The sequence below is a fragment of the Candoia aspera genome, chromosome 1 (genome assembly GCF_035149785.1).
Source record: "Candoia aspera isolate rCanAsp1 chromosome 1, rCanAsp1.hap2, whole genome shotgun sequence".
In the NCBI taxonomy this organism is placed as follows: Eukaryota; Metazoa; Chordata; class Lepidosauria; order Squamata; family Boidae; genus Candoia; species Candoia aspera.
This window is the reverse complement of record NC_086153.1, coordinates 283,747,958-283,978,380: the sequence shown is the minus strand read 5'-3', so window position 1 is coordinate 283,978,380 and position 230,423 is coordinate 283,747,958. Positions and strand designations below refer to the sequence as shown.

Genomic DNA, 230,423 nt, shown 5'->3' with positions numbered 1-230,423 from the left:
GAAAGCCACACATCTACCTATCACCTATAAAGCCCTACATGGCATGGGGCTAGGATACCTGAGGGACCATCTCATCCCCATCACATTGTCCTGTCCCACCCGGTCATGCAAGGGAATTCCATCTAGCAGAGTCCGGGAGGCAAGACTTCTCTGCAGTGGTGCCTGCCCTTTGGAATATCTTGCACCCAGAGGTGAGGCGGGTTCCTTTGCTCCCAGACTTCTGGAAGAATTTAAAAACCTGGTTCTGCCACCTTGCTTGGGAGGGGAAGGGCAACAGCTCTTCCTGGGGGCGGTTGGTGCCGTAGCGCCCTCCCCATTGGATGAGAGCTTTTTGCCACAATGGATCTTATATTTATCTATAATGATAGTCTGTATTGTAATCTATGTTTTATAGTTTTAACTTGTTTATTGTGTTGTAAACTGCCCAGAGTCCCCCTTTGGGGGAGATGGGTGGTGACAGAAATTTGAAATATAAATAAACGCATTTCCATATCATACCACAACATGACCCATCGGGAAACTTACCAACATGTTCCTCAAAGATGACAAATAATTCCCCCCTTAGTAGATCCTGTGCAGAATCACCATGACCCACTAACCCTGCACATAGTGACACCGAATGAAGTTACCGCAATGCAAGTATCATTGGATGGTGCCAACTTTGTCACCATAGAGTTTGATTCCCATGGGCAGCCACAGGATTTGCTTGAGGCAAGCCCTTGACAGAGGCCCTGCTGTCCTTGGGGGAAAAAAAATGGTGTTAGGCATATGACCACATGTTTGGAGCTGTGCAAACTTAGTAGCTGCCTAGTTGGGGGATCATCCAGCAGAACATGCTGGGGGGCCAGGAGAAGGTCAACAATTGATTACTGGATCACATTGCGTAATCTCCTAAATTCCATACAGTGGATGGCTTCATAGATTCACAATTAGAAAGCAGTCACCACCTCCTAATACTAGTTACTCTGGGAATCAGTAAGAACAGAAACAGTCTATACCCCAATAACTGGAAAATAACACAGAGGTACAAATTAGATGGAATGAAAGTAACGCAAAAGCAGTTGCTAAATGGTTGGCAGCCCCAGAAACCTGAGAAATTTGTGCACACCTGCTAAACAACAGGTCTCAAAAACCATACTTAGACTTGTATGATCTGTTAATTTTTAATCTGAAATCTGCTCTTGTCAAAGAAACAAACCAGCAGTCCAGTAACGGGGGTTAAACAAAAAATAGTTTGATCAGGATTGTGCACAGCTGAAAAGGTCATATTGTACAGCATATAGAACATTTTCCTTCTGAGGATGAACTACTTTCCCTACAGAATTTAACAGCTTGATACAAGGCCCTCCGAAAAGAAAAGAAAAGACTGGCAATGAAGGAGACCTGGCAGAAACTAATTTGATCAGTCAGGAAGAGGGACTCTTCCCTCTTCTGGCAAACTACCAGAGGACTAGAAAAACCGCTATTCCCCCACCCCACCAGTCAAGTACCAATTCAAGCCTGGGAGGAGTATTTTAGAAGATTGTACATGGATCCCGCTGGTAACATAAATGAGAGTGAGATTGACCTGGACCAAGTGCAAAATTGGTCCCTTTTCTCTGTGTAAGAGGTAACATGATTGATTGAATCCCTTAAGTTGAACAAGGCTACAGGTGTTGATTGTGTTTTGCCAGTGTAGAAGCTTATAACTTGTAATCTGAGCTGTAACTGTTCACTCTTTAAGAAAGTAATGTATATATATATGTACATTACATTTTATATGTGTATATAAAACAAGTGTGAAAAATTCAGTAACCAAATGTAGTTCTATTATGGCCCCTATACCTCTTAAGACTATTTTATATATATATTAGTAACCCAGATATTTGCAGTACCAATATGGTAGCCCTAATTGTCCCTTCAGATATTCACAGAGGAGATCATGGAATTTATTCTCAGATCATGTTGCACTTTATTTAGTGGAACTTCCACTAATCTTTAAGGTTTTTGACCAGTAATGTTTATTGTTATTAAGAAAAACTAAGGATGGTGTAATGAAACTGCAAAGCTAGTTTTGTCAGCCAGCATTTTAAAACCACAAGAGATATATTTAGTCCCACCAAACTAAACTTCTCCATTCCCTGTCTACCTCAGCATCTATGCTAAAAGTCCCAATCTTGACTCATGATGAAAAACTCGCACCAGGTGTTTTAACTTACTTCACTTTTCTTATGTTACAATAAGCATGAATGTATCATTCTTCAAAATATTTAAACTGATGCTTACAGATATTTGCTGTATTTTGCACCCCTCTACTGCTATATGATAGATTTTTGCAGCTCAGATATGGTAACTTGCTTTTCACTAACAATTTTAATTGTAAGAGAAAACTTTGAAGCCTGAAATTACAATTCAACTTAAATGCAAAAATGTAAAATACTTTTTCAACTGTATCTGATCTCTCATACATCTATATTATGTCTAAAGCAAACTATATGAGAATTAGAACTAAAAATTTAAAATACACACATTTGTTAATTTTTCTAATTTTAAAATATGAAGTCTAGAAATACAGTAATGCAACATTATCAGATAACAGTAATATCCAAAAGTACATTAGCAAGATCTTACTGTTGTTTTATTAGTTAGTTTCATAAGGATTCCTTTGTTGGTAATCTTATATTAATTAAAAAAAACTTTAAAGTACCATGTGTTCTAACAAAAATTACAGATGAGTTTGGATGTAGAGATCACTATAACTCTGTCTGCCTAAATAATGTATCAATTCAAGAGACAGAGTACTTAGATATCTTTTTGCACAATTCACAAAAACAAGAAACAGTATGCCATTTTAACATTTTCAGGATGCTTTCAAAGCCTGCTGCCATGAGATCCTGGTCAGGAAGTCTTTGAGATAAAAATAGCTTGATAAAAGACAAGCCCTTAACAATTTTTTAAAAAAATAGACTAAATTTTGTTTTATACAGTCTTTCATGACAAATCATGTTTGTGCGTTTGAAGCAGCATCAGCAACATGTAATAGCATGTTCTTTAGACTCTTGTTTGCTTTTTAAATATGTAGTTCAAACATCTTACAATTATTTTATTTTTATTTTTTTTAGGAACTTATCAGTGTCCATGTAGGACTATGTAGGACATTCCAGTAGTTTTCCTGGCAACCATACAGAAGTGGTTTAACAATGCCTTCTTCCAGTTTTGTTTTTTACTTCCCAGTTTAGTTTATAGATGGCATTTCCTGTGGTGTTCTTAGTACTAACTCGGTCTGACCTCAATAACCTTTTCAGAATCATCCTACTCTGGTTATATAAACAGAACGCACAAATAAGGTAAAATTAAACTATAATATCCCAGTAAGGAAATTATTTCTTTACCTTGTGATAACTGAAATGTAATCAGTTCTTTTATATTTATAAGGTTTAAGTTGGATTCTGTTAGGGGGATTTGGATCTAAAATCTACACCAACAGAATTTACATTCAATTTCCCTTTCACAGCCATACCTTGCTTTCCCAAATGTGCACAGGTCGGTGCCAAATATACCTCTTAATACTACAGTATATATGTAAAATAGTATAATACATGTGATAGTTTCACGTTAGTCATTAATGGAAGGAGAGGATTTACAGAAAGTAATAAGGAAATGTATCATGGTGTCACCCCCTCTACTGCATAACACAACACAAAACCTGCTAAACAGATGATTATCACATTGGTAATTGCAAAATAACCAAAACACTGTTTTACATTTATTATGTAACCATTGATCACAACCATCCTTACAACCAATGCTTATATTTGCCTTTTTCTGGGCAGCTGAGTAACTTCTTGCTGGAAAGGAATGGACTACAGTTCCTTTTTATTTTACTTTACTTAGATCTTTGGGGATCCAGAGCCATTCTTAGAAGGATACTGGAGGATGGCACTTTTCTTTTAAGCATGCCAGTTTTCTCCCTTTCTAATTAAAAGGAAGTTTAAATGTAAGAACTCAGGAGGGTCAGGGAGTCTGGCAGGCAGAAAGGGAAGTGTCCTTGGGCATTTGCATTCCTACACTGGGGAAGCTAGGGCTAGCTAATAGCCACTAAACTCTTTTAGAAATGCACCCTATGACAAGGAAGACTAATATTGGCCATTTTATGCATATTTCTTGTCATTTGGATTGTGTGGCAATTCCATCTTTTCTTCCATAATGGATGTGCATACATGTCTGTGTGGAAATGTAAAATAATGGGAAAACAATGTAAAAACAAAGGAGAATTACAAATAAATGGCAAAATCACCTGGAGCCTGTAAAATTCAGTGAATAAGGCAGGGTAATTATACTTTTAAGGGACTCCTGGAGGCACCTTGATTTTTATTCTACCGATGGAGACAACTGTGGATATCTTCCTCCTCCTCCATCAAAAATATTTAGGCCACATTTTGTAAAGTTAAGAATCCAGTGGTATCATTGGTCAGAAATAATCAAGTATTTATCACTCTATATGTGTGTACCTGTGAACAATTATGCATGTTTCTTTTCCAGAAACTTGCTTCATTTCCTTAATCTCTTTAAAAATTTTGAGTATATGTCTGCATATTTCTGTGAAGTGAATATGTTTAGAAGTCTTCTTTTGCTTCCTTGATGAACAAAACAAACTAGAACAATGAAATCAGGAAACAAAAGTAATACACAAATATATTGTATGTACAACATATGCTATACATACTGTATATATAGCATATGTACATATGTACAACATATAACATGCATATGTACAACATATGTCAGGTCCATGGTTGCCATGAATTCCTGAGCTGTTCCTGTGGCCTGGGGCAGGTTGAAGTCCTCAGAAACTGTGTCTTGGAGATTCCATTGCCAGCCCATCAATGAACTCTAGTAGCTCAGGCAGGGATTTTGCCATGCAGCAGGGAGGCCAATACAGCAGCATCAAACCCAACCTAGAACCCAAGTTCAGCTACAGGATCCCACATCTGGCTATCTGTGGAGCAGAGCCTCTGAAAGCCATTATGATCTCATGACAGCTGCCACCACAATTCCCTGTCCTGAGCTCACAGCTGGTGCCAACCTGAAACACGGGTATATGTCCAAGAGGGAAACTCTCCCTTCTGGTCCCACCCAGATCTCACATATACATACACACCAGGTTTACTGCCTCATTCACAATCAAATCATGGATGAGGACAGTATTTGTCCTAACAGGAATCACGCTGAGACTGGCATAGGTCTCCAGTGTTTATTACTGCTACATAAGACAGAAAATCCTAACAAACTGAAGAAGCGTGGGAAAAACCCAGACGAATAAACCCCAAAAGTTAAGGTGGGTCTGATCTGTGTCTCTTTGAATGGCTGCTTAACTCCTCAGTACTACGCATGCGTTTTCCCGCCTGGATAGAGGCCCCCTCCTGCTCGCCATCAGTACTCATGACAGTCTTACTACATACCAAGCTGACATTCAATAACAGCAACTGGAGCCCACAGCCATCAAGGGCCCTCAACCTTAGGGTGAATAGTGAGGGCTGGAGGGTGATACAGATCTCCAACACCATCCTTGCCATCCCCACAAGCAGCCTGCCCTCAACTTCTTGCCATATCTCCCTCTGCCTGTCATGATCTTGATGGAAATGCCTGCCCTCACTTCCCCCACCAAATCCTCACTACCCCTCTCCAGTCACCCTCACCCCCATGATAACTACAGTAATTTCCCCAACTGCTCCTGCACACAGAAATTCAGTAGCTTTGGGTAGGTGGGTAGGGGGTAAACCCTTGTCATGGGTCACCTCATCTCTACCATTCCCAAGCATTCCCTCTCCCCTTCCACTCCCTGATTCTCACACAGGCGCAGTCTGTAGCAGATCACAAGTCACAAGGGGGCCCAGTCTAGCCCATATCCTTCCAATCTGCTGGCAGCAGGAGACCAAGACAAGATAAAAAGTTGGAAGTTGAAAGAAGCCCAGCAGGACAGATATAATAACACTATCCTGACTTGAGCATAGATGAGAAAAAGGGCAGCCGCAGGCCCTGGCCAATAATAAACAATCCCATTACCCAATCTATCCCTAGTGTAGCCTTGATATGGGGCAACACCTAGCCAACCTTGGTTTATCTCAAAAAGCTAAACAGGGTTGGACTTGGTTAGTATGTGTGGAACTTTTCCAGGAAATATCAAGACTCTAGGCTAGGCAGACAACTCCTAAAATGTCTCAGAAGAAGACAATAGTAAACTGCTTCCATATTGTGGCCCAGAAAACTAAAGGGATGTTCCATAAAGTCTACAGGCGGGAAGTTTTATTGAAGGAGGACTTTATCTTTCCCTCCTGGTATAACTCTGAACAAAAGAGCTTTTTTTCAAAACAGAAAAAGGAAAGAAACATGGGGGATCTCCTCTTTCAAAGAGAGGATAATTGCACAACCAACCATAAGCTGAAAGCACTGATCTTAGTGCTTGTGCATAATTTGCCAGTATTAGATACTGTGAGGGTCTCTGCACGTTAACTATTTGAGCTTTAAAGTTCCAAGTGTATATTTATCAAATATTTGAATGATGACAGATATGTCTGGATTCTCTCCCAAGAAGTCCACAAAATGTACTAATTCTGAGTCTTCCTCTCTGCTATAATCACTCATCCACTTCGTAAACACAGCTGAATAGATCATATCTTTCCTTGAGTAAGTACAATCAGATCATGTTTCAAGTTAACTGTGTAATCCTATACATTTTTTTCTTATTTTGGTTGAAAACATACACCAGGATGAGTGACTCTCACTTTATGTTTGTCAGGTTTCCCACATTCAACAGAGTTTCTGCCAACTTCTAGATTTCTGACAGAGCTAGAGTAGGACTAGAAAATCTGGAGTTTTTAAAAAATGAACACAGACAACATTTGCAAGCCTATTATTATACCAACATAAAAGGTAACGAAAATTTGGTTTGCTGTTCTGTTTCTTTGAAAAGGAGATTTCATGTCATTCCACCAAACTTCCTAAAGAGCAGTTAATCAGATTTCAAACCAAACAAGACAAAACTTTGAACGTCACTATCTTGAGGTATAAAAGAAATGAGACAAAATTTCTTTCTTGGTGACTAAAGAAATGGAAAAACTCTTGCTCTGTGCATGAACCAATCACATGTGCATGGCAGCTGAAGATGAAACAGAAAAAAAACCCCAACATACATGTTTGTGTGTGTATGTATTTTCTAGATTTATACCTTGCACTCTCCGACTGCGGTCAGAAAATATATTGTGTGCAGCGTAATTGTTCTTCATACATAAGTGTTTTTAAAATTTCTAAACAACCATCTGACTAAACTAAAGGAATATTTAAGAAAGCACAAAGGGGGTGGGGTTCACCTTCTACAAGAGAAATTCTTGTAGGAATAACGTACCACACACATTAAAATTCACATCTCACCATTTTTCTTTTGCAGTGACTCATGCACTTAATGTTTTAACAATTTTCTGGTTGCTAGGGTACATATAATCAGGGTGACATGTAAAGTTCCTGTTAAAAAGAATTTTAGGTTTTCAAATGAAAGGAACAAAGCTTCACATTTACTACCTTCATAAATACCTTCTCTTAGTGTTTAATTATGCAAAGTAGCTTGACATTTTAAAAATCTTCAAGAAAAGTAAGTCTTTTGATTGTGCAAACTCTGTCTAATAACTTATATACACTTTCTATTTTTTACAATGATCCTCCAGCATTTCTCATTTGTGTTATGGAAATTTCTTTCCTGATTTTCCTAAACTTGAGGTTTTTAAATTTTAATTTCAGCAGAGGGCATAAAAGGCTATTTCTTGCTTGCAAAATGTGGCTACCTTAATAGATGGGTGAGAGAAAAGCCAAATTAAGCAATTTTCCATTGAGAATCAAACAAGTATATATTTCTGCTATTGAACTCAGTGGAATGAAATGCCTCATACTGGCTAGACTGTGACTAACACTTTAAAGCAGCATGGTAAAATGAATCTAGTATGCAAATTGTAACCTGAAAGAGCTAAAAGAGTTAGAATTTTCACACTGGCAGAGCTATTTTCTACCTTCCAGTTCTCACAGGATGTTCTCTGTATCCCAGCACTATCAGACAATGGGCTTAGGGGTGTACAGGGCAAAGGCCTTCATATTAGTACCCATAGTTTCTGGATGCCTTATCTGGAAACATTCACACTGCTCTTTGATGACATTTCACTGATATATAAAATTACCTTATTTTGAAGAGCTTATGGCCTTACAGAAGAAAAACAACCATGTTAAGTATGAGGGAAAACCAGTTGCTGTCATGTTCCCATTCCGATGTTTATGGTTCCTCGTAATGTTTCACATGTCATATCTGCAGTTGCGTGCCTGCCTGGCCACGCTGGTAAATGTCCTTTGTGCTGACTTGTGATCTTCTGGAATGTATGTTTGGGTTATCTCTGCTGTTCAAGGTTACTTTCTCAGGCCGATTCTAACGGTTGCTAGCATCTGGGGGGGTGGTTGCTATGCTAGCCTGAGGGGAGGGTTCGCAACGGGAGCAAGGCTTTTTAAGTTTGTATTTGGCGTGCTTTTGCTCATTCTCAGCTTTCTTCGTACTTTGCATACTATTCATTCAATAAATTAGTTTTCTCTAGTAATTACTGATGAGACTCCTTTCATTGGAATAGGCAATCATTACATAAAGCTGAGAATCCTTTAATATCAGTCCGCTAGCATCCATCCAGTTTCCTGTGAGGAGTTTAATTAGCGATGACTGAAACTGCCCCAACCTCAACCACCGGCTCGGGGGAAAGTCAGCTCTCCAGAGGTGGGGAACAAGAGCCCATGGGACCGCGGAGAGAGGGGACTCCCACGCCAGGGTCGGATGACCTCTCCGAGGCAACGGATTCCAGTTGCGATACGGAGAAGGCAGTGAAGTCAGTGGTAGTCAAGAAGACGGAGGGACCCTTGTATGGGTCGCCACCAGCCCCAGCCAAGCCGGTGTATTCCTCGCTGTTTCTGACCGTGCAGATCACCAAAAGGACGAGAGCAGTGACACCAACGGAGATGGAGACGGAGAAATCCCAGCAGCTGGAGGCGAGGATGAAATCCATAGAGGATTTGTTGGCAAAGTTAACCTTTACCAGGGACACTCAGAAAAAGAAAAAGACGGGAGGTAAAGAAGGTAGTGACTCGCCTGACACCTCCACATCCCCAACCCCCCTCCCCCAGTAGACAAACAGGGAAAGCCACGGAAATATTGGGGGGGAGGGCCCCCGCCGAGCAAGCCTCCAAAGAAAGCCTCCTTACCTTCCCCAAGTAGGGAGCAGAAGGAGAGAGGACGGAGCCGGGAGGGGGGGAGACGTGTGAAACTTCGACTGGCAGAGGCTCAAGAAATAGCGCCAGAGGGGCAGGAGGAAGAGCCACCACAGCCACGAAAGGCTAAGCAAACAAAAAAGAGACACGATAGCCCAACCCGGGTCCGATATCGAGACTTTAATGTGAAGTTTAATGGGGATCCTACAAAGCTGTCATTTTTTTTGACTAATGCACACAGCTATATGGAAGAGTTTGGGAGCGTGTTTCGTTCTGAGCGGGCTAAGATTAATGCTGTCGCGACCCAACTAGAGGAGAGGGCAGCAGACTGGTTCGTGCGGCTGGTTGACATGGACGCTTTGGAGTTGGATTGCTTTGATGATTTCATGTGGGCAATGAAAATGCATTTTGGTGATCATTTAGCTGAGGAAAAAGCAAAGGTAGCCCTAAGGGAGTTGGTTCAAGGCTCCAGATCAGTCTCGGATTATGCGCTGGAGTTTCAAGCACTCTCCGGCAAAGTAGAGGATTGGTCTGCCACCACCCTTGTAGAGATGTTCAAAGATGGACTAAGACCAGATATACTACGATGGGCAGTTGTACGGGACGACCCAGCAACGCTGTATGAGTGGATACAATTGGCTGCGAAGGTTGAGCAAGCCCAAGCTAAGTATACTCAAACTAAAAGAGGTCCCAAACAACAAGCGATGGGGAGACCTACAAGGCCAGCAGCTACTGCTAGCAAACCAGTGAGACGATCGTGGCAAGAAGAAAAAGAAAGCCGTTTTGCCAAAGGATTGTGCCTGCGGTGTGGAAAGGAGGGGCACCTGGCAGCTGCATGTCCCCGCAGGAAGCCAGAGGAACGGAGAGACAGATCGGGGGGGAAATCACCAGTGGCACCGAGGAAGCTGAAAGCGACAGTAGCAGAGCTGGTGGAGGATGTGGACTTGTTTTATGGTGGGCAAGACGAAAAAGAAGCCTCCCAACCGGCGGAAAACTCCAGCCACCTGCTCTAAAAAGCGCCAAAGAGCAGGTGGAAGAAGAGGGGCGCGATCATGTCTCGGTGAGTGGAAATTTCCCAACGTTAACCGTGAGACTTAAGCTCGGTTCCCCTACAAAAACTGTGGAACTATGGGCTATGATTGATTCGGGATGCTCACGTTCCTTAATGCATCCTGATGTAGTAGCTGCTTTGGAGTTACCCACCTTCCCGTTGAAACGTCCCATGATTTTCACCCAATTGGATGGATCTATATTGGGGGGAAAACCAGTCACCCAGTCTACAGCATTAGTGGCTTTGCAACTAGGTAGCCACTGGGAAAAGTTGCCCTTTGTGGTTGCACCGGTGGGTGGTCCCTTGGTCATTCTGGGGATGCCTTGGTTTGTTCAACAGAACCCTAGTATAAACTGGGTACACCGAACTGTTACTTTTGCAGATGGGTTCTATAAAGCCCCTCCTGGGGATGATGAGGAGGAGGATACCAATGTGGGGAGGGCAGCAGTGTCAACGCTGCATACCCTCGCTGTACCGTTGGAAGGGCTACCGGACCAATACCAGGACTTTGCCGATGTGTTTGGGGAGAAGGAGGCAGATCGGCTGCCGCCTCATCGGAAAACTGACTGTGCCATTGAAATTCTTCCCAATGCCAAGTTGCCCAGACCAAAGGTATATGCAATGACCCCAAAGGAATTGGCTACTCTTCGTGAATTCATAGACAAAAACTTACAGCGGGGCTTCATAGAACCAGCCAATTCACCAGTGGGTGCTCCAGTACTCTTTAGATCAAAGAAAGACGGAACTTTAAGACTTTGCACGGATTTCTGTGGGTTAAACGCAGTCTCCCTATTAAACAAATCTCCCCTCCCGGTCATCAAGGAAATGTTAGCCCACTTGGCGGGGGGGAAAATCTTCTCTAAATTGGACTTAAGGGAGGCGTATTATCGCATTCGCATTCAGGAGGGGGATGAATGGAAAACAGCTTTTAATTGTGCATTTGGGGCTTTTCAGTATAAAGTGTTACCGTTTGGATTGGCTGGGGCACCTGGGGTTTTTATGCAATTGATAAATGAGGTCTTGCACGACCACTTGTTCAATGGGGTTTTGGTTTATTTAGATGATGTGTTAATATATTCAAAAACCATGAGGGAACATGTGCAATTGGTTAGGCAAGTGTTAACCAAATTGAGAAATGCTGAATTGTATGCCAAGCTATCCAAATGTGCATTTCATCAAACACAAATTGATTATTTGGGGTATAGGATTTCAGATAAAGGCATTGAAATGGATCCTGCCAAAATTGAGGCTATTTTAGTATGGGAACCCCCACGCACACGCAAACAACTACAATCTTTCCTCGGATTTGCGAATTTCTATTGTCCATTTTTAGAAAAATTTGCTGAGATTGCCTTACCCCTGACTGAATTACTCAAAACAAAGGGTGTGGGAGACACCCGCAAATCAAAGAATCCAGGGGCACTCCTAAAATGGACGCCTGCTTGTCAACAGGCGTTTGACCAACTCAAGCGACTGTTTACCTCTGAACCAATCTTGCAACACCCTGATCCTGACAGACCATTTGTGGTGCAAGTCGATGCCTCAGACTTTTCTATTGGTGCCCTCTTATTGCAAGGCGATGAGCAAGGACAATTAAAGCCTTGTGCTTATCTGTCACGTAAATTCTCTGAGACAGAGAGACACTGGCATGTTTGGGAAAAGGAGGCTTTTGCGGTGAAAGCCGCTTTGGAGAATTGGAGGCATCTATTGGAGGGGGCGGCACACCCTTTTGAAGTGTGGACTGATCATAAAAACTTGGAATCCCTTACTGCCTCTCGCAAGCTCAGCCCTAAGCAAGTGCGATGGGCTCAGTACTTCAGCCGCTTTGATTTTAAACTCAGATTCATTCCGGGAAAGAAAAACTTTTTAGCTGATGCACTGTCACGCCAACCCCAGGATTCGGGAACAGCCCCAGATGTGGTGGGAACCCTCTGGACAGATTCCCAACTGCAGTCTTTCAAGACTCCATGAATTCTTCATTAGGTAAGAAGAAGGGAAAGTGGGGGGGAAGACTGTGCTTGAATTTAGATGGCATTTAGGTCATTGTTGTAGATGGAATATTGGAGAAATATCTGTAAATGGAGCTGGGTTGGTTTAAAAGCTAAGTTGGGTAACCTGGAAGAGAGAAGATTAGGATAAATATGATAGTAGGTTTCAGTTATCTGCATAATTATCAGAGATGGACTTAGCTTCTTCTCTTTTCTTTCAGATGGCAGGATACAAAAACACAGAAATCGTAAGAAAACAAAATCTGCTATGGACAGCAGAATGGGCTGGCTGGGTTCACCCATTTTGCTAAACCACAATATAGTTTGTTGGTTGGACTTTGCAAAATGTGTGAATCAAGCCATTATGGTTTACAAGCCATTGTTTATGGCTTATCAATATGTATTAACAAATTCATTGTAGAGCTTTTGATGAAGTGTTCATCATTGTCAGTATTTAAACAGAGTCATTTCTATCAGAGATACTGAAGTTGTATGCCTCTGAAAAACCAGCATTAAGCAGGGGATTGACTAACTAGTCTCCAAATTCAACCAGTTCCATGATTTTGTTAGTCTTTTGTAACATGAATTTGTATGGGCAAGAATTCATCAGATGCAAGGCTAAAGAAATCTTGAGAAGATAATAATAACAGAGTTGTTTTACACAGGCAATTTTTGTTTAATTAATTGGTTAAATAGTAAATGGCTTATTGAGTTTTTAAAAATCTCTTATTCTGTAAGTGCTTATAGTATAGTTACCATTGCTATTGGCAATGTAATCCTCTCATAATACAATATTACAAAATGTAACTTGTATAAACCACATTAAAAAGATTAAAAATTAATGCTGTCTGAAAATTAACCATTCATGAATAGAACATATAGCCAATGTCAGGTTTTTCTGGGGAGACAAAGAATATGCATCAATACTAGATATCTTTCAGGTCTGTTAATGTGAGACTCTTTTAGCCAATAGGAAACAATTCACATGGAAACAAAATATTGCCCAATTAACTATAATGAGTCATAACAGAGCACATTATTTATAGTAAACTTGGGTAAATTTGTTTTGATAACACAATTATGTGCAAACTCTTTTCCAGGGACAGTTATGTTACATAGACCTTTTGTAGAATTTAATTCAGTGGGGGGAAAAGTCTAAGTAAACTTTAGACTGATGTGATTTAGATTTACTTCTGAATTGGAGCTAAATATTTCTCCCTTTTCATATAATTATTTTGGTTGCACATTTAAGGATATTTATCTGGGAGTAAGCCTCACTGAATTCAATGGAATTCCTTGTGAATAAACATAATAATTACAGTACTATAGACCTATACACTCTGAGACTGATATGGTACAAAAGGAGCTGTGCTGGATCAGACCATCTCCTGATCCAGAATCTCCTTGCCTTCAGTGGCAAACCAGATGGCTGGGAAGCAAGGCAGCCACCTCCCACTATTATTTTCCTCCAACTGGCATTCAAACGTAAGATTCCTCTGATACCATAGGTAGGCTGACCATACGTCCCATTTTGAACGGGACAGTCCCGTTTTTTTTAACATTTCCAGACCATCCTGTCGTTTTAATATAAATGTCCATTTTGTCCCGTTTTCTTAAAAACCTTACTTAAAAATTTGAAAGTTCCCGCGAACCTGTCAGAATGCAGTCTGACTTTGAGTGGAAGGAGGGCGAGCTCGGCAGAAACAGCGGGAAAAAAGCCGCAGAGCTCAATCTGGCGGGAAACCTAAAAAGAAAAAAACAGGATCAGCTGATAGGCAGTAATCAGAGGGCGAGCCAGTTGGCTCCTGCCTTGAAATGGTGGGAAGAAAAGAATGTAAAAGCACAGCCAGAGGAGGAATGGCTTGTTGGGGACAACCGTTCACTAGACTCTCCAGCCCAGCCTTGCCTCTCACAAATGAAGGAATCCGAAGATTCCCAGCCTGAGAAAACTGGAGAAATTCCTGCCTGCCAATCCAGCCTGTTGCCCAGCCCTGCCCTGTTTTGCCATCCCAATGTCCTGTTTTTAACCCTGTCCTGTTTTGCCATCCCAATGTCCTGTTTTTAACCCTGCCCTGTTTTGCCATCCCAATGTCCTGTTTTTAACCCTGTCCTGTTTTGCCATCCCAATGTCCCGTTTTTGTCTCAAGGAAATATGGTCAGCCTAACCATAGGGCTATTAATACAGGGAGTGTTTCATATCCTTACCCAGAGAGATAGATGTACTAAATTCATCCCATAATTGTTATCCAGCATGCTCAGCAATTCTCTTACTGTGAGACTGAAAGGACTGCTGCATCCTGAGTTACTATGAGCAGAACTCAACCTATAGAATGCTGCTGTTGGAGGAAGGCAGGAGGAGGGTATGTTTGAGGATTCCTCCTATTCCCCATTGTTTCCTGTCTTTCCTTGAAGCAGGAAGTGTGGGGTGTTACAGGGGGAAGGGGGAGCTTGCCCCAGCATAAGCTTCCACTGGATCGCATTCCATTTAAGGATGGAGCCCTTTCATTCCTTCGGATTGGGTTAATAATATATTCACTAGTCAAGCAGGAAAGAACTGTACTCCAGCTAGGAATTTCATGTGTTTAATGTGTATCCAGATTGCAGGATGCATTGCCAGCTGGAAAACAAGGGAGTAAAGAGCAGATGCATAAAGAAAAGCCCTGTAGAAGGAAGCTGTGCCTTTCAGATGCCAGATACCTGGGCTGTGTGACAAATGTTATATAGCATCTTCTGACAATGCACTTTGGTCTGCGTGCTATACAAAGACCAGCATATCCCTGTGTACAGTAGGTTTCTTCAGCAGTAAGCCTCATTAAACTGAATAGGATTTATTTATCTTGAAGATGTGCAGCTAGGTAGACATTCCACACTAAATCATGGAGATGGAAGGAGTAATTTAGGCATCAGGGCCAAACCTCTGCTCAGTGAAGGAATCCAAGTTAAAGTACCCCTGACAGAAAGGTGTAGATGGAAAAGCCATCTCTATCCATAACACTTTTTGTTCTAGGTATGGGATTCTGGTATCAAAAATGAATGAGTCTATTTTTATGAATCTCCTTTTATCTGCCTCTTACTGTCCTTGAGGATCTCCTATCACTCCAGAGAAGATTATTAATAAATATAGACAGGGCTTCCAATAGCCACCACACTTTCTGCCATTCGGATGATCCTCAAAGCAGTATTTATCTGAGACTTAGGGGATGATCTTACCCATAGGAGTGAAGACTCAATCCAAGCTACAAATCTCAGCATGGATATCAGGCAAATTGTTATTGATACGTATCCTCTGACATCCTGTAAGATCAAACAAATATTGAAGCTTTCAAAAAGCACCCTAAGCAGGGGCTGAAAGGTACATGATCAAATCTGTAGTACAGATACATGCCTGCACTATTTGTGGGAAACACATTTAAACAAGGAAAGCTGGCTTTGTGAATGATTTTTAAAATATAAGAGAAAAAAATCAGCTAAGGTTGCAAATCTAAATAATAAAGACATACAATGTATCTTCAGGCTGAAATACCGTGGTGGGCTTTCTGAGAAGTGATACTTCTGATACCTCTCACACCATTATGCCTGAATGGTTATGAAGTTATCCAAAGCGGATGAGAGAAATGCCACAATAATTGAAAAGTAGGCATCACTTTGATTGAAGGTAACTTTGAGCAGAGTTATTCCATTCTCATGCCAATTAGATATATTAATGATTAATTGCTCAGTGTCTGACGGAGTTGATGACAACCTTTCAGGTTTATTATAACATTGTGCAAAAAACCGAAAGCGACTCAGAGAAAATCCTGTGTGAAGGTAGTCTGAATTCAATTCAGTGATTTGTTACATGTGCCTGGACCATCATTATTTCCATATCATCCAATTTTCAAATGAAGTTTTTCTTTTCCCTGATTCTGTATCTTTCCATTTTGTTGGAAATACGTTCGTTGCAGGTGGTGGGTATCAGTTATGGGTTACCAGCTTCTGGCATGCCACTAGTTCCAGTTCTCATTCTAAAACAAAACATGCGTTTTTCTTTTTTAATTTTAAAAATGAGATTGAACCTATAAATAGAGCCTTTTTAAAACAGAATTGGCAGAAATATTATTTTTTCTTTGGAGTCTGTGATCAAAAATAAGAAACAGCCAAAGAGCTGGCAGTATTGTCCCCAACGAGTAGGCCTGAATCTTGCCCCATCTACCTGAAATGTGTTGGGACCACAGCTGTTGCACCAGCAGAGCCTCTTTTAAAGACCTGTAGTGTTTGCCTTGCAGTAGTTCATGGTTTCTGAACAGGAAGCACATTTTAGATGTGGTGGTTTCTTCAGTTTGCCGTACTAATACAGAGACCTGCTTTCACTATGTCAAGTAGCAACAAAACCACCATCCCTAAAGGGGACATGCAACTGCAACCACTACATGGCTCTTTGTGCATCTTCAAAGCCCTGTTTAGCTGAGCTCTTGCAAAAAACACAACTGAAAGAGAAAAAAAAATAAAACAAAACAAAACAGAGTCGTTGCTTAGTCAAAATTATGATCGGCAAAGAAGTAGGAGTCTTTGTGCACTGAGGACTCTGGGGTTTTCAAAATAGCGCAATGACTGATCGTAGGATTCTTGATAACTGTCATGGATGGCTTAGAAAGATTAATGCGGAGAATTGCATATATGCATATGTAACCATAGAAAAGGAGTTTTGTGAAGATTGAAGATCAGTTCTCATAATTTTCCTGAAGTCCTGTTCAGTACAGAGGGACATTTCTGAAAAATGATATACAGGATTCCACTGTACATTTTGCACATCCTTCTGCTTTAAATACTTGCTTTCTACAATGAGAGAGTTCACAGAGTTTATTCTGAAACCTGGCAGAATTAACCACCCTTAGAGGCTAATGTATGAATTGCATGTTCTGAATTTTACTTTTATGAGGGCTGAGGGGAACAGGGCAGGAACAAACAAAGCGAATGACATATTTTGAGAGCAATTAATTCAGTTACCTCTGGTGTAGAGACACAACAGAAATACTTGCTCTGGTATCAGTGCGTCCACAACAGTATAAAAAGGTAAAGGTAAAAATTCCCATGTAGTCGTGTCTAATGACACACTAGGGGGCGGTGTTCATCTCCGTTTCCATGGCTGAAGAGCCAGCGTTATCTAAGGACACTTCTGCATCATGTGGCCAGCATGACAATCACGGAAATGCTGTTACCTTCCCTCCAAAACCACTCTGCTGCGCAGCACTTGGGTCTCGAACCCCTGAACTTGCAACCTTCCAGTCGACAAGCCTGGCATCATAACCACTGAGCCACCACGCCCCCCCAGCCCATCATGACAGTATACCTACCAGTAATTCTTTGAACTCATAGTCTTCGAATAACAGAGTCAGAGAGGCCATTGAGAACAAATCTCTGTTCAGTGCAGGAATTCAAATTAAATCATAATGGATAGCTGACAAGCCTCCATATGAACATATAAAGCACAGCAAAGGACAGACTATCACGGCTTTGACTAAATGGTTCAACTAGTGAACTGCTGTTATTGTTAGAAAGTTTTGTTCTACCATTTGGTCAGAATCTGCTTTCCTATTATTTACAGCCATTGTTCTGTATCTTCTACTCTAAATAAACAATAAAAAGAGATAAGAGATAATAAAGATAATAAAAAAGAGATAAAATTGTATTCCACTGCTGCAGTGTTTTTCAAACTTGGCAACTTTAAGATGTGTGGACTTCAACTCCCAGAATTTCCTAGCCAGCATTAAATAAAGTCTTCCTTGTTTTGTATAAAAAGTTTGAAAGTTTTCATCAGGAAAATGCTTTGAAATTTTAATACTTGTCAGTGACAACTGAAGTAGAGCAATTTTGTAGCATAATATCTTAACTGCATAATTTGAACATGCCTTTGTTCTTATCACAATGCACAGCTCACTCAACTCTCCACGTCAGCTGAAAGGGAAGAATTCAAACTACCCAGCTCTTTGATGCAGAGGAACTTAAATTAAAATTACTATTTGAATAGAGATGAATTGGGATTTCAGAATAGGCTGAGATCACCAACAGACAATCTAATTCAGAACTGATACCACAACCATGGAATTAAAATAAGGCACAACGCAGGACCTTTAGCAATGATCTGATTATTTCAACGCGTATGATTTTGTGGAATTAAAATATCTTCTTCCAAGAAACTTAGAATCTACACATATAAGTGTATAAAAATAAAACACTGCAATTTATATTGTAAAATATGATGTAAAATAATAACTACCAACGTTCTGTATACTGTATTATTGGTGACAGAAGGAGCTTTCAGTCTCTCAGACAAGAGCTCCCCCTTCTGTTATGTACCCCATTTTACAATACTGTAAACAGAAGTGACCAAATAATAGCTGTTATATGCTGCTGGTGGTGCAACAATTTTAGATTACTAAAGAAATTCTGAAATCATTCTTCTTTCCTTCCTTCTCTACAGAGTTGGTTTCCCAAATTCTTTGCACTCGTTCTAGTTTTATTTATTTATTCTTTAAGGACAAGAGATGACGCCTGCAGAAATGATACTTGAACAAATTAATAATCTTAATAAATACTTCATTATTTCACACTGTTGACATACAGAAAATCTCAATGTTGAACCTTTTGGTCTTTGAATGTAAATCCCATTGAATTAGTGGAACTGCAAAATGATCAGCAAGATAATCATTTTGCTGCCCAAGGCTAAAATACTTCTTGAATTACCTTGTTCTGTCCTTATGACCAGGAGTAAATGAAGTCATTTGTTTTTCCTTCATGTCAGCCCACCATAATCCTATCCACCAAAAGATACTATATGACCGGCTTAGTATATTATGCACACCCAGAGCTTAAAGTTTTTGTTATGTTGCCAGTGAAACTCAGGCACCCAAGTTGGTGTGGAGCTGGAAAGAATCTAGTCCCTGAATTTGAGAAACATCCAACACCATTGCAAAGTGGCTCCCCCCCTCCGCCGCCCCATACAAACCCCAAGTACTTCAGGCAAAGTGAAAGGCCTTTATTAAGGGAGTGGTCAAGTCTTTGTATAGGGTACAGAAACAAATGATAGTACAATCGATAAACGTGATGAGTCAGAAAGCAACAAATCAAACAACAAAAGACGCATGTGCTTTGTTAGATGTGAGAAAAGACAGACACCCTTAAAATGTATTGCATCTCCTCCTTTCCCACCCAGGTTTGTTTCTCTAACACAACTTTAATCAAGGACTTCAGAATACAGCCCTATTATTATATTGGCAGCCCCTGAAAGGGCTAGTTTTGCACATGAAAGGAAGTGGCTTTGGCTCATAGGAAAAAGATGGTTTCCTAAATATCAAAAGAAGGCATGGACGCCATGCTAAAATGCTAGTAATAAAGCCTAAAATTTTACGCATATTACATGGTGCCAGATTGGTCTAAATCACTTCTAGCCTCATCGCACTTTCTTCACTCCATCCTCCCCATGCATGGAAACACTTGATTTACTCCTGCAATAATCTCATAAATGTCCTTCCTCCTCCTCTACAGCGTGAAGAAAACAATATTGGATAGTTTAGTTTATATCATGCTTCTTGGAGTGTGACTCCATGGTGGGCCATTTTTAAAATAAATTAAAATCTTCCAACACTCTTTTTTTCCAGCAGAATAAAGCCACGACAAATTTGGGGGCCACTTTATGGTTGCGAAGAGATACCGAACGCTCTAACATTTTGCAGATAGATAATCTCCCATCCAGGGTCCACGCTTCGCGATTGAAGATCAACTAACGTCAGCTAGTTTCTGAGACTTGTTCAAAGTTTTGAACGTGGTACTAAAACAAATTACTATTGCTAAAGGGAGTCACGATGGCAAGCATCTGTCCATAGAGGCACCAGTAAGTAGACTGGACTCGTCATTCTAAATTTATTGTCTCTATGTTTTATTTTTAAATGCGAAGACCCTTTAGGTGCCTACGGCTAGCGCCTGAATGTGTTATTTATTATGTATCTTATTCGATTCCTACATCGCCTAACCACAAGGACTCGGAAAGGTAAGCGAAGGCTCCGCACCTGATATATTGTCAGCACCGCCTTCCCAATCTTTCTCATGAGAGGTCGGGCTTTTGACGGGACGTGCCCCTTTACGGCGGTAGCCGTTGAAGGCGCCACGGGGTCCTGGGAGTTCGAAGAGAGACGCGGTCCAATCAGAGAGCAGGACTTGGCAGGCGCTCCGTTTGAGTGGGTAATTGACGGCCTGCGGCAGAGGCCAGGCGGCCCGCGGAGATGACGGCCGAGTCGTGAGGAGGGCAGCGGTGGGTTCGGAAGGGCGGCCATGGAGGGTCCCGGAAGAAGGCTGGCCCAGCTGGCCGTGCAGCAGCAGCTCCGAGCCGCCTACGGGATCAAGCTGAAGAACCGCATCGGGAAGGGGAAAGCGCCCAGGTCGACTGCCGCGGGAGGGGTGAGTCAGCCATCAGGCGCCCTCACAGGCTCGCGAAGGCGCCGGCGAAGCGCGGGGGGTTGCCGTGGCCGGAGGCGTCCGCGCCTGCTGGAAGCGCGCAGCTGCCTTCCTGCAACGGCTTTGGGTTTTCCTTTCGCTCGGAGGTGCTCCTGAGTTGCTCCCGAGGAGCCAGACAGAAGCTCGGCGTTGAGAAGATGCTCGCTCCGGGCTTGGGTTGTGTAATACGACTTCGGGTGGGAATACAGGAGTCATTTGCTCTCCTGTGTTTGCGTTGAACGCAGAACTGGAAAACAAGGCCTGCGATTGCTGCGGGGTACACGTTGGATCAAAAAATTAAATAACCTGATTAATAAATAAGCGCCACTTTGATTTTGAAAACAGGAATATGGAGACGTCTGTATCTCAGTATTATTAATAGCAGTTACCTTCAAACGTCATATCTGATACCCATTTATAGCCCCCGAGTGCATCTGAAGATCTGTTTACGGTGGGAAGATCTGTTTCTGATGTGGGAAGTAAAACTTCCTGCAGTTTTCTTTGCTCGAGGAATGTTTTCTCCTAGCAAAATGCTTGATGTTGTCAAAGAGTTTTATTACCTTAATAAAAGGTTACCTGTGAAGGGGATATAGTGTGTGTTTGTGAGTTGCAGTGGTTTAGGATTTAACACGCATAAAAACCAAGTAAAGTAATACCTTTATTCTTAGTCTTGCTAAGATATTTATATGTTATTGGAACTCAAAAGAAAACATCTTGATTTAATCAGAAATGTGCTTTTCTAGAAAATCTTCCTATCCAAACAAGTATGATTGAATTAGCCCTCTCACTTCTCTGCTCTGTACTTATGTTTTAAATTCTAAACAACAAATTGATCTTTTTGGTGGGCTCCTAAAATGGGGAGAACTTAAGATGGAAACTATATTAGATACATTAACTTACTGTGCTCTCAGTAGGAGAGAAAAAAGTTCATTGTTACATCTCCTTATGATAAAGATACAATACATCTTAGAAACATAAGGGAAAGATAAGTGAGTGTGTAGTTACTTATTCCTGCATGGGTAAGCAAGTATGCCGATGCTTAAGGAGAGCACAGTGCGATTAGATAAATGCTATCTACAGTTTATTCTTCAGGTCAACATTCCATTGGGTAACTTCAACTGATGAAGCAAGGTATTATCCCAAAACCTGTATCACATAAGATAGTATTCAAGAACCTACGACTGTACAACACATATGACACAGAAGACTTTCATAGGAAGCTTATAGGAAGGTTGTCTTTTTTCAGTTTTAAATATTTTATATATTAATAAGATGAGGTAGGTTGTTTGAAAGGGAAATGGTCATTAAACTGTTAGCTTTGGAATGACTGTCTTGCAACTAATCTAGAATAATAGATACAGATTGTTTTGCAACTAATCTAGAATAAGCAATTTACAGACTACAACTAAATTTTGCTTGTTTGCTAAATATATCTAAATTGAAAGGAGATAAATGGATTTAAGCCACAAACCTCCTTTTAGATTTTAGTTCCTTATTTTGTTAGTAAAATATTCTTTTCTCCATTGGTTTATTTAAAAGTTATGTTTGATTTTTCAGGGGAAAGTATTTGGAATAGCTCTTCATGAATTACCTCGAGTTGCGTCTGAATATGGAAATATACCTTGGTAAGTTACAATTTGAGTATAACTAGAGTCTTCACAAATATGGCAAAATTTTAAGTCTGCCAAGAAAACGTGAAAGCGGCGTCCCCCCCAAAGGGTCAGACAGGACTTGGTGCTTGCACAGGGGACCTTTCACTTTTTTCACAATACTTAGGTTTTGGCAAGAATATAACAGTCAATAGTCAGCTCTTCTATAGAACAAGCATTCTACACTGGAGTGGGGAAGAGAGACTCTTGTTCATGTTGGCTAAGGAAACGGAAATTGCAACACTGGCTTCTGGTCGAATCAGGAGACAATGACTTCTTGTCCTGATGCAGTGACAATTTGTTTCTTTCCAGCATTACAGTGAAATAGTGGAGAGGATGAGAAAGAACAGTAGATATTCAGGGTAAAAGTAACTATGTATTTTCGTTTCTGCAAAGCTGCTAGTGACAGAGTAAGGGAAGCTGTAGGTCAGGACTTTGTTCAGAATTGAGCATTGTATTTTTTATATATTTATCATCCTATTAACTGCAATATTTGCCAATCTGGACATAAGAAAATTAAGGCCGGGACTGCAAGTGCTCTTTTGTTTTTCCCTTCAGCTTTTTAGTTGAGGCTTGTCAATACTTGGAAGAACACATTCAAACAGAGGGACTCTTCAGAAAATCTGGATCAGTTGTTCGTTTAAAAACCTTAAAGGTACAGTACTTCCCTAGTCTGCTTTATTTTTAACACCTTTGATGTGTTGACATCGGTGCTTAATGTTGCTGTGGGCTCTTTCCACAAATTTATACCAAAATACATTGTCTATGTATACCGTAGATATCTTGAATCACTCAGTAGATTTGAGCTTCTTTCCAAGATCTCCATTGCCATTTCTCAAAGTATGTTGTTTACTCCATTGACAATGTTTATTTTCTTACCATTCCTAGAATAAACTGGACAAAGGTGAAAATTGCCTATCTAGTGCACTACCGTGTGATGTCGCAGGACTTCTGAAGCAGTTCTTCAGAGAATTGCCTGAGCCCATCCTCCCATATGACCTGCAAGAAGCTTTTATTAAGGCCCAGAAGTTAGACAGGGAGGAACGGAATTCTGCCACACTGCTCATCTCCTGTCTTATGAATGACAGAATAATTGAAATCCTCAGATATTTCTTCCGGTTTCTCAAAAAGGTGTCTCTAAGGTAAGCTGCAGATTTCATGAAGATTTTGCTTTTGATTTGCCCTCTGTTATCTGCCTGCAATGGAACTATAACAGTTGTGAGAACTATGGGGGGGGGGGGTTTAGAGTATTTTCTGCTTTTTAATTGGAAAGTTTTCTGATGCCCTAAGCTAATCAGAGTTTGATTTAGTTTGTATTTTGAGATTTATTTTTAGTAAGCAAAAGTTTTTCAAAATACATCATATTAATTGTTAAGATATCTCAATTTAACTATTTCTAAGCAAGTGAAAAAATGAAACAGTTCATTGGGAAAATATAATAAAGGGGCCTGGAGTGCCCAGGCCTGGGGTCCTGAGTGTGTGAAGGGCCCTGTTTCCTGGTTGTGCTGACACTAACAGATTGTAATATCTCTTGGCTGTTATTTGTATTTAATTTCTTTTTGTTCTGTTTTAATTGTTTAGCTGTTTTTATGATTGTTCGCCATCCAGAGTCACTGGTTTGAGATGGGTGGCGATATAAATTGAATGAATGAGTGAATGATTGAATGGATAAATAAAATACATTATATCAGAAAGAAATATTAATACAGTAAAACATTGCATTTTAGATATATAAAATATTTAGTTGAAAAATGTAGCAGTGATCATGGAGAATATATGTTCTTATATAACCTGTTAGGCTTTACACTTTTATTTCTCCAACAAGCCCAGAGAAGATTACCAACATTTAAAAAGTAATAAAGACAACATTCCTCTTACTTCACTTGTTCCCATATCAGAGAAGTTTATTGCAGGAAAATCTTTCTTAATTCCAGTTCAAGTTTCCTCTCAAATGTATGTCTCTAATCTCACATAGATTATATTCTATCCATAACAAAGAAAATGAGTCAAAACTCAAACAACATTTTAAAATATTTATTGAAGCAATCTGACACATTTCAGATACAAACCATATATTCTAATCAATGAGAGCTATAAGTTAAATTATAAGATATAACTTTAAAAATGTCAAGGTATTTTAAAATACCTGTGTTCAAAATCCTAAAAATATGTAGAAAACATTGGCATTGTCTTTGAACAAGAATCCAATTTAAAAGCTAAGCATTTCCCAGTTGAAACTCTTTTTCTTTTGGAGAATAAACTGTAGTTCGAAGGAAAGCATAAATGAGTAAGTAAATCGAGGCCTATGATGGACTTTCCTGGTCTTTACGTTTTTGGGGCGGGAGGGTAGGGGGGAGTATCTTCTTTGCACAAGATAGCAGCAAGCCTGGGAAACCAAACTTGTATTCAAATTCAAATTTAGCCACCGCCCATCTCCCCCAAAAGAGGGACTCTGGGCGGTTTACAATAAAATCAGGCTCCAAATATAAACATTAAAATCTCATAAAAACAATTATTATAAAATACAGTAAATAAATATAGAATCCAAGAAAGGTATAAAATCCAGGCTGGTGGGAGGGACTCTAGGCTGCGAGCCACCCCCAAGGATGGTTATATTGTATCATGTTTGCTGTAGAAATACTGGAGCCTAGTTGTAGTAACTTGTTTGTGAATAAGAGCTCTTCAGCTTCTGTGCTGATTTAGCATTTTGGGCAATGAATATTATATAGTATCAGTTATATCTAAACAAGTATGAAATCTAATGCTATGCAATTTTTTCATTGCATAGATCTGCTGAGAACAAGATGGATAGTTGTAATCTAGCAGTAATTTTTGCTCCAAATCTCTTGCAATCAAGTGAAATTGAAAAAATGTCTGTACACACAGAGAAGAAACTTCGTTTGCAGGCTGGAATTCTGCAGACATTGATTGATCATGCAGAAGACATAGGTGAGGTGATAATGATCAGTATTATGACATTAGAATGTTGTTGTTATTTTTTGAGCAATAATTAACTGTACCTTTTCCAGGACATATACCAAAGCTTATTCTGGAAAAAATACCATCCATGCTTGGCATTGACGATTCTGTCTCTACACCTGTGCTCCATGATGATCAAGAGAGCGAAATTGAAACTCCCTCTGGACACTCAAGAAGGAGACGGCAGAGCATAGGAGGTAATGAGTAAACTGCTTTCTGCAGTTGTTTGGTATTAATTTCTTTTAAGTCTCAAGTTTAGAAAAATGCAAATGTTAATCAAGGGCTAAATTAAAAAATGAAACTAAACATTAAAATGTTTATTGCTTGATGTATCTTCAATTTCAGGTATTGTTAGTGGAGCTCTGAATAAACTTAAATCTAACAGAACACCCTCCACTACACCTCAGAGAGACCAGTGTGGTAGGTATAGTGCATTTGCATGAAGCACTTCATGTCCTCAACTCTTGAACATTTCAACAAGATTACTGGAATAGTACATGGCAGATTAAAACATAGGCAAGTCAGTAATACTTGCTTTTATCCTTACATGTGCTATTCCATTGAGCTGCGTTTTACACTTAAGACATGTCTGCTTATTTTTGCTGCATACTAAAGCTTGAATGCCATTTTGTAGTTTACCGTGATAACACCTAAGAGGGTATTTCAGCTGTTATTACAGTTTGGGTACATGCTTCAAAAGCATTTTACTTCGTACTATATTGCTAATGAGAAATCTTTCCTTCGTGTTATAATGCATGGCTTTAAGTTCTAATATCTGTACAAAAAAATAAACATGGCAATTGTGGCAATTTTTTTAAATAATGGCAAACAGTATGGAAAGAAATAAAAAATAGAAATATTTTTTATTTGACTATTCCTGCAGTGCTGAATCCTATATATGCAATGTGGTGGTTAATGTGTTGGACTAGGCTGGGAAGACCCAGGTTCAAGCCCACCTTTAGCCATGGGAACTCACTGAATGACTTGACACAGTCAATCTTTCTCAGCACAACATCTCTCACAGGGTTGCTGTTGTGCGGATAAATGGAGATGCTCATGTAGGCCAACTTGAGCTCTTGGAGGAAGGGCAGAATATAAATATGTAATTAAACAAGCATCACAAAACATGGTAAAGCAGTATGCACAGATAGAGAATTTTGGATTGAAAGGGACCATTTGGATCACTAAATCTAACCCCTTGCTCAGTGTAGGAATCCAAATGAAAACATCCAAGACAAATGGCTATCTAGACTTGGCTTGAACACATCGAGTGAACGAAAGACCTTCCATTTGTCTGTTTAACTGGACATAGTTAAAAAGTATAATTAGTTGCAACCCAATTTTAGCTGATACTGAAAGGAATACTGTTGCCAATTTTTATATATTTAATATGAAAGTGTAGATGTTGTAGACTGTTTCAAGCTTTCCACAATTTTCTGTTTTTTTCAGTTTCTAGAGTGAGGAGTAAGTCACCCCCCACACACAATTTTTCAATCTCTTTTTCATTGCTGTTCACATCACTAATTGCAGGATGAAGCAAGTAACTTCTAGTTATGTTGTACTACATATACTAACTATTAATAATCTATATTTTGTATGTTTTCACATAGTATTGACTGCCAGATATATTTACCTTTCTTTACAGTCTTTCCATCAATGACTCCAGTGATGGTTACTCCAAATTTTAAGCGTAAATATCCTGCTGATTCCTGTCAAGGCTTCTCTAGCAAGAAAAGGCGATCTGTTGGGCATAGCATAGGTCTTGAAATGCTACCAAGTCTTTTTAGCATTAGCTCAACACCTGGATCAGGTAAAGTGAAAAGTATTCAATAATGTTCTCAGGATGTTCCATTTAACTACAATCGTTCAAATTCCTGCCTCTTTGCAAACTTCTTTTTTACATACAACAATGCAGAAATGTCTGTGCAAGCAGCACTACTGCGACATATTCTTTCTTTGTTCCTCGCATTGCCTAAATAGCATTTACATAGTGTTCAAAGCATTTCGCATGCCTTAGACTAATTTACAGATGAATGACAGTTGGGTGTTGTGTCACTGAGTAGACATTTCACTGAATTGTCCACATCTACTAATATGAAGGCTCTCTGGAAAAGGCAGATTTCATTACTAGAAAAGAACAAGGTTATAAATTTTCAAGTTCAAAGTCTTGAACCTTGAAGACTAATTTGGATTCTTAACATGCCATTCTTTGTGGCAAAATTCCTAAATCTGTTTCAAAAAGTCATCAAGAATTGAACTCACCATGAAGATAATCCATAGATGGCATTATATTCCATAATATATATTGCAACCTTTCAGGACTGTTGACAGGATGTAAACAGATCGATACATTACCACCTTGGTGGCACTACCCAAGGGAAGAGGGCTTAAAACAGAATAGTTGTAAGCATTCTCAGCCACTGCCCAACTGTCTTTCCGATACAAATGTACTGGAAGAATTTTTCAGGATTTTTTTCTCTGCAATCCCCAGCCAGATCCAGCCTGTTTTTAACAAGATCTTTCTTATGCCAACTTTTCCTGCAACAGCAAATTTGGTCCAGTTCTGTTTAATTTTCAGGAGTTTATCCTCCTAATGTAGGTAGAAATTCTTTCTTACATTCAGTTGAGTTGGAAATAATAAAAACTAAATATTTTTAATAAAATCTGTGGGATGGTTAACTTTAGAATATTGTAAAAAGAATATATTATTTCCATTGTCAGAGGTGGTACAACTCAATACTAATTGTTCGTGGTTATGATCTGAAAAATGCTATTACATTTGTGTCTTGCTGGTAGGCTTCTTGTAGCTAACTGTTTGGCTGTTGGAATAGCGTTTTGGGCTAGAGAAGCAGAATTCTCTTTATGTTCTTATGACAAGGGAGATGAATATAGGTTTTTGAAAGTAGACTTTGATTTCAAAAATAGCTATTTTTTAAAACATTTTAAAAATGCCATATAAATTTGTGGGTTATTTCTACAACTTGTCACCAAGAAGCGGAGACCCAAGAGATATTTTTTTAAACAGGAAAACTGTAGTATTCTTAACTAGAATAATTTTAAGATAAGCTGCTGTTTTTCTAAATCCTACAGCTCTGTTTGTAGATAGCCCTTCTGTGCCACTGGAAACATCTCAAACTTCATTATCTACCTCAGCCGCTTGTGAGAAATATCTGTCTAATGTAAGAAGTCGAAGAAGCAAAAGGATTGCCAACAAAAAAGTACAAAGGCAAGTTTCAAATTCAAATTTAATTACCGCCCATCTCCCCCCAAGGAGGGACTCTGGACGTTTGTCAAAGTTTGTCAAAACAGGCACTTTTGGCACAGAAGGAGTAATATATCGTATTTTTCTGTGATACTTAAAGATGTTAATATATTAGATTTTATTCTGAACACTACTAAATACAATAAGTGGGTCAAGTTCTATGGCCTTTGGTTCTTCGAAAGCTACTTGATCTCTTGGTTCCCATGTTATTTTACTATAGTACTTCATATATTCATTTTCCCTTTACATATACATGTCCTTTATTCTTTATTACTGTATTTATGAATAATGAGTAAGATCCACAATCAAATATATTTAGAATTCTTTGGCTGCATTCTCAGCTTTAGTATTTGCCTCAAGAAGGTACTGATGCTTGTGAATTAAATGTCTTGGAAGGTTACACTGAAATATCCAGGAGTCAATTGAAAGTTTACTCTTTATCATATGAAAAATAGTAGCCTCAATTCAGTAGATGACAGTAATCTATTATATACCCAGGAATGGATCTTCCAGAACCAATTTTCAGTAAATCGTTTTTTTTCCATTTTTGTTACTACTGTTTTTTATTTTATGACCAGTTTATCCTTAAGGAGTTACTCTCCTTGGAAATTAGCTGACTTTAGAATATCAGTAGTTTAGAACAATATTCAGTTAACTTATCTCTCTTTCCTTTCAGGGTTGAATCTGGAAAAACAGGTTGCTTTTCTCCTAAAATCAGCCGGAAAGAAGTGGTACGCAGGTCATTACGATTAAAGTTCATTCTTGGAAGAAGCAACAGAGAGGTACTATATATTACCATGTTTCACGCCTTAATGGAAATAGTGACTGTTCAACCTTGATGAATTTTCTAATTTATTAATTTTACTAGTTGCAATTCTATAAACCCCATGCAATACACACACACACATTATATTACATTACATTACAGCTGGTTATGACTGGAAGTTGAAGAGGAAAATAGAACAATTTGATTTGTCTTCTAGAAATCCACTTTCATAATGTCCACTGTCTTCTAGTCTTATTCTCTGTTATGGTGTGCCTTCCTCTTAGAACTCCTAAGTGCTCTCTATCTACCATTGTGAGGATGTAGAAGAATAGGAGAAGCATTTGATTACATTCCTACATGCTCAAAATTGTATCAATCCTTTATTTTATTTTAAGAATACTGCAGTGGAGCATGGGGATAATAACAGAACTGAAAACATTGGTCGCCGACTTGCTGGTCAACAAGATAAAGAAAATGGAGTGGAAGCTGTGAAGACTGCAGCATTGTTAAGCCCATGTGTTGGTAAGTCTATAATAAAAAAAGGTAAATATAGTAAAACTTAGATATAGCAGACCTTAACGCAACAGTCAAAATTTCCACTATATTTAGGTCATTTTACATCATTTGCATCATGTGTAAAATTACATTTACATAATTTGTATAAGGACATAGCTGTGGAAGATGGATAAATGAGAATTGCTGTGGAGGATGGATAAATGGGAATAGTGGATACTCCCTTCTCCTGATTGGTCCATTAAAATTGTAATGTTAAAATTCATTGTAATGTTTATTGATGAAAATGTCAGAGGTTGTTTGCTATCTGTGGGTCACAAGTAGCATCTTCATAGTGCAGTTCAGGTATTTAACCACTTAAGAGAAATAGTATAAAAGTTGATGAGCAGTGTCACAGAATGTTAAAACACAAATAACAAAGTTACACTTCTGAAACAATGTATTTGACTTATTAAGTTATATGAAAGAAAAAGAAAGCCTCTATAGTGCCAGTTTTTAAATTACTTTGAGATTTTCAGTAGCAATAGTATTGTGCTGCACTACATTGTAAAGTGAGAGTCTAAGGTAAAATATGCACTTTAAACGTATTGCATTTTATATACCAGACAGTTCTATTTCTGTTGCCACCAAGTACTTTCCAGATTCTTAGACCCTAGCAACATAATTGATACAGGGAGTTTTCAGAGTTGTAGCCAACACTATACTGTCAATTATTGAGTGGGTAGTGTCTCATAGCATTAACATATATTTCTACACTATGATGATCATACCTCTTTTTCTCTTTGCTACCAGTTTTCTGCAGTGTTTGGCTATCTTGTAGGATTCTCTAAGTTTAAGAAAGACAGTCACTGTTAGGACTGAGGTCTTTCTCAGTAGTCTCTCCATAAGGCTAAGATGGGCGGAGCCCAGCTCAGTCCAGATGCATCCATGTTCTCAAAAAATATGTAATCATATAGTTCTGCTGTGTTTCCAGATTGGTGTACTGTCTCTTTTCCAAATCAGACTAATGCAGTTAGGATTGGGGTGGATCATTTATATGTTCTTTTAAAGCTAGTTCACTAATGGCTGTCTTTATTCTTAGTAACCATATCAGGCCAGTGCCTAATAACAATGATGTTATATGGTACTATGGTATAAAAATAGAGTCCTGATATATGTTGTGTGGAATTATAGTACAGCTAGTCCTTGACATAAAACCATTCAGTCAGCAACTGTTCGAAGTTACGATGGTGCTGAACGAATGGTAGTTCCAACTGGTCAGAGTTATGGCCATCCTAGCACTCCCATGGTCTCGTGATCATGATAAGGGCACTTGGCAACCCATTTGCACTTAACGATCAGTTGCCAGGCACCCCACAATCACGTGATTATCATTTGCAACCTTTTCCTGCCAGCTTCTGCAGAAAGTCAATGGGGAAGCTGGCAGGGAAGGTTGTAAGTCACTGGGGTAAGTCTCCCCCTCCCACGCATCCTCTCCAGCCCCTCTGTGCTCGTGCTGACCACCCACACACCCTGCGCGCCCTCCCCAACCCACGTGGCACCTTTCACACAAACCCATGCATGCTTCCTGACCTGTGCGGTGCCTCTTGTGCACTGCTGTGCACTCTCCCTGACCAACATGGCATCTCGCACACTGCTGCACACTCCCGTGGACCCTCCCTGCCCCACCTGGCAGCAGCTATTTACCTGCTTGCTGGCCTGGGACTTACAACTTCCTGCCAGTTTCCCCACTGACTTTGATTGGCCGTGGGATTCAGTTAATGATGGCAATTGGAACTGCTTTATGACTGCATCTGTTAGCAGTGGAAATTCCGGTCCCAATTGTCATTGTAAATCAAGGACTACCTGTATTAATGTTTAATTTATGTATACAATTTTGATTTTGCTGATTTTTTTTTTAAAGTATCTATTTTTTAAGGTTTGAAAAACCTCAGCAAGTCAGAAGAAAACTTACAGATTCCAAGCCATCTTACTGAAGCAAATTATCAAATGTCTTGGATTGGTCCTGCAACTACAGACTCTCAGGAGACCAGAATTTCATCAATGGGATGTCCTGAAACAGAAATTGCTTCTTCTGAAACGGCTCCTGCCAATAGGAAGCCATTAGTTATTCCTACTGAGCCTATGTTCACAAGCAGTGATTATGGTAGGAGCAAACAAAAAACATCTTTTTGTGAGGATGAAAATAATTTAACTGAACACATGCTATTGAGAATTAAGAAAGCATTTTCTGAATCTGGAAGCAACTTTCATGATTTATATGAAACAGAGTCTTCAGCATCAAATTTACTAGAATTCAAAAACCTGGAACTAAAATTAAAGAAAGAGCTCTTTAAAGCAACAGCACAGAAAGTAGATGTTAAGGAGGAACCTCAGTGTGCAAACTTGGTCACTAAATCAAATACCATTGATCAAATCAATGCTATTAATGGACTTCTCTTCCAAAATAATAAGACTGATCATCCAATCCATGTTTTAAACCAAAGTGATGGATTAGAACAAGAAGACCAGTTGGCTACATCTCCTGTTATTCAATTAAATAGCATAAACAATGTGCAGAAGGAGATAGTGGAATCAAATAAACAATTTATCCCTGAAAAAAACGAATCTAAATACTATAATTCAAAGAAAGAGACCTCTTTCTCAGAAGATGGAGATAAAAATGACCATCTGTTTCTCCACATGGAAACCTATGAGAAATCTAAATCTTCACCGTCAGGAAAAGTGGCTGATCATATACATTGGTTCAACAAACTTTCATTAAATGAACCATGTTCTGCAACCAAAACTAAGCCAGAACTTAAGTTTCAACGTACCCCAGTCCGTCAGTCTGTAAGGAGAATAAATTCTCTCTTGGAAGCTCAAAAACCATCAGTTACTTGTAAAAAAGCTGGTGAGGGCTGTACTTCTCTTGCTAAATCAGTGAGCTACGAAACTGCATTGTCTTCCTATGCAGTAACTACGGACAATACATTGACAACTTCACTGCCTTCTAAGCTGACATGCAAAGAAAAGCATGTTCAGTTGGCTCTGTCTTCCAAACCCTGTCCTCAACTGATATATCCATCGGAGCAAACCATCAAAGAAACTTTGACTAATAATTATTCCAAATCTGTCCTTGAGGACTTAACTAACCAAGAAGCACCAAAAACTGTTGTAAAAATGAGCACAAGCTTAAATGTTTCAGTGGGTACACCTGATAAATGTGTTCTGAGGAAAATGGCAGGAAAGAAGTCTCGGTATAGAGGATCACCAAAAAACCCAATCCCCGCAGCAAAACTTCTTCCAACTGTCAAGCCTCTTGATTTATAAATTTAATAGTTTAATCCCAACCATATTTCTGTGCTCTTGCATCTAAGCTTGCATATGTAGAACTGCAACTAAAGTGTTGGATCCAGAATCTGCTCCCCATGGAAGAAAGCCTAATTCACAGAGAGCTCCCACTGGTGGAAGCTGTTGGTCTCACTTTCCCTCCCCCCAAGTCACTTATGCTTCCCAAAATCTGCACAGGACTGAGAAATTCTCCAGAACAGTAAAGCAAATGCTGCTGTGTTGTGCAGCGGGAAGAAGAAATTGGCAAAGAACATTCTGAGTGGAACTCTGCTCTGACAATATTCCTGCTGGCAGAAAAGCTCAATCCAACACCTATCTTTCTTTAAATTGTCTTGGGTATGTCTCTCTCTCGAATTTATTTAGGAATGACACTTGAGTAAGTTCGGTTGAGTGAATGAAATTTGAATAAGTTCTATTGAGTAGCATTTATTTTGGGGGTTCTAATTGGTATTTGTTTTTATATTTTACCAAATTTTACTGGTGAAAATTTGGAAGGGCAGCTAACTATTATTTCATTCAGAGATCAACAATTAAAGGATCAGTTTCTAGAAAACAAAAAGCTTAATACTACATTTGTAAGGAAGTGCAAACTATATTTGCAAAATACTTACATAGTTTACAGCCTTAACTTTTGCAACGTGCCACACTTCTTTGCAATATTCAGTTACCTATAAGGTTTGTATCTAAGATTTATTTCTGGAACTGATAATTCAGGTCCTCTATGGCAACAGCAGTTGTACTTTGTTCATACTTTGGACATGTGCACTTTTTTCTTCTCTTAAACAAATGGCCATCCATTAAAATGTTAGGTACATGTATCAAATTACCAATTTTTTAATAATTGGAATGGAGGTGTACTGAGAATCCTAGCACAGCAAATGGAAGAATGTTCCATTGCTGCTGGATGGATGTTACTTTCTATGTTCTATGCTGGGGGAGAGTGGGGAGTAAAGGGTAGTAAAAGAACTTGCTAGTCTTCATTTTCTCATTACTGTAATACAGGATATTGTATAATTCATGCAATGTGCTATTATGTCACTGAGATACATTGTATAAAGCCATACTGTTCAGATGTACAGCATTTTGATCTATCTACTTTATTGAAATGATTCATAATTGTTGTTTAGTATATAAATTATTTAAATTCGAAATTATTTTTTAGAGCTTTAGTAGTCGTTTGGTGAGAAGAATGCTAAAAACTCTTACCTCTGAAATAAAAAAGCTTAATTTTTTTCTATATAGTTTATGCCATATTGAGATTTTTTTATACATCTGTGTATATATATATATATATATATATATATACACACACTCTGTGTGTGTGTGTGTATATATTGCCTTCATGAAAAGCTGTTTACATCCAGTTTGAAAAGGTCTGCAGTACTGCTTTAGTAATTACAATAATGCATTTTTAAAAGTACTGTTTCCTTCGAAGTGCTAAATCAGCATGCCTAGAAAATAGGGTGCTAGTATTCAAAAAGCCATTACCCAAAGTTCCAACTAACTGAACATTTTGGAGCAAAGAATGAATCCAATATTTACAAAAAATGGGCAAAATATCTATTTTTGAATGACTTGGGAGTTTTTATAACAATAAACTAGAATATAGGAAATATGTGCAATTTGAGACCTGCTAATAAGACTTACCTACAAAAAATCTAACGGTTCAGTTTTTAGATTTATCTCCCTCCCCCTCCCAAACCAATCCCAAACATTTTCTTGTTTTGCCTTCTTTCACATGCATTGTCCAATATGCTTAGTTTGGTTTATGATAAGCTGATTTCTAATAATGTAAACTTCCAAGGAAACCATTGTTAAATGAGACTTCACCTTGATAACCACAAAGGTTGTAGCCAGCTGTGATACAGTGAAACCTTCTGCTAAGAAATAAATAAGAAAGCCTTGCCAGATATCTCAGCAAGATAGGGATCCCTTTCAATAGACTTGTGACAGCAGACAACAGAGAAGCAAGGCTCTTCTGATTTCACAACAGAGTAGAAGGAATCAATGCCTTGGTAGAATTTCTCTCAAGTTTCCCCCTAACACCAGTACTATAAAAAGTGGTGCATAAAGTGAAGTTAGCACAGCTGATTTTAATTACGGCCCTGGTCCAGGTTCTCTGCACTAATGGAGATGAGGAAGGAGTCCCCATAACTGTAAGTCCCCAAACACCTGCCTCAAAGCTCAGTTCTACAGCTGGATCCAGACTAGTTACAATTTTATACCTGGAAACAAAAGGAATATCTGCATCCTGGCTCTCCAGGCTTGGCAGTGGAAACTGTCTTGGCCTCTGGATGCTTTGCCACCACCAGTATCTATCAACTGAGTTGGTGTGTATTTGACACAGAAACGACACAGAAACTTGTGGCACCAGCAGCACATTCCTGGAACCATTGTTGTTCTAACACATGGGACTGGAGGGGGGGCTAGTACTTATATACTACAAAGTGACAGATGCCTTGGGCTCTGCCCTCCTAGATAAGTGAAGGGCATCTCTATCTGGCCATCCTCGCACGTGCTGCTTTCTTAGAGACACAAGCCTCCCCTCACACCTGGTGATTCACTGATTGCCTTTGTGGGACTTGACACTGGTTCTTATACCTCTTACTATTGCCCCCTTTAAATCCATTAGACAAATGCCCTTAATATCCTTGCCTGAAAGACAGCCTTCTTGATAGCTCTAAACTCAAAATTGGGGAACTAGGTTCTCTTTCTCTGAGTGGGGTTATGTGTATTACATCAATACGAGGTACCTGATGCCCAAGGTCAATTCCAAATTCCACAGGTTGTGCTCCCCAATTTTTGCCCAGAGTTAGAGAATTAACCTGGCACAAGCTAGATTTGTGCAGGGCTCTAAAAATATACCTCCTAGAAGTGCAGAGGGCTGAGAGCTGCTCTCCTTTGGCAAAAGGGAAAACCAAGTTACATAACCCACCATCAGTAGAGGGTCAGGAAATACATTGCTCTAGTATACTTACTTAGTAAAAATCTCCCCTCTGGCATCCCAGCACATTCAGCCAGTGGGCTGCTGCATCCAAATAGCAGAGTCCTTTTGAGAACCCAGTGCTTTTTAGAACACATTTTAACCAGTACTGTACTGATCCTCTCTTGGAATACTATTGTAATATAACCCTTTCCTATTGGCTCTATCTTCAATGACTGAGAATGATAGTTAGATTTACCATAAACTACCAGTGGGATCACCAAGACAGGGACAGCAGTGTTTTGTCACTGTCCATGTTCACCATGGTAGCCATAACTGGCTCAAAAATGATAGCAATCCTTCTGTAAATTCCAATTAAAATGCATCTCCTAAGAATGCCTGTCCTGATGAAATCAGTGGAATTGTCTTCACAGATAAGTGCATAAGATTTCAGTCTTAATTTTACAAATTATCACAGCTTTAACAGTATTTCTGCCATATCTTGGTGTTATATTATATAAATATAATATAAAATCCAAATTCAAGCTGCCTGTCCATAAGGTCTGAGAGAGGGCTTTCTGAGGATCCCACCACCCAGAGAATACCATCTTCAGGGACCAGCCCTGAACCCTTCTCAGTGATGGCCCCAGTCCTTACTCCTTGATATCTCCCCCCGCCCACCCAGCTTACTACATTTTCACAGAACCATAAAACATGCCTCTTCAGTTAGTCATTTGGAGATGAGTAAGATCATGCTGATAGCCAGTTTGCTGTACTGGTTTAAGGCACCAGCTGAGAAAGGCAAGAAGCCAGCTGAATGACCTTTGACCAATCATTCTGTCTCTGCCCTTGGAAGAAGGCAATGGCAAACCACTTCCAAAAATGTTGCCAAGAAAAACGCAAGGACCTCTCCAGGCGGTCATCAGGAGTCAGTGCTGAATCAAAGGCACAGAAGGAAAGAAAGAAAACCATGCTAGCACAAATGGTAATGCATTTGATTGCTTGGTTATAATTATATTAAATTTTGTGTTTATTTTCTGAAATTAATACTGCAAGCCACCAAGTGTCTGAAAATATAGTGGTACATAAATTATTGTAATAAAAACATATTTCAAAAATAATGCTATGATAAAAATTAGAACTACATAAAATATATATGGGCTGTCAAACAAAATGTTCCTGTAAGAATGAGATAGTGTTGAATCAGGGGTATTTTACTGGTCAAGAAATGTAGACAGAAATGTTAATGGAAGGCTTTCCTTTCTGGTTTAAATCCACGCTGCTACAGAGAACGATTCCCTTAATTTTTTTCCCCCTCAAATCTGGAAGACTAAGTGTTGATGACATGGTAGGAAGTGGCAAGCCATCTTTGCACCCACTCTGAACCTGTCTTAGAAAAAAGACACAGGTTTTCCCACCAGTGCAATAAGGTCTATTCCTTTCACATAGTTTCCAACAGCAGCATCATTATGATTTTCCACACTGGTTGCAGTGCTAACCTTGTCACTGAAAAATAGATTTCCCATTGAGCAACTTAAAAGACTACCAAATTGGTTATACCATACCTGGAGCATGCTTTTTATTGGATGTATGATATGTTACCTTGAAGACTAGAGTGCATATACACACCTAGTCTGAATGGAGGTTAGAGGGAAATGAAAATGCACTGTCAGTGGTAAAAAGTGATCATTAACAAAATAGAGAATGGTGTTTCATTCACCATTCTAATCCACAATTTCTTTATGCCATGAGTTGTTGAATAAACTGCAAATTTGTTGAATTCATGCAACATACTAAGCCAAAGGCAAGCCACACTTTGCCCTAGCGTGATGAACAAATCGGGCTGTAGGGATTTAAAAGCTGTAATCCTGTTCAGGCAATACAGTTGACTCTCTCGAAGCACTGTGCTTAGCTCTGGCAAACTCATTAGTTATATGGAACAAACATTGGCTGGAAGATATAAAATCATTACAGAGAATGGGATTTTGAACCATCATTTTTACTTTGAGCTGAAATATATTGGAGCGGAGTCAGATATGCAAATAATGCTTTTTCCATCAGGTCTGAAAGTCAAGTGGGTCTATATTATTTTACCCTACAGCCTCTGAGGCAGAAAGAAAACATCTCACTACAGCATACTGTTTGATAACTAGGAGTCTAACCTTAATAGCCTCAAAGAGCTCACATGTTTTAAACCCACACTTTTGAATCCTATGTAGAAGTTCAACCCATTGGTTACAATGGCCAGCCACCATGGCTATTGCTAACAATTCTGGAAATTGAAGGCCACACTTCTGAAAGGGACCCAGGTTGTGGAATGCTAGAGTACAGGACTGCAGCTACAATAAAACAACTATTAAATAATTCGAGTGGGATTGGAGGGATCCATGTTCAAATCCTCATTGGGTTAGCTCATTGAGTGATCTTGGACAAACCACTATACTCAGCCTAGTATCCTAGTCTCATGGGAAAGGGGGGCAAGAGTTCCTTAAGACAGAAGAATAGCCATATAAATAATAAGGCAGGTGATACTAGAAAGGAAATGAGATTTTTTGATCAGCTGTTCTCAATTTATGATGGCAACTGTAGTCCAACAAATTTCTGCAGTACCAGCAGGGGAAGGCTGGAATACACTGATGCTGACTTACTTGAATTTCATTTATATAAATGAGTTCGTATATGTATATGGAAGGATCAGCTACAAAGAGATTGGCAAAAAGCAGACAAAGCCGGCTTGAGCATCCTTGCTTTGAGGGCCATCCCCGCAGCCTGCGCGATGGGAGGCGGAAAGCCCAGCTGTCAGGGGTTGTGATCTACCTCCGGGAATCCTGGCAACCGTTCTCGCACACGCCACGGACGGAAGGAGAAGCACAGCTCGGACAGGGGTTGAGGAAACGCTGTGACCGCGGAGCACCCCCAACGCACGAGCTTGGGCGCTGCCTCCGCTCTGGCGCTGCGCCTGGGCAAGCAAGCGGCACTCGGGACTCAGGGGGAAAGAGCGCAGCCGTCGCACTCGCCGGATCGTAGCGGTGAGTGCTGCGCGCGTTGTTCTCGGGGGCCGCAGGGATGGCCGGGCGGCTCAGAGAGAAGGGCTCGGTGTGGGGAGGGCGCAGGCCAATGTTTTTATATTGTGGAAGCTCTGTGATGGAAAGAGGGCCCCATGGTTGGCTATTCTTTACTCTTATTTATTGTTAGCATTGTTCTCATTATCCTTAGGTAGCACTTCGCCTCTCTTTTAGGGCAAAACGGCCTTTTTAATTTCTGGCACATGAGAAATAATACAGGTCTGGGAGAAGTTAAATAGAAAGGCAAGGGGCGGAGTCACGCCGACCTTTATTCTTCTGTTTCCTACCTTTTCGGTGGTGAAATTAACGGTGTATTTGGGGAAACATAGCAAGAGAAGGTATCTGGAAACCAGTTAGGCTGGAAATAGTAAAATGACCACAAATCCTGTTTGTAACATGCTAAAACGAATATTAATGAATATTTTCCAACGTGCGCGCTCTCTGCTTTATAATAATAATAATGGTGCATATGCTGGGCTTAATAGGACATGACTTTTCCCAGCATGCACTGTGAAGAAGCGGAGTTGAAGATCTGATCGCGAATGCTCAGGAGCGCAAGGCTGACATAAACTTCGTTAATCTAGGCAGTTAGCATTTGGCTGCAAGCTTCACTGAAATGAGTAAAAAAAAAAAATGCAGAGGATTTTGAAGTGATGTCGTTTGTTAGATTTTCTCTGATTAATCATTGCTGCCATTTGGGGAATCTTGTTTGATGGAACCAAACAGAGCTTTTGGCCTCCAGGGAACAAGGCCAGGTGGGGGCAAAACGGCAAGAGATGGGAATATTTAATTGATGTAGCGAATGTGATAGGCTGCCAGGCTCTTGACGTACTTGAGAAGCTGTTTTCTAGCCTTCCCAAATCAAATGCGCAGCTAGGCAGAGTGGCGGAGCGCCATAACATTTAACTGGAAAGTGACTGACACTTAGAAACAGACTAGGACCAAAATTTGAAATCCTGTTAAATTGGGAGTCAGCAGCTCAGAGTCTTCAGATTGCCTCTGGTCCCAGCCTCCTCTGTGCATTTTGCCAAAGCTTCTATGAACCACACAGCTGACAGTTAAATAAAGAGAAAATGGACACAATTCAACGAATAGCATGCAGGCTACCTCATACAGCCTCTGAGAAGCTGAATTTAAGTTTTCAATTTTATTTCACCAAGCCATTACTTACCTTGCGATCCATGTAGAAATGGATCATAATCAACTTGACTTTTGAGATTTGTTGTACTGTTCGGCTTAAAATCCCTTTGTCACATTATATTCTTCTATAGTAGCCTTCCCTAACTGCCCTTCACAGGACCAGAAAATAATTCAGTTGTTGGGGAGAAGGAGGAATGTGGCATTTCATATCATCGTTCACTGAGTTCCTTGTTGCCTTGGCATAGATTGGTATCGCCATGACTTCAACCTTGCTCTGCAGCCTGTTACTTCTGCTGGCCTGCAGACTAGCTTTGACTTTCAGTCACAGTGCTAGGAGCCCAGACAGAGTTTCTGAAGCTGACATCCAAAGACTTCTGCATGGTGTGATGGAACAGTTGGGCATTGCAAGACCCAGAGTTGAATATCCAGCGCATCAAGCAATGAATCTCATAGGCCCACAAAATATTCAAGGTAAACATTCATTTCTTTGAATTATTAATGAAATTATTATTTTAAGATAATATTGATATTCAGAATTCCCAGCCAGCATAGGAACATCTTTATAGCTGAATTAAATTAAAAATACTTTTATAATGCCTCTTATTTTACATACTGGGGAATTATATAAAATGCCATCCTCAGTCTGTGACCTTCACATTCATTGGACTTCAATGTTCATTATTTTAAGAGAGCATAGCCAACAAACCTGCTGGCTGGGAATTATAAAATAGAAACAACACTGCCATATCTACAGCACTGAAAGGCAAGAAGTATATAAAATAAAAAGCTCATATCAACCAGCCTAAAACAACGTTATTTCAAATGCCATTGACTAGCCAAAATGTAATGTAATGCAAGGTAATATAATATGTTGGCACCAGTTGCTGGCAAGTTACTTCACAGAAGAGCACTGCAATATAGAGAAGATGCTCCCTCTTCTTATCCGGGACTATGAAACGCGCCTTACAGGACGTTCATGAGAACATTACGGTGATGTACAGTATATGGATCACTCTGATTTTCATTCTCCTATTTCATAGTTGAGTGAGTGCTTGAACTATCCATGGTCAAGGTCAAACTCCCTGATTACCGTACTAGACTAATTTTTTAGTGAACCTTGAATTTCTGAAATACACCTAAATGTGTTCATGAGATTCAGGCATGGTTGAATAGAAGCTTTTAACAAATACATTCCAACATCCTTCCTGGATATGTGCGGTGTTGTTCTTTGCTTCGACATTAGGTGGCTGCTCAGTACTGGATGTACATTTTAGAAACCTGCTTAAAACAGTATTTATACATTTTAGTCAGCAGGTGGTGCACTGCCTGTTAAGAATTTGGTGGAAACCAAATGATTTGTAATGGAATAATGTCCAACTTGTTTGCATTACAGAGCAAACTTCTATGTTAACAGCAGTTTATCTGTAACCAATGCAGTTTCTCTGGAAGATTTTCTTTCCTTTCTTTAAAAGAACAAAATAAGCAAAACAAAAAACAACAAAAAAATAGTGATGTCAGTGGCCCTATTTCATATTCATATTGCTATGTAACCTCACTCGGGGTCATTTAGAGATGTACAATTATTGGTATGAAATGAAACGGGGTGGGAAGGTTGTTAAAATTAAGTATAGATGTTGAAAATGAATTCCTATGCAAGCCACTTAGAAATAAGCAGTGTTAAACCTGTGAGATTTGCTCCCTGTAAGGCTGTATTGGATTGTAACGTTTAATAGAATGTGCTATACTATACAAGATAATGGAGACAAAATCACCATCAAGCATTTTTCCTGCAAAATCCTCGTTTATGTTGATTTCATGTTCTGCTCTGGGTATGGCAGCACTATCCTCAGAGGGCTGCTAAGGAGCCAGAAAATTCAGAGATAGCTTATATATTAAGGACATAATATTGTAAAGACCACTATATCTGATACAGTATTATAATCCTGACAGTACTGTATATCAGTTTGATGATGATTAGCTGACAGTTCTACAATCTCTCCTGGGAAGGAAACCAATGAGACTTGTTGATTCTTCATGTCAATATTACTCCTCTTTTATTTGGTATTGTTTCAGCATTTAAAAAAAGCATTTGAAGATTATGCTATTCTAGACTAAAATATTTAAATATGTATCCTGAAAGGAGTGGCCAAATTTTCTATTTCAGGAGTATAAAAAAATATAGAGGAAATTTCAGCAGCTCATCACATACGTGATGCATTTAAAATAAAAATTGAGTATTCAGATATATTGTTACAGAGAGCTTACAGTTGTACATTGCTGATGAAGCCTTTGAATGAATATAAAATAATCAGATCTGATACATTTTACCTGATAAGCGGTTAAAATTTTAGCTCTGAGAATACCAAAAAAAAACCCCTATCCCAATTTCCAACCCGAGCAACATGGATTTATTTTCCATTGACTTTCCTCCTGTTCTTTTATTCCTTAACTTTCCACCACTTCCACCATTCCGCCAGTCTGAAAAGCTTGCTAGCAAGGATATTCCTTTTTCTCAAATAAATGGCTTAAGTAATAACAACAGGTATTTGATATACAGTCTCTGAGTTCCTTTCATCATATAAGGTAGGGCTTCTCTACCTTTGCAGTCCTGTGATTCCCTCATTCCATGATTAAAAACAATTACAGTACTTCATTAGGTTTATGGTTGGGCAAGGAGGAAATATACCATTTATTTTTAATAATTCAATTTTAATCTCTGCATTAAAGACATTCTCAAACTTTCTGATACCACAGCTGTCCATGGTGGGCTTGCCCAGGCAAAGTGAACCATTTGGAAATGACTCCCTCTGAGCTTTGTTTTCTGCTTTGCCTGCATTGTCCTGAGGCTAAAAAATTGGCAATCCTGGGTGGTCATGACCCACATTTTCTGAATCCTTAACTTAAGATGTATAGCAAACCAGCAGACTGTCATGGATATCAGTGCATCATTAGCTTCACACATCTTTGGAGCATTATTTCCATTAATTGTATATATTTTAGAGAAACCTTGGGGAAAATAAATCTTCCAGGACTAAGACAGAAAAAGGGATGAAGTGCATGGTGATTCGTTACCAAGTTGACATAGATTGCAGGGGTAGGGGTGGGGTGTGTGAAAGAAATTGTGACAACTTTAATCATTTCCAGCAAGTTTCAGCAATTGCTCTTGTACAGTTTGGCAGCATGTACTGAGTTGATAAAACTGGAGAATCTGTGGGTGACTAAGACTCCTTGCAGAACCAACTCTTGGTGCATTAGATTGTTATTCTCTTATGCTATTCTTTTCTGGCCACGATTTCTTGATTTATCAAGAAGGCAATTGTTCACATGTTGTGATAAATAGTGTCACATTCTATCATGCATTATTTTGATTCTAGACTTTCAAGGTCCAGTAAGCCGACTGTCAAAAATGCAGTGCCACAAGGAATGGGGTGTTTGAATTACTGTCTGTAAGAAAGCAATCAGGGTGTGCTTCTGCCATTCTTCTCCTTCACAAGATAAACAGTTCATGATGTTTTGTAAGGAACATGATTTGCACAATCCATGAAAGCATTAAAGAGTGCAGAAATAAGACATTAACATCAGGTTTTTTTTTTACTGTCTTCTGGGAAAAACACACTGATGTGAAGACTGTGGGATCTTGAACTGAAGGAAGCAATAATGTATACTGGTAGAAAAATGACTTTGTGTGTTATCCAGGGAAATGCTGGCAAGCATTTAAAACTTTAACTATATACACACAATAAATAATGGACTTTATATTCCTTTGAAAAGCCTGTGTTTGTGCTTATTAGAGAGAAGTTGTGGGGGCTGAAAACTCTTATTTGTTGGTGCCATGACTAATATAACACAGGGAAGCATTTTTATAATCCTTTTTTCCATTTTGGAATCTACCTAGAGACAGGCCTGCATTGCAGACTCATACTTGCTTAATTATGTGCGTGTGTACAGTCATGTGAAAAGTAAGTACACTCATTAAAATTCGACTTTTTCAACATATTTCAACACACAGATATTTGATCTTCATTTCAACAATATTGATAAAGGGGATATAACATCACAAATATCACATACCATTTACTTTTTGTAGTCCATTGTGTAATTTAAATAAACATAAATGGAAATGTTTCATGTGGAAAATGTAAGCCCACCCCTACATTTATCACTACCTCAAATACCTAAAATTAGAATCAGATGCACCAGATCAGGTTCAAATAATTAGAACATCATTAGAGCAGATCTTTAGGAACCTGTCTTATTGAAACCCCAGATATCTAGTTTGATTTGCTCTTTGTGGTTGAAGTGGGTAGATCAAAAACAGCTCTCTGAGGCCTTCAGAAAGATGGTTGTGTGTGTACATACACAGACTCACAGATGGAAGGGGATGTAACCACACTCCAAAAAAAACAACAGGGCTGTTGTGGGGGGGACTTGAATAACTGAATAAAATCAATTGCCTGTAAAATAAGGTGCCCTGTTTGTAAAATTATCTGATTTTCTATTTGTACATTATGAACAATTGACACCCCTAGAAACACACAACTACACATACATAGACTTTGGGCATTTCAACAGAAAAGCAAAAAAGAGAAGAGAATACAGAATGGAGGTGGAGGGATAGCTGCACTGGGAAGAGACAAGAAAAGAGAAATGCAAAGAAACCTGGATGGAAGTGATGTAAGGAGAAGGGAAAGCTGGATTGGGAGAGAAAGGAAGACAGGAGAAGTCCTGGTTAGGCATTACAAAAAGGGTTCAATTCACCAAGCAAACAGCTCTTCTCAAGCAAAGGCTGATCTTCAGAGCTTTCATAAGAAGTTTGTAGATATCTGAACTTTTGCATGTTCCCTTAATTTCAGTAGTTTTCTTACCAAGAAATTAGAATGATCCCCACCATTTATAGGCAATATTTGGGAGAAAAGGTCAGTTAAGATACCTGGATGACTTAATAAAACAAGAGGATTATGTTGCAGGATCAAACAAGGCCTATTCATTTTAGCATTCTTCCAGTACTTATCCATAACAAACAAGGCTCACCCACAAAAACTGACAGGGTGACTTGTCAGCCACTTCCCTCAGTCCAACCTACTCCACAGGTTTGTTGTGGGAAAAAATGAAGGGAGATTTCTATGTAAACCATGTCTTATTCATGGAGAACAGGTAACATACAGTAAAATAAATCAGGCACGGCATGAAGATACTTATTCTCAGTATCTGGACTCTGAGGTACTATCTGTCCAAACTAGCAGCAGCATTTGCCTGTGCAAATGGAAATACAGAATACAGAATTTATAATTTTAAAGATACTGCTTCACAACTGCCATATATCATTTTTGCCGTACTTATATACACCTGCCATTTACTTGTTTGCATATGAAAAACAAAGCTACACAGAAATGTTTTATGCAAAGTTAGCAGTGGTCTTAAAACATCTGGAATCTTTTATTATGGTTGTTTTTATGCAATCTCTAAAGCAAATATATAATTTCTGCAAAGCAGAAATTGAGTAGTATTTTAAAATGATACACTTAACTTTGTCTCCTTTCATTATACTCGTATCTCACAACACATAATTATAATTTTGCAGAGTAAATAATGTCACTCATATATTTATTGTATGAAAGGAATATAAACTATATTCCAATTAAAAATCTTCATTCTTATATTTTCTTAATAGTTTAAGGACTAAGAAAATGAATATTTAAACTTGGGACATAAACCTATATTTACTGTCCTGTTTTTTAAGTGATTAATAAGGTAGAAAAATATTCCTGCCAAGACAGTGACAGCCTTATATTTGTAGTTAAATGTAGGTATAATGGAGTGCAAATGATTTTCATGAGAAGAAGTGAGAAGAAGTCTGCTCTGCTATACTGAGTCCCAATTTCTGCCAGATATTATGTATCTGGGTTTGCATTGTATACCTGGCTGCTTTATAGTGGCAAGTGTACACCTCAAAAATTCCATGAAAAAGTTGTTTCCACGCTGCCTGCTCTGTGTGTGGAGAATATTGTAAGGCTGTACACTAGGTCTCACACAGGATTGACCTATGTGGGTGCCTCAGCACTTTTCTTGGCATTTTATTTTATTTTTATTTTGTGACTTTGAGTCAGTGTTAACTCTTGGGGACTGCCTGGACTAATCCCTGCAGTTTTCTTGGCAAGATTTCTGGAAATAGTTTGCCATTGTCTGCTTCCTAGGGCTGAGAGAGAATGACCTGCCCAAGGTCACCCAGCTGGCTTCATGCCTAGAAGGCGGGACTAGAACTCACAGTTCTAGCCTGGTGTCTTAATCACTACACCACACTGGCTCTTGGCCTACTGGTACACAATGAGGCTGCAATTTTAATGACTCACTGAACCCTGTCTGTAAGCACCTGTTCACTTGTTAATCACAAGTTCATCCTTTGGACATTAAGTTGTGATTTTAAAATAGGTAGAAAAATGTAGCCTAACTAACCCAAATGACTGACTAATTCAGTAGCTGGAAATTTCTTTAGACCAATGATGACAACTTTAGATATACATACTGATATACATACATACATACATAATCATCACACCATTTCCTTTTAGGATAAGCAATGTTATGCAGAATGCAAAAAGGGAGTAAATAATAGTAAAAGCAGGAGCTGAGGAAACCATAGCTAGTTTATATCAAGACCATTCATTTCCAATCAAAGCAAATATTTGTAGCTCAGGGTTGAACTGTGGTGCTCTCTGAGCCTTGTTTTCTTGCAGACATTTCATTGCCAGACTAGGCAACATCTTCAGTACCTCGCACTGAAGATGTTGCCTAGTCTGGCAATGAAATGTCTGCAAGAAAACAACAAGGCTCAGAGAGCATTAAGGACTCCAACATTTATTTCTTCATACCTTTCTATCCTGGTAAACTATCCTTGTTTCTACGACTTCCATCCACCACTTTCATACCATGCCTTTGTTCTTTAGACTACTTTAGATTCCCTAATTTTAACAATTACGTTGTTGCTTTCTGCCTATGATGACCATGGTCTAATTTTAATTTCAAGTTCATAATTTAAGTGTAGTAACTAACTAGACGTAATACATTGTCTTAAGAGAAATGAGGATGGAATGATGTTAAGAAGAAGCAGATAGAAGTTTTGTGCCCTACTTAATTGATCTGATGTTAGGAAATGAACATAAGCTTTGACTTAGATGTTGAATCAAACCCATGAAAAAGATTGTAATTCTCTGTGTGTATGTAATTCTGTGTTTATTAGGTGGTGCCCATGAAGGTCTGCAGCATTTGGGTCCTTATGGAAATATTCCAAATATTGTAGCTGAGTTGACAGGTGATAATATACCAAAGGATTTCAGTGAAGATCAGGGATATCCAGATCCTCCAAATCCTTGCCCAATTGGAAAAACAGGTAAGTTGCATGGACTCCATACAGGATTTGGTCCTGTATTTTGCCATTTATATTGTGTAGTGTCTGAATTATTTTGGATATATGATGGGAACGATTAGATCTAAATTATACAATAAAATAATCCAGGTTTTCTCATCAGAAAAATTATGTGCACAGTTACACAGATTAAAGAATCCAAATTGGTATTCTACTTCTAAGATGCATTTGTTCAAATACTAGCTTTTTTATAGCAAAGGAAAAATGGAAGCTGAGAAAGAAACAATGAATTGGGATCAATGCGAATAGAGACAAACAAGGGCTAAGAAATGCAGACAAAATGGCTGCACTTATCACCAAAGAAAATATGAAAATTGGTTAGTTTGGGGAACCTATTTGATTTAAACAACAGACAGTAATAGTTGGTGAATTAGATTTCTTCTTGATATTTAAATGTAGTATACGTATTTGAAAACTTAATTATGTCATTATTTTAGCACGCAGAATATTTTACAGATAACAGGCTTTCAATCTAAAAAAAGACACAGAGAAACCCCAGAGTAAAGCATACTGATTATTTCAGCTATAGGTAGTTCAGTTTGGAAATAGGAAAATACCAAGCACAAGGTAAACATTCAGTGTTTAGAATGATGTTATCATTGAAGACTCCAAAGATGCCAAAATAGATCTTTCTCAGCAAGGTAGAATAAAATTAACCATGGTGGGATTTCTAAAGCCAATTTTTAAAAGATGTTTGAGTCACAAGAACTTACCAGAGGTAACTTGACTTTTAAATCAAATTTGCTTCTGGAAAATGGTATAAAAATTGTTGCAAAGGAAATTGTTTCTGATATATGCACACCATTTATGCTTCTTTTCCTGATGTTTCCCTCTGGGCAGTTTTCATATATTTTTTATAGTCTTAAATCAAGGATTAGCAAGTTTTTCCAGGTGGTGGGTATTATTTTACATTTTTATACCATGTTATGCAAATTCTCAGAGATTTTGTGAGATTTGACTACTTCACAAGATTTGGACAATTTAATATTCTTCAAAATGAAAGTGTAAATTGTGCATTATAATATAATGATCCATCCTGATTCTATACATATTTATCTAGAAGAAATATATGCATTATAGATTTAGTTTAATTCCTTTGGTTTCATTTAAGTAGTGCAAACACATTGACTAGATTATGCTCAGAAACAGAAAATAATGTTATTGATACTTTAGTGAACATTTCTAAGTGACTTTTGTACACATGGTATGGAAGAATATGCACAAGTCTTTTGTGGTATGCTGAACAACCACAACAACGAGTTGTGTAATTTCTTTTCTTAGAAATAGTATGTTAATTCTCTCTTTATTCCACAAATTTTACCATTCTTAATATAATTTTTACTTTGCCTTTTTTCAGATATACTATTTCTCTCATTTTATGTATATGAATAGACCCCATAAATATCAGGACTGAAATTATATACCCAGATGATTGAGTCTATTAAAAGATAGTTTTCTATTCCATTGTTACCTTGATTTAGCTCTAAAGCCACCCCTGCCACCCCTAAAAATGATGATGGTTCGATTAACAGGATGTATTTAGATACAAACACTAATAGGATTCCTGGAAAACTGCTGCTATCTGTAGAAAGCTGATCTTTTTCCTGGTTACATTCTGAGTGGAGAACCAGATCTTACATGTAAGATCTCTTACATGAGTAACTTCTACGGTTTTAAAAATAAACTCCATTCTGTACCCAAGTAGAATCTATAAAAACGTTAAACTATCTACTGGTGTACCGTGATGTTTTAAGGGCTAGGTTAAAGAAGGATGAGCTTTACTTGAAATAAATATTGGCTATATTCAAGCATTCTGAAACCTAAATCATTGCCCAATGCAGCCACCAGAGCACTGCTGTGAAAAGATAATTAGAAAGGTTGGCAAAACTGTTCTGCAACATGTTCTGGTCAATCTGGTGCCCTTCAGGTGTGTTAGACAAAAATTCCAAGGATGCCCAACCAGCACTGGAATTCTGACTGAAGATTTAGGTGGATGTAATCTCATATACCTGGAGAGCATTAGGTCCAGGAAGGCCACTGTAGCCTCTATAATGTTGCCTGATGAAAAAACCTCTAGTAGTAGATCCCCAAAATATGGATTTGATTATTTTTCATTAGAGAGCTCACACTGATTTCTTTAAAAGCTACCCTGCAGTTGAGAAAAGAACAAATGATCTGATTATGCTGGAATAAGGTTTTTAGGTATAGAACGGTTAGGATTCATTCTAGCTGTCAGAAAAATGTAATGAAATGAAGCCAGATGTTGGTTACTTCTGAATCCATTACCCATCCGTGGAGTTTTCCAGTATAGAGTGGGATTAAGGGTATTTAGCAGGATTCTTCTAATTGCTGGTACAGATAAGATTTAGTAAGTATACGGTCCTTTACTGATGTAGAGAGTAAGGAAGATAACCTTGATGGAAATATGCAAGAACCATTACCTAGGCAAAGAAGGCTAAAATATTACTTTAAGTCCTGGGAAGCAAGATAATATTTGCAAGCAACTCAGACAAACACCTTCCTGATTTACTAGGGTATAAGTAGGAGGGGAGGCAAAGTACAGTCAGACTTGCAACAGTCTGTTGTTATAGCCTAAATTAAGTCTACTTCTAGTATTTCTGTGGAATTGATTTTCTGGTCTGGTCTACCTATTGGGGCTGACAAGGTAAGGTAAGCAATGACATCACTAGAAGTGAATCTATCCCAGTTAGCTTGTGCTACAAGTATATACATACCTTTCAATCTTGAGCACATATTTAGTTAATGGACAAACTCTGATTTTCTGAATTAAAGGAATCAATCACCTCAATCATTCTTCTAAGACTTAAATACTTGCATTATCCCATATGATGATGATTGTTTTATCCAATGTGCGCATAAATATTCTGGGTAGGGGTGGGGAATCTCTAAATTCACAATTTAGGCTGCAATCAACCGCACAACAAAACATTAAAGATATTATGTAGCATAGAAATGTCTATAATTATAAGCACAAATATAAATATACATTACTGGGTTAATATACAAACATCTGTTTATTGTACTTTTTAACCCTCCTATGACCCTACGGAAAGAAATTAATTTTACTTTGTATCTGCTCCAAAGAATTGTGGAAATTATTTAACTTACCCCAAGAGTCCTGTTTTGAAGAAAAATGTATTTTCTCATCTCCCATACTTTTATAATAAAATTCATTGCATATGTTCCTGGTATATTTTTTTAAAATAAGTTTTGAACATGTCAAACTGCTCAGGTTTTCCAAAATGTTTTGTAGTTGTTGATGGATGTCTTGAAAACACACCAGACACAGCAGAGTTCAGCAAAGAATACCAACTTCATCAGCATCTTTTTGATCCAGAACATGACTACCCGAGCATAAGTAAATGGGTACGGAAAACTTGTTTATTTTTATAAATCTACAAATAATTGCTGAATCAATTAAATGTTCTATTATATAACTATGAACAAAATATTTCTGTGCCAATTATTTTAATAAACTTTCTCTGAAGGACCTTATTTATGAAAAAAATTACCCTATACCATAATATATAAATGTGTGTGTGCGTATTACAGAAGCAACGGTGTACCAAAAGCAAATTGTGACTGAAAAATAAAGACAGCATTAAGAATTGTTCATCTTTGTTACTGATAGATACAGTGGTTGGTAATGTTTCTTCTACTTAAAGTCCAAGAGAATGATGCAACAAATATAGCTGATTCCACTTTATGTTTACATCACCAGATTCTTACATGATTCTTAAATATTTTAGGCAGTCAAGCAAATCTCCTCCCTTTTTTGTATTATGCTTTATTAATGTTGCAATCTTTGGTACATATACCAGATGTTTAATGAAAATGATTCATTTATGCCAACTCAAATAATTTGCTCTTGTACTACTACTTTGAGAACTATAAAGCAATTGCTTGTGACTACAGATACATTGCTTGGAGTTAAAGCATTTCCTGCCAAAGTCCCCTGAATTTCACTTGGATAATTGCTAGACATACATACTTTACTTTGTCATTGAAATTACTTTGTCATTGAAATCAGTGGGCTAAACAACATGGCTTGGAAATGGTGAAGTCCCAGCCTCCTGGTGTCTCTTACCAGATTAACATGAACACTGTTTGCGATCCTCTGGCTGCAAGGCGCCGTTCTAGAGGACAGGTGGGATGATTCCGAGTAATTTCTGTCCATGAAAAAGCTCCAGGGCTTCAGGAGAAACCTGCCTGAGCCCAAAAAAACCACCACGTTGTCAGTTCTGCCTGCGGAGTGTCCCCACCGGAAGTCCATCCCTTGTCCCGTGGTTAAAAGTAAAAGGAAGGGTTATAAAGTTGCTTTATTTGATCAAGGTTAAAATAGATATGCTTTTATCTCTGGTAACCCTTAATGGACTTTTGCTGACCACGACTGAACGACATGGCTTTAAAGATTTGTTTATAGATAAGCAATGAGATATGGGAAGAAGAGATCATTTGTTGTATTTTAAGAGAAGGTGATAAGTAACTAAAATTGTTTATACTTGTGATAAAGGGGGAAGTCACTTCTTTATATTTTTCTTTTCTTTACTACGTTCTTATTTTTTCTTTTCTATTTGACTTTTTCTTTTTTTCCTGCACTTTTTGAATGTTTATTTTTCTTTTTTCTTTTAGTTTAGTTTGTATTTTACTGTTTTATTAAAAACTTTAATAAAATTATTTTAAAAAAAGAAATGTTACTCTTTTGAGGGATCCCATTTAGTGGAAGCAATTGAAAAAGCCTTTGAAGAAGATTTTAAGCTTTGAAGGACTGTGCATTTATTACATGTGAGTCTTTTGGCCACGTAAGACTTTAAAAATGGAAACCACACTTTAAATTGGGCCTTTAAATGCAGCTGACAAAACACAATATGATTGACTGTCCTATCCTAGTTCTTAATGCTACAGCCATGTTTTGAATAATCTGTAGTTTCTGAACTGTTTTAAAGAAGCAACCACATTGCAGTAATCTAAATGGGAGGTTATCACAGTATGCAAAGGTCAAAAGTAACATACCAGCTAATGTTAATACATGGTATTTTAAGCCATAGAGGTCATTTGAGCCTCTAATGACAACAGTAGGTGAATAAACTCTCCCAAGCTGTGTCTTGGTCTTTTGGTGAGAATAGGTGGAATACCATTTATAAACTACCAGCCATTACCTTCCTCTTACGTGGACAAAGGTTCATTTTGTTCATTCTTATCTATTTTGTTACTGCATCCAAACTGGTTGTCCATCAGCTACAGGCAGACTAAATCTTGGATGATCTTACAAAGCATGTAAATTCTAGGTGGGGTCACCCAAGTCCTTTTGAAAGCAAAGTATAGAATTTTGTTTTTCTAACCACACACAAAAAGGGAAAATCAAGATTGTTTAAGTATCAGTGTGTAAGGGTCCAGTTCCAGAATACTAAATTAAGAGTTAACAGAGTTACTTACAGTTATAGTACATATACTCTGCTTAACCCAAAAAATTATTTCAGAGCATCTAACTTTAACATAAAAACATTGATGCTGATATCATGGGATGTAGTCAACAATATTGTTTGTGGAGGCTTGCAAGTGAATCATAAATTTACACGTGTGAGATTTTAGAGAAGTTTGGCATTGAAATTGTTTTTTTAAAAAAATAGGTGAAAACTTTACAATATACTTTATTCTACACTGTCAGGATACAATAATAATTTAGAATTATTTCAAATAATTAATTGTCATATGTTATACCGACCTTTTAGCAATTATAATCCATCAAACAAATTACCAATTTACTTTGAAAGCAGCTTGAACTCAGACAGTATTATGTTTTATGTCTGTTATTACACTTCATAGATCTAAACTACAGCCTACAGACACAGTGTGTCTGGATATAAATTAAATGTGCAAAACACAAATGGTCATTATGCTTCAACATCAGTTCTGTAGATGCTCTCTGATGACACCACTTTATGTCCAAAGTAGCTGTATTAGCACAAACATGTTAATACAGTAAGAAGTATCCCAAAATCTGTGTGTTGAATGTGTACATTTGAAGTCACCCTGTACACATCTGTCCATTCTTTGCAAACCTTCTCCTTGTTTTGTGTATATTTCAGGGTTGAAGTAGTGTTGGGCTTGTCTCTTTCTAAAACCAAGTCCTGTGATGTAGAAAATGCTATTAGTTCCTCTTTGGTAATGATAGGATCAAAAGATGGTCAATATTTCACCAGAAGTCAGAGTTCTCTCCTTGCAGGAACTTCTAGGGCATGCTATATTTTCAGATTTACCTTTATTGCAGGGGTAAGATCTTATTTCATATTACATTACCTTATCTGAACTCTGCTTCTGCTTGCTCTTATATTTACATTATTTATGGTCTTAACATATACCCAGACAAAACAAAACAAAATAATTTCTTTAACCAAAACAATTGAGCAAAGGTTTTTTTCCCCTCTTAGTCTGCTTCTAACTTAATTGCAGTGTACCTTTAAAATTGTCAATAAACTTACCTTTGTGAAGGAGATTCAGGTAAAACAGTATGTTAAGGGAAACTATAAATTAAAACTTCTTCTAAGAGGAAATAAAGTACATGTCTCCTATTGTATTTTGCATGTTAAATTGATTTTTCCCCAAGTGAGTTTGCACAAATTATTGCAGCCAAGAATGTCTCTTTGGCCAGCTTCATCCCTATTTCCTTGTCTCTTTGGCACAGCAGAGATAAAATACTTGAGGTCAAACAAAAGCTATGTCTTGTGAACTTGAATTAATATGAGAAGCACCAAGTAGATAATGTTTGGCAGAAATCATTTTAGCTTGATAAAGCATTTGTTTCTCAGAAATCATTATTTCATTCAGGAAATACTGTTTTGTTACTCTCTTGCTACAGTTCATTATGTAGCATTTTGCTTTCTAAAAATATAGTTCTTCCTCCTAATCGTTTTTGCTTTAACTTTTTCTCTTTTGGGTCCCACATTATAATTCCAGTGGAAACCAAATCTGTGGAGCATCTGTCTGACATTCCAGCCCATATTTGAGCTTGCAACATTTATGAAATACAGCAATGTGTGGGACTAGTTGTAAAAGTTGGAGCTGAAAGTCATAGCTATCTTCTCCTGTTCTTGTGAAGCTCTTCTTTTTGCCCAAATCAAATTTGGCTTCATTATATGAAAAGAATTTTAGACCAATTTATTTTTTTAAATGGAAGATTAGTGTATTTTTATAAAGAAGAAAGTATTTATAACAGTAACATCAATTAAACTTAAAAAGTGGCAGGGGAAGCAATTAAAATAATAATAAGAAACATGTTTAAATCACAACTTAGAGGAAACATCCATATGCCTACAGCAGAACTTCTGTTTTCTTTCCTCCTTCCTCCCCTTCCAAATAGTACATAGGGCAACATGAAAAGGGAGAATCTGTTCCAGCTGTGATAGTCTTTCTGCTTATGGACTGACAGAGTTAGATACAATCCAAACGTAGACTTCATAAAATAGGCAGTTATGTCTCAGTCTGCTAAGTCTGGTCTTGCCATTTTAATGGCATCCACATACTAAGTCAATATTAATAGTCTATCCAATTCATTGTTACTGTCTATGATTGATAACTGGTCTCCAGGATCTTGGATATATGGCCAGACATCCCATCAGGCAGAGTGAGGCAGTGCCTCAGGTGGTAAAAGATGGGTCATGAGCAATAGTGGTGGCTTTCTGACTTTTTTTTTTAGGCTCTCTAGCTGGCCTCTTCCATTGAAGACAGAGTTGCATACAACTCACAGTCTGCTGTGGGCCACAGGTGTGATGCAGGGCATGTTTTGCATATTGTGTGATCTATCCTGGCTTAGGTATGATGCATGCCAATACTGATGTATGTCCATCAGTCTCTAGACGTGAATTGGGGAAAACTCTCCATCTTGCCCCTTGTCCCAAGCACAAATATCTGGGCCAGATTTATACCTCAGATCCCTTTTACTGAAAGGGATGCAAAGCATGCGTTCTACCACTCTTGTTATTTTTCCATTCTGATTCCTGCTTCACTGAGACAGTTAAAATTAAAACCATCACGTAACTTAGAATCATATATTCCTATTCCTATAATAACTGATGACACTGAGGATCCCAGAAGAATAGCAGAATATTTTATTAATGGCTGCAGTAATTCAACTGTTTTCTTGTGGTTTATCTTTCCAACAACATGGCATTCCCTACCAAAATGCTTTCCAAAATATTCATATGCTAATATTTAGATGGCACAAAGTCTTGCTTGAAAAGAGGTTACAAAATTTGATCCACACTTTGTATTCTTTTTTTTTTCAGAATAAGAATTTACTCTTTGAGAAAATGAAGGGTGAACCAAAAAGAAAGAAAAGGGTAATTTTCAGAACACAACTTGTTTTCATTTTACTGCCTTAGTGTAGGATCAGGCAAGAATGCAAAGTAAAATCAGATTGTTGAGATATTTATATGAATAGCGCATAAAACCTGGACTTAGTCCTTACTTCCGGAAAATGAAAATTAGTGCAACCTTTGTATTTTCCCAGGCTTACCACTAGACTATGTACATAGAATCTAAGTTTGCTACTTACTTGGATAGCTTTAAAAGGGGACTGGATAAATTCATGGAAGACAGGTCTATCAAAGCCTGTTGCTCTTGAGGACACAATATTACCCCTGGGTTAGCATGGTTCCATCTTCTTTTTGTGAGCACCCCTGAGGCATCTGGTTAGCCCTGTGAGAAACAAAATGCTGGACCAAGATGATCCTTGGCCTGGTTGAAAAATAAAATATTCCTCCCCCCACTGGCTAGGAATGTAAACATGCAGTTGTGCATGCAGTTTAGATTATCATATGAACATTGTCTTAGAGTGTAGAACAGTAAGACTACTGACTTTTACAACCCATGCTTTCACTTCCTTCTCTCACTTCTGCTTTAGTAAAGTAAGCAGATAGGATCTAGTCAATTCAACGAACAGAAGTCCTGCCCCATTTAGGGAGTTAAAAGTTGAGGGAGAAAACATTAAGCTACAATTTTAAACACATTTACTTAAAAGTAAGCCCCACTAAATACAGAGGAAGACTGTAGGATGTTTACCTGGATTATTTCCCATTCCAAAGCATTTTAAAATATTTCTTTCATCTTTCAGAATGTAAATCCATATCTTCAGGGTCAAAGATTGGACAACGTTGTGGCAAAGAAGTCTGTTCCACATTTTTCAGATGAAGAAAAAGACACTGCGGAAACTGAATGAAGATTCATGGATGGCTTGAGTACTAATTATATAAAAAGTGATTCAATATTCATAGTAGCTGCATGTTTATTACCTATATAAATGTTGCTGAAAAGCAGCTGTATTTATCATATTTCTTCTTCATCTTCACCAAGCTGGTACCTTCCAGATGTGTTGGGCAGTGACTCCCAGAATCATCAAGCATACCAGTGGGAGTTACAGTCCAATATATCTGGACACCTTCAGATTTGGGTTGCTGTCCTAGCTACATGACTATTCAATTCTGCTTCTTATTAAGTTATAACAACAGAATCTTCTTGTTTTGCTTTGTATCTGACTTTTAGCATTAATACATTTTAATCATTGTGAGTTAAATTGCATTAAGAAACAAGTCATTAAAGGCTTGGCAAAGTTTAAAGATTTACCAGTTCTTGTATGCTTTCACATGATATAAAGCTTGCTATTTGAGAACAATTGTTTCACCTCTTTGTTTGTAAATAATAATACAATACACAATAAATATCTAGATGCTTGTTGTTATTGACAGCAATATTCTCTATTTTCATGGAATTACATTATGTTTCAGAAAATTACCAATCAAATGGTTTGGGCAAATTATAGGCAAATTATACATATTTCTAAAGAGGTCCATGTGATTAAACATTTTAGCCAGAAGGTGAGATACTGTAGTTACACATTCAGCTACAAGGAAATGCTGTCTCAATTAAGTGCACAGACCTAGCTAATCCACTTTATTTTAATTAAACCACTTTAATTATTTTAATTAAACCACTTTAATTTTCTGTTTTTGAATGATGAACCTATGGGCCTACCATATCTGGATTGGAAAAGTCTGGATTACCACTAGATGTGTATAAAGTGTTACAGAAAATGCTACCTAATTGCTGCCACCTATTGTTTGTCTGGATTTCTGCAGCTCAAATATGGCAGATGTAGTAACCTGTCACAGTGGCAAACTATAATGTAAAAAAAGCTATCCTTTTAATATTACCTTTCCACCCTATTCAAATAGAATTTTTCCCTTCAATAAACAATGAGAAGGAATACCTTTGTTATGAGATAGATTTAAGGATGTCTGGGTGGTCAGCCAGAATGATATCCATGATCTGGTTACTGATTTTGTGGACTTGTTTCTTTCTCAAAAGTATACAGTGTACATTTTAGATCTTGTGTTTCAGAGGAATAAAGAGAAATCCTGTTCATCATTATGCCTTTTCATGAGGACCAAGTCTGCAACTATACACTGCATCTATTTCTCCCTTTTTGTAAACCCTTGTTTAATATGTGCATAGACAAATATCCAGTTAAAGGATGTACCTATCATGGGTTTTTGAAAAGAAAGATACCATAATATCTAGATCTGAAGAAAATGGTTGCCAGGTTTGCTTATTTAGCTTCCTTCATAAAGTATATATACTTTATATGTTATTAAGTATTTAAAGCACAGCAAAATATCCACCCATAATAACATTCCTGGTTTCCACAAAGTAGCTCTTGAATCACTCCTGCTCAGGTGACATCCTTCCCCTATTTCCTCTCAGACAGAGATGGAACATTCTTTTCATTCTATATTTCAAATGAAGAAGGCCAATTCATTTAAGTTCTGAGTAGTGGGAGAGAAGGCAGAAGGGACAATCATCTGCTATGCTAGGATTTCACAGATACCAAATAGATACAGACTTTAGTAGGCAGAGAAAAAATGTAAGCGCATCCTTTTCACATGAGTGAACCTTGATAAAATCTAGCACTTTGGGTGGCAATAGACTGGCTGACATAACAATGAATTATCCTGGTTCTCTCCATGTTCGCTGATTTTTGTGCCTGGCTGATGCTTTTGGTATCAAAAATAGCAGGATACAGCTGAGTAAATCATGGTCTGGGATGAGACAAGGCTACTATGGGAACAGTAAATAAAACTGGAGCTGCAAGACTGCTCCAGTAATGCTATAAATAACTACAATACAATTATAGCAGCATACAAAATTGACAGATAAAGAAATGAATATTAAACAAATGAAGAAAATGACTCCCAAGTAGTGGAGCTTGATGGAACTCCTGGTTAAGGAGTTGGTGGTACAAGCAATGCCCAGGCAGTATTACACCACAAGCCATACCTGGAAGCTATGAGTACTCTTGCCATCTCTGATGTCACAAGATGCAGTAAAAACACTAGATCATATTCTCTTCAGTTTGGTAGTCACTCCTTCCAAAATTAGTAGAAGTAAATGGGAGAGCCTTGGTGGTTAGAAGTTTCTGTTTTGAAGCAATTTCCTTTTGGAAGCTGACTTCTTAGTTACTTAGCCATAGAGCCATCCTTTTCCTTTCTTCTCCCTACGCTTGGTGTTCTACTTTTATTACTTTATGGTTTTTAGCTAACTACTTGTGGATTGACTGTATTTTTCCAAAATTGTCTCAAAGTTTCAGGAGAAATTCCATTTGCTTCAAATTACTATAAAGAAGTTGTGCTATCTCTATTTTGTCAACATTTTGGAATGCAGCCCCAAAATATGATTATACACATATATGGTGTTGAATGGTAGTAACAGGCAGGAGAATGTGTGGCAGGTATAGGGGGCAAACTAGGGATCCAATTTGCTGGTCACAACAGTCTCAGGTTGATGCTTTCAAACACCAGGTCTATCTGTAATAAATCTTACCTAGTCCATAGTCATGGTCTCCAATTCAGAGGATGTCACTGATTCCTGGAGTGCTATATATTCACCATTCTGGACCTAAGAGGAGCATACAACCTGGTGCAAATACAGGAGGCTGACAAGTGGAAGACTGCCTTTTGCTGACTTCTTCCTTAGAGATGTTTTAAGCATGAGAAGCTTTGTTGCAACATGTTTTATTCTACATCTTTTTTCAAAGGTTTATCCCAAAATCCCTTTTGAACTTTGATGTTGGAGAAGACTCCTGAGAACATCATGGAGAACCAAGCAAACACACAAATGCATCATTGAACCAATCAGCTCAAGAGTTCTTACTCAAGGTACAGCAACAAGGCTCAAATTATCCTACTTTGGACACCTTATGTAAAGATCGAGCTCTCTGGAGAAACCTATAATGTTGGGAAAGGTGGAAGGAATGAGAAGAAGAGAACATCCAGCAGCAAGGACTCAATATTAGTGGCAATGGGTACACTGTTGGAAAACCTGAAGGACCAAGTTGGGGACAGATTGTCATGGAAGAAATTTAGCTATGTGATTGCTAACAATCGACACCAACTAGATAGGACATAATTATCCCAAAATGCAAAGGGTTAGGAACATGCTATATTCAACATTCCTACACAGATTGCTAAACTATTCGTAGATGTCTGTTAACTTTCCTCTGAATTTCCAGAAAATAGATATATAATAAAAACAAAGATTACTATGCTGGTCAGAAGACAAATTCCAAAATTTATATTACCATAATAAGCTAACTCAGAGTTCACAAAAATGTGCAAGCTTTCAAGATCTTTAGTCTTCTCCACCAGGCAAGAAATTATTAATGCAAATCCTATGAAGAATGGTTAAAAGAACTGCGTATGTTTAATCTAAAGAAAAGTCTATGGAGAAACATGATAGCTATCTTTAAATACTTGAAGGGTTGTCACAGGAAAAAAAGGTGTGGATTTAGACAAGAACTAATGGGTAGAAGCTTTACATGTTGTTTATTCGTTTAGTCGCTTCCGACTCTTCGTGACTTCATGGACCAGCCCACGCCAGAGCTTCCTGTCGGTCATCAACACCCCCAGCTCCCCCAGGGACGATTCCGTCACCTCTAGAATATCATCCATCCACCTTGCCCTTGGTCGGCCCCTCTTCCTCTTGCCCTCCACTCTCCCTAGCATCAGCATCTACTCCAGGGTGTCCTGTCTTCTCATTATGTGGCCAAAGTATTTCAGTTTTGCCTTTAATATCATTCCCTCAAGTGAGCAGTCTGGCATTATTTCCTGGAGGATGGACTGGTTTGATCTTCCTGCAGTTCAAGGCACTCTCAGAATTTTCCTCCAACACCACAGTTCAAAAGCGTCTATCTTCCTTCTCTCAGCCTTCCTTATAGTCCAGCTCTCGCAGCCATATGTTACTACGGGGAACACCATTGCTTTAACTATGCGGACCTTTGTTGTCAGTGTGATGTCTCTGCTCTTAACTATTTTATCGAGATTTGTCATTGCTCTTCTCCTAAGGATTAAGCGTCTTCTGATTTCCTGACTGCAGGCAGCATCTGCAGTAATCTTCGCACCTAGAAATACAAAGTCTTTCACTGCTTCTACATTTTCTCCCTCTATTTGCCAGTTCTCAATCAAGCTGGTTGCCATAATCTTGGTTTTTTTTGAGGTTTAGCTGCAAGCCAGCTTTTGCACTTTCTTCTTTCACCTTCATCATAAGGCTCCTCAGTTCCTCTTCGCTTTCAGCCATCAAAGTGGTATCATCTGCATATCTGAGATTGTTAATGTTTCTTCCAGCAATTTTAACTCCAGTCTTGGATTCCTCAAGCCCAGCATGTCACATGATGTGTTCTGCGTACAAGTTGAATAGATAGGGTGAGAGTATACAGCCCTGCTGTACTCCTTTCCCAATCTTAAACCAGTCCATTGTTCCATGGTCTGTTTTTACAGTTGCTACTTGGTCGTTATACAGATCCTTCAGGAGGCATACAAGATGACTTGGTATCCCCATACCACTAAGAACTTGCCACAATTTGTTATGGTCCACACAGTCAAAGGCTTTAGAATAGTCAATAAAACAGAAATAGATGTTTTTCTGAAACTCCCTGGCTTTTTCCATTATCCAGCGGATATTGGCAATTTGGTCCCGAGTTCCTCTGCCTTTTCTAAACCCAGCTTGTGCATATGGCAATTCTCACTCCATGAATTGTTGAAGTCTACCTTGCAGGATCTTGAGCATTACCTTACTGGCATGTGAAATGAGTGCCACTGTTGATAGTTTGAACATGCCTTAGTGTTTCCCTTTTTTGGTATGGGGATATAAGTTGATTTTTTCCAATCTGATGGCCATTCTTGTGTTTTCCAAATTTGCTGGCATATAGCATGCATTACCTTGACAGCATCATCTTGCAAGATTTTGAACAGTTCAGCTGGGATGCCGTCATCTCCTGCTGCCTTGTTATTAGCAATGCTTCTTAAGGCCCATTCAACCTCACTCTTCAGGATGTCTGGCTCTAGCTCCCTGACCACACCGTCAAAGCTATCCCCAATATTGTTATCCTTCCGATATTGTTATCCTTCCTATACAGGTCTTCCGTATATTCTTGCCACATTTTCTTGATCTCTTCTTCTTCTGTTAGGTCCTTGCCATCTTTTGTTTTTGATCATACCAGTTTTTGCCTGGAATTTACCTCCAATGTTTCTAATTTTCTGGAAGAGGTCTCTTGTCCTTCCTATTCTATTGTCTTCTTCCAGTTCCGCGCATTGCTTGTTTAAAAATAATTCCTTATCTCTTCTGGCTAACCTCTGGAATTTTGCATTTAATTGGGCATATCTCCCCCTATCACTGTTGCCTTTTGCTTTCCTTCTTTCTTGGGCTACTTCTAGTTTCTCAGCAGACAGCCATTTTGCCTTCTTGGTTTTCTCTTTCTTTGGGATGTATTTTGTTGCCGCCTCCTGAACAATGTTGCACACTTCTGTCCAGAGTTCTTCCGGGACCCTATCTACTAAGTCCAGTCCCTTAAATCGATTCTTCACCTCCACTGCATATTCCTTAGGAATATTAGTGAGCTCATATCTATCTGATCTGTGGGTCTTCCCTAATCTCTTTAGTCTGATCCTAAATTGTGCAAGAAGAAGTTTGTGATCTGAACTACAGTCAGCTCCAGGTCTTGTTTTTACCGACTGTATAGATGTCCGCCACCTTTGGCTGCAAAGGATGTAGTCAATCTGATTTCGGTGTTGTCCATCTGATGAAGTCGATGTATAAAGCTGTCTCTTAGGTTGTTGGAAGAGAGTGTTTGTTATGCAGAGTGAGTTGTCTTGGCAAAATTCTATCAGCCTATGTCCTGCTTCATTTTGTTCTCCCAGGCCATGCTTACCTGTAACCCAGGTGTCATTTGATTGGCCACCTTACATTCCAGTCTCCTGTGATGAAAATAACATCTCTTTTAGGCGTGTTGTCCAGTAGGTGCTGCAGATCCTCATAGAACTCCTCTATTTCAGCTTCTTCAGCATCTGTGGTTGGGGCGTATATTTGGATCACTGTGATGTTAGATGGCTTGCCCTGTATTCGAATTGAGATCATTCTATCGTTTTTTGGATTGTATCCAAGCACTGCTTTAGCCACTTTACGATTAATTATTAAGGCTACTCCATTTCTTCTGTGGTCCTCTTGTCCACAGTAGTAGATCTGGTGGTCATCTGATGTGAAGTGGCCCATTCCAGTCCATTTCAGTTCACTGATGCCCAGAATGTCTATCTTTAATCTTGACATCTCACCAATAACCACATCCAATTTGCCCTGGCTCATAGATCTTACATTCCAGGTTCCAATGGTGTGTTGATCCTTAGAACATCGGATTCGCCGTTCACCACCAGCATCGTTGGCCGCTAGCCGTCCTTTCGGCTTTGAGCTAGCTGTGTCATCATGTCTGGGGCTAGTTGAACTCATCCTCTGTTCCTCCCCAGTAGCATTTTGACCATCTTCCGACCTGGGGGTCTCATCTTCCGATGGTATACCGACATATCTCTGGTTGTACTGATCCATTTTGTTTTCACGGCAAGAATACTGGGGTGGGTTGCCATTACCTTCTCCAGGGATTGCATTTAGTCTGACCTCTCTGTCATGACCTTCCCGTCTTGGGTGGCCCTTCACTGTTTAGCTCATGGCATCATTGAGGTGCTCAAGCTCCAGCACCACGACAAGGTAATGATCCTTTGCTGAAGGAAGCTTTACATAGAGAGATACAATTCTGAAATAAGGGGGCTCCATCGCTGTAGATTTTCAAACGAAGTTTGGAAAGCCATTTGTCTGGGATGGTCTGAGGATTCCTGCCTTGGGCAAGGGGCTGGATGAGAAGATCTCCAAGGTTCCCTCCAACCTTACAATTCTATGAAAACAATCTCATACACACATACACACACACAGGTATTACACAAAGATATCTCCAACCTATATATAACATATAGATTTTTTGGAAACAAAAGTAGAGAGAAATTAGCTTTTAAAATAAAGTTGTAGTTATTTGTAGTAAAATACTATATTAAAAAAAAATCAACCAAAGCCAAGTAAGTAAAACGATATGTTCATATTATCCTATTGATGTTGCAGTTACATCAGCTTGTTGAAGAAAAATTAAGCTAACCAACAATTCAGTTGTTTATGGAGAATTTTAAAAAATATTGGCTCTCTAAGTTAAATCCTGCAAATTTACTCTTGATGTGGATGTGGTTGAGGAAGAAAATTAAAGAACTAATTGAATTTTAAAATATTATAGCAGGGCTAGAGAATTTAAAAAACCTTACAATTGCCTTTAGCTAAAGTGAAGCAGAACAGGACAGGATTTTTTTTAAACAGAAAAACATGAAAAGAAAACAAAACTGGCTGTGGACTTGTGGTACCATTTCCGGGAAAGATGAAAATTCTTGGCAGTTTCTTAAAGACAAAGAGATATTTGGTAATGAATACTATTGAAAGGTAATGTTTCTGTTTATTATTGTAATTCATATTTCTCCATTAACTTTATAAGCACTTGCAAATCAAATTCTTATCATAAATGATTTTATCAGCAACAAATATCTGTGAAGTTAGGCTGGCTTTTTGCAAAAAGGTAATAAGGATACATCAAATATATATGTTACATTTACTTGTATTTGAATCAGCAAGGATCAGAATTGTCTCCTTTGTAATATTTTAAAACTAATGTATTGAGTACTGCTGTAACTCGCAGAATTTCTCAAAGCCCCAATACCAGAGCAGGAAGTAATGAAGAATATTGATTCATCCATTCCAGTGCAGCAAATGACAATTATATATGATCTTTATAAAACTGCTAAACTGCATGCCAGTGCCTTAGAGTTTATTTATTTATTTATTTATTTATTTAATTTATTTATCTAATTTATCCCTGCCCATCTCCTCCTATCGGAGGCCTCTGGGTGGTTTACAACAAATGATTAAAACCATCAGAATAATAAAATACAATAAAAATACTATACATAGAAATAAAAATAAAGAATAAAAATCCAAGCAATGAGTTAATACTATTCATTGTAGTAATACCCTAATTATGTTTTTCAGCAGTACCAAAGCCAATGAATAAAATGGTTGTGGCTTTCTTGTCATTCTTGGGGCTGGTTGGTTCCCTAGTCCTGCCTGGGACCGGCCTTATCGCCTTATGGGCTGAATTAGATCTGCCATTACTTGGATTTGACTGTATTTTATATATTTATTACTGGTATTATTTATGATTTTATTGAATTTTAAATTGTTTTTATTGTGAACTGCCCAGGGTCCCCCATGTGGGGGAGGTGGGCAGTGATAAAAAAATATGATAAATAATTAAAATAAATAAATAAATCCAGCCACACTGAAGAGTTCCATGTATCAAAAACCAGTTTACACATTTTAAAACCACCTTGAATTAACAGTAAGATTTTCTACAAGCCAGCCATGTCTACTCCACTCTTCTAATTCCTGTGCTATATTAAACATCATGATAAAGTAATTCATTGTCCATTATGGAATATATGTTTCATGAAATATTTATTATTCAAATTTCTATCACTACCCGTCTCCCCCCCAACAGGGGAACTCTGGGCGGTTTACAATAAAATCAACAATTTAAAACCATCGACACTTAATTTACAAAACAGACAACTGACATGATAAAATAAATAAATATGACTAAATATAAAATCCAAGTGGCAAAGAGGATATTCAGTAGGGAGGCCTCTATGGCACCAGCCATCCCCAGGAAGAGCTATTGCCCTTCCCATCCCAGGCGAGGCGGCAGAACCAGGTTTTCAAATCCTTCCGGAAGGCCAGGAGCAAAGGGGCCTGCCTCATCTCCAGGGGCAGAACGTTACAGAGGGTGGGCGCCACTGCAGAGAAGGCCCATCTTCTGGACCCCGCCAGGTGGAATTCCCTTACTGACAGGGTCTGTAGCATGCCCTCTCTGCATGACCTGGTGGGTCAGGTCAATGTTATGGAGATGAGATGGTCCCTCAGGTAACCTGGCCCCATGCCATGTAGGGCTTTAAAGGTCATAACCAACACCTTGAATTGGACCCGGAAGCAAACTGGCACCCAGTGCAGCTCACGCAGCAGTGGTGTCACACGTGCAGATCTTGGGGCACCCATAACTGCCCGCGCGGCCGCATTCTGGACCAGCTGAAGCTTCTGGATACTCTTCAAGGGTAGTCCCATGTAGAGTGCATTGCAGTAGTCTGTATGGGAGATGACAAGGGTATGAGTGACTGGGAGGGCATCTCGATCCAGGAAAGGGTGTAACTGGCACACAACACGAAGTTGCACAAAGGCCCTCCTGGCCATGACTGCCACCTGCTCCTCAAGCCGGAGTCATGAGTCCAGGAGGACCCCCAAGTTCCACACTGGGGAAGTGCAACCCCATCCAGAACTAGAGCTGAAGCCTGTTGTTCCCCATCCAGGACCCCACAGCCCCCAGGCAAGGAGAAAGAGCAGTCACCGCATCATTTACCTCACCTGGGATATATAATATCTCCATGATGTGGGAAGACCTGAGCTAAGTTGATCCCAAATCCTGCAGTATGACCTGGAACCATTTATTCAGTGTAGAAATCCAAATTAAAGCATCCTCAATACATGTCTATTCAGTTTCTTCACCAAGGTATCATCAAAGGGAGGCCCATTAGCTCCTCTGGTAATTGGTTCCTTGCCAAATAGTTATTTGAGCTGGAACATACCTTCCTAAGAACAAAAATCTGCCTTTCTGTAATTGAAGACTGTCCTATATTCTGGAATCATAGAAAACAGGCTACAATCTTCTTCTGTATCCCCACCTCTTCAAATTTTTGAAGATGCTGTTAACTTTTATCAAGGAAAAATATACCCAGTTCCCTCAATTTCTCCTCATAAAACTTTATTTTCACCCTTGCTGCTTTTTCTGATTTTTTTTCCAGTTTGTATTCTTCTTACCTTTCTAGAATTAAATAAAATACTTGAGGTGCACAGTGACCAAAGCAGAATAAAGTGGGATTATTACTTCCTGTGATCTGGAGATCTGTATTTTTGTTAATGCAAAGTATAATTGTGATTTCCAGTTTTACAGTCACTTGACACTGTAACTCATATTCAGTTCGGCATCAATTGAAATTCCAAGATCATTTTCACGTATACTATTACTAAGCCACATACCTCTCATCCCATGCTTCTGCATTTGATTTCCTTTTCTGTAAAAAAACCCTTCACAATTGTGTTTATTAAATGTCATACAATTATTTGAAATCCACTTACTAATCTATCAATATTGATTTTTTTCCATTTTCTGGAGTATTAGCTATTCCACCTAATTCTTTGTCATTTTTCAGATCTGATAAACTTTCCTTCCATCTCTTAATTAATAAAGCACATTGTCCACTTTGATTCTTCACTCCATATGGATGAGTAACCATGAAAATTCATTGGCTGACTTAGAGCCAATCATTCTCAATCCAACTGATCACACAAGATCTTGTGGGAAAAATGGAGGTGAGTGTGCTAAGTGTACTACTTTGGTTCCTTGGGGAAAGGCAGGATATAAATCTACCAAACTGGGTAGACTGGGTAAACTGTTTAAACACTGCTGGGAATCCACTTAATCATCATGCCATACAACCAATCCTTAATTATCTTGCTAATCTAAATGTCATGGGATAGTTTATCAAATGCCTGGCCAAAATCAAGATTACATTATGTCCACAATTTTTCAATGATCTGCTGTGGAAGTTACCTGATAAACAACTGAAATAAAATTGGAGATTTGGGAGGATATATTAAGTGATGTTAATTATCACTTAACAAACAGAAAGCATATTTGTGATATGAGTTCTCATATTCAGAATTGGATAGAATTATGATCTAGGTTTCTGTCACTTTGAAGCAGTAAACAGAATTAGATGGCTTTCCAAATTCAAGCACGCCTAAATCATATGTGCTTTTCTGTGCAACTTCCAACCACCATAACGATTTGAATTTTGCTTGGAAAAGTAGGGGAGGTTTGCATTTAAAGTCACCCTGCTATACAAGTAGGCAGTAGCCAAGGAAGAAGTATAGCCCAGTTCTGGGATGGAGAATTCTAAGATGGAATGCCTCTTCATAATTCCAACACTGCTAAGGAAGGTGAGGCACTGTCATAAACATAAATGAGGAATGTAGGAAGTATCGGTACAAAGCTACTTAATGATGCTGCTTCGCCACCTGTTATTCTCAATGGACATTTTTGTACACTAAGTTTTATTCTACTGTGTCAGCGTACTGTCTCTAGTGAGAAAGGCTTTAGATATAAGAAGTTCGTGATCAGATATGAGCGATTCAAGTATGAGCCTCTTTAATCATGTTTTTACATCTGCAATGCTAGTTAATACAATGCGTTCAGAAAGATGCACTTCAAATGTATGGCTAGATTGTGGATTGCTTATGGACCTGGAGAATTTTTGCCTGACCAAGTAAGTGGAATTTGGGGGAATGCCTTGTAGGAACACATCAGGCACACATTCCTCAGGGGCATCTTTATTAGAGTGATGGGGGAATCTTCATACATTGAAAATCTGCTTAGATGCATTCTTTCTCAGTTCATACTTGTTGATCCATGCTTGTTCTGGCTTCTACATAGGGGCTAAGGGATGTGACTGCGGATCCAGGGGACTAGATCAGCAATCTACTGATTGATTTTTAAATTGTTTTTGTAGTTGTTTTTCATGCATTTTATAATATGCATATATTTTCAGGTTTTACCTTTATTTCATTAATATTATGCTATAGATCTTTTAATGTATTGCGTGATGCTGTAAGCTGCCAAGAATCATTTCACTGTGGCAGGTCACAAGTGTAATAAATATATACACTAGAATCTTTCTCCCTGTAATTTAAATCCTTTATCCCATGTCCTACCCTCTGTGATGATAGAGATACGTTTTTGGCCTGCTTCTAGAGCTATCAAATTCCCCCCATTCCCCAGTCTTCTCTTTTTTCTTCAGTCATTCTTGATAGGTGATTCTAGTCCCTTGAACACCTTTGTGGCCTTTTTCTGAACCGATTCCTATTGTCTAAATTCTTCTGAAATTGTGGTGCCCAGACTTGACATAATATTCAAGCAGCATCTGACCCATAAAGAATAAACTGGAACTATTACTCCTTAATTTAGATTCTATAATGTCTACTGATGCAGTCTAAAATTTCATTTGTCCTTTTCTGCAGCCTCGTCATGCTGCTAAGTCATACTCAATTTGTAGTCAACTACTATTCCAAGATATCCCCCACCCCCTTTCTATTCTTGTGTAGTGGTTTCCTTTGTGTATAATTATGCAAAAGATTTTGCATCTGCCTCTGCTAAATCTTGTTTTGCTGTTTTCAACCCATTTCTTTAACCCTTTGAACTTAATTTTGGACTTGGTATTAAGTATACCATCCAATTTTTTTGTCATCTGCAGATTAGAAAAAAATTCCCTCTCTTCATCCAAGCTATACAGATCCAAGAAAGGTTTACAACTCAGCCTCTATAAATCAAATTGTTATATCCTTAGTTCATGATGATTTAGCACAAACTGCATTTACTATGTGTTGTAAGAAATGAAAGGTTCAGTATTTAGCTCAATCTAATAATAGACACAGAAGAGACAACAAAGAAAGGGGAAGATGTACAAGCTAAATAGCAGAAGAATCATTGCAGGTACACATAATCAGGTATAAAAGCTGTAGGACAGCCTGTCCCAACCCTCTGCTTTTCAGATGGGTTGGAATCAGTGAATATTCCCAATGTATCCCAATTTTGCTACTCTTCAAAATTAATCTAATTCCACAATGTATAGAGTCACATTGACCATTTGATTGCTACCATAGTTATTTAGCATTAGCAGTGTATTGGCTTAGTTACTACACAGATTGTGTGGCAATATTTGACAATGAGTAGGACTAGTATGAGGAAGACCAGCTGGAACTAGAAGAATATGCAATGTTGCATTAGGCTACTATAAAATTGGGATTGCTTGGACAAACGGGATTATAGCAAACATTGTTGCAAAGAAGAATAAGATTATAATTAATGGAATTTGCTTTGTTGTTTCCTGACTGTTCCACAGAAATGGAACATTCCCAGAATATAATGTTAGTTGAGGATACAACAAAATTGAAGTGACATGCAATTTTGTTGTCATGTTTAAACTACCATTGCCTGGCCATCTAAAATCTCTGGCAAAGAATGTATACCACAAGTACAGAGAACTCTACTTCAAGTGTCAGCTGAGTTCAGGCTTGCATTTTTCACTAGTAGTTGAAATCCATCCACCCAAATCAGGTATAAAAACATATATTTAGAATATGTGTCTGCCATCTCAACCTGTCCTTGTAATAATCTGCTACTCTTCCAAGGATACTCCACTGGTTTCATTGATGGCATTCATCCCCCTTTTCTGTTGTCTTCTTTTATTTTCCTCCATCTTACCGAACACATTTGTTCTTCTTGTCCATCATCCATTCATATCACATGCCTAGGAAGGTTCTGCTTTCTGATCATTGCCTCACAGGAGCAGACTGTCTTTATTTTGTCCATGAACAACTGATGGCTTCTTCTTGCAGTTCCTGATATTCTTAGATTGAAACCATCCTCCAATCCATATTTCAGAATGGCTATCTTCTGTCACTTTTTCTCAGGTGCCAGCTTCCACAGCTGAATATTATTACTGCTTTAATTTTTCTGATCTTTGTTGTCATAGACATAACCTTATCCTTCATGAACTTGTCTAAGGATCTTTCCCCACTTGCCCTTAATCAGGAGTGTTTGAAGGTGGGGTCAAACAAGTCAAGATGGCGGTTTCAATGGCACAATCGAAGCTTTGCCTGTTTTTGATGTGCATCATGCAGCATTCTTAAAAAAACAGGCAGAGCTGGATTGTATTGCTTAAGCTGCCATCTTGACGTTTTTGACCATGCCTTTTGGACTTCCCTGGCCCTAACCATAGAACAAACTTGCCCTGGTCACCTCTTTCTTCTGCAGTGTATCCCTGTGAGACTGCCTTCATCTCATTTCCAGGCCATGAGTGAGAAAGACAAGTCATCCTTAGCAGTATTAGTGATAAAATAGTATTTTCCATCTTAAGTTGGCAGCATCCAACAAGAGTGTAAAATCTACCCATTGTGTTGGAGGAAAAGTCAAGTAGCCAGTAGCTAATGAGATCAGAGCAGCACTTATTGACCATTTCATGCTCTTCCAGTCCCTGGTTGGCATCATTTGCCAACATCTGGATGCTGCTGCCCTAAACAGCTGGATACAGCAGTACCATGCCAGGGATTTATCAGAACTGCATCATGGTGCAGCCAGCAGTATAATAAATGCTTTAACTCTAAAGCCCTTTCTGATTTAGTACAAGGCTGAAATAATGAGGCCACTCCCCCACTGTCTCCCAAGCTGCATGGAAGAATCTGCAGGGTGGCATTTTTCGCCAGTATAAATAAAGGGGAGAGAAATGCTAAATAAGAGTTCTGCTTGTGACCCAGCTTTGTTTGGGACTTTGATTTCTTTTTTTAAAAAACTTTATTCAGATTAGGTTATGACTGAATGGAACATAGGAGGAGGAGAGGGATAGGAACAAGGCTAGGATTATGGAGAGAGTCCTGCAGACCCACCAACTTACAGCTCCCAGCATGATCGGGAGATATTTTTCCCATTGCTGGTGACAGGAGACTCAGCCCATCACTTGGTCGGTTGGTCTATCACACAAACGTCTATCCCATATTATTCAAATACTCATGACACAGCCTACCACACACACAATATGCAAAACCAGGATATCAGCACATCTGTGTGTCAGCACAGAGACAGTTGAGGAAGGAGAGAAATCAGCATTAGGGAGAGCGGTATACTTTTCTGCCAACTCAAGAATGGGGAGATAAGCATTTTAACTCAGCAATAGAGAAAGTGTCCAAGTCTGGCAATGCCTTCCTCCCTAGGATTAATTTCTTTACTTCTCTGGCACACTGCCCATCTTGAGCCCAGTAAAACAACCCTACCTATAGCTTTAACATCAAGTATGAATTCTCTAAGCATGCTGGTTGACATTACTTTTGTCTTCATACTATTTAACAGTAATCCAAAATTTTCACTTTTAATTTTTGTTTTCTTAATGAGCTCTTCTAAGTCCTTACCTCTAGAATGTCTTTACCAGAAGCTCCTGCACCCACAACTCTCAGGTCCATGCCCACTGAGGGTGTGGGCACTAGAACTGATACACAAATAGTGTTCCATACACAACACTAGTTCAGATTTTCTTCCCTCTTTCCATCTGCCTTTCAGAAGTATAATGGGACAACTGTTATTGCTATGCTTAAACAGTTGCAGTCAAATCCTTAGATCACCCAGCAAGCTATCAATAGATCCTGATCTACCATGTGCCTACCTCAAATCTAGGCTGCAAGATACTAAAGTTATAAATTGATTCACACTAGAACTGTAATGGCTGTTGGGGCATCTAGAGCTGTGGATTAATTTCTCAGTAGATGTGCTCTATGAAAGCCAACTTGGTTAGTGGTTAAGGCAGCCTTTCTCAACCTTTTGACCCTGGAGGAACCCTTGAAATATTTTTCAGGCCTGGGGGAACCCCTGCACATTCAGGCTCAAATATAGGCCAGAAATTACAAACTTATTATGTTTGTTCCATGTGTAGGCCTGTATATATCCATTAACGGTGTTCTTAAACTAAAACTAAGGAATGAAACTTACCTCTTTAATGTGAAGTTGCCCAAAATTGATTTTTTTTTTTAAATAAATCATGATCTCCCAGGGAACCCCTATTGGTGTGGAACCCTGGCTGAGAAACCCTGGGTTAAGGCATCAGGCTAGACACAAGGAGACTGTGAGTTCTAGTCCCACTTTAGGCACAAAGCCAGCTGGGGGACTTTGGGCCAGTCACTCTCTCTCAGCCCCAAGAAGGAGGCAATGGCAAACCAAATCTTGCCAAGAAAACTGCAGGGACAGTCACACAGACTCAAAGGCACTAAAAAAAATGCTCCAGGATGCAGCTTTAAAAACCCAACAAGGCTTCTGGGAGAGGAATTTTACAGGATGAGATGCTGGCAACGATCTTGTTCTGAAAATTATTCCAAGGTAAGCGTTCATAGGAGGAAATTTGAGGTTTGTATACAGTAGTGCTCCTTATATTTCTATATAGTCGTGAGGATCTGGATGAATTCTGTCCACAACATTACACAATAATAATTAAGCACTGGAAACAAGGCTGCAGCAGTACTAACAAATAAAAAGTGAACTCCCCCTGGCTTCATAGCCATCCACGGTTTTGTAAGAGGCTCGAACTTAACTACAGAGCCAGCTAACGAACAATCCCTCACACTTCGAGGCCACAACACAAAATCGGGGCTAGGAGGGAAGAGAAATGGGGCTTTCATGTGCGTTCCTCTCCCACCCCACGTGTGCAGGGTCTGCGTGTGTTGTGTCTGTGTGTGTGGGAAAAGGTTCTTAGGCCAGCTCTCGCCCTGCGCCGGAGTGTGCGCAAGAGTTTTAGGGAATAGCCAGGCGTGAGTTTTGGGGGGAGCGCGAGTCCTGGCAGTGGTGGCGGCTGGAAGCGGTTAGGGGGTGGATTGGAAGGCCTCAGCCAATGACACGGAGGGCCGCTCTCAGCTGGCAGGCATTTAAATGGCAGCTAGCGCGCTCCGTTCCCTAGTCCGAGGCAGGAGCCGAGCGCCTTACACAAGAAGAGCGGTGAAGCTGCCGTCGCCCCCGCAGGTGAGGGTAGCGGGCAGGGTCCGGCTTGGGCATGGCTCCACATCGCAGGGTAGGAGGGACAAGCCTCGGCTGGTCTTTAGAAGAGGGCAGCCGAGCTCAATGGCGTTACTTGCGACGTGATTCTGGGTTTTGTGCTAGGAAGGGGAGTGGAGCGACGCGGAGGCGCGTTCATGGCAGTGTAAACCTCTCTGTGAGACCCACGGACGGAGTTCAACGGGGTTTGTTTCCAGAGATGGCTATAGGATTTTAGCCTACGGCTGGGGCGGGAAAGACTTACTGTAATTGGGAATCAGGCCTTTGAGAGTAATAGATTTATCCCTGGTGTAAAACAGGTTATTTTCTTGAGTGGTAGGTGGAAGTGTTCAAATTGAGGCTCATGCACGTGAACTTCTCGGGAAAAGAATCTTGCCGGTTTTATCCCAGGGTAGCGCCACTGGGGTTATTGAAAGGGTTTTAGAAAATGCACTTACGTGATTGTGGACTCGAGAGCAAGGGCTGCTCCAACTAAAGTGAGCGCGCGCTGCGTTGCTGGCATTCTCTCCGTTCCTGGCCGACGCCGCTCCCGCTCCCTGTAGCTTGTGGATTGGTCGCCTTGATCTCCTAAGCTTGGGCGCCTTCGCGCGGCAGCAGCAGCCCCCGCCGCGCTTCGCTGGGCTGTTCCCAACACGGTGCTGGCTCCGGCAGGCTTCCGAGCCCGCGCGTCTCGCCCTGCGCCTTCCCGTTTACGAGGACGACGCAACGCCCTGTAAACTCTTCCCTGAGTAAATCCTGCGATTTGTTTTAAATCTGGCGTCTCAAATGAGGTTTGCTCTGCGTGCTGGCAGTTGAACTGATAAACCAGCAACTTAATTATGTAAATCACCTAACATTGTTTACACTAGAGTAGCACTTGCTGTGGAGTCCTGGCAGTGGTGATGGCAGTAAATGGTCTGGATGAAGGCGGTGGGTGGCTAGTGCAGCAAAATATCTCGAAATAGGCGTTTTACGGAGCTTTGCAAGCTAAAAGCTTGATTTCCAATAATTACGTTCGGCGGCTGGTCATGGATAGTTGCGTAGAAGTTTCCTGGTACGGGCCATTTACTGCAGTGACAATCCCTAGTTTGCTAGGTAGCGTTCCCACGATGCCGCGGTAAGTTTCGCACAGTAGTCCCCACGCGTCTGCTCTCGACGCTGGTTAGCCAGCGATAAGCTGTCGACCGTGCAGATGCGGTGGGAATTGGGTAGATTTCAGTTGCCCAATGCAGTAGCGCTTCCCTAGAGTGGTCGGAGGGACGAAGATTTAGGCAGGAACTATCGCTTTTGCGGACCCAGGGAGTAACTGTTTCCGCAGGCTGGCCTTCGATTTTGCAGGGAGGATCTAGGATAAGCCCTGCCAGTGGGTTCACGGAAAGCGATGGCCTCCCTCCCTGATTCACTTACCGTCGGCTGTAACGCCCGCGGGTTCCAAACAGTCCGGCCAATGGCAAGGGTAGGTGGAAGTCCTTGTCTGAAATACTTGGTGGGCATCAGGTTGCTTGGGTTTGAGAAAGAGAGCAGGAAGTCTCAGCCTGCGTTTATATTTACAGCAGTATCAGGAAGGCCAGTCAACCTTAATTTTAGCCCATCTCCTCCCCTCCCCCTTTGCTGGCCTTGTTTCGTTTCAAGGCTGGAGCCCTACCCATTATCCTGCTAAACAAAGAGAAATGAAGAAATAACTGCAAAAATTAACTCCATGCTGCTATCACCTGGTCATCTGGATTTCTGCACCCCAGTTTGGATAACCTTAGATCATTATGTCAGCAACTCTTTTTAAGTTGCTCTAACAAGGGTTGCTGGGTATAGTACTACTGTGGAAAGGCTCGGAGGACTCTGTTGCCTCATCCACTCCAATATAGCAGAGGCAACAGAATCCCAAGTGGATTAGAATGATTGGTGTGTTTGGAGTAAGATTTCTTTACAAAAGATAGAACAGATGTGTAGAGCCTTTTAGTTAGAATATAAGCACTAGTAGCCTATATGAAGACATTCTCCTAGGCCCAGGTTTGGATCCAGGGCTTCTCTGCAAAACTCTTGCAGATTCTAGAGTTAGGAGTTGGGTGAGTTTGTACTTATGGGACATATACATTTGCAGGGTTTGCAAAAAGCTGAATGATAGACTCAAAATCAAAATTCAAGAGGATGTTGATACATTGAGCAAAACTAAGCAACAGGAATTTCAGCAGAGACAAATGTGAAGCCCTGCCTTTGGCTGGGAAAAATTTAGTATGGAGGGGGAACCACATTAGGCAACAGTACAGGCCAAAAGGATCTGAGCATCTTGGTGGATCACAAGCTAAACATGAACCAATAGGGTGATGCAGCTGAATAAAAAAAAAGTACACGCCACAGTCACTATAGTTTAGTGCAAAGTTCAAGAGAAGTCGTCATTACTCCCTGTTCTGCACTATTCTGCTCCTAGAATATTTCATCTATTTCTGATCACCACAGTTTAAGAGAGACATTGAGAAACGTGTGTGTGTGTGTCCAAAGAAGAGTAACCAAGATGATAAGGGGCTTGGTAAGTAAAATTCATGAGGAATGTTTGGAGGTGTTTGATATGTTTAGCATGAAAAAGACAAGCCTGTGGGGAAATACAATAGGTATCTTCAAGTATTTGATGGCTGTCCTGTAGAAGATGAGGTAGATGACAGGACAAGAAACTGTGGGTTCAAAGTACAGGTTAGTAGATTTTGGTTGGACATCAGAAAAAATATCTGACAGTGTGGTTCAACAATCAGAGGTTTAGAGGTGGTGGACTGTCCTTCACTGGAAATGATCAAACAGAGGCTGGATGGCCATCTTTTGGGGATTCTGTAATAGTGGACTCTTGTGTTAGGACTAGATGATCTGAAAGATACCTTTGAGCCTTTACGTTCTGTTATATCTTGTTCCATCTTTGAAAGCCAGTGTAATAGGGTTGGACTTAGATCAAGGGGACCCAGAATCAGGTTGCTATCTGATCAGTGTTCACTCGTGATTTTGGATTAGTTATTCTTTCATCCTAACCCATCTCATATGATTGCTACTGGAATAAAACTAGGGGAGAACCCTAAGCTGCCTTGACCTCCCAGAGAAAAGGTGAGATTTAAATAATGTCCTTGATAAATGAATTAGTTGCCAAAGAGTACACCAATTGAATGAGTTTCCATAGGGTATTAAAGTGTCTATATATAGTTCTGTAGCATTTATTGTTGAGAGCCAGTTTGGTGTAGTGTTAAAGGCACCAGGCTAAAAACCAGAAGACAGAGTTCTAGTTCTACCTTAGGCACAAAGCCAGCTAGATGACCTTGGGCCACTCTCTCTCTCAGCCCTAGGAAGCAGGCAATGGCAAGCCATTTCTGAAAAACTACCAAGAAGACTGCAGGGACTTGCCCAGGCAGTTGCCAGGAGTCAGCACTGACTCAAAGGCACCCCCTCCTCAAAAGCCAACCCTTTATTAGGTATTGGTCCACAGCAGAAGGGGAATCTCTATGCATGTTTATAATTTAATTTGGAATCAAGAGCTTAAATTCTTTGCTCTCTTGGTAGAATGCTACTCTTTCAGTATATTTTTTTAAGCTTCAGAGAGAACTCTTCTGTCTTTCTACTAAGAAATGTAAACTCTTTCTTATGATAGTGTAGTCTCCCCTCTCCTTACCCACAGGGCAGATCTGTGATTGAGATTTATAATTCAGCTCATACTGAGTCTGTCTGTAAGAGGAGGTAGGCATTAACCACCACCCTTTGGGGATCTTCTCTGTGAGAAGTGATGGCTCTTTAATTAGAAAGGAAGAGTTGAAAGCAGGAGCAGGACTGCAAGCTTATGAGGTTAGTCCTGTGGAACTCAAAAACTTGCAATTGTGACCATGCCAATAGGGCATTATTACTGTGTTTGACTCTGCTTTGTATTGCAGCTTGCTGTTGCTAGTCTATCAATTGTTTTGGAGAACTTTAATGTGTTCTAATTTTTACTGTGCTGAACAATTTACTATTTTAGGCTTTTCAGTACAGTTGACTCTTCAGTTAACCGGCATCCATGGGGATTGGTAGATGTTGGATAAATGTAGTTTCTGGTTGCTTGAGAGTTACTATTAAACCCTAATTCCCACTAGATGGCAGCAGATAGATACAGATTTTTTTGCCAGTTGCTTGAGAGTGCCTGGTTTTTTTTTCTGGTTGCTTGAGAGTGCCTTTTTCTTTCAGTTAGATTTTTGTTCCAGTTGCTTGAGAGTGCCGGTTGCTTGAGTTCCAGTTAACTGAGAGTCTACTGTATTCAGTTATTCATAATTAATAATACCAAAAATTATAATCTCTATGACATTTGTAAATCCTTATTTACATATTTGAATCCTACTTTTATTTTATCTTCTCTTTTATTCTTCCCTGTTTATATATTTTCTCTAAACAGATATACAATAATTGTCATTGATATTGTGTCCTCTGACTTTGATGATGTCATAAACAAACTCAAGCAAAATAGAGAATGATCATATCCCTCTAATATATTCCTTGGCAAATTTATAACCAAACTGATGAAAATAACACAGTTGTATCGTATCTGTGCACAATCCAGGTCATCTGGTTAGGATAGAAGAAAGCTGAACTGGAAGGATTCTTTTTCTGGCCCAATAAAGAAACTCTTACCCAAAATACAGTCTCTTCCTCCCTTTCCTATTCTCAGTGTAAGTCTATCACTGTCTGCGAGACTGAGGGTACATTAGCTTCATTTAGGGATTGACTCAAGTACTAGTATCCAGTTCAGGGAGGCTTAACAACAACTGATGAGAACATTGGCTTAAATCTAGAAGAAGCTTCTTCTTTCAGGACAGTAGAATACCACTGTGGGGGTGGGTAGGGAGGTGGTCTATCCTGGGCGCAGGCACTAAAGGGGATGCTGCTGAAGACACAAAGAGGCTAGCAGCGGGTGTGGAGTCAGGTTGTTGTTGCCCATGTGCCAATCAGCTGTATGGCTGTCGGAAGTGGGGGGAAATTGTGCCTTCAAGTTAGTTTTGATCCCTGATATCTGCCCTTTCAGTTTTCTTGGCAGCATTTCTCCAAAGAAGCTTGCCAATTCCTTCTTCCTAAGGCTAAGATCACCCAGCTGGCTTTGTGGCTAAGGCAGGACTAGAACTCAGCCTCCTGGTCTTTAATCTGATGCCTTAACCACTACCCCAAACTGGCTCTCAGCAATTAATGTTGGTTGATTGATTATAGGCCATCAAGTTGTTGTCAACTTATAGTAATGACATAGATTTTCTCTATGACGATCTGTCCCTAACCTGGTCTCTCAGGTCTTCTACTGGTCACTCATCTCTGCTGTAGCTGAGTCTATCCACCTTGCTGCTGGTCATCATTTTCTCTTCCCTACCACCTTCCTAGCATTAGAATCTTCTCCAAGGAGCTAGGCCTTCACATAATGTGTTCAAAGTAGGGTGTGTGTGTTAAAACATGCTAGGTATGTGACTGATTCAGGAGTTTGTAAAAGTCAGGTGAGCTAGGGATCTAACAGGCATCAGAGTGCACATTCATGTATTTTATCCATTTTGGGGTGGATGGGGATGTGGGTGGGATGGAGCCGGCTTGGTAGCTTTGTTTATCTCTGCTACATGTTACATTGCTGTAAAGAATCTGAGCGGTATCTAAACTCTTACAACTTGCTGGAGAAATTAATAAAACAGAATTGGAATTCCAATAACTAATTCATCTGAATTCTAATGCTTATTCTGCATCTTAAGAACTGGCCAAATTCTGGGTCACAGAGGATGTGGTTTAAAGCCATTGGGGATCTTTGGGACTTGTCAGGTATGTTGGGGTTTAATCAAGTACTTGAATATTTCAATTCACGTCAAGTCATTTTAGGACTATATATGTGTCTTGGATTCTCCTTCCTAGATCTTTCTCTTTCTACAGAGAATCTTTGATTTTTTTAAATTTATGGTCATTTCTCACTCTGTTCTTTTGGAATCTATCAGTTTGTGCTTCTATGCATTTATTTACGGCATGATCATGTTAACCAATCTGCTTCTTACTAAAGAAAGCTCCCCTGACTTGGAGTTTGACATCATGTAAACCAGTTCAGGAATATAAAAAGCTACTAATGAGCTCTTTTTTCCAATATTGGGGATCTACTACTATGCACCATAAGCATGAGATTCATATGGTGAGGATCTAGTATTGCTTGCCAAATATAATTAATGAATATTTGCCAAAGACCATATGTGGACTATTTTGGCCCATGTTAACTTGAGAAAGCAAAAGTTTTGAAATTTCTAAAACAAAATTAAGTAATTACATCCTAAAAGAAACATGTAAAATAATAGGAAAGTTATGGCCTAGCCGGACTGGAGGCCAAGAAATACAAAAAGCAATGGTACTAGGGTAAACATTAATTTTGCCCTTTTCTTTAGATTCATCAATATTTTGGGATAAACGATTGCATTTAACTATGGAGTTAAACTGCGTTTTACTGTAGCAATATTTTCCCCCCCAAATTGATGACTAGAACTTAATTGTTTAAAGTCAGTTTTGTCACAGGCATCTCGTCTTCAAGCCAATAGACTTGGCAAGCACATTTTTGTTTTCCTTTTGCATTTTCCTAGGGTGAAGATGTTCCAATATTTAAGGAAATCTATTAATCATAGTGGCATAAAGTGGCATTCTTTCATTAGCCATCCAATGTTACATGCGTCATTGGTTATTGTGACTTAGGATCCAAACTGAGTATACTGTAATACAGAATGCTTTCTTCTTTGAAATAAGTATTTTTTTTCCTTTTCCAGATTCCCAACAGATCTAAGCAGTATGTATGAGGAAAGGTTTAATTGTTATGCTCCTCTTGGAATCCTAATCTGGCAAGCACCAGTAGATGGAGGGGCCACAGCCTATACTGGAACTGCAGCGACAGGAAATATTTGAAGCCCTCATGCCATCATCCTAACCCCATTTGCCCATTTCTTTTCTTCACAACTCCAAACGGTCAATTTGGAAAAGAAAAAATACCGTGATCAAGTAGAAGTTATATTAATGCTCCATGCAGTCTGGCTCTAGATTTCTCCAGGGCCCTGTTATATAATAAATTGCTGGTATTAATTTTGTTTTTCTTTAATTAGATTTTCCTGGAAGTTGAGTTTCTAAGTTTTCTTGAAACCCATTCAGTTCAGCCACACATCTCTTTTTGTGAACCTATCATTGAGGCTGGCAATTAAGTGTGTTGAGTGATAATTGTGCAACCCCAAACTTGGTGTCTCCCAATTTGTGGAGTCTAAATCTAGACATGTAGTGAAAAAAGCTGGGACAGAGATTCCCTTTGCAGAGCTTTTAAAGTAACGAGAGCTTTTAAAGAAGGACTTAATGTGAAAGCATTGGGCTTCAAGTATTCCATGAAAATATTGTAAATGAACTTTTTCTCTTTTTGCTTTTCTTGGTGTTACCCAATTTTGTTTACATTTTTAAAAAAACTACTGCAAATATAGGACCTGGCTTAATAGAGCAGTGTTTCTCAACCTTAACAACTTTAAGCTGTATGGACTTCAACTCCCAGAATTCTCCAGTCAGCATGCTGAACATCTTAAAGTTGCCAAGGTTGAGAAACACTGGAGTAGAGTAACCTTGTTAGGAACACTTAATGTAGTATTTATTTGTTGCAATTTTTATTCATGTAAGCGTTCAAAATTTGCACCTCTGATTTGACTCAAACAATAAAGTCCAGCATATTCACTTGAGGCTATTATTATTGTTAGTAATAGTGGTATAAGTAGATTAAGTTTCAGTCCAGCTTCTGAATTTTCCTAGCACAGAAAATCGCCCTATGTAGCTTTGCATATACTTTTTGGTTGATGCAAAACAACCTGATAATATTCCTTGTATTCCTAGAATGGCTTGCACAGTTTCTGCTGTTGGTGTCCTCCTTTTGTTTGGTCTTCTGCTGCCCTCAGGAGAGGGCAGCAAGAGGAACCGTGGCTCACAAGGAACCATCCCTTCTCCTGACAAAGACCAGCCCAATGACTCCGAGCAGACCCAGCAGCCGCCACCACCAGGCTCCAGACCCCGCGGTAAGGAGAAAGCCAAACCTCCATCTACTGAAGAGGTGCTGGAATCGAGCCAAGAGGCGTTGCATGTCACGGAACGGAAGTACCTGAAAAGGGATTGGTGCAAAACACAGCCACTCAAGCAAACTATCCATGAGGAAGGCTGCAGAAGCCAAACCATCCTGAACAGATTCTGTTACGGCCAGTGCAATTCATTCTACATCCCGAGGCATGTCCACAGAGAGGAAGGTTCCTTCCAATCATGTTCATTCTGCAAACCAAAGAAATTCACCACCATGTTGGTTACGCTGACCTGCCCAGACCTGCAACCTCCAACCAAGAAAAAGAGGATCACACGAGTTAAAGAATGCCGCTGTATATCCATAGACTTGGACTAGGAGGCGTCATGGAGGATATTCTGCCCACCAGTGCATTTCCTCCTCCAGTCCAGGGGTCTAAACCTCTTTAGGTGTGTCCAAATGTGGCATGAATCAAAGAGAATCACAGCAAACAGTATGTGTTATTCATCTGTAAGTGGGAACTTCAGTTTTGAAAATAAGTTATTTGGAGTGTGTCCTAGGCTCAGTAATTCACTAATTCACCCGTGTGCTGAGATTCTGTTCTTGCAGTTCTCCTCTTTTGCCAGAATCCATGCCATTGACTCTCATGGTCATCAGTAACAGTATCTATTACAGATTGGAGGCATTGATCCCTTTCAGATTTAGTTATGTTCTGAGAAAAATGTGGAAAGGAATGCATTAATTGCAGAGCGTACTTAATAAATAACGCAGTTATGATGGAGAAGGAAGCTTGAATGAGATCACGTTTAATTGGACAGTAAACAGCCACTTCCTAGAGTTGAGGGAGAGGTAAGAAGGGAAGACACAGAGAAGGCAGGAAATGAAAAGAAGACACAGGGAAGGCAGGAAATGAACAGGGAAAAGAAAAGTGATGTATGCATCAGCCCTTTGGATACCACTGATAGCATTTCTCAAGCCCACAGTATCTTTCATATACCATATATACTCATTTGTATACCCTTGAATTTTTAATCAAAATGCCATGAAAAATGTCCCACCCTTGAAATTTTTGTACGTTTTAATTTTCACAAGGCTTACCCACAGGTGATGTATTTTTCATGGTATTTTGGTTAAAAATTCTAGGGTCTGCTTATTCGCAGATGGGCTTATGTGGGATATACAGGTACTTTAAAAATGCTGAGGGAAAACCTGCTGTATATACTTTCAGATAAGCCCATCCGTGGATAAGCCAAACCCATTTTGGGGGGTGAATTGGTACCTAAAATTCTCAGCTTATCCATGAGTATATCTGGTAACCTGTTTTTTGAACCCATAGCTCTTACTTGCACAGTTACTCTTTTTTCAGGCAACTTTTCTTACATGTATGTTGAGAAATATGTGCATATATGCATCCTTTCCGTAGCCACACACTGGCCCATGTTGTTCAACTTCCACAAAAAGCAAAACATTGCAATAATCATTTGTGACCCCATATTCAACAAATTTACAGTTTCAGGGTGAGGAGGGCAGACCCTAAATATCCAACCTTGCTAATGCTTCTCAATTTTCCTCAACCTGTCATGAGTGGAATTTGCAGGAAGTTAACATAATGAATATTCTTGAAGGTGAAAAGTGCTTCTTCCATGCTTTGATCGTGAGAGATACTTTATCTTACTAGAGGACCTTATCTGCAGACAGTCAGATTCCTGCCATTATATTTAGCTCTTAGTTACTTGAGACAGAAGGGATGATAGAATATGCCAGCCATACTTTTGTGCATTTTTTTTTAATTTGTGAGGGTATTTGTGTAGACCAGTGTTTTTCAATCTTGGCAACTTTAAAAAGTGTGGATTTCTTAAAGTCCACACATCTTAAGTTGCCAAGTTTGAAAAACACTGGTGCAGACCCTTAAATCATGGGTGAATACATGCAGGATGTGGCTCTCAGTGAACTTCTGTGTGGCATTTGGGTAGCCGGCTTCCTTCCATGCATAGCTGGCAGCTGGGAACCATGACATCCATGAAGCTGCACTAGGGAAGAGAATCTGCCTTCAAGATGAACTCTTCCCTGCAGTATATCCCCAAGGCTGACTGGTGATCTGCTGAAGTGGTGGTAATGCTATATCTAATTGCTGCAGTGCTAGAAATATAGTAGCTACAGTAGTATAATGGAATACCTGATGCTGTCAGCTGCTGTGGAATATTACTGCTTCCTACTGACAAGGAAGTAGCAAACTTAAGCAGTGTTGCTGTGTGTGTGTGTATTTATCCCTAGTCTGGCATCTGATAATGGTCCTCAGAGCTGAAATATACATTGAGGAACAAGTGATGTTAGAACAGAACCAGATAATTTTTTTCCCAATTAATTTGGAATGTATGTGGGAACCAAATGGCTTTGGGGTCCAAAACACTCTTTATCCCTAGTTGCTTCTTTATATGTGGGAAAGAGTGCCAAGAATGTGCTCCAAGACTTCTGAAAGAAACTCTGATCTTTGTTAAAATCAGTGACACTTGTGTGGCTGCATAGAAGGCATCTGGTGACATTTCTGCCTCATTAAATTGTTGAAGCTGTGGTCTACTGCCTACCAATGCATTTAAGATTAAACCTTTCAAGCAGTAGCTGGTCATTATGGTATAGTCCATTTTTTGCTTCTCTGCCAGCATTTCAATGAATGGTACTTAGTATGTATTATAGCATAGGTAAAGGTAAAGGTTTCCCTTGATGTAAAGTCCAGTCGTGTCCGACTCTAGGGGGCGGTGCTCATCTCCGTTTCTAAGCCTTGGAGCCGGCGTTGTCCATAGGACACTTCCGGGTCATGTGGCCAGCATGACGACACGGAACGCCGTTACCTTCCCGCCGAAGCGCTACCTATTGATCTACTCACATTTGCATGTTTTCGAACTGCTAGGTGAGCAGGAGCTGGGATTAACAACGGGAGCTCACCTCACCTTCCGATCGGCAGCTCAGCGGTTTAACCCGCAGCGCCACCGCGTCCCTCATTATAGCATAACCACATATTATATGTATTCTGGAAACCTAGACTGGATGAGGAAGCTACCAAATGCTAACTCGTTAAGCACAGATATATTAAAATGACTGGTGTTTAGATGCCACAGTGATTAGGCAGTTCATTTTTTTATGCAGTAATAATTTACAGAACAGCTGGGGGTACAGACCATCTACATTAGACACTTCATCTAGCCATTAGCCGAGGCCTCTATCTAGATATGTGTCCACATTATCTGCGATGCTAAAGCATCCTTTTCTGTGTATCTTATCTCTGGATTGGGGAACAAGTATTCCCTTGAATGCTTCCTGACTTCATATGTATGAGAGAGTCTGATATGCCAGTCCATACTAGGATACCCATTGCATCATATCCTCAGGCTTCATTTTTTGTAGGTGATTGTTAAAATATATCTGAGCTACAAGAGATATTTTCCACTGTGTGGAATGTGAAAAGTTAAGTAGAAAGTTATTTCATGGCATTGCCATGTCTGTAGGATATGAGTGTTGCCTAATTCTGAGCATGTATTTAGGTGAACAACTTCCCTTTCCTTTCTGAACTGTTGGAAGCTTGTGCTAATTTTTGCTTTTCTTCCTGCATTTGTTACATAGGACACAAAGCAATTCAACTTTCTGAATAGGGCCATTTTGAAGTAAGACTTGCCAAGAATATGAGGTACTAATACAAAGGTCCTGGCTCTCTGTACAAACATTAGCACATTTTCAAACAAATATAGATTCTATAAAGAACTTCTTTTAATAATGTTTTTTCTTAAGTAAAACAACAGTACAAAAATTGATTTGTTGTACATAGAATTTGAAATAAAACCTTAGATATTTAAATGATTCTTTTTAAAAGTAAAGAACCAAAGCTGATACTCCTTCCTGTAGAATTTCACAATGCAAATGTTGGTTTTAAAAATAAACTTGTGTTTGTGTTATAAACTAATGAGTACCTGGATATAACTTATCTTTACCAAGAAATGCATTATTGTTTCAGACTACTACTGTTTCTTGTGTGCCCTGTATTGTAGGTGAATGTGTATTCTGAAAACAAATTCATTGTTTTCTTGAATATTAAGGAAAAATGTAGATCCAAAGGACTGCTTTTTATAGTATATGCGTACTGCTATAAGGACCTTAAAGCTGCTTACCTCAATTCACTTTTTCTGAGCCCTAGGGTTTGTGTTGTTAAGATGTGGAAAATCACATAGTAAATGTGGGCTTTACTGGACTGTTTTTTAATGTGTAGATCAATCTGTCTGGCCTGTCCTATACATTGGGGAGATACTGATTTCAAATGACTCATTTATGTATTGCTATGAAGTTCTTTTCTTCCCTTCCAACTTTGGTTTTGCTTTAAATATGGATGGCTTGGAACTCCATTTCCAAGGGTGAAATTTCATTTCATTTCAAATCCTGAATGAGCTATTTTTCTGGAAGTAGAGTCCAATTCCTTACTCAAGGGATAAGTGTGGCTGAGTATCAGGAGTGAAGCTACAAGCATCCTGAGGAAGAGAATAGGGAGAATTTGCTTGGAAGAGCCAGTAGGGTTTAGTAGATAGAGTAGGTCTGGGACTTGAGAGGCTTCCAGGTTCATGTTCTAGTTGATGGATTTCACTGGGTGACTTGGGACTGCAGTAGTCACTATTTTTCAGTCCAACCTCTTAATCCTAATTATGTTAGGATAAAAATGAGTGATCCATTAATGCTGCCTTGGCTCCTTAGAAGAAATGCAGGATTTAAATAATAGGAAATAATTACCCTTAACTGTACGTCTTTAGTTCTGCATATACTGTTTCTGCAGAATTGTAGAAAAAGACACCAAATGTAAGTCTTTGATTTCTCATGTGACATTCTGGTTAGTGCTGTCTATTCCTTATGTTAAAGGTTAGAGCACCTCCTCTATTTTCATATAGCAAGCATGAACATAGATTCAGCCTATCATTTTTTCACTGAGATTGTGAGCCAGAGTCCAGCTTACACAGAACTACCCAGTTTATTCCATACAATCTTTTCTGCTCTTGGCTTATTATGGTTTTTAATTAGTATCTTCTCTTGCAGACTTGAAAGATGGGCTGCATTAACCTTATTCTTGAATTAACCCATTTTCTGGGTTTGCACAGTGCATGGAGACAACCAAACAAATTGGGTTCAATACAATATGCTAAGCTACAAAAGGCCTAAGCAAAGTTAACACTAAATTTTGTGCTAGGCTTGATCTAGGTCAACATGTTACATGAACACAGCCAATGCAGTTTTAAAAGGCCATGTTTGAACAAAAGTTATATTTAAGTTTCTTGCCACGTGATTCAGCCCATGTCCAGAGAAGCACACCCCTATTTAAGCACTCAGTACCTGGGGGATCTCTAGCTTGTGTAGCCAACCTCATGCTCTGGAGGCCATGGGCATGTGTTGACTCTGTTCCCTTTTCATTTAAGACATGGTATCAGTCCGAAAGAGGCTACAATATGTACATTTATATGGCATAGGACTTTTCCATGGATATGGCATGCTGGTCAAAGTGTCCAACCCCGGAGAACCATATGGATATACTTACATAGGCTCTGTTTGACAGATACAGGTTCTCTAGCAACCATATGATTCTCCATATGGAGAATGTATATGGGTACATTGACATCTAAGAAGACTGCAATTTAGTTTTGTGGATTTGATACCCACGTGTACTGACTGTCTAATTAAAGCCATAGAGGGCAAACTAGTAGGTGGGCTAGTCAGTTTATCCTTATAAGAGCCCATAATTATTCGTCTTTATGGGCTCAAACAGTTGGCTCAGCCGTACAGACGCTATCTTAATTTTCAGCTTGATGAGCAGTTACTTTTCTTCACCCCATCTGTACTGAAATCCAGCTACTATGAAGATTCATACCAATAACATTTGAAATCTGGTTAGCGTGACCTGGTGACTAAAACTGAATAACTTTTATAAGGCTCCACATTAGCCCAAATGGAATGCTTAATGCTTAGCTGAGTTTTGATGCTGGTGCCTGTACAGTGGCAACTGTTCCTTGATGTTTCTTTTGTTGTTTTCCCATGATGTTGGAACCAATTTTTTATACCATGCTTTTTCTTACATAATCATAAGATGTGAAAGACAAATACATTGACATAAAAGGAAAGTTATTTGATTAAGTCAAAGAGAAACATTTCTAAGAGGCAATAGGCTTTGGATCTTTTGTGTGATACAGATCTCATCATTTGGGGATGAATCAGATGGAGCAGAACATATGTAGGAGACTCTAACAAGAACTCTTTCATTTGTTTAAGTTATAAGTCAAATATTAACAATTCAGGGCCAAGGAACAAAATGGCAACAGATGCAGTCTGTAGGTATGCTGCCTACTGCTTTACAATGCTGTCAGAAGATTCTTATACAAGATGAAAATAACAGGAGGATTCAGATGCTTTCTCCTGCAATGCCTTCAGAACCCGTCTCTCACCGCTGACATGCTCACTGCCAGCTGTTAAATAAATAATGCATAAGTACATGCACAGAGATCTTTAACACAGCAGCCCAACATTTTAATGGGGAAAGGACTTGGCCAGAGTGTGCAATGGTGCTGGGGGGGGGGATGCAGGGCTAGCCCATATAACTAACCCTTATCACCTTTGTTTCATTGCATGAATGATAGCCAAACCCTTTTCCTATCATGCATGAAGGATGCTTCACGCACATTGCTTATTTTAATGGATGTATTAAATTTGAAATAAATTTGAAAAATGAATAGGGAGTGTTTTGGTTGCATGCAAATACAATATGGTGGAGAAGTGAAGTGAAGTCTTCGAGATGAAACTTCCTGCTCAAGGTCAAGTGCATGTTTTGGGAGCAGATCTCAGGCACTGTAACTGACATCTCAAACCATAAGGATTAAGTAATAATTGAGGACAACACTTCTAGGGGGAAAACCTGGCAAGTCATGGCCAGCCAGGCTAGATAGCAGTGGTCCACTCTAGAAACAGCCTGATTTGGTGTGAAATAGTTTGTAGAAATAGCAATTCAATATGGTTCAGTCAACAGCACCAAAATAGCATACAGAATCACTGGATTGAAGCCCCACCCCTTTTTAGCTTGCATCACACACACACACACACACACACACACACACACACACACAAAGGGTGGAGCTTCAGGTGCCCTGGTTGCACCCACCATTTTGGATTTGTACAATATGCAAGACCACAGAGTGGTAGACTAGACTGTGTTTCAGTGTATTTTGCAAACACAACCACTCACCTATGAGTGAAAAGGTTTAGAAGGGTTTGATTCTTTTCACCATAATGTGGCTACAAATTCTACACTTCTTAAAGGTACAGACATACACGTTCCTTTTAACTTTTCTTATGCACCAGAGGTTAGCAACTATTTCAAGTAGGTGAAAAGAAATTAAAATGATTTCAATGCATTTACTAATAAAGTAAAATATTTTCAGTTAAAAAATTTAGGCGGCCAAAATCGCACGTGAGAAAAAAAAGTATTGTGAGTTTTGGCGCACTCATATTTCAGTCTTAATATTTATAAAGAAGCATTCACAAGTATGTTGCTGACTCCCATCACAAACAAAGGCATCTAAGAGATCAACATAGGAGATTAGCACTATAATAATCAGAATTTTGACTAGTGTTAAAAAAAAAAGCATGACTGCAGATTCTGATAGTGTTCTTATGAAGCTTCCTCTTTTTGGTTATTTGTTTGTTGATTACAGATATATTTAACTTGGAAACCTTGTTTTCTGGGTTTGCACAATACAATGAGACATAAATGAAGTGGCTGGATTCATGCAATAAGGTTAAAACTAACCAAGTTTAACATGTCATCTGAACGTAGCCACAAGGTTTGTTACTGTCAGCTCTTTGAGGTAGACCAGGTTAGAAAACAGACACCATGAGAAATATTGGATAAAAATAGCTCTTTTATTGATATAGGCCATAATAACAGAATCTTGAAAGCCTGACAGCATTTCTTCTTCCCTCCCTCCTCCTGTATACGAAAGACCAGTGTTTCTCAATCTTGGCAACTTTCAGATGTGTGGATTTCTACTCCCAGAATTCCCTAGCCAACCACACATCTGAAAGTTGCCAAGGTTGAGAAACACTGCTAAAGACAGTCAAAGCAGGGCTATCTTGAGTTTCTTCCTTGCACTTTCCTGTTTTTCAGGGGTAACTTCATGTTTTCCTAACAGCTGTTGCATATCTTCTTCAAGGCTATCTCTGTCCTTCTCAACAGTCATGGTCATACCTTTGCATTCTTTGCAAAATGCCAACATCAGCTAATTGAATCTGGCTTCCTAGAGTGGGAGAAGATGACATTTTTAAAAAATCATCCTGAAGATAAGACATTTCTCTTTGAAGGAACATCCCCTTAACCGCTAGATTTGGTGTCATTTTGGTATGTGCTAGTAAATAAATTGCTTGGGTCTGTATTTTGGCATTTGTTATATTATTCAGGGACACTTAGATCCTAAGCAACAATGGGAGCTTGTGTCATAAACAGGATTTACAGATCCTGGAACTTAGTGTATTAACCTGCTCCCACAATATGCATCACCCAGTCAGGTTTCATCAGCAGTTCTAGCCAATACAAACAGCAACTGGAACAAACTTGGGAACAGAGAATCCTCATCTACTTTCTCCAGGAGATTCCTGGGTCAGCTTTATGGCCCAAGACAGGCACTATTCCATGTGGCCTGCCTGGCCACTATTTGATAAGTCTGTTCTGAGAACCCAGGTCTTGGCAGTTGTGTTGAAAGGAGAGGCTTCCTTTTTCACACTATTTTGTCTCTCCAGCAGTTCTTCCTGAAGGACCTCATATGCAAAAGCAGGCCACTTGACCAGGATTAGAGGTTCCCACATAATGACTGACTAAGGGCAGTATGTTAATTCTACCTCTCTCCACACAGCTGCATTCTAAATCAATGTATGGTTTTTCTGACATGTAACTTAGTCAGAGGTCTGTCAGGTCCATGGGATAGGGAACAAAAAGATTCAGATGTTAAAAGAGGTTTTCAACACAGCAATATCAAAAAGAAGCAATAGCCTAATATGCCCTGAGCCTGGATTCTGATATTTATAATGCAATCCAGTGCATAATTATTTGGAAGTAAGTCCCTGTGGTGTTCAATGAGCTTTACTCCCAATTAAATATGGATCATACTATAGCCTTAACTATTTGCAAAGTGCACTCCTCCACACACACAAATATGTAAAAATTCTTCCGTTTTATTCACTAGTAAGATATAGCAATCTAAATATTGGGACTGAAAAGATTTTAAAGGGGCCCTGAAAAGCCAGATAAAAGGTGAAATATCTGTCTACAGGATTTAATGATTCATTTTCAATTCAGATTTAGGATATGGTTACAAAATTAAAGCTGTTAAAGAAGGAAAGATCTATCTGTCTCTATGATGGAGAAAACTTGGCAACTGGATTGCAAGATGGCAACAGTAGATGATTGCATCTAATTTTCTGCAGTGGATCAAATGCCAGATGTTTCTTCCTCTTTGATCTTAATCACACTTTAGGTTGCAGACAGTAAGATTGGTTTAAAATTTATTGTCTCTTTGATTTCTACATTTTAATACTTTTAAGAGTCTTTCAGGAGAGATTTCTAAATATTGACAACTGAGTGGCATCAAAAAGTGTCAAGTCATTAAACTCCTTTGTAAAAAGGTCTTAATTAGAATCCCATTCATGTTTCCATGCAACATGAGTTCTTGTTCAGTAATCATAAATTTTCTTTATCTAATGAAGCCTCGTTGTGTCGCTTATCATAATATTTCAAGCATCTGTAGCACAGCTTCTTGTAAACCTTTCATGTTGCCTTAAAGCTAGTGGAAGCTATAATAGTCTATTAATCATAAAAAGCAGGAATTGAAAGATGTGTTAATTGATGCTGTTCTTTTGGATGTATCAGCTGCTGCAGTTTTTTTTTTTTTAATTAAAACGAACTGTTATTTCTGGAGTGTTATTCTTACAACTGATCTATGGCACATAATTTCTACTGAACTTCTAGCAAATGAATGCTATGATGAGAAAGATGGAAGTGTTGTGAGTTCTATAAAACCTCAATAAACTCAATGCTTTAGAAGTTCATTGCAGAATATAGGACTGCTGGGTCAGAAAAACCTGAAGCAAGATCACAGATCTATGAGTTTCATAGAACAGGCCCATCTACACAAGCGTTTTATCCTAGCACTATGACATGACTCATTCACAAGGTGCATGACATGCCCATTACTTCACTTTTATGATGTTGTCAATATTATGGTTTCTTCTCGTAATGTTGGCTTTCATGCTCCATTGTGAAAAATGTGTTTTGATCTTTTAGTATTATAGTCCTCGCTGCTAGTGGTTTCAAACTCTGGCTGCATGGCTAAGTGGAAAAACAAAGTTCACCTGTCTGCCTGAGAGTGGAGCTGACTCTTATTCCAACACTGGCAATGAGAGCATCTTTCAACGCATCTGAGTGGAAGAGGTTAATTTAGAGTGAACATGGCAGATATGTAGTACCCCCAACTCTGCTTTCCAATATTAACTGACTGAAATGGCCACCTCACTCTTCTTAAAGGTAGGTTCATCCCTGAATGTGATTCTCAAAAACAAAAACATCTTTGAGTAGCCCCTATCTTTGGAGTTAGGGATGGTGATTTCACCAATTATGGGAAAGACCATCTTCAAGATAGCTCTTTGGTATGGAAAGTTTTCTCTGAGAGTCTGGTCAGGCACCAAAATGTGATCTCTTCTTGAGTTTTGTTTCACGCAGGAGTTTTTATGTTGACTTATTTCACTGATTTTAATATTTCTGAATGGATATGGCATACATTTTACTGAAATTGTATGTGCAAGCCACTCTGGAAACACTGAAATATTGAAACAATCTGATGCATTACTTAAACTGAAAAAAAAAGTTGTCCTGTAATTAGAAGTTAGCACACAATGGAAATAATAGTTTGAGGTTTTACGGCCTAAATGTATGAAATTTCCTGCAACTAACGTCAGAAATACAGTATGAATATTTGCTTGAACTAATTGGATTCCTCCAAAACCCTGTGGAATACCTGGCTAGTTGGGGCTCACATCCAGCTTTAGTCCACTGTGGCAAGAGCAGGGCTGACCCTGGAAGGAAGTGAAGCTGAAGTTTAAATAAGGACATGTTTGGGGGAAATATCAGTCACCTGAAACCACTCTCATACCCTTTCAGTTAGATCTGGATGTTGCTCCTTGAGGCAAGAGGTCAGCATGTCCGTCATGCACAGGCGACACTGTCTGCTCTTCTCAGCCGGAGAGCAATGTTATTTTCTTAAGAAGCAGGATGTTATTCCTAGAGGTCTGCCACTTGGTGAGGTCAATGGTAATATTTTATGGTTAATGTTTATTATTAATTTTGGCTGTGGCCTTTCCCTTTAGCATTTGTATGGTGTCACCTTGAGCTGCTGTGGGTCAGAACTTGACACGGTTATGGCATGAACCATACATTCACTTTTCTTTCCCAAACACACACTAGCAAAACAATGCACACGGGAACTGAACTGCCCAGGGTCCCCCGAGTGGGGGAGATGGGCAGTAATAAAAATATGGCAAATAAATAAACTGGGAAACACTATATTAACTTATACTGCAATACCTCTACCTTGAAAAAATAGAAGCAGAACTAGGATTCTTTTTGTTTTTTAAGCAGATCTGTTTTCAGCTAGAGAGTCTTTTTCACCATAACCACAGCTGTAACCAAATGACAAAATATACTGGGCATGAGCAAAGCCACTCTTCTAAATAAGTGGGTGTAGAATTACGTTCTGTTACAGAGACAAGGGATTTTTCCTGATGATCTAGTGCAAAATGATTCTTCATTGTTCATAGACTTTTATTGCTGGTGGTGGGTTAGATTCCATTGAGAACCCTGTATTTTCTTCTTGTCACAGAAAATGGTTAAGGGAAAAGTAGAATAGTGAAGGATGAATTTTGATTGGAATTGCCTGCCTGGAAGCATAGAAGGTAGGTTTGGGTTAGAACTTTTAGAAAAACCCTCTTTTTGCAGTAATCTCCATAGACATTAAACACTAGAAAAGCTGCTCTGATAGGTGACTTTTCAAAATATGGTCCAGAAATTTTAAGCCACTTTTGGAAATAACTATATTTTCCATCATAAACTAAATTTTAGTCAAAGTATACCTCCAAACTGGGGAAAAGATTACTGTTAGAGTAAAAAATATCAACTGAAAACCTTCAAGGGAAACACTGACTACACTGAAAGTAGATAATTTTAGCAGCTAGTTGATGATGACGATGATGACGATTTCATTTTGTATGCTATCAAAGGGGCTTACAACATAAAATTACAGTAATATGTCCACTAAAGAATAAACATAAATTTAATAAAACTCAACAACATAACACAACAAATTAGATCCAAAATAACAAGTACACAATACATAAGACATAAAATATGTTGTGCAGAATCATACCTCCAGAAGAATTTGGTATTCAATATTTTTCAGAAAGCTGGCACTGAGGGGGGCATTTTAGCTATTCTAGAGTGCTGATTCTATGTTTGAAAAGCAGCATTCCTGGCCTGAGCCCCCCTCACCTCACAGAACTGGGGCACCATGAGCAGCTTCTCTTGGGAGGACTTCCTCAGACCGGTTGACTCTGGATGGAGGAGTCAGTCTTGCACAACTCAAGATACATTACAAAGCAAATTATATAATTTCATTTGATCTGCAAACTCAAGGCAACTTATATGATACATTCCTCTAATGTTATCCCCGGAAGAACAATCCTGTTAGGCTGGGTTGAGAGAATGTAACTGGCCTACTGTTACCCAACGGATCATAGTCCAAGATTGAATGAATTGAACCAGAGTCCCCATAGGTCAAGTCCAATGCCTTAACCAATATGCTATGGTGGCTTCCTATTTTCAGTGATGTGTGTTACTCAAAGTATACAATTGAAGTATTTTACTATCAGTATCAGTGCACAGTTATCATAAGCATGCAGTACAATTATGAATAAAGAGAGATTTCAGTATACATAAAGTACATATATATCTTTAAAAGGATTTAATGCAGACTAACTCCATGTCAGCAAGTGCACAAACAAAATGATTAAATGTTCTCAGGCAACAAATAGGACCAACAGCAATTTAAATTTTCTGATTTTTAATTTATGAATGTTAGAAGAGAAATTAAAGTTACATGTCTTAAAAAGTAACATACCTAGCTCCCAAATCACAATCAGCAAGCTCAAAATGTGTGTTAACAATGCATCGGATCACAATCTAGGTCAAGGAAATGTGGATCAGCATTGAAGACACCAGAAGTTATATTAAAATATCTGCAAATATTCCGTAAGCTATATCTGTACCTGCTTAAGGTCAAAATACGTATTTATTTTATATAGAGTTTTCACTGCAACAGGATTAATAAAACATCCAAGTACAGTAATCTATTCGATAAAAACATATAGCCTATAAAAATACATAACAATAATATTATCGAAAATATATCTTATTTTTACAAGTAGTAGTCCCACAGCTTTTTCTTTGAAAAATAAAACTTTTTTATTTTTACAAATTTCATCTTATATTGACATTTTCAGTAAGATTAGATTTTGGAAATTAGATTTCCAAATATTTAAAAGGAAATCTGGTACATTATTAAAAACAAACACAGCACAATTTAGTTCACTTCTTTTTAACATGAGGGTGGTAGTTGTGATTAGAGAAGGAGCATCTTTCAGTAAGATGGGGAAAATGTTTATTCTGCTTTTTCAAGTATGCCAATCCTTTATACTTGTATCAATGAAGCCAGTACTTACTGCATTATAGTAACCCCATAATCTTAACCAGTGATAGGTAGCAGATATACAGATTTGTGCTCCAGTTGATAGGTCCTACAAAAACTCTTCATTTCTTCTGCTTTCACATTCGAATTTGTGGTAACCAATGACCAGCTGAATGAAGTAATATATGCAACATGAAACATCCTTACAGTCCCGTTGTTCATCAGCTAATATAGACATACTACTGGTTTTAGCAAAGTATTTGTATGCTCTATTGCTGTAACAAATATTCTTAATACCTTTATAGAGATTCTTTTCTAAGTGTCCAAAGCACATAATTATTTTTATTTCACTAAATGTATGGCTAAGTTCTGATATAAGCTACTGACTTCCGGTCTCATGCATTATTGCTATGATTTCAGCTATTTCTTTAAATATCACACAAATGCCTGCTTTCTGGATTTCAACATTATCCAAGCACTGACAACCTCAAGAAACCTTAAAAACAGGCCGCAAGAGAGCAATTCTCATGAAACCAAGCTTGAAAGAATGGCACTTTATTTAACCTCAAGTATCTAAGATCTGCTTTTGAAAAAAACAATTCAGGTCCTCATTAGACATTAGACACAGTTTTCCCCCAGTTCTCTCAACTCTTTGGTTGTCCAAGGTGGTAGAAAGAAAAAAGAAACTACAGGAGTATTTCCTGCCTAGCTATTTTCCCACTTAAAATCTATTTGTAACTGATCACTTCTACGAATAAGTTGCCACTATATAATCTAGCTCTGTTCTGTTCAAACCAAAATTAAAAAGCTGTCTTATAGTCATCTGAATTATGGGCCCACCATGGCCAATGTGGGATTGAGGTTTTGACCTTATTCTTGTAGGATCCAAACAAATACTTTTGACTCCTGAACATCCCATAGCACCTTCCCCAACCTGATGTCCTTTGATCATCATGCTGTTGGAAACTGAGCATTGTAATCTGGAGGACATAAGGACAGGGAAGGAATCTGCCTACAGGAGAATGCAGATGGCCGAAAATCCTTTCCCATGGTGCATAACTTTGTTTAGGAGCTCAGCTAGGCTGAGTGAAGAGCAGGGTTTGTTGAAAGAGTAGGTTATTTCTGTGCTGGGGGGTAGGGTTATGGTAAAACTTTGGGGCTGGGATGACATCCATGATATGACCTTGTAGCACTCCTGGGATTCTCATGCAATTCTTTTACTCATAGAACTAGGTTAGAAGGCAGACCAAAATGCATTTCCACTCTAAACTAAGCTATTCATTCATGTCTTAAGAGATATTTTAAATAACAATTGTTTATTGGTCACTGTTATTCCCCACAGGGGAACTAACAATATTTTCCTGACCTCCTTACAATTTCTGTGGTTTCTATATAAGATGCAGACTGGGAAGAGTTGCTTATGGTATTTTATTGAAGCATAGAGGAATGTGTTATTGGTTGCCAAATAAGAGGATGTTTTAATCTGAATATTTTGATATATCTTACTGATGTTGTTAAAGAAGACATCCAGGCTGTCCTTTTTTTCCTTGCCAATGAGTTTCATGCACCAATTGATTACATCTCCTTATTTCATTACCTCACAATTTTTCCCTCTCTAAATGGATTATGGTTAGGGTTGTTGATCAGTGGTTGACAGTTACCTCTCTGAATGTATATAAAGGTAAAGGTAAAGGTTTCCCTTGACGTAAAGTCCAGTCATGTCCGACTCTAGGGGGCGGTGCTCATCTCCGTTTCTAAGCCGTTAGAGCCGGCGTTGTCCATAGACACTTCCGGGTCATGTGGCCAGCATGACGACACGGAACGCCGTTACCTTCCCGCCGAAGTGGTACCTATTGATCTACTCACATTTGCATGTTTTCGAACTGCTAGGTGAGCAGGAGCTGGGACTAGCAACGGGAGCTCACCCCGCCACGCGGTTTCGAACCGCCGACCTTCCGATCGACAGCTCAGCGGTTTAACCCGCAGCGCCACTGCGTCCCTTTTCTGAATGTATATAACCACATTATAATCACAAGGATATTGCACCAATCAATTATAACAGTGGCAGACAAAAACTTTGGACATGACATGTTAATACTAGTGGTGGACATAAAAGAAACAAGAGCTGAAATCCATTTGCATTATTATCAAATTGCAAAAAGACTTGATAAAAGTAATCTTATTACAGAATATTTTATCCAGAGTGATATCCAGATAGTTTTATGTAAATTGTCTCACTCCTTCAATAACACATAAGTTGCATCACTGAATTACAGGTTACTTAACACACCTGGATTTTCTGCTTCAGTTGAATACACTGAAAGCTTGTAAGTTTACCTAACTATATTTAGTAGGAATCTATGGCATAGCAGTTTGAAGAACACCACTTTATTATTTATTTATTTATTTGCTGTGCCTTCGAGTCAATGGGGCTGAGAGAAAGTGACTGGCCCAAGGTCACCCAGTTGGCTTTGTGCCTAAGGCGGGGGACTAGAACTCATGGTCCCTGGGTTTCTAACCTGATGCCTTAACCACTACACCAAACTGGCTCTGGAAATTGATTAAAACCATGCTTTATGGGTTTTAAAAAAAGGGCTAAATATCTCATGAGAATCATGCTTATTCAGAATGATGAAAAAAAACCACCAAGTGCTTGAGCAGAGAACAAAACAGGAAGATCTCTTTCTTTGCTCATCGTACCTGTGTTTCAGAAAGCCACATGTTTACATGACTTTATTATGGTCTTAGACCAGATTCCATACATAAATACATTATTCTTATCAAAACTATAGGAATGGGAAATGATTCTGTGAAACTTCAAAATATTATTTATGCAAATATTTGCTGCCTTTCATGGAGCAACTTTTTAAAAATTATGAGATCTCTGCTCTACAAGGCTTAAAACCAAGAACTCAGTAACACAAGAGACAGCAGAGATCAAGTGAGAAACAGATAAATAGAAAACTGTTTTAATTGCCTGTAGTTTGATAATTGTAGCAGCATAGAAAGATTAGAGGTTAATACCAATGCTTAAGATATGTTTTTGACAATGGTTTTGAAGGAAACAGAAAGAATATAACAATGGCATTCTAGGAGGCACTGGAAAGGGCAAAATCATTTGATGGAGCAGGACACCTTTGGATAGCGGAAGGCTGAAGAACTATATGAATAAGTATTACAAATGCACAAAGGCTTAGATGCATAAAGAAGGGAATATGGATGATACCCAACACAACAGTCTCTACAAGGGTACCAAAATAGTGGTATAAATTAACAGATCCACCAGTTAATCCAAGATAAACACATGCATGATTTGTTTGGATTCCAGTCCACAAGCATACTTGAAAGTGCTTGTGAGAACCCTTTTGTTGCATTCACAATTTCCCTGGATCAAGCATATTGTTTTGTGACTGAGGAGGCTCAAATAAAACAATGTTAAAAATAGTATCACATAAATCAAGCTTCTCAGATGTTGTGTTTGCACAGCACTTTTTGAAATACTTTGTCTTAAATATTTAAAAGACAACAAACAAGTAAGCAAACAAAAACAAACAAAACCATTCATGAGCACCAGGAAAGAAAGAATACCATATTTTCACAAGAGGACTATACCAGAGAAACTGAATCTTATAAACTTGTATGAACCAGATAGGAACTGGGGAATTCTAGCAATGTTTCCAACACTCTCACCCTGTGTCAAATGTGGCAGTTTCAAAGGAAATATTTATTTTGATTTATTATTCAATTTGTACGGCCATGCATCTCATCTAAGTGTCTCTAGGTGGCTCCCAACATGTAAAAACAATCCAATAAAAACAAGTTAAAAACCAACTTGCAAACATATAAAACCATCCACGATCATTTTAAAACAGAAAATCGTGATCAGCAGAATTCATCCTGCATCAGCTCAACACAGCCATTGTAAGAGTTCCCCACCATTGCCAAACCCCCAGGCATGGCAGCAGAGCCATGTTTTCAAGGCCTTCCTAACGGCTGACAGGGTCAGGGCCAATCTAAGGTCCAGGGGGATGATGTTCCACAGGGTGTGTGCCACAGCAGAAAAGGCTCTCTTTCTGGGTCCCACCAGATGACACTCTTTCGTAGACGGGATCTGTAACATGCCTCTCCTGCAAATATGGAGACCTTCCATTAAACTGCATTCAAGCAATTTGTCATCATAATTTAGTGAGAAATTATATCCCCATCATTGGTGGCAAAGGTGTGTGTGGGTGTGGGAAGAGTTCCTGGAATTGCACCAAGGCCTTATGGAGGCCCATATATGCACTTTTATTTTTGGCATACTGCTTTAGAGGTCAGAACCCAATCACACTTGGGTTTCTGGCCCTAGGTGCAAGCCTATGTAAGTATTTATTCATTGTGCCCATTAGTTGGAATACAGATTGCCTAGGGCTTAATTGAATCTACATCTACTAAATGCCTGGACGCTGTGGGAGTCTGGATGGGGAGGAACAGGCTTAGGCTCAACCTAAGGGAATTTCTATCGCCTGGATCTGGGGATAACACCTCCTTTAGTCCTACATGGGGTTGCACGGCCTCGTTCAGGACTGACATGCAGTTTGGGAGTCAAGGAATAGGTGGCAGCTGCAAGATTCAGTACACCAGTACACCAGTACACCAAGATTCAGTACAGATTCAAGTACACCAATTGTACCCATATCTGGTCCAGGAGGCCCTTAAAAGAGCCCCCATGCTCTAGTCACCTTGCCTGTAGTCTACTGAAATGCACTTGGAAGCTGCAGCTGGTCCAGAATGCAGTAGTATGGGCAGTTATGGGCATCTTTTGGTATGTCCTCATAACACCTCTCCTCCAGGAACTGCACAGGTTACCATTAGAAATAGAATTCAAGCTACTGGTTTATCACCTATAGAGCCCTTCATGGCATAAGCCTGAGGTACTTGCTGCCAATCCTATATGATTTGGCAAAGTTGGCATTCTCTGGGTCCCACTGATTAAGCAATGCCACCTGATAGGCCCAGGAACTGGGGCTTCTCTGCTGTAGTGCATACTCTCTGGAATGACATCCCCCCCCACCCCGATTCATATGGCCCTCGCCCTGACTTTATTTGGATGAACCTTTAAAATCTGGGTCTTTCCCTAGGCCTTGAGACAGAGTGGGTGGCAGGCCCCTTGTGGGTTGTCTGATTCATGATATGGGGGTTATTTTTCTCTGTTTTTGTATGTTGTATGCCGGGTGGTTTATAAATTTAACAAAATAAAACATGATAAAATAAATAAATACAAAGAGATAGAAGTTGTCAATAACGGGGCATGGATTCTCCGGAACAGTGGGGTGGCAGGTAAAAGGGGGACAACAATCTAGTTTCCAGCGAGGATAGCCTTGGCAGGAAGAAGATTAAATCCAGAATCCAAGCCATTATAAAAAAATAATGAATAAATACATTGCTAAATACATTATTTCCACAATGCCTTTCAAGTGTTTCTAAACTTTAAAATATTTACTCATCAAGGTTGAAAATAAACAAATCACAGCTATATTTTAGGGTGGTTCTTTGTTTTTTCCTTCCTCCCTAATTTCCAGTATATTTATACTTCTATATTTACTGAACTATTTGTACCTCATATACTGTAGCTTCAGATATACCATTTCCAAAGTCTATAAACATACAGTATTGCAATACCATTCATCCAACTTTGAGATTCTCTAAAGTACATCCTAGCAAGCCAATTCACCTATGCATTAGTATAGAATTCACCTATACATTAGTAGAATAATAAAGACCCAATTAGCATGTGTAGATATTGGATTCCATTGGTGGTATGATCCAAATTCCCTTGATTGGGTAGAAGACGTAAATGCTTCTGGAGAAGGGCATTCCTTCTCTACAAAATAGGTCTCTGTTGCTATTATTCCTATTCCAACAGCTTGAGTGAAGCACGGCAAAGTGATGCCCACGACATGATCTCTTTTGCATGAATGAACTACTTTCGTTTGCTCTTCTGTATTGACATTTATATAATGCAGATTATGATAACGTGTCTTCCAGTTTGCAAAATAAATCGATTCATTCTAAAATATTGCAAAATAACATTACGTGGGATTTCATCTATTGGTTCCAAAGTATAAACATATAGTTTGGTGTTCTTTTTGTGATGTTAATTTTTTAACTGAAAATGGCCAGCTGCCATATATTTGCACAATAAAGAGTAACAGAACTGAGTTATACTAAATAAAATTTAATTAACCACTAAGTCTCTCTCTCTCAGCATAAATTACTTTGTTTTTGCTTTTTCTTACTCAAGTTTTTAAAGCTCCTATAACAAAGCAAAGAGGTATCCTCATCACCTACTTTTAATTTTGGAATTTTAGGATTGTGAGTCTAAAATTTGCAGCTGACAGACTCAGAAGCATTTTGTTAACTTATGCACATTGTCAAAACTTACAGGCAAAAGACCTGGCATTGTACATGGCAAATAAAACAAGTTACGAAGTGGGAAGTTTATTACATTATGCACATAACTACTTGATAGCTTAGTAAACTTTCACAAAACTAAAAATCCTTACTACATTTTATGCAAGCCATTTTAATTTACTCAATTTATTGTATTTGTCTTCCTTCACGACAGAGAAAAAATATGTCATGTTTCTGTTCTAAGAGGAAAATAAAATCTCACTGATCACTACTAAGGTCTACAATAGCTCTCTTTAAGAACTGCTTAACTATCTATAAATTTCATGTTTCAATGGCAATCATAATATATATACTTTAGAGCCCTTTCCTTTACAGTTAGTCCTTGCTTAACAACCGTTTAGTGATGGATTGGACGTACGATGGGGCTGAAAAACTGACTTACGACTGGTCCTCACACAACTGTCACAACATCCCTGTGGTCATGTGATCATGATTTGGGTGCTTGGCAATCGGTTTGCATTTATGACTGTCACAGCATCTTGTGGTCACGTGATCACCATTTTTGACCTTCGCGGCTGGCTTCTGGCAAGCAAAATCAATGGGGAACTGTGTGATTCACTTAATGACCATGTGTTCGCTTAACAACCACGGTGATTTGCTTAATGGCTGCCACAAAAAAGGTGGTAAAATTGGGTCAGATTTGCTCAATGACCACTTTGCTTAGCAACCAAAATTCTGGTCCCAATTGTGGTTGTTAAGCAAGGACTACCTGTAAATGTGCAAAGATAAACAGAAAGTTATGTATTACATATTTGAAATATTTTTCCTTACAGTAAGTTAATTACTTTTAACAAGATGTGAAAGAAAAGATGAATAGCCATGCATTCACTTGCCAGATCTTTATTTATTATGTGGTGACATGTTCCTTTTCTTTTACATTTCTTTGTTATCATACCTTCTGTGGTTTCATTAAACTGATTAATATTCCTGACCACAGTTCAAGACCAATGCACTTTCCTGCTATCTCTAAGAGTTGGGACATTCTGAGGAACAAAATGCTTCTTTGCAGTTCTGATCATGCACAGGATCCCTGAAAAAGGAGAACAGGCAGATGCCATGAGGGTGACGTACCAACAGCCTTTCTAGAGCTACCTATAGTAAAGGGCTGGAAAAGCAGGCCATCTCCGATTCAGTGGCACTTCTTTTTTTCAGGCAAGAAGAGGAAATATTTTTGATGCTACCTCTAGACCATAGAGCTCCTATTACCATCTTTTGGGTCCATATTTTCTTCAGCTGTTGAGCCAATCAACTTTGGCTTATGCTTAATTACTTTCAAGTATTCAGCAATTTTTACCTGATTATTATTACAGCCACTCCTTGTTTAACAGCTACCTTGTTTAGTGACCATTTGCAAATAAGACAGTAATAATAAATAATAAAAAAATCATTTTCTGACCAATACTTGCACTGATGCCCAAATTTCTGCGCCTGACAGCAATGCACACCAGAGTAATGCTGGCACTGCTGCACAACAGAACTTTATCTAAATGGGCCTCCCTCTGTCCTAACAGTCAGGAACCACGCTGAGACGAGGAGTAGGTCTCTAGTGTTTACTGCTGCTACACAAGACAGAAAATCCTAACAAACTGAAGAAGCGTGGGAAAAACCCAGACAGATAAACCCCAAAAGTTAAGGCGGGTCTGATCTGTGTCTCTTTGAATGGCTGCTTAATTCCTCAGTAGTACGCATGCATTTTCCCCCCTAGATAGAGGCCCCTTCCTGCTCGCCATCACTACTCATGACACCCTCTCTCTCTGTTATGTGGTTTGCTTAGTGACCATTTAGCTTCTGATATAGGGCATGAATTGCAGTCGCTAAACGAGGAGAAGGTGTATTACTATTATTTCATTGCAAAGTTTGCACTTTAATTTTATTATTCATTTAACTTCTAATTTTAATTCTAAATGGCCCTTCATACAAGTTGTTACAGCATGAAAAATGGGAGATGAATCCTGTCTTTCTTCTCAGTCTAGGTAGTAAAATGTATACGTAAGTAGAAAATGTGTTTGTATGTAAGTGTGCATACTCTGTTCCAGACACGTACATACTCACAGAATTATGTAGAAATATTCTAAACATTAGTTATATCAAAATGTTAACTGTTAAAGAATATAGGCTTTGGCTTAGATTAATTTTAAATAATGGAGACAGTTTGGATACAGTCATCCAATTAGATGATTATAAATAATGTATTGTTGAAGACTGCTACCGTATATGAACCTTATCTAGATATGCAAGTCTTCATTTTACCATTAAAGCAAAAATAGCAACAAATCTCAGAACATTATTTGATGCAACAAGTGCAGCATACATTTTGATATTAGTTCTCTCTCCATATGTGCAAAAACAGTATTTCTATTCCTATGCATAGATTGAGGTTCTTATAAAAATAATCATAATAAAATATAGAAGGTAAACTTAATCATTTGAATGCCATAAAAATAATTTTAAGCAGGCACCAATTCAGCAAATCTTCAATAGACTTATATTAGCCATCCTAAACATCTGTTGCAGATGATATAAAGGTTTTTATTTCCCTGCCTAAAATCCAGATTTGCTCTCTTCCATACTAGCGCGCTTTGCATAGAATAGTTCTTCACTTTTAAGGAAATCATTCAGTTTCAACCACATAAGGAACAGTTACTGGGGAACCCTTCCTAATTCCATGTAAACAAACTTCTTAGCATTCCCTTGCTTGTATAAACCAAGGGATTGAAAAGTCTTTGGTGGATTGTCCGAGGAAAAGAGCAAAGCAGAACTTCATCTAAAATAAGGTGCTCCTGAAGGGAAGGGGCAAAATGTAGCATCATCACCAAGGTATTCAACCATGCTGTCATTTTTTGGGGGGTGGATTCTTCTTTCAGTTGGGAGTCACACCAGCTTCTTTCTGACGTAGTCTTTCTTTCTGTAGTTTAAGAGAAAATGAGTTTATTATCATTCTTTGCTTTAATTTTCCATCTGTTTTCAGACTGCAGACTATATGTGGTTTAGGCCTGAAGAATGGAGCAATTTGAAACCAGAGTAGACATAAGCATTTTCCCCCCTCTCCATTTTCACCAGAAAATTAATTCCTGAAGTGCCACGCTAAGACAGGAAGGGTACGTTTTTAGGCAAGCAGATCTTGAAAATCCTGTACATTACGATTAGCCAATGGTGTATTTCTGTAAAAATTACCAATGTGAAAAGAAACACAGAAATTTAAACGTTATAGAAGTAAAGAAAAAAAAGTAGTGGCGTGATCTGTAGGGATTTTCCATTCCCTTTCCTTCAAAAATGAATTATTCACACTGTCCATGCTGAGAACTGCATGATAATGTAACTATAGACCAAATCCAATACAACCCAGATAGCCATACATTATCAAACACACTTTCCAAAAATTTCCAGCAAACTCTCCTTTGATTTCACACACATGCTTGACATCAGACTGTCCCCAAAATAAATAGCCATATCTTTGTGTTTAACAAAGCTTTTAGATGTATTGTTACTAAATTGGACCCACTTTCGTTTAGCTAACCAGTACCTGTATTTAGCATCCAAATACAACAAAAGAATTTTCCATCTGTCTACATAAAAAAGACAGCAGGCAATACTGGACAAAATCCAGCCACCCAGAATTTGTTCATAAATAAATTAAAGTGACAAATCTAGAGAGAGTCTTACAGGAATGTGCTATTAACTATCTTTTCTATCTACAGTGCCATATTTCATATTTCAGAAATGGAAAGAATCTTAAGAGGTAAAAACAATGCCTGGGATTATTTAGCGTACAGAATGCAGCAGAAAAGGATACCAATGAATCAGAAAGCAATAACAAAACTGAATCAATTCTCACTCAGATTAATTTTTCATATGCAGAAACATGTTGAATTGAGATCCACAAAGATTTTATAAGTAGGCCCCAAGACATAATGTCATTGCAGGAAAAAGGTTTTAGGCTACTAATCTGAAAATTGAAAATACATACTTGCTTTTCAACAGGTTAACTATGTAAGAATTAAATAAAACTTCCAACTATATTTAAAAGAAAACCAGAAACCAGAATCACAGTAAGAACATAGCAACATAGCATACCAGACTGGCAGTTGGATTGATTTTCCTAGTTTCCACTTTCTTTTCTGCAGTTAACTTGCTTACTGATTGCTGAGCCATTCGGAGTCTAAAACAAAATATAAGCAAGGCTTATTAGAGCTTTAAAAAATGGTGTATGTTTACCACATAAAAGTTGTTTTCCTAAACAACTATGCCTTATAAAGCAAGCAAACACACAGAATCTGCACCAACTCTCTTCTCTGACAAATTCGGAGAAATTATCTACCATTTTAGAGCTGGTATAAGAGATAACCTGCATTAAGCACCAGTGAGAGCTTTCCTATAAAGATGTCTTTTACTGAGTTATACCATGGATCCATCTTCTTAATCACATCAACAATGATTGGGAGTGGTTCTCCAGAGCTTCTCCAGCCCAACTTGGAGATACCATGAATTGTACTTGGGATTTTTAATTGAACAGCATGTGCTCTATTACTGAACCACAGTTCTTCCCTTGGAAGAAAGCAGCTATTAGAGGGGTATGACCTTCATCAAGTTCATTATGATGCAGTTCTAACTCCAATCTATAATGACATCAAGATGGAAATCCTGTGACTTACGTACTTGCATCTACAGTCATGGCAGAAATATGAAATGCCAGGAGTTGCATTTTGAGTTGCATCTCAGCTTGTACTGAATACGTACACTAAACTATTACACATTGGTTTGCTTGTTCTTAACTCATGGATTGTTCTTGATCTCTAATGACCATCCTGATGGTGTTCCCATACCAAATGACCTGCACTACAAACAAAGAATTCCTAGGCACCGATGCTACCTGTTAGGATACCGAGTAAGTAAAAGCTGATCAAGTGTTGAAGCTCCATACTGGAATGGAACTTTTACTGAGATAAAAACCACATTCTCACAGAGAATTGAGTAAATATAACCTCTCCAAATAAAGCCCAGTTCTTCTTGTCCTACCAAAATACGAGATTTGGATTTAATTTACATACATAGAACACTGTGGTTTGAAAAAGAAGTCCAAACTGCCAGCAATGATCTATTTGCAGAGGTTTTTATCAAGATACGTAATAAAATATTGTGAGATTACATTATCTATATCATTTATATTATCCATACAGACATACCTATATCCTAAAGTTATTTTATTGTCTTTTAATATTTTATTCTCATCCATTCCTATAAGAAGAAATAAAATAACAGAGAAACATTCAGAAAAAGCCATGTAGGATCAGGATAAAGGTCTACACAATCCAATATTCTTCTCTCACAATGGCCATCCAGATCCCTATCCCAGGTGCCTACAGTAATGAAGATTACTGCCCTTCCATGTTTAGAAATGCTTTAAGAAACTAAATTACTTGTCCAAATGGTAATATTACGTACTGTGCTGTTTTTGAGCAGCTGCTTAGTGTCTGTAACTTCATTATCCTTGTTTAAGAGTCAAAATGCTTTTACAGGTCTTATTTCAAGCCATTCTGAAGTAAAATGTGATTATAAGTGATACAGAAATACACTACCATGAATTAAGCATTCAGTGATTAAAACTCAGAACACACTGTGGTTTTAGTCTATTGTCAGTCAAATTTGTTTCTTGATGCATCACATTAGCTCAGAATCTACCATGTACAAAGATAACACTTCCTATAAAGCTTATTTTAGCATTAAGATCTTAATTTTTAATAGTTGTTGAATTTCTTCCCTGGACAACTTGGCACTACCTATTCTCCTAAAGGATTTATATTACGGTGGAATTTGTTTAAGCTTGGGGATTCGTTAAATGTTCAATGCGTTATATTGTAGAGTTCTAACAGAGTGATTGCTAAGGCAAGTTGAACTGTAGATTAACTCAATATATATTATATAGAATACATATAGGTCAAGGCATTTTTCTACAGGAATACATAAGATCAAGTATAAAGTGAACACTTTAAAATGTTTTGATAGGATAAGATTTCTCATTTTAGCATAGAGCAGGAGTGGGCTGAATTCTCTTTTTCCTGATCTCTTTAATTTGTTCATTAAAACCCATAAACACCTTTTACATTTAAGAAGCAAGAGTATATACCTGGAACATTAAGTTAAGTAATTACTGTTAAGTTAACAGTTAAGTTCAGTAATGATTAATCTTTCTGGTCATAAAGTGTGTACTTTCGCTTAAAAATATAAGAAACGCTTTGCAGAATCTTACTGTTAGAATGCTAATTTAAGATAATGCTGTCTCACTGAGAGACCAAACTGTAATTTTTGTCCAACACTGGAAATTCTTGTTGAACAGAGTTATTTGAGTATAAAGAAAATTTCACCCCTGGAATTCAGAAATAAAACCTAAGCTTCTTTAATAACTATTTTGGTAGAATCAGCTAGGACTGTAATATACATTAATTACATTTAGCTGGATTACTGTGTTGTTGCTGGTTAGCTGCGCAGATGCTGCAAAAATCTTGACTAGCTAAATTGTGTCAGATGTCCATTTCCAAGTAAGATTTAAAATGCTTTTAGTCCCACTGCAGTTCTGGTTTCTAGTTCATACTCCACAAACTCTGACTGGACTGTTACAAAATGCTATTAGTGGGGCTGTCCTAGCAGATTACTTCAAAATTTCAATTACTGTGGAAATACTTTGGCCACCTAATGCGAAGAGTGAACTCACTGGGAAAGACCCTGATGCTAGGGAAGACTGAAGGCAAAAGGAGAAGGAGATGGCAGAGGATGAGATGGTTAGATAGCATCACCGATGCAATGAACATGAATTTGAGTAAACTCTGGGAGACAGTGGAGGACAGGAAGGCCTGGCGTGCTGTGATCCATAGGGTCATGAAGAGTTGGACATGACTTAACGACTGAACAACAAATGGAAGCAAGAACTGTAATGCCAGTTAGACACTAATTCCAAAAAGAGCAGAACTGTCTCCTTAATGTTTCCTGTATCCTAAGGTGCTCAGAACATAAATATCTGCAAGGTGATATTTTATAAATAATCTTTCTGTTATTTATTAATAACACAATTAATCTACATTAATCTGTTCATGCACTAAGATCACTTTCCAATATGAAAGGAAACTATTTCTATTAATGGAATTCAAACTGCAGAATACTCTCCCACTGTGGTAACTAACTATTCAATTACCAGATATTTCATATTTATTATATAGGTATTTCCTGTCTTTTGTTATTATATTATATTATATTAATTATATTATTATCAGGATTCTAGTTACATTTTGCATACATAGATGGTAGAAGAACAGCTAAATAAGGAAAAGTATCCAGTCTAAAGCAAAAACTAAATTTTCCAAATTCACTGGTCCTGCCTCAATTGCTGTCTATTTTACTGCAGAATCATTATGCTCTTAGATATGACTATTTTCCTATCGAATCTACTTTGAGGAGAAGCATATTTTTAAACCTAGGTGTCTTTATAGTAAGTCAAATATCAAACACACACACAGGCACCCACACTCATTAGCCAATGCAAGATCACTATTTAGATAAAAATATATATTTTGTAATAATACACATTAAATGAAATCGTTGATATGTTAACAATATTAACCATTTAAAAATGTATCTTTACTATTATAAAGTAAAACAAAAATTCACCTTTTTAACACCACATAGTGTTTTGTCAAGGCTGAGGATGAAAAAATGCTGCTTACTTAACCCCATGGCCTCCTTTTCATTCAAAGATTTGTGGGAGGAAAGGATAGGAATTAAGGCTTGAAGTGATTTGATACCAAAAGACTGATTTTAGCCACAGCAGAATGGACCTTAGATCAACAACCAGCTGCTGCCATAATACCCTCTCACCAATGTATTACATTCCCTCATGATTAACAGAAGTTGGGATATTTATAAAAAGATACCAACTATAATGGCCTTTGTTAAAAGGTTTTTTAAAAGTGTTATCAGCTTGTTCAGGTTATGTTGTTCAATAGATACAGAAATAATTAATTTTTTTTTGACATTTATTATTGCAAACTTAATGCTTGCTTTGAATGGTTTTCAGTATGTGGGTAAGTGTATAATTACATAATTACATTTGGAAATACACACAAAGAAACATAATATCAAACCATTATTTGGCACTATGGGAATAAATTAAGTATAACAGAAATAAGTTGATTTTGGAACCAAATGCATATTTTACATCACCAACTCTTTTTTAGTCTCTCCCTCCAAACCATGGTTGCAGAATAACCTAGATTCTCCTTACAAAGAAAACCAATTAATTAAGAGAAGTGTAAATTAATACAGGATACACAAATCCAAGGTATAGTCAAATAATGGCAGACTTGTGGACTGTCATTTTATGAAATAACACTAGGCTCATTATCTCTCTCTCTCTCTCTCTCTCTCTATCTATCTATCTATCTATCTAACAATCATCACAAACTGTGTCCTGAATCATATTCTTAACAGTGCTAATGCCTTATTAATTTTATTTATTCAACAATTTATATCCTGCTTTTCCCCTCCAGAAGTCTACATACACTTTTTAAAAATAAAGCGTGAAATCCAGTCATAAAAAAGCAGTTATTCAACTAGCCATCAAAGCACAAGACACATCAAAAGAAGTTTTCCCAACTACATCTATGCATGTACATGCAGGGACAGCCAGAAATAGTGTCTAACACAAGGACACAAACCTGGAGAAAGCAGCTATTTCAAGAATTCAAAAAGAAGCTTCTCACACATGGCTGTGCATTTCCTGGCATGTCTTTTTAAGGGTTTGCATGTTCCTAAAAATAAGGTTTTTGAATGACTTCCTTCAAAACTCTTCCAAGGCAGAGTGATCAGGGTTTTAGAAAATTCATTTAAACCAATGCTTTTCAAACTTGGCAACTTTAAGATTTGTGGACGTCAACTCCTAGAATTCCCCAGGAACTTCTTACTTTGTTTGTTGTATTTATTTTTCCTTTATTTTCTGAAGTTTCACAGTTTTGAATGTCCCTGCGTGTACATGCATAGATGTAGTTGGGAAAACTTCTTTCGATGGGTCTTGTGCTTTGATGGCTAGCATAGGGTGGTTATTAAAAAGCTTAATGTCAAGAGTAGCCTATCCCTTTAAGGGGAAATGATTTCTTTTTTAAAAAACCTTCATCTTGAACATATAAAGAATTCTACAGGATGAAAGCAAAGGATTACCTAACTCAGATTGTTCCTCAGAATTTTCAAGGTTTATCTAGTTGTGAGTGTCCATAAGTTAAGTCAGATAGACAGACAGACAGACAGACAGGGGAGATAAAGGGGGAGAGAGAGTGAGTGAGTATATAACCCTAGATTAGTTAAACTGTGGCCCTTGGGTCTCAGCCTCATTTCATCCTGATTTCAAAATCTCTCTGTAAGTGACCAATTCAGACAAGAGCAAGCTATCCCTTACCTCTTCAAATGTAGGTAGGAGAAAGAGAAGAAGGCAGTGCTTCTCAAACTTGGCAACTTTAAGATATGTAGACTTCAACTCTCAGAATTCCCCAGTCAGTATGGCTGGCTGTGGAATTCTGGGAGTTGAAGTCCACACACCTTAATGTTGCCAAGTTTGAGGAACAGTGGACTGGACTGTTTTAGATGACATATGGAAAGATGGATGTTTACAGTTCAGGGGGAAATCACGTTTGAGCATGATGTCTTAGCGTTTTCCTTGAGCAAATAACTAGTACTCATAGGGTAAAAAGAGGGAAGTGTTGGGATATCAATTTTTCCTAAAGCAACATCTTGCTTCGGAACAATGCTTTCTCATGACAGAAGGCTTGGTGGAAGAGAATTGAATAAATGAATTTTTTTTACCTCTTATGGACTTTTTGCATAAAAATGAAAAAAAAATGAACTTGTGATTTATGGTTTTGATGATTAGACAGGATATATTATAGAAAGAAGAGTATTATGATGTAACTTTAGAGAGAGGTTAAAATATAATGGTACTTATAGCTGCTGTGAAGAATATTGGAAGCCACTGCTTTGTATCCTTTTTCTTTCTTTTCTATTTTTCTTTAACTTTTTTCTTTTCTTGCACTTTTTGCTTTCTCTTTGCTTTCTTTCTTTTCTTTTTTCTGATTTACTTTATATTAGTTTGTATTAGTTTTTATCTTCTTTTTAAAAAAGCTTTAATAAAAAAATATATTAAAAAAAGAGAACTGAATAAACGATTTTTTTTAACACAATGCTACTGCCTCTCTTCTGGTAGCCCTTGCTTCTCATCAGTGTATTGGGATCCCTCCCCCCCCAAATCAGGGCTTGTGGGGGGAGGGGGGAAGGAAGAAATTTCTATTTTTCTCCACTTTTGCAGATTGAAATTGGAAGCATGAATCTACAGAAGCATTTTAAGTTTAAGTTTAGCTGGAATGCTTTCCTATCTAAAACGTGTAGAATAGAAAACCGTAACACTGAACTCACTTATTTCTTCTTCTTCTTCTGTATACAGAAGATAAAATACTAGCTACATGCTAACATTATCTAAGTAGTTACATTTTAAATGTTAGAAATTATCTAAACCTCCACATTTATATGAATGTACATCAAAACTCTGGACATTTGCTGCAGTGGTCGAACTGTGAAACCCTGTAGTGTTAAAAGAAAACACAAACTGGGACAATTCTGTTGACGGATGGACATATAAAACGTGCTTATGGCTTTGGGCTTTAAATTCTGTAAAGAGTGGAACGACACAGATGGAGTTTCCTATTAACTCCTAATTAATTCAACTGAACCACACTGTTTGTATTAGTACACTTTCCAAAAATCACTATCAGTTACTGATCTTGAAAGGTAGGCCTGATAAGGATTTGGTCGCTTTTTTTCCTGACTTGCCCTTGTTCTTCATGTGGCTGCTGGTAGTGGTAGTGGAAGGATAGCCCATGAGTATTCCTACATGCAGACCCTTTCTTCCTCCAGGAGACGGAAAAGTTCCTTATGGCTTTTGATATTCTACTGGGGTGATTAAAATGATTACACTATAATCCACTTCATGAAAATAATTGCTTTTCCCGACATAATTACAGCTTCTCAATTTTCAAAACAATTTTGCTTTCTGGAAGTACTGCTGGAAAATTGTCACTCATACTCTCTAAAAGAAACCTTTTGAAACAGTCGTGATTCTGTAACACATTTAAAAATGATCAGCACGGCCTTCATGCTATTCTATAGTTTAAAAGGTTAAAAACAATCTAATTAAACAGAAATCTCACTGGAGTCACTTGAATAAGAAATAAAATTTCATGGCACTTAAAACATTCTGATTCATAGCTATAGCATAAAGGCTGCTAGTTTTATTCCTGTTTCCTCTGATTGCTGCATACACAAAATTGTTGTTGTTGTTGCTGTTATTTTTACCATGCATTAATTAATTTGGAATTTTCCACCAAAGAAAATTTATGGTTCTATTAAATGAAACACAAGTGCATGTCCCCAAACACTTAAACATCCTTTTGCTTTCACAAACTTACTTTGATTATACCATTGATTATAGCGTATAAAGTCAACCTGAAGATTTAAATTCTTTGGCTATATCTAGGGGACTGACTCCACCATACCCACATGAACGGAAGAGTTGTCTATATAGATGTTGTCCATTTTACATCAACTATCACCCCTCCCCGCCCCCCCAAAAAACCCAGTGCTATAGTCCATTCTGTGTTCTGAAGTATCATTTCCAATTCCTGTCACTGTAACTACAGTATGTACAACTGCAATATTTCTGGCACTGAGTTGCCATGCATTGCCTATTCATATAGATCTGTATTTCTCAACCTCAGCAACTTTAAGACTCTAGTTCCCAGAATTCCCCAGCCAAATGTTTCAGATTTTACTTGGTATGTTATATGAGGAAAAAAGAAACTAAATCGAAATATATTTTTTTGCTTGAAACTCTTGTGTTAAGTAGAAACACACAAAATGCTGTGGACCCATTCTGTTAGATCAGGGTTTCTCAACCATCTGGGAGTTGAAGTCCACACATCTTAAAGTTGTCAAGGTTGAGAAACCCTGTGTTAGATGATGCACAAATTCTTCCAGTGATGTTTGGATAATCTGCTTGCAGATAGAATAAGAAGCCACCCTTGTAATAAAAACACAGGAAGGAATCCAGTCTTCCAGCAATCTTGTTACTTGAAATACCAAATCAGTTTCATCTACCACAGCCCAAACCAGCTTCTCTTCAAGAATGAGAATCTTTGGACGCCATTTCAAGGGCAAAGTGCAAGCAGCTTCTATTATGGCTAATTTCAAGTCTAGGAGGACTCCCCCTTCCCTGACATTTTCTTTCATAGCAGAAAAACTGACTGCTCCTTAAGATTGCTGCTTGTGATGAAAGACACCGAGTGACCACCTGAAGCCCACCATGTTTGCAAATCTCCTTGTATAAAAACCATAGCAATTTACTGAATTATCCACATCTGTATCTAATTTAAAATAGCTTGCTTAAGCATATTTATGCTTCTAGTATCGGGCAATTAACATTGTTATTATATGTTGAAGGCCAACTATGTGTCTAGTTCCTCATTTAGGCTCAAGAATAGTAATGTAGCCTTTGCTTGTTTAATACAATGGACACTACACACACATACACACATGCTTTAAACTTTAGATGTTCAGAATAATTGTTAGCCTTCATTCAGCTTTTCACCAAGTATCACATGATGAAGAGACAAGGTTCATTCCTGGCCTGCAGAATTTGCGTTCATTCCCAGGAAGCTACTATATCCATCAAAGAGAACTATATCCCCTACTTTGTAGATCTGTGTCACATGATCCCATGATATTTTGCTTTCCATTTCCTGTTTTAAAACAGAAGCTGGTGTCTATTTAAAAATAGAATCTCTTGGATTTGGCAGTATATACATCTAAATAACTAAAGGTTAAAGAATGTTAGGGCTGATCTCAACATTATCATTTCATAGCTTCCTTTTAAAATTAGTGTTTATTTTATTACTAATTGGAATTATTTTACTCATGACTGTATTTGCTCAGATATTTTGTTACCTGTATGCTTCAAAAGTTGATTACAAACATCATTTATCTATCGGGAAGCATGAGTGTGACTGATAATATACAACAGACTTTTTTTCAGGCAACACAATCTGTTTTTTTTTTTTTTTAATCCTGGAACCCCTGCTCAAGAGTCAAAGCTCAAATGATAGAAAATTGGCTGTGTTTAAGTGAACTTTTTTTGTTTTGGCCTTAGTCTATCACAGAATCTCAACAAATTCTTGCATAACCTTAGGGTTCCACGGAATATAATTTGAAAAACCAGGAAGGAAGGGAGGGGGGGAGAGAGAGAGGGGAGGGGATGGGCCTATAGGTACCAGAAAGTTGCATTCTGGACAAATGAGACCTACTCCAAAATAATATAATGTGGAATGGTCCTGTAGTGCAGGCTTCTAGCCATGTCATTCCATTTCCCCTCCCCAGAATCATTCTATGATTACTAAGCATGCTCAGTCATCATTAGGATGGGTTCAAGAAGAGGGAGTGTTCCATTTCTGCAAATTTTCAGATTGCTCCCAGTCTGCTTTTGGATAATGTGCATGGTGTTCATGTGGCTGTATATTTGGCCTAAGGAGTGATAGTTAGCTAAGTGATTTTAATAGGATGGGAAAGTAAAATGAAATGTAGCAAGATCATTGGACTGGGAAACACTTATGGTTATAATATGTAATTTAAAATGTGTTGTATTTTTAACATACATTTGTAACAACATGCAAAAATAAAGTAGTAATGCATAGTAATGAAGTTATTAAATAATCATCCTAACTTTTCTTTCTTTCCTTTAAAAAAACTAAGCTCAGAATTGAAACTTTAACACAAAAAGGTTTTAACTAAAAACTAATAAAATTAGGAGTCGATGGGACATGCTGCGGTATGGAGTTTGATCTCCACAGTGGGATACCAAGAAGCAGTGCTGTAAATTCAGTATGGGACTTTGACACTGTGCTAAGTGTGATCTGAATCTCATAGGCTTCCCTTTGATGCAAGTGTGGGCATATTAAGTGGAAAAAGCATTCACTTTTATTTGTCAGTGCTGTCTGCAACACCAATATGCCTCATTTAAAGTCGTCCAACATGAAAATGCAAAGAGAAGCAATCTGTTCCAAATTAGCACAGCTCCTCTTTCATTTTACTAGCTAGTAATTGGAAGGGGTTAAGAAAGTGTAATTTATCAGATTATATGTGTTTATCTTTTCGTGGGGACAGCATCCCTTTGGTGAATTTTCCTAGGCACCCCGAGGGAATAATCTTTCCTTGATGTCCATTTGATCTGAAAGAAAACAATGACGCCTGTGAAATACAGGAGTATAATTTGTTGAGTTTGAAAAAGAACAGTTTCCCAAACTTCTAAAAATGGTATTAATGGCTTTATTAGAAACTTACCTTTCTTTAGAAATGTTTTTGTTCTCTCGTTTCCAAATAGTCTTAAAGTCACTGCAGAACTCATACCAAACTGTGAAAACGTAATTCAGCGTGGTCTCCTTTTCACCAGATTTTGGCTTTATCCCATAGTACCCCACCATTTCTTCAAAGCTGGAGGATGTAGAGGGGGAAAAGATGGGCAACACATAAACTCACTGGGGAAATTCAATGGAAATTTTGCTAGCACAGATTTCTGATTTGATATTTCAAGCTACAAATAAAATAAATCAGGTATAACTAGAAACTGTACCATGAATAGAGACAGGAGGCAATACAATTTATACTGGTGTTTTTGGCAAAAATTTTAGCAAAATGGTACTGAATCGTACAATTGTACATTCCCTTAATTAATCTCTAAATTATAGGCTATTAATTCAAAGTCATAGCAACATCACCCTAACTAAAAGTTTTCAGGTATTAATATCCTGAAAATACATCATTCAATCCAGGGCCAGTACCAGAAGATTGCACCACTGGAGTCATAATCTTGTGGGGAATATCCCCAGGACTATTTTCACCTCTCCATGTTGCCACTGCCTCTTCACCTGTTCTTCCAAACAAGATGGAACAGGGAGAAAGATGAGGTGAACTTACCAAAGATATATTGCTTAAGGAACCTCCATCCCAAACTGGGAACTGGCACTTGATTTTATCTTAGCATCATAATAAATTATAATTTAAGCAATAATTGGGGGCATTGAGGTCTAGAATTATTTTTCTTATTCTGAAGAAAGATGAGGCTGGTGAAACTATGCTGATGTATAGCTTCAGTGGATACTTTGAAAGGTTTTGGATTTTTAACCTGGAAGAAGACTATAAAATATTCTTAAATGCTCTTTTGGACAAACAAGCTTATCATGTAGTATTGTTCCTTGACTGCTGTATTCTTCAAGGAAGTGACTGAATATTCCCTGTGTTTTTAACAAAACAACCTTCCTTTCATACAACATGACAGATGTCACAGAGAAAAGCTACAAATTTCGCTTTCGCTCAGACCTGGTGGATTTCTCTGTGTATATATTTTCATCTATCATTTAATCTCCCTGCACAAGATCTAAGTTAACTGTATGAAAATGTTGGGAATAGTAATATGTATTTGAAGAAATAATCCCAATCCTAACCCTATTTAAAGGTATTTCTGAATATAAAATGCACAGAGTTAAGGAAACTGAAAAGCTTACCACTTTTGTGCATTGTCCAGGTGACTTTCCTCTGTTTTATGTTCTTCTACAGCTGAAAACATCATTTTAAAATGTTAGAAATCTGAATTTATGCTACATTTCAAGTGTTTTATAATTTCACATGGCTCATTTAAAAAAGAATATTTGGAGTATTAAAATATGAATTATGTTGTCCTTGTAGACATTGTAGGGAAGAGCAGTGACTAGTGTCCTAAAAATATACCAGGAATGCAGAGGCCAGTTTAGAATTCGACAAAAAGTATATGTTGTTCTTATGATAATGATAATATTATTTGTGAGGAGGATGCTGAATAGACCAATAAGAAAACCCTTATTCTTATTGTGTTACAAACACACTTTATTTACAGTGAGGGTATGCACAATTGACAATGATTTTGGTCTCCTTGTAGCTAATACACACTGGAGATTTTCGAGATGATGGCTTTTTATGCTAGGAAGTACAAATATCCAACAGAAGAGTATATCTGTAGCTCAAGGTTGAATCCTGGAGTTCTTGGTGCTCTCTGAGCTTGGTTGTTTACAAACAGCCAAGCACAGAGGGCACCAGGAACTCCAAAGGAAAAAATATTTAGATGTACAGGACCAAAGTTATCATACAAAGATATTTCAGTTACTGACAAGAAAGACTACTTACATATCTGTCCAGGCATCTTATACTCAGAAATTGTGGTCTCTTATCCATTCTGGCCCCCAACATAGTGATATATCCTGGGTAATTTCTCTTGGAATTTTAATGAAACATTTCCTATCAGGTGCCCAGAGGCAATAGTGGTAGTGATACATAACTGAACTTCACAAAATAAAAGGCACGTAAACCTTATGTAGGATAACCCTCCCCATGTTTCCAAGGCTACTATGGGCTAAATCTAGAAGTCTAAGTCTACAGTCGGTCTATACCGATGACAAATTCCATAAAGCTTAGTTGTGCCAACCAGTTATAGCAAAATCAAGGAACTGGTGGCAGTTTGCAGGTAAGAAATAGAATGCATTTTTTATCCAACTGTAACTAATACCTAAGCTATAATTATCTAAACCATAATAAAAATTGCAGCTTTTGACATGATATATTCCCTTCGGAGAAGTAATTCTGTCCCCCCTCCCTCTCCACACATTCCCACAGCCCAAATAGTTCTTCATTGGATTTCTATCCTGCCTTTCTACTCTGACAATTTCCTTCAGGCAGCTGAGAAACTGTAAAACCATTCTGGGAACCTGTGTACACTTGTGTACTCCATGTATACAAAAGAACTCTGTTTCTAATAGCTTTAAAATGCTTTCTAATATATATAAATCGATAAAATCAGGCTTAAGAAACTCTTAATAAACATAAAATGTTTATAATAAACATAAAATGGATTGTGACTGGTTTTGTTTTTAGCTTTGTATGCCACTCAGAGTGCCTCTGGTAGATGGGTAGCCATAAAAATATGCTTAATAAATGAATAAATAAAATTAAGTTTGATAGTGTACAAATAAGATTGGCTTCAATCCAAGGTTGTTTTATTCAAAATTGCACAAGATTGTTCTACCAAATGTCTCCTGTTTCACTGAAATCCCTGTTTTAATATGATTAGATGTCAGCCCTATGAGGTAGACCAGACTTGGAATCTGAAGTTATGAATACCAGAACTACTTTTATTCTAGGGATCCAGTAACTGAATCTTGCAAGTCTGAAAGTATGTCTCCCCTCCCTGCCTTTATCTACAAGAAAACTAGGAAGGGTCAAATCTGAGATGTTTTCTCAAATTACATTTCTGCTTTGGGCTCAAATTTCTCTTATCTGACCGTTGCCTTGGTTGCAGCATTTCCTCCTTTTCCTCAAGGTAATTCTCACAGCCCTTTATATTAGGATACAGGTTTGCCATCTCCAGTATCTCTCTGGAGATACATCTCAGTGTCATCAGATTAGCTTCCCTAGCAATTTTATATACACCTTGAACAGGTGGAAGACAAAAAGGTGGGTTGTGACTCTCCATGCTCAGTTTAGTTAATATGATTATGAGGGCCATGTCAGTGACCAAACCAGATTGGAAGACAGATTAAAATGGATCAAGATATACTGCCATTCAGGAATGCACTGTTATTCATGATGTAGGAACCTGCAAGTGTTTCTTCTGGAAAGGCTTAGCACAGATTTTCAAAGAACTAATGGTATCATGGTCTCTTAAGGAGCCTTTGATAAGTATTCTAGTTTAAGCAACCATTTTTCCTTGACTACTTTGAAATACTAAAATTGGCAAAGATTATAAATTAAAATGGTCAATCCCACTTCTCCAAGTATCCTATCTATATCTTCAGGTTGTCCAAATTCCATGGCAACAAAATAAATGGACTGCAAAGGACATCATTTTTGATTTGACAGGATCTGTGCTATATGGTAGTGGCATCCATCTACCCTAGTCCTGATCCTTCTCACTGAGCACCCTAGGTTTGATTTATTTTCTTAACAATATATGCTAAAATACTTACAAATCCAGTCAATTTCACACCCAGTTTTGTCCTCACCTATCACCATTTTCACAATTCATACATGAAATACTTAAAGTGGAGGAAGATGCACAAGCTGTACATGACTTTGATTACAGGGGCAAGATGAGAATCCTGGTTAAAATGTTGTATAAGAGGCACAAAAGCACAGATCTCTCAAGTTTCCATTTTTCCCTCAGCCAAAGCAAATTTAGGGGAAAGCAAGCAAAATATTTTACAAATATTGTGCCTGTTATAAATCTTAATAATGCTATCTTTTATTTGTACAATATTGCCACATAATCTGTTTTCAGCCCAGAGTAGTTAGGTCTATTTAACAAACTTATGGATGTAAACTGTTTTTAAGTTATGTATTCATATTTTTGTACATGGGCTTGCAAAGTGTAAAGTGTTACTTGTCCTTACACTTGAGATATTTTGGAAAATCCCTTGACATTTTTCAACTATGTGATACATGAAAGTTCAAATACACTTAACAGTAACCCAAAAATACTGATTATATTTATACATTCCACTTACAGAACTAATTCAACTGTTTATTATCAGAGGTAATACAAGGAAACCAAGAAATTATGCTGTGTTTAAAAATGGATAACGTTGTCTATAAATTTGTCAAAATTGTGTTGAAGGTTGGTTTACTAGACAATTATAGCAAAGAAGCCAGCTAAGCCAGATATTACATATTCATTTTTCTTGGATATCTTTGTATATCAACAGCAAAAAGCTTTTCAAAGAGTTGCTTATTTTTTTTTATACTCAAAAAATGGAACATATTTTAAATTTTGTTTTCAGTTAATATCCTCTTTTGTAACTTAACACCAAAATAAATTGAGACCAATGATACTATATGTCTTAAAATTCAGTATTTTTCTGGGAAACAACTCCAAAAACCAATTTTTCAAATGTGATTCTCATGCATTCACAATGTTATTAATCAATCACTGCTCCCCAACTGTGGTTAAAGATAGTAACTTTTAAAACACAGTATTACTTAACATAACAAAAAAGAATATTTTTCGTTTGCTTGTATTCCAAAGAAAACAGAAAGAGTAATCTTTCTGAGATTGCTAAACACAGGCAAACAATTTAAGAAACTGGAAAATTGGTTTTAATCCCTTTTAAACAGAATATGTATGAAACCAATCTGTTCTGCTTTTGAAAAAATAAACCAGACAGACTACACTCTTTTCTATAAAAATGAGAGGGGTTTTTGTGGGGGTTGGGGGGTGGCTTAGCGTATTCAGAAGTATGATGAATTATGGTTAATAAGAATAGGAAACAGGTCTTTTCTAAAACAGGAGACTGTCACAAATACCTAGCTAATAAGTATATTGGGTACTACAGAGTTGCAAAAATGGGTAATTATACATGAATCTACTTTTAAAAAAGCTTATGGATGTGGTGATTTGAGTTATTTTAGAAAATAAAAAAAACACAGCATTACTTCCCCCTGTGGGATGCTAAGAATGATTTATGAAGCTGAGGTTATATTCTATACACTGAGCTTAGTGAAGATTGGTTTCACACAATCAGGTAAAATTTTAGAAACATAATATGTGCAGCGGCCTCTCACACTTAAGGTATAGTTTTCTAGAGTACTGGAGAAGGGAATAGATTAAAGAATTCCATTTCCATTTGCATAAACTTCTCTTCCTTCATTAGGGCATTCTCCTTTTACAAATAAACATTTCCGGTGGTCAGGAGCAAAGGTTCATTTTAAACGCACAGCAGGAAAACGGCAAAAGTGAAATAAATTTTCTATGGATTTGTGTAGACTTTTTCACACTATGAATTGCTTCATGCCATTTCAGTATTCTTATGTCATCTTTCTACTGCTGGTCATGACTTTATTCTGGCATATGCCGTAGTCCTTTACATCAGAATTAGATTTGGGATTTGAGAGTTTGCGACAGTGTTTGAAGCAAGGAAGTTGTAAGAAAAAGTGTATGTGCGTTTTATATTAAACAGATCTGTTTCTTTGCACATAAATATTTAAAAAATGAGTAAGAGGAATGAAAAGTATTATAACATGATAAAAAATAAATTTTTAGAATTTAAAAAATTAAGCATACCTTAAAAGAATGAGTGGTTTTGACAGCTTCTCATTTTAACATTTAATATTTTAAAAATCAGAGAAAGAACAGCAGCTATGCATAGTCCAGTGTTAGAAAAGTATTGTAGTAGGTTTTAGTCCAGTAAAATTGTTGAGCTGTAAATTCTAGTTTGTATACAAAACTAGGCCATGGACAAATGTTTCCCCTATTCGTTAGTTCCATATAAAAATATCAAAACAATAAATGTTTTCATAAACAAGGATGGGTAAATAATATAATTTCACTGAAAAGACAGGAACTTCTTCATCCCCATATGGCATTCCTTCCCTTCCGTATAAATCCCATTCTCAAAAGAGTGAAGCTTCCAAGCCTAATGGTCATGAAGACTCAATAACCAAGCTGAGCTGGAGATTGCTAGGAGTCAGATGAAGTCACCACCCAAAGCCAGCTTGAGTTGGGTGGTGTCTAAATCAAATAAAGTATGTTTAAACAATTAATTAAACTGACTTAGATTATAGTTCAGCCTTTTCCAAGCTGATGGAGAATTCTAGGCATTGTTGATCCAACACATCTGAAGGGAGTCAGTTTGGGAAAGGTTGGTTTAACTTTGCTCTTTTGATCCTATCTTTATATTTTTCGTCTATGTCATTAATATATTTATTCATATGGAGCTTGAGCACCTCAGTGATGCCATGAGCTAAACCATGAAGGGCCACCCAAGCATGACAGAGAGGTCAGACTAAATGCAATCCCTGGGGAAGGTAATGGCAACCCACCCCAGTATTCTCGCCGTGAAAACTAAATGGATCAGTACAACCAGAGATATGTCAGTATACCATCGGAAGATGAGACTCCCTGGTCGTAAGATGGTCAACATGCTACTGGGGAGGAACAGAGGATGAGTTCAACTAGCCCCAGATGTGATGACACAGCTAGCTCAAAGCCGAAAGGACGGCTAGCGGCTGATGGTGCTGGTGGTGAACAGCGAATCTGATGTTCTAAGGATCAACACACCATTGGAACCTGGAATGTAAGATCTATGAGCCAGGGCAAACTGGATGTGGTTATTGGTGAAGAGGGGCCGACCAAGGGCAAGATGGATGGATGATATTCTAGAGGTGATGGACTCATCCCTGGGGTAGCTGGGGTTGTTGACGACTGACAGGAAGCTCTGGTGTGGGCTGGTCCATGAAGTCACGAAGAGTCGGAAGTGACTGAACGAATAAACAACAAAATCTGCAAGAAATATCTGAAAATGTATATTTTCCTCCAGTCCTTGGGTTAGGATGGGTGTTTACCCTCTTAAAGGATTTCATCTGTTTGAGGAACTGTATTTTCCAGACGTATATAGTTTGTGCTTTTTTACTGCTTTTACTCTTTTTTTTAATGTTGTATGTTGTCCAGAGTCTTATGGAATTGGGTGGCCCTCTAAACTCAGTAATTAATTAATTAATTAATTAAATAAGAAATATAAGTAAAATAATGTACTTTTAACTGCCAAGGAAAATATCTTTGTTGCCTGCTTCTGCTTCTCTACAAACAGTGCCTGAATGACTCTAGAGAATATGTTTCTTATGTAAGAATTCCTTTTATGCTTTCCTGCTTCTCAACTATTCATCAACTCTTTTACCATTCTAGATCTGTAAACATAGCTTTAAATCTAGGCTGAAATGCTTGCTTGTCATGAATACATTTATATGTTAACTATATTCCCTAATAGTGGGACGCGGTGGCGCTGCGGGTTAAACCGCTGAGCTGTCGATCGGAAGGTCGGCGGTTCGAAACCGCGCGGCGGGATGAGCTCCCGTTGCTCGTCCCAGCTTCTGCACACCAAGCAGTTCGAAAACATGCAAATGTGAGTAGATTAATTGGTACCGCTACGGCGGGAAGGTAACGGCGTTCCGTGAGTCATGCTGGCCACATGACCCGGAAGTGTCCTATGGACAACGCCGGCTCCAAGGCTTTGAAACGGAGATGAGCACCGCCCCCTAGAGTCGGACACGACTGGACTTTACGTCAAGGGAAACCTTTACCTTTACTTATATTCCCTAATATACCCCAATACTAAAAACTATAGATTAAATTTTCTGTAAACCTAAAGAGCTTGAGTATGAGATCCCAAATGGTCAGCAGCCAATTTTCATTGATAAACAAGAAACTTTAGATCCAGATGTAAGTAGTTCCCAATGAGGAGGCTCATCATAAATGTAAATATCATATTGAATAGTCTTTCTGTGGATATTATTGTTATTAGAATAAATTAGTGCATCCCACCCCAGCAAACAGTATTATAAGTGTTAGTTTTCTATATACTTTCCAACACTTAAGGAGGACCATGGAGATGGATCTGCATTAAAATATTATGTTAAAAATTACCTTGACTTTAAGAAAAGTCAAAAAGTCAATTCATTTTGGGTACAATTCTATACAATATCACAAATAATTCCAATGTGGCTTGGAATAATTTCTACTCCAAAAGTAATTCTAAATTTACTTGAAGAAAATTACTTGCTCATTTCAAAGCAAACAGAATGAGTTCTAAAATTGGGAAGAATGATCAGAACAGCTTTTGGTTTATAAAAACATCTGTAATTGAGCATAACTTGGTGCAGTCTGCTGTTTTAAAATAGAACATCCCTTTCATATTACTTATTGCATTTCTGTTTCTTAAATATATATTTTATATAGATTGCATTTAGATCTATTATTTACTGTATATTGATATATAGTGAGCTTTTACCTCCAGTAACAATGGTATGGGCAAACAAACATTTTTGGAAAAAAGGAACCGTCTGTATTATCATATCTGAATAATAATTGTATTATTCTAGGATAATTGTTCTATCTCTGGCACTTATAATATTTTTCCAGTTGCCTGCAGCTGTTGAAGTTCATGGGTATGGACAGAAAGAGAAAAATGCCTATGTATGAAGCAATGAAAATCATGATCACAATAAATGTTTGGTTACCACTGGAATTTTAAAAACATGGAAATTATGGTTTTTTAAACCACTCTGTGTCTCACTAAAAACATAGGCCATAGATGAAGAAATTTAATGCACTGTGAAGCATACTCCTGATGATTCCAAATGACTACTTCACTATGTTTTTAGCACTAATGAAAAATATTCACTAACTGAAATAGTAATGTAGCATATCATGCATTGCTTGACAGTCATCCAGGAGAGTATTCCCAGACCATTCCTTTACAGATACAAACAGCTGCGTTTGATATGCTAGCATCCTCTGCCTTTTCTCTAACAAATTACTTAATTTTTTTTTACATAGAGGTGATATTGTGCAAAAGAGATCTTAGTGAACCAAGGACCTGAAAAATAGGTCTTTAGTAAATAACATTTAAAATACAAACCACTTATAAGCCAATGCTGTGCTTAAGAGGAAAAGCAGTGCCTTTTCCAGCATTTACTAACCTAGAAACTTGATAAAAAGTGAACGTTGGTTTTATTCTTTTTTTTTTAAATGTGATCTTTACCATCAAAATACGTGCTACCACTAAATGTGAAAATCTGCTAGTTCACTCCAAATTTCATTCAACCATTCTGTACCACTCTTTTGCTTTGTTTATTGTTTATTATATTTTTACTTTGCTCACTAACCAGATTATCTGGGCACATTACTATTTTGCTGACTAACAGTTCTATAGTCTCAAAAGTTGCATTCAGCTTGATGACCTGTGAGTTGCCCTAATAAAGTTACAGCATAATTTATAATATTTTCATGTTGGGGCAGAGGGAAGGGTTGGCTAAAATGTGCTGTTTTCACTTTCTCCTCTGAAAGAACAATAACAATAACAACAACTATTATTTTTACTGAAGAGCAGGTTTGCTTGTATATCTTGATTAATTTCAAATAAAGAAATTGCAAAGTTGGGAGTGGGAAGAGGTGAAGGGTAAGTGGCTTGAATCCTAGTCAATAGAAAGTCATTAAAACTTAGAAAAGTTTGTCTACGTTTCCATTCTTCAATTTGGTATCCGATAATATCTGCAACAATACTGTCATGGCTAATCAAGAAATATTAAAAACAGAATGGTACTATTTACAAAACAGAATTCTAAGTTGAATGAAGAAAATTACCAAGAGTATGTAAATTGGCAAGCTAAGCATGCAAAAGCATGTAATTTTGCGAATCATAATTATATAATGGTAAAACCCTAAGCATACATTTTTAGAAGGAAATTGCACTGCTTTTCAAAGGAGCTAGTCCCAGGATTGCACTGTAAAACATTTTCTACAATTACCAGGGAATCTGCTGAAAGAATGATGGCACTGCAGAAAAGTACAGTCTGTAGAGATTAACCACACATAAATCACTCTTGGTAAATACAGTTGGTCAACCACTCAATTTTAACTAACCATTTTACATTGTATTGACATGTACCAGATAATTTCCACACTAAATATCATACTTCTGGTTTAATTTTCACCAATCCTGAAACCCTACAATCTAACCCACCAAAAAATTTAAGAAGTGAAATGCTCCTCTTTCTTTTCAACACATACAGTACATACGCACTCACACACACACACACATGCATATATATATATATATATATATATATATATATATATATATATATACATACATATATATACATATACATACATATACATACAAACATACACACAGTATGTGAGTGTGTGTATATGTGTGTATGTATGTATGTGTAGGTATATGTGTATGTATGTCTGTATGTATATATATCAGGTTATTAATTCTGTTTTCAGGGGAGTAATAATAAATAATATCATAAATATCCACCAAACAGTCTGTGGATATCTACCAGGAGGAAGTAAGAGGCAGATGGATGGGTTTGGATGGGTTATACACAGACAAAGGTTTAGATACAGACTAACACTATAGTGTTTCTCAGCCTTGGCCACTTTTAAGATGTGTGGACTTCAACTCCCAGAATTCCCCAGCCAGCCAATTCCCACATCTTAAAGTGGCCAAGGTTGAGAAACACTGGACTAAGGTAATTATGCCTATACCATTCAGTGCGGTGGAAATCAGCAGAGATGAATTTTGAGGATGGAGTTAAATAAAAATGGGGCCTTCCCCCAAAGACAAAGTAGAGATTTGTCAAGCATGCAGAAGAACGCAGTTTGGTCTAGTGGTTAAGGCAACGGGCTAGAAATCAGGAGACTGAGAGTTCTAGTCCCGCCTGAGGCATGAAAGCAGGCTGGGTGACCTTGGGCCGCTCACTCTCTCTCAGCCCAACTCGCCTCACAAGGTTGTTGTGGGGAAAATAGGAGGAGGAAGGAGTATTAGGTATGTTCACCGCCTTGAGTTATTTATAAAAATAATAATGGTGGAAAAGAAAATAAATAATAATAATAAAAATATTTGTGGGGGAAAATGAAACACAACAATATGATCTAACATGGGTTCCATATTCAATTCGAAAGGGCGATGCATGTGAGAAGTTAAAAACACTCACAGGCATTGTCTTCTGCCAAAGGAATGGCTTCTAGTTTTTCCTTAGGTTGCTCAATAGATCCACTTTGCAGTGAGAGACCTTTTCTTGCTGGAACCCTGCTGAGTTCATGGGGAAGCTTTAATACCTGTATTACACTTCTTTAGAAGCATACCATTAGTAATGAGATAAAGTCCATGTCGGTTAAGTGCTGGGTTACAATCTTACATATATTAACATCGAAGTAAATCTTAGTGAAAGCAGTGAGACCTAATTTGTAAATATCCTCAGGACCATATAAGAATATAAAGAATACTATGTTAGCCATATCGAACCACATTAATAAATTACTATGTTTCAATATATTAATGCTAGCATATTGTTACCAGCACATAAGGTCAATCATTATCTAATGCCACAATACAGTGTGGCAAAAGCAAAAAGTGAATTAAGCAAAAGTAGAATGATTTCAAGAAGAGAAAGTATTAAGTCCTATATCAAAAAAAGATTTGAAGATAGGGAACGGAGGTAAGGAAAGAGGATATGGAATCTACTTCAAACAGACTGAAGTGAAAGAATTATGTTTGGAATGCCACAGAAGTGTGTGAAGTTATTCATAAGGTGGATGATATAACTGCTGATACTAGCTGAAAAGGTTTCTTTTTTCCACTTATATAAAGAAATGGGAACCACGGCCTGCATACATCTGAACCAATAATTAAGAGCAGACTGATATTGAATTATATATGTAAAGGATGGGAAGGTGAATGAACAAAGAGATTGGAAAGTATGTACCTTTACAGAAGAAATCTTCAAGCTTATCCTTAAAGGGCTGAAGGTGTTCTTCGGATGATTCTCTGAAAACAACTTTCATCTGTTTTTCACAACCTACACGAATAAGCTCAGTGTTAAATTAAAACAACAAAATACATAACCTCTAACAAAGTCTAATATCCAAATATTCTCAAACAAGTAATAGTTCATATCCAACTAGTAGAAATAAACAGCTGTCTCCCATCAAAACCATAGAATTCTTTAGGAAAAGAATTCCTCAAGTAGGACAAAGAATTGGCTTAAATGTCAGTGATTTTGCTGATCCATTCTGGAGTGAATTCATAAAGAAACAACTTAAAGTATCTTTTTGAAAAATGCTTTCCTCAATAGGGACTATTTTGGGTTGTTTAGCTTCACTACCACTAAGTGGCTTCATTCCATGAAACAGAATTTTCTACCCAAATTAGCCTTCATTACCCACATTCATTTGCATCACCATAAGAGACAAGAAGCAATCCACCATATGTTACAAAGGTGCCTACAATATTCAAGAAGCGCTATAGGAAAACGGTACAGATGGTTTGAACAATAAAGAGAAAGCATTCTGATGCATTCAAGAAATACAGTTATGTTATTTCATGGATTATCAAAAGCCTGGCTGCAACCCAGTGCACACGTATGTACTCTATCAACTTAGTGGTGCTTACTTCTGAGTAAATAGCTTTAGTAGTTTCTACCATTGATTGATATATTATAAAATTTATCACTTGAGACTTTGCTTACAACTTCATTAGGTTAGACAATATGAACAATGGTGATGGTAGTTGTTGTGTTAGTGCTTGGAAAGCTACTAGTGAAACCTTGCTATCTTATTTTTCATCACCCTAGCCTAATACTGTATACAGCCTATGATGCTTTTTAGATAATTCTATAAGAGAAATAAGCCTTTATGCAAAGTCTTACAGTTAATTTAATTTATTGTCCTAACTGCCAGGAAACACGCTGAGACAAGGAACTGGTCTCTAATGTTTTATTGCTTGTACATAACAGGAATCCTAACAAACTGAAGAAGCGTGGGAAAAACCCAGCCATATAAACCCCAAAGGTTAAGGTGGTCCCGATCTGTGTCTCTTTGAATGGCTACCTAATTCCTCAGTGCTACGCATGCGCTTAACAGTCTGGATGGGAGCCCCCTGCTCGCCATCCTTACTCATGACATTTATAGCTTGTTTTTCCATACTCATGCTTTGTCTCATAAAGTATCCATAAGGGTATTTTAGGTAATTTCATTTTCTTAAGGTTATAGATTAGGAAGATCAATCTAACAGACACACCTTCAGCTAAAAAGATAAAGGCAAATGAACTGATTTTGTGAAAACTATACACCATTATTAGAATAAAATACCATTTAAGAATGGCTGTAGGATATGTGGATTTAAAGAAAATTATTAAGAAGTTGAATAAGAAACAGAAAAACAAATTATCCTTATTTACATATAAAAACATAAACATTATCATTATGCATAGAAAATAAATACTTTAAATAAAGGCAAGCATAAACTTGGGTTGTTTTTTGGACAATCTGTGATAATCCAATTAATGTGCATTTTAATTAGCTCTAAAGCATGTGAAATGTATCTAAAGATTAGTATCAGATAGACACTTACTGCTGGTTTTATAGGTAGTAACATGAGAAAGAACCCAGATTGATAACAGCTTGATTAACAGCTTTACATCTGAGTAACTCAATACGTTTTTGATTTGTAGGTATGATTTTCAATGAACAACTCTCCATGTACATTAATACTTATAATTATGTAAGGGAATAGTACAGCTCTGAAGTGTTTTGAAAAAGGACGAGATATGCATAATTTTGTGGCTAAAGATATCTGATGCCTTCCCAGGGGATGTTCAGTCCATATTTTCGTGATACATTATAAAAACACAAGTCTATGTCCTCTGTCTAGTGGTTACAAGCAATGACTACATAATGTGGAAAGAATTAGATAAGGTAAGAATTGCTAAGAATTTGTAACAGCCATTTGCCATTAAACTTTCTGGCTGCTATCTGGGCCTCGTGCAACCAGAGGGATTTTTCACTTCTGCAACAAATTCCAACTTGCAGAGAAGGGTGCATGTTCTGAAAGAAGGGCTGAGATAGTACTGTGCATTTTAAATTTTATTTTGGTGGGTTAACTGACCCATCACTGCTCTCAAACTGAGGGAAGACCTTGGGGCATAAAGGCTCACTCCCTTTGTCAATTTTACTTTCTGTGCCATCACTTATAGTTAGGAGAAGCAATTGGCCCAATTTCTGACACACCGCAGTGTCACTACTACAAACAGTTGGAGGATTGTGTGTAATTTTCCAGGCTGAATTCAGTGACTCAGGAAGCCACTAGTGTTCCACCCTTCAGATGGGAAAGAATCACATCTAAGCTAGACTGCTTCTGCTTATTATTGATACATGCTAAAGTCCTCACTGGTATCATGAACTAGGTGATCAACCGTATAAAGCTATTGGAAACTTCAATTATGGCAGCAGTGACAGTCTGGAGATTTTGACAGAGATACAATTTTAGAAAATAAAAAGGATAATAATGGTCTTATTGAAAATGAAATTTCAAACAACTTCATAATGTATCCACTGCACATATACAAGTTGTGCAGAACAGTGAAAGAATGACAATTTAGAATTATCACTTTCTAAATTGATAATCTGATTTGTGAGAAAATGGGAGATGCTCTCTGAATTAAGAGAAAAATATTTTCACCCATCTTACTCCAGAAGATACGAACAAATGTATAGTGACTTACAACTAAACAAAATGTTGATTTTTATATTCCTGGTGAATTTCCTTAACTTCTAAAGTTTATTTAAATGCCACCCACAGCCTAATCCTATTCATATTAACTCAGAAGCAGATAACACTGATTTCAGTGTATCTAAAGCGAAGAATCTGGCATTTTTCATGTACTAGTTGTTTATTAAATATATAGCCTGTCACATCTGAGCAACCCTTGTTGGGTTACAGAATTTAAAAAATACAGTAACATCAGCTAAAACATCTATGATACAATTAAAAAAAAAATCAGAACAAGAAGTAGTAGTTAAAAACTTTGGCTGTTGAACATTTATGTCACACATACTATTAACAGATTATATTTATGCCAAATGCAGCACAACAGAACAGTAAGACATCAAGCAATACATTTTGGGTCAGGACCACAACTCTGCTGTCTTGAGTCTTCTCTCTAGGTTATTTGGCAGCGTAATTCAACAATGTTCCTGAATTGATGCTAGAAAAAAGTTCCAGAGTCTTTTTGCAAAGGAATAAAATAGGCCTGGAGATCATAACTGGCATTTGGAAGGAAACACCATCTGCCAAAAAAAGTAGCTCACCCATGCAATTGTTCCTCTATTTTTGATCCTCTGTTATTATGTGAAGGAAAAGCATTATTTCATATACATATTATAACTGAATTGTACACTGGAAAGTTAAACCTATAATTAGAATTTGCTTAGAGAAAAATATGCTTAAATTTAGGATAGAAGTGTGAATGTGAAATATAACTGTTATTTTTCAAAATCCTAGTATATGAGCTTCCTTCAAAATGTAGTTTTGATTTTCTGTGCTCCCAATGAACCAAAGTTTTATTTTTGTTTTTCTTGTACTGATTTTGCTGGAAAACAAAGAATGATTGCCTCTGACCACTAGCACAGCTAGGGTTATCAGATATCTGAACAGAAAAAGGACAACATGGACAATTGGAAAGGAGGACAAATAGGGGGAAAAGTAGGACACACTAACTGTTAAACTTCCTTGGCATCCATGACAAAAATTACAGTGAAAAACTGCAATAAATAAATAAATAAATAAATGTACTCAGGCCTACATGTATATGAAATTACGTTTTCCAGCATCAGACTGGTTTTTCAATCTCATTATTTTTCCAACAAATCTTTATTTTCAAGAACATATGCTAGCAATAATATAGAATTGATGATGATGAGCTTTTCAAATTTCACCATAGAAAAGTATAATGAGTCATGTGATCTACAGACTACAGTGATCATAGATTTGAAGGGGCTGGACTGAAGCCGTTTGCTGGAATCAGGAAATAAATAATGTAAATCTAGGCTGTTGAGCCTGTCAGCAAACAAGAGAAAGAAAGAAGCAGACAATTTACAGTGACACAATACATGAAAGTTTCAATGACTATTATTGTTAAAACAGTCCAAACAACAACAGACACTCAAAAAGCCAGACAGTATTTGACTTTAAGGCTATGCCTGCTGGACAAAGGACATGAGGACAAAGATGAGGACATGTCCTCCTTTTGCTGGGCATCTGGTAAGTCCTAGTTGAATCAGCGAATTCGTGGAAAGGCAGGATATAAATCCCACAAACAAAGAAACAAACAAGAATTATAGTAGTTACGCTATTATTTATTTCGTCCTTTCTATACCACCCAAAGCTCCATTGGCAGTTCACAAAATAAATGTTAAGATCATAAGATACACCCACAAATAAAACAGAATTTAGATTTGGTGGATATTTATATCAGGAAATCCTTGTAGGCAAGGGTCTTGGGAATTTTAAAAAGGGCATCGAGGCATGGCCCTGTTTCACCTGTCTAGCTCAAATTTCTGTTATGAGAGAGGAGGCAAAAATTTAGTAAGTGCAAGATACACACATGTTCAGTGTAAAGGAGCATGCTCATGCTTGTTCAAGTCAGTTTTATGGAGGGGTGGCTGTTTTGTTTAAACAGCAGATAAGGACGGTTCTAAAGGAGACTGGATTCTTTAAAAAAAATCCAGTCAGACACAAAATTACTTCCTCAACTGACTCTTAGAGAGCTCTGGAAAAAACAGTTTCCGTTAATGACTCTTCATGCTTCTTCCAGTCTTCTCCCTGGATAATAAAATATACTACTGTAAACAGTCATATCTCATTCTGTGACCACACTGGAATGATAGCTAAGGAATGATAGCTAAGGACAGAAGTAAGGATTAACAATCCAACTTGGAGATGCAACATCTCTGGAAAGAGTCAAATTACTTTAACAGGAAAAACCTGGAACAAGCCATCTGTGATGGCTAGAGCCAAAGGAAAGCAGCAAAGAATGCCGGAGAGCTGAAGATGGGGGCAAATATACAAATAAGTTGAAATGGTTGGCATCATGAGGTTGGTTGGTTGTTATTGTTTACCCAACACAAAAATATTAGTACACAGTGCAGAAAATGATATTGTCTACCAATTTTAATCTTCTTTAAAACTCTTTCCACAGTGTATGGCCCAATATAAAACAGCCAGTATAATATATTGATTTCTGTGTTGGCATGGGACCGGGGACATCCAGGTTTAAGTCCCCACTTGGCATAGATTCACTGGGTGACCTCGGTCCAGTTATTTTTCTTTAGCTCAACCTTTCTCACAAAGTTACTGCTGTGGGATGAAGTGAGGGAGATCCTTATGCCTACCTCCTTTCCCACAGGAAATGAAAGATATAAAATCAATGACTAAATCAATTCAGATCTTGAGGAGGGTGATTTGCTGGAAATCCAAGTGGTTATCCTATTTATAGATTGCAGAATGCAGTAACTGCATTAAACTGCCTATCTTACATTTCCATTCAACCAGATCAAAAAAAGTAGACACTACACATTTCAAAAAATGGTAACTGACTTTGCTTTGATTTTCTCTTGCATCTCCTATTCCCTGTTAAGTTTTTTTTTAAAATAATAAGCCTCTGAATTATCTGTTTTAAATGAAACCTGTTAACCAAGATTCTGCTTAATCAAGATCAAGAAAATGGCTCTGTTCTGGGAGCCTTTTTAAAATAAGAGTTTTAGCTGCTTTACCTAATCATTTGCTGTCACATCTTAAAATACATTTTCTGGATAGATACTGTGTTTCCACTGCATCAGATCTAAAACTAGCATGAAAAATACTTCCTCTCCAAAATGAGAGCAGAATGTAGCAAGAAATACTATTTAAAATGCCACAATGCATGCCTGCTAGATATGTATTATGGTTTCCATGGCAATGGCTGGAATTCACTAGTAAAATATGAAAATGTAGCTTGAACCACTGATTAGCACTTTGCCACTCCCTGAAGATTTAAAGCAGTATTGGGTCCAACTTCTTTTTTAAAAAAAATCCCCAAAGTAAAATAATTACAAAGTGGAGTGTCTTTCCTTAATGTCTGTGCACAATAATCTTTTAAAGCTCCACAGACCCCTGTAAATCTGTCCAGAGCACCATTACATGTAAGCAACCCTTCATGTAAGGAGCACTGTGCTGTCAATCAGAGAGGAACTGGTATTTTTAGGCATCATTTTAAACCTAAATGTAACACTAGAAATAGTTTGGTGGTGATAAGGGTGAATTGTTGAACAAACACTAGGACCCACCAGCAGCACTTACAGGAATCATCCCAACAATGAAGCCAAGTAACAGCATAGACCCCTGAAACCTGTCACTGATACAATCCTTCATGAGTTATGGTCCAGTGAAGGTTGCAAGCAGCCAGTGTGTGTGTGTGTGTGTGTATCTCCCAATGTCTGCTCAGAACTCAGCAGGTATGCCATCACTAAGGGATGTTCAAGGCCTGCTTCTTTCTATCTATCTATCTATCTATCTATCTATCTATCTATCTATCTATCTATCTATCTATCTATCAAACTTTATCACCACCCATCTCCCCCCAAGGAGGGACTCTGGGCAGTTTACAATAAAAACAAAATTAAAATTCAGAACAATTACTAATACAATAAATACAATGAAAATAGAAATATAATGGCATCTAAATGGCTGAGAGTTCTTAGTCAGTCCATGAATGTAATAGGCCCATTGAAAATCACTCTAGGGCGCTAGCCATCCCCAGGTGTAGCTATTCCCCTCCCATTCCAAGCGTGCTGGCAAAACCAGGTCTTTAATCTTTTTCAAAAGTCCAGGAACAAGGGGGCCTGTTATATCCTATCTGAAACCACATGCCATCTCAAAGGAAGAATTTTTAGAATTTAAAATCTCATTTTAAAGTAAAAGTATAAGGAAACAAGTACATTTAAGGAAACACATCGGGATAAGTGATTGAATAAACTCCTGCAGAGATTTTTTTAAGGGAAACGACGTGTTCCTTCCTCTCCCTGCTGTATCTTTTAAACAAGGAGGCACCTTGCTGTCTTCCAAGAGAGGTATTTATGATATTAACCAAGGCATCTCTAATAACATCTTGGCTAGAAATTACATTTCAATTTGGGCAATGATCCAGAAGACAACTAATGGAATGGACTGATCCCAACAGCCTCTCCAAGTTCTTGGGTGTCTAATTATATGAGAGGAGCTTCCATTTATACCCATAATTGACTATGCACCAATGCTGAGACCTGGCCTGGTCCAAATGCAATATATTTTATTGGGGGTGGGTGGGCGGGCTGGGGAGTAAAGAATCACAAAAAGCCACTGAATTTTTTGTAATCAGACTCTGGGAGGAAAAGGCAGGAATACTCTTTTGCCTCCTCTCCTCCTTGCAGCCTGGCCACTGACCCGATTATTCTGGGGTTCTCTAATCTTCTGAAACATTTGATGACACACTGTTGGCTGGAGAACTGAGCAGGATTTGGGTCTTCCCAGTTTACTTGATAAAATATGTTCTTTTAACTGGATGTGCTAATTGAATACAGCTTCATAACTTTTCTAGACCCCAAAAAGATGGGTCAGGCTTTCTGACGTCTTCCCTGCTAAAGCCCCTTTTATTGTATCTCAAAAGCCTCCCCTGAATGTTCTTCAGGGAAGACTTGGGATATGGTACAAGGGGCTGTAACAGAAGGAGAGAGTCAGAGGCTTCTCGTGTGGGGGGGGGGGGCAATCCAAGTTCACGTATTAATACAAAACAATATAATCCATGATTTGGCTTTATAACCAAAGAGCATCAAAAGGATGGAACTTACAGAATCCAGAAGGAATTCCTACTTGGAGTCTTGGCAAATTCTTCCCTCCCCTTGCAGGTAACCCTAAAATTATACCTGACTGCAGGACTCACCACTAGAGCTGACTCTGGCCTTGAGAAAGGCGAGGCACCAAAAAATAAAAGGGGGGGGGAATCATCAAGAACTGGAGATCTACTTCATTTACTTACTTCTTTTATTGAGTATTGATTTAGCGGAGGGGCAGCACATTTCCTTGCAGTTAATCTATTGCAGGCAGATGTGGTAGACAAGGCCAGAGCCAAAAATTGGCTGAAGCAAGTGGCAGATGGAACCAGAGCCAAAACAGACAGGGGTCAATGTCTTTTTCTCCTCTTTTTGATGTCTCTTTTTTCCTGATAACCTCTTCCAGTGTTTCTCAGTCTCAACAACTCTAAGACGTATGCGTGAATTTCAACTCCCAGAATTCCACAGCCAGCCATACTGACTGGGACATTCTGAGAGTTGAATTCCACATATCTTAAAGTTGCTGAGGTTGAGAAGCACTGCCTTCTTCTCTTTCTCCTACCTACATTTGAAGCGGTAAGGGACAGCTTGCTCTTATCTGAACTGGTCACTTACAGAGAGATTTTGAAATCAGGATGAAATGAGGCTGAGACCCAAGGGCCACAGTTTAACTAATCTAGGGTTATTCGCTCTCCCACCCCCCTTTATCATGCCCCCCAATCTTGCAGAATTAGTTTATGGACACACATAAAACTAGACAAACCTTGGAAAATTTTGGGTAAGAATCTGAGTTAGGTAATCCTTTGCTTTCATCCTGTAGAATTCTTTGAATGTTCAAGGTAAGGGGTTGTTGTTTTTTAAAAAAATCATTTTCTCTTAAAGGGATAGGCTACTCTTGACATTAATAACCACCCTATGCTATTATACTGTGAAGCTTCAGAAAATAAATCAAAGCAAAAATAAATACAACAAACAAAGTAAGAACTTTTAGCAGAGTTAAATATTTTTCACACCATAGCAACACATCTAATGTGCTGGACAGTGTTTTTGCTTTAAAACCATTGTTTGGATTGAGCAAATGTTATGGCCAAGCATTTGAAAAGGGGGAAATGAAAAATGTAATCATTGTAAACTAAAATACCAGTGAAGAGTTCTTCACTTAAGCAATTCATATTAGGCCTTCCATTAACTGGAAAAAATCTTTACTCATCTACTAGTCTTGGAACAGTATGTATTATTAGAGGTGAGGTTTTCATCATTCTCTTGGGCTTATTCCATTTTTCCTTAGCTTGCTATTACTTTTCCCATCTGTATTTTTCCACTAATAGTAATATTACAAACAGCCGCAGGAGAGGGTCTCCTTGAGCCTTTCTGTGAATTGCCTTTCTCCAAGCCTAGCTTTCTTTTTGGCCTCCTAGAAAGCAGCTATTGTACTTAAGTAACATCAATCCATTGTTTACTGTTATATGCATGAGATTTGCCTGCATATACAGGCAGATCTGTATATACCTGTATATGCCTTTCCCTATACAGAAAGAACTGGAAATATAACCTTCTATTTTTAGTTTGCCATTATGTCTAGACCAAGAACTGTGCTTAGAATGTATATGGCTGAAAATGAAAATAAATACTTTTAGTTTCCTCCTTTAGACAGTTACTTACAAGCTCAGAGATGCACTAAATACAGTTACTATGTGGAACACTGATTTTCTGACAAGTTGACCCTTTTGTTCTTGTTTAAGCATACTTTCATTCTCAACAAATCTTCAGAAAACATATTATATGGGAAGTAACTGTCCCGCTTTACTGTGTGTTAAATTGTGTCTCAACTGTGTGTTTAATTCTCTATATTTTGGCTGAAGAAGTATCTAAATAATCTGGAACAGGGGCAGAGAAGGGCAATAAAGATGGTTGGGGACTGAAAACTTGATTCCAAGAAGAGAGAAGTTGAAGGTTTTGGAAATGTTTTGCCTTGAGAAGAAAAGACTAATGGAGAATAATGATAGGACTTTTCCAGACCCTGAAAGGATGCACAAAATAGTTCAAAATTTATTGTCTATCACTCAAGACAAAGAATAACAGAAGAGTCTTCACACACATTAACAAATTTTAAAGTCACTCCATATAGCAACCATACCCATATTTTAATACTTGTCCAGTTACACTATCTACACATGCAACCTTATCATTTTTTAAATATTCCTACAGGGTTTATGACTTCCTTTTCATCAGTTTTCTTGGGCATTAAGATTTACAGCATTTCTATACTAGATATCACTTTCCTAAGCATTCACTATCAAAAGTATCATAACCATCATAATGTATTCCTCCACTCAGAGTCCCTCTTTGGGGGGAGATGGGCTGCAGTACAAATTTGAGAAACAAACAAATAAATAAATAAAAATTCCTGTCTGAAAATGTTCCTTCCAGCATACCTTTACTTCATTTCATTACAGATCATTTCACTGTTTTTATTCTTAATTCACTCTTCTAGAAGCTCCTCCTTTAACCCTTTTCACCAACCTCCCAATTCTTTATTTCCATCAGAATTGCTCTGCATGTTCTCTTTTAACGTTAACCATTCTTTGCTCTCTTTGATTACATTCTTTGTAACAATCTTCTTCTGTCTGCACATAGTATACAACGTGGCTCTCTTATCCTCATGCATCCTATCAATGTAAGTCCACACATTTCTGTGGCACTCTGTAACACAAGCAGCTTTCACATCCTCTTCCTTTATGTCCACTTTCTTTTCATTCTGTTGGGTGATTAATCTATCTTCTAATATTTTTTCATACAGGATCTCATACTTTCTCTCCCTGCAGTCATTCTACTTTTCTTCTGGTTGTTCAAACTTCTATGTCCAGTTCTACCCAAGACCTACTCTTGAGGCTGCCAAGAAATGGCCAGTCCCACATTCAGGACCCCTCCTTACCACCTCAGTATTTTATCATAAACATCAAAGCAATCGTGCTTTTGCATTTACATTCACGTGAAGAGACTTACGCTTAAACCATACATTTGAAAGAGGACTTTCTTAAGCAGATAATTACTAGAGAATCATCATTCTCATTCATGCTTGGATCATGATCCAAAATACATGAAATTCTGTGCTTGTCTGGATAGCTGGACATAGCTTACTATGAACACAATTTCTGCAAATCACATCTGATTCAGTTTTGGGCTTTTACTTGTATTTTGCCAACAGCCACAACTTTTTAATGGCTGCCAGAAACTACATAGATTAATCAGGTATTTTGTGCACATACTAAAACAATGTCCTTTTCAATTAAAACATTTGAAATAGTATTGTGTCTAACAATGTACAAAAATAGTTATTTGAAGGAAAAAGACACTTTTTATTTACTGTAAATTCCAGTTCTTAATGGTAACCAAAACACAGATTTACCTCCTGGTTCTTGTTACTTTTGGTGGAAAATATGGTTGAATTATGCGTTCACAAAGTGCCTGCCACTTTGTTTTGTTGCTTGTGGTGGGGGGACTCTACTCTTTCCCCATTTCTTTGCCAGTGGAAGAGTTCCTTCCTTTCACAAATGATCAACACTAAGTTCAGCCATGTTCATGAAAACTCTCTGCCTTATAGCTCCTTTAAACAGGTTAAAGAGAGAATAAGAATTGGGGGAAAATCAAAATGCTAACATTGTTCTGTGCTTGTTTCAAGCAGAGATAATAGCAGAACATACTTCATTTTCTTGTGGAGCATTCTGTATTTTCTCTGCAGAAGGAATCTTTATATCTTGTTATTCAGCTCCCATTTTTAATCAGTATTTTTCCAGTTATTTGTAACAACTGCCTTGAAGTTCCTCCTTCACTTTCTTCTTCCATAGTCAGATACTTCTGATTAAAGTGATCTTCAGATATTAACCTCACCTCCAGGGAAGATTTTTTTGAATTTAATTTTTAGGATGAACACTAGACAAAAATGGTTCCAGGCAGTATTTGTTTCATCATGAATCTGCCACAGATCTACTGTAGCAAAATTCCCAAATTTGCTCCCATCAGGATTTATGGCAAAATTTTACTTCTCTTTTACCAGGTTGCATTTCTTGGATTAGGTAAGTTTTCATCAATTGTTTTAAATTACTACAGTAAGTGTAGTAAGGTTGAACGGAAGAAATATAAATGAATTGTATCCTAGAGGAGAATAAAGTTTATTTTTAATAGGCTGTGAAATCAACAGCTGAGATAGGAAAAAAAGCTGAAGAATTCCTCTATTATTTTTAGTAATATGCAATGATATTAAAACCTGCAATAAAATCAGCACTTTACTGACTTCCTGTTACAACAATCACTGCTTGAGCATGTCAAATGTATGGCACGAGAACGATACTTCTGGAAAATGGAAGATCAAACGCAGATCATATTTCAGCATGAACAAGCATAGGAGAGGGCAGGCCAAGGGGTTTAACAGAATCAAGAGATGAGAGGAGACAGAGTATTCATGGATGCCAAGGTTAAATAAACAACAACTGATATTTCCTTACCACTGGGTGACCTTTGAAATTTTCTTTAGAACAAATATGAGCTAATTCAGCCATAGCTAACTAGAAGAATAAATTATTTAATGACAAATTTTATAGACTACTGTGGACAGAATCATCCCATTCAACCTTGAATTTATCAAGAAAAAATCTATTTAGAGAGGACAGAAATGACCAATAATTTATATGCATTAAAATGTCTTATATCTATAACTGTAATTTATGACAGCTCCCAATTTAATTTTGCCAATTTACTTTTTAAAAAATCAGTGCAAATGTCTGTTTTATTAATCTCATTTAACTCACAGCAGAAGGCCTAGATTTGAAATTCTTGTTTCCTTTGATGGAAAATTGGCTGATGTGTTTGATCTATAAGCAATGAGACATAAATAGGAGATTCTTTTGAGAATATATCTTGACACCAGTTCTACCCACTGCAGTCAAGACACTATTCTGTTTAAAAGGAGCTTAACTGTTTTGGAATGGAATATTGCTTTATGTTGCAAGCACTGTCTTTACTGATATGTAAATTATGTCAACTGCATCCAAAATTGCTTATTTTATTCAACTTTTCTATTAATATTCATAGTTCCTAAAAGTTACTAAATACTGCTACAAAATTATAGCAAAAATATATATACTGGCTCCCTCATCTACAAGGTTAAATCCAACATCATAGAAAACTTAGAAGATATTTGCTTAGAACTCATATTCTTAAAGTGAATATTCATTAAAGTTCTTAAATTCAATGTTCTTTTGACAGTGAAGAACTAAAGTTAACATTATGAAAAATACTTATTGCTGGCTTTGCTTTTGACTGTGATAAATTAATAACATGGGTTTGCTACAGTACAGGTCAAACAGCAGTAATCTAACTAAAGATGCAATTCAAGCCAATTTACTGGGAGGCTTTGCCAAAAAGATTTCAGAAGACTGGATTGATCAGTAGCCCCAAAGCAGATTTTCAAACGGAAATTAGATTTTTATTTACCTTCTAGATCTCTCTTTAGTTTTCTTAAATCTTTTTTCAGGTCTTCAAATTTTACTTGAGATGCCTGGAAGAAATCCTGTGGCTCAGGCAATGGAAATACACTCTTTTCTGTTCCTGCTTCCTAAACAAGAAAGTTAAAACCAATAACTGTAACAATGCCATACTGAAACAAATATGTTTCATGAATTATAAATATGAATAAATGATACAAGATCACAGATCCCTTTTCCCCCTGAAGACACATTGGAATGTCCTTAGTGAAATATTTGTGATCTCCAGGGAAACACAAATTACATTAGGAGTAATATTTTAGTGTCTCTTGGTAAAAGCCAGTTCATCATGCTAATACAACCATTATTTCCTTTATAATTACACAGCTTTTTCCCTCCTTCATACCTCCCTCTGTCTTGGGCTTTACTTCTAAGCTGTGGAACATTTTGCCAAAGATCCTAAATTCCTTCTTGGTTATCTTTCTTCTGGCAAGTCTATGATGGGCAAACTGTGGCTCCTGAGATAAAGTTTATTTGGCTGAGTGCAGACTATTTTATCAATGTGGTTTTGTGTGTGTGTTTGAACAATGTTTTTAATGGCTCTTGATTGCTTGATTTGTATTTTGATGCACTTAGCAGGCTATCCCGGTTAGAAATGCAGAATATAAATCCAGTGAATAAGTTGACAAATAAGGTACCACCTTTGTTCAGTGAGAATAAAATCTCATGGAAACATCCAGCTTTTATGATGTCACAGACAGCTGATGACACTCATATTTATGTCGGGCAGCATTATTTAGTTCCACAGTTCCCACAATGAGGAGAATGTCAGTAATGTCTGGTTAATTAATAGTAACTTCTCCAGTCATCACTGAAGTGGTCTCTGTTTATCTATTAATCTTAGCCTTGGCACCTAACTGAAAAGCATTGCCTAGCATGCAAGGAAAACAAAGATATAAAGTTATCTTTGAACTAGCAAATCCTAATTTTTAATTGTACTTTAACATCTTGTAACTGTGTTCTGCCATTCACAGGAAGTTCTTTAATCCAGAGAAGGATTATGTAAGCATAAAGGGAGGAGGAGTGATTTTTGAAATACTCCCTTTTCTTCTTTAGCTTTATGTGCCATTACTGATGCTATCACAACTTTTGAAAAAGATTTGAGGGATGCTTTAGGGAGAATGATGAAATAACAATTGCCCCCTTCTATTTTCTACCTATGGAAACCTTCACTCCATCACAGAGCTTTTGGTCTATAGAGTTCACAGTTCCAGTGTCTTAGGACTTGAAAGTTAAAATGTAATTCTCTATATTGAATATAAACCTATAGATAACTATTAAATACGATCTTTGTATAATTAATGGGGTATTCAAATAAAGCTTTTGCATGTTTCTTAAAATTATGTCACTAGATCTACAAATCCCTTCCTTTAAAATATAAATATTAGTAGAACTATGAAAGATTGCAAGGATGGTTAAATTAAACTATCTGTTAAAAGCAGAATTTTGAAAAATATTTAAATTTCATACATTTCAATATTTATTATTTGATCCATTTATTATGAATAAATGAATTGCCATTAATACATTTCTTAAGGATATCAATAATCTTCTATGTAGGCTAGTAGCATTTAAAATATATGTATTCATTAACCATGATAAGATCATTTAACTATTTATTCACACTAGTATGAATTATTAATGTGAATGTTCTGAACATATATTCAATTATAATCATATGTTGTATGTTTAGCATGAAATTTTTCAAATTGAAATAACTACATTCAGTTCGTTAATTTTTTACTTAAAATTATCAGAAAAGGCAGTTATCTGCCATTTGAAGCACGCCACATCAGGAAACAGACACCACAAAGACTTTTGGAACTCTTCTTTATTGTTGTGTTAATTTCAACCAACATTTATTGAAGAAGCACAGTGCTTATTATTATTATTATTATTATTATTATTATTATTATTATTTTGCTTTGTGTGCTGAAGAATCATGAGGTGGCTGGCAATAAAAACCACAGTAACATGTGTAATAAAATAATATTTATATAACAGTGCAAAACAATAATATAAAACTATTCAATACAACTTATTCATTAAAAATGTGGGAGATGAGAAGAAAAATCTCTTTCTACATTCAGACCAGGGAGGCCTGGGCTGAACAGAGAAGTTTTCAACAGGCATGTAAAGGTAGTACAATATCTTTAATGAGCTTTAAGGAGAAAAGTGTTTAAGATCAAGGGCATCACCATAGGGAAGGTCTGCCTATGACAACAGCAGCAGCTCTTGATATGTATATCAGGACCTCCCTTGAAGGTCTATTACTGGCCAGATCTATAAGAGTGAAGGTGATCTGAGAGATATCCTGGTCACAAATTGTTTAAGGTCTTACATGTCATGATCAAAACCTGCCACCTGGCTCAATACCTAACTGGTAACTAATACAGTCACTTGAATCAAGACAGCACCTCAACAACCTGGCTAATACAGCCTGTGCCAGATTCAGCTTTTGCATCAGCTGCAAGGAGAGCCCAACATAAAATATATCACAGCAATCTAAACATGAAGGTACCAGTGAGTAAACAACTATAGCCATGCTGTCTCAGTCCAGAAAAAGGCTTAATTTGATACTAGCCAAATCTGGCAGTAGGCATACCTAACCAAGGATGTTGCTTGTGCCTCCAGTAACAGTGGTGACTCTAGAAGAACCCCAAATCACATAACTATACTTTATGAAGGGGATCACACACCCACAAGGTCTCTGTCTTGTTGGGATTAGGAGATGTAGGAAGGGAAATAAACGATTGCTCATGCATGCGGTTTATGACCTGTTATTCCAAGATATGCCCCAAAAAAGAAAAGTCAAAATAATGGACAATGGGCTTAATTTTTCTCAACTGTGTGCTAGATTGCTATCCTTGTACCCTTCCTGTTTCCTTTCTCATATAGGGATGGGATGTTGTCCATGACCATAACTCCACAGAACCTCCTTAAATAATATACACAGGACAGTAGTTGATAAAATCTTACCTTATCACAATGGCGTAGATAATAAATTACAATATAATCTGCAAGGCTGATACCAGTATCCTAAAAGAGGGAGTTGGAGAAAGTCAAAATAAGATTTCAAAAAAATCAGAAAAGGTGTAATACGAACATTTAAAAGAAAACAGTGCAGGTTGAAAAGGATAGTTTACTGTAATCTCTACTCCCTAAACTCTTAATAAAGGAGAAGCAACCACAAACTGTGAAAAGTAATTCATCCAAGTATAACTAATAGTAAGTTGCTACTATTTTATATTATTATTGTATTTTCAGTCACTCTCCACAATTTAAGGATGCTTAAGAAACTCACCCAAGAAATGGTTATCTCTTAACAGAGATAATACAGAATCAAATAGGCTTATAAAGATCCATCCTTTACATGTTATATTGTGGCTAGTTCTGTCACATAAAGGTGCTGCTTGTCATGATCAGTAATGACTTGGACATGGATTCAGATATAATGGGACCATCGGAGTCTGTAGCATCACCCACTGAAGCACCAGATCTGGGTTTTAAAACTTGTCAGAAGCCAGAAACCAGGGATCCCCAGGCCCTCCTCTCCATGTCTCTTCACACACACAGTAATTAGGCTTGGAAAGAATATTATATAAGTACCAGCAGGAAGTATTTTTCAAACTTAATTTAAAACCTAGTGGAGAACACAGTATACATGATGGAGATTTTAATTCTCTGAGACCCCTCCCAGCACTGCATGTAGAAATTAGGTTTGGGGAGAAAAGCTACCAGAGAAAAGCAACAATGATGATAAGAGGCTGGAAGAACCAACTGATTGGTGCCACTGGGCATGTTTAGCCTAGGGAAGATGAAACTGCAAAGAGACATGTTAGCTCTCTTTGAATATCTGAAGGGCTACCATGTAGAAGGTGGGGCAGATGTGTTCAGGGTTGTTCCAGAAAACAGGACAGGAAACATGGGGTTAAATTACAAGGATGCAGATTTCAGTTGGGCATAAAGAAAAAATTTATAACAGTAAGAGCTGTTCAATACTGCAGGTGCTGAAATAAAATCTGGATGGCCATGGCAGGGGGATGAACTAGATAATCTCCAATGCTTACATTGCATGATTCTATGATTCTGTTGTAACAGAACTGCCATGCAGGAGAAGTCATTTTCAAAAGATTATAGATAAGGGAAAGAAGGTTACACTTCTCCTCCCAATTGCATTGCACTGTCAAGGTCACCTTAGGAGCAATGAATTGTGTATAAAATCTCCTATGGACTATTGGAGGCTTTTAAAAGCCTAATTACCATGGAGGGGTGGGGCCTAGAGGGAGGCTGGGGCCATGATTGGATGGATTCTTCATTTCTGCTTCTAAGAATTCAGTCACAACTAGCCCTCAGTAGTAGTAGTCTTCCCTGGGACCTGTCCAGGGTTCTGAAGGATATGTCCTTCAGCAGCCTTACTTTCTGACCTCACTGTCTGAATGGCTAGAAGCTTCTTGTCCATTAATCCCTTGCCCCCATATCTTCTTAGAGGGTTGAAAGGCATTAGTAAAGAGGGTTTGCTAAGGAGCTGTTTCTATCAATGGGAGCAATCAAAGGATATTAACTATTAGTCATGAATTATTCATTAACTATCTGGTTTTGAAGAATAAAATCATAAACTGCCCAGAGTCCCCCTGTGTGGAGGAGATGGGCGGCAATAGAAATTTGTATAATTAATTAATTAAAAAATATAGAATGATAGATCCCAACCAGGAAGAATGAATAAGAAAAAAGAGACAAATTAGGTTTATAGAGTTCATGAAGAAGAATAAACAAAATAGATCTTATAGTAGTCTATTTGCATAGCAGCCTATGCAAATAACTGAGTTAGAGCTTAAGTCAGTTCCTACAGACATAAGACAAGCTTTGAATCCAGCCCATTGGATTCTTGGTTCTATGCATGTCATCTGATGGTTACATTACCCATTCATAAAAGGGCAAATTAGTTCTGTTTCTGAATCTCCCCTCTTTTTGTTTTAGAATTTTGGGAGATGCAGTCCCAATATACATGATGTGCACCAGATTGCAGAAAGAGAAATTATACTTGAAAATAGGAGGAGGAAAGAGTATTAGGTATGTTCGCCACCTTGTGTTATTTATAAAAAACAATAAAGGCGGGATAAAAATAAAAAAATAAAAATAAAATAAATTTGTTTTAAAAACCCTTTAGACTATGTTTAGTCATGTGACCTTAGTCGTAGGAGTGGCTTTTTATAAATACAGGAATAAAAGATACACCTTAATTGCTATGTGTATAGAGTACGGAAGATTACCTTGATGGAGATAGACAGTAGCTAGGCAAAAAGGGCTGAAACATTTTTTAGTCCAGAACAAGAAGATAACAGTCAGAAGTGATGAGGCAGAAACCTCCCTAATTCACTGGGACATAAGAAGGAGGGGAGGGATGCCACAATCAAGCATGCAAGAGTTTATTATAGCCAATTTCAATAAAAGCATTTTCAGTCTTCATGCAGGGCTGATTTCTGGGTTTGGACTACCTACTGGGGCTGACACTATGGAGAGGTATATGTCCCGTGTGTAAAGAAAAACAAGTAACAGCAAAGAGCAGAAAAACATTTTTCTTTCATAGAGCCATAGGCGTTAGCAAGGGAAAGCAAAGGGAAGGATGCAGGTGACAAAGCACACAGCATTATGTTGTAACACAAACTCCACCCCTTACATACACATATGTGACATTATAACTCAAATACAAAAGGGTGGAGCTTGCATTATGATGTCACAACACATGTTTTGTCATTTTGGTTAGGAACAGATGTCTATCCACAGAGCATTGCCTCCTAATTGAAAGGTTGAATTCAATTAAAAACTCTGGTTTAAATTGCATACAGTACTTACTCTGCTCTTAACATCTTTTAGTTTGGGAAGTATTTCCAAGCCAAATCCATCTGCTTGACCACGTGTTCGATTCCCTCCATTCATATAATTTCCAAAAGCCAGAATCAAAGCTAAAATATTTTTCACACTTTTCATTGTGTTCAACTCCTGAAAGAGGTAGGGGGTAATTTTAATACCAGGAAATATTACATGAACAAATATTTTAATGTTAGCTTTTCTTTATATATATACACGGTGAAATATACTAACATAGAAATGCTGTAATTCTGAAGATTTTAAAATCAACTCTGTGCCATGAAATTATTTTAAGATCCCACATTACTACAGCCAGTAGAATATTAAGTTAGGAATAGTCCAGCTGGAAAGTTCATTGGATGACTTTGGGCCTATTATTACACCTTTAATTATTCCAGTGACTGAAGAGATAAAAATGGCAGGTCATATATACCACACATATGGTTTAAAGTAGGTAGATTTTAAATGCAACACATAGAAATAATATATCATGTTGGTAATTTTGTGGTTTTAACATTTTTAGGCGCTAAAGGAAACACCAGATAAATGTTTTACATAATAAACGAACAGAGCAATCCCAGAGTTCAACAGAAAGCTAACAAAGCTCAGAAGAAGTTGAAGGCTGCTTATGCTGTGGGGTGGTGTATCTCACCAGTGCCATATCAGAAGCACAGAGTGGTTTTTGTACCAAGAGTTAAGTATTGAAATGGTGCTTTCTTTGTTCTCCTGGCTATTCCCAGGTCAGTTTCCCCAACCATGTCTACTTGAAAGTGGCACAGGCAGGGCCGCAACTAGGGTCTGTGTCACCTGGGGCAAACATGGATTCCGCGCCCATTTTGGCGCCCCCCCCCCAGCACTCATTTTGGCGCCCCCGCAACACTCATTTTGGTGCTGCACCAGTGTGGTGCCCGGGGCACATGCCCCAGTTGCCCCCCCAGTTGCGGCCCTGGGCACAGGAGTCAAGGGAGGACCAGCCTCCAAAGGAGGTACAAACGAAAGAGGAGGGGAAGATATCCCTATCTCCTCTCTAGAGGCTGTGAACTGGCAAACTTCTGGATTTGGAAATTCTCTTCCCTCTCCTGGTAGGTATGTAGGGTTACACTAGTTATGAAAGCAGAGTAAGTGCAAAACCTCAACCCTATTTCTGAATATGGGTTGAATTAGATAAATAATTCACTTTGGGATCCATCATGTAGTGACTTTGGCCTCAGTCCTGTTTCAGAAGTTCTACAGTAGAAAAGTAAATGACGTTCAGGCTGCATGTCTGAAGCAACATAACAGCCATGGGGTCACTGAGCCAACCAAATAAAAAGACACAAATATTGAATCCCTATATTACCAAATTTAAAATAAATATGCAAAAACAAAATCCAAACTCAGAAATACAGGGAAAATAAAGCAAGAAAGTTGTTCTCTGTTTCAGAATTTTATCTGGGAACCAAATGCCTAGTATAGATTCATGAAAGCTGCTCTGCTTTCAAATGTCATTGGGGTCTATTTGGATCCTGGCAGTGTTGAAAGTGTTACAGAACTTGGTTTTGTTGCATTTGAAAATAAACATTTGGAAGATCCACTGGCACTTTAAAGATTAGCCAATTTATTAAGACATAAGCATTCATAGATGTAAATGCAAGCTTACAGCACAGTAAATGCATTGGCTTTATGGTGCCTCAAGAATGCTGGGTTTTGCCTATTATAATTGCAACATATTGGGATATATCTTTGCTTTTATCATTTTACATAAATTATTTATGCCAATATATTTATAACTGCAGTATAACATCATACTGAAATATTTAAGGTATTTAATATTTAATACAAAATCATTCTGATTTAACATGCACCAAAGACATATTGATATGGGAAAAACGCTTGGTATCCTTAAAGATTATGAAATCTGAAAATGACAACTGTTAGGAAGCAGAGCATCCAATACTACTTTACCTAAACTTGAAACCAATCCCTGTCATTTTTAATCAGAAGTAGCCATGTTCAATGACTTTTCCTCTGAAGGAAAATAAACCTTAGACTGCTATAAATTTTGACCCAGGTACCTTACAAACATGATGAATAATGTCAACTTTATGACGCACTGCAATGATCCCTTCATTGAAGATGGACTGAAAGATTATACATTGGGCACGTTCAGCAAAGTTGGAGATCTGGGATAACTCATATAAAAACCTGTGAAAATAGGAACAAACATATATAATTAAACCAAGTGATTGCATTTTATATTATATAATCCAACATATCAGAGAAATATTGACAATCCATAAAATGAATTATAAACATAATAGTCTTTTTATCTTCATTGAAAAAGATAAACTAAAGATTCCAAGCACAGTATACCACAAATACACAGAAAGAAATAGAAAGATAGAGATACTGCCCTCTGCTGGAGAGAAACAAAGCTAAAAACAATGGTTCTCCCAGACTCATTGTGATTATGTGTCCACATTTGAGTAGGGCCCAATGAGTGAGTACACTATGACAATTCCATCATTTTCAGGCTGCATTCCTAAGAATAATTAATCCCTAAATTAGCAACTTTAATACTGTTCTATTAGATGTAACATAAGCATCCTATAAAAATAAAAGAAACATGGATGTAATTCATTTGGTACTTTCAATAATACAGATCTACTCAAAAGTAAACTCTACTTAACTTATTTCAGTATGGTAGTTATGCAGATACAGGATAATATCTTAAACTGCTATGAAAAGTTGATGTTTAGATTTTTGAGGCAGCCTAACCCAATATAGTGCCCTTTAGCTGTGACGGATCACAACATTAATTGTCTCCAGCTACCACAGCTGATTTTTGCCTTGTCTGGAGATAACAGGAATTATACTCCAGCATATACTGAAAATGCCAGGGTTTTACATTGTCTAGACCCTGTTAAGGCTCCTTTTCCGAAATGTAGTTTTTATTATTATTAGCATACCAGTTCACTAATTTTACTTCGCTAGGGATTGGTTGCTACTTGAGATTATTTTACTGCTGTTGAACTAGAGAATAACCAGACTTAATCCTACAAATCATGACGATTTCTATTGAGACAAAGGATACCAACTTTTTAATCAGTTATGTGTTAATTAAACTGAACTAGAATTCTGGCTCTAATTCAGCATGGTCTTTCCTTTTCTTGTGATCTCAGTATCTATATAAGGATTAGTCCTGCTGAGAATCTTCATATCTGTCCTGCCTTGCAGTGGATTCAGTATGATGGGTAAAATAAAACTGTTTCTCCACGTTAGGCTGCCCGTTCCCTAGGAATAGTTTAGAAGGCCAAAATAGATGTTACACACAAATGTGTGGATTTTCTTAAATAAAAAACAACCTTGGGAGGCTGCCATAGAAACTGGCAGTATCCATATCATTTCTGACACTGGGGAAAAGGAAACTGCACCCTTTGCCAGATGCAGTGAGACCCCATTCCCTGAATTCTTTCCCAGCATAGCCTTTGCAGTTTCAAAACATCTGAAGAGCACCAGGTTTTGTTCAGTGGCAACCTCCTGCTGTAGCTAAGAAGGCTCCCCTCCCTTAGCACCATTAAGAATATCTATCTATCTATCTATCTATCTATCTATCTACCTACCTACCTACCTACCTACCTACCTACCTACCTACCTACCTACCTATCGCTGCAGTGCTGTAGTACATGTACTGATACTGATAGCCAAATGCTATCATGAGATTGAACCAGGATAAGAAACATCTCTACTGTAATGTTGTACCATACCACTTTATTACTTTTCTTACCATCACTAGAAGCATGAAGTTGTTCCCCCCATTTCATCCTCCTAAACAAATGGATGAAATACTTCCACTTGACAGCAAACCAATAGATTGGGGAACTGGGAAAGGTAAGTTGCCTTGAGCTCCTCTCTTGATGCTACATGGCATCAAACACATTATTTTAATAACAGGAGCAACGGCAACTAACATACAACACTTTTATGGTATTTCCTACCATCTCCAAAAGGTTAGAGTTGAGCTGATTCCTAAAAGCTTCCTAAGAGCACAGAATTTCAGTCCAGGTTGAATTTCCAATGCTATTTTTGTCTAAGGGGAAAAAGTGCTAGCAACTAGCCAAATGTATAGCCTGATTCCAACTTAACTTTAACAAGATTATAGTCTTTAAATTTTTATTTCCTATATTCAAGGAATAATTTTGGGCAACTTTGAACTCTCATTCACTGTATCTGACATTCAAAAAACAGGTAATGGTTTGAAATTACAATAACATGTATTTTGATTAATTAAGAAAATTCTCCTCCCAGGAAAGTTTAGTAATGGAAGATGCTGCCTACTTCTCCAGAATCTCTGCATATTGAGATTTTCAGCAAAAGCACAGGTAGACGTCTCCTACGAGTGGGCTATCTACATCAGCTGCCAGCCTCTAGCTGGTCTTGGGTTACCTGTAAAAGCTAAGGAGAGTCAGACCTATTTATTACTTGGCTGGGAAACCACTGGAAAATTTTAGGGCTATGGGCTAGACTGGGAAAGATTAAAACATCCAGAGCACAGCAGTGCAAGCCACTTCTATACTATTGTCAAGAAAACTACATGAACATGTTTATGAAGTCACCAAGCGTCATACTCAACCTAAAAGAAATGAAAAACAAACAAGAATAGGGCATTTGGGAGTTCCTTCAGATACACTGTTCTGCCATAATGTGGTTACCAAGCATTCTGCTTTTCAAGGCTCTTTTGAATAACTGGAAAATATGTGGGACAACTTTCCCATCTGGTCTTACTGTTCAGGTTTGTCCAGAAGCTTAACTTCTTGTTCTTTTGAAGTGTCATAATGCTGCTTTATTTTTTCCAGTTCATCCTTTTGTGCTCTCTGTAGGTTCAGTGACAAAAACAACAGTGAGATTATCTTTCTTATCTTGCAGCTACGAACACTTGCAGTTTTGGAAATGTGAAGGTTGGAATGCTCTGGATTGAACCAGCTCCACCAAGCGTGGTTGGTACGATCAAAACTGAGAGCACCAAACATTTGCTTGGTGTAACACACTGGACTCCATTTAAAAGTAAAAAGAAAACATATGCAGCACCTACTTATATATTAGGTTTTTGACCTAGAAGAAAAAAATCTTCCATGACCATATTTACCTTCCTAGATTGAGCCATACACAGTTTTTAAAATCTTCTGTTTTACATACTACTGACAACATATGTCAACTTTGTATACACTGATGTCTGAATAACAAAAAGTTAAAAAGTTTTTCTATTATAAATATTTTAATTCATTGCCATAAATATGGAAATATAGATCTCTACCCTAATATATTTTACTTTTGAAATCTCAGTACACTGATGAGCTTGTAAAGCTGTCCAAGACAGGCCTTACATACTTACAATTCAAGAAATTAGAATTCTTATACTTCCTGTAAAAAAAAAGAACTAATTTTTCTCTTTCACAGTTGATCAGGGATATCTGTCCGTCCGTCCGTCCATCCATCCATCCATCCATCCATCCATCCATCCATCCATCCATCCATCTCCAATGTTTTAGTATTAAAAAATTGTCGTTTTGCAACAGAACAGAGAAACAACTTCAGCATTCACTAAAGAAACTGGGATTATTAAACTGTGTTGCATAGGAGTACTGATATCTGTTGCTCTGTTGAAGTACTGTGACTAAATACAAGTACTTATTTCTAAAATATTTTAAAATTATGTAATTTAATGCAAATTATCACAAAATACATGAAGGGGCCCAATCTGCATCATGAAGACTATGAGATTCTGAGATTCAGCATAAGGAACTGGGGGGCCAGGAGTTTTAGTCCTCCCTTAGGCATGGAAACTATCTGGGTGAAGGGCTTCTGGTGGGGTCATGGCGGACTGAACAGCTGTGCCCACAGGCTCAGCGGGCAGAGCTGACAATGCGGCAGTTTTTTTGGGCTCAGGCAGGTTTTCCTGAAGCCCAGGAGTATTTTCTGGAAAAAGGGAAAGACCAGGAATCACCCCATCTACCCTCCGGACAGCTGCTTGTAGCCAGATCGCAAACAGTGTTTCATGTTCGACTGGTAAGAGCTTAGCTGGGAGGCAGGGGCGTCACTATTTTCCAAGCCATGCTGTAGCCTTAAAGGGACACTAAGACTGGCCACTCCATTTCTAAATCACCCAATTTATATCCCTTTTAAGTATGCATACCCTAAGAGAGGCTTTCTACAGCAAGGAGAAGCTGGTTCGCTTGGTGCTTATTGTTATTTTGGGGATTACTTTTTAAAAATTCTTCCTAAGTTTTGGACTTTGTTTTCCCTCTAAATATTAAGGAGGATTGAGAGCAAATAATTTTCTCCCTGTTATTATTTCTGTACTAAATTTGAAGATACTTGTATTTCCCTACATGTTGAATAGGCTGATTTGAACCTTCAGCTTTCTGCTTCTACTTTCCCTTGAGAACTGTCTGCGTATCTCACTTCTACTTGTGTTAACAGATTCTGGAATTCTTTCATATCTTTGACTTTCACTGGTTAAGCTCCTAGGGGGCGCCATAATTTACTGCGTGAGACATGGAGGATTTTAAACAGATTTTCTCTAACTTCCACCAATATTTTAAACAAATTCTTTCTGACTCCTACCAAGTTTTTATGCAAGACATTCAGGACATTGTGGAAAATATGAGGTCTAAAATGTGTCATCTGGTTGGGGATGTCGTGGATTTTAACAGTGACAGAAATGTCTCTTCTAAGAGTGAGATCAGGATTTCTATTGAAATGTAGGATGAAGATTGGATAGTCGAGTTGGAGAAATTTAATGGAGGGAGCGAGTTGCAAACCACAAGTGAAATTGATTTTCTGGTGGAATGCTAGATGTAGACTAATTCTGATCAAGACCAACTGGGTAGCAACGAGGAAACTGGCAAGGTTGCAGGAGGAAACTAGTAAAACAGCGGAGCAGGATTGACTGATGGAGGCTGGAAGAGTGGAAGAAGCTAGGGCACGTGGCACTACTGAAACTGGGAACGAATGTCCACGATCTGGAGCATCACTTGAACGAGACTGGCACCGGGAAGCTGAGCGAGGCCAAACTGAATCCACTGGAAAAGTCTTGGTTCTAATGACAGGACTGGACTCGGTGACTCAGGCTGGACTGGATACTCAGAACTGGATACTCAGAGCAAAGCTGAGAACTTGAAGCAAGGCTGGACTTGGCTGGAGATTCTGGACTGGGCTGGAGACTAGGCACTCGATTAGGCTGGGCTGAAGATTGAAGGCAAAGCTGGAAGTCGAAAGCACGACGAAGCTGTACTGAAGACTTTGAACAAGGCTGGGAGCTAGAAATGCAACAAGGCTGAACTGGAGAATCAAGGCAAGGCTGAGGGCATGATGAGGCTGGGCTGGAGACTCTAGACACAGCTGGAAACTCGAAGCAAGGCTGGAATCGTGTCTGGAACATGCACAAGGTCGACGAATAGGTCTGTAGCTGGACGCAAGACTGAGGCTGCTGGGTTCAGCAAGGAGAAGATCTTTGGTGGCAGCAGGTGCAGGATCCAAGTCCCCTCCGATAGGAAACACTGGCGCTGATTCCCCCCTGGCTACAGATGAGGTTTCCGACGCGGGTAAGGACTCTTCCGCTGGAACTGTGAGCTCGAAGGATTGGTTGTCTCCAGCAGCTAGCTCTTCGCGCATCTGTCTTTTATGCCGATCTTTTGCGTGCCTATTCCTTTCTGCAGCCAATCGGGGTGCCTTCTCCTTCACGCACTTTTAGGCATGTCATTCGCGTGTGCTGATTGGAGGATTCAAATTCTCCTCCAAAGACTGACCAATCAGTGTCTGTGGCTCTTCCTGCACTGCTGACTCATCTCTGGGTTTCGCTTTCCTGGTTTCAGCCTGGTAAGTTTCTGTTTCCCCCTCTGACTCAGAAAAAGTTTTGTTTTCTGAGTCAGAGGCTGGATGAATCTCACAATTGTGGGGATATGTAAATGCTCTGGTTTATTTTGAAATGGGATAAGGGTTTAAGAATATTTATCTGGATTCCTTTTAGGGTTTGACTGATTTCATTTATCTTTAATGATTTGGATTAAGATTATTAAGGTATAATAAAAAATAAATTGTCTGTTTGGATGGTTTTAGGTTTATATGATTAAGATTATTAAAATTGTTGTATTAGCAAGTATAATGGCAGACAATTTATATGTTTTTTAGTTTGAGATTTATTATAGTAGACAGAAATGTATAGAATAGTAGTAGGAAGGAAATAATTAAATAGATGTTATCTTTGGGAAGGAAGTTGTTTAGAAGGTTTATATAATTTTTTCTTTTTCTTTTTAATATAAGGGGAGGGGGTAACTGTATCTAGTGATTATTACAATGTGCCAATGGAATGATTTATAGAAATAATGCGATTTTGGTTTAATATAGAGTAAGGGATTGATTATGGAAATTTTTGTATATCCTTGCTGTTAAAAGTCAGAAGTCTTTTTGTAACTTTGAAAAAAAATCTCTTGTGTTTTTCACTTTTTTTTCTTTGTAGATTTTTATTTTTCTGTAGCTTTTATCTTTGCTTGAAACTTAATAAAATTCTTATTAAAAAAAAGAAAAGAAACTATCTGGGTGACTGGGTGAGTCACTTTCTCTCAACCCAACTCATCTTACAGAGTTGTTGTGGGGGAAAAACATAGGAGGGAGCAACTTATATGCTGCCTTGAATTGTGCAAAATAAAGGCAGGATATAAATCTAATAAGAAGGAAGGAAGGAAGGAAGGAAGGAAGGAAGGAAGGAAGGAAGGAAGGAAGGAAGGAAGGAAGGAAGGAAGGAAGGAAGGAAGGAAGGTTGGTTGCATCATCCTGCAGTTTCTATTCTACATTTTTCATGGTACCATGCAACTGTCACAACACAAACAGAACAGGGCCACCTTGGGTTAACCAAATGATGCTGACAAGGTCCTTTCCCAGTGTCTGAAGGCTGTTATGGTCTGGATTGGGGTAGAACAGGCTTCAGCTTAACCTTGGCAAAGCTGAGTGGCTATGGGTTTTAAGGATCCTTGGCTCCAGAGATTTTCCATCTCTGACTCTGAGGGTGCACTTCCCCAGTTAGAGTTGGTGCACAATTTGGGGCTCCTGCTTGATGAACAGGTGGCAACTGTGGCTTAGGGGGGCACCGTTGCTGTAATTTTGATTACTAGGGCTGCCCTAGAAGAATATTTGGAAGCCGCAGCTGGTTCAGAAGGCAGTGATGTGGGCAGTTTTTGGTGTTTCCCGTTATACTCACTAATATAGCACTGCTGTTTTATGAGCTGAACTGTCTCCCAGTGGGCTTCTGGGTAAAAATATAATGGTCCAAAGGCTTGTGCCAAAGGAAGATAGTCATCTGGTTTTACTTCTAACCCTGGAATAAACAAACTATCAGAATTATTTGGCTATATTTTTTAATGGATTTCTTTTAATAAACATGGATGTGGTTGCCTAGCTGTACTTAATCAAAAATGCCTTGGTCCCTCAATCCCTGCTAAGTGGACCGTCTGTTATACTTACATTCTCATATAGTGCTTCCAATGTTTCTAGGTCAACTACTGAATCATCCGTATTTAGTACAGCTGTTGAAACAATAAAATAACACATTAATATGTTAACTGACTTTGTTGCTCATCTGTTGCCATGAACCGAAAACACTTGGAGAATGTTTTCTTTTTTAGTTGATGGCTTCTTGTATGCTGCCAATGTCATAACTTTCCCTGAGTAACACTGTAAAAAAAGGAAAGCTACAGTTCTCTATTTTAAAAAAACACTTATTTTACTGACCATCTGTTCTGGAACTTGGATCAGCAGGACACATGCTAGGTGATTAGATAATTCACAATGCAGCAGATAGCATAAACGATGCAAAGGGAGAAAAAAGTATTGTGATACTCTAGTAAGTTATTATGAGTCTTTATAGGCAAGAATTCACTCTGAACCAATGACATAGGAATATGTTCTGTACAATTCTAAGCATTAGTGCTCAGATATTAAATGCCACTAAATTTATTCCATGATCAACATGCTTAAGATTGTAGCCTCAGTTATATGTGCAATGCACAGATAAAGACCAGTGATATCTTATTTAACTGCCCAGAGTCCCTCTTCTGGGGGGAGATGGGCAGTGGCAAAATTTGAAAGGTAAATAAAAAATAAAATAAATAAAATCATCCTTTAGTAAAATGTTCTTCATTAGAAACTCAGAGATGTATAGAGAAAAAAGAATGAGAAACAGTCTTGATGTTTTATTCCTTGCTTGCTCACTGTTTTTTCCCAACTTTGTGGGATATAAATGTATTTATTTATATTTCAAATTTCTGTCACCACCCATCTCCCCCAAAGGGGGACTCTTTTCATATCAGTTTGACATTCTAGCATTCACAGTAAAAGTTACCTAATATCTCTGTACAGTATCACAGTATTTTGACAAAGTAATTTACACCAAAAATGTCAGCCTGAAGGACAATTTTTTGGTCACTAGAGGTTTCAAACATAATATTCTAAAAGTTCCTTAAGACCTTCCATTTATTCTGAAAATATAATAAAATGTTTTACAAAGATTCAAAAATACAATTTTAATTCACCCCTATATACTGAATATAGATTATTTACATAAAATGGTAATAATATTAATAACATCAATGCTCAGTTAAATCCTCACCAATTCCTATGTGTTCACTGAATGTTTAATAGCTGGTATTGTTTAATTTGTGCAGATTTCCTCATTAATAAAGAAGACATAACCAATATTGTTTTAAAAACTCTTGCTTAGATTTTTTGCTGATAATGCTTGAAAACAGCAAGACGCACACCTTAATTTTTTAAAAGTAATAAGTTTTCTTCCCTCCTACCTCTTCCCCATAATTTTACAATTCAAAACTAACCAGCAAGCTAATAAATTTTCTCTGGACCAAACTAATTAATTCTATTAAAACACCCAAAGGCTTTTAGAATACATTAACATTTTGCCTATCAGTCATGCTTCTGGATCAATTTCAAAGCAAAGATCACTGAGATGAAATAAATATGATTGGCAGTTTAAAATTGTTAATGAACTGTTAATTAGTATAAATGAAAAGGTATGATTCTTTCAAATGCATAGAAGTTCCAAGGCACACAAATCATGCTATCTAATCAAATGGCCCATTTCCTTCAACCAAGAGAATGCATCTAAGCCTACATTTTTATTCACAGAAGAAACTACCTTCACACTAATCAGCTCAAGGGAAATTTCTGCACAAATATCTGCCTAATTTTGCAGTTTCTTCTCTAACTAGAGATCCTTCTATCATATTCTAAGATTTTCTTGAGCATCTCCAGGGCTGAAACGGAAGGTATTTCTCTCAGAAGGACTAGAAATCTTCCACAAATGGACACTGGATGCAGCCCTGAATTTCCCTATTGGTTCTGAGTTCCCAAGATGTAGATTGCTTTTAAAAGTAGAATTACTTCCAAGAATTAGAGACTGAACGTTTTACATCTTCATCAGTTTGTGTGTAAATTTACTTTTAATGTAGGCTTCCTTGGGCTTTGTATCATTTGGAAAGATGACAGATACTTATTTTAAATAAATCTAAATATTTGGTGCTGATAAATGTGTTGACGTTCATTTAGTACTAATCTTCACACTGCATGGTATTTGTCTAACATTTGAATTGGATCCCAATTTATACATCTGGAATGATATAAGTATAATGATTTTATTTTTCTCCTGCTTGCCAGTCCATAGGGTTCCCCAATTGCACCATCTGAGGCTCAAGGGACTTTTCCAAATGTAATATTGGGTTGAGGGGGAAGCAAGAGACACCTCCTTTGAGAAAATCAGGTGATTTCCCCTACCATTCCCAACTTCCTGTCAAGAACCTCTCTTTGCCCTTGGCTGAGCTCTTACAGGGAGAGAAACTACGTAGGCTGCTTGGGAGAGAAAGGGGTAGGAGAAGCAGCTTCCCTACACATCTCTGGAACCAATCCACTAGATGCTAACATTCCTTTGACAGGTTATTAAACAGTTAGTGTAGTTCCAGGAAGAGGCACTTCTGTGAGTATCAAGTGGACAGTTGTATTTTCAAAAAACTGTTAAGCTTTATAAAATGAAGGGTGACAGAGTAATTAGCTATTTCAATGATTTGTTTGAGCAACAGTATCTCTTTGCAGGGACTTTCAAAGGAGGAATTGCATGCAACAATTATCTGCTTATAAACAGGCTGCACTAAAAGTCTTGCCCTGTAGGCCCATCACAATATGTTTTATTAATTTTTTTTTCAGAGAAAATATTACTATATTCGGGAATGTTCAAAAATCCGGCGTCAAATGAGTAAGAAACCATTTAGAAGAAAATGGCAACCAATTCAAACATTTAATGTGATTTATGTAATAAATTGTTTATGGGGCCTGACTTTTGGTACACCCTGTCTATCATCCCTAGATCAGCCAGCTATTTTGCCTCTCTCAAGAGCTGTACAGATTATGTCTGCTTTCAGCAGAAGTAAATTGTATTGGAATGGATCATAATGTTTACATTTAATATATGAACGTTATGAAATTACGTGCATTTATATTAGGTAATGGGTTGATCCTTACTGTTCACAGCCACATTCTTTTCGGTATAACAAGTTAATTAAGTTATCCGTATTACCCACAGAGCGATCCCATGCACTACTGTACTGACCAGAAATTAATTCTGGTAGTCTCAGGAACAGTTTGAGGCATCAGTGGTCATCACTCCTTCAGGCAGAGCAAGCACAAAAGCATCTCCTGCTGAAGGCTAATTTAATTGTGCTTGGCTTGGAACAATTTCTTAAACTATTGTTGTTCCTTTTACTAGCAAAGTGATGTAAAGCTATCTTGGCAAACATAAAATTACTACATTGACAGAAAGATCTCCTAGTAAAGTAAACTTACGTTTTAATTAACTTCATACCAGTATTGACAAGAACAGATTTTTTTTTCAGTTTGACTGGACACATTTAAAAGTTAGATCCTGAAATAACCCTTGAAATCTTATTTTGCATTTAATCTCGGTACACTGCTCTTTTTACACTGGCAGCTTGGTTTGAATATGTCAGCTAGACCTCACAAAAGGAAATAGACACATGCTGTGAGAAGCTGGTAATTTTATTGGGTTTCTCTACCTCTAAAACTCTGTTATTGGGATGGAGTCATCACTGTCTGGTTTCTGAACTCCTTGCCTGTAGGGAAATTGGGGCAAACATTTTTATGTGGCCCTATGGTGTCTGCTCACAACTCAAAGAATTTATATACATAAGGATAATTAGTGTAGTGTTGCCCCCATTAGGACATAATAACCATCAGCATGGACAAAAACCAGATCAGAATCATGGATTCAAAAGCAGACATAAAAATACTTACCAGCTGTATTAGACAAGAAGGCAACATGAATGGAATACACTTTTACTCAGTGATTCCTCTGAGTCTACTAATAGAAGGGCATTTCAACTCAAACCTGTCACTATTTCCTTCCAAACAACATGAACAAAAAAATGGCTGCACAAGATTTAAAGCTTACTGTGAATTCATTCAAAAAGAAATAACATTTTAGGCTTCTGTAGTTTTAAAAGCTGTAAATAAATATCATTAAAGCGATGTGGTTGTCTACAACATGTTCCCCAAACAGATGTCTTAGTCTACAATTTACATCATCCCAGAGCCAGAATCAGGTCAGAAAAATTTTTGCTGAAACATTTGGGTATCAGCAGCTTCCATGAGTTAATATAGCCAATAAACTAATTGGTAATTCTAAGAAAAAGGGACGCGGTGGCACTGCAGGTTAAACCACTGAGCTGCTGAGCTTGCTGATCAGAAGGTCGGCGGTTCGAATCCGCGTGACGGGGTGAGCTCCCATTGCTAGTCCCAGCTCCTGCCAACCTAGCAGTTCGAAAACATGCAAATGTGAGTAGATAAATAGGCACCGCTTTGGCGGGCAGGTAACGGTGTTTCATTTAGTCATGCCAGCCACATGACCACGGAAGTGTCTATGGACAAACGCCGGCTCTTCAGCTTTGAAACAGAGATGAGCACCGCCCCCTGGAGTCAGACACGACTGGACTTAATGTCAAGGGAAACCTTTACCTTTACCTAATTCTAAGAAAACTATTATTAATCAACCCAGTTAAGCAGGAACCAGCGCCAGACAACAGAATGGCAATCAAAGAAGAAACAATCTCACCAATCAATACTTCCTCCCCAAAATCACACAAGGCTGATAGGATAAGCTCTCCTGTTAAATACTAAATTCTGAACGGGCAAAACATGTAAGAGATTCAGCTGATGACTTCAGATACATTAAATAACACAGTTCCACCAAAAGCTCCCTCTACTATTGTGTAAAAATACTCTAAGGCAGCAGTCTATTTTGGATTGTGGGCTTAGAAGCTTGGGAAAGTTCAACAGCTCTACAAAGTCACAAGCAAAGATTGGGGCATATTAACCTAAGCACTTCAGGACAGAGTCACCTAAAAAATCCCCACATGTTGCAAATTATCCAAGGCAAAGAAAATAATATTTAAAGGAAATTGTTTTCCCACGTCTGAGTTGTATTTCAGAGTTTGTCATATATAATGTGTAGAGTAATACAAACCTTTGTGTGTATCTCCCCTCCCAAATATATACAAGCTTACAAAGTATTTTAAACTAGTATACATTACTTTTTACAAATTGTTACCAAATTTAACAGATACTTTATAAATGATATGAATGCTACATATTACATGTATTTTTCAAGTATCTTGAAGGCTGTCTTCTTGCTCCAGCTGCTGACCAAGCATGCTCGTCTGCTGGCCGCACATGGCTTTCTTCCCAAGGTCATGCATGGCAGTTTCCTTGTGAGGCCTGGGGAAGATGGACTCACATGGCCAGCAACTGCCTCACACAGGGCCAGGGTGGGCATGCCTCATCAGCAGCAGGAGCAAGAAGATGGCAAAGGTCAGCTGGGGCGGTGGAGCACAGGGTGGCAGGGGGTTCGGAGTGCAGGGTGGCGAGGGTGGCTGTGGCTGGAACTGGGAAGGAGCAGCTGAGGCTTCCTGGGGCACCACAGCTCCATACCACACTGTGCTGCTGGGCCAGGCCAGGCTGGCTACAGCTTTGCACTGCACTGTGGCTCAGGGGCTTCTTGCAGCCCCAGAGCCATGGTGCGCCAAGAAGCCCCTGAGCTGCAGCGTGGCAAGCAGTCTCAAAGCCATGTGGTTCTGGGGCTGCTTGCTGCCCTGCAAGGCAAGGTGCAGGGTGGCCAAGAGGGCAGAGGTGGGGGAGAATAGGCAGTTGAGGGGAGTTGAGGGGAGGTAGTCCCTTACCTTGGAAGAACCGAGGCTCAGGGCTGGGAGGGACCAACCCCCAGAATGGTTTGGCTTGGGATGGGTCCTTAGCTAATGATCAATGGAATTCGGTTAATGATGGCAATGGGAACTGCTGGGATTGCCACTGCTAAGTGATGTGGTCATATGACGTCATGCTTTATGACTGCATCACTTAGCAACAGAAATTCCAGTCCCAATTACTGTGGTAACTCAAGGACTACTTGTAGTCAGGAATGGCTCTTCATCTTTCTGTAGTTTGATTTTCAACTTGTCTAAATTGGGTCCAGATTTTCAAGTTCCAGAAAGAGAATTATTGCAAAGAAGCTATTACCTGAGACCATCGCTCAACCATTTTGGCTAGAAATGATAAATTTCAATGGGCTTTTAACTGTTAAGAAGGAAAAGATCTAATAGTGTTTTTTTTTAAAAAAAACAGCGGCATATCCCTGCTTCAAGGCAGATGGTACCACCCCAGTTGAGAGAGACATTAATAATCAAATATAAAACCTCCATCAACAGCTCCATTCCAAGCAGTACCAGCCAACAGGAAGTTGGATCTTATAAGTAGTAGCCTGTAAGAGAACTCTGTGAGTCTGAGAAAGAAAAGGGAGTAGTTTAAAACATGTCAAACAAAGAACAGATGTCTTATCTCTTAAAAAAGGCGTTAGTCCTTCAGTTAAAGTGTAGGAGAAAAGTTCAAACAATTCACAGAGACCCACCTTAATGTATAACTAATAAGTGAGGGCTGAAGTTTTACTTACTCAGTTTCCAAGGTTTTGTGTTTTAACTGCATCCCCTCCCCACTTTTTTCCTGTGGCATTAACCATGATCAACGAGACTCTGTGTGAATATTACTTCCTTGGTCACGCATTGCTGTTTAGGGGCTGAACTTATAAAAGCACCCAGCAGAAACCGTCAGGGTGCACAGAATTTACTGATCCAATAAAACTTGAAAAAGCAGGTGTACTGGCACCTTCCCTATCACCAATAATGGAATCATTAATCAGACAGCAGATATGAGCAACTTTGTTTTATATATATATAAAAAACTTTATATATGAAACCTTTACAGTTTGCCACTGAAGGCTCAAGAAGGCTTTTCACAGATTTTTTGGGCTGCATCAATAGCCACACCACCTGGAACAGCTCCTTCAGGCAACTTTCAGTAGATATAATAGAGGCAGAAAAAAACACCTCTTCTTCCCCCTTAAAGCCAAATGTGCTTTTTAATGCTCTCTGAGCTGTGCTTAGGCACTTTATGATTTCTACCACTGGCACTCTAATATTTTGACCTGAAAATAGACGGCTGAATTATATTTGACAAAGAAAAAATTGTTTGCATCAACATGCATCTCTTAAAGTCATGTTCCAGAAACTGCTAAGTAGATGATCTCTAGGGAATTAAAGAATACATATTTAAATTCAGCATTAAAATCTATTTAATATTATTTGCATAGCAGTTAAGTTGGTTCAAAATTGTGTGAAAGATGCTCCTAACTGATTCCTCTGCCTACATCTCCAGTTAACGAACTTCAAGGACCAGGGTTATGATAAGTCTTCACTTGAGATCATGCAGTTTCTGGCAGAGATGCTAATTTTAAAATGAGTTGCCACTAATGAGGCTCCATATGAGGTAGCTTCTTATATTTTCAGAGATAATTGTGCCAATCATTCTGAAGGCAGATTAGAAATACAACCTCTTGTGTCTCACCATGAAATAGCTTCTTGAATTATTTGTATTATCATATAGCAAATTCTTAAGGTGACCAGACTAAATTCCACATTACATAAGTAGACTTCTACCTGTGCAACCTTTCCCACTGGTTACTTTAGAGAAAGTCCCAACCCTCTGGTGCAAATTTCCAAGCACATATGGAGATTGCAGTGAGAAGCTGTTCTGCCAGTGATTACTGTTTACCTTTGCAGGTACAGTAGTCAGAATTGGATATCATCCATCAGGTGTAGTAAGGGAGTGATAAGTAAAAACAGCATGGAATTCTCCCTTAAAATACTATTTTATTAGAATTTCTTTAACATAAGAAAAGCTGTTTAAAAAAAATCTGCATTTTAATTTGAACAGGGAATGTTTTAAACTTCCATTCTGAACAGGAACCGCTAATTTACAGAAAGGCTGTACCAAAAGATGCACTACAAATTAACAATAGCTAGAGTTATTGTTGGTGGCAACAAAATACATCCCAAAGAAAGAGAAAACCAAGAAGGCAAAATGGCTGTCTGCTGAGACACTAGAAGTAGCCCAAGAAAGAAGGAAAGCAAAAGGCAACAGTGATAGGGGGAGATATGCCCAATTACATGCAAAATTCCAGAGGTTAGCCAGAAGAGATAAGGAATTATTTTTAAACAAGCAATGCGCGGAAGTGGAAGAAGACAATAGAATAGGAAGGACAAAAGACCTCTTCCAGAAAATTAGAAACATTGGAGGTAAATTCCAGGCCAAAATGGGTATGATCAAAAACAGATGGCAAGGACCTAAAAGAAGAAGAAGAGATCAAGAAAAGCTGGCAAGAATATACAGAAGACCTGTATAGGAAGGATAACAATATCGGGGATAGCTTTGATGGTGTGGTCAGGGAGCTAGAGCCAGACATCCTGAAGAGTGAGGTTGAATGGGCCTTAAGAAGCATTGATAATAACAAGGCAGCAGGAGATGACGGCATCCCAGCTGAACTGTTCAAAACCTTGCAAGATGATGCTGTCAAGGTAATGCATGCTATATGCCAGCAAATTTGGAAAACACAAGAATGGCCATCAGATTGGAAAAAATCAACTTATATCCCCATAGCAAAAAAGGGAAACACTAAAGAATGTTCAAACTATCGAACAGTGGCACACATTTCACATGCCAGTAAGGTAATGCTCAAGATCTTGCAAGGTAGACTTCAGCAATTCATGGAGCGAGAATTGCCAGATGTACAAGCTGGGTTTAGAAAAGGCAGAAGAACTAGGGACCAAATTGCCAATATCCGCTGGATAATGGAAAAAGCCAGGGACTTTCAGAAAAACATCTATTTCTGTTTTATTGACTATTCTAAAGCCTTTGACTGTGTGGACCATAACAAATTGTGGCAAGTTCTTAGTGGTATGGGGATACCAAGTCATCTTGTCTGCCTCCTGAAGAATCTGTATAACGACCAAGTAGTAACGGTAAGAACAGGCCACGGAACAACGGACAGGTTTAAGATTGGGAAAGGAGTATGGCAGGGTTGTATACTCTCACCCTACCTATTCAACTTGTACGCAGAACACATCATGTGACATGCTGGGCTTGAGGAATCCAAGGCTGGAGTTAAAATTGCTCGAAGAATCATTAACGATCTCAGATATGCAGATGATACCACTTTGATGGCTGAAAGCGAAGAGGAACTGAGGAGCCTTATGATGAAGGTGAAAGAAGAAAGTGCAAAAGCTGGCTTGCAGCTAAACCTCAAAAAAAAACCAAGATTATGGCAACCAGCTTGATTGATGACTGGCAAATAGAGGGAGAAAACGTAGAGGCAGTGAAAGACTTTGTATTTCTAGGTGCGAAGATTACTGCAGATGCTGTCTGCAGTCAGAAAATCAGAAGGCGCTTAATCCTTGGAAGAAGAGCAATGACAAATCTCGATAAAATAGTTAAGAGCAGAGACATCACACTGACAACAAAGGTCCACATAGTTAAAGCAATGGTATTCCCTGTAGTAACATATGGCTGTGAGAGCTGGACCATAAGGAAGGCTGAGAGAAGGAAGATTGATGCTTTGGAACTGTGGTGTTGGAGGAAAATTCTGAGAGTGCCTTGGACTGCAAGAAGATCCAACCAGTCCATCCTCCAGGAAATAAAGCCAGACTGCTCACTTGAGGGAATGGTATTAAAGGCAAAACTGAAATACTTTGGCCACATAATGAGAAGACAGGACACCCTGGAGAAGATGCTGATGCGAGGGAGAGTGGAGGGCAAAAGGAAGAGGGGCCGACCAAGGGCAAGATGGATGGATGATATTCTAGAGGTGACGGACTCGTCCCTGGGGGAGCTGGGGTCTTGACGACCGACAGGAAGCTCTGGCGTGGGCTGGTCCATGAAGTCACGAAGAGTCGGAAGCGACTAAACGAATAAACAACAAGAGTTATTTCAAGAATGCAAAGACCTGGATGTGTTGTGTCAAGATGCAGGCAAGTGACCGTTCTCCCTCTGGGTGTATCCAGACAAAGAGTTCCTAACATTACTAATCAAATTATACTATGCAGCTATTTAATCCCCCACACACCACTTTTTGTGGTAAGAGAAAGAAAAACAATGGTATAAGTGATGGGAAAACATGAGATATTAGTGGAAGATCCTTTTGTAAAATGCCTCACTAGTGGCAAAGTAACTGCCTAATGAAAGCCTGACTTCAGCTTATTTAATATCTCTAGAGCAGTGTTTAAATTGGCAACTTTAAGACGTGTGGACTTCAACTCCGAGAATTCCCCAGCCAGCAAGTGATTCTTCATCAACGTACCTCAACAAATCTGTTAAAGTTTATATTATGGAGAAGAGTGGGGGAAAATCTCCATAACTTAATCTCAGCTGATCCACAACAGGAGTAATAATAAAAGTATCCTGGCAAATCTCTTGGAATGAACACTGTCCAAATACTGTTAAACAGCATTCTAAAATTTCATATAAATATCAGTTACTTTGAAACAAGAAGAATTACAAGGTGATTTCTTGTCAACAGGGAAATAATAGTAGTAAAGGAGAATCACTTTGTTTCCAGTCAACAAGAGTGCTGAGAAGACAGAGATCTGGGAATGAACAGGCTACAGAGGTATGATATGTTAACTTACATTACATATTTTATTTTATGAGGCATAATCCCTATGTTAACTTGGCCTAGAACAAGTTAACAAGTTATTTTTATATTTTTATGATTCAGAGGCCAAATCAAACTACAAAATTACTGGATACTCTTATTTAATATTATTTCCTGTTAGACAGGAGAGTCACTACTGATCTACCTTTTTCTATTAACAGCAAATGCCACTAAGAAACATCTGTGGCTGATTTTTGCACAAATATGGCAGTCTTCAATTTGTTGGCTGGTAATCAAATACAAACTTAAACATCTGTCTGCCAGATATATGGAGCAACATATACTGCTATTGCTCAACTACATAAAAATTGTGAAATGTGTCAGTTACTGGCTTATACTGTAGATGGCTGGAGGTAGAGAAGTCTCAGAACAGAAAAGATACACTACCCTTGAGAATTTCTTTTCCTTTTAGGTTTTTCATGGACCCTGGCACATGGGTTTGGCTTCCAGAGCAAACTTTAGTTATCTCTAAAGGTTAACTTCACCTAATCTAGCAATCACCTAGTCATTTATTTATTTTCTTATCACTAAGCCAAATGTGTTTTGAGAGCAGAATACATGTTGAAACACAAACTCTGCATAGAAAAGATCCAGTTTCAACCCCTGGAGACATTTCCAAGTAGAACCAAGAATTTTTGAAGTTCAGTTGCGTTTCAATGGGAAAAACAGTGGCAGAAGATAATAACTGTTATGATCTGAGTTTCTTCAAAGCATATTGGCTAGTCACCAGAAGGAAGGATACTAGACAAGATGTGCTGTTGGTGTAGACCAGCAGGGATCTTTTTATGGAAGGGAGAAAGTACATATAGAACGAATATTAATAACTGAAAAATGTAATAAAAGTTCAACAGAGATATAATGCATGATATAACATGTATACATGGATATACTGAATCAAATTATTAAAGGGAGAAAAACTCAAAAAAAAAAAAATTCATGCATACCATTCTCACTGAGATAAAAGCAACACTAACCTTGTTCTATGTCCTTCATCTCCAGATGTAAACTGGATATCAAAATTCCTACAGTCTGAGATCTCTTCCCATCCAACAATTTGATGATCTGGAAATAAAAATACATGATCATGTCTGAGTGATATAAAAATGAACTTATTTATAGCTTTCTATATTAATTGGTAATTAAATTCCAATTACCACAACTTTTTTTCAAGATTTTTTAAAAAATGGGATAGCCCATAATTTTTATTTTTATTGACATAATGTAAAATTAATTCTGCACCATTTAGAATAGATACAATCCTAATCTAACATGAATGATTTTCAAGATATTTTAATAATGCCACCTATTTATGCTAATTATCTAGAGAAATCAAAGGACTTTTAACTGACACTGGTAGACTATGTACTCAGTTCTTCCCCTGAAATTAGTAGAATTTAGATCTATCTAAGTTTGGCTGAAACATAGTTTTATTTTTAATGTTTACAGTAAAAGTACAGTACTCTGAGAATAAATGAATAACTGAGAATAAATTATGGATTGTTTGTCTTTTTTCTTAGTAAGAAAAGCTGCCATGGAGTAAATATTTTTAAATGGAAAGTTTTATCATACATGTTTCTGAAGTTATACATGTTATTCAATGAACTTGACAACAGATTAACATCTAATAGAGGTAATTATAGTCTAAAGTAGAGTGCAATTTGTATAGCACTTACTGACCTCTAGACTGGCCTTTCTAAAGGAAAATTCATAGGCTGTCATAAACCTCATTAGGCATGCCTAGTTTGAAGTACCACCATTGTGATACCTCTCCAAATTGTAGGTATGCTCCAGAGATATGGTCAGAATGAGCTCATATAGCCTCTCCCCATATATCCTATTTTAAACTGCAAATAATCATTAATGTTAACATAATTTTAAAATAAAAGAGGTTGATTTCAGAACAAAATGAGTGTTATATTTATAGCCCTTGAAGGGAAGAAATGCATATGGTCAGAATTATAAGCAATCAATTGTGGTAGTTCATACCATCTGAAACAGAGTGGAATCAAAGGGAAAAACAATCCAGATATCTTTATTTTATGGCTATTTGTCAACTGAAGCTCAGAATGAGTAGCCTGTTAGAACCAAAATATAGAATTCTTGCAATGCTAACTTGGTTGGGTAATAATGTGCAAACAAATAAATCAACTAAAAACAGAGGTTGTTAGCAGGGATAAGAATATCTTAGCTGGGCTGCAACTGCATAAATGCGGTTAGCAGGGATATAAGAGTATTAAAGGCACATAGTCTATATCTAAAAATCCCTTCTCATCTAAAAACAAACTTGTTACAAGTGTACAGAATGCAAGAATTGACCTACAATGAATTCCACAAAGATAATATCTTTTAAGTAATATATTAAGGAACAGGGAGTTTAGAAAATGATTGAATAAATACTGTTTTACAAATTCTGTGACATCTGGCAATGATCATACACTGTAAAAGTTGCTGAAAGTCACAAAAGAGTTACAGTGGTCAAGTTCTGGTACTGATGGCTAGAGGATATTATAAAACGATGCAGAATTCTCAAATAATATTTATAACCACCAGAGAATGGCAGTTTATATTCTTTATAATTACAAAATAAGCAACAAACCTGATGACAGATATACTTTTTGAAAATATAAAAATGTTCCTCATTCAAAATATTGACACTCACTGTAAATGAGAACATGTGTTACTAATTATATGAAGCCAGATAGAGACAGAAAACCCATTATCTTCTGTCGTTGATATGATAATTGTTGCACTAAAAAGCCAAAAATGATGGATGGAGCCTTATTTAGATCATGAAGATGAAACAAATTCCTTGAAATTTATCCCTTTTCTTTGTAAAAGGAAAATATAATGCCTCAGTTTGGTAATGTTAGCTTCCATAAGAGAAACTGGCATATGGCAAATAATAAACCTCAGTAATACTGAGTTATTTAAATTTCAAAAAATATTATCTAAGCTAAGTATTTGACAACTTTCACTCCACACTTCAGGTAATACTAACCACATACATAGTTTCTCACAGCAGAAAGTGAGTAACAGATATGCTTCCTTAAGACCCCACTAGAATACATCTAGAGAGCCAGTTTGGTGTAGTGGTTAAGGCACCAGGCTAGAAACCAGGAGACAGTGAGTTCTAGTCCTGCCTAAGACACAAAGCCAGCTGGGGGATCTTGGGCCAGTCCCTGTCTCTCAGCCTTAGGAAGGAGACAGTGGAAAACCACTTCCAAAATCATGCCAAGAAAACTACAGGGACATGTCCAGGCAATTGCCAGGAGTCAAGACTGACTCAAAGACACACACACAAATTGTGACTGTGTGTAGCTCTCCAATACATGAAGTACTTATAGCTACATGCTTTTCAGTTGCATCACTTCGCTTCTTCTTCTTCCTCTTCTTCACATATCAAACAATTTAGTACAAATTAAAACTACATGAACAAGTGGCCATGGGTAGGGAAATAGGATTGTTCTGAAATGTCAAATGAAAAGGCAAATAAAAATGTTTTTAGAATGCACCTCAGTTGAAATAAGATGGGGGCATGATTTATTTCTAGAGGGAGGGTACTTCACAGAATGGCTTCAGAACCGAAAGGCCACCTTTAGCCAAGTAATATCCACAGATCTATGTGTGAAAAGGCATTCAGTCATGTATTCTGGTCACAAGTTGTTTAGGGCCTTATAGATTAATATCAAAACCATAAATATGGCTTGGTCCCACTGTAGTTTATGACTTAGTGAATTGTCTGAATATTTTACAGTTACATTTTACAGTTAAGTAAACCATATGTGTGAACCCAGTTTTTATTGTAGGAAAGGTAGCATAATACCAACATATTGCAATAACTAAGATTTCTGTATAAAATATGGTCACTCTATCTAAAGTTGTTTTCTTTCAAAGTGAAAAATTCCACATTAAGTATCCAGAGAAGACTGTAAAATATGAAAGAGTGTGGATTTTTAAAATTAATCTGAATTCCTGTTGCTTGATTTGAATTAAAAGTAAGAGCTGGGTCATACACTTAGTTGAGGGCAATGCCAAAATAGCATGGCATGTGCACTGAAGATTTAATCTTAGATTACAATTATGTAAAATGAAAGGGTGTAGTATAACAGTCATGTTCTTTTTTTGATGGAGGTGCTCTTAGTACTATTTTTAAAGGACTAATTAGCAGCCTGAAACAAGCTTGAAAAAAATTAATCCCAGGTGCTGACATTCATAAAAATTCTTGGCAAATCAAAAACAGATTACTTTGGTCCAATGTTTATAACCCTCACCTGTAGATTTTTTTTACTTAAATGTTGTAATATTTATTCTATACTAAAATGAAAATAATTAAAAAATGCTCAATAAAAATAAAGTTCTTTGTTTAATACAGTAGTTGGAAAGTAAAAATACCTTTTTGGCTTTTGTTTTCTTTTCATAAGATTCTGCTAGTGCCTTTTTCTTTTCCTGAGATGTTTCTTTTGAGAATAAGTATTCAAATTCATTTGTATCACAAAGGTTGGGTTCTTTTAATGACTCCCAAAGAGTTGACATTGACTTATGGCTAAAATAGGGGAGAAAAAGAAAGAAACATTCATAAATTGTCACTTAAAAATTACAGATTTATGTTATGTCTTAGATAACATTTGATCTAACATTAGATCGCTTTTGAAAGGATTAGATCACTTTTGAAAGAAATATTTCATACTGAGAACTGTAAAATGCCCAACAGTTATCTCATTTTTTTGGTATTGCATAGATAACAAATATCTTTTAAAAGTATTTTCTTAGCAACAAGATTTTCATTTTTGGCTGGTGGACTGTGAAAGCAAGATCTTATTCAGACTGCATCTGAAATGTGAAACAGAGCTTCAGAAAAACTCAAAGCTTTGCATATCTTCTCAGTGATTTATATTGGAAAACTAACAATTGGCTATAATGTATGTGTATATCCATCCATCCATCCATCCATCCAAATGCAATATTCAGGCATAAAAACCCTTACTGAGTGGAAGATAGCAAAGTTAAGACAACAATACTGTTTGATGTTCTATTTAAAAGGGTCATCTCTAACTTTTTATTACTTCACAAAACTATATGAAATTCACATAATTATCCCTCTTCTTCTTCTAGCAACTGAACCTGCAAATATTTTGGATAGAGAAGTATAGGGATTTCTTGTTTTTGCAAAGGATAGTCTTTAAGGAAGATTGGTGATTTTGGGGACACATTGGTATGAAAATGGTGTACAGTGCTGCAGTTAAACAAGTATGAGTAATGAAAAACAGTCTGAGGCTTTATTTTTTTCTTCTCAGTTGACTCCAGTTGATATGGATTGTATTGATTGTAAACCGCCCAGAGTCCCCTTTTCGGGGGAGATGGGCGGTGATGGAAATTTGAAATATATATATATATATATATATATATATATATGTATATGTATATGTATATGTATATAAAAATAAAATATGATGTTAATTCTATAGCCCTCTCAAATGCACTATGATTATAAATAAAAGTTATTATACTTTTGGCACCTAAAGCTAAGTCACAGCACTGCATCTATTCCTCTGTCTCCTCTACATACTACTTTTCTTTTTAGGAAAGCTTTGAGTAGAAATGCAACTCTTCAAAATCTTTTATTATTATAGTTGGGTTCACGTATCATGCTAAGTTTAGTGTGATACATGAATTGAAGCAGTATAATTTGTACCAGACCACTATGTCTTGTTCAACAAATTGTGATTAAAACAAAGCATGCTTTAGCAACTTATCACTATGTTTGAAACCATTCAACATTTGTACCCTCTAAATCTCCAAGATAGCTCACTACTGCTGTCTACGAATACATACAAAATTAAGACCTTATCAGCGGAAGGTAGTACTATCTCACTGAATACTCTATATTGTCCACATTCCTTTTGTAATACTTGATTCACAAAAATTATTGCTGACTGCCTTCATTTAATATTTTCAGGAATCAGTGTGCATTGTGGTTAAGGCAATGGGCTAGGAACCAGGAGACTGTGAGTTCTAGTCCTGCCTTAGGCCTGAAAGCCGGCTGGGTGACCTTGGGCCAGTCTCTCTCTCTCAGCCCAGCTCACCTCACCTCACAGGGTTGTTGTTGTGGGGAAAATAGGAGGAGGAAGGAGTATTAGGTATGTTCCCTGCCTTGAGTTGTTTATAAAAATAATGAAGGCAGGGTAGAAAATAAATAAATAATCAATCAATCAATCATAGCTAGGGAAATTATTCAAGAGAGACTGCTTTTCTTTGAAGAAAAAAGTGTCTCTTCCTTGGCAGTAGCAACTGACATTTTTCCTCCAGCAGGTGTCACTCATACAACATTCTACTTCTACCTGTCATGTAACATAATTTCCAGTCTTCTTTCACCCATGACATGCTCAAACTATTGAAAAACATTCTATCAAATCAAGAAATCCATAATAAACAATATTCAATATGATAAAATGTCAGGGTTGAGCATGTGTTCTGCAATATAAGTAAATTAGCAAACCTTGGAATAAAATGTGGGTGATGAAAATATTCTAAATGTTATGGTTAAAATTGTCCTTCAATTCTACACAGATCGATGTTTGGGCTGCACTGATGACTCATGGATGAAATTTTAAGATTCTTAACGATCAGGTACAACTTGAAGGAAAATACATGTTCTTTCTCTATTCCTCATCATTCAGGCACAAAAAATCTGATTCATACATAATTATCTGATCTCGGGTTCATAATTTGGTTTGTAAGTGGAAATTAAATACCAATTTTCAATATGAATGCCATGGGAAACTGTGGTTTAACATAAGTGTCAGTGCAGGATATGTAAAGGAAAGAGGGAAGAGAAGAAATTAGGAGGTGTCATGAGTAAGGATGGCGAGCAGGGGGCTCCCACCCAGACTGTCAAGCGCATGCGTAGCACTGAGGAACTGTTCAGCCATTCAAAGAGACACAGATCGGGACCGCCTTAACCCTTGGGGTTTATATGGCTGGGTTTTTCCCACGCTTCCTCAGTTTGTTAGGATTCTTGTTAAGTACTACTAATAAATATTAGAGACCAAGTCATTGTCTCAGTGTGTTTCCTGGTAATCAGGACAGGAGGGATCCCATGGGCACATGCTGATGAACTGTGGTTAATCAGACCAAGATTCTATGTACAGAAATGGGCTAAAATTTGCTTGCTTCAGTATTTATCATTCGGGCAAAGAGAAACTTTAGAGAGAAATAAAGTTCTTCAGCCACAATCAGAAAAGTAAGTCTTAAAGACAACAGAAATGATTTCTTTCTTCTGATGTAAGAATTCTTAGACTGACTGAAGACGGCCTTCAAGAGTAAGTACAAACTTTATTTGTAAAGAGTAAATGCAAACTGTAAATATGAACTACATCTACCAGCAATGTATTTATGATGAAAACTGATGTCTGACCATCAGCGTAAGAAACTGTTCATCACAAATTATTTTATTAAAAATGAAAGCCTGACTTAATTGAAGGTAGAATGAAAAAAGGTAATTCGTTTTGAGCATGGAAGCCATGGAAAAATCAAGGAATGAATCAATTATTTAAATGAGTATTTAATTTTATTAGGGGTATCTTAGGAAAAGGATTTTTCTTTAATAGACAAGAAAGAGGGTTGAAATTCAGAAAGGCAAGTGTCTCTTTACTTGGCACAAAACTATCCATGAATAACAAACCAACTACCTCAGAATCGTTTAGCTGTACCTTGTTACTTATCTGATCTCTGTGGGTTCATAATCTAGGTTTTTTTATTGTATTAATTAAAAAGTATGAGAAGAATAGAAGAAAGAGAAGGAAAGGTAAAGGGGAAGCCAATGTGGCACATGGACTGATGAGCTATTACTGACAAACATATTTCTATGACAATAAGGTGAGTTGCCAAATAATTAAACTTGCAATCATATACATATCTACAGAATTGGAAGGTTTCTCCAGGCTCAACAGTATTTACTTCTAAGCAGTCATACACAAGCTGGTGCTATATCGCACGGATATTGCAACTCTGTGATACTGCAACTAAGACTAATTAGGAGGGAACTGGGAAAGAGCTTTATCATTCCATCATATCCATGATTTTTAAAAAAAAAATTAAGAAAGAAATGTAGGAATGAGAACCAAGGGCAAATAAGGAAGACATGGTTCAGCAACTTACTTTTAGGGATCTTCTGTAGATTGAGTCGTGGCAACTGGATTTGTTTCTTTTTGGTAGAAACATTTCAGATTGAAGAAGCTGCTTGGAAAAGCAGCAAAACGGTTCTACCAAAAAGAAAGAAATCCAGTTGCCATGACTCAACCTACAGACAATTCCACCTGGATGACTGAGAATCTTCATCAACATACTTTTAGGGATGTTAATTGCCATTGCAAAGGTGTCAGATTTCACAGAGAAGTTGGCTATAGTGTATAATCTTTCCTTTGCTATTAATGCTTTGCTCTTTTAACGTGCATTTAACACAGCAGCAAAAAAGTAAAAAATTTGGAGCAATATTGCTGCAAGCTGCAGGAACACAACTGTCCCACCCTTCCCTCTTTCGTCTGGGGCTCTTACAGGCAAACATATCACAGGTCATGCTAGGAATACTTCATGCCAAATGAGATTTTTGTGTTAGCCACAAGTACAGATCTGAACAAGAATGCTATGAAACATCATAGGACTTAATGAGGAAAAATAGTTCATAACACTGAAGCAGTCTAAACAAATTATTTTGCGTATCAAACTTCTCTTAAAGTAACCAATTTGGCTATTCCTCATAATTTTGCCTGTTGTTCTCTTTCTTTTTTAGTTAATTGCATACCCATATACACCTATATATGGGTGTATGCAATATACCCATACCTTCTATGTATAAACAAGAAGATATAACTATACCTGCTATCTGCTATTTGGATTCTGTTCCAGTAGAGTGGCTTCATGGGACAAGAGGGTTCAACTGCAGGTTTTCGAGGACCTTGACTTATTGAAGAAAAATTAGAGCCAAGTGGCAGTGGTGGTGGTGGTGGTAGAGGAGGAGAAGGTCCTGTTCCCATTGGAGGTGGCCCTGGTGGGAGAGGCAGAGATGGCCGATGAACACCAAAAGCTGCAGGAAGTGGTGGTGGTGGTGGTGGTGGTGGTGGATGGGCAGATCTCAAGCTTGGCAGCAACGGTGGTAGTGGTGGGATTGAATCAGAGAGTGAGAGAGGAAGAGGAGGTGGTGGAGGAGGAGGTGGCAATGTTTGATCCAACTTTGAAAAAACACTCCCTGAGGTCTGGCCAGAATTGGATATTTCCTTACGATCAGCTGAAGCCAAAACACTATTATTCAAATAGGGTATAGAAAGTTTCTTAGGAATTATTTGATTATTTTTGGGTGTCCAGGTTTCATCTTCATTTGGCTTTATAAAGGTTTCTCTATCTGTCTGGATGCATACATTTCTATATGTCTTTGGTGGGTTATTATCTTCAGTGGATACACAGACATCCTGTGCGTCTTCGCTTTGCTTGTATAACTTATTTTCCAGTTCATTTTTTAAATACAGAACGTCTTCCTCAAGCTTTGTTACTGATAAAGCGTGTTCTCCTCGAATATGAAAGACTTTGAGTTCAAACTCAGACTGTGAAGGAATATTGAAAAGTCAATGTATAACCATTGTGAACCTTTGCCTTATTTATTATACACAAAGTTTATGATGGCTTACAGTGGTCTTCCCAAGCTACTGTTCTCCAGGTGTGTCAGAATTAAATTTCTTACATTCTCTTGACAGCCAAAGAACACACTGGATAAGAGAGTGTGTCCAATGTATCTGGAAGGCAGCAGGCTTGGGGAAGCTAAACTGCACTAATAACAACTCTTTCTCTTGTGAGCTTATGATGAATGAGATGCCATGCTATGTTAGTTAAATTATTGTGCATTTCCAGTTCTGCCCTTTTTCTTGAGAACAACTGAGTGCCAGCTTTTTATGTTACTTAGTACTTCTATTCTGTCAATCCACTTACTGGTGGAAGGAACCACCCATTAACACAGCTACTACAGTAAGGTTGTTCAAAATTGAGCAATCCTGGTTATAGCAACTATGTAAAAGTTCAGAAGGAATCACTGGTCATAATCATACAGCCTTTGTACAGACAGAGTTCTCTTGGGAGCTGTTCTGTCTTTGAAGAATCTAGCGTACATTCACAACATCAGTAATGGTAATGTCCTAAATCTGACCCCACCATTTGTAAAGCAGCACCAAACTCAAGCTTGCTTGTTGGGAGTATGAAAAGCAGTAAGTGGGCAAACTAGTTTTGATAGGCAACTCCTTTGACTATCTTAAGGTGCTCGAGACCAGCATACACGCTCTGGAACAAACATTTTGGAAATATTTTGGGGATTAAAGCAGTGGTTAGTTAACATTTTCATGCTTCAAGCACCATACCTGATTTCACACAATATAGTGGATACCAAAAAAAATGAAAAGAAAAAGAAAAGTGTCCCCAACCTTAAAAGATCATGCCAAGATTTCAGCAATCACACAACTCAAATCTTTCAAGGTTTTAGGTTCTTCCCCAAGATGACATTGAGCATGTGTTCCAAAATCTCATGACATCTTGGCATTTATGTATTTGTTTTTAATTAATTTGGAGGGTTGACGGATGCCCATCAAAGAAGAACGTCCAGGCCAATTGTGTGTGTGTGTGTGTGTGTGAGTGTGAGTGTGATGAGGTCTAGGAAGTCTTTATTACTAGTGGGAAAAAATCCTTCCTTGCTTGAGTAATCCCAACATCTGCCCCATCCCTTCAACCTTGAAATGCTAACTATTTCCTCATTTAATCACAGTTATTATGATTACTGAAAAATAAAACATAGCACAAAACCAATTTGTAAATTCATGTCCTTTCTGTCTCTTTGATATGTGGGTTTAGATCTGGTACAGATCAGTTTTATTTATTCAAATATGGCAATGATTTCATATACTTTTAAACATTATCTATATGTGTTACTTAATTATATTAAAATTACTTGAAATTAGATTTATATTTTAAAACATTTATTAGCAACTAGAGCCCCTACACAAAAGCTTTGGGTGAAAGGGGCAACGTTAAGCATTTATAAATTTTCCTGCCTTTGTTTTTTCTTGTGCTGTTTTCTTAATGTTCACATCTGCAGTAGTCTCCAATTTCCATCTTCAATACTTTTAAAAAGAGTAAAGGAAAATAATCCACAACCAAGAGTATCAATAATTTAGGACAGTGTTTCTCAACCTTGGCAACTTGAAGATGCCGTCTGGGGAATTCTGGGAGTTGAAGTCCACACATCTTCAAGTTGCCAAAGTTAAGAAACACTGATTTAAGACATCAGTAGTACAGCCATCACATTATCACAGCCTTTTCCGACACTGTGTCCTCCAGACATATTGGGTTGACCACAAAGGTTGAAAACTGGAAGATGCTGTCACAAATATACGTAGAGGGGACCGGTTTGGAAAAGGATATTATGTATTCAAATATGGCTAATCAATAATAATTATGTTCTCTACCTCCCTTCCTAAAAAAAAAGTAGGATATAAATTCATAAAATATGATCCTCTTTCTGTTCTGCCCTGTCAGCCCTCAGTAGCAAATGAGAATTTTATAGATTTATAATATTAAAAGAATATATATTTTCCTTTTATAGTAATCAATACCTGTGTTTAATACTGAAAATGAGTTTAGGTTCTGAAATATGGGGCCTCTAGACAGTGAATCTAAGACGTATCTTAGGTTGTAGAGGTATGTCTTAAGGCAGTCTTTCTCAAACTTTTGACCCTGGAGGAACTCTTGAAATATTTTTCAGGCCTCGGGGAACCCCTGTACATTCAGGCTGAAATATAGGCCAGAAGTTACAAAATTATTGTATTTGTTTCATGGGTGGGCCTGTATATATGCATTAATAGTGTTCTTAAACTAAAAATAAAGAATGAAACTTACCTCTCTAATGTGAAGTTGCCCAAATTTGAAATAATTTAAAAATAAATCGTGATCTCCCAGGGAACCCCTAGTGACCTCTCATGGAACCCTAGGGTTCCATGGAACCCTGGTTGAGAAACCCTGTCTTAAGGAGTAGAGAGAGTCTGACTTATTGTCTGATTTTGTAAGTCATGCTGGAAGCCTTTTCAAGCTGGAGAGTCAGGTAAAAAAGTGTCTAAAGAAAGGAAGGACTACTTTTCCTTTAGTTGTAAGCTTTTTACATTACACAACAAAAGCATATTGGTAAAAAAAAAGATTACCTTTGAATAAAGAATACATTTGTTTTAAATTCTAGCAATTACAATCAGAGGCTTAGCAATCAAAGAATATTTGGATTAAAAAAACTGGATGCCAATTTGCTTAAAAATCAGAATTATTTTCTTCAGACACCTCTACTATCTTAATCTGTTCATATGCTAGATTAATCTTCCTTTCAGATTTATTCTCAGGGCTCTGAATACAATAATTTAAGACATGACACATATCAAAATCCCCAATTCACTCAAAAGGTTATGTTGTTAATGTGGTGCTTCTGGAATCCAAATGTGTTTGGAAAGGAACGGTCAACAGAAATGGCAACAAAAAATCAACTGCAAGTGTTAAATATCTAAATTATGTATATCAGGAGACAGAGAGACTTAAGGACAAAGTAAGAACTGTGCCTGGTTTCGGGCCTCATTTGGACTTTCTGAAAAGCTACACCTTTATGAGGAGAATGCTGGGGTTTTCAAGCTACACAAATTTAAATGTTCTTTCATGAGCAAATGTGATGAATTCTGCAGTGATAGCAGGTACTTGTGATGAAGAACACCTGTGACAATTTTAGGTAGGCAGAGTGAGTTTTATGCAAAGGGGTGGGGTGCTAAACACTGCCCTTTCTTCAGTGCAATGGATATGCCTGACTGAGATTAAGCATTTTCTATCAGTCTAGCTAATGCAGATTCCAAAATACAGTCACACCATGATTCAGAAGATATTTCTCAATTCCCAAGATTTCTTCATTCCCCAAGGCAATATTCACACATCATTCTAATCCATGGTTTCCTTAATCATGAGAAACCCAAAAATTTGTTGGGTTTTCATTGCATGATCAGCCATAAACCTTGATTTGAAAACATTCTAATCTGCCTTGGGATCAGACCTTAGCGAAATCCAAGGAAGATAGCTCTGAATTTTTTGATACTGTACTTTCTTTTGTAATGTGGGAACTGGATCACTGGAGGACTAGAGAGGCTTGTAAATATTTCTGGTCTCCCAGTGCCTCTTGTACCAAGGCAAAGGAAATTTTTAAACAGCGAGCCCTAGATATCAGTGCCCAAACACGGAGTTATTGGCAAAAAAATAGATCTTTAAATTGGTTGGCTAAGAACAAAACCATTTTCCAAATCGAAAAATACCTGTCAATGAGTTTGACACAATTCCTAAGAAGTGGCTATTCTAGAGCAAGATCTGACTTGTTGGATTCCATGGCCAAATAGGGGGCTTCCATCACTTGCCATTGTCATGACAGGATGTGTATATGCAGTGACCAGCCATTGAAGACATTACTCATGTTTTGATTGTCAACTGTATGACCCCTTTAGGCTTAGATATTTAAAACCCCTACTTGAAAGAACAGCCCACTGGGACCTGAATCACAGACTGTCCTATTTCCTCCTGGCCTCTAACATATAAACTGTTAGCAGAACTGCTGAATTTGTAGGCCAGGCAGTTCAGCTAAGAACCTGTTATATTGAATAGACTGGGGTATCGCCAAGTATTTATCTGAATGCTGATTCTTTGTATTTAGCTCATATGTATTTTATTATTGTATTTACTTTTACCTATTTTATCCTGGAAATAGACCTTGCATTTTACCTTTAAAACAGAAATACCACCAAGACTTCTGCAATGTTGAAATAGAGGATAATTTTGGGGCTTTTCTTCAGATACTCAATCATTCTTCATGGCGATTTTATATATGCCACTCCAATGCACAAGATACAGTTCCCTAACAGATTAAGCTTTTCACTGGGGAAACAAACAGTAATAATTAGAATGCTCAATTTTTCTTCAGTTATTCACTGAGATGCAGTTACAAAAACTTTGTATTCTCAGAAAACTGTAGCACCTTACTTTAACGAGCAAGCTTTTTATATCATGAATCTTACTGAATCCTGACATGTTTTGTGTTTAAAACGAAGAGAGAAAATACTAATGACCAGACAAGCTGCAGAAGGAAAAGGCTCAACAGCATGGTAAAGCAAGCGGCATCGTATGGATCTAATAAGAACATTGAGTATATGAGACGGATTGTCTCTGATCTTGGAGAATGTTTTTGGACATCTAGCCACTCTTTTATTGCTGTAGCTGATTAAAATGAAAGTCCTTACAATTAAAATGTTCTTTTTGATGCTTTTTTTTTTTGCCATGAACTATACACCTCCTAGACCAGTGAGACATAAATTCTTTGATCTTTTGTAGTCACATAAATTCAAGGCTATAAAACAGAACTGGATTTTATTAGTGTGGCTGATGCCAGACTTGTAGAGATGCTATATTTAAAGCAACCATGAGTCCACCTCCCACCACCACCTATTTTCATCCATATTTTTGTACATTAAACTATATTATGATTTTCTGTGACTCAGATTAACCAGCCGTATGAAAAAAATGGTACTTCAGCAAATGGCAGTGCAAAATATGATCATCTTATTTTAAGTCAATGTTTAGTTGATCAAACATATATGTGGAAAACAGCTCAGAGAACAAGGAAATCAAGCCATTTCATTGCAAAAGGGAAGTCAATTCTGAATGAAAGTTGTCCAGTTTGGTTTCAAATCAGGCCAATATTAAGTAAATGCAATTTAAATAAGACACATACATCTATTTTCTATTTCATTATCAACAGCGATATAAGATTCCTTGTATCTTGCCTTTTGGAGTCACTGCCTATCTCTTTTCTTGAACACCAAGAAGTTGTGTATAGATTTATCAGTACAAATCATGTCTGTAATGCAGAGACAGCTACTCCAGTTGCTGCAACTTCCATCCTCTTTCACTACTGATACAACAGGTATTTGATTTCAAGAACATCTGAATGACTACATGTTTCTCCTCCCTGGTAAAATGGAAGCACTGAATACAGGTAGTGCTCATTTAGTGCCTGACTTGTTTAGTGACTGTTTGCAGTTATGACAGTGATGAAAAAGGAACTTTGAGACCAGTTCTTGCATTTATGACCTTTGCAGGTCTGTAAAGCAAAGGAAAGCTGAAGTAAGATCGTAAGCAAGGTTGTGGTTTCACTTAGTGACTGCTTTGCTTAATGACCAAGTTGCTGGTTCCAACTGTAGTTGCTAAACAAGCACTACCTGTAAACAATATATTCATACTAGCCTTTACATATGAGTTTAGATATAAAGGTTTGCATCTCAGCATTATTAGCAAAAGGGAGTGACAAACCACAAGAGGATCAGGAAAGCACACTAATTTGAACATAATATATTTTCTCTATCCTCCACAAGTCTGTTAATCTTCCTATTGCTACATTGGGTTCTATTCTTAGAAGAATAGGCTTCCTGCCTGCTTCTGTAGGTAGAGTTCCAATGACTGAGCAAACTCAGTCAAAAGTACCCTCTCAGATACATATTGTACATATAAAAGGTTTGTAAATGTGCCATTGATCAAACATTTTTAGTCAGCTACATGTTTTGAGCCTTAAAATTAACTCTTCTGACAGTTCTGAATGGAGTTTCAAAGTATGTCTCAGGGTTTGTATTGGTCTGTTTTGTAAGAAATATAGAATGTTTTATTTGCTTTCCAATTAAGGGTCAGACAGCTTTCCAGAGAAAGGTCAAAGGGGAAGTGCTTGCCAATTCTCTGTGTAATCTGAAATCATACATATAAAAATATTGGAAAAAAATTAACTGAATGCTAAAACAGAGTCTTACAGATTAGGAGGAATGGAGAATTAGCGTTATCATCAACTAAGTGACAGAGTAGATGCTTTTATAACAAAAGTAATGGTTATTATTATACTAATAAGATTAGACATTTTAATAGTGCTTTTTTCCTGTATCATGATTACCTTTTTACAAATGTTTGTTTTTGATAAAGAGACTATGTAGGTTATGCAGAGTAAAGCGTTTTTAGATATCAAATAATAACAGCTGATAGACAACATAATTAACATTTAGGAAGCAAGGATTGTGTGGATAGTGATGCTATGATGATGACCTCTTCAAATTCTTGGTCCTTACACTATCTACAAAGTTGTATTTACAGCAAAGTATTTACACAGGGAAAATTTAAAAGGCTTCCTATTAATTTCACAGCTTTCCCTAATGAGCACCTTGGCTGCATGTGAATTATTGAGCCTTATGCTTTGCTTCTGTTTTTTTCTAAAAATGTGAGTGTTGTTGTTTATTCATTTAGTCGCTTCCGACTCTTCGTGACTTCATGGACCAGCCCACGCCAGAGCTTCCTGTCGGTCGTCAGCACCCCCAGCTCCCCCAGGGACAAGTCCGTCACCTCTAGAATATCATCCATCCACCTTGCCCTTGGTCGGCCCCTCTTCCTTTTGCCTTCCACTCTCCCGAGCATCAGCATCTTCTCCAAGATGTCCTGTCTTCTCATTATGTGGCCAAAGTATTTCAGTTTTGCCTTTAATATCATTCCCTCAAGTGAGCAGTCTGGCTTGATTTCCTGGAGGATGGACTGGTTTGGTCTTCTTGCAGTCCAAGGCACTCTCAGAATTTTCCTCCAACACCACAGTTCAAAAGCATCGATCTTCCTTCTCTCAGCCTTCCTTATGGTCCAGCTCTCGCAGCCATATGTTACTACAGGAAACACCATTGCTTTAACTATGTGGGCCTTTGTTGTCAGTGTGATGTCTCTGCTCTTAACTATTTTATCGAGATTTGTCATTGCTCTTCTCCCAAGGATTAAGCGTCTTCTGATTTCCTGACTGCAGTCAGCATCTGCAGTAATCTTCGCACCTAGAAATACAAAGTCTTTCACTGCTTCTACATTTTCTCCCTCTATTTGCCAGTTTTCAATCAAGCTGGTTGCCATAATCCTGGTTTTTTTGAGGTTTAGCTGCAAGCCAGCTTTTGCACTTTCTTCTTTCACCTTCATCATAAGGCTCCTCAGTTCCTCTTCGCTTTCAGCCATCAAAGTGGTATCATCTGCATATCTGAGATTGTTAATGTTTCTTCCAGAGATTTTAACTCCAGCCTTGGATTCCTCAAGCCCAGCTTGTCGCATGATGTGTTCTGCATACAAGTTGAATAGGTAGGGTGAGAGTATACAGCCCTGCCGTACTCCTTTCCCAATCTTAAACCTGTCCGTTGTTCCGTGGCCTGTTCTTACTGTTGCTACTTGGTCGTTATACAGAATCTTCAGGAGGCATACAAGAAGACTTGGTATCGCCATACCACTAAGAACTTGCCACAATTTGTTATGGTCCACACAGTCAAAGGCTTTAGAATAGTCAATAAAACAGAAATAGATGTTTTTCTGAAACTCCCTGGCTTTTTCCATTATCCAGCGGATATTGGCAATTTGGTCCCGAGTTCCTCTGCTTTTTCTAAACCCAGCTTGTACATCTGGCAATTCTCGCTCCACAAATTGCTGAAGTCTACCTTGCAGGATCTTGAGCATTACCTTACTGGCATGTGAAATGAGTGCCACTGTTCGATAGTTTGAACATTCTTTAGTGTTCCCCTTTTTTGGTATGGGGATATAAGTTGATTTTTTCCAATCTGATGGCCATTCTTGTGTTTTCCAAATTTGCTGGCATATAGCATGCATTACCTTGACAGCATCATCTTGCAAGATTTTGAACAGTTTAGCTGGGATGCCGTCATCTCCTGTTGCCTTGTTATTAGCAATGCTTCTTAAGGCCCACTCAACCTCACTCTTCAGGATGTCTGGCTCTAGCTCACTGACCACACCGTCAAAGCTATCCCCGATATTGTTATCCTTCCTATACAGGTCTTCTGTATATTCTTGCCACCTTTTCTTGATCTCTTCTTCTTCTGTTAGGTCCTTGCCATCTTTGTTTTTGATCATACCCATTTTGGCCTGGAATTTACCTCCAATGTTTCTAATTTTCTGTGAGAGGTCTCTTGTCCTTCCTATTCTATTGTCTTCTTCCACTTCCACGCATTGCTTGTTTAAAAATAATTCCGTATCTCTTCTGCCCTACCTCTGGAATTTTGCATTTAATTGGGCATATCTCCCCCTATCACTGTTGCCTTTTGCTTTCCTTCTTTCTTGGGCTACTTCTAGTGTCTCAGCAGACAGCCATTTTGCCTTCTTGGTTTTCTCTTTCTTTGGGATGTATTTTGTTGCCGCCTCCTGAACAATGCTGCCAACTTCTGTCCAGAGTTCTTCCGGGACCCTATCTACTAAATCTAGTCCCTTAATTTGATTCTTCACCTCCACGGCATATTCCTTAGGAATATTAGTGAGCTCAAATCTAGCTGATCTGTGGGTCTTCCCTAATCTCTTTAGTCTGATCCTAAATTGTGCAAGAAGAAGTTCGTGATCTGAACTACAGTCAGCTCCAGGTCTTGTTTTTACCGACTGTATACCATCACCTTTGGCTGCAGAGGATGTAGTCAATCTGATTTCGGTGTTGTCCATCTGGTGAAGTCCTTGTATAAAGCCATCTCTTAGGTTGTTGGAAGAGAGTGTTTGTTATGCAGAGTGAGTTGTCTTGGCAAAATTCTATCAGTCTATGTCCTGCTTCGTTTTGTTCTCCCAGGCCATGCTTACCTGTAATTCCAGGTGTCCTTTGACTGCCCACCTTAGCATTCCAGTCTCCCATGATGAAAATAACATCTCTTTTAGGCGTGTTGTCCAGTAGGTGCTGCAGATCCTCATAGAACTGCTCTACTTCAGCTTCTTCAGCATCTGTGGTTGGGGCATATATTTGGATCACTGTGATGTTAGATGGCTTGCCCTGTATTCGAATTGAGATCATTCTGTCGTTTGGATTGTATCCAAGCACTGCTTTAGCCACTTTACTATTAATTATGAAGGCTACTCCATTTCTTCTGTGGTCCTCTTGTCCACAGTAGTAGATCTGGTGGTCATTTGATGTGAAGTGGCCCATTCCAGTCCATTTTAGTTCACTGATGCCCAAAATGTCTATCTTTAATCCTGACATCTCCCCAATAACCACATCCAATTTGCCCTGGCTCATAGATCTTACATTCCAGGTTCCAATGGTGTGTTGATCCTTAGAACATCGGATTCGCCGTTCACCACCAGCACCGTCGGCCGCTAGCCGTCCTTTCGGCTTTGAGCTAGCTGCGTCATCACGTCTGGGGCTAGTTGAACTCATCCTCTGTTCCTCCCCAGTAGCATTTTGACCATCTTCCGACCTGGGGGTCTCATCTTCCGATGGTATACCGACATATCTCTGGTTGTACTGATCCATTTAGTTTTCACGGCAAGAATACTGGGGTGGGTTGCCATTACCTTCCCCAGGGATCGCATTTAGTCTGACCTCTCTGTCATGACCTTCCCCTCTTGGGTGGCCCTTCACGGTTTAGCTCATGGCATCATCAAGGTGCTCAAGCTCTAGCACCACGCAAGGTAACGATCCTTTGCTGAAGAAAAAATGTGAGAGTTTATTCATATTCTTGTTATTCTGGGATAAAATACCTGCTTACTATAACCTTGGTACAAACAGTCCTATGTGCTTCCTTCTGACAGTGGCAAAAAAAATAATGACTTTTCTAGTTTGCATGTATTTGTTCTCTCTCTGATACCAAAACAAAACTACTGTATACCATTTCATAAGACAAAAAAAAAGAGGCATTGAAATAAACTCAATATGTCCTACATCCTCCCTGCAGTGAGAAGGTAGGAGACTATTTCAAAAGTTGTAAGAAATAATTTCCTCTGAATATCAAATAAATGAGAGAATCACATAACTCTTCTGAAGGCCATCCTCTACATCTTAGAGCATGTCATATTGCTTCCACTTAGTCAGACGTGAACTGGAAGAAAAGCCAACAGTCTGTATAAAAACAGGCTGCCTAAATTCATAGTGGTATCAAGATGCTGAATATGCTTTTTATGACAAGTAAATATAGTATAAATCTTTAGTCATGCAAGCAGCTCAATTTCCTCCTTTCGTAATGATGAAAATTGTATTGAAATTTATTTCAAGCATATCAAATATACTAAGAAATAGAATAGGATTCTGGCTTGACATTTCAACACTTCCTCATGGTCTGCCAGCTTGTCCAAGTAAAGCAAGTTCTGAGAGCGTTCCTGCCTTTTACACCAGCCAGTAAAGTAAGCATTTTCCACAGTTGCTGTTATAAACAGCAAATATTGATGCCAAATAAATGTGGACTGACTGAGAAGTGATAGTGGCTGTCTCCAAAATAAAACCCAGATTATAGGAAGTTCAGCCCCTCCTCTGCCTTTCATTCTCCTATATGCCAATGATGCTGTTATTCTGTCTGTATCCCAAATGGGACTGGGACACAGCCTCCAGGTGCTACATCTTATAGTTAATCCAAAGTGCTGGAAATCAACCATGCAAAAACCAAAATGGTTCTATTTACTAGCGAGCGTGCCTAGCTCTCTAACTACCATATGTGAAAGGTGAAAGGTCCCCTGTGCAAGCACCGAGTCAAATCTGAGCCTTTGGGGGGATGCCGCTTTTGTGATGTTTTCTTGGCAGACAATAGCGGGGTGGTTTGCCATTGCCTTCCCCAGTCGTCACCATATATAGTAACTACCATATAAAGGCATTTAAATATCTAGGCATCTATTTCCAATCATCTTTTTCCTAGAAATGTTCCTCTTCAAACCTCTCTCAATAATTAGATAGATGACCAATAGTGTATCTAATATCTAACCTTGAAAACCTATTTTGAATATATTAAATTATATATTGAATGCATGTTTTAAAACCTTGAAAATATATTTTATATATATTCGAAGAAAATTAATACATTGTTATTTGTGTCTTTAATATCATTAATATAAGAATAGAAACTCTCCTGGAAAAAGAAATGAACTCTTACATAAGAAAGTATACTGTCTGTGTACTGGCAACTGAGGAATTCAGTTCCTACTAAACTTTTCTTGAATCACCATAGGGCAAAATTGTAGTTCTCTGTTCATTTCAGTCATTTTCCTTCTGTTTCTTTCCATGGTGGCCTTTCTCTATCTCTGTGTCTCCTGTCCTCCTCCTCTTTCCTCACAAATAAGCTGTAATGCCAATAAAAGATGATCAAGTGATTACTATGATGATGACAAGCCATTCCATCAATAACCCTGTAGTCATGTTTTAAAGGTGCATCTTACGTTCTACAACTATTTCAAATATATGTCCACAATATTTCCGATCAATCTCAGTCCCTAAATCTGCCTTGTCTCATCCTGAACAGTGACATAATTGTGGTGTCTGGGAGCAATGGTAGGAAAGTGTGAAGTTTCAGCCGGCTTCTGACTCAGAAAATGAAACCCTTTCTGAGTCAGAAGGGGAAACAGAAACTTACCAGGCAGAAACCGGGAAAGCAAACCCCAGAAGTGATTCAGCAGCACGGGAGAAGTTACAGACACTGATTGGCCAGTTTTTGGAAGAGGATTTGAATCCTCCAATCAGCACACAGGAAAGGTGTGCAGAAAAGCACACAAAGGAGAAGGCAGCCCAATTGGCTGCAGAAGGGAATAGGCACGCAAGGGATCAGCATAAAAGACAGATGAGCAAAGAGCAAGCTGCCAAATGATCTGTCGTGTTTCCAGCCACTGAGGAAGAATCCTTACCCACGTTGGAAGCCTCGCCTGTAGCGAAAGTGGAATCAGCGCCAGCGTTTCCTTCCTCCGAGGACCTGTTCTGTACCAGCTGCTTCTGAGGATCCCTGCCTCGCAGTTCCTGTCCAGCGCAGCCTCGCGTTCAGCTCCAGACTTCACCGCCACGTTTTAGCGTGTTCCAGATATGCACCCAGCCTTGCTCCTGTTTCTCAGCCTTGCTCAGCTCAGTCATGCTTCTAGTGCTAAGCCTGGCCCAGGATCTCCAGTCCAGCCCAGTCATGCTTCGAGTTCTCAGCCTTGTCCAGGATCTCCAGTCCAGCCCAGTCGTGCTTCGAGTTCTCAGCCTTGTCCAGGATCTCCAGTCCAGCCCAGTCGTGCTTCGAGTTCTCAGCCTTGTCCAGGATCTCCAGTCCAGCCCAGTTGTGCTTCGAGTTCTCAGCCTTGTCCAGGATCTCCAGTCCAGCCCAGCCCAGTCGTGCTTTGAGTTCTCAGCCTTGCCTCGTGTCTCCAGTCCAGTCCAGTCCAGTCCAGTCTTGTTTCCAGTTTCTTGTCTTGCCTAGTTTATCCAGTCCAGTCTAGCCCAGACTGCAGAGTCAAGTCTAGCCCAGAGGTTCCAGTTTGGCCTTGCCTAGCCTCCACGTGTCATCCCAGTCCTGTCGGTGTGCCAGTCCACAGACTCTTGCCTCCAGTTACTGCCCTGTCACGCACCCTAGCTTTGTCAAGTTCTGCTGCCTTGCCTGATTCTCCGTTGTTGCCTGAGTGGTCTTGATTAATCAGTCTTGCCCTATTCATCACAGGACTTTATTATTGTTAAAATTTACTTGTAAATAAAAGTTTTTGTTATAATATATCTGCCTGGCCATCTCATAGTATGAACAGGACAGAAAGCCATGCTTTTCTCGATGTTCTGGGAATCAGATACGTAAGTCTACTGAACCAAGGTAAATCAAATTAAACATGTAAGTCTACTAAATCACAGTAGAAAATTATATTTAAGTTCAGTTAGGTGATACTTGCAGTATCCAAGTACTTTTAACATCATTGCCAAAGAAAAGATAGGAAGAAAACAAAATCTTTATATATAATTGGCTACTCTTTCATTTACTCTACTAGCCCCAATCAACATGAACCACCATTAGTTGCATTTATTCACTTATTCCATTTTTTTGTTAAATTATTACCCTATCTTCCAAGCAAGGAAGTCTGAACTTTTATTTAATGCAGGTTTTCTCTTACGCATTTCACTTTGCATTCAACTTGTCTATGACTATCTAATAACAAATGTAATGTAATGTAATGTAATGTAATGTAATAATACATAATATAATCGTCTCTCACCCCTATGGGTGGTATGTATCTTCCTCAATCTCAGGTCCTCTACCAGAGGCCTGGGAGTCTGAGGGTTCTGTGCAGTATCTTGGCTGTTCCTAGCACTGCACTCTTCTGGACAGAGAGCTCTGATGTTGTTCCTGGGATCTGTTGGAGCCAGTCTCCCAGCTTGGGGGTCACAGCCCCAAGTGCTCCTACCACCACTGGGACCCATTTGGTCTTTACTTTCTACATCCTCTCTAGTTCCTCCTTCAGGCCCTGGTACTTCTCCAGCTTCTCATACACCTTTTTCTTGATGTTGCTGTCACTTGGCACTGCTACATCTATCACCACCGCTGTCTTCTGGTCCTTGTCTACTACTATGATGTCTGGTTGATTGGCCAGTACCTGCCAGTCTGTCTGGATCTGGAAGTCCCACAGGATCTTAGCCGTGTCATTCTCCACGACCTTCTGTGGAATCTCCCATCTGGACTTGGGAGGGTCTAGCCCATACATTGTGCAGATGTTCCTGTACACAATGCCAGCTACTTGGCTGTACTGTTCAGTGTATGCTGTTCCTGCCTGCATCTTATACCCTGCCACTATGTGTTGGACTGTCTCTGAGGCCTCTCTGCACAGTCTGCACCTTGGGTCCTGTCTAGTGTGGTAGACCCCTGCTTCTCTGGATCTGGTGCTTAGTGCCTGTTCTTGTGCTGCTATGATAAGTGCCTCAGTGCTGTCCTTTAGTCCAGCCATTTCCATCCACTTGTAGGATTTCCCAAAGTCAGCCACCTCAGCTATCTGTCAATGGTACATCCCATGCAGGGTCTTGTCTTGCCATGGAACTTCCTCTGCTTGATCTTCCTCCCATGTCTGCTGCTGCCTCAGGCATTCTCTCAGCAGCTCATCTTTAGGTGCCATCTTACTGATGTACTCCTGGATGCTCTGGGACTCATCTAGGACAGTGGCTTTGACACTCACCAGACCCTGCCCGCCCTTTTTCCAGCTGGTGTACAGTCTCTGGGTGTTGGACTTGGGGTGGAAGCCTCCGTACATTGTGAGGAGCTTCCAGGTCTTCACATCGGCAGCCTCCATGTCCTCCTTTGGCCAGCTCACTAAACCAGAAGGATATCTGATAACTGGCAGGATGTACATGTTGATGGTGTGGATCTTGTTCTTCCCATTGAGCTGGCTCTTCAGGACTTGTCTTATCCTTTGGCTGTACTTGGATGTTGCTATCTTCCTTGCGTCCTCATCAGAGTTCCCGAGATACTTGTCATGGTGGGCTCAGATTCAGAGTCAGAATCTTCAAAGAATGGCAGCCAGCTCTAGAAGTGGCCTTAGATAATGAGCAGTCAACTCCAGGGTCACCAGATGAATGGCTGCCTAAGCAGGCAGAGGAGGCGGGGCCGGTCAGCAATCAAGAGAGATAGCTGCCATCACTCTCTGAATATGAGGATATGGAATTACCACCCCATTCCAACACAACAGCCCAGCAGGTGGAAAAAAGAGCAGAGGAAAGGAATTCAGCAAGGTTACTTGCAAAGAAGCAACCTCGCCCTCCTAAATGAGCCACACCAGGACTGCTCTTATTTAAGAAGAGCTATGTGCTCAAGCCTCTTGTTGGAAACAACCGTTTGCAAACCCAGACTCTGTGTGCCTTGCCTTTGGACTCGAACCAGTGTGATTGTGACTCTGAACCTGGACTGGCTGACAACCTCGCTAATGCTCTGGACCCCTGGATTTGCATGACTACTCTTGTGCCTGCTGCTTTGATTTTGGACTATTTCTTTAGGCAAGTTTGCTGTGGGGGGGGGGACTTGTGGGGACTTGGTTACTTTTGGTGCATGTGTATGTTTGCACATAACCTTCCCCTGCTGCTTGCTATTGCTTAAAACCCTCACCTAGTAAAAGTTGGCAACTACCTCTTCGTGTACTTGTGTGCGCTTGGCCTGAGACAGGACAATACCAAGGTACTTGTAGCTGGTCTATATATCTGCTATGTGGCCCACTGGTGGTTCCACCGCATCAGTCTTAACTGCCTTCCCTCTCTTTACTACCATCCGGCCACACTTCTCCAGTCCGAATGGCATCCCAATGTCCTCACTGTAGATCTGTGTCAGGTGGATCAGTGAGTCGATGTCTCATTCACTCTTAGCATACAGCTTGATGTGATCCATGTAGAAGAGGTGTGATAACCTGGCTGAGAGTGTTCAAGCCTATGCAGAACAGCAGTGGGGACAGTGCATCACCTTGGTATATGCCACACTTGATGGCCACTTGTGCGAGCTGTCTTGAGTTGACTTCTAGTGTTGTTTTCCACAGTCTCATTGAGTTGTTGAAGAAGGTCCTGAGTGTCCTGTTGACTTTGTATAGTGCCAGGCATTCACAGATCCATGTGTGTGGCATTGAGTCACAGGCTTTCCTGTAGTCAATCCAGGCTGTGATCAGATTGTTCTGTCTAGACCTTGAGTCTTGCGCGACTGCTCTAACTATGAGGAAATAGTGTTTGGAGCCTCTGGTGTTGTTCCCAATGCCCTTCTGAGCTGTGCTCATGTACTGGCCCATATGGTCCTGTAGCCTGGCAGCTATGATGCCTGCTAGGACTTTGCATGGTGGTGGGGAGGCAGGTTATTGGCCGGTAGTTGGACAGTTTTGTTCCCTTGTGGGGGTCTTTTATGATCAGCACTGTTCTTCCTTGTGTTAGTCTGGCTGGGAGCCTGCTGCTAGCAGTGTGTGTGTGTCTGTGTATATAAACGCTAGCATAGATAGACAGACAGACAGATATTCCACACAATGGTTTCTAACACGCTCCTGTCCACTATCTCCAACTTAAACTTAATATAAATATTGGAGCATGGCTCCAATATTAATCTGCTTTTTTCCTCCCTATATTTGCTTTGTTTATCACCTGGACTGAAGAAAGATACCTCAGAACCTATAAACCTGCATGCTATTTTGTGACACTTTGCTCGGCCTAATAAAAGAGACCATGTGATTGCACAGAACTGGTTTAGCAGATAAGCACAGTACTAGCATTTTATTTTCATGAGAATGTATTTTTGGGCATATGTACTAAATCCATCAATGAGAAAACTTAAGGACTTCTTCACTGACCCCAAGTCAAATTCAGTGAAGTGATAGTGGCACTATGATAATGAAATATTTTTTTCCAGAGAAGTTTGCATAATATTATTTTCTGGTATTTCAGTGCCAAGTATAGAGTAATGTATGTTTTATAGTCTAGATTCTTAAGGATACGTTTTTTTAAAAAAATTGTTATATAATGTTTTTTTGAGTTGACCAGAAAAAACATATGGGACATCTACAAGCAAAGGTAGTTAACCAAAATGGCCCATCTGACTGAGGTAATGTTGGCTGTATCTTTGCTAAATCTAAATCCTGCCAGCACAGACAGAGGGAGATGGTATTTTTAGAGCTTCCAATGAATTCAAGATGTTAGAAATTAACTAGGGACTCTTAGCCTGAACTAATTTTGTACTGCCACGCTAAGAGGCCTCTAGTCTGTCTGGAATTTGGATGTCATGTAACTCATCTCTTCCTCTGACACAGCTCTTCTTTTCTCTTTTTTTAGTCCTAACAATGGCAGATCTCTTTATTCTATGGACAGCTTGCTCTGACAACAATAAATTGCTTTAGCAGGTGGAAGTGACTTGTGCCTCATCCTAACTCCCTATTGGTGCCTAACAAGGTTGTGTTTTGCTAAGTAAGTAAATAAAGGAGTATGCCAGGTGACCAGATCTGAGCTACAAACAAGATAGCAGCAAGATCTGTGCTGCCAACTCACAATCATCTCAATTTTGGCAGTCCAGATTTGGTTACTGTAGGGTAAAACAATGTTAATCAAGCAAAACATGATCTGTAGTTAGCTGTCGGAAAACTGGGAGACACAAAGGTCAAGAATGAGAGAAACTCAAAATCACCTGCCATTGTGAAGATGTGCAAATATTTGCTTGGGAAATCCACTGTTTAAAATACACAAATTTTGCAGATTATTTGGATTTAGGTTTTGTTTAATTCCAGCTGAACATATATTTAAATAAGATCACAGTGTTGAAACTGGACAATGATAATGAAAATAATGACATAATTGTGCTCCCAGTGAAACTAGTATACTGCACAGCTTTTATAAGGGTTACTACATATAGGAAGGCTATAAAACACAATCAATACCAATAAACAAAGTTTCATTAACTGGGATAGCAGAATTTCTATTTAACTATCTGGAGCTGCACTTGCTTCCACTTGTCTTTAAAAAAAATCAGGAAAGAATATCAACAGCTTTACAGTTTTCTGTAATACTTCTTGAACATTCCTAAAATTTAGTGCAATTCAGTCCTAAGAGAAAAGTTCCTTCTGTGTCTATTAACTTCATGTCAAAAAGCGAATACGAAACTGGTAACATACTGCCATAAATGACACTAACTTTGAAATGTTACACATACCTACTGGGAGAATCAGAAACTTAAACTGCTTTCAGAAAAATCGTAAATATATTTAGCATCTGAAACATGTTTACTCAGAAATAAGTTCCACTGAACTCAAAAAGCCTCAATGCTTGCACTTTTTAAGTTTTATTCTAAGAAAAAAGGTCTCAATAATTTATGTCTTTATTCATATAGAAGAATGAATGTCTTGGTTTTAGTAGCATTAAGTGGTATTTCATGTGCATTATTTAGTAATGATATAGCCTTTATAAGGGAGGTGATTAGCATTTTAAAAAATCTGAACATAGATATTCTATGAAATGCAAATTATTTCATCCAGTAGGAAACATCTCTGTACACAAGTGAACATTATTTTCAATAAACACTTTTTGGATCAGACTGCCATATCCTAAGTAACCCCATTCATTACATTTGGTCAGTTTCCCTATTATGTCACACTAAATACAAGTTTACAAGTTTTTTTCTCTTTTAATTTTCCCCTTTTAGAAATTTCTTCCATAAAGCGCTGATAATTTTTTTAAATGGAAAAATAACTATTCCCTGGTGGAATTTTTATTACACATTTATAAGAACAGTAACTGCTGAAAAATTAGAGAGTTCAAAAAAGTCATCTTGTAAATTTTTGTATAGAGAATCGTGAAATATACGAACTAATATTTTCAGACTTTTACAACCCAATCCTAGACATGTATACTTGAAAGCAAAAGTATACATGTATGCTTTATACTACTTAATTTCAAATAAGTTGTACAGGTTTCCAGAAGGACATCCGTGAAAGAATACTTCATAACAAATCTGGTATTTTTTAATAGTTTGCCACCTCACTGTGCCTCTTGTTATTAGCTCAAGGACAACTTCCTGGCCAGATATTGTAAATTCGGTACTCAGTCCTAACTTTATGTAGCAAGGTTTATTATTTCCAATTGTTCTGAGGATATTAACATTCGCATTCTGTTGTCATTAACAAAAACTATTCAGACTTCTTGCCTTGAATTTTAGGATTCTGACATTATTGTTCAATTTGAAGACCATTTATATTAGTATTTATTAATCTATTATATTAATTTAATTAAGGGTTAATTAGAATTAGCCTGTTAATGTTAAAATCAAAAGACATCTACTATAAAGATGTCTCTCTGACATGTTCCAGGAATTGCTAATTTTTATTTTGTTTAATTAACAATGAAAAAAATTAAACTTGTAATTCTATTATTTACAGAATGTATTGGAAAGTGTGCTCCAGGTCTTTATCCAATTGCTCATCCCACAGAAAGTTTATTCCCTTTCAACTTTCTTTTGCAGAAGTCACTGTAATAATTAACACTGAACTTTGCTTTGCACTTAGTTATTCATATTTAATAAAGTAAATTCATTGAGTATTTGTATTTAGGTTCTGAATTTTCTACACTAATATCATCTTCTACATTTGCTTCAATAGGATGCATCATTACATTCCCTTAATGCAAAATATATGGTCTTGGGCCTGGACACAGGGTAAGACAACCACTGCAAAGTTCCATGTAAAAAATATTCTAAAAATATTATTTATCTCTAAGATAGGAGAGAGTAGGAAGCAACTAACCTTATAACATTTTTTTCTGTACCAGGAAAAGAAAGAGATGCTTAACTGACCTCTAGTGGGGAATTTTTTAAAAATGCATTTTTATAAGACTTGGTTGTATGTAACAGGCAAGGAACCCCGTAATCCTCCAGATGTTGTTGGAATGATCTTCCATCAGATGCAGCCAACATAGTCAATGATTAGGAATGATGAGAAGTGATCCAACACCATCTGGAGAACCATAAGATCCCAACCATTTTGCTTTAAATGCCCCAGAGGATGAAAGAGTTGACCTTCCGAAATTTTGCATTATCCAGAAACTGAGAAATGTATTGTCTTTTCTTTCACTCAATGGGATGAAACAGTATAAACCCAGGTGGTTTTGGAATTACAGCAAAATTGATAGTGTTGATTCTGGACATACAATCAGGTGTCAAATAGCTGTATATGGATGCTACTTTTTCCAGTATAGTTCAGTGGAAATATTTAATTACAATCAGAAAATGGTTATTGTGAACAAAGACTGTAAAAAAGCTTTTGTACACATCAGGTATCCTGGATATACTGTACGTGACAGCATTTTCCTCTCTTTTTCATTTAACTTAGTCTCACGTTAGCAACATTTACTAATAGAGGAAAATAGAATAGTAGAAGTATTACTTTCTGTGGTAAACACAATTATTTATTCTGTCCCCTTGTCTTTTCAGATCAAACAGATGTATGGGTTTCTGAAGCACTATACAAACTAGTTTAACTAGATATAATTGTTGAATAAGATTGTACACCACAGAAAACGATGACTTTTACATAACAAACTTTAAACCTTTGTTCCTCAAAACCCAATTGCAATGAATAGCTAACCAAAGAAACTCAAATATATTAACCTAAAATTCATGTTCTTCCTAATCCTTACATACAGGGATTGTTCCATTAAGATAAATGAAGTGAGCAGTTCAGCATGAATGAAAGGACAAGATTGATTTATATTATCCTGTGGTATCTCTAACAGTTAACGGAGCTTAGCACTCACAGAGATCTACTATGTCTCTAAGGAAGTGTTATTTCAGAATGTTTAAAATTCTGACAACATCTGAAGATAAAAAATATTTTGAATAGAGCAGATGCATAATAAGAACATTCAACAAATTTATATAACATTTCAACAGTGGGAGAAGAAATATTTGTATAGAATTAAATGGCCAAAGATACTTACCTTCAGTTTCTCAATTTCATCCTTATGCTCCCTCTTTAACTGCAAAATTGCAGCATTGTACTCTATAAAAAAAATGAAATAATATGTCAGACCAATGTTACAAAAGTTACTGAGATGCCAGTGCAATATCAAAGGAACTCTCCTATCTGATATCATACAGCCTTTTCCTGGCTGCAGTGGCAGTAAACTTAGTATAAAGAAGAAACTGTCAAATATCTTGAAGCACAACTCACTAATAGATGTTTACATTTTGCTACAATAAATTGTTTTACTTTTTGTTTTGTATTAATGGCTTCTTGGGTAATATAAGCAGTTTCATCTTTTCCATTTGCTACTATGTCTAGAAAATAAGTAAAAAATAAATACAAGGGTTAACAATTATTTCCCATTAGCCTGGTGACTGAATGAATAGCACTCATTAATCAGTAGAACAAAATGGAGTGGTATCTCTATGTGTTGGGTAACTGGGGCACCTATAAAGGTGCTCAGAAATGCTACTTCAAATACAATGCATTGAGAAAGCAGACAGATACTGACTGGCTCCATCTATGATGTTCACAGACCTCCCACAACACTGTTAGCCTAGTCTCAGTCAGCACACAATGTGTACTGTTGTGTATGTGCAGATTAATGTTGCAGTCAGTCTGTGGCCATCAAATTCTTTAGTGCTTCACCCACTTCCTGAACTGGGAATTCTTAAAAATTATTTAGAAAATGTATTAGAGATGAAATACAGTAAGAGAGAAAGGGTTATTAACAATGTTAGCAACATTCTATTTGTTATTATTACTAATATTAATGAACTGCCTACTGTTATGCTGGGTATTGTACAAACAAAATAAAACAAAGGGAATATAGAATGGAAAGTGTGCTGATATACTGGACACAGACCCTATAATTTCTAATCTATTTTAAGTAAAGGAACTGCAGGAGAGGAATCAGACATACTTGTAATATTATTAAAAAAACACCTTAAGATAATACTAGGATGGTGGAAGAAATGGGAAAAAAAGAAAGAAAGTGATAATCTACACATACATATCATACTTAAGAAAGAATGCTTATGAAACATACTTGTGAAAGAATGCTTGTTCACAGGGAATTGTCTCTTGGTGACCATCTGAGATATTTTATCATAACCATGAAAGCTATATACAGTATGAGGGTCTCACTTTCTCATTTCAGTAAGTCAGAAACACTCTAAAAATAGCCTGTCAAAGATTGTAGCTAACTTCACTAAATTGGTTGCTATTTAGTCTAAATTTGATATACTTATCCAGTAAATTATATTGGGGTCCTGGTGGATCGATTGCTCAAAATGTTGGCCACAGCAATAATCATTAGGAAATAAATAAAAATACACAACAAATCCCATTAAATAAGATAAAAATCGTGTTTAGCACTAATCTTCCCACATCAAGCAAGGGATCACAGAATTAGACAAAATAATCTATTGCCACATTTTCTCTAAAGAAAAGACTAAGAAGTTTTATTTATTCTTTAAAAGGTACATATAGATGGTAAAGAACATCAAAACTGTCCTGTCCTGTCCCACTGCAGTAAGGTGCAGTGGGGTGCAATGGGCTTCGAGTCAACCCAAGCAAGACTGAGTGGCTTTGGGTATTTGGGCCTTCTGGTGACAAGGTTCTTCCTGTTGGCCCTGGAGGGTGTGGCACTGCCCCAGACGGACCTGGTGCAAAATCTCAGGGTCCTCTTGGACTCATGGCTCCTGCTAGAAGAGCAGGCAACAGCCATGGCTAAGAGGGCCTTTGTACACCTTTGAGTTGTGCACCAGCTGCACCGGTTCCTGGACTGGGAGGCTTTGCTCACAGTCACTCATGCCCTCGTCTGGATTACTGCAACATGCTCTACATGGCGCTGCCCTTGAAGAGCATTTGGAAGCTTCAACTGGTGCAGAATGTGGCTGCATAGATAGTAAATGGTGTCGGATATTTGACACATGTAACACCACTACTACGTGAGCTGTGCTGGTTGCCAGTATGTTTCTGGGTGCAATTCAAGGTACTGGTTGTCATGTTTAAAGCCCTTCAAAGGACCATCTTCTCCCAGTTGTTTCAACCTGTCCAATTTGGTCCAGCAGGTTTGGCATGTTACAGGTCCCGTCCACCAAGGAATGTCGGCTGGTGGGGACTAGGAGACATGCGTTCTCTGCCACAGCCTGCCCTCTGGAACATTCTCTCTTCAGAGATTAGGATGACCCTGACCCTGCTGGCCTTTTGTAAGGCCACGAAGACCTGGTTATATGCCCGGGTCTGGGGCCCCGAGTGTGTTAAAGGCCACGTTTCTTGGCTATATTAACATCTATGGCAATAGTTTTACTCAGCAACCATATAAATTTTGTATTGTTTTAATTGTTTTATGTTTTTATGATTATACACCACCCAGAGTCACTTGTTGACATGGGTGGCTATAGAAATCAAATAAAATCAAATAAACAAACAAACAAATAAATAATAAAGCACCTTTTGTGATTCCAAGGGCCAAAAAATCTTACCATTTCCTCCTCAGTCTTATTTAAAAAAGGTGTGTTCTTTCCCAAAGTTTGTACATATTGCCATAAAGATAGTCAATGCCATGTTGACATAAAGCCACTTTTTCTTCCCACAGCTTGCCTTCATCCAGATGAGGAATATATTACTATAAGATTAATAGGGCCTAGTTATATAAAAGTGAAATCAGACATCTTCCTCTCTTGAAAATCATGTTTATATATAGTTTATTACTGTATATAAAAGGTTGGATTTTGAGGTGCTTTTTCATGAATGGAGGGCTATTTGCATTTATAGATAGAACTGTGATCCAGAAGTAGGTATGACTGTGGAAACTGTTGAGGTTTTCCTACTAACGATTAAGACTGCTATTGTACCTCATCATTTTGGCCGGGTGAAGAGGTTGTATTTGATTGTCTCCTTTCACGTGCTTCATGCAAATTGCCTGGGGGGAGGAAACCTGCCCGGACTTGTTCTTACTTCCTCTTTTTTTCTCTCTGCCGATATGTAGCAAGCCAGGCTTGCTCTCAATGAGAGCTAAGTCCTTTAAATATGTTTTGCTTTTGTTTTGCTTTTTGTAAATAAATTATTTTTATAGAAATGCCTGGTGTGTGACTTTTCTGATCTCTCCTGGGCTAAAGGCTTTCCCAGCATTCTGCCAACAGGTTATGTGCCCAGTGAGCAACCCAGTAAGCCCAGTAAAACCCAAAGAGAAAAGAGAGATCAGCTCCACACCTCATGTACAATTTAAAGGCAGGTAGCAAAGACCTGTGAAGATTTTCTTTGGAGCCACCTGGAGATTTTCCAGCAACTGCTGGTCTACAGGACAAAGAAGCCAGCTGAGGTGACTTGCAAAAGAAGGAAGAAGCCATGGCTACCTCCCAGCCCTCAGCGATGCCTCTGGAGCGCCTATCAGAGGCCAACTATTTGAATTGGGCCCTGAAGATGGAGATGTATCTTCGCAAAGAGAATCTTTGGCTGCCAATTGGTGAGCAAACCCCCCAAAATCCCAGTGCTGAATGGCTGAGACAGGATGAGCGGGCTAGAGCCACCATTATCTTGGGCGTTGAGGACAATCAGCTAGTCCACGTGCGAGGCATGCAGTCTGCAAAGCAACTTTGGGACGCTTTGAGAGACTTATATGTAAAGGCAACAGCAGGGAGTAAAGTTACTCTGACGAAAAAGCTGTACAGAGCCTACCTTGCAGAAGGAGATAGCCTTCCTGAGCACCTGCATTATATTCAGCAGCTGTTTGTTGAGTTGCAGGAGAGAGGAATGGAATTTACACCTCTCACAAAATCCTATATCCTCCTGTCCTCACTGAATGCAACGTGGGACACGCTGATTTGTACCCTGGAGGCTATGCCTGAAGCAGACCTCACCCCATCGTATGTTACACAGCGCTTACTCGCTGAATGGGAGAACAGAGAGGAAAGATCCCCCCCCCCATCTCTTCTGGAAAGCTGCAATACCAGAAAATGAGGGAAAAGAAGGGAAAGGAACCTGAGGCCACAGCGCTAGCAAGCCAGTGATGCTTCACTTGTGGTTCAGCTGGACATTTGCAAAGAGACTGTGCCTTGAGACCCAAGAGTAGAAAGACAGAGCAGAAGAACACAAGGGCAACACAGAAGAAGGCTCTTCAGACAACCCAGATTGCACAGGTTGCTGAGAAGGGTAATTCTGATGTATGGGTGTTAGATTCTGGGGCCAGTTGTCATTTATGTAATTGTAAAAGCTCTTTTGTGTCACTGTCTAAAACTGAAAGACAAAGTGTATCTTTGGCTGATGGGTCTGTGACCAAAATTATGGGACAAGGTGACTTGTATTTATCCTGCTTAGGAGAAACTGTAAAAGGTGTGTTGTATGTGCCAAATTTACAATCAAACCTTTTATCTGTGGCACAATTGGCTGCAACAGGGTATATCATAACATTTAAGAAAAATGGTTGTGAGATACGAAAAAATGGGAAATTGTGTGCTACTGGTATGTTAAAAGACTCCTTGTACATTGTGCAAAATGCAAGGAAGCCAAGCTACAAGGCTGCAGTTGGCAACACTCCATATCATGACCAATGTGTACACCTGATGCACAGGAGATTTGGTCATGCTAATTTCAAGTATATAGCACAAATGCCACAGCTGTGTGCTGACCTAAAGATAAAACCCTGTGACAAATACTTAGATTGTGTAGTTTGCAAAGAATACTTAGATTGTGTAGTTTGCAAAGAACCCAGCCAACATCACCTGGGTTCCCTGGTTCTGCCTACTGATGTCTATGAGCAATGAACACTTATGTATGTAGCTTCCCTGAGAGCTGCAACTCAGGTGATTCTGGGTTCCAATTCTGAAGCTGTCTATGTGTATGCACTTCTTTTGCTTAGATAACCAGGGACTTGTATATTAAGAGTTCACTGATGCTGCCCCTCTAGCTTTTTTGTTGTGAAGGAGGGCCACATGACAAGCAGCCAGAAGCCAGAAGCTGTCTTTTCATACTTATTTATACACATTATTGGAAAATCTTAATACTTCATGGAATGGACTTTCCTTAACTATTCATAGGCACTATGCCATATGGGCAGCCTTCACCAATTGCATGCCCTTTAAATCTATATGACTATCCCTCACCTCCCAATTCCCAGCTTGCATGATCAACAACACACACTTCAAAAGCTAGATTCAGGCCTTCACACTACCTTATTTATTGATGTAATTCAATGGAAAAATGGCTTTGAATTTTACATCTTTAGTTTAGTGTAATATTGAATATTAACACAACTCACTTTTTCTATTTGGCATTTTGACTGATAAGCCGAAGCCTAATGACAGAATGGTGCAATGATGATGAAATGGTACATTAGCTTGATAAAGATTTGCAACTTTGACCCAGAAGCTTCCTATCATATCCTTAGCATGGCCTCTGATTTCAAAGGTGTTTTCATTATTATGCACATTAGCCTTGAAATGTGTGTTTCATTCATTCACTCCATTTGTATGCCACTGAATAATGTAGTGGTTAAAGCACTGGGCTAGAAACCAGGAGACCATGAGTTCTAGTCCTGCCTTAGGCACAAAGCCAGGCCTGTCACCTTAGGCCAGTCACACCCTATCAGCCGGAAGCAGGCAATGCTTCTTAGGAAACCACTTCTGAAATCTTGCCAAGAAAACTGCAGGGACTAGTCCAGGCAGTTGCCAGGAGTCAACAATGACTCAAAGGCACAAAAAGAGAGAGGGGGGGGGAGAACAAAAGAACAAAAGAAAAAGAAATCAGAAATCAAAATTTCTGCTCTATTATCTAGCACGGAATGAAAGCTCTTTGCATTGTGATGTATGTAGTACTGAAACAATATTGACTAATAACTCAATTCCTTCCTGATGATTTTTTACAAAATGCATTTGCTTTACCAAAGAATGCACAACACTAAAAGCTCCTGTGAGTAAGCACAGTGACAGTTACAACTAGACCTTTGGAAATTGTACACTCTGACATTATTGGTCCTTTTGCTCCAAGTCTTGGACAAGCAAGGTATGCAATGACCATCATTGATGATTTCTCAAGATACACATTTATCTACATCTTAAAACATAAAGATGAGGCATTTGAGAAATTTAAAGGTTTTGTGACATGGGCAAATGGAAAATTCCCTAGGCCTGTATCTGCACTCCAATGTGATAGAGGAGGAGAATACCTTTCTCACAAATTCAGAAGGTTCCTAGTGGAAAAAGGGATAGAACAAATTCTTTCTAACCCTTACACCCCTCAGCAAAATGGTGTTGCTGAAAGAAAGGGTTGATGAAAATGAAGAAAGCGTTGATGAAAATGATGAAAGATTCACAATTATCTTTTAAGTACTGGGGAGAGGCCATATCTACTGCCACTTATGTACAAAACAGATTGTATAACTCTGTGATTCAGGACACTCCATTCCATTTGTTTTATGGTGTGAAACCAAAGGTAAACCATCTTAGAGTGTTTGGTAGCACTGCATGGGTTCACATCCCAAAACAGCAGAGAAGGAAAGGAGGCCCCACAACAAAGAAAGCCATCTTTGTTGGCTATGAACAAAGCCAAAGGAGCTACAGGTTCATAATGGGAGAGAAATTAGTAATTAGCAAAAGCGCTTCTTTTGCTGAACAAAACTGGGGGAGGTGAAATTCTAGCTCTCCAGTTGATCTGACCACCACAAGAGAACAGCAAGGACTTGCTTATGGTGATCTTTTGCCTGATGAGGACATTAAACCAGAAAAGCAAACTGAAGATCTGTCTGATGAGACAGATGCTTCTCAGGAAAGTGATAGGAGTCAAAATTTAAGCCCTGTATTACCTCGCAGATCTCAGAGGAGTAATAAAGGCGTTCCTCCATCACGTTTTCAGGCTGAAACAGTAAAGGCTTTTCACATATTCACAGAACCTGAGTCTTTAGAACAAGTGAATGCTTTACCACCAGAGATTGCACAAAATTGGCATTCTGCCATGCAACAGGAATTAGCATCCTTGAAAGAAAATAAAACATGGAAACTGGTAAATCTACCTCCCAATGAACATTGTCTGGGTTGTAGGTGGGTTTTCAAACTGAAAAGGAATGCTGATGGCAAAATCCAAAAACATAAAGCAAGGTTGGTTGCAAAAGGGTTCACTCAAAGGAAAGATTTAGACTTTGACAAGACTTTTGCACCAGTTACTAAAGGTGAATCAATTAGATTACTGTTAAAAGTTGCTGCACTCAAGGGAATGTCAGTTCACCACTATGACATTCAAACTGCATTTCTCTATGGTGATTTAGATCACAAATTATACATGCAGCAACCCCCTGGCTATGAAAAAGGGGAGAATCTTGTCTGTGAACTGCAGAAGTCAATCTATGGGTTAAAACAAGCTGCTAGATCCTGGAACCAAAAAGTAGATGAAAAACTGCAGAATTTTGGTTTTGAAAAAGGAAAAGCAGATCCATGTGTATATATGAAGAAGGACAAACAAGGCTGTATGTATCTGTGCATTTATGTTGATGATTTGCTGCTGTTCACATCAACAGAAAAACAAAGGCTTGATTTTGAAGCCTGCATGAAAAGCCATTTCACATTAAAAAGCCTTGGAATTATAACAACCTAGGTTTGGAAAAACACAGGAAGAATAATGGTAGCTTTCTGTTAAACCAAAGGGGAGATAATGGTAAAGTAATGTGAATGGAAAGACATATAAAGTTGTCAGAGAAGATTGGTTTGCATCTTAATCTATAGTGTAAAAAGGGGAGTGTTGAGGTTTTCCTACTAACGATTAAGACTGCTATTGTACCTCATCATTTTGGCCGGGTGAAGAGGTTGTATTTGATTGTCTCCTTTCACGTGCTTCATGCAAATTGCCTGGGGGGAGGAAACCTGCCCGGCCTTGTTCTTACTTCCTCTTTTTTTCTCTCTGCCGATATGTAGCAAGCCAGGCTTGCTCTCAATGAGAGCTAAGTCCTTTAAATATGTTTTGCTTTTGTTTTGCTTTTTGTAAATAAATTATTTTTATAGAAATGCCTGGTGTGTGACTTTTCTGATCTCTCCTGGGCTAAAGGCTTTCCCAGCATTCTGCCAACAGAAACAATAGATTTTTACTGATTTCCTCCTCCCCTTGCCACCATCACCTACAGCTGACTACTGAAAAAGTCAGTTCAGTTTCCTAGGCACTGTTGTAGAGTTACCTAAGTCTTTTGCTGAAAAAAAAAGGGTATAATAAAAATCCCCCATTGGGGGAGAGGGGAGGTAATATAAATCTAATAAATAAATAAATAATTGGCAGCTACAAATTCACCTAGCTCTTGAATCAGAGGAGTGGGAGGATAGAGACCGCCTAACCCTTTTAGCAAGGCCATGGATGTACCACACAGATACTGTCATGTCTGTCCTGGGTTGTTCTTCTCCTCCTCTTCCTCCTCTGAGGGAAAATGTCAAGGGATGAGAAAAAGGAGTCAAGATAACTGTCTGACTGAGAGTTCCAGTCAGGCAACGTAGGCTGAAGCAGAACCAGCTCCTACAACATCTTTTGACTCAGCAGCTTCAATCTCTGATCCACAGCCTCTGAGCCCTAAGCAAGTGACATTGTTGTAAAATAGAGAATTACAAGATTGTAGCGACAGGGCCATAAGGAACACCAGCCACTGTTAAGAGAAACATAGCTTTTTAAGGGTAGCTAAAACACCTGATTTTACTGATTCTTATTAAAGAGATAACACAAAACATAGGGCAACAAGGAAGCAAGACAGCAAATAGATAATAATAGATAATATGAACAAGTAGGCACGCAAATCTTCAGCAAAGGATTGTTACCTTGTCATGGTGCTGGAGCTTGAGCACCTCAATGATGCCATGAGCTAAACTGTAAAGGGCCACCCAAGACGGGAAGGTCATGACAGAGAGGTCAGACTAAATGCGATCCCTGGGGAAGGTAATGGCAACCCACCCCAGTATTCTTGCCGTGAAAACTAAATGGATCAGTACAACCAGAGATATGTCAGTATACCATTGGAAGATGAGACCCCCAGGTCGGAAGATGGTCAAAATGCTACTGGGGAGGAACAGAGGATGAGTTCAACTAGCCCCAGATGTGATGACGCAGCTAGCTCAAAGCCGAAAGGACGGCTAGCGGCCGACGGTGCTGGTGGTGAACGGCGAATCCGATGTTCTAAGGATCAACACACCATTGGAATCTGGAATGTAAGATCTATGAGCCAGGGCAAATTGGATGTGGTTATTGGTGAGATGTCAAGATTAAAGATAGACATTTTGGGCGTCAGTGAACTGAAATGGACTGGAATGGGCCACTTCACATCAAATGACCACCAGATCTACTACTGTGGACAAGAGGACCACAGAAGAAATGGAGTAGCCTTCATAATTAATAGTCAAGTGGCTAAAGCAGTGCTTGGATACAATCCAAAAAACGATAGAATGATCTCAATTCGAATTCAGGGCAAGCCATCTAACATCACAGTGATCCAAATATACGCCCCAAACACGGATGCTGAAGAAGCTGAAGTAGAGCAGTTCTATGAGGATGTGCAGCACCTACTGGACAGCACGCCTAAAAGAGATGTTATTTTCATCACAGGAGACTGGAATGCTAAGGGGGGCAGTCAAAGGACACCTGGAATTACAGGTAAGCATGGCCTGGGAGAACAAAACGAAGCAGGACATAGGCTGATAGAATTTTGCCAAGACAACTCACTCTGCATAACAAACACTCTCTTCCAACAACCTAAGAGACGGCTTTATACAAGGACTTCACCAGATGGACAACACCGAAATCAGATTGACTACATCCTTTGCAGCCAAAGGTGGCGGACAGCTATACAGTCGGCAAAAACAAGACCTGGAGCTGACTGTAGTTCAGATCACGAACTTCTTCTTGCACAATTTAGGATCAGACTAAAGAGATTAGGGAAGACCCACAGATCAGCTAGATATGAGCTCACTAATATTCCTAAGGAATATGCCGTGGAGGTGAAGAATAGATTTAAGGGACTGGACTTAGTAGATAGGGTCCCAGAAGAACTATGGACAGAAGTTCTCAACATTGTTCAGGAGGCAGCAACAAAATACATCCCAAAGAAAGAGAAAACCAAGAAGGCAAAATGGCTGTCTGCTGAGACACTAGAAGTAGCCCAAGAAAGAAAGAAAACAAAAAGCAACAGCGATAGTGGGAGATATGCCGAATTAAATGCAAAATTCCAGAGGTTAGCCAGAAGAGATAAGGAATTATTTTTAAACACGCAACATGCGGAAGTGGAAGAAGACAATAGAATAGGAAGGACAAGAGACCTCTCACAGAAAATTAGAAACATTGGAGGTAAATTCCAGGCAAAAATGGGTATGATCAAAAACAAAGATGGCAAGGACCTAACAGAAGAAGAAGAGATCAAGAAAAGGTGGCAAGAATATACGGAAGACCTGTATAGGAAGGATAACAATATAGGGGATAGCTTTGACAGTGTGGTCAGGGAGCTAGAGCCAGACATCCTGAAGAGTGAGGTTGAATGGGCCTTAAGAAGCATTGCTAACAACAAGGCAACAGGAGATGACGGTATCCCAGCTGAACTGTTCAAAATCTTGCAAGATGATGCTGTCAAGGTAATGCATGCTATATGCCAGCAAATTTGGAAAACACAAGAATGGCCATAAGATTGGAAAAAATCAACTTATATCCCCATACCAAAAAAGGGAAACACTAAAGAATGTTCAAACTATCAAATAGTGGCACACATTTCACATGCCAGTAAGGTAATGCTCAAGATCCTGCAAGGTAGACTTCAGCAATTCATGGAGCGAGAATTGCCAGATGTACAAGCTGGGTTTAGAAAAGGCAGAGGAACTAGGGACCAAATTGCCAATATCCGATGGATAATGGAAAAAGCCAGGGAGTTTCAGAAAAACATCTATTTCTGTTTTATTGACTATTCTAAAGCCTTTGACTGTGTGGACCATAACAAATTGTGGCAAGTTCTTAGCGGTATGGGGATACCAAGTCATCTTGTCTGCCTCCTGAAGGATCTGTATAACAACCAAGTAGCAACGGTAAGAACAGGCCACGGAACAACGGACTGGTTTAAGATTGGGAAAGGAGTACGGCAGGTTGTATACTCTCACCCTACCTATTCAACTTGTACGCAGAACACATCATGTGACATGCTGGGCTTGAGGAATCCAAGGCTGGAGTTAAAATTGCTGGAAGAAACATTAACAATCTCAGATATGTAGATGATACCACTTCGATGGCTGAAAGCAAAGAGGAACTGAGGAGCCTTATGATGAAGGTGAAAGAAGAAAGTGCAAAAGCTGGCTTGCAGCTAAACCTCAAAAAAACCCCCAAGATTATGGCAACCAGCTTGATTGGTAACCGGCAAATAGAGGGAGAAAACGTAGAAACAGTGAAAGACTTTGTATTTCTAGGTGCAAAGATTACGGCAGATGCTGACTGCAGTCAGGAAATCAGAAGACGTTTAATTCTTGGGAGAAGAGCAATGACAAATCTCAATAAAATAGTTAAGAGCACAGACATCACACTGACAACAAAGGACCACATAGTTAAAGCAATGGTGTTCCTCATAGTAACATATGGCTGCGAGAGCTGGACTATAAGGAAGGCTGAGAGAAGGAAGATAGATGCTTTTGAACTGTGGTGTTGGAGGAAAATTCTGAGAGTGCCTTGGACTGCAAGAAGATCCAACCAGTCCATCCTCCAGGAAATAAAGCCAGACTGCTCACTTGAGGGAATGGTATTAAAGGCAAAACTGAAATACTTTGGCCACATAATGAGAAGACAGGACAGCCTGGAGAAGATGCTGATGCTCAGGAGAGTAGAGGGCAAAAGGAAGAGGGGCCGACCAAGGGCAAGATGGATGGATGATATTCTAGAGGTGACGGACTCGTCCCTGGGGGAGCTGGGGGTGTTGACAACCGACAGGAAGCTCTGGCATGGGCTGGTCCATGAAGTTACGACTGAACGAATAAACAACAACAAGGCAGGCAAATGCTAAAAACAGCAATATTGTATACATTTAAATGGACATATATGCACAGAATAAGATCAATGATGTATGCTATGCCAAGGAAAGTGAAATGAAGCGAAAATTTGCTTCATTTTCCTGTCTTCTCATCTTATAAAAGGAATAAAACTATTGTGGTACTTCCACAGTATACAGTTTGAGCTCAATTTGCAGAAAGATGCACTGAAAAAAGAAAACCAAGGCATTCTGAGTTATGCAAACAAACAAACAAACAGAAAGCCACCACCTGATTATATGCTAAATATTACCCCCGATACCCTGGAATTTCTTTTTCCCTTCTTCTCTCTGTTATGAATCATTCTTATATAAAACTACTTTGCATATTGGGTGGGTAGCCAAAATGATTATATCCAAGTGTAGAAAGATAAATCTATACCTTTTGCAGCAATAATAATTCTTATTATTTCAATTAGGTTTTGGTTTCATTTTGTTTTTTGTTTTTCCATAAAAGGGCAAGAAAGGAGACTTTGAAGCAATTTGGTCTTTAGTTTAAGATAAATATATGGGATATTTTTTCTTTTTATTTAATTTGACGTCTTTTAATTTTAACGTTACATCTTATTGTTATTACACACATATTTTGTTAGTTTATTTTTAATTAAAATAATAATTTGGGCACAATTTTCTTACCTAGCAGGCCTATTATTGTCCTACCTCTATGGTTTTTCTACAGTTCATAGACATGGCCCTCACATCAGGGCCTTTATGTAATTCAGAAACATCAACTTGACACAGACAGTACTAATGGACTGTACCTTCTATCAACCCAGTTATGTCTCCTTGAGAGATACCAAGTGAGCTAGAGATTAAAAATAAAAAAAAAAGTTACCCTTAATATATATTTATAATAATTAAATTGAAGCCGTTAGTCATTCTCTCGTGCAAAGTGCCTCTGTTTCAATTCAACAGACCAGCATAAAAAGCTGAAGGTTAAGATAAAGAACAAGGAACACAAGGAACACCCAACTGCTGCTAAGAGTGTTGGATTGAAGACTCTATCAGCATCTGATATTCTTGGACAACTGGTGAAGACCTGAACATAACAAAACATCCTGACTGTATTAGTTTTAAGTCCCTTGTGTGGTTACTGGGCTGGGAATATGTCCTAGAAGAATGCTGCACTAAGTGCATTATGGGCAATTAAAATAGATTGAGATCTTAAAATAGATTGAACAGATCGAGCTTCTGCTGTTGCCCATGCCCAGTAGGAAATTTGCTGGGGAAGGCACCGATGTTCAAATGATTGATCCAGAAGATGCTTGGATGGGGAAGGGATTCAAGAGCTGAAGCTACTTGTGATGACAAGTCTCCAAATGCCGTTATGCCAACTAACTGCCATGCTCATGTGAGTTACAATTTAAGCTGATTTTATTGCTGGTAATTCTGTTGAAAAGTACATACACATTTTACAAGATGTACTGTAAATATCAGAGAGAATTTTGCATTAGCTTTATAAGTCAAACTGTGTTACAGGACCCAAATACCTTTTTCATCTGACTTAAGATGCAGAGTAAATATTTGCTTTTAGAAAGGACAGCAGAAGCACAGTATTTGTTGCACGTTAAATAACAGCTAAGCTCGGATGATAAACAAGAAATTGTTTGAGGATTTAAAATTTATTTGCCTTTGATAAGTATATTATTCTCTTTGAGTGAGATGGGTGATGACTAAATTTGAAATAGAAAAAAATAAAATAAATAAATAAAACTTATTCAGTATTATATTTAAAGCAGGTTGAAGAAATCCTTTAAAACAAAGAACACCTTCTTGTAAATTAGATTATTTATTTATTTATTTATTATTTAATTTATTTTATATCACGCCTTTATTAATCTTATAAATAACTCAAGGTGGTGAACATACCAAATACTCCTTCCTCCTCCTGTTTTCCCCACAACAACAACCCTGTGAGGTGAGTTGGGCTGAGAGAGAGAGACTGGCCCAAGGTCACCCAGCCGGCTTTCATGCCTAAGGTGGAACTAGAACTCACAGTCTCCTGGTGAGTTCTAGCCCATTGCCTTAACCACTAGAGCAAACTGGCTCTCATTAACAGAAAACAAGACAGGACAGAGCATTGTATTATAAATCAAACAATCTATGTACAGCCAAGAATTGGCTGCAAGGATTCTGGAAAAAGATGTGAGGGTTACAGTTCAGAACTCACTGAAAAGTTATTCTGCAGCAGTTTTGGAAATGAGAACTGCAGTTTCATAGTGTGGTATATCTGACAGATGTTCAAAAGTTTGTAATTATTATAAAATCTTGACTGACTTAATTAAGATCTTATGCTCTGGATTTTGGATTTTGCCAGCATGGTTACCATTCTGCTTCATGATTCATAGCTGTATGAAGAGGGAAAATGAGATCTGATTGTCAGTCCTTGTATCATCCTGACCACCTCCACATAGTAAGACTTCCACCTCATGGGAAGCAGATAAAGCAGACTTCTTCCTCCACCTCCCTACAAGCTTCACAAGGTAGAGGGCATGGCTACCAGAGCAGCTCCCTGTACATCACACAGCTGTTAAAACAAAGGAAATGACTCTTTAAAACAAGGGCGGGTAATCTTTTGGGACCCACAGGCTGCCAGTATTTGTTTGCTTCTTAGAATTATATCTCATATTTCCTTCAGGAGCTCAAGGCAGGATACGTAATGCTCCTTCCTACCATAACAACCTTGTGAAGTAGGCTGGACTGAGAGAGAATGACTGCCCCAAAGTCAACCAGTGAGTCTTCATGATTGAGGATGAAGCTGAACCTGGATCTCCCTAGTACCAGTCCAACATCCTAGCCAACACACCATACTAGTGCAGAAAGATGCATCAGCGGCTCTACACAGGCATTTTCACCAGATTTACCTGTGAACATCCAAGCACACACACCGTCCTGTGATCTCAGTATAGCTGAGTCTGCCAGACTGAGGAGGTAAAACCTGTCCGTCCACCCACATGTCTGTTTCCTCCTCACTTACCAGCATCGGAAGCTGCTAATTTTGGAGAAAGCCTAGCAGCCATAAAGTCATCAGTGCAGAAAGCATTGAGAGGTCATTGGGTCTTGTAGGGAGGTACTAATAACTACAGCTCGCAATGTTCTGAGTTTAGCACTGAAAGAAGCCTGCAGCTGCTGGGCCTTGAAGAAGTACAGTCTTTTAAACACTGACAGCAGTGGCAGCCGATGAAACACTTGTAAGTATGGGGTGAACAGAGAGAGACTGAGCACGTTTCTCAATATGTCTTTGTTTCAAAGGTACAGTGCTACCCTTTTATAAAATGTTTCCATTTACCACAGTTATTCGGTCTTACCACAGTTTCTAAGTAAAACACTGTATTTGGGGAGGAAAAAAGGCCTGAAGAGATCTTATTTATCTATTTATTTATTCTATATTTAGTCTATTTATATAGCCGTACCTCTTGCCAAAGTGACCCTGGGTGGTGAACAAAATGTAAAATTCACAACAATATTAATAAACAAAAAATACAGTACAAAAGAAACAGCAGCCAACAGTAAAACCTTAAAAATAAAATAACCAGCTGGACTTCACTAACTACCTGAGGCAAACATTTATAGCAAGAATTTATAGTAAAAGAACTGGAAGCTCTAAGAATGTATAGACCTGGTGACTACAGTGTTGATCTGCCTAAACAGATTTGGTTTGAGATTCTTACCAAATCATGGACCTGTCTTGGTGAACGTGGTCCATTTACATGCTCTGCCTAATCTACATCACAGGACCTGAGGAATGGTGGAATGCCATTATGAATGCTGCTTCCTTGCAGGAAGATTATAGTGCAAATATCATGAATAATACAATCATATACACAATTCTTTTCCCTTCATCCCACCTATGGTTTGTGTATTTAGAGGTACCTTCATAAATGTAATTCTGCTTAGTTTTATTTATTTATTTATCTATCTATCTATCTAATTTATCCCCGCCCATCTCCTCCCTTTGGAGGACTCTGGGCGGTTTGCAACAATCAATTAAAACCATCACCATAAATACGAAGAGTAAAATACAGTAAAAAATAATATAAATAGAGGTAAAAATAAAGAATCCAAGTGGTGAAGAATTTAAAACAGTTCAAGTGTGGGAGGAGTGGTCTATAGCAACCATCCCCATGTAGATCTATTCCCCTCCCCACCCCAAGCGAGGAGGCAGAACCAGGTCTTCAGACTCCGCCGAAAGTCCAGGAGTGATGGGGCCAATCTCACCTCCGGGGGCAGCATGTTTTCTCTTAATGATGCTTACTCACAAAGGTTCAAATGTCCGTCTCACATGCCCACAATTCTACCTATTTTCCAGCATCTATTATCTTCCATGAGATTTTGCTACAAAACATTCATGCCCTAACTGCCAGGAAACACGCTGAGACAAGGAACTGGTCTCTAATGTTTTATTGCTTGTACATAACAGGAATCCTAACAAACTGAAGAAGCGTGGGAAAACCCCAGCCATATAAACCCCAAAGGTTAAGGCGGTCCCGATCTGTGTCTCTTTGAATGGCTACCTCATTCCTCAGTGCTACGCATGCGCTTAACAGTCTGGATGGGAGCCCCCTGCTTGCCATCCTTACTCATGACAATTCTGAAGCAATGAGAAAATAAAACCTATATGGCAAGTGTTGTGTACCAGAAAGTCACGTCAAGTCCTTGAGCCAGTATATTTGCAGCTCTAATGACCAAACCCTATTCTGCCTCAATTATGTTGCTGTTCTTACAGTTCTAATGAGAGACAAGTTAAGGAAAACTTTTGATGTAGTGGGGTCCCCTGATTTTTTCCACCAATTTGACTGTCATCTGCAAGTGAGAAAAACAGGCATATAACTTTGCACATTCATCTTACAAGAGCTCTACCACTGAAAACAAGTCCTGGAATTGTGCTGGTGTGAACTGAAACTGCACCCTATTCCACCAACAGTAACAGTTATACTACTTTCAGCTACATATCTTGGGTTACTCAATAAACTTTAGTGCTTCAATCAATTGTTCACAAAAAAGAAGCACATGGAATGGAGGAAAGGGGATTTGAGGGAACAAAAGTGGAGGGAGAGAAATTTAGGCTAGAAATGTTTGTGTTCTAGCCTACAACTGAGGACATCCCATTAAGCAATTCAAATCATTCTCTTTCCTCATTAAATGAAGATATTATTTCACCTCCTCAATCACTCCAAGTAATCCCATAATCTCAGCATATTGTGAAGATTCAAAAGCTGCTATAGGGGATTAGTGGATAGGGTGTTTTACTCAGTGCTGATGTCTACTTTTCATAATTAAATTTAAAATCTGCAACTGGAAAGGTGCCATGAGACACTGAAATTGGGAGCAATAAAGCTCATCAGGAGATCATCATCAGTATTTTTTCCCTCTGCTGTCCCTGTTTCCATGCAAAAGCACTGTTATCAGTTCTTTTTTCTCCTTGCTTTTTCTTAGGGGAAAGCAAGCAGGTATTTATTTTATTTATTTATCAAATTTGTCACCGCCCAGGGTCCGTCTGGTGGGAAGAGATGGGCGGTGACAAATTTGTTAAAACAAACAAACAAATAAAATATTTCTCTTTTTGGTGGAAAAATCAAATGGAAAGCCAATTTTTAACAACAACAACAAAAAGATGGCAAAGACAAAGTTTGAAAGTATCTTCCCATTTCAGTTTTATTTTCACATTTATACTTTATATTGAAGATGTTAGACATATCTTCAATATAATTTTGCAAGTTTCTGATTTAGCCACTAGATGTCAGTAGTTTATGCTTTGTTGTTATAACCCAGCTGCAGAGTCAAAAAATGTTGAAGCGAACAAATTATTTCTATTAAAGCTTTCATAAAATTTTATTTTGCAAATGAACAAAGGTGAACTGTACATGGTACAATGTCCAATGTTTTGGAACAAGTGTTTTTTTCTTCTTCTAACAGATGCAAAGGGTGTAAGTGAAAGCCAGGCTATATGCACAGAAAAGATATTTTTAGGAATACTTTAAATAAAATTGAATAAGTCATTTGTAAATATGAAGGCAATAAAAAAGGCTGACAGAAGAGAAGGTGGCTAGATACTATCACTGATGACACAAGCATCATCTTACAAGAACTCATAGTAGTAATTACTGAACGATAATCTAGGTGAACGTATGTTTAAAGAGTCAGAAACAACTAAAAACAGCAAAACGTATAGATACTATAAGCAGAATATATTGATTTATCATTTAATCCAGGCAATTATGGGGTTATATTGAAAATGCTTCCAACTACTGGAATTAGCAATCCTAGCATTAATCCTAGATTAATCTCTGATCTGTATAATATGTGATCATCTTTAGTATGAACAAAAAAATTGTCATGGTAAATTCAGTACCACTTCCAGAACAGAGGCCTCAGTATATACACAGAATATAGATCAATGAAAGGTAGACTCTTTGCACAAGCTTGAACATTTTAAGAAGTATTGGTAGAATGACTGCACCTTACTCTGCCAAAACTATGCATCTCAGTACCAAATAATTGTAATGCAGCAAATAGGTCAATAAAGGGCACTAAAAGCACTGCCACATTAGGACTTCACAAAGTCAAGTCAAGGAAAAAAGGAGATGATTGACATAGTGGGTCCACGGCAATAAGATAGCAATTGAACAGGTTTCCATCCCACCAAAAGAGTCCCCCTTTGGGGAAGGGATGGGCGGTAATAGAACTGTGAATAATAAATAAATGAATAAATAAAATGCATCCAACTGCACTGGAATCAGATTTTTGCAGAAGTATTACTCATAATTTCAATTTATGAAATAAATAAATAATGATACACTAACGAAATTGAGACCACAGTTGTATCCTAGTTTTGTCCCATAGTTAGCTTTGCATACAAAAAAGGTCCCACGTTCAATCCCTCTAATCTGCAGTATAAGATTCTCAGGTAGAAGGGCTGAAGAATCAATTTTGGCCAGATCTTGAAAGCCACAGCTTCTGTAGACCAGAAAATATGAATTTATGTGGATTAAAGAACTCAATGAACATATAGCAGTGTCCTATGATTATTACATATTTCTCAATGAAATTCGGAGTTTTAGTCCTGAAATTCACTTCCAAGAATCTGTCTCTTAAAGTATTTTAAGATCTACAGAGAAGATATTTATTTGGAAATAGAAACATGTAAGTTTCTACTTACATGGTGGTGACGTAATTTACTTTTCCATGAGGTCCACTTATCTGGCCTCTTTTACTGAAGACAAGGTCTCCTTTGAGTCAAGCACATCCATATAGTAGGCTTGGCAACAATACAGAAATTGTTTGCCATTGCCTTCTTTTGGGATGAGGTTACAACTTCCCAGCTGCGACTACAGCTCTGGTATCCTCTCACGGTTTCCCATCCAAGTACTAGCCAGAGCTGACCTTACTTACCTTCCCAGCCCAAACAACCCTAGGTATTCTGTATTATAAACATATATATAAACATTCTATATAAACATTCTAAAAATCAACAACAGCCCCTGAATTGGTATAGGTTCAGTCGATAGGTTTCAAGCAACTACTTGCAGATAACAATGAAACTCTGCACTTTCAACAGTCTAAAGCATGCTGGCTGGGGAATTTTGGGAGCTGAAGTCCGTGCATCTGAAAGTTGCTGAGGTTGAGAAACACTGCTCTCAAGTTTCTAATCTGTCTTCACGGACAGCTCTACATACACTATTTGTATACAATATTATTAACAATCAGGAGCAGAAGTAGCCAGATGATGGAATTTTTTAAAATTCAAAATCCCTGTAGACCAATGTCTCAACAAGCCAATACAACAAAAGCAAAACAAGATTCACCACACATACGAAGAACAATTAAGATGCAATTGCTGGCAGCTGTGCATAGTTCAATGATTTCTAGTATTGGAGATTGTGGAAGTTTTCTCAAGGCTTGGTAAGTTTTGGCACTTTGCTATTTGAATTTAATGCTTGCCAAGAAAAAACTTACACAATTACAAAAACAATTCCAGCACCGTGTTATTCCTACAGATACTGAGCTTTCCATCAAAAATACAGAAAGGTAATTTTGCATAAATGTCAATCAGTCAAAATAAACTTCCTCTTGAGTTTCTACCTAGTTCATTAAGCAAATGACTGCTTAACCACGACTACATCTAATATGCATGAAGCATTTACTCCCACATAAATGCACACACAATCTCATGCCTACTTATTTATCATGGAGACAATGCTACTAGGCCCCAGAATCCCTCTTTCTATTTGGGTAAATATCCTGCTGTCTCTCGACTTATAGAAAAATTAGTTAACTGCCAGATCACTTGATAAAACTGAAAAACTATTCTGCTGTAGGGCTAAACGTTCAAGATTATAGTCCAGCAAATAATTACCACCCAACTGGCAAACACTGAAGGTTAAATAGACATGCCTTTGGTATGTCTCACACTCCCGTTTGCCCATTTCAAACACAGGGATGATAATAATGGGATGTTTACTTTGTGTCATACAACATAGTTTTCTGCTAACAAGTCAGTTCAGATACGAACATCATTTGGATAATAGGAATGTGCCATGGCCACCCATATCCCTTTAATTCTTTTAATTAGATTCACTCGGTTGTTTCACATTTAGCATTATTGACCACCACATCCAAACTAGAACATAATTGTCCATGTGGGTTCTAGAAATACAATTTACAAAGCAACACACAGCAATGGTTTGCCATTCAGATTGGAGGATAAGTACGAACAGTGGATTACTAGTTCAGATATACTGCTATTGCTATTTCATGACATCATCTAAATTAATTCTGGATTTTCTCATAGAACATTCACAAAGGTTTACAGCTGAATACAAATGAAATGTCATTACTGAAATCCTATAACCTCTCCAATATTACTCATAAAAACAGTAACACCCCTTAGCTATTTTTCTAGAACATTAATCTACCTACCAGAAGCAAGCTATAGTATGAACAATATGATGAAATAATAGCCTCTAAAAATTTGGAAAGGTTATTCAGAAGGGCACAACTGTGCCAAGAAAACTGTATCACAAAGGAGTTCATGGGCTTCTATCATTTGAGTGGCCTCTCCAGTAAAAAAAGGCCCTTCAGCATTCCACGAATTTGATTGTAAAAAGTAGCATATATGTTACTCATATTACAATGGAGGGTGTTTATGCATATGCATATGCATATGTACATGTATATTTATGTATATATTAGATATATGATTGTTCAGATACATTTTAAATAAATAAGATTTAATGAAATTCTTTTTTTTGAGAGAGAAATCTACTTTCTCCAAAGTAAACAGAGTATAAATTTAACTGGACATTATAAAACAAATAGTGCAGTTAATTAGCTAATGGTTTGCAATTAACTGTTTCCCAAAATGGCACCCACCAACATGTTGGAATACAGCTTCCATATCCCCTAAGCCAATGCACCCATTGGCTAGCTTGAGTGGGATTTGTTATCCAATAGTCCCTAAATATGCCAGATTGAATTTTTTTTGTTGTTAAATTAACAGCAGCATCTGATTAAATTACCTTTAAGAAGGGTTTTGTTTTTGCCAACTAAAACATCATTTCCTCAAATATTAGAAAAGAATGGAGAGAGTACTATTTTACTCTGGGTTGTATAAAAATCTGCAAATTAATAAAGCAGTGGGCAATTCTTCAGTATCTTTTATTTGTCACGAGAAGGAATGCATTCATGATTTTATGACTTGAAATCCTGCATTCAAAATGCCAGATCATGTATCACTTGATCTCAAAACCGCTTATTATAATTAAAATACATTGTTAGATACTGTAACACAGTCTATAGTACAACTGAAATCCACTTTTCTAGGACAAATACTTTTATTTTCAGTATTTGGTTAAGGTGCTTTGGTTTTGTTTTCATTCACAACCTTATTTCTCTTTCTCACACCAAATTAAAAATAGTATTTGTAGCTTCAAAGTCTGTTGCCATGGAAATTGAGGTGCCATAGAAACAGCATGACTTTGCTGCAAGATTAAATAACTTTAAAAGGCAATGAAAGGGAAATGAAACATAGAAACTTACTAGAAAATGCTATTTAAAATGTAAAACATGAAATAAATTTTGTCTTATTGTGATTATTTCCAACACTGTCAGCTAGTCAAAGTTCTCTTTTTTTACTACTTGTATCAGAAAAAAATTCAAATTACTGCCACTGCTCATAGTGAGAAGTATGCAATTTTAATAAATAATTAGATACAACAGTATTTCAATACAAATGAAATTTACAGTAGTATTTTCAACACAATTCATTGTCAGAGCCACATATTATATTGATCATAATATGAAATGCAATATTTATATATTAACAAATAATATAAAGAAGACCCTTTAAATGTTACCATTTTTGGGCTGTGTACCATTTTTATATACACATTTTAGGACACAAATTTGTCTTTCCATAAGCAGAAAAAGCTATTTGAGGTGGTACACAAATGCTTCCACCTAGAAAGAACAAATTTATGAACAGACAGTACTGAGAGCACTTAATCTGATAAATAAATGCTCAGTCTTTATGCCCTTTTACATTTTATAATGAGGAAATACACGCTTGAAAAGGATGTATGTGTGTTTTTCCCTTAAAATTATGATGATCTGTGCTATAAGCTAGATATAATGAGCACCTAGTTCGCCATATTAGAGTACTCTGTAACTTGATAGTCTTCCACATACTGACCTTTTATGCTCCCCTACACCCATCTAATGCTCCTACCCCTTCTTTTAGATTTTTATTCTTGTTTTTTACATATACTTTTTGTTTTCAATCTTTCTATCTCCTAGATTTTTATAACTTTTTTTAGATTTTTATTTTTACTCTGGTGTATTCTTTTTTAATGACTTTACCCCATCTTCCTTATGCTAATCTATGACCATAATTAAGATTTGATTTGATTTGTAACTATATCAATAAGTTATGTAATTAAACCCCCAAAATAGGACCAATGGTTAGATCCTGAGTGGTTAGATCAAATAGACAAATGATCCTAAAAAAGAAAGGAAGAAAAAAATGTAGGCTTCACAAGCAATTATAGAAAAACTAGGAAAGGATTCAAAAGTCATATATATGGCATAAAAATAAGATTTGTAGCCTGTACAGATGGCAGTAACTTCTACCAACTGCTACTGAATATAATATTTTTCTCCTACTTGTTTTGAATGAAATTTCTATTTCATTCAGTCACATGATGAATAATCATGCAACTGTTGAAGCTTAGGTCTGTGCAAAGTATACTTGATATAATTATTGCACAGCAACAGCAGCTAATGACAACTAATAATATTGTACCCACAGTCTGATTAAATTCCAGTTTTCTAAAATTCCACTGAATCATCACATAGCATTTTACAGTAAAAAGGCAAAGATGCACTTCAATCAAGCTTGACTCTTGGTAAACACATGGACACATCTAAGCAGTTTTCTTGGCACAGGACAGATTGGTTTGGCAGTCTTTTTTCTGAGATGTTTTTCAACTTCTCAGGCTAGCCTTTAGCCCTGGAATTCTTTGGTGGCTTTTCTTATCCAAGTAGGCACTAATCAGGCCCAGCTCTGTTAGCTTCTGAATCCAAAGTCACCCAGATGCTACTGAGATACTTTTTATAATGTCAGTGCAATAAAATATGAAAAAATGCATTGAAAATAGTTCTTAAAAGTTCCAATAATTCAATATATTTTTCTCAAAGAGTAAAGCACATAGTTGTGGATTTTGTTGCCATAAATCAAATATCGGATTAGATTCAAAATCTGCCTGAGTGGACGTCCGCAGGATTCAAAGGACAAGGTCCTTTGGCAGAATGGAGGGAGCAGCAATTTCATTTGATATTCCTTTCCCCTGTAAGCCTCTCCATCCTCCCATAATCTGCTCTAAAAATTTCCATGAGTATGTGAAATAGTGGGAGATACTACTATGGACACAATTGAAGAAGGGTATTAATGCTTGTCTCCTTTTTTACTAGTGAGAATATCCTGAGCAGATGTCAACTCGGGAAATATTCCTATTTTCAGAAAAGGAGCTGGATCCAGCTCAATGCTTATATTATGTAAGTAGAATGGTCTGTGACAGCTACAGTCTGGGAGAATTCTCCATAAGTTATTATAGCACAAAAATCAGCTAATGATTTTGATTGTGCCATTTAGGATTAAAACTTCACCTGGAAGTCAATCTAAATTCCATCATTGGCAACTGGAAGCACGTTACCAACATTTCAGACTCAAAACAATGAATGGCCATCATAGAATCTGCAGGTGTTAGACAGGTAATGTCTTGTAGATAATCACTGTAAGCAAGAAGCATGGGTTTAGGTCAAGAAGCATGGATAATAGGATAAACCAACAAAGGTCTACTCAAATGTATGGGCCACTGGGATTTATCCAAGTAGTCTACAGAGGATATGTCTCCCAGAGCAGCCCACATCACAAGGTATTGGGTCCTCCCTTGAAGATCAGTGGATTAAGACGTTATCAATAAAAATTACTACTTTGCTTCTCATTTAAGTAGGACTGTAATCCTTTTATCAATTGAGTGTGCTATGCTGTTGAGAGAGTTTCTTTTCCCTAGCTTAATCCAACAGTTATGGAGAAAAAAGTGCTTTGGATTCCTTCTGGGATTCTCAGAGGGCACCAGCAGGATTTTTGAAGTTTGGTTTATTAGAGAAATATATGCTTGAAAAGTATCTTCTTATCCTTACATATTTAAGAAACACTAGACAACCTGTGACTCATTGGGTTATTTCCTTATCTAGACAGAGAAAGAGAATGACCAAGGGCGGACAAAAAAGCAGTGGATGAGGGAGTGACTTCCGACTTCCTGTTGGCTTCCCCACTGACTTTCCTTGTGGGAAGCTGGCAAGGAGCATTGTAAATGACATAATGTAACTGTGGCTGACTCCAGCAACCCACTGGGTCATCATTTCAGGGATATTTCCTTACCTAAACAGAGTTATCATGAAAATCTGGGGCCTTAATGCTTTTAATTACTTGTTTATCATTATAAAGAGTATACTTAAATTATTAGCATGTTTTTTTGCACTTTAGATTTTTTTTAATGGAAAAATGGATTTGACCTTTGTAAACTAAATGACAATTTGATTTTAAACTTGATATAGTATTGCAACTTTTGATTATAACTTTTCCCTCTCCTGCTTTCTTAGATTACATCCAAAATATTTCACATCCAGCTTTTGACTTGTCTTTTCTGCACATCTGATTTTCTCTTCTACTTTACATACAGAGGTACAAAGTGGTATGGGTATATGATCTGAATTCATCAAGGCCTCACAATCCAGAATATTTGATCAGGCAAAACTTTAAATATAATACTGAAGTAAGAAGAAGAGACTGAGATAGCACGTATGGACCCACACACCGATAGACATATCTATGTTAAATTGTTTTCAAATTGTTACTTGTTTTATTCATTTGCATTAAAATTAATTGTGTTCATTAAAAAACCCCAGAAAGCTAAAAGTAGTAATTTGTCTAACGTTTCTAATTAAATTCTATTGTAGCATTGAAACTTTTAGAAAAACAAATCCTGCTTTATTCCTCCAAAAGACATAGATGTTGAGTGATTTATAAAATATTAGAAGCATATATAATAACCAGTTCAATGAAGAAAAAATATATTAAGTTTGCAGATTGGAATGTAGGATTTTGGGCACAGTATTAGTGATATATTTGAAAACTATGTTCACTATACTTAAAGTTTAAATCCTGAATAGCAGAAATAAACTGCTAGAATTCATACAAACTGTTCATACAAATGCTGTCTGTATGATCTAATAAACCTGTAACCACTTTCCCATAAATTCCATCAAATTCAGTGAAATCCACTGCTGAATATTTATCTTGGTTATTTAAAATATTTTTCTCATTCATGCTAATTTTTACTGAATTCCTGGAATGGCTTAATCCACACACCTCCTTTTAATGCTTTGATTTCTGCCTTTTCCAGCTCCTCTGACTTGAAAAAACAGTTGTTGTTACAGTAGAGCAGAGTTTCTCAACTTTGGCTTGCTGGGCAATTCTGGGAGAGCATACTGGGGAATTCTGGGAGAGCATGCTGGGGAATTCTGGGAGTTGAAGTCCACACAGCTTAAAGTTGCCAAGGTTGAGAAACACTGCAGTAGAGCAACTGAAAAACATGAAGGCTTAAACATTAATTTTCCACTTTTAATGTTTCTGTTTTCTTAAATCATTTTTATAGATATGTAGTATATGCCCTTAAATGCCATCTCCTTTCTCTCTGACACACACACTCACTTGTGTTGTAAATCGTACTGGTATTCATATAGATACAAATACAAATACAGAGACACTCATCTAGTAGTCTAGTAACTCAGTATGTCAACATTTTACTGTTCTATTCACAAAGTAATTTTATAATTTAGTCAGTTATCAGTATTTAGTTCTTTTTTATAGAATTTCCGTTTTGTATCTATGGTGTTTAGGAGTTTGAACCATTTTGTTTACTTCTATTAATCTTCTAGCAAATGTTTATGTATTTTAATCTGAGCCTTGTAATTCTTACAAAAATGTATAAAATGCTGGTCAATGACCATAATAAAGATATTACAGATGAACTATTTCTTGAGCTGTATTACTTCATAAATGACCAACTATTGCATAATTACTTCATAAATGACCAACTATCTGACTTCGGCTGCATAGTAAAGAACTTCATGAAGTTCTTTCTGTTGCATTTCTTCATTCACAATCTGGCAAACAGATGTTTTTAAACATACTTATGGAACAAAAATCTAACTATATTCAAAATGTTATTTTAATACTTTAAAAACATACTAGCAAGAATTTCTCAATGAGTTGATATAGCCTGTAACTATATTTATTGATTATAAACTTATTTGAAAGGGGCATTTGTCATGGGATAAGCATTGTAATAATGAACAGAGCTACCTTGCCTCAAAATCATTTGCCTATGTCAGCCATTGAAGACTAATTACAGCATCAGAAACAATACAATAACTTTTGTTTTCAAGCATAAAACTTGTGTAAATGTCCATGTAAGAAACCTATCATTACTTATCCTATGTATGTATGTATGTATGTATGTGTGCATGTGTGTATGTATATGTTTATGTATATGTATATAATTGCTTTCAATTACCTGCTTCTGTATATTTTAAGCCTATTTTCTCTTCTTCATCTTTTGTTTTGGGTGGTGGCCAGACAGTCTGGAGTCTTCCTGGAGTCTTGTCGTCCTGTTCTGAAGGAACATCAGTCTGGTAAAATAAAACAAAACAACAAAACCAAAAAAAAATGTATTACAATACAAAACTTTATCAACTACGTACATACACTTTTTTCTCCTTTCCCTCTTTTCATTTTGTAGAACTCTCAACTTGAAGAAGAGAAACATGAAAGCCTGCACACATTTTGGGACTTTTTAGTTGGTTCTGGTGGAATTTAATCACACTGTTATTTTTTTTTTCCTAGTGGATCATTATGATTTTTGGCATCTTTTTTCCTTTTTGTATAACTATCACAGTAACTTAATGCTTCATGTAAGTATGTTTTCCCTGTATTATTTTTTTCCTTTTTTCAAACATGGGACTACCAATAGAAAATGACAGATTAATGCATAAATTAATGGATTAAATTGCATAATGGATTAAATTGTCAAACTACAATGGAGGGCCAGTAACAGGCTCTTAATACTCACTGTGTGAATTTGAGTAGGGTAATAATTATCAACTTAAACTACCCCATGGTTTATTTTGAAGATAAAAATGATACACATTGTGATCCTGGTTTGAACCTCTTGGATGAAAGCAGAATATTACTATGTTATTTATCTATCTATCTATCTATCTATCTATCTATCTATCTATCTATCTATCTATCAAATTTGTCACCGCCCATCTCCTCCAACCAGAGGGACTCTGGGCGGTTTACAATATAAAACAATAAATATATAATAAAATTTCAATATAAAACACACTATAAAACGATTTCCTAGAGCTACCAAATATAATGTTAAATATAAATACATTATTCTTAAATGTTTTTACATTGAGTATTTACCCATCAATATGAACAACAAATTGTTGACTTGCATTAAAAAAAGTCCAAATACTGGATAAGCCACAAATCTGTAAATTACAGATAAATACATCTCTCAATTGCCATTTCTCTCTCTCTTTTCAAATGGAATATAAATAAATCTGACAATTTACGTACACAAGATTTTGCCTACTAACATATGATAATCTACATTTGTACTACTGTTCATTGCTATTTTATACAATAGTGTTTTTATGCACAACTTTCATTACAAAAAATCTAGTATTGTGCTGAGAACTGTAAAATAAAATGGGGGGGGCAATCTCAGATTGGTGACACCATTGTGGATATTTTTTCTGCATCAGAAGTTACTATCATTATTTTAATTCATTCCACTCAAGAAGTCTAATTAGCATTAAAAACTCCAGGTCTTTGTAACTACTGTATATTCTACACCCAGCATACAAGAGAATCAATTAACCTACTGGTTTTGTTTCTGTTGCTCCATCACCAGATTTTGATTTAGACCTCTCAAATATTGCCATCAATGATTCCTTTTCATGCCTCATTTTGCGTTTTATTGCTTCTAACTCTGAAGTGTCAGCAGTTGTCTCTTTTTTAGGAGGACGTGTAAATAAAGCTTTAAATGCATCCAGTGCAGATTCTGCAGGACTTGGTTTCATTTCTTCATAAGGATCTATTGTCACAGATTTCCTTTCTTGGACATCTCCAGATGCTGGTACTACCTCATCAATACCTTTCTCCTCAGCTTTAGGTCCTAAGAACTGAGAAAGTTGTTCTAGAAAGGTAGGAGAACTTTTAGGCTCTGATATTTTCTTCTTGGTTATTAGGTCAGGTGCAAGATTTGACTTCTTAACAGGCTGTCTTAGTTTAAGCATAGCCAGATCACTGTCTTTCTGTTTGATTTCGGTGACAGTTTCCTCCAGATCTGCAGACAAGCCTTTCTTTCGAACACGTAATCCACTAAAGAAGGCTGGGAGCTGAAAGGACTTTTCACTTGAGGCTGGTTTTGCAGGAGAATCAGTGCTGCAATTACTTGGAAGAGGTCCCTGATTTTCTCCAGGTTCCTGAACATCCTTTGCTGTAGCAAGTGAACAAATATTTTCCTTGCTTAGTGTTCTAGCCTTTGAATCCGAATACATTTCTGGTGTTGTATCACCCATTTCTTTTGAAGGCCATATGCAACTTGGTAGCATTGACTCTGTGTTATCCCCTGCTGTAGTACTATCTGTTTCTGTATACAGTTCTGTGTCTTCTTCTTTATTCCGATGATTACCCTCCAATGATACAGCACAATTTAATACAGGGTTCTTTATTACATTTTCATGCCTTTTTAGGTCTGTAGCCTCATTGTCTAATTCTGTGTCGCTTGTTGTGTGAGCCAAAGTACCCTCAACAAGAATGGAATCCTTATCCTCTTGTTTGCTGAATTCAGACAAAGAAGAGTGGATAGAATAAGAATTGGAGAGGGATGGCTCCCTCTGCTCCATTTGCTGTGTTTCCAAATCTACTGTGTCATAAACATCAGCCTGATGATCATTTGGGACAAGGGTATTATCTACAGATCTATAATGTAGGCTGCCATTGTCTTCAGAGTCAACAAAGTTTCCAGCATAAATTTTGCACACACTTGAAGCACCAGTAATGGCTTCTGTAGGGTTATTTGGACCCCCGTTACCCATTCCTGAGTCTGGCTCCAAAACAAATATGCCCCTTGTATCAGCTTCTGGAATAGGCTGAACACTGTTTCCCTCTTGCACCATTTCTGGAAGCAGATGGACTGTATCTGAGTCAGGATCTTCATTCACCCTGTTCTTCTCATCCTCATTGTCCACATGGCTGTCAGTATCACCACTGACACTTTGAAACCTTTTTAAAACTACTTGCCCTTTTGAAGTTCCTGGTTCTAATTTATCTGTAAATCCAAAGAGTGCTTTCATAGAAAATTTAGTTAAGAAATTATGTCCTGCTTCAGTCTCCTTTGCCCTCCCTGGATTAGAGAGCTCACTGCAATCAAAACTTTGATTTTTTTCCATGTTGGGTAAATCACAACATACATCTATTCCTGAAGAAGAACTATTTATTTCTATGTAATTACTTCCAAGAAACGTTTTTCATTCAGTCTAGTAAATTAAAGCATCATGGAGGGAAGCTGTTTCTCCAAATCATACACTGTTTTCTTTCCTACAGCACAGCAGTATGAAATGCAAATTCCTGCCAATGTTTACAACTTTAGCACAGAAGAAATAGGAAGATTTAACTCATGTTGCATACCGCATTTTCTCAGCAGCAGCACAGCTTACTTTTTACACAAAGGGCCTTTTTTTGTCCAGGCAAATCTACTGCAAACTAATCAGCTGAAAAACGTGACGAACAGTTGCATTAATCCCTACTGTTCTGTGTATTTCAAAGCTTTTTACTTACTAGAAAATAAGAGTTAAAACAACAATAAGTTAGTACTGAACAGCTGGTACTTGCAGTTTGCTATTTCCTTATGCCGGCTCAGGAGTCGCAGAAATTTCTTAGCAGAAAACTTCTGAAAGATCCCCACTGTGGTCAAAAGCTGTTTTAGCAGAATCTTCAAAGTGGCTATGTATCAGAAATGTGGAAAATCCTGATGGATGGGAATTTATTTCAAGTTCTTTGCTAAAACATGCCTTCTTGTCTGGAGAATTCCAAATGCTCAAGAGTGCACGTTAACTGGCTGTACTGCCCTTGAAGCTGAATAATAATAATAAAAAGAAAACGCTCTTCCGCTTTGGTGAAGGTTTGGTCTGGAATGTAGCTTGCAGTGAGTGAACACCAACCAAGAAGACTGGTTTCATATTACTGTGTTTCAAACACGGCACAACCATTTATGTGGACCATAAACAGGTACTTATCAAGCAGTTTCACCACACCCATGGATTAGAAGCTATATGGGAGGGCAAAGTAAACAGCCACAACCCAGAATATACTCATTAACTCTGAAAGAACAGGACACATGGAAATAGTATTTCCACTGTCTATCTTTTCACTATCCAAATGTATATATGGGTGTTCACACATATACTGTACACACACAACTACTTCATTTCTGAATACCTCTGCAGTTTAGGGCTTGTGATTGATCTTATTTTCTCATTTTATGAAATAAAGCATCATGAACAAATTCCAAACAGGCATGCTTGTTGGTCTGTAGCAGCTCAAATCTCAAATAGTGTAAAGCTACTGGGTATAAAAATATTAGTATCAAGAAGATATCACAGTGTAAAGTGGGCCAAAGAGCAGCAGGTTTTCAGGTTAGTGGCTTAACATTTATCATTAATTCCTTTTCTAAAATATAAATTTATTAGATGAATTACATTGGGGTGTGCAATTATTTCCAGAATGAGGGCAGACTTGGCTTTGGAGTTGAATGCCATGGACCACACTTCAAAAATTGGACAGGGTCAGAACAAAAAGAAAAGTTTAATTTAATTTAAATGGAAATAAAATTAGAATAATTAAATGAGCTAATATGATTCTTTAATATAATATTCCATATATTCTATCACATTAGAAATTAGTGACATGGCTACTTGGGGAAGGGCTTGAGGAACTTCACTGAGAGCTTTTGATGGCTGCAAAACCCCTGGGGATTCAATACGTTCTTAAATATCATTTTGTCTGTCTTGTCTATTCCATTAGCTGGAATACTAACTTTCCTTCATTCCTTCCCTCTTCAGTACTGTTCATGAGCACTAGTGTACCCTTGAGAATGGTGTTGGATGTGGATAGGGGCATAGTTTCCTTGCATGAAGAGAGAAACCTCCAATCCTGTAGGTAGACAGCAATCCTCCTTGTCAACCCTACAAGGTAGACCA

The 230,423-nt window shown here is 38.1% G+C and overlaps 4 protein-coding genes across 6 annotated transcripts; 3 read left to right on the top strand and 1 right to left on the bottom strand.

Annotated features, from left to right (window-relative positions):
- Positions 1 to 20,540: 20,540 nt before the first annotated feature.
- On the top strand, positions 20,541 to 34,491 carry ARHGAP11A (Rho GTPase activating protein 11A). Of its 3 annotated transcripts, none has more exons than XM_063289980.1 (12): positions 20,541 to 20,742; positions 22,336 to 22,403; positions 22,986 to 23,082; positions 23,316 to 23,569; positions 25,216 to 25,376; positions 25,457 to 25,603; positions 25,752 to 25,826; positions 27,052 to 27,216; positions 28,497 to 28,632; positions 29,345 to 29,450; positions 29,830 to 29,956; positions 31,866 to 34,488. In XM_063289980.1, exons 1-12 carry the CDS (start codon positions 20,617 to 20,619, stop codon positions 33,257 to 33,259), a joined length of 2,856 nt encoding a protein of 951 aa, XP_063146050.1. In that variant the 5' UTR covers positions 20,541 to 20,616; the 3' UTR covers positions 33,260 to 34,488. The 3 variants fall into 3 exon arrangements, with proteins under 3 accessions (XP_063146050.1, XP_063146052.1, XP_063146051.1); XM_063289982.1 differs by having other exon boundaries at positions 31,851 to 31,999; XM_063289981.1 differs by lacking the exon at positions 25,752 to 25,826 and having other exon boundaries at positions 31,866 to 34,491.
- A 6,164-nt stretch (positions 34,492 to 40,655) lies between these two features.
- Positions 40,656 to 57,592, top strand: SCG5 (secretogranin V). Its single transcript, XM_063289983.1, has 5 exons — positions 40,656 to 40,879; positions 47,646 to 47,795; positions 51,106 to 51,218; positions 56,138 to 56,191; positions 56,965 to 57,592. Exons 1-5 carry the CDS (start codon positions 40,666 to 40,668, stop codon positions 57,067 to 57,069), a joined length of 636 nt encoding a protein of 211 aa, XP_063146053.1. The 5' UTR covers positions 40,656 to 40,665; the 3' UTR covers positions 57,070 to 57,592.
- A 16,315-nt stretch (positions 57,593 to 73,907) lies between these two features.
- Positions 73,908 to 82,553, top strand: GREM1 (gremlin 1, DAN family BMP antagonist). The gene is made up of 2 exons (XM_063289979.1): positions 73,908 to 73,983; positions 81,853 to 82,553. Exon 2 carries the CDS (start codon positions 81,854 to 81,856, stop codon positions 82,403 to 82,405), a length of 552 nt encoding a protein of 183 aa, XP_063146049.1. The 5' UTR covers positions 73,908 to 73,983; position 81,853; the 3' UTR covers positions 82,406 to 82,553.
- A 21,567-nt stretch (positions 82,554 to 104,120) lies between these two features.
- LOC134487879 (formin-like) lies at positions 104,121 to 229,298 on the bottom strand. The gene is made up of 17 exons (XM_063289978.1): positions 227,043 to 229,298; positions 225,662 to 225,776; positions 198,480 to 198,541; positions 177,068 to 177,789; positions 172,586 to 172,736; positions 169,168 to 169,255; positions 157,546 to 157,607; positions 152,812 to 152,900; positions 150,102 to 150,231; positions 148,033 to 148,179; positions 145,156 to 145,215; positions 142,127 to 142,247; positions 128,716 to 128,808; positions 117,924 to 117,975; positions 116,704 to 116,853; positions 106,357 to 106,441; positions 104,121 to 105,187 (listed from the first exon to the last, which is right to left on the bottom strand). Exons 1-17 carry the CDS (start codon positions 228,612 to 228,614, stop codon positions 105,143 to 105,145), a joined length of 3,744 nt encoding a protein of 1,247 aa, XP_063146048.1. The 5' UTR covers positions 228,615 to 229,298; the 3' UTR covers positions 104,121 to 105,142.
- Positions 229,299 to 230,423: the final 1,125 nt, after the last annotated feature.

What these genes read in the sequence shown, in the direction of transcription:
- ARHGAP11A (XM_063289980.1), top strand. Translation starts at nt 20,617, where the DNA reads ATGGAGGGTCCCGGAAGAAGGCTGGCCCAGCTGGCCGTGCAGCAGCAG. An exon ending in GAATATGGAAATATACCTTG is followed by an intron (nt 22,404 to 22,985) that starts GTAAGTTACAAT and finishes TTTTCCCTTCAG; the next exon opens with CTTTTTAGTTGAGGCTTGTC. An exon ending in TGATCATGCAGAAGACATAG is followed by an intron (nt 25,377 to 25,456) that starts GTGAGGTGATAA and finishes TACCTTTTCCAG; the next exon opens with GACATATACCAAAGCTTATT.
- SCG5 (XM_063289983.1), top strand. Translation starts at nt 40,666, where the DNA reads ATGACTTCAACCTTGCTCTGCAGCCTGTTACTTCTGCTGGCCTGCAGA. An exon ending in TTGCCCAATTGGAAAAACAG is followed by an intron (nt 47,796 to 51,105) that starts GTAAGTTGCATG and finishes AATGTTTTGTAG; the next exon opens with TTGTTGATGGATGTCTTGAA. An exon ending in AACCAAAAAGAAAGAAAAGG is followed by an intron (nt 56,192 to 56,964) that starts GTAATTTTCAGA and finishes TTCATCTTTCAG; the next exon opens with AATGTAAATCCATATCTTCA.
- GREM1 (XM_063289979.1), top strand. Translation starts at nt 81,854, where the DNA reads ATGGCTTGCACAGTTTCTGCTGTTGGTGTCCTCCTTTTGTTTGGTCTT.
- LOC134487879 (XM_063289978.1), bottom strand. Translation starts at nt 228,614, where the DNA reads ATGGAAAAAAATCAAAGTTTTGATTGCAGTGAGCTCTCTAATCCAGGG. An exon ending in GATGAAGGACATAGAACAAG is followed by an intron (nt 157,608 to 169,167) that starts GTTAGTGTTGCT and finishes TTGTTTCAACAG; the next exon opens with CTGTACTAAATACGGATGAT. An exon ending in TGAAGATTTCTTCTGTAAAG is followed by an intron (nt 117,976 to 128,715) that starts GTACATACTTTC and finishes TGATGTTTTCAG; the next exon opens with CTGTAGAAGAACATAAAACA.